This window comes from Dermacentor silvarum, chromosome 10 (assembly GCF_013339745.2).
Source record: "Dermacentor silvarum isolate Dsil-2018 chromosome 10, BIME_Dsil_1.4, whole genome shotgun sequence".
Classification (NCBI taxonomy): Eukaryota; Metazoa; Arthropoda; class Arachnida; order Ixodida; family Ixodidae; genus Dermacentor; species Dermacentor silvarum.
The window spans coordinates 40,119,019-40,407,376 of record NC_051163.1 but is presented as its reverse complement, the minus strand read 5'-3'; positions in this window follow the sequence as shown (position 1 = coordinate 40,407,376).

The window sequence follows — 288,358 nt, the reverse complement described above, 5'->3', positions numbered from 1 at the left end:
CAACGCCACGCCGCCAAGCCGAATCTCTGTGAGCTACAAATTAGGGCCAAATGGGTGCGTAAATTTTCTTCCTTGGGGAAGCGACAAAATAACGTCCTATTAAGCTTCCTTCTTAATGTGGACACGCTGTGGTAACGCGAGTAGGAGAAGATAAACCGCATTTCCTTTTTCTGTACCGATTCCAGCAGGCTCGCAAGGCTTCAGTTACTTATTCAATATACCTCATAGGGTCCACGTTGGTGCTTTACATGTGGAGAGTGGGTTGAAAGTGATGGTATACAGAGCGCTTACAGCTTACATCGAATTGTTACAATGCTTACGAAGGCTTTGCAAAAGACTCGCAAATCAGTGATATGTCAGAGTGCTGTATAATACATCAGGTGTCTCAAGTGGTCATGCAGTTAACATAATTACGATATCATTTTCAATTGCTGAGTTACACAGTTGAAAACTTGATAATCTAGTTTTCTTTTTCTTCTTTTTTTTTGAGAAAAGGCCAACGGGCTCCGTCTTTGGCTGCGCGTAGAAAGAGCGACGGCTGAAATGTGGTTGTATAAATTCCAGGTGGAGAAACGGCAATGGGGTGTTGGCAGTGGGATACGATTTTATGGATGGATTGGGTTGTTGACAGCCTGGGAGGAAAAAATAGGTTGGTGCTAAATGCATAGTCATGCGATCTTACGGCGTGATGCGACTGAAGGAAGTCAAAGCTGGGGTCTTGCAACCTAGGTGCTCGTGTTACAACAGTAATTGTAGAGATATCAATCTAGTAGCGCGATCTTGGGCTCCTTCTACAGTTTTAGTTTGATTATATTACGTAGCGGTCAAATGCAGCGCTGGCATATCCTAGTTTAGGAAGTACTAAAGATTAATAAGCAATCAGTTTGACTGAGGATGGTCCAAATGCTAAAGTTACGGTAAAGAATTCGACTACCTGTTTAGCAGAGTTTTAATGTGTTTTCATGATGGTGGGCAACATAAGCGGTGCGTATTACAATGATGGTCCGATTTAGCTATACACTTAATGTTAACTTTAAGTTAACATTAAGTTACTCGTTTTAAGTTACTCGTTCTCCGCCAGTGATGTTGCACACGGCCAGCATGAGTGGTGCGCATAAGACCAACGGGAAACAGTTCAGCGTTGGCCTGCGCCAAGTGAAACTACATGTGGTGTTATCTTGACATCTACTGCCCGTTCTACGCAGACCAGTGCATAGAAACAACACCTTAACAGGAACGCTAGTACGCCTATATTAGGTGTGCGTAGAATGGTCAAGCCAGCAGCGGAAGACAAAATGTTAGTATTAGATTCCGGAGTTTTACGGGCCCAAAACCACGACGTATTATGAGGCACGCCGTGGGTGGGTACTCCTGGTCATTTTAACCACCTGGGTTTCTTTAACTTGCATCCAATGCATGGTACACGGGCTTTTTTTAACACGAAAGTGTTTTATTCCGGGGTCCACCAAGACTTCACTGACGTATTTCCGTCACGGAAATACGTCATAGAACATAATACAAAGAAAGAAACCAGAAGAAAAAGTTCCACAAACATGCAAAATTTGGGAATCGAACCCACGACCTCTCGGTCCGCGACGATAGATCGCCGAGCGTTTAACCCATTGCGCCACAAACGCATTCGCAGAGAGCTACACAGACGCGCCTTATATATCTAACACTCCTCCGTGTACCCGCGCTCTTGCTCGGGGCGGTGCCGCCGCCTATGAGCAGAAAAGAGAAGTACTGCATTATGACACTAAAGCCCGGGATACATGGAGCGAACTTTCTCGACGAACTTCACGCGTCAAGTAACGACGCGGCGACACGACGCAGGATGTTTGCTGTGTTGCAATACATGCGGCGAACGCCGCCGCGCGTTGGCCGCCGTGTTGGCGGCGGTCCCGGCCGCCCGCTTCGAACTGAATTTGGCGTTGTCCTTGTAGAATTCACTTAGTTGGAAGCAAATGACTGCGTAAACGGCTTTCGCTTAGTCTCAGGCCGCTTCGACGACAGAGTATTATGGATAACCTTGAGTAGTTTTCGAGATCGCTTCTCGTTTCGAACGCGTCTAAGCCTAGCGAAAGAAATATCCGATGCCAACGCCATCTATCGGGGAAGTCGGGAGATAGGCATGACGACAGCATGTGGCCTCTGAGATCAGAAGATTTCTGTTGAAGGTTGTTGTAGAGAGCTTGCACTGCTTGTCTGTTTCCTCGCAGATCAGCGGATATGGGATGTACAAATACAACGCGATTCCTGAGAGATCATACTAGGAACTACTCAATCGGTGCAGAGACATGCAGACACGGCAACACCAACGCGATTGCAGACGACGCGAAAAGGCGCGCGCGCGCGAAACACCAGCATGCATTGCGACCGGAACTAGTGCCTCCTGATTGGCTGTCGTCCACCGCTGCGCGCTAGACGCTTCCGGCGGCGGCGTTCGCCCGACGAAAATGTTTGGACAGGCAGATCGGCTGCGGACGGCAAATTTCTTGACGCCGGCCGTCGGACGTTCGCCGCCCGACGAAGTTCTTCGCTCGGACGCCGGTTATTCGCTCCATGTATTCCGGCCTTAACGCGCACCGACAGTGAACGCTTCGGTGGTCTCAGTACTACGACGCCTCGATGCCAGCATTCGAAGGGACGCTGGCATCAAGAAGCACTACCAACGCCACCTAGGTGGCGTTCACCGTACTCAGCACAGCGGAGCGTGGCCTCCGCAATTAGCTCCTGAAGTTGATCGCGGAGGCTGCAATTACGACGCGCTGTACGCGCTGATTTGACTCGGTGACGATTCAGTTACGTGCTTTGTCTTGCGCGTTGTATTAGTGTGTCAGTTACGTGCTTCGTCTTTCGCGTTGTGCTAGCGTGTGCAGCGTAGTGCAGCTTCCATATGCACGACGGTTGCTCATGGTCATCGACGTTGGTAGTCGTGATGGAGGAGACGTGCCACCAGGCGTCAGCGTGGGTGCATCATAAGGGCGCTTTAGCCACAAAACACCAATAGCAATGTGCAATAAACATTACACTACTTCTGTGAAGACACGTTTCACTTTCGTGTTCTATACCGATTCCTATATAAGAGGGATTTTTTTTTATTTCGCCCACAAAAAGCCGCGGCCGGCATTTCATCCTACGCCCTCGGGCAAGGCAAAGCATTGCCCTGGCTCCACCACCGAGGTGATTGGGCATAGCGTTGACGTTGTGTTAAGCGCTTTTGGATCGTTTTTGCAGCCAAACGCCATCCTCGTCTCTGGACACCCTCTAACCCTCCGCGTTCCTGCCGCGCATGCGCTGTTGATAGCTGGAACGCACGACAGTGCCAATGGCGGCACCGGCGCCAACGGTGATGGTGCAAACTCGTCTCAAGCGTCCGTGTAATTGCTATCGCTTTTATACACGTTCTGGTCATTACTTCCAATTTAACATTTGGAGTCATGTTCATTCGGCTTCTCTGCCTTTGCTGGTTAAATTTTATTCTCTTTTTTGCCGCAAGCGACGTCAAAATGTTCGCCTGCGGTGCTTCTGTTTACTTCGATGGAGTTGATATTGGGTTACTTCAGGAAACGAATCATAGGAGTGGACAGTAAGAACTCCTGGGTTGCCGCTGTTTTTCTGCAGCCGGTTGACAGGCAGTGCAGTGAAATCTAATGAATAACAAGCATCTGCAGCTCGCTCTGACTGTGGACTCTCATATTACGCTGCTATTCTGCTCCCGATTTTTCAACACACTCGGAAAACTGAGACGGCTGCTCAATTTTCGAGCGAGTCTAGAAATAGAACTAATGTAAACAAACATTTGCACGTTTTTGAGTTCCTGATTATAGACTTCCATTCGTGTCCTGTAATGGAATGGAACGATCGGATGACATTGCGGTTTAGAAAAAAAACTATATATATGCCCATTGATTTTGGCATCTCTAAAGTTTCGTAGGCCTTGAGATAAACTTGTTGTCATGTTTTGTTTTCTTTTTCTTTGGATGTGTGTGTGTGGTATGGCTCCATAGAAAAAATAGTGCACCATAACGCATGTGTCAAATAATTTCATATGAATATGCTAAACATTATTTCGGAATCCGTATATTCCCATATGTTATATAGTAATACTGCATATGAGAATTATGAGGCATATTCGTTTACTTATAGTAACGTTGTAAGCAATTTACGTTTACTGGATAAGTTTATTTGTTTAATGGTTCCCAATATTTGGCTTCATTTGTTTCAGAAAATATGGGGCCTATTTCACAAAGGTTACTTTTTTTTTTCGTAAGCTAAAGCATTCCGCTGCTGAGCTCGAGGTCGCGAGGTCCATTCTTTGCCGTGTCGGCCGCATTTGGATGGGAGTCGACATGCAAGAAAATGCTCGTGTTCTTAGATTGAGGTACATGATAAAGAAGCTAAGGTGGTCAAAGTTAATTCGGAGTCTCCCAGTAGGGCGTGCCTCATAGATCGTGTCCTTGGTCACGTAAAACCCCAGTATTTTATTATTCTTTCTGTCGTAAGTACTCTTTGCGATTGGACAGTCCTTCGATAATAAAATTTAGAAGATGAGAATTGGCTTAATCTTCATCTTAAAAAACAATTCTTGTTGAATAGCATCTTTATTTTTTCGTCAACACGGGTAGTGATCCTTACCACAATACGCAGCCTGGGCAAACAGTGTTGCAAATACACAAGTCACGTAGCGCAGCGCAGCACAGCATTGCCCTTCACAAGGGACATTTCGAATGCACCGAGAAATCTACAGAAAAGACTTTCTCACGTATCCCTATCACCCTCAAGTCGGCACTACAAGCGCGATGTCGTAAATCCCCGATCAATGACGCTGCGTGCGCTTGCTTGGTTGCTTCCATTCCAGTCACGCCGTGCATAGAACGTTCTTGAGCCGATGCGCTGTCCGCACTTTGTGGAAAATCTGGGGATACACGACGCGGCCGAAAACGCTCCCCGCGGGAATACGTGACCCTTTCGAAGCTGCAATTCTCGCTTCAGTGGTTGTGGAAACTATAACGCCCGCAGCTTTCAGGCTGTGCAGCACGGCACGTGCAAGCACCCTCGACACTTTCATTAACGTGGGATGCTACTACGGACATTGTAAAATTTGGCCACAGTTTCGAGCTCGCCATCTAGTCAGCTCTGATTGACCGACGGGGGTTGATACGGCGTCTCTGATTGGCTTAAAATACCACCGTTACATTACTTGACAATTTGGTGGAACGTAACAATGCCTAGAATAGTGCAACTGTATTGTTCCCATGACGTTTGGAAATCATCGCGATTTGCGTTCCCGACGTAAAAGAAGAAGAAAAAGAAAGAAACATCTAAACGCATAGTCGATGAAGACGTGCCAATGTTTCTGAAATTACAATTGTGTTCCGCTTCTGCTCTGCCATCACAATAGAAACAAAAGGTAGACCCTATACAGATGTCTGAATAACGTCGATACAGTGTCCCAGTCGTGTCCTTAGACCACAGTCCGATATTTCTCTTTAAATAGTTAATTACATTGCTTTGCACTGCAGCAGCAATGCTATGCTAAGTGACTGTGGCTTTACGCCGCGGTGCCCGAAATTGCGCTCTCGATCGATGGCCGCGGTATAGCCATATTTCGATGACGGGTTAGAAAGCAAAAACTCTGCTGTACCAAATTTTGAATGACGCGTGACAGATTGTGTCAATATCTGCTGATCAAAATTAAGCATGAGCTTTCCATGACGCCGTGTGTGATAGCCCCTCTTTATTTGGAACATTATGCCTCATTTATTAGTGAAATACGCTTTACACCAAATATAGATGGGGTGGAGAAGGCCCCCTCCAGAAAGGTCGCTCCCACCCAATGTCTACAAAAAAAATGATCAGGGCAATTTGATTTCTCACCCAAACCAGGTTACCACACAAGCTGAGGCTTCTGAGTACCATAGGAAGTGTGATAGTAATCACAAATGGGTGTGCAATTCGATGCCATTGAAATGTTTATTACCGGTGGAAGAAGAGTATATTTCTAGATCGTGGACAAAAGTATTTGGTGGCGGAGAAAATCGACACAGCACTTCGACTCCCCCGACCACAGACACCACAAAGCTCTCCCATGACCGCATGTACGTCTAAAAGACGTAGTTGGTGCTCGGCGACTAAATGACCTATTTTCCTACTTGAACAGGGAGGAAACCAAAGAAAGCTGTTCACTTTAAGACATCAAAAAGAGCCAAGTAAATGAATTCGTTTTATAACGGAAATGATGCCCTTGAGAATGTAAGTTTCAGTGAAGCTGGTAATACGATTAAAGTGCTCAAAGAACGTTATATATGCCTGTTTTAACCATTTTCCGGGGCAAAGAAAAGCTAGATCACTCACAATTTTGCATTTCGGAAAAATGTGCGGATTGTTTGGACTGATGTGCGGAGAGATTTTGAGAAGTGTGTGTTCCTCGGTGTTTCCGGAAGTAGTCAACGAACTGAATAAAGCACCAAATTCAAATTCACAGGAAAACTTACCCGGCCTGGACACTGGGAGGATTGACAGATTGAGAGCTCTTTCTTGATTCGGTGGATGGTGGTGCATGGTCGTTCTTAGTTGGTAGAGCGATTTGTCTGGTTAATTCTGATAACAATAGTGGCTCAATGAAATCTGCTAAACACTCGTTTGCGGCCCGTGAAGAGGTGTTATATCACATGCTTACAAAGTTTCGCCATTTCCTTGAGAGGACCAAGAACGGCAGATATTTTAAATAAAATTGGGGCAACTTTATGCTTGACAAATACAGAAAGTTTGAAACGTGTAGGTTACATTGTGCTTTGAAAATAATTGGTAAATACTCGCCTGATTCCAATTTTCATGCGTTATAGGAGGTGTATAGTTGGTTTTTGCGGTCACTGCGTGGAACAAGATGGTTATATTTTTTATATTTCGTAGAAGTAGGAAGCATGTTGTGAGTTACGACCGATGAATGCTTTTCCCGTGTCCATTAAAAACACCCTTTGTAGAAAGTTCCTTATTCAAGCGTTCAAGAACATGATACCGCCATCAATGTTTCCCGAAGTAGTCAACGAACTAAATAAAGGAGTAAATTCAAATTAACAGGAAATGGGAGGTGTGCTAGCTACAAAGTACAGTGAGACTTTCACGCTCCTGGCTAAATTAGAAGCATTGGAAATAATTACAGAACACTAATAATTTCTGTGCATTGGGTGCATGGTAAAGAATCCCAGGTGGTAGAAATTAATCCGGAGTACCCCACTACGCACGCCTCCACCGATGGGATCCACGTCTGCAGCTCCGTCTTCCACCAAGGTTACCACGAGCGGAAGCAACACTTCTATGCCGCCTGTGGCTCGGCGTGGCATTCACGAACGCCTATTCCTTCCGCATTGGAATGGCCGACAGCCCTGCTTGCGACAACTGTGGCTGCGAGGAGACAATCAAGCACCTCATCATTGACTGTCCCCGCTACAATGTGGCAAGAAAAGTGCTCGCGACTGCGCTTGAAAAACTGGACAATCGCCCCCTCACAGAGGAAAAAGATTTAGGACACTGGTCTAGACGGGCTTCGGCACTCAAGGCCTTAAGGGCTCTGCTGAAGTTCTTAAGGGCTTGTGAATTGTGCGACCGGCTTTGAACATCATAGCGCGTAGGGTCGCGTTATTGCGCGAATAATTTTCTTACTACAATTTTTTAATGTGTTTCTTCTATCACCTTTTATTCCCTTTACCCCTTTCACCAGTACAGGGTAGCAAGCCGGTATTTACACTGGCTAACCTCATTGTCTTTCTTTCCCTTTCTTTCTCTCTTCTCTCTCTTGATTCTCTGAGTTCATGCCGAAATCTCGATTCTTGGAAACGAAAAGAGAATCATGTACAATATAACATCACAGCACAGACTTAATAAAAAAGGAATATTTACGCTATGTACCATGTGAAATTACGTGCAAATAGAGAAAACCTTAAAAAAATGAGCGCAGCTTGCACTAGTGGAGCAAGGCTGGAGAAAACGGCGGAGCTTGTGATCGACCAAGCTACAGCCAGGGTCGCTATCCGTCGACTCTGGATACTCAAACGCAGACTCTCGCATTCTCGTTCTCAAAACTCGGGATCTTCGACTCGACGACGCCTCTTCTCGGCTGCAGCTTCGGCACGGTATTCCGGATCAGCTCGCCGCCGCGACGCGCAGATTCTCGCTTGGCCGCACGACGCACTTGAAGACGCGTCCTGGCGAAGCGTTGATATGTCTAGGCGAAGCGAGGCGCATGTGGTTGCTAGGCGACGTGAAGTGACGTCATGGCTAGACGGAGCTGGTGCGCGGTCGTAGCTAGAGCACTGCACGGGCTCGGGCTTACCCGAAAGCCCGGGCCCGGCCCGGCCCGCGGGCCGGGCCGGACCGGGTAGGGCAGTTTATTCACGGGCTCGGCCGGGATCGGGTATACGGCATGTGCTTTTTAACCCGGGCCCCGGCCGGGCTCGGGTTTTTGACGCAGGCCCGGGCCGGGCTCCGACTTTCTGGTGGCGTTCATGTAACGTGCAGCGAGTTATCCTCATGCGTCTCGACTTGACAAACATGTCTTTTTTGGTCTCGGGCCGGGCTCGGGCCTAAGGTAAAGGTAGGCGGGCCGGGCCGGGCGGGTAACGAGGATTATTTCGCCTCTCCATAAAACTTTTGGTTGGGCTCGGGCGGGCAGCCCAACGTAAACACGGGCCCGGGCAGGGCCCGGGCTCGAAAAATCGGCCCGTGCAGTGTTCTAGTCGTATCAGCTCGGCGCGGCGGTGCGGAGCGGCGGCGAAGCGAGGCGTAGTTGTGCCAAGTGGTTGCTAGGCAACGCGCGGTGACGTCATCGCCAGGCGCAGTTTCTGGTCTACGTTATACGGGCCAACCTCCGGCTTCAACAGCTCCGCTGTTGAAAATTTCGAGCGGTCATTCTATCAAAAGCTGTTTGAGAAGTTGCTCCGTTATAACACATCAGATATGTCATTGCAAGGATTGTTATAATAGGATCAACCTGACAGAAAAGGGCAAAATCTCGAATAAGACAGACAACACGGTTTCTACATTTTATTGAGTGTTTATTGATTTGTGCACTGAATACCACATCATATGTAATGGTGAATATTGTGGTAGAACAAGGAACCCATCTCTCGTGCGAAAGTTCCGATAAGAGGACTTGTTTTCCTCAGCAGCGCATTTATGTACGCCTGGCTCCCTCTCCCTCTTCCTCAATAGGAGGAAGAGGAGAAGGAGGAGGATAAACCGGTATGTGAAAGTATATAAGGAAGGACAGTCAATGCGGTGCTCAAAAAAGAGAGAAAGGAGAGGTAAAGAAAGGAGGGAGGGGAACGGTGGTCTGTAGTTGTGATAGGAAAGATTACAGGTCAGGGCAGGGCGCTGGTTTTGAGTTTTTTTTTTTCAGAAGTGGAAATAACAACCGGAAATGGAAACGGACTTATGCGTATATGCAGGCACTGCCACTCTAGCGTTCCCGATTTTCGAACTCTGTTCCTCTCTGTTTTCTAACCTTTGCCTTGCTTGCACATGCTACGAACTCATTTCAGTGGGGTTCCAGTATGTTACAACTTAAAACTTTCATTACAGCTTTGCCTTCCGGCACGCCTTTGGCAAAACATACTTCTTTCGTTACTTATAAGGAGCTTAAGGAACACACAGGAAAAAACACCGGCAAAGTAGTTCCACTCGGAGCAGGAGCCCGTAATTCAATATCTTCCAGTCCTGTGCTCTCCTTCAGGCGCTGCGCTCGGGCCGATCCAGAATGCCTGTTATTGGCTACGGAAACGCGGAGAGCCCTAAGACGATGTAATGACCCCTAACGTCTATTTGCTGGAAGAGTTGAAAGCACGAACATCAACAGAAGCGGCGTGTCAGAAAACGCAAAACCACATATAAAAGAAAGGTCTCATTGAGCCTTTCCTTGTGCCTCTGGGGCTTTAGGGTAATCTGCTTTCTTGCTGTTTCCCACATTGCCTGAACATCTGCCCATTTCCCAGAGTTCCTTTTAGACGTCACTTTGATTACAAGCTGTTGTGAACACCAACGCTGTAGGCTATTGCCAACACCACAATGTAGGGCAGCAAATTGGATATTTTGTTGTGATTGACCTTGCTACTTCGTTTATTCTCTCTCTACATAGTTGCACACGTTTTCTCTTCCTTCCTTCTCTTTTTAGAGGCGGCTCATTTTATTAAAATTAACTGACATTTTCATTTTACACCCACCTGATAGAGAATCACATGACGCTGAATACGGTGCCTCCCACTCCATGCCGTATGAACAGCTTGCAGAGTTACACAAGTATATTGTCACGCTTATGCACATAGTTTGCCTAGGATAAAGTGGTTGTAACACCTAATGCCCGTACAAAGACGTTATAAAGAAAATATCACCGCAATAGTGCGATTAGGAGAGACCATATCATACAGCATAAAAGGGACCATCACAAGCTACGAACACTATTACGAAGAAAGCGGTTTTTACAGCATCCGGTTATACTTTACGAGTATGTGTCTAGAATCCTGCACATTATTGCAGCAGGTTGGTTTAATTGAACGCTGTGTGTCTTTAATGCAACGAGGGCGATAAAAGGCTGCGACAGAAAGAGAGGGATGGCGAGTGTTTCGTCATAACTCATTCGTAGAGGTGGGCGAATATGAACGTTTTTCGAATACGAAAAATGAGTATCGAATGCACAATCTAATATGAAATCGTCAAACACAAAACCTATTATTTACAGCAGGAACATTTCTTACGGTATAATTAGGCATCACGCCTGAACGACAGGTGTGAAAATTGAGACTGTTATCAGGGAGAAGAATCAGATTTAAATACGATATCTCTAATTGTCACTAAAAATGCACAAGTAGCCTGTCCACCATTTTATAGGCTGGTTGCAAACAAGCTTTCCAAGAATGAGTGGCTGCTCTGTGACTAATTTTCAAAAAAACGTTAAATAAATAGTTGCCGACTAGAGATGACAAGTTGTGCAAACAGAAAGAAAGAAAGCTGACGAAGGAATTGTATACCGTATACACACGTAAAAGGACTCGTTGCCAGAAAAACATGACTGGTTGTAGCGTGAAGGACGACACTGCTACATCACCAGAATGCGAAACAAACTACATGAGAAGATACAGGATAAAATCGTAGGCTGTCATTAGGCTTCCGCCGCGAAACCGACAACCAAGCTTGGGTAACCCACTTTGTTTCTACGTTGATTCGAAAACTTTTGGTTGTTGTTCCACTTCTAATAATTTGCGATACTTCGTTTAGAAAAACGGAGAGTAGTCACTTGCTGCGAAATAGTTGCCTAGTTTCAAATATTCGAAAGTACCGAATAGTTCTGTTTCGAACACGAATAGGAATGTGTAATATTCGATTCGTGTTCGAAATTTCAAAATTTCGTCCACCCATGCACGTTTGGTTTCTGCGAAATGTATATGTAACGCGTTTAAATGAGGTATTACTGGTAATAATAAACCATCGCTATACGGACGAAGACTAGACACCAGTCCCTTGTCGAAACGTTGGCTTAAAGCTACATTCCTTACTCGACTACTGCTCATCGTTTCAAGTTCCCATCTTACTTTGGACTTCTGTCTTGTTCGCAATAAACAATTCCCTTGAGAGTACGGGCTCGTCCAGTAGCCTTCCTTTTCTGTACGTTTTACAGGGAAGCTGTTAACGGTACCACCGCCTCACTGTCGAAGGTGGCTGATACCACCACCGCACTGTCGAACTCCCGTTCGACAGTGCAGCGGTGGTATCAGAAGGCCGGTGGCGTATGGCAGGGTGGCTGGTATTAAAGGCCAGCTGCAGGAAGGCAACCTACGTAGAAGTCCCTGCATGACTATGGCTTCGGTAAGCATGCGTAGTATGACGCCGGTGGCGGAGATGAATCGTCACTAAGAATAGTTCGCAATACAGCTTGCATCGCAGCCTCGAAGCGACCGTATGAGCAGGCTGGCGGAACGTGCAGCCGGTATTTTTACAGTTTATTTATTTATTTATTTATTTATTTATTTATTTATTTATTTATTTATTTATTTATTTATTTATTTATTTATGTGTGTCTAAACTGAAGTGAGCCTACAGGCTGAGCTGAGTTCTACAGCTTCGCTGTCTTCTATGTACGATTGTCCCAAGTTTGCATACTTATCGGATGGGCACTTAAAGCAAAGCTTTCTTTGCCAAACCTCCCCAGGTTTTTCGTCGTGGCTACTGCTGCTGCTGCTGCTGCTGCTGGGTCAGTTGGTCGGTATCTCGGCGGATATATTCGTGGATAGATATGAGGGTTATATGTGTGCCAAATGGAAGTGAAAGCAAATAGGCTTACAACCCTGCGTGCTGACCGACAAATAAAGCACCAATGTGGGCATGTTGGTATCGCATGACAAAGATTTGATGCAGCGCTAAAACACACAGGGACAGAAGAAGAACAGCCCGTACCCAGTAGAACATATTGAATACTAAGCGCTGCGCGTGTGTCTCCCTTGTTCTTTTGCCCCTGTGCCTTTTAGCGCTGCAACTAGTTCTCTGTCGTGACCGACAAGATTGTGCCAGTAAGCGTGCCTCTGTTCTGCGTACTAAAAGCTAACTGCCCCATTAAGCCTGAACATACGATGTCGGTTCACAGGTGGCTCTAAAGCACACCAACCTGTTATTGGTAAAGACAATTATATTCAACGAATTCTTTGATTTCGTTTATTATTTTTTTATTTGCCCATTCAAAAATCAATAGGGGTCCCTATGCTACAACTAAGACGACTTATTTTTTTTTATTAGATACTGCGGACACGTGGTCCAAGCAGGGAGGGCGACATATGGTACATACAATGAAAATCAGACAGACAAAACAAACAGAACCATAAAATTACATGATTAAGAAGTGGGTTCAATTATACAATTCCATTCGGTTACAGTTCGAGGAAAAAAAGAAAACTTATATGTGTTTGTTCTTGCAAAGTAAGGGGTTAATGCATCATGTCTGCGGTGGCGTGTAGTTCTGGTTGCTAACTGCGATAAATGTTCAGATGGGTCCAGGGGTAAATTGTTGGTGTGAAGTAGTTTAAGGAATTCAAGTCTCAGTTTCTTTCTTCTAAGCTCGAGTGGTTCAATGTTGTTAATTTTCATAAGTTCGGTGGGGGAATCACATCTGGAAAACTTGTTAAATATAAATCTGACCGCTTTTCTCTGAATTCTTTCAAGACTATTGATATTAGTTTTTGTGTACGGATCCCAAACTATGCAAGCATATTCCAGCTTAGGTCTAATTAGGGAGATGTAGCATAGCATTTTAACGTTAGATGGGGCTTTCTTAAGTTTGTGTCTCAACAGGCATAGTTTTTGGAAGGCTGAAGCGCAAGTGTTAGTTATGTGATCATTCCACGATAGTGTATTGTTAAGGGTCACTCCTAGGTACTTATAGCTAGTGACTTCATGAAGAGGTGATGGAAGAAGACGAAGTGATAGGAGAACGCCGCTTTGCCTTCTGTGCTCCTGCAAATCAGTATTAGCCAGCCGTGTCAACTTCTTACGGCTTCGAGGACAACATCAGCTGCGATCACTGATACCGGTGAGCGGCGCGACGACACCAAGCGCTAACGTTCGACTGCCATCGTGGCGGAGGGCAGCAACGGAGATGTGCAAGCGTGGCAAGGGCCGCCATTACCGCAGCATGGCTTCGGAGCCGACGAGCCTGTGAGCCAGCCTGGAGCCGCCAGGGTCTCCTACATTCGACCCCCGACACTCGTCTTGGATGCGACGAGGAAAGCTGAGAGCATGTCGGACGAAGCAAGCAGTGCGAAAAAGGTGAGAGTCGAAGATCAGAACGAGTACATGAATGAGAAAACATCGACGTACTCCCTTCGCGACGAAGAAGAAGAAGATATTGAGATTGAATGTGATGAGGAGGCAGATCCCTTCACTCTTGTGACATATAAGAAGAGAAGGTTCGAGGGTATTCCTGTGGTATTTCAACCAATTGAAGAAACGAAAACGTTCTGGAGAGTAAACCCAAATGTTGTCGCCTAAGAAATCGTTACGCTAGCAAAGGAGAAAGTAAGCTCTTTCCGAGTGAACCAAGACGGAAGCTACTCAGTGACTGTGAGTTCTCTCGCATCAGCCAAGAGTTTGTTATCATGTGTGCAAGTAGCTGGCTTACTAGTGAAGCCATTTATTCCGGAGTCATACATACGAAATGTTGGCAAAATCAGACATGTCCCGCTACAATACACAGAAGAACAATTAACAGAATATTTAAGAGAGGCAGGAGTGACATCAGCTAGACGCCAGACCCGTTATATACGCCAAGAAGATGGCACTGTGGAATCGCGCCCAGTGAGAAGTGTGATTCTGCAATTCCGCAATGACCGACCAATTCCAGAGCGAGTGTATCTTGGCTTCACTAGTCATCCAGTCGAGGAATATCTGGGGCCAGCCAGGCGCTGCTATAACTGCCAGAGATTTGGTCACTTAGCGAAAAACTGCCGAGGAACAAGGCGCTGCAAAATATGTGCAGAAGACCACGATCACAAAGACTGCAAATCCATAAGACAGCCTAAGTGTGCGAACTGCAACGGACCCCACACTGCATCATTTTCGGGATGCCCGCAGAATAAGGCAGCAGCTCTTCAACATCAACACGACATCATCTATGGTCGCACCCAACAGCGTGGTGCACCGGAACCAAACAAGAATACGATGAAGCCAGCGCAACCACCTCGGCCACAAGTGCCTAAGCATCAGGACGCCTCTATGACATACGCGAAAGTCGCAAGGGGACCACAAAACCGAGGACAAAGTTTTGGGACATCACCAAGCCAACAGCAAGCTCGGCAAGAACCTCAGGAAGGACCTCGTCAAAAGAACAACCCCGTGACTAACATACGACAGAATACCAGCACACCGCAACCAGTAGTGTAACGAAACAGGGAACCCCCTCAGCGTCTATTGCTGAACTTGTCATTCCAATGTTGTTTTCTGCTTTAAAAGCCATACTTGTCGCAATTCCACAGGCAAATAACCTACCGGAGGTTAAGGCCGTACTGTCGATGGAACAAGTGATATTACAAAACGCTACGTCAGCCACTGCGCAGACGAGGCATGAATAATTGCTATCAAAATGTCGCCATATTCCAGTGGAATGCGAATAGTCTTCGCTCTAAGTGTGCGGATTTTAGAAAACTGGTGGCTCAGTTCTCCTTTCCAGTGTTATGTATTACAGAGGCCGGTGTAGACAACGCTTTTCGGCTAGCTAACTACGTTGTTTATACATCCTCTCGATCTTCAGGATTGAGCAGAGCGATGATCTGTGTTCGAAGAGACCTGCCGTCAGCGCTATTAAGTGCTACAGCGTCAGACATCCCAGAATACGTAGCATGCGAAGTTCGGTTTGGCCGAGTAAATATCACTATTATCAGCGTTTATCTACAGCCTTCTACAAATATTTCATTTTCCACATTGACGGGCCTGTTTCAGAAATACACAAAAAATGTAATATTTTGCGGAGATTTCAATGCACACCATGTCATGTGGGGAAGCGCTTACTGCGACCGTCGTGGAAATGAGCTAGAAAAGGCAATTCAGAAGAGTGGTCTGTGTTTGTTGAATGACGGCTCAGTGACCTTCCTACGGGGTTTTAATTACTCCAGCTGCCTCGATCTAACGCTCTGCTCAAACGATATTGCATGTGGAGCAACATGGAGAACAGACATTGAAACAAGAGGCAGTGATCACTTTCCTATCCTAATACAGCATCCTAGACTACGATTTTTGACTTATCGGCGCTCTGCAAAAATAACAAATTGGCAGGCATTTCGATATCACATTACAAGTCAAGCTGATGCTGTCAGTGATACAGACAGTCTATTATCGCTTATAACAGACAAATTAAATCTTTGTTCAAAATTTGTTAAGATTCCTGATGGTTACGCTGGTGTAGACTCTGAATACGAGAGGCTCAGAGCTATACGACGCAGAGCTGAGAGAAAATATCGACGCACAGGCCTTCTTGAAGATTACCGAGAATGCCAAAAGGTGTATGATCGAATGGGTCGGCAGCTAGAGCGACTAGGTACAAAGCGCTGGCAGGAATTCTGCACTTCACTCACTCCCTTTACACCTGAATCAAAATTATGGAATGTTCTGCGCTCTTTAAGTGGACCAGTAACGCACCAACAGCCATTCAGAGCACTAGCTTTAGTCCAGAAAGTACCGGAAACAACTATAGCAAATGAGTTTTGTCAGCTTATTACTCGCCCAAGTGCAGCAGTAAACACATCTGAATACAGTAATTCTGTCGAAGAAGTCAAAGCATCGATCAATTTTTCTATTAGAAGCGATCATCATGACCTAGATCAACCGTTTTCACTAGAAGAGTTAAAGAACGCACTTGTATCGTGTCGCCAGAGGACAGCAGCTGGACCTGACGGGGTCACATATGCTGCCCTGAAAAACTTGGGTCCTGTAGCCACAAATACTTTATTAAAATTACTGAATGATGCATGGATATCGGAATGTCTTCCTCCTTCTTGGAAAATTGCGCGAGTAGTTCCGATACTAAAGCCGGGTAAAACTCCTTTATCGTTAGATTCTTTCCGCCCTGTAAGCCTGACAAGTTGCGTTTGTAAACTTATGGAAAAGATGATTGATGCTAGGCTTCAATGGTGGACAGAATGCACCAACGCACTGCCCGAAAATATGGCGGGCTTCCGCAGGCGCCGGTGTACGATGGATGCAATTTTAGATCTTGTTACATACGTAGATCACGAGAGGAGCTGTGGAAGAGTCACCATTGCAGTGTTTCTAGACATAAAGCGTGCATTTGACACAGCCAGCCACACTCACGTACTGCATGGGTTAATTCAGTTGGGCATAGTTGGCCGAACACTGAGATGGATTGCGGAATTCTTAAGAGACAGGAAAATCTATATTGAAACTGCTGATGGCAAAAGCACAGAGCATAAAGTGAATCAAGGCGTTCCACAAGGTAGTGTACTCAGTCCATTTTTATTTAACTGTGTTATGGCTGAATTACCCCATATCTTGCCTGCTACCTTGAATTATTCACTATATGCAGACGACTTGTGCATATGGACTTCTGACACGAGTACTCAAGCCGTTCAGCAAACGTTACAAGCTGGCCTAACAGTGATTAATGATTTTTTGAAAAGTAGAGGTATGATTATTTCACTTGAGAAAACTGCTGTACTTCCTTTTACAAGGAAGTGCCTCAAGAGATTCCAACTTGTGCTAGACTCTCAGCGTTTGCAACTTGTGCGACAACACAAGTTCTTAGGTATTATTATAGACAGACGGTTATCATGGGCTCCCCAAATAAAAGCATTAGAGGAGAAAGTCAACTCCCTAATCAACATTCTTCGTCGATTTGTTGGAGTGAGATGGGGTAGTTCAACCTCTTCTTTATTACGCATTCACTCGGCGATCATTAGACAAAGAATAGCATACTCTGCTCCTGTACTACATGGAATATCCCGTAATCTAGAGGAAACCATTCAAAGATTAATGGCCAGAAGCCTTCGCATATGTCTTGGTGTTTCCCGTGCATCTGCCAGTGCTTTGGTAATTGCTGAGTCCCGCCAACCAACTTTTCATGCACTAAGATTTACGGAAACTTGTCGTCACTTTTTTCGTTTAGCAACACAACATGCTAATCATCCATTATGCCAAAACCTTCAAGGTAGAACCGGTGCACGCATACATGATGAAATACGGCGGTGCAAAAACTTACTACCTGCTTACGAATACTGGCCTGCATGCGCAACTCATCCCCCATGGCGACTTACAATTCCAGAAATAGTCACTTCAATTCCTGGAGTAGGTCGTAAATGTGATATGCCCGTAGTTGCGATAAAGCAATTAACTTTATCACATCTTTACACTAACTACGTAGATCGCATTCACGTATATACCGATGGATCATGCTGGAAACAAAGCTCTACATCAGCGTTTTATATACCTACATACCAAGAGAAAAAATCTTATAAGCTTTGCCAATTTACAACGTCCACAACGGCAGAACTTTACGCAATACTTTCTGCTTTACGTTACATATGTCAGCATTCAGGACCTCTTCGCTGGGTAATTCTGAGTGATTCGCAACCCTCATTGCTGAGCCTAAATGAAATCAGCTTAAGAAAAAGAAACAGCACATTGGCATATGAAATACAGAAGACATATGCCACAGCGAAAGATCTGCAACATGACATAGCTTTCCAGTGGATTCCAAGTCACTGTGAAATCATAGGAAATGTAACGGCTGATCAAATGGCTCGTGAGGCTCATCAAAAGAATGAATTATCACTAGTTCCTCTAACAATGAGTGACGCGCGTTGTTTATTGAACAAACTATGCGGTAAATTGTCCAAGGAAACTTGGTTCATAAATGATGCGCAGAACTCTCGATTATGTAATATTGATCCCGGAATAGAATTCAATATTCCGTTTAAAATTAACCGATCGGTTGAAACAACAGTACATAGGCTTCGTGTAGGCACTGCCTATACTAAAAGCTTCCTGTATAGGATAAGAAAAACTAATAGTGCTACATGCTCATGTGGAGAGGCTGAAGAAGACATAGAACACCTTCTTCTACGCTGTAAAAAACATGACGCTTCCCGTAAGAAGCTTTCAGAAAAACTACGTGGCTTGGACAGACGACCACTATCCATAGGAAAAATTTTGGGTCCATGGCCTACAGAAAAACAACAAAACATCGCTGCGCGCGCCTTGGTACAATTTTTGCAGGAATCAAAAATATCACAAGAATACTGAGTCGGATATTAGTTATTGCTGGTATTGTTATTATTAGCAGGCACTCTTGATTACATGTTTACTGTGTCTTCGTGTTCATGTGGCATTTGTGTCTGCGCACAAGACTGTTGTAATTAGAGCACGGCATTCAAGAGGGACCTAATTCGCAAGTGCCCAACATCATCTTTGTGAACTTGGTTTTGAGAACATTTATGCTTTGTGAACTCATGTGTTGTGTGTGAACACTTCAGTTTTGTGAGTATTTATGTTATGTGAACTCTTTTGTAGTGCGAACATTTATTTATATTTCAGTTAGGATTTTCTACGTGAACGTTCGTACATGTGTTTTGTGAGTTTTGTGAGTTATATGAGTTTTGACAACATTCTGAGGACAACTATCATGCAAGAGAAGAGGAGTAGCCGGCGCCACATATAGGCACCAACCTCTCCTTAAATACATTTAATTAAAAAAAAAGAGGTGATGGACCTAACTTATATGTATAAAGCAAGGGTGATTTCTTATGTGTCATTCGCAGTAGTACGCTTTTATCTGTGTTTAGTGTCATTCCCCAGCACCTGCACCATGCAAGAATATTATTTAAACTACAACATAAACTAGTTTGATCATGGAGAGAAACAATATCTTTAAAGAGCACACAATCATTGGCAAATAATTGAATTTGTACACCACCTTCAACCGTGTTTACAATATCATTAATATATAGAATAAAAAGAAGAGGACCGAGTACACTGCCCTGGGGAACACCCGATGTGACCGGAAGGCAGCCCGATTTTTCGCCATTTATCTCAACAAATTGTTTCCGGTTAGACAAATAAGCAGAAACCCAAGAGATAAACATCTGAGGGATTCCTGCATTTTCAAGTTTTAGAATTAATTTATCATGAGGGACCGTATCGAATGCTACGGCGAAAGCCTGAGGCGAACGCCCGAGCGTTGCTAACTCAATGACACGATGGCCACTTTCTTCCTGTGCCATCGTCACTCCCAACCCCTATTGTGGGAAGCTAATTTTGCAAGTCATCCTTTATTCACCAAACTCGAACTATGACTCGGCCCTTTTTTTTTGCTGAGTCAAACTCACTTGGTCACTCAAATCTCACATACATTTTTACAAGTCACTCTGCCGCTCCCTAAACCCTAAATAACTTTTAATTCACACTTTATTCACTCTTGATTCACCCTATCATTGCTTGGTTCACCTTGATTCACTCTGTCATCTTGGTTTTACTTCCGTCCCAGTTGCTTTGTTCTATTACTCCAAATTTATAATTTTCATCACTCTTGATTCACCCTATCACCACATGATTCCCCTTCATTCACTCTTAATTCACTCGCATTTACTCTTCATTATGTTAGCTCACTCTATCTCATCCTTACCTTTAGTTTGACTCCTATCACCCACCTAAACCCAAATAATTCACAATCAATTCACTGTTAACCCGCCTCATTCACCTCTCCGTATACCCATTTTTTATCAATATCATCTTTACCCATTACTATCATTGATTCTCGGTTCTAGGCCACTTTTCCAGTTTTTAGACGCATTTTTCCGCTTTTCATGCTAATTATCTTAACTCTTTAGTCACTCTAATGATCATTTATTGATATTTATGTTCCTCATCTTAGCTCACTCGTCGAGGACGGCAGAAAACTAGGTGGGGTTTTTAGGTTAGGAAATTTGCAAGCGCAAGTTGGAATCAGCTAAACCAAGACAGGGGTAATTGGAGAGCGTAGGGAGAGGCCTTCGTCCTGCAGCGGACATGAAAATAGGCTGATGATGATGATGACGATATTCCTCCTGTTATTACAGTTTGATTGATATATAATCTTATGGGGTATGTAATTTTCTTATTGAGTTATCAATTTATCGTATAGATTTTTTACCGATTACTTGTCCGATTTTTGGCTCCACTTTTTTCAAGGTCACCTCAAAACGAGACATGTACGTGACGATGTATGACTTCCACGATGTACGAGACTACCACGTACTGAGTAACAGACATTAAGGCGAAAGCCTTAATGTCTGTTACTCAGTACGTTGTCATTCTTAGCCAATCCAGTATTGAGTCGTACTTGCGCGTGCATACATCTGTCATCGCCATGCCTTCCCTCCACAAGCATCACAAAACGCTTTCGTGCTTTTCACATCACTGCGTCGACGTCCTGTGAAAGCACAAAATTAGGTGTTTGAATTTATGCATAGTTAGTGAGCGGTTTAGTGCATGAAAATAAAAAATGGCAGAAAATGAAGCTTCGATTGGCTTGTAATGTGTGTCTCAATACGCTCGTATCATGGGCTGCGTGGAGGGATGCCTACGTCTACTTGAACTCTGTAGTAAAAAATATTGATATGTGCCACGAAGCAAAATTTTAATGCGCGCTTCACGAAACACAATAGTTGATGTTTTCCTTAGAATGACTGTTTGATGTACAGTATAGGTCACTGCTAAAACGAACATCAAAACAACGTACAAGCCAAAACCAACCTGAATGTTCAACAGCTTCATAGGAACAATGCATTCGATGCGACTGGTTAGGTGGACCTCCAGTGACAAAAACTATTGCTCAGACCGTCGTATCAAAAGTGGGTTCAAATAAGTCTTGAAGTACTAAGTTTCAACAGGTTACATTACTACACCACAGTCGCATCACAGAAATTACTTCGTTAACACCACATAACTGTTCAAATTATTCATTTTTAACAGTATACCTCACCAGAAGTGTTTCTTAATACACAGCAACACACGATTCCTTGACACATTTTGAGTTGCATCTCCATTAATGGTGTTGCTCACATAATTAGTCACATTTTCTCGGCTTGTTTTAGTCGCGTTATATATGAACACCAACAGTTATGCTTCGTATTATTTATTGCCTGTTAGTTTTATACATTACCAGTATACGTATTATGACCAACATGTATTGGGTCATCGTTTCTACACACAAAAAATAAAGCTTTGTCTTCCCATTTACAGCGAATAGTGCTATTCAAGTACTTAAGCCATGTGCCCATAATTGCATCAGCCACTACCGGAATGTGCACCTGAGTTAGTACACCGGAATCTTCCCTTTTATGCTCGCAAAGTCAGATATCATTGCGTGCAACATGCTTTCAAGATCCTATCAACACGTACACGCACACCGATTTTAATACGCGCTAAATAATCGGCGCCTGCTGTGTAGATATTGCGGTCCCCCACTATGGCGTGCCTCATAATCAAGTCGTGGGTTTGGCAGGTAAAACCCAATTATATAATTTTTTACTTGCGACTGAATACTCATTCGAAAGGTTAGAGACTATATATACACCCGACTTGTCCTACGTCATCAAACGTCATCACCAAGAGCAGGTAAAAACGAAGAATGTTATTCGGTGTTAGAACGCCAAAAAACTGCCACGTCTAAGCCGCAACTAGAAAAGCTACTTCAGTATCCTGAAGTGCTATAGAAGAATGGCTGAAGCACTCTGCCCCCTCTTTCTTTGTCGTGCGCTTCAACAACTTCTCTTGTCGTTTGATATTTTCGCTTACCAAGGACTGTTGCTTTTTACAACTTTTTACATTTATCTTGCCACTTGCAGTCTCGCACATGCATTGCGAAATGCATGTGCGCATTTAATTTTGTATAATTCAAATGCTCCTTCAGCCAGCTGTTGAGAACTCTGCCGGTTTTGCCGTATGCCACGCGATAAAGGCACAGAATACACGACTGAAGTTGAGCAAGAAACTAACTTGTTTGCATGTTTAACACTGCAACCAGACCGATTGCTTGCATCTGTGATGCAGCTGATCAATCTTTCGGTACGCCTGCGAGCAGCTGAACAAATGCTAGCGAGCTTGTTCTTCGCCGAGGAAACGAGTTTCGCGCCATGGTAACGAGCTGAACAAACTCGCGAACATTTGTTCACCTATGTAGTGAAAGTGTAGTAGTGTAGCGTCGTGAAAGATTGAACTGCTGCAATACAGATGCAAGCAATCGGTCTGGTTGCAGTGTTAAACATGCAAACCAATTCATCTCTTGCTCAATTTCAGCCGTGTGTTCTGTGCCTTTCTCGTGTGGGCATACAAATGTGGGCCAGACCGGCAGAGGTCTCAAGACCAGGCTAAAGGGCCATTTGAATTCCACAAAAGGAAATGCGCACACGCATTTCGCAATGCATGTACTAGATTGCAAGTGGAAAGATAAATGCACAAACCAGTTGGAAAAAGCAACAGTCCTTGATAAGCGCAAATATCAAACGACAAGAGAAGCTGTAGAAGCCCACGACATAAAGAAAAAGGGAACAGGGCGCGTCAGCCATGTTTCTATAGCGCTTCACGATACTGAAGTGGCTTTTCTAGCTGCGGCTTACACGTGGCAGTTCTTGGCGTGCTAACACAACACCACCTAGACAGCACAGGCCCACGCACTCCGATCTATGACGTCACGTTACCTGGCCCGAAATTTACATTGCCAAGGCTGGTGTGACAAAAGCGGTGACGTCAAAATCACTGTTGCTTACGCGGAAGCATCCCTATTAGATTCTACGGCAGTAGGGCCAATTAGCATGACGTCATCATCGGAGTGCGTAGGCCTTGTGCTACCTAAACGGTGTTGGCAAACACCGAATAATATTTCTTTGTTTTTACCTGATCTATTTGACAACGTTTCATGACGTAGGATATGTAGGACATGTCGGATGTATATAATGTCTAACCTTTCGGATAAACTTTCACATGCAAGTAGCGCTGTGTCCTGTCACTTCTCGTGCCTTAGCTTGTGTCTCAGTAGTTCGTCCTCCGAATTAGCCATGCTTACACACCCTCTCGCCCCTTTCTCGCTTTTGACTTCGCGTGTTCCGGCTTGTATTGTGCGGGAGTGGTGCCTGTTTTGTCGTCGCTTCTCGTTCCATTTGGTTTATCTCAGGTTTGCTTGCTGTAAACTACACCTACCGAAATTTTCAATTGTGAAGGTGGAGCTATTAATACGCAAGCTTTCCGAATGAGATGACAGTTCGTAAACGGCGTGTACAAGTATTTTGTAGCGCCAGTGAGAAAGGATGTATTAGTTTTGTTCTCGAGTGCAAAACCAGAATACCGTTTCCCACAGAAGTAATATTGGAAAGAGTGCAAAAGATTCAACGTTTAGTTCTCTAGACCTTCACTGTAAATGCCAAGAGAACAACGCAAAACATTCTTCGGGTAAACGTTCGCCCCGGAATAAATGAGTAAACTGTGTTACACCAGGACGTATTAAACCTTACAAAACACACGTAATGGGCTTGTGCAAGTGTAGACGCGATCACGTACACGTCTACTGAAAACAAGCATACCTTGGGTTTAATGTCAGCTTTGGGAGTTTAAAAGTACACTCTTTCATCTCGTTCCCCATTAGTTCAACTAAGTAAGTAGAATATATTAATCTCACTTCACATAGGCTCCAACAACTAAATGTAACAATTTTTTTAAACGTTCCATTTATTTAGTTTAGTAGAACATGTAGAACGGCATTAAGATTGTATGGTGGTTTTTATACACGGACTATAACAGAGGAGCACGCGTATTAGATTAACGGCTTTCATGAAAGCTTCATACCGGGTAACCTAAAACATTTTTCTGGTATGAGAATCACATACCTCTGAGCGGCCCCAATAAGGAGTGCCTGAGCTTTCAGGGAACGAATATTGCGGGTGAACGAGTGGCATAGGAAAGCCTAAATGCGTGCTTAATCAGCCACGTGCCCTTATCCAGAAGCCGAGCAAGAAAACTCAGTAGCATGCGAATCTCCTTGGCAAGCCCTTCCTACGGCACGTGTTGAATATAGTGCTGTAATGAAAACCTCAGATTAGAGCAGCCTTAGAACGTGAAAAAGTGTAGCCATGCCTACTTCGGTTTTATTAATAATGGTGGCTGGGAGCTAGTACAGCCATTGTTGCCGGCAAGATATGTTCGTAGCGCTACGAGAATAGCTGTGTGAGCCATGGAACAATTTTCAGACGGCAACATAGGAACATTGTGATCTGCAGATATTCTCACTAGACAGAGTAAATTTGTTCTCCGCCATCGCGTTATGATGGCCGCATTTAATCCTCGGAAGCCAGACGACCTTGAGCCCCTATGTTTTGCGCCATATTTTTTAATTGTGCTCTTAAGTTTCTCTCAATTTGCCGCCGATAATTTACTTACCTCTTTTATGGCGCCGATGTTTCTACATAATACTGAATCAACACTGATTTCTTGTTTCACGTCTGTCGTTTGAACTTCGAGGTCATTACTTAATAATTTCTTGGACGCTCAAACGTAACTCGTATGGATAGTTACCTCATGAATTGAGGCACTTGCGTAAGAAGGCCATGAATTTTGTTGTTTTCAGTAATTACTGTTGCAAACTATTGCTTTTTCTTCAACATTTTCCATCCTGTTCACACATAAAGAAATACATTCGATCATTCTCCTTCACAATGAATGTAGAGCTATATAAAAATTATAAAGGTGTACACAGTATGGGCTGTTAGGGCCGATATGTGGCAGGGTTATGCGCCTTTGACCTCGGTAAACGTTTGGTGCAGGCCTTCAGCGGTCGACTTCATGGACCTCAACACATGCAATTTCTTCAGTTTTTAGGTCATCCGAGCAGATTTACATTTTCGTTTGAAATGAATTGAAATTGCACCCGTGCGGTACCGTCCCATAGTCACTTTTCTAAGCCACCGGGGTGCAGGGTGGGGGGGTGTTCTATAATGATCGCTACGGGATCGCCTCAACACAGACTGAATGATTGGAAACGACATATTGTGTATGAGGAAATCCAAGTATTTGCGCGTTACGAGATCTGAAGCACACATCAATTTTCTCAGGACAGCAGATTAATACGAGAGACTTTTTCTCGCCGGCTGCAACTCCTGTTCTTTCCTTTCCCTAGGACCTCGCTCTGTTCTCGTTGCCCGAAAATCTATCCTCTGGCAGGTCACACGGGACCTCCTCGCACCGCGTGTCTGCTCTCCTCCTCACTATCCTTCCGGGGTCGAAGACGTCTCTCTCCGGATACTTCAGGTCAGGGCGGCCCCAACACCAGCTATCGTTTCTACTTGGGGCCTGCCATGTGACGACAATGCCCAGTGTCCGAAGGGCTCCACTCTTGGCTCCGCAGCGGATGCCAGCCATCTACTTTGCACGTCCTCTGGGGCAAAGGCAATCATCGAAGGTGTACTTAGAGGTGTGAAGTTTAGAAGAGAGTAGCCTGAAGACAATGAACGAGGACACCTGAACAATACATTTCTTATGTCGCTTTTGTCGTATCTGCGTGAAATGGACTTGCGTGCTTACATTTAGTTTTATTGATACATTATGCTGTGTAGCAACCCAAACGAACGCAATAGACTACGTCATAACGGTCCTGGCTGAATGTTTCCCCGTGTTACCCAGCCCTATTGCCATCAGCTTCGTGGGGGCGTAGCCTCTGCTATTGGGAGCGGCGATGGTGGCGATAACGACGATAGTCGGTGGGCCGTCTGGGACGTTTCGTCGAATGACCGAATGACGGGCTACCTCTCAGAAACATTCGATATGTTCTACAATTCCACGCGTCTCTGAAGTATTCACCTTCGAATGAGCGCACTGCTCGTTCTGTTCTGCCGAGTGATGCCAAAAATGCCTGGACTGGAGCTACCCCGTTTCGACTAACAAAAGGTATGGTGACTTACATGTGTGTTGTTTTAGAAACTTGCAGTATATCTTCGCCGCGATGGGCAGGTCGCAATACCAATGGGGACAAGCAATTTACATGACAGCAAACTATAACCGTAATATTTCTCTTAAAAAAAGTTGATCTAAAGTAAACGATAAGGCTATAAGACTATCCATACCACGAGTATGAAATTAGAATTCGAAATCTATTTATGAAAGTGTAGCCGCTGCAAGCGTGTGCTGTGCTAGTACTTGGTCCCTTGATGGTTTCTGTGGTTACAGCTTTCATCGAATCTTGTTCTCAATTGCAATTCCAGATTGCAACACCGTAGAGGCTTGGACTAGTCAGTACATACTCGACACTCGAACAGCGCTGGTGTGTCTCGCCCTTCTTGTCCATCGTGTTTTTTGCGCCGTTCCCCTGTCCAGCAATCCCAGATCCACGAGCTATGCTACGTAGCCTAGACGTCGCTCACAGAATACTTGCTTACAATGTGCGCGAGGAACACATCAGCTCTGACTGATGGTAGACAGACGCGCTCTAACACGGAAGAATACAAAATGGCCAGAATTCCTCGGCAGACCTGGTAGTTGGTGTCATCTTTTAGACATAATGATTTCGCATAGGCGGTGAGGTCAGCTTTCAACTCAACCGAGCCATCTGCGCCTTGCCCGGAGTTTGATACATTTCAACCGAATGTAAACTGAAAGAAGGCAATTCTAAAGAATCACAATTTGATCAATAAACAACTATCCTATCAGATTGCGTGAGAAAGCATGCTTAGTTGAGGTTCAAAACCTTGCGTTCCATAGTTGGCGTACTGATTAGATGCACACTTGCAAGCGTGAACTCTGTTATCATGCGGGCTGAATGATTGGAAACTTTGAATCCGAGATATTGTTTTGCGAGTCATCGCTTTCCTAATACGAAGAATAGGCAGCACAATAGTTCAACACGAAGTGCGCGTCTGCTGCAGCTCGGCATTAACTTCTGAGAGCGCGCCTGCTTTCTCTTATCACGTGTCATCTGGATTATCGCGGTCAACGACACCTGAAAGAAGCACAGTCGGTCAACGACACCTCACAGGCCTCCGTTCAAGGATTACCCACCGCGGTAGCTTAGCGGCTCCGGTGTCGTGCTGTGGAGCTTGAGTTCGTGTGTTCAACCCCTAGCCACGGCGGCCGCATTTCGGTGGGGAGCGAAATGTAATAATGCTCTTGTTTACTTCGATGTATACGCGCACGGTAAAGTACACCAGGTGGTCAAGATAAAACCGCATTCACCCCACTATTGCGCACCTCCTAATCATAATGTAGTTTTACCACGTGAATCCCGAGAACAAAAATTTTTTGACTTTTGAGGCAGCTAATGCACGCGGAGTAGCATCAACTGCTTGGTGCAGTGATCTGAGCTCCGCCTCAATATTTATTCATTCATTTGTGTGTTTATTGGTTCACCACAATACAAAAAAAAATGTGGTTGATCCCTCTTATATAGGAATCGGTATAGAACACGAAAGTGAAACGTGTCTTCACAGAAGTAGTGTAATGTTTATTGCACATTGATATATAATGTCTATTGGTGTTTTGTGGCTAAAGCGCCCTTAGGCGTTGATGCACCCACGCTGACGCCTGGTGGCACGTCTCCTCCATCACGACTACCAACGTCGATGACCATGAGCAACCGTCGTGCATATGGAAGCTGCACTACGCTGCACACGCTAGCACAACGCGAAAGACGAAGCACGTAACTGACACACTAATACAACGCGCAAGACAAAGCACGTAACTGAATCGTCACCGAGTCAAATCAGCGCGTACAACGCGTCGTAATTGCAGCCTCCGCGATCAACTTCAGAAACATTTTCAGAGCTAATTGCGGAGGCCACGCTCCGCTGTGCTGAGTACGGTGAACGCCACCTAGGTGGCGTTGGTAGTGCTTCTTGATGCCAGCATTCGAGGCGTCGTAGTGCTGAGACCACCGAAGCGTTCACTGTCGGTGCGCGTTAGTGTCATAATGCAGTACTTCTCTTTTCTGCTCGTAGGCGGCGGCACCGCCCCGAGCAAGAGCGCGGGTACACGGAGGAGTGTTAGATATATAAGGCGCGTCTGTGTAGCTCTCTGCAAATGCGTTTGTGGCGCAATGGGTTAAACGCTCGGCGATCTATCGTCGCGGACAGAGAGGTCGTGGGTTCGATTTCCAAATTTTGCATGTTTGTGGAACTTTTTCTTCTGGTTTCTTTCTTTGTATTATGTTCGTGTACATTGTAAGAACGTCATTCCGTATTTCCGTATGACGTATTTCCGTGACGGAAATACGTCAGTGAAGTCTTGGTGGACCCCGGCATAAAACACTTTCGTGTTAAAAATATTGTGAAGGGCGGCCGATCATAAACGTCATGACTCAAATACCTGAGGGCCATCCATCTATTGCCGATCTGTCATTAGAACACGCGGTTTGCGCTTCCAATCTGTCATTGCGAGAGACCTGCGTCGAAATGAGAAGGAAATTTATCTCATTAGTGAGCCAAGAACTAAACTGAGTTCTGCTTATAACGGGTCCATAAAATGTTTCTAAGCTTATACCATTATCGATTTACTAACACCCGCACTGGATATTGTTAGAGTGGCATTGTTATATGGTAAGGTTATATTACCGTCACTGCCATCATTTTTGCCAACGTAATCGCGCTGACCGGCTGTTGCTGTTCAAACTTCTTCATTGCATGAAAAAGTGCGTAAGTGTTCACCTGCCCAAACTCCTCAGTTGAATCATGGTGCGAATTTCCAGAGAGATTACCAGAAAACACAGAAATTTTCCTGTTCCCGCCTGTCATAACCAAATGTCATAAACTATAATCAACTGTGCACAGAATACAAAGTCTTTCTGAGACTTATTTAATTGTTCTTAATATTTTTCATAAGTCGCTCTCGTTTTTTTCCCGCAGCTTCGGTAACATCTTAGTAACATCTTAGTAGCATAGTTACATCTTAGTAACATTTCCACATTGATCAAGCCTCTTTCCCCTTATTTTTCTTGTAAGCCTGCCTGTTTGCAAACTGTTTTTATTTATAATTGTCCTTTCATTTTTATTGTGTTACTTTCTTTCTGTTTTCTTACACAATTGTTTTGTGTTGTTGCTAATCTCTTCCCGCATTTTTTTTTTATTGCGACAGCAACCATATGGACTCTCCAAGCGCATTTCTGCCGTGGTCGTGAACGTCACTGTAAGGTTCGATCTAAAGTCCAAACACGATAACATCGTCGCTCTACGCTGTATGTGCGACTGAAAGCTTGCGAGGATAAGCCCACGACGGCGGCTCAGTCTCGCACGCGTGACGGAGAAGGGCCGGGCGGAAGCGCGCTTCTTCTGTCGCGCGCGAGGCCCGCGGGGGGGGGGGGGGGGAGGGGGGCTTACTCCGGTGGCTGCTGCTTACGACGCGGCCCTGCGGGCGCCGTATCTTGAAAGTGACCTGCGACGTAAAAAAGTGCGCGCCCGCGCGGGCTTAAGCTTCGAAGCGATCTGCGATGTCAAGTAATTACAAGTAGTGCCGGTAGCTTCGTATGCGCTGTGCTTTCGACGTTTAGTTCGCGCTGAAGCGACAGACGGCACGAAGGTCAATTCGTTCGCTGCTGGTGCTGCGCCTCCTTACTCCAGCGTTTTGACGGCGGGTTTCGGCGGTCATCGACCGAGATGTGTTCATGCTTACCTGTGTACGCGTTACACCGTGCTTGTTAATTTAGTTAGTAAGCGAATGTTCAGAATTTTCTTACGGCTGATAAGACTGCTATCCTTGGTTCATATAGTTGTCTACTAATTCGCTATCGCAATCGATGCTTCGCCTTTCGGGCGAAAACTGCGCCATTTTTTACATACATTACCACGTAGTTCTTAATTTTAATTTAACTTTCTTTACTGTATCTGAGACGCCCGAATTAATTTTTAAAGTTGTTTTGTCTCGTTAAACAAAGAAAAAATTATTGACTGATTTATTATTACTTCGGACTACGCAGATTTAGTATGACTCTTTAGAACGCCTAAAATCGTACTATATTTTGGCAAACCACTGATGTCGACTGTATCAAAACCATGAGATCAAATGCCCACTGTGCTAACAAAAGGATTGGGTTACATGTAGTAGGACCGTAAAGCAGTACTGAAAATTGAAGATTGAAAGTATTATTTTATACGTCACCGTCCTTTCACGTAGGCAACCTTAAGAATAGCTAATTTTCTCTAGTGAAAACAAACTTGTTCACTGCTGAGCTCACACATGTAGGCGACCTAGGTGCCGTGTTTAAAGCTGTTTCCGAAAGTCATACGTACCAAAACTTTGCATCCCTGAAACCACGTCAGTGATGCTCTCTAGCATTTTTTTTTTTATTGATGGATTGCTTGCGGAATTTACTTTCATAGCAAGTTCGAAAACAAGTGAGAACTAAAGGCATACATGCCGGACCAACAGTCCCCGCCGTCACATACAGTTGACAAACCGGTTTTCACACAATAGCAATTACAACTCTGTTTTACTGACACAGGTATGAAAAATTAAGGAAAAGAGAAAACATAACAAAACAACTATCTAATTTTACAGTTATAGTTAAATGGAAAAATGTCAACATTCAACAACATAGTTTCACGCACTACGCCTCCGCGGCTGTCGACCAAAAAGCGCGTGATAAACATCAAGGAGCCGGGAGTTTTCCTTATGTTGTTCCCAAGGATATTAAAGTTAAATATGGAACTTAAAACATGTTTTACCCTGAAAAAAAAAGCCTCTGGTCGTACGCCCGCGTATAAGCGGTGCTAGGCTCATCAAGTAGATGACAACTCAGGGCTTCAGGAAAGCGAAGTATGAACGTGGCAGTAAGCTCGTTTTTTTTATTTGAAGATGGAAACTGCACAAAATGCCGGAGCGCTCTTACAAGCCACGGTTCACGGAATTTTGCCAACTCATTTCTTGAAGGCGCGAGTCTTAGACGCCGCATTTACGACGTTCTGTTCATGCTTGGCTGCGTTTTCTTTCTAATATTTGTTTTCTACATTTTCTTTCTTACTGAGAAAGTGCGTGCGGTAAATTCTCTTTGTATGAAATACTTAAAGAAAAAAAAACAGCGCCAAATAGACGAGACAAGCAGAAGACAAGTACAACGGACGGGCGTGTGTGAAGACAGCGCGGAACACTACAGAGCTGTTTTCTTCGCGTTTCTTGTTTATTTGAGCTCTTCATTCTTCCTGGTTATTGTGCGTTCGGTTCCCGAATCCCTGAACCTGAAGAGGGCCTTTGATGATCATCTGTTTCGTTGCCGTTTTTTCTCCCTGCAGCATCTTCAGTGTAGGGCCGCAAAGGGTGAGATATGCGATGTCGGCCTCGAGCCGGACAATAAGTTTTCCGAGCGAAAGTACACGAGTTGCCTGTCAGCAGATGGTCGGAGCCACCGGCTAGAGGACTGAGCAAACGGTCCTCAGAACTTCGTCTGCACCGCAGTCGAGTACGGCTTTTGGGAAGGAAGAAATCAAAAGAAAAGGCAATTGATGATAGAGAGTGCGGAAAGGGATGTCCATCTTATAAAACAGCTACCGGAGCAAGAAGATGTATTGAACTAAGACTTTTCGAGTGACCTGTATGCGTTATTTCATTCCTCTAGGTTCTGTGTGTTGGCTCACGTGCATTCTTTGTGTGGGTGCACTCTTAAACCCGTTACTCATAAGTTGTCCAACTTAGTTGGTAGAACTCATGCGAAAACGACATCATTTTATACACAGTAGGACGTATGTAAAACGATATTGAGGGTGACGTACAGTGTCAGTAGCAAGAGGCACGACTGAGGAGCTGAGTTTCGACCTCATATATCTGTAGGTTCCACTGCGTAAATGGAACATGAGATAACTTGTTCTTGGGCTGGATGGTTGACACTCGGAGAAGCTATTGTTGCGCAAATGAGACACAACACAAAAGAACCGAAGACCAGACACCAGGTGCGCTACATTCACGTTCTCATTTATTGTTAACCATGCACTGAGCGTTAAAAGTCGAGTTCTGGAGCACGAACTTTCAATTAGGTTTACAGGCAATGTGCATCATCGGCCTGCACATTGGATGGCTTGTAATTGCGAACCTCGGTTTCGCGACGTTAACCCCGTATCCTCAAACGGTCCTTGACTCGAAGCTCGTTTTTCACTCAACCGAGCTGAGCACAGCGCCACCCCTAGGTGGAAGAAAATGCTACGCTCCTCAATAATTGGTATGGAGTGTCATCAAAGCGCAGTTACTATTGCCGAGCGGTGGCACTGCCATCCACTTTCTCTAAAGTGTAGAAGTATTTCTGCCTGAATCGCTTGGCCACAGAATGGAAGAAGAGAAAAAGAAAGTTGGCAACTAAGTACAGGTAATTGAAATTTCAAATAGACAAGCAGGAGTCATCAGAAAGTGAGAGAAACAGAGCTAGTCAATTGGATGCAACGAATGGAAAGCAAGAAAGACCATGCCGATTTACGAGAATGAGAAGAAAGAAATTTGGAGGGAAAGTCTGTACGATAACACAAAGGACAGTGCCTTAGTATTTTAGGCTTGAGCTGGTTGCCTCAGGATAAAACCATACAGGAGGAAATATTAGCAACAAGATGAGGTATGAGTATGCTGCAGCAAGCATCCGTAGACCACACAGCACAGTCTAATGGAATGCGATGGTAATCACATCTGTCAGACTATAAGGTCACGTAAACCATCCAGAATCACTCGTACTTAAAGTGGACAGAAGCATCAACCGGTCAGCAGCCGAAATAAGCAAGATACCTTAGAGTATTGGTGGAAAAAAGGCATAGAAGAGATTGATACGACCGGATCCGTTACAGGCGTCGGTAGCGGTACTAAGTATACGTGTAGATACAGAAGTTTTAAAGAAGATAAAAATCGCAGTTTCGCCCGAAAGGCGAAGCATCGATTGCGATAGCAAATTAGTAGAGAGCCAAACGAAGCAATGATAGTGTAATGAGCCGTATGTAGTTAACATTCACTTAATAACAAATAGACAAGTACGATGTCACGCGTGCACAGGTAAACATGAATTAACACATTTCGCTCGATGACCGCGGAAACTCGCTGTGAAAACGCCGGAGTGAGAAAGCGCGCCAGCAGCAGCGGGCAAATTGACCTTCACGCTGTCTCTCGTCTCGCTTCAGCGCGATCTAAACGTCGAAAGCACAGCGCATACGAAGCTACATGCACTCGGCGCATGCACTTTGTCCCCATCGCAGATAGCTTCGAAGATGAGGCCCGCGCGGCGCGCACTTCACCCACATCGCAGACCGCTTTCAGCAGCCGACGCAGCAGAACGCACCCCTCCACCCACCCCCTCCTTCTCCATCGCATCGCCCTCGTGCCTCGCGCGCGAAAGAAGAACGCGCGCTTCCGACCTGCCTTCCTCCCTCGCGTTCGCCACATTGAACCGCAATTGCCGGCTCAGCCCTCCTACGCTTTCACTAGCGCACACAGCGTACAGCGTGCGGTACGATTTTATCACCCATGGACTTTATACGGAACTGCACGGCGACGACGATGGCGACGACGATGACGACGACGACGGCAGAAGTGCGTTTGGATTGTCCAAATGTTTGATATAGCAATAAAAATATTCAGGAGACATACAAAAAGGCTAGAATTAAAAGCTTGTTTAACATAGTTGATAAACTAAAGCAGGCTAGGGGACTGACACCGCCCCGTTTCAAAGGGGATGCCGATAAAGCATCATCATCATCTTTGAGTCGGAATGGAGTGTTCATGGAGGGGCAGTCTAGAATACGGAGATCAGATTCTGGGCAGAAGCAAAGAAGTCATTGCACGAGAACTCTGAAGAGAATGTATTGTATTCTGTTAAAAGACACTATCGGGGTCTAAAGGTTTCACTGGCCTTTTCTTGATTCTTAAGTTTATTGTATAATGCTTAGGAAATTTCGACGTACATTCCGCATCCAACGGTGGAAACAACGGATGTTTCCTAAGGTGGGAAGTAACCAAGGGGGGGTCGAGTACTTCGGCTCCAAAGCGTAGTCCCTACGTTTGCGTTCGTTTCAAATGAACACGGTAATCACTCGTGAATTGGCTCTGTATGACGAAATTTCTAAGGTTCATGTCGCCCGTGTTGTCGTGCTAGTCTAGCGCATAATATTTAAGTTGCTTTACACAACCATCAGTTTCTTCAGGTGCTATGCTAAATACATCAAAGTTTCGCTTTGCGACTTGCTTTCGGTGATACAGTGTCCCTAGTCCCGTTTGACAGAGTGAAAGTGGTTGGTATTATATTTGAGCCAAGTGTGCGTATTGCCTCGGCCACCTAATCAGGTCCTTTCACGTTGGCAAAAAGAGTTTTGTAGAGTACAACGGCATAATACTAAGCGTAAGTACGAACGCTTTCGTGGCTAATACATGTATGGCAGCTGGTGAGTTTTGTCTCACGCGAGTTGTTGTCATTACCGGAAAATTTGTAGTTAAGCTGGCCTCCTTGAGGGAAAATTCCAAGGCAATGGGAAACTAGCCCTTGTTTCTAGGCATGTTCTCTCTTTGGCTCACGAGCTTGGCGGCTTGATCCAACCATCGTGGCATATGTGCGCTCGTTATATTCTGCTAAATAACTAGTTTCTGTAATATCAAATTAGGCGTATCATGGAAGACCTCCATTGGTGCAGCTTAGTGTGGCGACATTTTTTTGGCGATCATTTATTTGGAATTTTTGGAGAGTTAGTCATAAAGCAGCCATTTTCTTGGAAAACCTGATTGCAACCAGGCTTTAGACATGGTGATTGAGGGGTAATTCGGGCTATTTAAATAATTACTATTAGTGGTATTTTGTTTCAAACTTATCATAAGTGGCCCTGATAGGTAGATGAATATGTGTATATATATATATATATATATATATAGTTCAAAAAATAGAAGCACATAGGAAAAACATAAGACTTTACTGACGTTTCGGCCGGGGTCCGGCCTTCCTCAAGAAGGCCGGACCCCAGCCGTCTTGATGTATAAAGTATATATATATATATATATATATATATATATATATATAGACAGAGAGAGGGAGATAGCTACATTCGATATTTCTTTCGGTATCGCATACTTGCTACTCATATCCGATTCTTATCCGAAAAAATTCACATTCGCCCTCCTCTTCATAATAATATTATTTTTCATATATAAATATTTTATACGCAGGCGCACATTGCATCCGAATTCATCCAAAAACTGGTTAAAGAACAATGAGGTGGTTCAATCTTTTCCGTGGTCGTCCTCTAAGGCGTGCCTCGCAATAATATTGTGAATTTGACACGCAATTTTTAAACTTTCCTTGTATTGCCCGTTCTACGGTTAACCTGATTCGTCGGAACAAGGGCGAATTTTCCATGAAACTGCAACAAACTTGAGGCAGTCGCAAATGATAAGCATTTCAGCTGGCTGTTCTGTCGGTCCTTGAAACTCATGAACTCACTAAGTGAGTCCAATATGTACGGAAGATAATGACTGAGTCTTCCATGGTTTTCAAGCTTACGGGTTCGTTACGTGGCCGCTATTCTGCGCTTCGTTCTAACTACGTGAATTCTCTCTAGCCATTTCAAAGGCGCACAAAAGAAAGTTTTGTGGCAGAAAGGTCTAGGCCGCATATGAGGACGATTCGTAAGAGCGGGCTGTGACTCCTTAAAGTCGCAGCTGTGAAGTAAAACGCCATCTTTGATATTTTTATGTCGGGAACACGATGGAGAAAATAAGTTATTTTTCCGTCCTCTATCCCGCAAATCAATACTATACCCTTCAAAGGCATATTCCTCAAAGTTAAATTACAGAGCTTCTTGCCTAATTACAGAGCTTCTTGCATTGAAAAGAAAAAGTACGGCGCACGTATGAGCATATGCATCTCACTAATGCCGATCAGATAGAATTCGCTGAACTGTCAAAACTGATCAACAAGAAGAAAGTAAGGGATATTCGAAATTAACACGTGGGAAAGATTGAGGAAGCCGTAAAATATGGACGCAGCATTAAATCAGTAAGAAGAAAGCTTGGCATAGGACAAAGTAAGATGTATGCGCTGAAAGATAAGCATGGTAATATCATCAGCAATTTCGATGACATAGTAAAAGCAGCAGAAGAATTCCATTTTGACCTGTACAGTGCCCAAAACAGACAAGCTACTTTCATTCGAAAAGGGATGAACCGGATACAGATAACTAGCGATGAAGTTAGAAGGGCCTTGAAAGACATGACCAGGGGTAAAGCTGCTGGAGAAGATGGAATAACAGTAGATTTAATCATAGATGGAGGAGATATCATGCTTGAAAAGCTTGCGGCCCTTATACGCAATGCCTCACAACTTCAAGTGTACCAGAGAGCTAGGAAGAACGCCAACATTATACTAATCCATAAGAAGGGAGACGTTAAAGAATTGAAGAATTATAGACCCATTAGTTTGCTTTCAGTATTGTATAAAATATTCACCAAGATTATTTCCAATAGAATCAGGGCAACACTTGACTTCAGCCAACCAAGAGAGCAAGCTGGCTTCAGGAAGCGATATTCTACGATGGATCATATCCATGTTATCAATCAGGTAATCGAAAAATCTGTGGAGTATAATCAACCTCTCTATATGGCTTTCATAGAATATTAAAAGGCGTTTGATGCAGTAGGGATACCAGCAGTCATAGAGGCATTGCGTACTCAAGGAGTACAGGAGGCATACGTGAATATCTTCGGAAATATCTACAAAGATTCTACAGCTACCTTGGTTCTCCACAAAAAAGTAGAAAGTTACCTATCAAGAAAGGGGTCCGGCAAGGAGACACAATCTCTCCAATGCTATTCGCTGCATGTTTAGAACAGGTATTCAAGCTCTTAGACTGGGAAGGCTTAGGAGTGAGGATCAACCGTGAATATCTCAGCAACTTTCTGTTTGCAGATGAGATTGTCCTATTCAGTAACAATGGGGACGAATTACAACAAATGATTGAGTACCTTAACCGAGAAAGTGTAAGAGTGGGGTTAAAAATTAATATGCAGAAGACAAAGATAATGTTCAATAGCCTGGTAAGGGAACATGTATCTCAGGATTGCCAGTCATCCTTTAGAGTACGTAAAGGAGTACTTTTATCTAGGTCAATTACTCACAGGGGACCCTGATCATCAGAAAGAAACTTACAGAAGAATAAAATTGGGTTGGAATGCGTACGGCAGGAATTGCCAAATCCTTACTGGAAGCTTACCACTGTCGTTGAAAAGAAAAGTGTACATCATTGCATTCTGCCGATGCTAACATATGGGCAGAAACTTGGAGGTTAGCAAAGTTCGAGAACAAGTTAAGGATTGCACGAAGAGCGATGGAACGAAAAATGTTAGGCCTAACCTTAAGAGACAGGAAGAGAGCGGTGTGGATCAGAGAGCAAACGGGGATAGCCGATATTCTAGTTGACATTAAGCGGGAAAAATGGAGCTGGGCCTGCCATGTAATGTGGATGGATAACCGGTGGACCAGTTACAGAATGGATACCAAGAGAAGTAAAGCGCAGTCGAGGACGGCAGAAAACTAGGTGGGGTGATGAGGTTAGGAAAATTGCAGGCGCAAGTTGGAATCAGCTAGCGAAATACAGGGGTAATTGGAGATCGAAGGGAGAGGCCTTCGTCTTGCAGTGGACATAAATATAGGCAGATCATGACGATGCTGAAACTCACAATAAGATTAAACAATTACTACGAAAAGGAGTCGGTAAAGAACGCCCTGCGAGTAAAACTAATAATAATTAGCGCGGGATATGATTAGCTCTGTTTTGCCTAAAAGTAAAGTAAAACTGTTTATATCCTTAAAATCAATCATATAGGCAACGCCTCCTGTCACGTGACGTTTACTCTCCGTTCTGCCTCTCTTACTTCATAAAAGGACAGCACAACCTCTTCTCCAGTCCCCCTTGCCTCTCGATTGCAACTAGACAATCCATTCGGATTTTTAAAAATTTTTTAGCGTTTCAATTCTTGTCACCCTGCTCAACGCAACCGCTGATTCTGCTCCCCAATCAGATGCGGGGTAGGTTAAGCTATATAAACAACGCCATGGAAAACAGTTTTTCTGACGCAGACAACTCCCTTTGTCGAAAAGTTGACTCCATAGGTTAAACGAGTGTGGGCCCTGCCATATCACGGAACAGTGCACCAGTGAGTCATGTGTTCTCTGATGCAGCTCCGTGCCATCTCTCATACTTATTGAAGTCCAGTACAATTTATTTTACAGATGGAATGGCAATGCGGGACTGTTGCCTGTGTCTGTGTGCCGCATCCTCAAAGTGACCGACAACCGATTTTCAAGTATTTCCTTTTACAGCGTAAGCTGTTATGGGCTCATTCCAATAGCCGTTTCGGGTTGCGATGATGCCGCCGCCACCACCCCGTAGCCGTTATCACATGCGAAAAAAAAGGTACCAGCTCTCCGCCGGGATACAACCGAGGCCCGCTGCCTCGGAGGCGGATACTCTACCACTGAGCCACGCAAGCGCTTGCTCTCCGAGAGCGGGAAACGCGCCCTATGCGAGAGCGAAACGTGCCCTATGCAGGCGCGCAGGCACAGACGACGAGATGCGATTCAGACGCGGAATGCAAACAACGCGGTCCCAAGCCTCCGCCGGTATGGTGGCTCCATCTAGTTAAGGCGCCGGCAAACGCAATCTTTCAGACACTGTAAATTTTGCTGCTGCCTTAACTAGATGGCGCTAACACACCGACGGACACTCGGGATCACGTTGATTGCGCTAGATTGGGCGCGTTGCAATGGGAGCGAATGTGACAGCCGTAGTAGCATTGTCGGCTGCTTGGCTGGGCCGAACGGCGCTAGCCATCAGCGATGGAACGCGTCGGCTTGCACGCGCGACGTCGTCCCCAGCAGGCCGCGTCGGGCGCGTTGCAATGTGAGTGAATGTGACAGCCGTAGTTGCATTGTCGGCTGCTTGTCTGGGCCGAACGGCGCTAGCCATCGGCGATGGAACGCGTCGGCTTGCACGCGCGACGGCGTCCGCAGAAGCCGCGTCGGGCGCGTTGCAATGGGAGCGAATGTGACAGCCGTAGTTGATTCTCGGCCGCTTCGCTGGGCCAAACCAATGCCTTCTAGCCGATTGGCGCTAGCCATCGGCGATTGAACGCGTCGGCTTGCACGCGCGACGGCGACCCAAGCGCGTTCTTGACCCATTCACTCAAATTACTAGGTAGTACTGTCGAAACGCTCGTCTAGCTTACGCTTTGACTGTGTTGCGTGTGCCGCGCAAGCCTGGCATTTTTTTATTGGCCTGACGGAAAAGCCAACTATCTGAAGAATCTATACACGAAACAATTCATGCCTGGAAATACCTCAAAAGATTTCTTTTTTTTTTTTTGATCTGGGATGTTTCTTCTATATTTACTCTGTACGGAGGTTGGTCATCAGTGACTTGTGATATCATAAGTGATATCAGGATTTCAGTGATAACTGGTATTGATGGCGTCAGAAACTGAGCAATTCGGAACACGCGCATATTCAGTGGCGGAATTGTTGTGTCAAACTCTGAGATCATGGCTAGAAACGGCTGCTCTAACTTTTTATAACTGTAGAGATGTCACAATGCTATTTTTTTGAAGATTTTTTCCAGAATTTTCTGCCGGCGAGAGAATAAAACGTGGCAGCCTTGACTTTATAGTCTTCGAGACCTCTTTCTGCTACTGAGAGACATCTCAGAGGCAACCGTCGCTGCTTATGTGCCCCACCAATAGACGAAGGTTCTGAGTCGACTGAGGCAGGCGGCGGTGGCCGTTGCACCGCTATTGTGGTCATTCCGAAAACTCGCTGTTGGTTGGCGTGCAAGCAATGCGTGCGTATACAAGCGTACGTACAAAGCGTGCAAGCAATGGTTGCGCGTACTTGCGGTGCAGTCGATGCCAACGTTGGTCCGTGCAGTGGCTGGTTTTGTACTTGTGAGAAAAGCTTGCGAGACGGCGGTGCCACGCAAACTAATGGCTGCGCATCATCGCGCGCGGCTGTGCCGCCTTTCTATAAAATAATGTGGAATAACAGGAAATAAACACTTTTTCACTCTATGGACGTAGCATTTCAAACCGACGGAGGCATGTACATTTATTTGCACTGTAATATAAATGAGCCCGAATAGGGTTTTTATAGGGTGAATATGTTGTTAAAACTCCACAGCTCAATATATTTACTCCATCACCATGGGGTGAACATGAATAAAACCACGATTTTACCACCTTAATCAAATGACGGAGTGAAAAAACGAAATGACTTGATATCACTCCATTTACAAGAGGGAGGTTATTAGTGTGAAAACATCGTGCCGTGAAATGGAGTGTGCATATATTTCCTACGTGCACTGTAAACACAACCTATGGCCGGTATAGGTACGAGATGCACCGCACAACCTATTTAAATTCGTCGGCGCAATATATTTACTTCATCACTGGCAACGTATTTAAATACAAACCTGGATGAACTTCCGACACTCGCAGATGTACTAAACCCAGTCGTAAACAAAGTATTTTTTTCCTCCTGAGATGTCAAATATTTAAAAGGAATAGAATAGGGGCTAGTGCGGCATTCGCACAATTTAGGCACATTCGAGTTAATTACGGTTTCGCAATTGTTTCTTCTTTCGTGCACTTACACTCATACAAACAAACTTTTGATAATAAGTGGCCGTTTCTACAAGCCTTCAGCGTCATTATGACAGCAACGATATATCGATGCCCTTGTCAGCACGCCCTACACGAAGGATACTCCGACCACCTCGTCGACGCCGGTATGAAGACGTGATCTTAGGCCTAACATTCATCGACAGCTCTTCTTGGCTGGGCAGCAGTAATGTCGCGCACGCGCGACGAGCCTCGTCCAGCGGAGCCAACCTTGCAATAGTCACTTCAGGTGAAACATGGCTTAACGATTTTTCGTGCCCGATGAATATAGCTATAGTGGTAGCTGCATTCGGAGTTGTGTACTTGTGTTCTGGTGGGCGCCTTGGTCACTGCGTGCAAGAATAGTATTGTGCGGCAAGGGTGGGCGATCCTGCGGGAATCAGGTGAGCCTGAACGTTTCGGTCGTTGCGTTAAATGTTACACGGAGCGGATTGAGTGTCCTTAATATGAGGCTACCGCCCTCTTTAGCAACTCGATTCAAGTTGGGAATACCATGAGAATACTAACAAGCGGGAAGATTTTGTGACGAAAAAATAGCACGTGTGTTTTGGGTTCGTGTGCGGGAAGAAGGTGCGCATGTGCACGTCGCTTGAGTGTATGTGGGCATGCTGTGAACGCTTGCTTTTTACTATGTGAGTGTACGTCGTCAGCGTCACCATCGTTTCTGCCGTCAGCGTCGGCGTCGCCGTCACCGCGAGGTTCTGTATAAAGTCCAAGAGCGATAAAATCGTCGCCACGCGCCGTATGCTGAATGTGCGTGTGAAAGCAAGCGAGGGTGAGCCGGCGATCGCGGATCAATCTCTCACACGCAAGGGAGGGGAGCGGCAAGGAAGCGCGCCGTCTTCCAGTCGCTCGCGGCGCTCCGGAGGGGGGGGGGGGGGGGTGGAGAGGAGGGGAGAGGCGTTCTACGACGCGCGCACGCGCTCGGGCCGCTGTTACTTGAAAGCCATCTGCGGCGGGGACCGAGTCCGCCCTGCGCTGCGTTTTCGCGGCTTAGTTTGTGTAGATGCGAGCGGCAGCACAAAGGTCAATGCGCTCCCTGCTGCTCGCGCGCTGCTTCACTCCAGCGTTTTGACAGCGAGTTTCCACGGTCATCGAGAGACACGTGTTAATGTTTACTTGTGCGCGCGTGACACCGTGCTTTGTTAATTTAGTTGTTAAGCGAATTTTGCAAGAGTATGCGGCCGATAGGATTAATATATTTACTTCGTTTAGCTGTCTACAAGTTTTCTATCGCAATCGATGCTTCTCCTTTCGGGCGATACTGCGACTTTTTTTTGTTTTCTTTGATTTTTATCTTTCTCCAGTAGATCGTAGTAGTCTAGCGGAGATGTATACCTTGGATATGCTCCTTGTTATTAAGCGAAGCCTTATAGGCACACAAGTGTCGGTGGTGGTGGTGGCGGTGGAGGTGTCACGCTGAAAATTGGGCCGATTCTGGCGATAGTGCAGAAAAGGTCCAAGCTCAATGGCACATACCCGGGACAAAAAAGAAAGAGAGAAAGAAATAAGGAGAGAGGGAAATAAAGAAAGATAGAGTGAGAGAGAAAAAAAGAAAGAGAGAGAAAGATAGATAGGAGAGAAAGAGAAAGAAGTTACCACGAAGTTCAGAGAAAGAAAGAGAGAAAAGAGAGAGAAAGAAAGAAAGAAAGAAAGTGACCACGAAGGTCAGAGAAAGAAAAAGAGGGAGAGAATGGAAGAAAGAGAGAAATAGAGAGAGAATGGGGAGATAAAGAAATGGAGAGAGAAAAAAATAAAGAGAGATAAAGAATGATAGCGAGAGAGAGAAAGAAAGAAAATCACCACGGAGATCAGATACACACATGACAAGCTTCGCGCACATTTTGTCCACAGGGGAAGGGCTGGTGATTCTTCAAACCCTCCCTAATTGAGGCGGGAGCATTCGTAAACTTGTAAAGTTTGTCACCGTTCACCTTTGCTGTTTTCACTCGAATGCATAATGAAAAGCAGAATTTCACTTCGAGGTAAAGCTTGGAGTTTTTTTTTTCCTCTTCTTTTTTGCTGATCCATGAAAAACGTAATACCTAATTCAATTTGCTCGTTGCTGCTTAAGCAGATAAAACCTTCTTTTTAGCAAGCCATGTGGAGGTTCAGACTGCGTCTTCTCGATGTCTTTCACCGCCAGATTGCTAGCAGGATCACGGTGCATTTCAGACTCGTTAAAGAAACAAGCTGCCGCCGTCAGCCGATACATAAAATTTCTCGTGGGCTCGTCGATCACTGCAGAGCTCCTTCTATAGTAGTTCTGTCTGGCTTTTCTTTTCGTTCTACAGATCAGCGCGTGAGGGCTGGAAATAAAAATAAAAAGACTGTAACCTGAGCCGTGTTGAAAGTGCAAGGTCTGCTTTATAAATTCAATTTTGGGGTATTCTGCTACTTTTCAGCGTTAGTGTCTTTATCTTTGTAAAATAATTATTATGGGCACAAGGAACAATATCCTTTATTGCTACGTAAATAGCGGTGAAATAATGAATAAATTAATTTCAGTTGTAAGCTGAGCGTGTCACCGTATTCTACAAGCCTTATTTCTACGCTATTTCTTTTATTTTATGATGCGGCCTTTTGCTTTCTTTTCGTTCACGAATGGAAGACATCGGATAGCAAGTTTTTCGCCAAGCTTGTCGGATTACGTACGAGAACCATCGTAATGTTTGTAGTAGAAGTTAATTAAAACGTTCACATACCGGCGTACACGCTAGACAGAGGTGACAAAGTGAAAGGAAGACTTGAACTGCATGATTAACAGTGGGCAAACAAAACGCCAAACCACTAACATAGCTAATCCCTGCGTTTTTTCCTTTCATTTTTTTGAGCCCCTCCACCTTCTTCAGCAAACTTTCATCCTACTGTCTCCTCCCAGTTGAATCCCAGACAGCTCAAGTACCAATCCGGATCAAGAAAAGACACTGCCAAAGGCATAAGTTAAAAAATTAACTGCGTATTGACCGAACCTGCGTCCACGAAAACCAATGACATTCAATGCTTAGCGCGAGTGGCGAGCGTGATTTTCGCTCCCCTAACTATGATCTATCGGTAAGTGCGTTGCCTATTTATACATAACTCGTCGTACACTGGAGAGACTGGAATATTTCGAGTCGACAGCCGTGCAGCAGGTGCCGGCCTCCTGACCACAGTTCTTTATCCGCAACATGTCCTTCTCGTTAAGTCGCTCTAACGACATCGCTCTAACCATAAAAAAAAAATATATGGAGAAAAGTCGCCGCCGCACACGTGAGGTCTCTGCACAAATAGTGACCAATATTTTCCCGCTGGTTAACTGTTCCTTTCCTCGACGAGAATAGAAATGTGATGAACTTAGCGTGTGAGCTAAAAGCTCGTTATCGATCTCATGCGAGGCGAATTACGCGGAGTTTTAAACGAATTGCCCTTCTGTGACGCTTTCGCCAATTTTTTGTGGTGGTAGATAGTTGAAGGTCAATGGATGGCCCGGGACTTTCACAACCGATACAATCCGTGCCGCAACCGAGTTGCGGCGCCGCGGATTGATCACCGAACGCCAACTATCAAAGCTACAGAATAGTGTTTGCCTGAGCTCGTTGGTTGCACATAGCACAAATGGTTTCCAGCAGAACGTATGGACACGGACAGACGACCAGCGTGTGTCGTCGTCCCTTTCTGTCCGTGTCCATACGTTCTGCTGGAAACCATTTGTGCTATCAAAGCTATGTCAGATGCCCGTGTTGTCGCTCGAGAGCTTTGGAGTGTTGGACGGTTTAAATGATCTCTTCTCGGGGGGGGGGGGGGGGGGTGAGCGTTCGGCAGGGATAGCCTTTCTCTTTTTCAGCCGCCCTCTCTCCCCCATGTGGAGGCCGCAGGAGAGGGCTCTAGTAATAGGATAGGAGGATTATGCCGGCACTCACGCTGCTCGCGCCGCGGTAGGCCGACACACGCATGACGAATCGGCCTGTATGTAAGCCACCTGTAACTACGGCTGCAGATGTGCCGATTAAAGGCTCAGTTCTCTGCGAAATTACGCCCAATGGGAGACCAAAATGTACTACCTAAATTATGTTCACTACAAGAAATATATGCCTTCACGCTCAATGTTTTAATAAAGCACACAACTCTCTACACAGGCGGCAATCACCGTCGATGCTTCAAGTTCTGCACAGATCCTCTTTGAAGTCTGGGCAAGAGATGTAACCGCTTCCAGACACAAGTCACAAGGCATGAGTGAGTGAAACAACTTTATTTCGATCCAGAGAAGACGCAGAGGAGGCCCTGCGCCACCCCGCTAGTCCCACGTAGGGACCGCCAAGCCGAGCTTGACGGCCCGATCGCGGGCACTCTGGACGGCCAGCGTTAGGCCGTTGAGCATCGTCTTATTCTGTGCTCGCTCTTGGTAATATTCGCGTTTGATGAGCAAGCTTCTGTTCCTGTATCAAGGAGATTGGCCTTCGGCCATCACCCCATATAAAATGATATGGTTTTCGATTACTCGGTACAGATTGCAATGTGTGTAGCGTTTCCACAGACGAGCTGCATATCAAGGAAAGCGTTGCGAATTCAATATTGTCTTACCCCGTAGTCACACGCCGTTCCTATTGAAAACATCTGTGAAGGGGTGCGGGATATTCTTGTGTCTTGGAACCGACGGCAGTTTTCCCACGAGCGTATGAAAACGTATATCCTTCACTAACTCGAGCGATGTTCCAAAGACTCAAGTGGGTGGTCTTGCCCAAGCTACAGCCTCGAAAGCCACTTCTGAAAACGTGCAAGCTTAAGTACCCTATCTTTCGTGAATTTCGATGCATCCCCATTTGCAGAAACGTTCGCTTGAAAGTACCGCATATCGTTTAGAGGGGATTGCGCGTAATTCTTTCTGGGCTGCCTGTAAGGGAGATACGGAGGTCGTTGGCATTGTGACGCAAACATTCCGTAGGTGACTTTGTCGTTTCCAGCTCTCGCAGGAGACATATGAGGTCGTTCAAGGGATGCGTTTAGAGCCATCGCAGAAACACAAACTTCAAATGCAGCGAGGCTATCTCGCCACAATAATATTTACTGCCGTATGTCTCTAGTACATAAATGCCATTGTTAAGATTTGGTGTTATGGTTATGGTGTAGCTATATGGTGAGCATTCGTTCTCGAAAGCCTTAAACTAGGTACTTCATTGTGTACCTTTGGACTGAATTTTCTTCAATGTTTTCAAATGGTAGGCTCAACAGCACTTTAAACCGCGCAGTCACTTGGGCGTTATTATAATAACAAGTAATTTTTTATGTTATGAACTACAGCACATGAAAATGACTTAAGATTACGTTTCGACCAATCAAAGAGGTGCACAAGACGCATGTCTTAATGTGCAAAACTTGTTAAGTATTCACGAGAGAGATATGAGACCACCAATCCCACTACTGAGAGTAGTGACCTCCGACAATTTATTTAACGGGATCCTCTTTTCTGGAAAAAAAAGCAGGAGTAACATTCCACAGTCAAAACTTTATTTCAGTGCTTAGACGTTTTCTGGTATTCACAGCAATCAATTTGACACGCATTGCAGAATTCCTACTTTGCCAAAATGCAATGCAAGACCGAGAGTAAATATGTGACTGTGAGACATCCGTAGAGAAATTTTTGACAGGACGTGTTTCTTTTGGAGTTAAAAGAAGTAGGACTGTAAGTGTAACTTTATATCGAAATAAACTCGGTTACTAAGAAATAATGAAGAACTTATTTTCTGACATGTAATACGTGCTACAAGGTTACAATCGCTAAGAAACAATTTCCATTCCCATTTTAGTGTTAAAGTGGAATCAAGATAACACAGAAATATTTAGTTCACATCTAGCAAGCTGTGTCCTTGCTGCATCGGAAAGATCTCTATTAGTAATGCAAGAGCAGTTAAAGAAGTGCCAAAATTGCAATGCTTTTTCGTTTCAGATTTACTCGAAAAATACAATCAGGTGTACTGGTGTGGTATTACGGTATTGTAAACAATACATGCACTGAATAAAAACTACTGAGACTGCGTAGAATATCGCAGTATCTCAATCTGTTATCATGCGCAAAAACATATCGTCCATATTTTTGCGTTCGTTCACAGTGCCGTCACTACGAGATGCAAGAGACGATGCGATCCTCCTGACTGAAGTTTAACGTTTGAAATACATGATACAGGGTGCTCCTTATGAAGTTTTACGGAATTTTTTTGAAATTGCCTGTGGTAGGTTGCATAATTCTTGTCATTCAACGCGGTTACTCGATGAGCTGGACATTAGTAAATCAAAAAATGTCACAGTTTCGCCCTAAGCGCGAAGCAGTGAATGCGATAGCAGCACAGCAATGTCATACGAAGTAAGGTGAGCGGCTTTGGTAGCAATATGAATTGTAGTAAACATGAGCTGATTAAGTAAGCAGGTGTGCTGCGGCGTAAGTAGACCGACATGAAGAGAGACTCGATGACCATGAGAAGGCGCGTGTGAAACGGTGGTGTTGATGAGAAGCGCTGCCCGTGGGCAGCGCGTGCGAAGGGACACACCTGTAGTGCTTCACTGCCGATCCGGGCAGCATTGCATGTGTAGCGTGCGTTGGAAAATGTGGCCCGACTATTACTAACTGAATGAACAAGCGTGGTGTGAGCGCGCACAAACAAACATGAATAGATCACACTGAATGACTGCAGACAACGACAGTCGAAACGCTGGCAGCAAGCATACGCCGCAGCGGGCGAAGGTACGTGCGGTCTATCGCTTCAACGGAAACTGAGCGGCGAATGCACAGCGCATAAAGGTCAGAGCCGTGTGGAGATAAGAGACGGTGCGAGCGAGCGACGAGCGCGGTTGTTGGCAGAAAAGAAATGCGCCCCCCCCCCCCCCCCCCCCCCCCCGCTCCCTCCGGCGCTCGCTTCCCGCTTCCTTGCTTGCGCGTGGAAGATTGAGTGCGTTCGCTCTCCGTGACAGCGTGCGTCCCCGCACGCTGCCGCTCGGGCATACGGCGCGCGGCGAAGATTTTATCTCTACGGAACCTCACGGCGACGGCGACGCCGACGGCAGAAATCCGGTGGAAGTGTCCATATAATTGCTATCGCAATAAAACAAACACATTGAACTAATTCACGAAAATTTACAATTACCCTTTACGTAAATACTTTACGACACATTGCAATTGTAGCCGGTGAGCTTGTCAGGCGTATCCACTTGGAATTAATTTCCAGGATGACACCAGTTTGCAGACATGCGCCATCAAATTCACCGTAAAAATGAACTGACTTTTTTTCTAAATGCTGTCTTATACAATGGAGCACAAAATTAACTGGAACGCCCATGTATTTTGCCCCACAATTTTGGAGATAGTATCTTGAAACTGGTGTCATCCTGGAAATTCAATTCAAGTCGATGCATCTTGCAGGCTCACCGGCTACAATTCGTAAATTGCTCTGTATGTCGTAAAGTAATTGCCTAAGAAGTTCATTAGTCAATGATGGCTGCGATCCAGCTAGTAGCTCTGTTAAACCTGAGATACGCGTTTGAAACGCTTGGATGGTGCGAGGGAGGGAAGCCAGCAGGAAGGCTGTCAACAGCCCGCATGTCGACACCTCAATAACCATGCTAACCCAAAGTCCACCATCGCGGTTAGGCCAAACTATATGTGTGTGGGACCTAGAATCGATATATTGATCATAGAACTTTCTTGAGGCGATAAGGAGGCCCCTCTCATGTCTTTTTTTTTCTTTCCGCTTCTTGAAATGTTCACTCAGGACACCTTAGAAGGCAAGCCACGCAGCTTCTTCAACCTGTCACAAACAACAAGATGTCTGGACGTTCAGTAGGCAGTAAATCCAGCCGCAACTGTTATAAGTGTACCTTCTGTACACAGTGTGCGCATGGTATTCAACGTTGTCCCTCTTGCTACGAGTTTTCGTTCTTTTTTCTTGCCACTGCACCGAAGATAAGCCACATAGGATCGCTTTCGTGTCCCCCGTTCCTTCGGCATCAGGCCCAATTGAAAACTTGATAGCTTTTCATTTTCGCACAGAAAACATCCTGCGTCCAAACAGTGGTTATACCACATGCAGGATTTGTGCAAGCCGGGGAGGCTCGATCTCAAAACATTTGCTCCGCAAACACGAGCCATCGACCAGAGCTGAGCCAAGCCCAACCACAGACGACACCACGTTGTCTGACAGCCCCAGTCCACTTTAGACATAAAGCGACTCTTTTGCTTGGTTGTTTTCTTGTTTGGGGTTATTCCTGTATTGCGTACATTTGTGCAGATCAGGCGAGGAATGTCATTCCTTCTGCGAGAAATAGCATGGCGTGTATCACTCTGCCACCATGAAACCTAAAAGGCAATATCTTCGCTGTCTCCTTGCTACGCCAGCCCTTTTCTGGAAAAAAATATGGAAACCACGCTCTCTGACTTTCAAGAGACACCCTTTTTCGTTAAGCGACATGACCAATGCTAAAGCGACGCTGCAATGCTAAAGCGTAAATTGGGCACAGACGCTGAAACGCTTCGCTTGGCAGAATATCCAGCGCGTTGTCTTGCTGTAGGAATAAGGATGGGTGCTTCCTGACCGCCTTCAGTATCACTCGGCCACTCAGAAACATTCGCGTTCACATTCAATACATCCTACCAGTCAACTCAACGTAAATGAAAAGTTTTGGATAGTGCCTTTCGCACAAACGTTATGCTGCTTCCATCAGAGTGCTACACTTTAGTGTGCGACAAAAGTGACAAGCCAGGGGAATACTCATACAGTAATTCAAGCCTGGGGCTTGATTGTTCAGAGAACAATCATTCATAGGTTGGTCTTTGCCTTAAGACCCGCTGAAGAACTTCTTCCGATGCTTTCATATTGGAAGCTTTTTTGGTAGGGTTTGCCCAGGAGGATTGCCTTCATGGCAGTGGGATAAATTTTGTTTTCTCTTTTGCATTCATTCTTGGCACAAGGATATATTCCTGTTTTATCAGCCTGCTACAGAAACATATTTCAGGCCGATGTATCTGCCTTTTCCTAAAACCAAACATACTATCTCTCCTTTCTTGTTTTATTTCCCATAAGATATTTCCCATCGCATCGAGCGTTGAAGGCGATGAAGCTGTGCACTCCTTTCGTTTGGAGCCGGCTGTACATTTAAAGCGGACAGCTTTCTTTGGCTCCTTCGGCCGTTTTCGTGCTCGGTGGCTGGTGGTCGGAGGTTGGTGTTTGATGATGCAGCTTATGCAAACTGACGCAAACACCAACCGTCGTAGCTCTTTGGGACACACGTGCTGTTCACAAATACCGTAGGATACTACCAATACTTATAATGCTGGTGAACGACTCTGGTCCCTACGAAATTACACAATGAAGCAACAAACACTACCCTAATTATTCTCACTGAAAGAAATATACGTCGTTGAGACCACGATTTCTTTATTAAAGAAAATAGCTTTCTTGAAGCATTCGGCTTTTCGTTTACATTTACAATCATCGTCGGTGGTTGCTACGCCATCTTTTTTTTCTTTTCTTTTTTTTTGCCGTTTGTCTGTTCAAGTGCAGTGTGCCTTTACGCCAGTGACTAGTGTACTGCCGAGAAGTCAGACGTAGAGGTAAATTTCTCCATTCTTTCTCTCTCCCCCCCCCCCTCCCGTCCCTCCAACTTACTTTTATTTCACTTAGCCCACATATAATCGAAATCGAGCAGTAGAAAGCACTGCTTCCCCTATCATACAGCTCACCCAGTGGCCACTATGCGTATTTTGATCCCTTACATATGAAAATAAATACTTCCTACTAACCCGTCTGCCTGGAGATTTCGTTCGCAAATGTCCCTTGCTACGTGACGCTTCAAGACATATCCATTACCCGCCGTGGTGGCTTAGCGGCTATGGCATGGCGCTGCTAAGCACGGGTCCGGGGATCCAATCCCGGTCGTGGCGGCCGTATTTAGATTAAGGCCAAATGCGAAAAACGCCCATGTACAGTGCATTGAGTGCACGTTAAAGAAACCCATATGGTTAAAATTAATTCGCAGTCCCACACACACTACGGCGTGCCTGATAATTATATCGTTGTTTTGGCATGTAAAACCCCAGAATTTCATTTTATTTTTTCGGACGTATCCATGTGTGACTTAGCAATGTCATCTAATTTCAGGGCAGCATTCCGGTATTCCTTAACAGACGCGTGATAGTTCGCACCTTACTCATTTCACATCCATCGGTTTTAAAAAGGCACTCCACGGGGACTAGAAAGAAAGTTTAACACGTATTTTCCCCAGATTAGACGTGTCAGTGAAGCTCTCATAGTCCTATCATTGCAAGCACACTTTTATTAACGTGCTCTATATCTGTGGTAGATCGTGACGTGCAGTGTACTGCGGTTGAACGTTCGTGTCCATTTCGTTGCTGCACCTGCAATATCTCCGAAAAAAAAAAAAAACATTGCTCATCTAGCGGTTTCAAAGCCCTCAGTATGTATGGCCATTGCATTGATCAGCTTGCCATATTGGTATTCCTTTCAGTTTCAGTTTATTATGATTCGTTCGTACTATTAGTTACAAGAAACAATATACAGACAATGTTCCCGTAGTCAGAGACTGCACCGGCACCCTTGAATAATTGTTGTATAGAAAATAAAGCGGAATACAAAGTACGGAAACAACAACATGGAATAAGCAAAAAACAAGCAATAAACTGAATGAGGACACCAATTCAAGCAAAGGAATTTGAAACATACACAATCATAGCCGATTACGTAGCTACAAATTAGCAAAGTAAGAATATACAAAGTTAATTAGACAGCAAATCATTCTTAAGTTGGTATTTAAAGGAGTACAAGGTTGATGACAATTTAATGGCATATTGTAGAATGTTCCAAAGTTGAAGGGCGGAAAAAGAGGAAGCCATCTTTCCGTAATTTGCTCGTGTTCTCGTGACAGCCGCCATTTTTTTTTTGCTGTTGGTATTAGATCTATTGAATGATTACCATTCATGTAAAATGTTGTTCTCTATAGTTACGGTTACAAAAGCTTCAGCTATTTGGTTTTCTCATTTTTTTGTATTCCTGGACAAACCTTCGAAGTGAGCAAGTCTCACTGCAAATAAATAAAACAACACCGCTTATAGCGAGTGAAGTTTTGACAAACGATGCTCGTCGGCTGCTGTGGCAAAAGCTCCATTTTTCAGTCTTGACCTGGGTCTTATGCAATATAAACCTGCATAAATGTTTATATGAGAAAATCGAATGGCACCATTTCATGTTAAATTGGTCATATACAGTTAAGGCACCAAATGGGCCACTATTGTGTGTGAGCGAATCAGTATTAGTCTGGCATTTGGGCTTTCACGGATTCATTGTTACTCCAACCCTGGGCCAGTGTTTAGGGCAAGATTACTCGTACGCTGTTCAAGCCTTGACTGTAATAGTATCCAAGCACTGCATCACGCTGCATTTTCGTCAAACGTAAATATAAAAACACGGCAACATTAGGCGCTCACCTTTCTGCCTTCGTAGTGGCTGGTAAAAAACAGGAGCGGTAAACTATGAAAAGAAGCAAGTTCGAAAAGCAAGCAGGGCTTGCTGTTATAGTGGGAATACTAGAAACTACTGATAAACTAAACTTGTTTGAAACGATCTGCCGGTTAAATGGAGAAAGTGCACTTGATTTGGCTTCCGCTAGAGTTGGTACTATTCCCGCATAGAATTTAATTGACTGACTTATGGGCCTGCAGAAGCCAAAGTTTGAGTAAGAGGAGAAGCCGAGTTGACGGTCTTGGTGAAAACATCCGAGTACACCTCTGCACTTCCTATGACTTGTGAATGCTAAACCATTATTGTCCTATAGAACGCCTCGGAACTGTCCTTCGAAGTACGAACTCCTTGCGGGCAAGCGAGCGCGTTGAGACGCTTGGCGCGTTTTGATTTGGCCTTACCGAGGTCAGGGGGGCTATTCTGTAAGTATCCACCCAGCGGACGTGTCCATTTTGCCTGTTGCTGAAGTGCTGATTGGCTGAAGGTGCAGGCACGTTCAGCCAATCATGTCGTATGGTGAGGAGATGGCTCAGATATTGCAGGCTCCTTGTGACGCGTACCCAAGCCCAGCTAGTCAGAACTTCAGTAGCAGACGAAATGGACATGTCCACTAGGTGTACGCTTAGAGATTAGTCCCCGGAAATTTGACAAAAAGATAAACTTTCATAAGCCAGTATTCATGTGGTTGGAACAAGACAAGTAGTAGAAACTTGCTGTGCCATATTGTTCTTTTCTTTTATATGCTCCAGCATTAGCTTAAATCTTTATCACATGGGGAAACAAATTATCGGTTGAGCTGCCGACCACAACAGGGTATTTACAGCAGAAGCCGTGCGCAAATTGGCTTATTATTAGCGTCTACTAAATTTGAGCGCGCGTACACAATAGATTACGCATTGACTTTCGAAAGGGCCAAATGGGTGCAAGTTATTTGGTTAACACAATTTTTACAACTTTTTTCCGTCCGGTATTAACGCTGTCTGCTGCCTCTCTGATTACGTCGCTGGCCAAATCCGGTAAAAGAAGACGCACGTTGGGCTGAAGCGACATCACAGCGATTTCATTGCTGCACTGAGACATATAATGTCTTCATTAACATCTTAGTACGGGGTAGTAGTGAATAATTTATACGCTTCTTCCATCTTTCTCACCTCAGTGGTCCCGTTTCCACGCGCAAATAGAATGTCCTCTACACTAACCTGCGAGAAGCCTCGACGCTGAAGGAGTTGAAAGGAATATTCGCACTACTGAAGTTTTATTGCCATACCAATTATATGAACACTCAGAGCGCAGTTCTGTCGTTGCCGTGGTGTTCCGTGTAAAGTTCAAACACGATAACATCGTCACCTCATGCCGTACGCTATATGTGCGAGTGAAAGCTTGCGAGGGTCACCCAACGCTCACGGCTCAATCTCGCGTGCACGAGGACGGCAGCGCGCCGTCTTCTGTGGCGCGCGAGGCACGGGGGGGGGGGGGGGAGGCGAGGGATTGGGGGCGGGGAGTTCTACTCCGGCGGCTGCTGCTTACGGAGTGGCCGCGTGGGCTGCGCATCCCGAAAGCGATCTGCGACGTGGACAAAGTGCGCGCCCACGCGGACGTCATCTTCGAAGCGATCTGGGATGTTGACAAAGTACGCCACGCAGTAAAGATAACTACGATAGGACGTTCGTCACACTTGTTTGACGTGCCCCGCGATGAGGAAGAGGACGCAGGAAAAGCAGTCAAACTCGTGATGCAAAATGAAAACTACACGTATAACAAAAGCCAAACTACACCCGGACAGAACATCAAGACACATGACATGATTCACATACAAGGCTATAAGAACTAAAGCTGCCGTGAGTCCTACAAACAGTCAAGGGAGCTCACAGTATGTGGACAGGAGACGAGAGGTTGCCGGAGTGAGGGGCCATGACGTGGCGACGTCGGACACGTCTCGATGTCGTATGGTGAGGAGATGGCTCTTGCTTAACCGGGGACGACCACTCAGCAGTCAGGCTGTACCCGAACCGCAGTGCACGTAGCAGGAATGGTCAGCCTGCCCAGTGGACAGCTTGTGCTCTGCGCATATGCGGCCATTAGCCAGGCCACGAACGGTGCTCCGCCGAACAGCTGACCAAGAAGACGCCTTGCCCGCAATCCGCAATGCTCGCGACGAGTGGTGGTAGCACAGCAGGCCACGCCACTCTCCGAGCTGTAGTACTCGTGCTGGCGAACGCCTTGGCCAAGGGCAACGGTCTGGTGGCAGCTCCAGGGACGGCCGCGTTCCTTGGAGCCTTGATTGTCGGCGTCCGACACGTCGGCCTGCTGTCTTCGGTCTCCTGCTGACTAGGCACGTGCCTCGCCACGAAGCATTTCGCCACGTGCTCGCCATACGAGGCCCAATCGTGGCACGACGCATCTTCGCGAGTGGACCACGCATCACACAAATGCGTGGTCGCGTGCACACTTCGTCGTCGGCGGCGTCGTTTTCTTTCATTCATCACACATGCCGACTGCCAGTAGCTTCGTATGCGCTTTGCTTTCGACGTTTAGTTCGCGTTGAAGCGAGCTGCTGCTACCGCGCTTCCTCACTCTAGCGTTTTGACAGCGAGTTTGCACGCCCATCGAGTGATATGTGTTATGTTTACCAGTGCGCGCGTGACACCGTGCTTGTTATTTAATTAGCAAGCGAATATTTGTAAGTGTACAGGGCCGACAAAACTAATATCCTTACTTCGTAGAGCTCTCTAGTAATTTGCTATCGCAATCGGGGCTTCGGCGTTCAGGCGAAACTGCAATTTTTTTGAGCGATTTGTGCTTGTATTGCGAATGGCAATTTTCAGTAGGCTCATTTCGAGCAGTTTTATGTCATGGCCGTAGGCGCGTGGGGCGGCACGGCATCCGACTGTGGACGACTCACCGGCTGCGGCTCGCGTTCCTTTCCACATTGCTGTGCGCGTTGCCTTGTTCACCTGTACCACGTTCTGCTATGAATGATGACCCACTGCATGGGGTTATTATACCATCTTTAGAGGAAAAGCTGGCCGATAAATGTGGCAGCCGCAAAGGCGCCGCCATGTTGCCACCTCTCCTATTTTGTAACGCTAAAGATATTCAAAATATGATGCAAGAACAAACATTTACACGTGCCATGTGCGTATGGACAGTGGGTAAACTTCGTTCCTTATATTTTGCACAGAGATCCGATGGCAGTTTAAAAATCTGGATGTGAAGTTTACGGTGCGGTATAGGATGCAGTTGAAGGTGCTTGAACTAGATGGCACCACCATACTGAAGGAGGCTCAGGATCGCGCTGATACCGTGTCTCGTCTAACTCGCGTCTCATGGTCTGCGCTTGTGCGCATGCATAGAATAGAAACATGGCAGTGCCCTTGTGGTTACCGATTTCGATGCATGGACGGTATAGGGAACTTCTCCTCTAGAGTAGGTTACATTAACTATATGACCCACCGAACGACCTATCTATAGATTTTAGAAGAACTTTCTGTGGGCCTAGTTTGCGCAAGATGCGCAAACAAGAGACAAAGCACAAAAGGAAGGTCAGACACAGGACAGGCGCCTCTCCTGTGTCTGACCTTCCTTTCGTGTCTTGTCTCTTGTTTGCGCATTAAAGATTTTATTAAGTATAGATTTTAGGTTTCCTAAACTCTGGTGAAGGAAGCCGCTGGGTTGGAGATATGGTCAGTAATTCCCGCAAAGCTAGTTTCCCCTGCAGTCAACCGCATCTTCCTTATGCCCACCTCCCTTCTTTAACACTTGGAGTTCCTTGCTAATAAGCAAGGTGAAATTACCATGGAGGGTTAGGGCGAAGATGTTGGGTAGGAATCTCGTAAGAGTACCTGTTTACGCGAGCGCCGTAGTTATCGCAATCTTTAATCATTACCATTTATGCCTGGATTTACCGATGCGTAGGCCATCGAAAAATATCCTGGCAAGCGGGCACATAATCATCCATGAATCATGACACGAAAGAACGGTATATTTTCCCGTTATTTGTATTACTCAGGTGAGGCGCAAGCGGAAAATTTTACCTTGCCTCCACCACCTCCTCTCCCCCCCCTCTCCACACGCGAAAAAAGTCACATGCCTGCGCGGCACACGCAACACAGTCGCAGCGTAAGCTGGTGGAGCGGCTCAAGAGTGAGCTAAGTCGGCCACATCGTTCAGATCCGGTAGACCTGGTGGCATGGGCGGGTAACGATACCCATTGGTAACGCTAAAGAGGGGAACCTCCTGCTTAACAGGAAAGTTCTTGCACGTTGTACAAACCTGCGCCACGGTTTCACCACACTCAGGCGGCGCCGCTAAACTCAACGTTTTACGCATGGTACTACTTACCGGCGTCAAGTCTTTCATGTGCCACAGTCTTTCACACACGTAGGTCGCACACACATCCAAACGGATTGTTTACGAAGTCCGTCTCGAAGGTCCGAGTCGCACTGGCACTTTCGCTAAGTTTCAACGTATAGTTAATCAATTGGCGAGCCTTGACGTCATCGATGGCGTCTTGTTGTTGTTGCTGCTGCTGAGATGGTCGGGCACGTCGCTCAGCTTCCTGGCGACGCCGCTTTGCTAGACGATCCTCCTTTTGCTCCGGTGTCTCCGCAGCACGTTTAGCCTTCTTCTGATCGTTCTTCCTACGCTCAACCGCTAATGGCCAGGCAACTACTTCGGGATTCGATGAGTTGAACTTCTCCGATCTTCTGTGCCGCTGAGCAGCAATTTCGCTCTCCTTCTCCATGGCAATACCACACTGGCAAACGCCAGCGCAAACGCCGGGGAAACACCCGGCGCGCCAGCTGTGCGCCGTGTGACGTGACTGCTCCTCGCGCATGCGCAGCACGGGTCACCAGGAGCCACGCGAAACTCCTCAACCTCGGCCAGTGTAGCTCACGCTACGAAAACTGTCAGCCCTTCCACTGGGGTGGAGATGGATGACCAGCGTAGCTGTTATATGGTGTGAATTATATATTTCCAAATATTACTGTTAAGATGTAATGTTGTAATTGGTTATTTAAACTAATAAAGAACGAGAACTATATGTGATCGGGTGGTTTTCATTTATTTAGAGACCACACGGACCATGGCCTTATGGTCGTTACGGTACACCGCCATAGGGTGCACGGCAAAGGTTGGCACGCGTTCTTCTAAACACATCACCAAAGCAGCGCGCGTTCGATGCGAACGCCGGCGAAACGCCGCCGCCGTCGACAACAGTTCTGCGCGTTGTTTTCGTACAAGAAAATTATTGGAGCACCCCGGTATAGTGCATTTTTCGAGAGGCGATCTTATTTAACATCCAAACTACCCCCCCCCCCCCCCTCCTGCACACACGCTCACATATGAACATGTACACACACACAAATTGAAGAAGCAGATCGTCTAACTTTCTCTGGCACTGCTTATCGCTGCTATTCAACACGCGAATCATGGGTAAACTTCAGAATGGATTTTATACCGTACCCTCAGTTGGTGAATGACAATGGGGATTACGCACGGCTGCGTTTTGAATCCTCTTTCAACAGATGCCGAAGAATCTGTTGAAATACCACAGCAATTGAAGGGCAGCCACACTGCCTCAGTGCTATCCGCAATGCGATTACCACCCAGCAATGCACTCCCCGTGTGTTGTCACTTCAGAAGATTCAAGTTCAGAAGATTCTTAAAGCACACACACGCACACGCACGCGCAGAGAGAGAGGGAAAACTGGGCGGAACTGGAGCATCACAACCAAATTGTCTGCGAAATTGCGACTGCGACCTAACTCTTTCTTTTTATTATTTGTCACCCGGTGAGCATTCGAGATTGTTTTGGTTGCTGATCAGGAAGACAACGCAACAATCATTGCAACGAATGTGATACTGTGCAACCAACCGTCGTAGGGTAGATGACGTTTACAAATTGTGGCAAAGTAGGATAAAAACTGTGCTCCCCTGGTATTAAAGTTAAGCATACCTAGCGCACGTGCTGGTATCTATGTGAAGCGAAGCTTTAATGAAGCGGTTATTCAATGCTATAAAGGCAAACGAAATGCGTAGAGTTTTGTACGTTTTCATCCTGTACGACGTGCAATCTGATGCGATACTTATGCCTATGCGATTCACCATTCAGAATTTACAGGCCGAAATGGGAAAACAAATTCAAATGGCGTGCAGTGTCAGCATTTTATGCACCGATGTCACACGGACAAAAGCGATATATGATGCTTATTGACGGAGGCGTGATGTTGGGAGGTATATCTACAGATAAGTGCAACACATATGCAAATATGTTTAAGGCTCCCGCGCCTTTTCTGTCACAGTTCATGGTCTATACCCATGCTCGAGGAATCGCTAAGAATGGACAATCGACCAGTGAAACATAATAAGCCAATGGCCCAAGACGTCCACAACGTAATCTAAGAAATAAAGAAAGTAAGCAAACCTGTTCACTATCACGGGCTATTTCATTGACAGTTATGTGTACTTTATATAGGAATAAGAGTTCTCATTATATATTACATGTTTTCTGTCACGATTTGTTTTGTTGTACAGAGGTACGCTCACTGCTACTCATTGTCGCTCAGGATTACGTGCTTCTTCTAAAGCAGGTGCATGAAAGGCTGTGCATACCCTGTTGGGAATGAATTGAAGAAGGAGGATGAGCATGTTGTTAGCTGCAGGCGGATGGGCCTTCAAAACGAAATGGATGCAAATTGCTCCGCCCTGAATGCCTCCTTTCAGGAAAATTCGTCACCGTTAAGAAGCGCCGTGCGGGACTGTTCTCAGCTTTTCAGTGATGTGAATTTAGGCTGTGTTCGGTAAAGTTTTAGAGACGTGTTTATGGACGTCATGTCGATAGGGTGGGTGAAATGGCGCCGCTTTTTGCCCGAAATTGCTGACAATCGGCAGGCTTGTGTCCCTTGTCCAGAATGCGGTAGCTCAAATGTAAGAGTATAAAGGGAACCAATGAAGTGTTGAATATCATGTGGTAATTCGTTAAAAGGTATGTTAGCGTTATGTATACCAATCGGCAGACAATACATGCATGCTTTATGTGGTTTTATGTTTGATTATAGAGAACAGAGTTACGCTTACTCGCAGTATGTGTTGGTAGCATTTAGCACCACATACAATAGCTTGACTCGTGGTCCTATGAGCCAGAAGCCAACCACCCACGACGAACGTAGGCGACGAAGGCATGGAAAGCTTAGCTATAAATATTACAGCCTTCGCTCGTTCACGGTTGCGTTTTGCGTATGTAGTCGCAAACCGGTTTCACTGCTAAACGTGCGTTTATGTCAATATATTGAAGCATTGCAGTATGACAGAATATGCGTAAGAGTGTCGAGTGAAAATTGAAACTAGTTCATTACGGTGTGAGCACTCGTGCAGGTTGCTATCTATACGAATGATTCTTTCCTGTTGAACAGACTAATTTGCTGATTTTCAATTATTATTTTGTTTAAATTGATTAGTGACGAAATAGCTGAACCACAGTCAAAAAGCGTTTCCGCCACAGCCTGTGTCTTTTACCCAAGGATTGCTGTGGGATAAACGATTGGGAGTTAGGGCACGTGGAGGTAGACAGAAAGAAAAAAGAAAAATGCAGAAGCTCCACTTGATTTGTGTCAGCATGTGTAAGCATAAAACCAAATTTCAATTGGCCTACCACATAATTTCAAGTTGCCCCACCCCTAAATTTAGGTTGGCCCATTTGCAAATTTCAACCTGGCCCAACCCCAGATTTCAAGCAGGCTCACCCCAAAATTTCTGCTTGCCCAACCCCAAACCCAAATTTCAAGTTGGACCGCGTACCAATTTTTTTTTAACACGAAAGTGTTTTATTCCGGGGTCCACCAAGACTTCACTGACGTATTTCCGTCACGGAAATACGTCATAGAACATAATACAAAGAAAGAAACCAGAAGAAAAAGTTCCACAAACATGCAAAATTTAGGAATCGAACCCACGACCTCTCGGTCCGCGACGATAGATCGCCGAGCGTTTAACCCATTGCGCCACAAACGCATTTGCAGAGAGCTACACAGACGCGCCTTATATATCTAACACTCCTCCGTGTACCCGCGCTCTTGCTCGGGGCGGTGCCGCCGCCTACGAGCAGAAAAGAGAAGTACTGCATTATGACACTAAAGCCCGGGATACATGGAGCGAACTTTCTCGACGAACTTCACGCGTCAAGTAACGACGCGGCGACACGACGCAGGATGTTTGCTGTGTTGCAATACATGCGGCGAACGCCGCCGCGCGTTGGCCGCCGTGTTGGCGGCGGTCCCGGCCGCCCGCTTCGAACTGAATTTGGCGTTGTCCTTGTAGAATTCACTTAGTTGGAAGCAAATGACTGCGTAAACGGCTTTCGCTTAGTCTCAGGCCGCTTCGACGACAGAGTATTATGGATAACCTTGAGTAGTTTTCGAGATCGCTTCTCGTTTCGAACGCGTCTAAGCCTAGCGAAAGAAATATCCGATGCCAGCGCCATCTATCGGGGAAGTCGGGAGATAGGCATGACGACAGCATGTGGCCTCTGAGATCAAAAGATTTCTGTTGAAGGTTGTTGTAGAGAGCTTGCACTGCTTGTCTGTTTCCTCGCAGATCAGCGGATATGGGATGTACAAATACAACGCGATTCCTGAGAGATCATACTAGGAACTACTCAATCGGTGCAGAGACATGCAGACACGGCAACACCAACGCGATTGCAGACGACGCGAAAAGGCGCGCGCGCGCGAAACACCAGCATGCATTGCGACCGGAACTAGTGCCTCCTGATTGGCTGTCGTCCACCGCTGCGCGCTAGACGCTTCCGGCGGCGGCGTTCACCCGACGAAAATGTTTGGACAGGCAGATCGGCTGCGGACGGCAAATTTCTTGACGCCGGCCGTCGGACGTTCGCCGCCCGACGAAGTTCTTCGCTCGGACGCCGGTTATTCGCTTCATGTATTCCGGCCTTAACGCGCACCGACAGTGAACGCTTCGGTGGTCTCAGCACTACGACGCCTCGATGCCAGCATTCGAAGGGACGCTGGCATCAAGAAGCACTACCAACGCCACCTAGGTGGCGTTCACCGTACTCAGCACAGCGGAGCGTGGCCTCCGCAATTAGCTCTGAAAATTTTTATTTTCATTTGGCCACCCCCAGATTTCAAGTTGGACCACTCCCAAATTTCAGTTGGCCCACGCGCACTTTAAGCTTCCTACTTATTTTTCTGTGGAGCCCCATGTATCCCTACGGGTATCCTCTCTGATCAATTTCATTTAACAGCGGAGCTGTTTCAGCCGTGCGTAATGTGTCTGCTGAATCCAAAAACCCACTCGCCGAGTGAGAGCGTTGCCTAGCAACCATCTCGCGAAGCGGCGTGTGCTTCGCCTCCTCTCCGTGCCGTGCACATGTTGCCTTGACATGGGACGTTAAGCAGAGAGAAGGAGAGCAAGCGCGCGGCGTGCGCTATGCTCAGGCGTGGGAAAGAGAAATTGAGAGCGAGAGAGAAAGAAACGGTAGCACCAGCAACGAGTTACTACGCAGAGCTGCGGCCGATGCCGTTCGCGTTTCCCCGTTTCCCCGCGTTCGTGCCGAACGCGCGCGTTGTCCGTGACTGCAGCAGGGCGCGACTCCGCAGGTTTCGAGCACCCACGCCCCGGCAAGCGTGGAGGCGCAGCTTGACCGTGACGTCACCGGGGAGATAAGCTCGGAGCTGCCGCGACGGCGGCAGAACTCTCGTTGACTGTGTGGCGAGTACATGTAGCCTTCACATAGGAAGACCAAAGAAGATTCAGGCACCCGAAGAAGAAGCCGCTCATCTTGAAGCGTGTCGCGCGGCCAAGCGGGAATCTGCGCGTCGGCGGCGAGTCGATTCGGAATACCATGCCTAGCAGCACTTAGCATTTCCTAGCAAAACTTAGCCAAACCTAGTAAAACCTGGAAGAAGCTAGCTCGAGCACCAGCTCCGCTGTTTACTCCAGCCTTGCACCATTATAGTGCAAGCTGCCCACGTTTTTTTTTTTGTTTTGTTTAAACTAGTCCTCATCGCTTATAAAGCTACCAATCATCTACATTTACGCTATTATAACAATTAAATTTGTTAACTTCGCTAGTTAAGCACTTTGGTGCATATACAAGGCACAACTATTTTTCCGTGCACTTTCGAGTGACGGATCTGGGATACTGGCCAAGGAATGCTCACGCATTAAGAAGAGATGAAACGCAGAAATCTGCACCAGAAAAACTGTATGGTTGCCTACTTTCCACATGGGGGACGGAAGGCGCAAGAGTTTTAAAAAGCTGGCAGTTCCACCCGAGTAAGGGCGAAACATCGACAACGACACAAGGTTTAGCATTACGATTGAACTCTTCGGACTGTGTTCTCACTTTACGCGCACGAGACACGTGGCGTGACGCAGGACGCAAGGCAACTCCTGCTGGGCAGAAGGAACAGCGCCCTGAAAGCTATAAGGTGTATCACAGCTATGGCCCCAGTAGCACTGCAGGCGTGGCCCTTCCATGAGGCACGGATGCGATTGACGGTAAAGTGTCGCCGTTGGTCAGCATCTGGTACATTCCTAGTTGCAAATGGCGTCATAGGCGTTCACTGAAGAGCGTCACACCCCTACTGGCACGTACCCAGTAACGCAAGTTGGCATCAATTTGCTTTATTCGAACTGTGGTGCCTACCCAGTCCCGCATCTACAGGGACCGATGTCGGCGTTAAATAGTTTCTTTGAAGAGAGGCACGTATGCACAGCCTCCCGCATTTTTAGGTATATCACGCGAGCATCCATCACGCGTCATTTTAGCGCCTTTAAGCGGCGATAATCAGCGAGACCGGCAGAAGTACTATAAGTGCACTAAGCACTCTCCTGTGCGAGAGTCGTCTAATGCTGCGATATTCCCTGCAGGACGACGTACGACCATATTATAGTGTTCTCGCGCGATATAAGCTCAATAGGCGGGAGGCTGCACACATTGGAACATATTCAGCGACCCAAGATGCTCCGATGGTTGGTTTCGAACCCTGTTAGCTCAGCACCGCAACCCGATGCGCTAACCGTTCCACCACGGACTACCCAGTGACCCAGGTATACGCGGGGGGAAGACGGTTAGATACAAACATATATACACATAGTACAAACATAGATAGATAGATAGATACATAGATAGCCCCAGGAAAGTCCGTGAAGTACCTCAAGACTATACAGAAGCATTAAAAGATATCTTGCATTTCACCGATGCTTAGTAGCATCGAACCCAAGTCTCAAGGGTTTCACAAGGACAGCAACCCAACGCATTAGCAAGCTGCGCCACAGGTTCACTGGGCACTTGCCTCTTTTCAATGAACGCCTTTCGCGCCAACGCTTTAGTGAGTTGGGTCATCAATGCACCGGGTACGTGCCGCGCCTCAATGAATCTCTCGCCCACTTGAGTCACTGAGTATGCGCCACTGAGTGGGCGGCAAGCGAGGGGAGAATTCTAGCGTTCGTAGGCACTGGCGTGCCACCCTTTCCGTCTCGGGGCCGCGTGCGGACTTCGCTGTAGCGCCACTAGATGACGAAACGTGTCCAGAAAGAAGCGCGAGAGAGGAACCCGGTTGCCCCCCACCGCGTTTATCAGCGTTCACACGCACCGGCGCGCCATGCATTTCGGAGGCCACGCCCAGGCTTCGCGGTGGGGCCGCTAGAGGGCGTCGAGTGTTCTTAGGGATGCGCGAAAGAGGAATCCCGCTGCCGTACACGCCTCATACATAACTCGTTTCGACGGTGGCAATACGTTGTGTCACTGAATCGATTAGGTGCTAAACGCATTACCGTCGAAAGCGATAGAGAGATGGGTTCTGCCACAATTTTCTAGCCATAAACTCTAGCAAAGTGGGATTTGCTTATGCATGAATGGCTTGCTATGTTTTATTGCGCTTTTCGCAATTAGATGTATATAGGCGAGCGATAAACACAATTTCAAAAGTACGAGATGTGATCGCGAATTGGGCATTGCTGTCCAATGTCTCAACGTATAAAAGCGTGGCTTCCTGCTCGTACCACTGACGAAGTTCCATATTGCATTGAGCGTGTCTTCTCAGCCCATATATGGAAATTTCACTTCAATATACCAAGCTCTCTAGTAGTATAATGCTAATGTCGTTCCTACACTCTCACGTGAAAATTTGCTAGCGATTAATTTGCTAGACTCTCAATTGCAATAAAGAAAGTTGCACGAATCGCCGAAGTTAGTAACCGAAATCGAAGGATAGATAAGCATGTGACAGGATTTCGGAACAAGATTATAAGGTGATTATTGCGAGTTTACCAGGCACTAGGGTGCCGAAATACGGTTTTACTTAAGTGGTCGAACATGAAATGCGCCTTTGCGAAGCCGACGAGGTGGATGCGTTCTTACATTTTTTAAGGTAACATGAGTACAGTATGTAACCATGTATTTTTTTCATATTTATCTGAAACATTTGGCAATATAAATTGTTTATTTTGCATTACATAACAACGAGTTTATTATGAGGCACGCCGCAGTGGGGGTCGCTACAATAATTTTGACCAGCCGAAATTCCTTACCGTGCACTTAGCTCGAAGTACAGGAGCGTTTTCGCATTCACCACCTTCAAATGGACCCGCCGTGGTTGCTCAGAGGCTATGGTGTAGGGCTGCTAAGCACGCGGTCGGGGAATCAAATTAAGGTCATGGCAACCGCATTTCCATGGGAGCGAAATGCGAAAACACTCGCGTACTTAAACATAGGTGCACGTTAAAGTTCCCCGGTGGTCGAAATTATTCCGGAGTCCCCCCATTACGGCGTGCATAAGATCGGGGTTATAGCACGTAAAACCCCACCATTTAATTTTATTTAATTTTCCCCTTCACAATGCTGCTGCTGTAGTCGACGTCGTGCAACGGCCTTGAGGTCAGTAGCACAACACCATAGCAACTGGGCTATCCTGGTTTTCAAACATTTCCATCGCTTTGTGCGCATGTGTTTTGTAATTGGCGTATAGGCGACTCCGTGACATGGCAGCAGCCAAACACAAATAATAACGAAAAAAATGTTCTGTGGATGTATGCTAATCTGAGCAACTGTTACATCAAAGACAGCGAAGCTGTATAAACCGAGTTCTCACAACCGTCGTCGAGAGTACCAAGTGCCTGTTTGCTGGCTGCTCTTAAGTGATGATTCATCCGACACACGTCCTGGTCACACGGCCGCTTTTTAGGGACTCCCACCCAGGATTATTTGCTTAACCATGCCAGTCAGCTTTCACCGCCGCATTCACACAAACTCCTAGCTGCTCTCCAACGTGTAGCCGGTATAATTTGACTTGAAAAACAAACATTAAGGATTTCTGGCAAATGAAACCGCGCACGCAAGTTGTCTATTCGAGTAGGGTCACACGCAAAGTATCTTCTATTTTACAATAATGGATAATGACGTGTCAAATAGAAAATTCGAGAGACACCGACGCCAGGTTGTGCTTGTATAGCTCTTGTTGAATTAACCTATAATACCGAGCTCACCCCTACATGCTATCGCCTCACGAAATAGGTTGTGTAAGTATTCTTAACAGCTTCGAGGTACTAAACCGACCTCGCGTGATTGTGACAGAACCAATAGCGGCATTGAGACGAAACATTGCAACTGTAAAGACGGTGTTGTTTGTAATATGCGAGGAAATATATAAAAACCGGGGATAATAGGGGAAGTCAAAAGTAACAGAAATATTCTTTAACTTTGTGCTAATCGGAGCACACATGCAGAGCTTACAGAGAAATTAGAACGACATTTCTATAAGGAACAAAGTTTGGTTCAGAATGAAACTTTGCGAAAATAAGTAGTAAAGTACATAGTGTCCACGTGCGTACGTTCAAGTGCCTGAATAAATTGCAGAGGGCCGAGAAATTAACGAAATTACCGAGAAACTGAATAAATCACCTTTGCTCTGGGCGAAATGAATTATTGGCGGTCGCTTTGAGCAAGAGAACAGAGATCCCGAGGATATGCGTTGCACAAGTGTACTTGAACCTGTCGACGAGCCAATTTAGGGAAGTGAAACTTGGTTTATCAAATTCCAGTTTCGAAATTCGATTTAATACCCGGCATTAACGAGATCATGGAACTTGTTAATCAGAGCACGGCGCACTTATCGCCGTGGATTGGAGATGTAGGAGGAGACATTTATGTAACCGACCAGCGTGTGCGTCGCGTGAGAACATTATATATATATATATATATATATATATATATATATATATATATATATATATATATATTGCGAAGAGGGGTGGCTGTGTCACTGTGACGATCCTGTTATCCGGGGAAGCATTGCAGCATACCTAGACTTCGATTATTCACTCCGCACTCTCTTAAGTTCATTAGAGAATTATTTACGTCGTGAGATATTAGTCAACCGGTCAGAACCCTAGACGGCCCTCGTTAACTGCACGTCACTTTGTTTTACGCTTGTAGCACGCCTAGAGTAGGATGTCGTTATGGCGAGCTGGCTGTATTCCAAATATTGCGTTTCTTTGTATGTGATGTTTAGGGGATGCTGGCATATATTGGGTGCCAGCTACTCATGTTCACATAGACATGCAAACAATGCAGACCGCTAGTATTGAAACTTGCATGAAAGCACACTCAACCTTAAGATGAACTAGTTTAAGTAATTCAAACACTCGTAAAGTCAAGACTCAGTCTTAAAGCCGAGTCACATAAAACGCTAGAAAAGTATAAAAAAAGAACACTGATACACAAATCCAGTCACATAAATAAAAGAAGTCAGGGCCCAGAGGAAAACACGACATAAGTTCATACATCACTGAGCTCACTTGATTTCACGCGCAGTATGAAAGTCAGGCCAAATAAAGCTCATACAGTGAGCTAGCGGTAGGTAATAATTTACTCAATACGTAGCGCTTATTCAAACTTCACTAGGTATCGACGGCAGTCCATGCATTGTATACCGGATTATTTCAAGTGGATTGTTGCCAGACCCGCTTCGTACGAAATGGAAGCGACCAAATCGCACGAGACGGCTCTGTGCAGCCTGCACTCTGAAATTTTTGTCTCCTTCGTGTTCACGTGTGCAGGCAAATTAAACTAAAAAGTCTTCTCCAGTGACGCTGCAGCTGCCACGTGACCGATACTGTAGCGGTATTTGCGCAATCGTAGTCGATTTCGCTGCTGTCTTGTCACCCATTTTTCAGTGTTCACTATCGTGCACTAATGTTAGGTGAACAACAAATTCTAGAGTAATCCACCTCTGATGAGAGTGCAATTTTGTACTTAACGTAAATGACCCTGCAGGCCATTAAACTCTGTGTACAAGCGAAAATCTTGCCGAGATCACGTCAAGTCTTGAAAGCGGATATGATATGATGCATTATAGATAGTCCTCACTTGCCCGCATTTCATTTGTGCATGTTAGTACGGTATACGAGCCTTGTGGTGTTATTTTGACTCATTTAGAGCCTATCTACTTAAAACGAAGTACCGCTCTACCGAAATACCGCTTATAACAATACCCACGTCTTGCCCCCTTTTATTTTGTCATCACTAAGTTTTATTGCACTGATAAAGAGTGGTAAAAACAATTACGGCGCAAGCCATTCTCGACATATAATTAAGTCAATTCGACGCATTTCCGAAAGTTAATGACGCCACTGTATAGAAAGCTTTATTTTCTGATTTAGAATGTATCGGGCCCTTCTGGCGAGCCTCGAGTCATCTTCACTTCCTTCCCCCTTCTTTTTCCTCCCTGCCATTGCTGTTGATTTTGTCACCAGAGGTGGTGGTGCCCCGCTTTTGGGCAGCGAGCATAGCATTTTCTACAAGTCGGCCGGAATGTTGACGATTTGTTCGATGCTTTCAAACTGGCCACCCTGCATGTGACGTTTCACTAACATGCAATGGGATCCGAGTTGACACCGGGCGCTCAATGAACTCGTTGAGGGGCGGCAGGTATGAAGGCCTGTCTAGTTACGAGAATTCGTTTCTTCGAGAGAGGCGGAGGACGGTGCCCCTGTTCACGGAAAGCCCCTGCATATGGTCGACAGCCCAAACTAGCTGCCGTCTACCCGGGGAAACGCTCGCTCGAGGTTCGCCACATGCGCCGGCAGCGAGACCCTGGCGACGTCCAATAGGAACCAGTGGCAATCGCAGAAGTTACACAAAGCACTGATTTCGTCTTCGACGTAGTGCTTTTGAAAGCACGCGTTGGCGCCCCGCATGTACCAGTCCTTCAATCGGCTCTGCTTGGCGTGTCGCTGTTCTCCAGTTGCGCGTCGCTTCTCTTCTTGCGAAGCACTGCCTGGCGAAACACTGTCTGGCGAAGCGCTGCTCCTCAGTCGCACGCATCTCGACGGCCCGTTGTTTCGCCTCTTACGGCCGCCTTCGCCACCTCAGGACACATCGCATACCACTGTCGTCTCTGCAGAGCCTTTGCACTCTTACACTCCTCTGCCGTTCGATCCTTTCGAGGGGCCATTGTTGTATCTGCAAGTAGACGCCTACACACAACCTATAGTGCAATTGGGCTCCGTCTATTTGGGGCGCGCGCACCGCACTGGCGAGTAGAGCGAGGAGATGCTGAGCCAGTAGCGGATGCTACTGGCTCAGCGCTTGGAAGCCAAGAAATGCTCGCAACCTAAGAAGTGCTTCGCAATAAAAAAGTCTCATTCAAAAATACGATTGCAAGATTTAGAAGATTAATATTGTTTGACGGACGTAACGAGTGAATCCCTTATTAGGCATCGTAGTTTCATCAGCGGTGAAGTGAACGGCTAAGATGCAGTAAGGTGTCTCCGAAGAATGGATTCTGTCGCGCTTATTGTTGAAGCGGGTAAGTGATGTGACAGTAAGAGGGGGCTCATCAAATGTTAGTGGCACCGTTACCCAGTAGAGCATCTGAAGCAGATCACGGCACTTATTCGTAACGCGCAGCATCGCCGTCTTTGAAATTTCGTGCGCTCAATACGATATTTCTACGGTGCCCAGACATGTGCTGCTTGATTTGTAAAGAGCCTCGCAAAGCTCATCATCTCTGCGCGTTACTTTCTGTATGAGATATCTTCTGCACATATCGAATGCATGCTTCTTTAGCGTAGGCAGACCTTCAAAGGTGTTGTTCAGAAAGACAGTCTCCGACTGATATGTGCGTCATGAATGAGGCATACAGGAGAATTGCTACGTCAGGGATTCAGGGGCGATGTTGGATACCTTTTACCGCGATATGAGCCATATATTGCTGGTACAGTTGTTCATATCAGCAAAGAGCAAGAAATTGACTTCCTACACGTAGGAAATGCTGTCCGGTATATGGATGCTAACTCTGCTGATTCCTCACGCCATGGTTTGTTCTATAAAAATCTGACATGCAAAGTCTGCCTGATCTAGCTGCTTTTTTTATATGTCATCGCAACGTAAGTCAGTCTACCAACAAATTTGTCATGCTTATGATTTGTTGGTATGTCAAGCGAAAGCCGTTTGATGCAACATGCCTGAGGATTCGCTCTGAAAACGAAATGCCAGGAACTTCTTTTGGGCAGCATAGATGTGAGACGTGTATTCAGGCTAATTATTTTCCCGTTCACTTGCCAAACATTTCCCAAGAGCTACCTAACTTCTAAAGGCACACGCATGTGTTGCATACCTACGATACGTATGCCTTCGACAGCAGCGCAAATATTTCAGCGTATTGCCGACCACCGCAGCAAATCCGCTTACTTTGAAATTCAATGCCCTTTGATTCGCACAATCCTCAATGCAGTCTGTAATAGAGACGGATCGCGAATCTTGCCATAATGCAACGTCGTGAGGCTCCTGAGGCAAATGGGAGCTTATCATAGCTTTTTGAAAGTTTCTGACAGCGTGTTAGATGCATTTGCAGCCAGGGCATCTGGCAATCAAAAATTGGTAACCACATCGTGTATACCAAGTTCGGTTATTGCGAAACCAAAGAATCGTTTGGCACTTTGTGAACAGACTATTGAAATTTCTTTTTCTTTGAAGTTCCATAGACGGATATCTTTCTCGTCCACTGAGCTTGCAACGCCTTCGCTCAAATTTAAATTACAAAAAATAAAAGTTATGGGGTTTTACGTGCCAGAACCAGTTCTGATTATGAGGCACGACGTAGGCGGGGGGGGGGGGGGGGACTTCGGAAATATGGACCAACGGGGGTTCCTTTAACTTGCACCTAAATCTAAGTACACGGGTGTTTTCGCATTTCGCCCCCACCGAAATGCGGCTGTGGTGGCCGGGATTCGATCCCGTGACCTCGTGCTCAGCACCCCAAGACCACGGCAGGTAATTTAAATGACGTTCACTCGAATTAACGCGGTATTTTGTTAGATGCTTTCGGATGGAATCAAGCCGACTTTCAGCTATGGTAGCACGTTATCCCGGAATATACCCAGCTCTCAATATGAGAAATATATTTTGCAATACACTTCTCGCAAGCATAAGTGAATTCTAAAGCGTACTTGTGAAGGCTCCGATCAGTAATGTCGTCGCTTCAATTTGCAATACATTGGCAAGGTAATAGAAACCTCAAGATCAAGGCGCGGTTGCAACCAAGAAGGTAGAAAAAGAGAGGGGCTGCACCAGGTGTTTCTGCGAAGACATGAAGCCATTTTTAGAAGTCGTGCCTACGTTACAGTACATCTTGCGAGTGACAAATTGTAGCCGTTGAGACTCCAAGGCATGTGCACTTGAAAAACATCTGGGTTATGACATCATTTTCGAAATATCCGCTGTAACACTTGCGGTAAAAATGCACTGTTGTTCTTGTTACGTTTTTTTTTTTTTTTTTGAAAACGCCGTTTTACGCATCGACGCCCAAAAGTACCTGAACCACGAAATAACTTCGCAAACTTCGGGAATTACTATCCCGAAACTGGGGTCACCCTCAGAATCTGTTCTAATTACATTCGCCTTAGTTGTGAACTCCCAGGCCACAAATTAAACACAACACACAACAATTTGCGAATTGCTCATGTGCCGCAAAGTTATTAGTTAAACACCTAATTTGTGAATTTTGTTAAAGTCTCATGCAAATAATATCCAGTTGTTTGGGCAATTCAGCTCAAGGAATATAATCGTGCTATTTGCCACAGGTGTTCTGAAAAATTACCTAAAATATAAAATTCCATAGAAGAAGGAGGGAAAGGTATAGGGAGGTAAACCAGTTGCACAAAGTCTTCGCAAAAACACCCGGTATACTCGTATAGGCGGCTCCCGCACTATATGACCCTACAAGGTACAAGTTGTTTGGAATTGATGGTGCAAGGCCGGAACAAAAGCGCACGTATAAATTCGACAAAGCTTGTTTTCAAAGCTCGTTACAAGGGCTCGCTCGAACCCAGCGTAACTTGGTTTTGGGGTAACTTGCACATGACCATAACTGGCGCCGTGCGGCCCAGCGTGAATACATCTTCTCGCCCCTTCGCGATATGAAAGCTTTTACTATAAGTACGTTACCATGCAGAACACTTAACACAATTCACCATTGTTATTACATTTTCTGTGGCCCTGTGAATGATCATTCTTGCTTACTTTTTTACTTAGGACGCTGATAGTCGTTTTTATTCTTAAGAAAACGTAAAAAAAACGCATAATGTTTGCGAATGTATGATTAAGCACCGCGAAATTATACGTACGCTGCGGGCGCTCCTGGCGACGCCTTCTTGGCGATTTGTGGGATTTAATTATGTGAGAAAGACGGCTGTCTGCCATGATAATGCGCAAGACGGGCTACGCTTTCTTGCAGATCCACATTGATGCTTTACAAGAAACTCTTCACAAATGCGATTACGACGAACGTGCCGACGGCGCCGCCGCGGTCGGCCTAATTGAATTCACGCGCCCGCCTTGAGCTCTGTTGGTGTTCGCGGCGGTGTCTTTCGATACGCGCAGTGTTCGGTGTTTCGTGCGGACGAGGAGCTTTTAATATGTTTCGAAAGTGCCAAACATGCAGACGAGCAGAACTAATTTGGAAGAAAGCACTCGATTCCACCTATTATTTGATGTCATTTGGTATGCACGGGACCTTAAAAGAACAGAGAGATTGCTTGGCAGGCCCAGGGGTAGCGGTGCATTTGTTTTATCTTTGGTTTATATAACAGGACGTAATAACTCTGGTGTCGCCTTTTGGAATTATTCGCGGAGGGAACGCAGGCATCGGGGTGGACGTTCATCAGATGCGTTTTACCATGACCGTTTAAAAAAAATCGCGAGGCTTTCGAGGTTAATATGCATGATAATGTGGTCACATTAGCTGTTCCTGATTTCTGGCCGTTAAATGTGTAAGATGGGCCCACAATAGCAAATTCGTTTTCCTTACAGGGCGCTAAAAATCTCCCCCGAAACCTGGGTATATTACTGCAAATTGGACATCCAAAAAAAAAAAAAATCACCGGTCCTTCCCCTGTCGAGATAATGGGGGTAAGTGAAGCTTGTCCTGTGTGTATCTGACCTTCATCAGGGTAACGTAAAGTTCACGACATGTCACGGTAGTGAAACATAAACGCTTATTAAATGTATGCATCGAGGGAAGGAAACATACAACGCAACGGAAGGAAAAGTTGCACGAAAGGCAACGAAAACGAGTAGGAGAGGGAATGGAAAGTAGTAGGTCAAGTACACACACGAGAACCGTTGCTTATACTCCCATTTTCTCGATAGGGGAAGGGCTGGTGATGCTCTTTCTTGCACTTTCTCTCTCTCTCTCTATCTCTCTTTCTACCTTTCGCTCTTTGTTTCTTTCTTTCTCTCTCTATTTCTCTCTCTGTTTCTCTCTCTCTCACTTTATTTGTTTCTCTCTTTCTTTCTCTCTTTCGATCTCTCATTCTCTCTCGCTCTTTCTCTCTTTCTTTTTTGTCCCTGGTATGTGCCATTGAGAAATCTGCACTATTCGCCAGGATCGACCCACTTTTCAGCGTGATACCACCACCGCCGAAACTTGTGAGCCTATAAAGCTTCGCTCAAAGTCGACCACCTGCTGCATTTATTATTCCGGGCCATGCCAATTTCCTGATCGCGTAAAATATAATAGCTATTGCTAACCTCCTGGCGAAGACGACGAGATGCCTAAACGCCCTTTTGTTCGGCCTCCTGTCAAATAGGTGGCCTTCGAGACCACTGGCAGGGAGCAACACGCCGCTCAGGAATTTCGGAGGCAATAATGCAAGACAAATATGCTCCGATCTTTATCAGCTGCCGCACAAGAAGACGAAAAACGTCAACAAAAAAAAGATATCTCTACTGCAGAATAGCCGTCTACCACATGGTTGGCCCTGGTTTGATTACGAAAAGCGCAAAAGTAGCCCTACTTTGTCTGCCCATTCCTTTTTTTTTAATTACCGTGACGTGTATGACCGCGCTGTTGGCGTGCACGACTATTTCTCCATCGTTCTCTCGTGTGAGCTTTGGCTGTTTTTGTACATTCACTATTTAGTCTATTTTGTTTCTTGTTCATTTGTGCTCATATTGTAGCCCTCTTCTGTTTGGACATTGTGTACAGCACTATTAAAAACAAAATAATAAAAAATGAACAATAACGATGACGACCGTCGTCATTACAGTCAAGTCGTCTCCGTTGTCATACTCGTCAGGTCGTTCCCTCAAGCCCAGCTTCACACTCGTCCCATGCAGCAAAGGAAACAAATATTTTGCCCATGAAACACCGCCGTAGCCCAGTGGTAATGCCGCTGCGCTGCTGAGCTCGAGGTGGCGGGTTCGGTCCCCGTCGCGGTGACCAAATTTCGAGGGGCTCGGAATGCAAAAAACGCTCGCGCACTGAATGCGGCTAAACGCCAGCTGATGAAAAAGTAACGCTCGGTCCCCCACTACTGCGTACCTCATAATGAGATCGTGGTTCGGACACATAAAGCCAACAATTTCGATTAACTATAACTTTGCCCAAAACCGCCACTGCATTGCATGAGTTATTTGCAGATTCTCTAAGCCACAACAAACCGACTTTTACGACACTGCGTTTTGACCCATAGGGCATTGTGCCAGTGAGCCCGTTTTTTTCTACGTAATCAAACAATTAATACCGATAAATTGCATTATTACACATGTTCGGGGCTCACATGTATATTTAAAATACGTTTCAGTGGATATGGGGGCATGCTACTAACTATGAGGTCACGGTTTCGATTCCCAGACCGGCACCGCCGCATTCGAAGCGAGCTGAATGCAAATAAACACACACACACACACACACACACACACACACACACACACACACACACACACACACACACACACACACACAAATAAAAAAAACACACGTTCGTGTACTTATATTTATGTCCAAGTTAACCAACCTTATATTACAGGCGGTCGATATAAATGCGGAACCCATGCTACGGTGCCCCTCTTAACCTATTGTCCAGTTCAGGGACGTTAAACTACAAAAATGATGTGGGTTTTTCTAAGCCCACCGACGTGCCAATGGAGCAACAAGTTTGCAATAGATATTCTGTCCACGCCGCACCTCCAATGCTAACAATGACGGGCTCTTTAAGTTGGCGTTTCTCACGCAACTAAGATTAGAATAAAATATTGTAGTACGCCTGCTGCTCTAGCATGAATAAATAAACAATATGTCCTACGTAAGCACGCACCTCTTGCATGCTAGATGCTAGAAAGAAACAAAAATACAAAGAAATAAAAACGTTCCAACTATCTCGATATTCCAGGCCTACGACCCCTTCAATTGACGACGCCTACGACCCCTGCGAATTGGATAGATTTCCCTGCATTCATTCTGCATCGCAGTTTTATTCCGTCTTCTACCAGCGCCAAGAAGGCTCTAATCCTTGACATCAACAAATATCATCGCAAATTCCCCTGGAGCCTATTTTCAATCCATTCCCCTTTTTATTCAATTTCTTCCAGGGAAAAAGCAAAAAAGCAATAGAAAAGCGCAATACTACAAAGCTCCACTCCTCTTTCAGTATCACCTCTCATCAAAAACTTCAGTGAAATGACAGCTGCGCACATACATCTGCTTTAGAATTCATTGCCAACCTTTCTTTGAAAGCACAACTGAAAAGGCGAATTCGGGTGAAGCGCTTAGTAGTAGAGAAATATTCCTATGACCTTTGCTTCACAAAAAAGCTTGTCTATTGGAAGTAGAAAATTGAAAGAAACTTAGAGTTGCATGTTTTTGCCCAGGTACTCTTTGCCCATTTGTATTTTCCGTCTGACAAAGAGAGCCTGCGTAAAATGAAAAACGTCACGTGACTAACCGTCCGCCGGCCGCAAAAAGCAGCGCCTTCAAACGAGCTGCACTGGTTCTGTGGACGCTTTTTGTGAAGTCATCCACGCGTTGTTTATTTTCACTGAGAATTGATTTTCAAAATTTGCTTCCGCAGTGTTCTCTCGCTTTCTTGGGAACACATTTGCAGCGACCATAAAAACTCGGTCGACGTGCGCACTGCAGTGAAGGGTCGCGCTGTAACGTACGAACACCTTGTCTACAAAATATGGTCTCCTAATGGACCAGCATGCCTATTTAGGACGGGGCATATCGATTCTTTCAACTGTACTAAGATATGAATGAGGTATGACCTCGGTCATACCGAGGTATGACCGCAGAAAATACCGAGGCATGACCTTCCGCATGCGGGCCTGCGACACCTTGCGTTCCCCGAAGGGTCAGATATAACTAGTCCGCAAGGAAGCTTCAAGTCTTCTTGCATTCCTAGGAGAGACTGGTTTGATGGACATCTGGTCGCATACCGCAGAAACGTTGTCATAGACGCTCAGGTCGAGCAATTGCCGGCCATAGCTCTCAATTATTCGAAAACTATAATTGTCTGAGTTATCTTGTTCGAGAATTATTGTTCACAGTATTTTTTATATATTAGACTGCATTTACACTGTGCATGTGAATATTGCTTTATATTTGTAAATTCCGCGTAACTAACTACTGCTCTTATGTGCATTGGTAGTTTGTAGAAAACTGTATATTTTGCTACTACATATACAGGGGAAGTACATCACATTTCATGGCGCGTATGTGAGCTTTCTTCCGCTCGAATTGCTCGACTGGAGCAAGAGCCCTTGTCAGGCTATATGCCTTTCGCTCTTGCTCTAGTTTCTTTTCTATTTGGAAAGAAAGAATAAACTTAAAAAAAGAACAAAGCTAAACCCGCCATTTGCTACAGCCCACCACCAGTCGCCACAAGATTTTGTTTACTGAATACCGTGATTCTCGCGGTCTCGGTTCTCTGTGAAGCGTAGCGCTTCACTGTTGCTGGCACTAGGAGTAGGAACTCCCGATAGGGACACTGAAAAACAGAAAAAAAATCATCCGTAGGTGATTCCCGGCGTCAACGTCTGAAGAGGCTGTCGCTATTGAGCCACAGCATCGGCGTTTTAATTTGTCGACCAACATCTGGTGGGCCTCCACCCGGCACCCTTCAGTCGTTAGCCATTTATACTCAATTATAATGGACGATAGCAAACGTTCCCGTTCCTTGGAAAGATGTCCAAATCTGTAAGGTTATTTATTATAAAGTTGCCTATTATTCAGCCCTAAATTTGCTGTTCGTGTTTTACAGTCGCAAAAATAGGTTATGAGCCAAGTCGTATATCAAACAGTGAATAACATAAGCGGTTACCGGCCGAGGAATTTGGTCTATGTCAGAGAAGTCGTAGACTGCATTAAACGAAGAACACTTTAGCAGCAGCTCACACCACCTATGGAGTCCGCTTAGACGCGCTTGCAGGAGAGTGAGAGAGACTTGTTATAGTAGAAAAGCTGGGAGGTCGGAATTCCCAGAGCGGTGTGGAAATTCCAATACCTGCCATCTTCAGGTGATCAAGAGTACGTAGCTGCAGGACGCTGATTGCGGTACGGCGGCAACGATGTACATGGTACCGTCTCTTTGAACAATGCAGTTTTCTAATAATTACAGTGCTCAAACCTTTGTTACATTTGTTACATGTTTGTTACATGTAATCGGCTGCTGAAAAAAAAATATTTGAATTATAGTGAGATTTACCGGAGTAAACAAAGTATACGTTAAATAACATAATGACCAAAAACGTTATTGACTACAAGTAAATTACGTGTAATTCGTTACGTACAAGTCTGATACAAACGACGAGAACGTGAAAAATATAGATATAAATACATAAAGCAACTAATACGTTTCTATTACTTGTTTGTTTCCATTAGCACATACGACCGCTTGGGGGCTTTAAAGGGCTAATAAATGAAAGAATACCAAGAGAAGGCAAGCGCAGTCGAGGACGGCAGAAAACTAGGTTGGGTTTTTAAGTTAGGAAATTTGCAAGAGCAAGTTGGAATCAGCTAGAACAACACAGGGGTAATTGAAGATCGCAAGGAGAGGCCTTCGTCCTACAGCGGACATAAATATCATCATCATCATCATCATCATCATCATCCTATATTTTATGTACACTTTAGGACGAAGGCCTCTCCCTGCGATCTCCAATTACCCCTGTGTTGTTCTAGCTGATTCCAACTTGCTCTTGCAAATTTCCTAACTTCTTCATCCCACCTGGTTTTCTGCCGACCTCGACTGCGCTTCCCTTCTCTTGGTATCCATTCTGTAACCCTGATGGTCCACCGGTTATCCATCCTACGCATTACATGGCCTGCCCAGCTCCATTTCTTCCGCTTAATGTCAACTAGAATATCGGATATCCCGTTTGTTCTCTTAACCTCCCTCATGACTCCGACATAAATTAAGGCTGATGATAATGATGATGAAACGAATGAATGAGATGTTTATTGCAAATGCTGGCAATTTGCTGACGTAAACATGGCCGTGGAGATGCTGACGGAGACGAGGCCGATGCGAGTCGTCCTATTGGGCTAAGATCCGATCCTATATAGATCGGATCGTAGCGCTGCGGCTGGCGCTTGGTGCACAGCGCACGCCTCAACTTGCTGCCCCTGAACGCAGCAAGGCCGTGGGCACATGTCTCGGGCCAGCACAGCATGGCATGCGGGGATGCGCAGGAAACCCTTCCGCACGTTCTCTGTTACTGCCTGAGCCACAGCTCTGCATACACAATGCGCCACTATAAAATTCTTGGCTGATCGGGTGAAGGCCGCCGCCGGAAAGAACTTCATGGTGGCTCACGAGAACAGGCCCGTCGGTGACACGACCCTCCGCCCCGATCTTGTCCTTGCCAAGGGAGAGGAGGCGATTATCATCTACGTAACCTGTCCGTTCGAGAACCGACTCGATGCACTGGAATCAGCTCGACAAGCAAAGGTGGAGAAGCGCATACCCGTAGGGATGTACCTCTTGCGCCGCAAGCACCGAGTCAGCATCGAGTCAATCGTAGTCGGTGCGCTCGCGGATCCAGGGACCCGGGTAACTACAGAGTCCTGAAACAACTCGGCAGCAGGAGCTACCTCCGGCTGTTCAAGAAGCTCGCAATCATCGAAACGATTGTGGCTTTACGCGAAGTTTAATCTACGCACGTGACATCCAAGTGAGGGGAAGGCACTTCCCAGTGGACGTCACCTGCCACGACGTGAGAAAACTTCAAAATCAAACAGCGAAACCGCACTAAAACACGCACAAACTGGCTTGCTGTTAATAAAGGAAAGTTACAAGCAAGAAACAGAGTCGCTTTCATCGCAAGGAAAATGTAAACAACATTTTCGAAAGCCTCCGTTGTCACCCTTGTTCCTGGGAGCACTTTGGGTCCCAGGTGTGACAAGGGTAGTTCAAGGGCGTGTTAATGTCCCGGAGCCCACCACCCGGAGTCCACAGGGGTATGTACCATTGCGCTTGGACCCTTTGTTTGGGAGCTAGGGCAATTCAGGTATGCGAATGAGAGAAGAGTAGAAAGTATAGGCTATTTTTAAAACAGTGCTATTCGCTACGAAAACGTAAGTAAGAACATCATCACTGACAATGTTAATTAAACATTGAAATGGAAACATGGGCTCATATTATAAATTCAGGAACATTTTTCAAAATAATCGGCTGTGTGCAAAATATAAAAACAGATTGAAGTAAACACAACCGACAACGTAATCATAAATACATTTAACAAAATTTCTTCGTGGATGTATGCCAAACTGTGCAACTGAAACATAAAAGACAGCAAAGCTGTAGAAGCGACTTCTCCCAGTTTTAGGCAGTGATAAGCGTCTGCTTGTTGCCGGTTGTTGTGATGATTCATCACCAACGTCCCCTGCGGCTCTTCACGTACACTCCGGTCATACGGCCGCTTCTATGGGGTGTTACCATGCGGGTGGCGTTACGGGGCATCGCCAGCCGCTTTTACTGATGTAGCCGTACTAACTCCCAGCTGGCCTCCAATGTGTACACGGTAAAATGCGACGTTAGAAGCAACAAGTACGAATTACTGGCTAAAAAAAAAAACAAATCAAACGAAAACGCATTGAAGTTGTATGTTCGAGAGAGGTATAGGCAAAGTAACTTTTAGTTTTAATTATTCATAATTACGTGTTTTTAACTCTTAGGGACCGCCCACGCACGCTTCGTTGCAGAATCACGGCATCACCTTTCACCGCCACAGCCGTATTTATATTCGGCTGCCCGTCAACGCGAACCGGTATACCACGACGTGACAAAAAAAAAAAATATGGATTACTGGTCAAAAAAAAAAAAAAAAAAGACGCGAACATGCAGTGATCTATTCGAAGGAAACGCATGCAAGGTAGCTTTTATTTTATACAATTGAGAATTATTTGCGAACAAATTCCAATCTCCTACACACATTGAATTGCAATTACATTTCATATAGACCGCTCCGTCGTACGTCGGCCTTCGCCACACGGAAGTCGTTGCGGAACCACCATTAACATCGTTTGCATGAAATGGGTCAGTATGCAAAATAGATTTTTCGTCTGAAACGTGACTGCGCAAATTGCTTAGAGCACCGAGCAAAATGCTTCAGTTATTTGTCACAGCGGGTCTATTTTGCATGGTGTATAGCTATTGCTATGTTACAGAGAGAGAGCCATAAAAACAAACAAAAATTATGAATTCTGTATGGTAGGGTATTTCCTGAATATCGAAGCCGGACACGAGAAATGTACCATAATTACTTTTCTTCTATATTTTGCTATATTTCAACCCTACCAGGCATGGGCGTCCATCAAGCCTTGGGGGGAAAAGGCTAATTTGCATGTTCCAGCCCACAACACTTTGCCGAGCTCTCTCATTATGGAAAAAAAAACGTGCTGGACACAACAGCCGCAGTCGAGAGCTAATCCGTGGACGAGATGAGTCGGTCCGTCCCAATCAGACGTAACTGCCTACTATGACTTCAGCGGAAAGCGTACAGGGCGTGCACACGAATAAATGCGAAGCGTGGCACCATCGGATTTGACGACGGTCCGTGCAAATCAGGGAAAATACTTACGGGGCACTTCCCATATGGCATCCCACAACATTAATGCGTTCTACTGTGCAACAGCAGCGAGGCTTTTGCAAAGTCAAATTCGCACGCACACAGTCGAAGATTGCATCGTGACTTCGAGCCACCATGAACTCTGGTATTGTCGTCGTATCGAGCGCACTATCTCGAAGCTGTTCACGCTATTCGCACGCTATTCACAATGACGGCAACTTAACGATCACGTGAGGCGCGAGAAAATGTGGCGACAGTTTATCTATAGATATTGCTTCAGCTGGCGCTCATTGGCCTGTAAAAACTTCACCTCTATTAGCGCGGACTGTGTGCAGGAATGTGCAAAAGCATAAGATCAACACGCATTTTTATTCAGCGACTTCGGTATAGGCATTATTGATGGAACAGTAACCGTTAATTCTTGTTCAAGGCGTAGTGATGTGCGTGAAAGAGATCCTCAAGTACTAACAGCGACATTTTTGCAAGCTAACACAAGCGTTGACGTCAAAAGTGGAGGGGGCCGGAGCATAGCGAACTTTCGTCATGGTTACAGGACTTGTGCAAACCTTCAGCACTTCATTACTCGGGCTTGTTGACGCTTCAACATGAGCAACTTCTTCACTTCAGCTTCTTGTTCCTATGATACGTCCACCCAACCTGCAGCGTAGATTTCTCCTTGGCAGCACAAGTATCACAGGGCCGGCGTCACCGGGCTGGTTAACCTCCCTGCCTTTTCCATATGACTTCTCTCTCTCTCAGGGGCGGCCCGTTAAGTATGTTTACAGCAATAGGTGTTTGGGAGGGCAGAAACGTTGCTTGAGCTAATTGGTCTGTCATACTTCGGAAAATAAACGGCTCAATACAAAAGAAGATAGCCTCTCCAACTGATGTTACCATTGTCAAGCCTGCCCCTTGCAAACTGCCAGACATTTGTGGCATGACGACTCACAAGAAATAGATGGCATTCGATACCAAACATGCAACCAGGCTTACGTAGTGTGTGTCAGGAGCAGTGTATCTCATCCCACTTAGTTGTAGGAAAGGGTACATCGAGAAGACTGATTCGTGTTTTAATAACCGGGCGCGGCAGCACAGGCCTAATGTCAAGGATGGTTTTGGTAGCCGAATGGCAACACATTACAAGGAAAGCGAGTGTTATCCGATGTGTTATCCTCAAGCCAAGTTTGTCGGTCGGGGTAAAAATAGGGATAAGAGGGAGGTAATAGAGGGCAATTACCTCAAGCGAAGAGATGATGCTCGTTTGGGTATATGCCATCATATGACGCCCTTTACAACTCCTACGAGAGTTATACGGCCCCACCTTTATGTCACACCCAATGTGTATATCTTCATGTAATCAATAAAGAAGTTGAACTGATCCTTTCTCGATAAGGAACTTCTTTTTCTGGGCACCTCTATGTGCATGTCTTTTTGATTAGCACTCGCAGTTGATCGCCTGGCATTCATGCTTGGTTATCGCTGCTGCTTTTCACAGCAGGCTCATCATAATCACGTGACATGGCTGTGCGTAAAAGAAAAAAAATCGTGTTCTAAATAAACTCACTTGAAAGTTAGCGCCTGTCCTATCGGATGTGTCCTCAACCCGTGTCTTTATTCTTTGCCGCTTATTGCCTGCAGGTGTTTGGGGCACTCTTAATGGCGTTTGTCGCTGGTATGGAATTTGCATTTTCTTCGCAGAAAAAGTAAATGTAAAAATGAAAGCATCTCTCTGCCTTAGATTGGATCCTCATTCAAGAACTTGCGAGTTTTCGCGTCTTCTTCGTGCTTTTGTCAAAGTGTAGCAGGATGGACAAGAGTGCTGGTTGGTTGACGTTCACCTTGAGAACGTTTCGAAGCGGAATGAAAATAAACGAAAGACAGAGAAGTGACCGGACCAGGCGTTTAGTCACTAATTAAATATTTATTCAACGGACCTGACATTGAACAGCCCTTATCGAACAGGCTATGTCAAAGAGACTGTCGCCAAACTCGGCGTTATTATCGTTGCCTTCGCGTTGCCGCCATTGGTCAATCGCGGCCATCACCCATTCATTATTTGCTTCATCATTTGCCGTTCCTGCATAGTCGTCGGCCTTCTTGCCACCGTGCAGTGTCTCCGAATCAGCTGCTGCTCTCTTAGTGGGGCACTCAAGTGAGTATTTCTTTTTAGCAATACTATTGAACTTTTCAATTCCGGCCAGGGAGGTTTAAAATACCCAGCCAGCTATCGTGCAGACTAATATTTTACACCGCTCACTCCTATCAACACTTTTCATTTTCGCTAGGTACAGTTCAGCGCCATCGATAATATATTTTGAAGTTAACACTATATGCGTTGCTGTATTCGGTGTTATCTATATGACCGTAGGTGGAAAGTTCATGAGTACAGCCAAAAATTTATTATAATTTATCAGGTAGCCTGTCACTTTCATATTTCAAGTTTACTTGAACATGGGATGTGTACAACATACATATTAACATCTTCCGGGTCCTAATACCATCGTTTAAGTGTCCCAAATAATTTCTCTGCCCAATTCATTGAGAGATATTTATTGCCAAAGTGTGCGATAAACTACACTGCCGTTCCAGTTATTTTTGTGCTTCAGTGCATAACAGAGCGTTTTCCTAAAAATGTAAGAGAACAGTGCCCGTTCAACGCTAGTTTTATGGGGCTAATCTCGAAAACCATACCATGCTCAAAATTCTTTGTAAGTTCGCCCTTGCAAACACACCGGATACAATTACTAAATTGCTATATGTGCCGTAAAGTAATTACTTATGAAATTAGTTAATGAATTTTTGTCAAATATTTCATTAAACATTGAGATTTCTCGCTCAAGTAATGTCTGCATTTTGAAAAAATCCAGCTCCAGGGCTTGAATTAAGCTATCTGCTACAGATAATTCTTAAAAATTCTGTAAAACGTAAAAGTGATCCCTCCGCATAGCATCAGCTATTTAGTCACTGAGTCAACGAAAAGCTGTGCAGAAAGAAACGGCGCAGGTTAGTCCAATAAGTGTCAACGTTTCCGGTTTCAATCTAGCAATACCTCAGTAGATTTTGCTTCATTCGCCGATGCATCAGCGTACAACGGGAAACTGAGCACGCCAGCCAATCAAGATGGCCATCTGTAAGGCACGTCAATTGTCGTATACATTTAGCGTTGCCAGACGCTCAGGTTTCCAGTTCCGCGTCAGAGTGGACGTCGGGTCAGGAACGCGATCGCGGGGACGAGCATGCCCGGGAGGTGCCCTCCTGTCCCAGGGGTAATCATGGGTGCCGTCGGCTACACCAAATAACGCGGCAATTGCTCCGTACAGCAACGGGAAACCACGATATCATTTCGCCCGCTCCTTCTGTCTGACTGAGATGTCCTGGATTACACGCACAGACGCGGTGCAAGACGGGAAAAAAAGCTCTCCTGTGGTGTAACTTGTTTTGTTCTCGGCCTTTCTAGGACGCCATAGTCGCCACACAGAAAGCCAACGTTCGCGAGGGACAGCACACCGGCATGCGCATGCGCATAAGCTGAAACCCGCACGTATCAGAGGGTATCAGCGAAAGCTACCCTATAGGTTCATTTTCCTCGTTGCGTAACTATAGGTTACGTCGAACCACTTGCATGTGGCAAGGCTTTAGAAATTTCGGCTGGAAGAATGACGCCGCAATACTAGTGCCCAGCAGTAGGTGGCGTCGTGAGTTGTTCACCCATATTTAGATCTATTGATGTCACACGCCGGTTATCAATAGTCCAGAGCAATCACCGACTGAATGGCCATTTATATGCAGACCATTATACGTCCAGAAGGACGCCGAAAAGAAAGTATACGCTGCCGCTTCTTTTCATATATATCCAGAAAGTATCTATCGAGACCTCCTAACCACACTCACCTGTTGCTACATCTTCTGATGCTCCAGTGTATAGGTGCAATTTTTTCTATAGAGCTTTTTTAATCTGCGGAAAATGATGTTCTCACGAAGAGTGCGTAGCAAAGAAAGCAAAAACGAAAAGCTAGACAAGAATAGTCTCTGAGCGCAATCTGGCGCGTGCGCCGAAGCGTCGCGGAAGAAACGAGAAAATTATCGCATTCTCGCTGCGCACCATCCGTGAACTCAAAAGCCAGGAGCTAAAACTACAATTACGTAACAGGATGGCTTCTGAGAGACGCAGCAGTTCATTGCATGGCTTCTACGCTGTTCGCGTTAAAAACTGTGTTACTAAAAACGCGAAGTTATTCGCACTGTTTGCGCCAAGCCGACGCCTTGACTTTAATGTGTGCCTTACGTGACGACTGGATGCGATTACACGACTGCGGTAAAGAAACAGCGCACTTGCCAAGTCGTTACTGGGAGAGCGGTGCGTAAATTCTCCATCTAAAGACACGAACGCCTCCGGGGGAGCCAACATAATTTGATCTTTCGTAATCATTCGCTTCTAATGTTACGCCATCACTCGTCGTCCTCGTATTGCGTCTGATTATGTCTCCTGTTACGCCTCGCCCCCGCTTCAAGTTGACGCAATTTCGGATCCTTATCTCTTTTATCACTGTTTCCATCCGCTTCTGGTAACCTAATTTTAACATCACGCTGGCAGCTGTTGCGCACCGCCGCCGCTTCTCTTTCGGTCTGTTGTATTTCCACATCTATACAGCAGAATTTTGAGGAGCCGTAAGAGGCTAAATTTTGGCGCAGAGAGATGGCATTGCTTCGGCCCACGTTAGTTTAATTTTAGTAAGCTCAACGATGAAGTCCATAAGCTTTTTGAAGCGGCACGCAATCAGTACCCTATTTGGAGATGGAAGCAGATGTTTAGTTTTATCGCAAGTCTAGGAAACACCGCGAAGAGTTCGCATCGCGCCACGTTACATTTAAGCAAGGGGCGTGGAAAACAACAGCAGTGTAGAAAAATTTTACTGCCCCAGCTGGAAGTAGGCAAATCAGTGCCTTGAACATTTGATCTGATATAAGGCATGGACTTAAGTCTTTTGTACTGCTCACACGTAGTTTTATTTTGTTTTTATCTCTTTTTTGCGACCACGCTCACACGGGTGCTCTGCTTCATCGGTAATAATGTTCTCCCATGCCGCGAATGCTCTTATAGAGAAATGTATATTAGTTGCCGATAGTTAGGTAATATTAATGTTACTGACGAGAAAACTGACGATTGATAAGTCAAGCCAAACTTGTTGTCGGGAAAGTCCATGCATTTATGTCGCAGTACGTCATAGCTACTTGTTATAGAGTATCGCCGCACCGTAAGATACCCGAACGACATCAGGCAATTATCCTAAATTAAACAGACATCATGAATTCGATACAATAAAATGGTTGTTTTTCAGCTTTGCATGACTTGATACACCATTATCAGGAAGATTCGTACATGGTTGGAGCCGACCATGATTCCTCACTACTGCGTGGCTCAGAATCAGGTCGTGGTTTTGCACGTATTGCCCCTAAATTTCATTTAATTTAGATTAAGATCTGATACACGTTCTGAAAAATAAAATACATTTATAATCCAAATAAAAAATTGTGTACTGCGGTGAGCAGAAAAAAAATGATATGCATCCTTCGATGCATATCAGTATTCGATGCACAAAATAAAGCTTCAGTGCCGAGGCTCCGTGGCAACCGGGGCGCCGCGGCTGGGACAGAGAGGGGACCGAGTGGTTAGCTACAAGGAGATAATTAACCATTACAGATTATGGAGCGTCCGTTCACCCCCCCCCGAACACCCACCCATCACCTAATAAGCAGGAGGCGGTAACAGTGGCGCCCCCTTCAAAGAAATACGTACCCAAACCCGATGACTTATAATCACTATCAACCAGAACAATATTCGGCCAGATGCAAATTTTGTCAAGGAAGGACGGACCTGGATCACATTATCTGGGCCTGCCCTCAGGCGCCCCGACATGGCCGAAAAATTAAGGATGGGAAGCAGTGGGAGACCGTGCTGCTCAACTTGGCCCCCGAAGACTAACTCTTGGCCGTCCAGCCGGCCGAGGATGCCGCCTGAGCCCAAGGGCTTCTGGCCGACATCTAGGCGGAGTTTCGCCCCCCCCCCCCCCCTCCACACCAATCTGCCGGCTACCTAAATAAAAACTATTTCTCTTTCTCTCTCAGTGCACATAAAATAGAACAAAAAGAAATATTCGTAAATGTAACATAAAATGTATAACACATATTCTTTTCTTTCCAATCCATCGTAAAAGCTCTGCGTCGTGGTCGTGCAGAGTGGCTTACAATCGACAAAATAGCTCACGGGTTACTGGACTGCCGCATATATGTCCATAGAGTTTCCTACAATTACTCGAGGGAACTGTGGCGCTGCGATCGTTCAACCACCATGGGAATGCTTGGCAGTACATGGATTTGTCTGCTCTTCGTGCTTGGGGCTTCAGACGTTCTTGTGGCTTCGTTAATTTCGCTTTATCGGGGCCTGAATACGCCTAAGTTTAAAAGTAATTTATAGTTTTTTAATGCAGACGACCATCAGACTTTGCAAGCGCGTGATAGCTGCTAATTGCAGTGGTTCCGCTTGTCCATGCGCCCAGTGCGCAATGGTTTCAATATCCGGCTTCTGTGCTAGAGGTCCTGTGTTCGAATCCTGCCGTAGGACAATTTTGATAATGTTTATATAATTATTTGTAACGCAGTACCTTCATAAAGAGAATCACTTTACGAAGTCTCGATGCCATAAAGGCCAGAAGGACGAAGTTGGGGCAAATCCATGTACTAACCATTATTCCCATGTTGGCTGAACTGTCGTGCTTTGCTGCTCGCGTATATGCTAGTGCCGTCTAGTTCTCTCTAGTAATTGCATGAAACTCTATGTCATCATCATCATCAGCCTATATTTATGTCCACTGCAGGACGAAGGCCTCTCCCTGTGATCTCCAATTACCCCTGTCTTGCGCTAGCGTATTCCAACTTGCGCCTGCAAATTTCCTAACTTCATCATCCCATCTGGTTTTCTGCCGACCTCGACTGCGCTTCCCTTCTCTTGGTATCCATTCTGTAACCCTAATGGTCCACCGGTTATCCATCCTACGCATTACATGGCCTGCCCAGCTCCATTTCTTCCGCTTAATGTCAACTAGAATATCGTCTACCCCCGTTTGTTCTCTGATCCACACCGCTCTCTTCCTGTCTCTTAACGTTACTCCTAAGATTTTTCGTTCCATTGCTCTTTGTGCGGTCCTTAACTTGTTCTCGAGCTTCTTTGTTAACCTCCAAGTTTCTGCCCCGTATGTTAGCACCGGTAGAATGCAATGATTGTACACTTTTCTTTTCAACGACAGTGGTAAGCTCCCAGTCAGGATTTGGCAATGCCTGCCGTATGCACTCCAACCCAATTTTATTCTTCTGTAAATTTCTTTCTCATGATCAGGGTCCCCTGTGAGTAATTGACCTAGATAAACATATTCCTTTACAGATTCTAGAGGCTGACTGGCGATCCTGAATTCTTGTTCCCTTGCCAGGCTATTGAACATTATCTTTGTCTTCTGCATATTCATCTTCAACCCAATTCTTGCACTTTCTCGATGAAGGTCCTCAATCATTTGTTGTAATTCCTCTCCATTGTTGCTCAATAGGACAATGTCATCTGCAAACCGAAGGTTGCTGAGATATTCGCCATCGATCCTCACTCCTAATCCTTCCCAGTCTAAGAGCTTGAATACTTCTTCTAAGCATGCAGTGAATAGCATTGGAGAGAGAGAAACTCTATGTAAAAGCCCATAAAAGGCAACAGCTACACTTTAAACTTAGTAATCTAGGCAATCACCCATGTTCACTTGGGATAATACTTCGACTACGGCTAGCTAGCGGCCTTAAAGGGACAATTCTGAATGCAGTGAAATAGCCTTTTTTCGCATTAGTATGAACGTATGGGTAAAGATACCAGGACAATTTTTTGTAGTGGCTTAACTTCGTTGTCGATGTTTCGTTTTGTCCTATGGTCGAGGTTGATCTCTGCGGAGCGATGGTGTTCGCCGTTTCGAACGAAGGAGAGCGAGAGAAATAAAATAAATAAATAAAACAAAATAAACTTTCTGGGCGAGGCGGGATTCGAACGCGAGTGGCCACGGTCGGATGGCGAGCGTCATAACCACGAGGCTATATACCCACACTTGCAGAACGTGCATTTGTTGGAACCATATGATTGCGTTGTACCGATGAGCGCAAGACAACTTGCTATGGGCGAGAGAAAAAGAAAATGAGAGCGAGAGAGCGAGAAAAAGAGAGAAAGAGAGACACAGAGAGAGCAAAAGAAATAGAAACACAGATAGAGAGAGAGAGAGAAAGAAAGAAAGAGGCGGTATTTTAACCCGGGTACTCACGGTCCGAAGGCGAGCGTCATACCCACTACGCTATACACCCACGCATGCAGATATCCGCTGTGTCATCAGATTTCACAAGCGTGGAACTGGCTTAAATTTTTTGTTTCACCTTCGGATAATTTTGAAAGCGACGCTTTTTTTTCCAACTTCCATCTAATTTCCCGCTGCGGCTGCTGCTGCTCTGGCAGGTTCGCTGCTGTCTTGTCAAATAGCTCGACTCAGGAAGGCACTCCTGTATTAATACCTCTATTGTCATCATTCTTTCGTTGTCATGTTGTCGCGGTCATTATACAGTCGTGATTCCGTCGTGCTGATTCCGCTGTAGTCACCACATCGTCGTCGTGCCCACGTTTTGAACTTTGAAAAGGGGAGCTATGCGCACGAAAATTATGTTGGGCAGGCTGCACCAGCCAGCATCGGCATCACGTCGTCCGCATGCCTCCATTATCACGCCGCCGTCAGCGTGCAGTTTTCGTCATTCTAGCTTCGTCAAACTTCGTCGTCGTCGTACCATGGTCATCCCTGCTGGTTGCTGGCTGCAGTTCCATAAATGGCTGGTACCGGACATAGTGCAAACACCCGATGTAGGGCGAACTCAGGAATCCTGCGGTGGAAGGGGATGCACGTAAGTGCGGACATCACCTCCAACACCGACATGCTATTGTTGTGTCACGCCATAGTCTTAATTTCATCGCCTTAATTGCCATCGTGATCAATCCCTCAAAGTATTGCCATCCTCATCCATTATCGTCACATTGTCGTTACCATTTCTTTATGCACGGATATGATTAAAGAATGTCTCGCCATTCTTATGAAACGAAATCTATTTCCTCGCGCACAGGTTAAGCTGGTGAAATATTGTGCGCGTCTTAAAGAAAGGCGCGTGGGTTACTTACTGATTGGTCTCAAGCCACAACAGCGCTTCTGCAGGACAAATTCCCGCACTTTCAACTTCTGTTCTGATACTGTTTATTCATAAACACGCTCTATTCGGAAGCTTCACAATGCTTATGACTGGTCCTGTGATGCTCCTGGCAACAGCGTAAGTTAGCGAGAGGCAACCATGTTAGTAATGTGCAGATCTCTCTAATATATACTTGCAGAAGTCGATGTAAATGACGAGGAATTTTTACTGGTCACCCTTTGTTTCCTTATGTGTAGGTGCATTTACGTTAACAAATGTTTCGTTATGGGCAAAAAAAGAGTAACAAATATGGCAAAAAGTACTGGATTTCTTACATAATAGCAAATATGTAGTAACGACGACGCAAGCGAAGTCGATGAAGCAGCTGCGAATTAAGAAGGTAGGCAGCACATTCGATGATTTTTGCCGACGTGATTGATTCGTATGTTCTAATTTACCGAAGCATCACTTGGGTGACAATAGAAGTCGTGGGAGGAGGGGTAAGAGGTCTTTGGACTATTCTGACTCCCTGGAGTATTTTTTTAAACGTGCGTAGCACCATAATACACCAATAACCTTGCACACCGCACTTAACTGACCGGTGACTCTCGCTGGCGGAGATCGAACGCGCAACTTCGTGCTGAGTGGCCGAGCACTAAAGCAACTTAGCCTCAGCGACAAACATAGCAAGCTCTAAAATTGCACTCGATTCAATGTGGCACTTACTGCAAATTCTAACTATAGCCATAGGCATCCATGGCTCTAGATATGTGAGAACGTTTATGTCAAAAAAAAAAGAAAGTAATTGCTCCGGTTGTCTTCATTCAAAATACCTTGATAGACACGCAATCGCGTTGACCACACCCGTGAAGAAACTTGCGCTAGAAAACGACCATATATGAACAAAACAGGAAATGAAGCCTGGAAAAGTTTACGGCGAATGAAGCACTCTAATGGCGATAGCGATTACGCAGAAAATTTTAGCCGCCTTCGCGGCGTTAGCGTCGGCGCTGCTGCGCCATATCAGGTGCGAGAGCGCAGCCCTCGCCGCCAAGCCCACCAAGCTCGCACTGCCCGCGTGGCAGTTCACATACGCGACCTGCGCGCCACATGTTAGACGTCACACGTTCCCCTGTGAATGCTAGGACGAGCAGGCGAGGCCTAAGCCGAGAAGGCTGGTCGTTTATGCATGCTGCCTTAACACGCGCGCAATGTTGGAGGTCACGAGGTCTACGGATCTTTTTTTTTTTTTAATGCAAAGCATTTCTTGGAGAACATTTGCTACTTTGACAGGGTCTATCTATCTAGGCGCCTACGTCTTCGCGCTCTCATGGTCGTTTCGTTCACTTGGTATGTACCAAAATTGGCATACTATGACAAGAGTTTATGACGAACATAAGTGATACACGCTAATCTTGGTAACATATACGTATACCTATAAACATGAGTAACGAATAAAATAGCGGTTGCATCATCCGTCCTTTTTATGTTTTCATTATATTGCTCATGCTAAGGGTTACAATGACGAAACTGAGTGTGACGGGAGCTGTTTATTAGTTACTTTGATCTGCTGCCAACATGTAACCTCTATATTATAACCTATGGAATTTTAAGTAACCTTTAACCGAGACCTCAAATAAGTAACCTTTAACCGAGACATGCCAGCGCCCGCGCCACCTTTAACCGAGACCTCACATAAGTAACCTTTAACCGAGACATGCCGGCGCCATGCTGCAGGCATGTCTCTGTTACAAGGACCGACCGCCAGAGGCGCTCGCCACCATACCGGAGGGGGAGAGAAAAATCCGTGGGTAGGGCAGCGAATTTGTGGCTCATGTTCGACGCATACTTTTTTTTAGGAGGCGTTTGCTGTGCATGTGTGTTTTGTTGCTGGTTTCGCGCCAATTTTGTAAGTGGCAATGGCAGTGATGAACCGGGACTTGTTTGAGATAGCGTGTGGCCGCTGCACGGATTCATTTTGCCACTGTGAGCGCTACAGTGTCCCCAGTTCGACAAACATTCGCTGCGAATACTGTGACCACAGCCCAGATCGCATGGAAGAATAGACGAACTTGATAAGTGCACTTGCATTGTGCTGGTTTGTCTGTGTTCAGTATATAACTAGGCTGCAGCTTTTCTTTCACTAGAGGAGAGAGAAGTTGTAAAATAAGCAAAGGGGTAAGCAGCGATTTTCGTGGAAACGCATCGGTGTTTCTGCCACGCTCAAAAAGGAAGCTTTAAGGCCCGTCCACGTCACCGGCACGGCAACTCGCCGCGCGAGTCGTCGGCATACTTGCTTCTATATTTCTTGCCATCCTTTGAGGGATCGGGCATTTGTACATGTTGAATGTTGTCTTTTGTAGAGCGCGTTCATAAGGAGGCTGTCAGCTGCAAGGAAGATCCGAAGCACCGGTCAAAAAAAAAAAAAAATGTGCAGATTTAGTTGTGTCCCCGGAACCCCGCGCAACTATTAAAATGAGAACGTTGCGTCTGAACTACAGCTTTGTCCCTTAACGTCTTTAATCAGCACTAGAAGCAACATCATGCCAAGTCTATTTCTCTGAGCATGAAACCATGCGAAACAAGGGGACAACTCGAGAACTTGGGTACACGGTGCTGTTTCTGTGTGTTCTCTTCTGTTGTCCCGTTTTGCACTGTTTCACACTCAGATACGTACCAAATGGTCCACCTACAATCCGTGTTGCAGTCTATTTCTCTGTATAGATTCTGGCCAGAGAGGGGCACGGCTATTTATGCAAATAATTAAATTTTGTCCTGGCCCTAAGCTACTCAAGTGTGACTGGTACATCACTTGACATGGCAAGAATAAGAACCCTGCTCACGGTGACGCTCACAGACCGCCGCAATAGATACATGGACCCTTTCCCACAGTACTTTTTGGGGGAGGAAATAGTAAGTTAGTCACTGATATTTTAAGGTTGTTTGAAGACAAAAAATGGTTAGATGAAGGAAATCAGGTGCAGTTTGGATGGGAGGGTTTTAGCCAAAAATCCAACATTTCGTATGGGGAATTGCCTAGCGCAGGCAAATTCCTGGCTTAAACGTGAGCTCTTTAGCTTATGCACTCCTGTTCAACCTATAGACTGTTGTTACTAATGTTACTTTATGGGCTGAAAATCATACAAGCCGGTGCAGATTTGTTTCTTTTAAGAAATCTTATTGCAGGTTGTAGTGCATATTTCGTGAAATGCCACACAGGAAGCAATCATTATGCAAATGTTATTGGCCTAAGCTAGAACCTTGAGTGCATATTTCGTGAAATGCCACACAGGAAGCAATCATTATGCAAATGTTATTGACATAAGTTTGAACTTTGAGTTCAGCTGGCAGAAGAGGAAACGTAGCAGGAATAAAAGCATGTGAGCGTAAAGAAAACAGAACAGCGAATAGGTTAGCAGCTTTCACTAAACTCTTAACGTATTTGTTGTCTGTCTGGAATTTTTTAAACTGTGCAAAAATGTCATCTCGAAAAATTTAAAGCAAGTTCAGAAAATATATCATTAAAAATCGCCAGTAAACACGATAGTCGTTTTAATGGTGAACAGTTCCAAGTAGTTCTAAGCGAATGAGCCAGTGCACTTAATTATTTGTAGTGTTCTCATCTTTACAGCTTATTTTTACAATCTCAAACATTATTTATTATTTGAAGCCCATTTTGTGAACAGTTATTCATCCTAATTTTCCAAATTTCTGTGTTGCAGCTATGCATTGAGGTGGAACTTCGGTTTGGATCGAAGATAAGAGAACTTGAAAACAAACTCACTGCTGTGGCACGAGTCTTCTCGGAAAAGGAAGAACGGGAATGCACGCTGGTGGATGTGATGAAGCACATACAAGGCAATGTTGGGCACAATCTCATACGTGCTTTTAAAAGGACGAACTGACTGGCATGTGAGATCCAGTGTAGAGAAATAGTGCACGAAAGATAGAACGTCAGATGATTGTGTCGTTTGGCTGAGAGCGTGGTGTCTGAACGCGCTGTTCAATGTTACAATATTATTCAATCAGACTCAGTGATATGTTGCACTTTGTGCCATAGGCGGGCGAGTTTCTTGTGCTGCATATATGTGGCCACAAAGGGCTGCAGCATGGACATTCCCTGTCTTGTGGTGGGGCATCCAGGTGCCCATAGGCGTATTTACCGGGGGATGGGGGGAGCACGTGCACCTCCACTTTCAAAAGAGGGAGGCCGAGCTCCCCCCCCCCCCCCCCTCCACCCGCTTTTGATGTGGTCACTGTCGCCAGGCATAAAATGGAATCAGCTCGCGCAAGACGGGGAAATTGTAGGTAATTGGAGAGGCCTTCGCCCTGCAGTGAACATAGCATATGCTGATGATGAGGATGGTTGGCAGCACATTGGCAAATCCAACAACTGAGGCGAGCTTTTCTTTCAGCGTAGCAATTATGTAATTAACTGACCTTTATTACATATTACATCCTTGAACTGCAGTGAGCATTGCCTTTCATGCCCCAACGCATAATAGGTTCTGTCGGTGCGAGCCACCTGCGCGACGCTTTCATTCCCTGCGAGCCAGCATTGCAAAGGAGGCTACCGCTGCACAGACCTCCTCATAGCAAGTTTGAGCGTGTACCACTTGCATAGGTGTATTTACCAGGGTCGGGGGAAAGGGGGACCATACCTCCTCCCCTTCACTTCTGAAAGCGGGCATTTTCGGCTTCATACACGCACTCGAGTGCAGTCAAAATCTGGTGTGGTAGAGATGCATCTTCGCTGAAAAGAATCCAGACGTAGACCAAAGTGAACACAATATTTCAGAATAAGCTGAGTTATGCTGGTACAATGCAGGTGTCCTGAGAAATGAAAGGAATTTGAGTCAGTGCCCCTCTCTCTGAAGTTCCTTGTTGCCCGGGCAACTCCAACAACTTTAAAACCAAACGACAGGAATATCCCGATTTACTCACTGTACTTTAGTTCACGCATATATAATAGATTTGATTCTAATTCAAGGTTCATCTTGCTTATACTTGAATTCGATATGAAAATCTCACTGCTGCAACAGCCCTGCTTTTTTATGACGATTCTCTTCAGCTTTCAGATGCAATCATATATATATATATATATATATTCGTTGATATGCCATTGCTGACGCCCGTATGTAGTTTACGCCTATGCCGTGGTAGAAGAACTTGTGCATTGTCTTGCTTGCTGTGCAACCTATTCTTGCATTTCACTTCCGAGCATCAAACTAATGGGCTACAGATGTCGGAAGATAAATAAGTTCTGCTTATGTCCGGGATAAAAAATAATTTTTAAAAAATAAGTAGGAAGGCAATTTATTCGTTCTTTTTGTGCAGATATTTCTTTCACGAAAACCTTGGTAAGAGATGCGAACTTTTAAGAGAACAATGCAGGGGAACTGGCTCTACCTACACTAGGCTACAGATGCGAGTTTTGAGCATTACGTTAGAGTTGTTGTCAGTCAATTAGGAAATGCAAACTACTAAGGCACAATCCACGTATGTTGAATGTGAGTAACACACCTGTCTGGGTTACTAGAGCCAGCATTCCTAGCTCACTTCTGTCCTTTTACTCTTGTTACTACATCTCAGTTTTATTGTGTGGGGAAATGCTGCATTCATGCCGTGCTCTAAACTAAATAAATGAATTTCGGGCAGTGGTTTATGTCATCTGTAATTTCTTTTCACACATGGCATTGCCAGCTGATGAGCTTCAAGTAACAGCAGCTCACATTTACTGCGCTCCTGACTAGATATGTATTTCTGCTGGCAGCCAAGCCGAAGTGATCACTGTCTCCACATCTGGATACTTCTAGTCACAAGCAGTGCATTTACTTGCTCTAGTCATTTGTTGCTCTCACTTGTGGTGAAGGCTGGGTAATTTTGTTTTACTTGTGTATTTATAGGCCTCAGAATTTCTTATAAACGTAGGTTAAGCATTTAATTCACGCACGTAGATGGTTTTGTTTCGCAAAACGTAATGCACTTTATTTGCCCTTGTTTGCTCAGTGCTAGCAGACTGGTATATATTTCCGCGGCGGTGAAGAAATCTAGTATTGCGGTTATTAAACAGCATCAATTGTGATATGTTTGTCATTTCACACAGTTGCGGTTCGATGACTGTATATGGGAGGTCTCATGGATGGTATTTTTGTATTAGATCTTGTTGAATAAAATACTTGTAATAAAGAACTTCGTACCTGAGTGTACTCCAACTTATTTCTCGAGAACATTCACAGAATAATAAACGGAACAGCTTTTTACAAAGGCTGAGGCGTATAGTTAGGAAGTAAATAATGACATTGCCTTCAAGTACATTAAAACAGCTCATTTTCACCATAATATTGCCAGCAGCGCACTGTAGTAGGCTTTTGCTCGCCTGAACTAAATTATAGCCAACCTACAATATTCATGAAGATGTTGCATCCCCAAGTGTTTTTCTTCATTGAATGTGTACTTCAAGTAATTTTGTGCCTTTGGAAGATGGATTTCAAATAAATAGTGGCTTTTGTGCACAAGTAATACTCTAGGAACTCGAGGTATTTATGGCTTCCACATATTTTATGGGGACACTAACTGAGAGGCAGTATATGTTTGAAAGCTATGTACAGCTGAGTTATATTGGCGGTCAAGCAGGGACTCTACCCCAAAGGCTATGTTAAATTTAGGCGTTACTCCAGCTTTTTATTCGGATGTATTTATTGTGATTGCGCTATATTTTTACAGCTAACCTATAAAATCTCTCACCGCGTCATGATTCAAAATGGTCTGCATGTCGAATGGGGCCAACATTGTGAAGCCTGTCAGTTGCCTCTCATTTCTTTTCACCACATATTGTCATGCAGAAGTTTGAATTATGGGACAGAAAGAGAAATGCTTGGGTTCCCATTCGAGCAAGTTGCATGCTCTCTTCAAAGCTTTAATGAAATGCATTGACAGTGGAAGTCTCTTCTTTAGTCCCACAATTTAAACACCAGTATAACAATCTGAGGTGAGACATATCAGTCAAATGGCAGGCATGACAATATCGGCCCAATTCGAGATGCAAATATCTGGTAGTGGAACATTGTAAATTTTCTAGGTTGGCTATAAAATATAACGCAATCAAAAGGAAAAATATCCCTATAAGTTGCTGAAGTAACATCTAAATTTAACACGTCCTTTAGTGGTTACATTTGCTTTAGAAAATAAAAGACTACACCATAATCTTTAAAGCTACATCGTTTTCAAGGGTAACAATGTACGATTTTTTTTATAATGGTTACAATGTACCTTATAATATATAGGTTACAATACCTTGTAAATATCTTACAAGGGCAACAGTGTACCATATAGTTTGTATTAGTTACAGTGTATCTTATAATATATTAGTTACAATGTACATTATAAATGTGAATTTGTGCACCTATACTAAGGGTTACCCAGCTAAGGGTGTAGGACATGACATATAAATGTCATGTCATGCGTGTCATGCAGGTCATGACATTAACCAGGCGAAAAAGATTAACACTCAAAAACCACTGAAATGGGTTCGGACGTGGGCACTCAGTGAAGGAAACACTAAAGGATGATGGTAGAAGTCATAATCATGGGCATGACTCAGCAAAAATGACAATGAATCTGCGAAAAAAGATTAACACTAAAAAGCCACTGAAATGGGTTCTGACGTGGGTACTAAGTGAAAGAAACACTAAATGATGGTGATAGAAGTCATAGTCATGGCCATGACTCAGCAAAATGAGAAAGACTCAGCGAAAAACGAATAATTAACACTCAAAAGACACTGCAATGGGTTCTGACTTTGGTACTAAGGGAAGAAAACACTAAAGGATGATGGTAGAAGTCATAATCATGGGCATGACTCGGCAAAATGACAATGACTCTGCGAAAAAAGATTAACCCTCAAAAACCCCTGAAATGGGTTCTGGCGTGGGCACTAAGTCACGGAAAAGGCTAAGCGTTGGTGGTCGTAGTCATAATAATGAGCATGACTAAGGCTTTCGCCTTAAGGTTTCTTAGGTGTAGCTAAAGGGACCCCTGAGCACTTATGACATGAATGTCATGACATATGCGTGTCATGTAGGTCATGAAAGAAAAAAATTATAGGGTTTTACGTGCCAAAACCACGATCTGATTATGAGGCACGCCGTAGTGGGGGACTCCGGAAATTTGGACCACCAGGGGAGCGGTTCTTTAACGTGCACTTAAATCTAAGTACACGGGTGTTTTCGAATTTCGCCCCCATCGAAATGCGGCCGCCGTGGCGGGATTCGATCCCTTGACCTTTGCGTAGGTCATGAAAAAGCCGCCTACGTATTGGTGCTCTCATGGTCATTCCGTTAACTTGGTAGGTTCCCCGCACACTGCTTCCATAATATCGATTCCCACATGGCGTGGGATCTGCCGGCTTTTTTTTTTTTTTTTTCAGGCACGACATATTTGACAGAGAAAGAAGCGGCAGCATCGAACGCTAGCTTTGAGAAACGTGCGCGCGCACCCTGGCTGCTGAAACACACAGAAAGAAATAGGATGGTAAAGGCAGGGACGTTAACCAGAAGAAACACCTGTGGTTTGCTACCCTACGCTCGGGGATTGGTAAAATGAGAATGAGAGATGAAAAGACTAGCGGAGAAAGGAAAGCAAGTGCGCGAAGAAATAGACGAATGGTAAATGCCTGGGAGTATCAGAGTCTTTTCATTAGGATACTCGAACGTAGAAACCTCAATAGCTTATTGAACAGCATCTGAGGTGAGGACACCATAAACCGGCATTCCACGATTGTCTGGCCAGAAAGCGGCCGGTCGTGGAAACCTGCTGCCGATTCTCCTCATTACTTTTTTTTTATTTATTTATAAATACACCACAGGTTCTAATCGGAACATTGAGTGATGGGGGAGGAGGTACAAAAAAAAATTACATAAACACAAACAGGAACAAGGGAACGTTAATAGTGACTACAAAAATTCTATACAATACTGAACAGCACTTTTACAAGAAGTGAGAGTGCAAATTCTCGCGGAATGTTTCACGCTATCAGGAATGTCAATCCAGAGTGATATGGTTTGTGGCAACGCTGAAGAGTTAAAAGCTTTGGTTTCACCAAATATTCGCATAAGGCTGAAGTGATTATGAAGACGCCTAGAATTACGTAGCGGGGTTACAAGGGGCAATTTGTGTTGTGTTGTCCCGTGAGTGTATTTGTGTATCCGACATAACAGAGCGATTTTTCTACGGCTACATACTGTTTGAAGGGAATAAACTACTTTAATTCGAGTGACACTGGAATGCCGGTCGTTGCTTGGATGAGATGAATCTGGCGGCTCTGTTTTGTACTGCTTCTAACATTGAAAATAGGTAATCTTGATGAGGTTACTAGATTGACGAGGCGAATTCAAGCTGTGGACGAACGAAGCTTACATAAGCTAATTTGCGTGTGCTAGCTGGTGAATGACTTATGTTGCGACGTAAATAACCTAATGTTTGGAATGAATTTGCGCATATGCTTATGATATGGGTTTTCCGTGAAAGATTAGACGTGAGATTTGAGCCCAAGTACTTATATGACTGCGCCCGAGCCACTGGAGAGTTGTTTATTGTGTAGGAAAAGTGGTGATTTGACTGTTTACGAGAAAATGAGACTATATTGCACTTCGACAAATCGAGGGTCATTAGCCAAAACAACGCCAGGAATAGACTAGGTTAAGAACGTTTTGAAGGCAGATGTGGTCAGCAGGACTTTTAATAGCTCTATATGTAATGCAATCGTCGGCAAAAAGTTTCATGCAGGAGGGAATGTGGTACACCGGAAGTCACATCAGAAAGGAGAAGAAGAAGAATTTACTACTGTTAGCTGCCTATTTAGTGTGAAAAAAAATTCGAAGCCAATGATAGCGCTTGTGAGTCGAGTCCGAGAGCAGATAGTTTTGAAATGAGCCTAGAGTGAGCAATGCTGATCAAATGCCTTTAGAGTAGTCAGGAAAGACACAATCAGTTATTAGCCATGTCAAAATGCAGGTCAGATGGGAATTGAAATAGCTGGGTGTCGCACGGAAATGATTTTCTGAACCCATGTTGAATAATAAATAAGTTGTTATACTCGAGGCGGTTAAAAGCATCAGATGCAATTATATGTTCGAGCAATTTGCAACAGATGCAAGTTAGCGATATAGGGCGGTCATTTTCCGACGAATTCTTGTTACCACTTTTGAACACCAGAACTATTTTGCCAACCTTCCAGTCATTCGGTAGCAGTCCTAATCATAACGACTGCGTGAAAATGATGCATAGGATTTGACTAGAGATGGACAAGGTATTTTTAATATCTCGGAATTTATGTTATCTATGCCTGTGGAAGATGACACTTTGAGATTTGAGATTAGTTTTGCTATCCCTTCTGCTGTAATGTTACTGGCGCCATGAATTGAAAATCGAGATCTGAAACAATGGGCACTCGGGAATGATCTTCATTGGGCAATACTGATGTGAAGGACCTATTAACTCGAACGCAGATTGTTGATCGGACGCCGGCGTTGTAATCTCGAGTGTTCGTTGTCATACAGTGAACGTTGTTTATGTATGCCTTTGAGTGCATGACACCACGCTTGTTTAGCTAGCAAACGAACAATAATGCAGTTTACGTTGGCCGTAAAGCTAAGAACCTTATTTTATGTAACAGTTATATTATTTTTCTACTGCGGGCACGGCTTCGTCTCTCTGGCGAAACCGCGTGATCCTTTATTGGAATGTGCAACTATTATTATCGGAGGTTAAATTTGTGATAAACTTTATCTACCATAACAAAGAGAAACAGTAATGAAAGTGAAAGAAAAGACAGCTTGCCGACGGTGGCAACGGTGGGGTGGTTGTAACTAAAATTGAGCCCGGGAGTTCTCCCGACTCATCTCGTTCACTAAGCACGATCACGCTTCATCGCAGCTTTGTGCCGCGAAAGTGATTAAAGGACCTGTCTAGAGCAGCTTCTTGGCTAATGAAAAATGCCGTGGCAGTTCAGGCCTAAACTCAGGTTTTATTGGTGATGGCAAGTATGTAGTACTTGAGCCAAAGTTTTGGCGTAGTTTCTCTAAGAAACTGAGAAGTTCAAGTTATGATTCGCTTGCGCGCATGGTGTGCGTATCGGCAGTTTCTGGAAATTGTTGTGGAACTGTAGGATGATATACGATGGAACGAATGTAGCAAGCGTAATTTTAAATCAGCTGTTCAGAGATGATGGTCTGTAAGGCTTTCGTGCGGGAGTGTCTCTATAAAGTATAGCGTAGTAAGCGATCATATAAGAAAACAAAAATGAACTGTCTGCTACACCGCGTGAAAGTTTTTTACTTGCGAAACCAGGCGTAAGTTATGATGCTCGCAACTTTCAAAAAATTGTAAGAAAACCAAACAGTTGGCCCGCAGTGAACCTAAGTTGTTTTTGTTGATCATTCTGAACTGGCTGAGTAAATTGCAATTGCCTTAGCGTTATTAGATGACCCGAGAGACGCTATTTATAGCGACTCCCGTTCTGCGGTCCGGGCATTTGTAAAGGGCACTATTTCGAAGCAGTTCCTCAAACTACTTCAGGGCAAAACAATTACGCATCATTTTATCTACTGGTTTCCTGCACATTTGGGTCGGATTGAGGCTGCTCCCCCCAATCTCAACGAGTTGGCTCACGGGGCTGCGCGAGAACTTCCTACCGCACGGCTCCGACACGCTCTATAGATGACTTCCGTTGAGAATCGGAAAACCCCCTCCACCTACAACGAGCTTACTAAGCACTTTTATCTTGGACGTAGGACTTATGCCACCCCACATCCGAAACTTAACCGGGCACAAGCTTCAACACTACGCCTCGTGCAGACGTGCACTTATCCTAATCCCTTCCTTTCACATAAGATCTACCCCGATACTTAACGGATGCTTCTTGCAGCAAGTGTGGGGCGATAGCCACGTTAGCACACGTGCTCTGGCAATGTGCCCGATCACGCTCCGTCAACAGGAACGACGAAGCAAGGTGGGATGATGCCCTCCACAGTACGCTTCTGGCTGACCAACTCTGGGCTGTCCAGCAGGTCCGTGATGCGGCCGAGAGGCTTGACCTGTCGGACCCTACGTGTGAGCGGCCCGCTTCGTGATGAGTCACGATCTGTAAGACTTCAATAAAGCATATTCCATTCATCCATCCATCAAAAGGGAACGTGAAATCAAAGTTACGTTGAAGATAAATCAGTTCTATAGATATTCGCAATACGTAATAAATTCCATAAAAACAAATATAGTAGAGCGACCACCGAGGAACTGTTTTGACCTGTTTCGATACTCGGACCAGAACAAATTCTTCAACGGCGAAACTTTCTGACAAACCAGTACAGGTTCCGACAAACCAGTACAATATTTCATCTACATTTTCGTGTCGATGAAATATTACGTTTCGTTACGTTTACGAAGTTTGCTAATGGCTAAAATCAACTTTTCCTTTGTACTGATGAATACATGCGGAAATATATGGTGCCGTACCGACTATGACAGTGGAAATAAATATTACATGCAAGAACGAATTAAAATGACATATAAACATTGCGGTATTAGGCATTTAGATGTCGACTGGTTTGGCCAGCGTAACGCCTGTTCAGTAATTAGTCAAGGGTGTTTTTGTTCTGTTTCTGTCCTTGTGTGACGCTATGCTGGCCGATATAGCGCACATACACCATCTGGACCAGCAAAATACCGCGATAAGCAAAAACTCGGATAAAAGATTGTGCACCTTAGACTAGCCAGACTTTCAGTTTTGGGCGAATGACTTTGTGCGAAACAGGGGGTGAGAAGTAAATAAAAAGGACGCGGGTTAACCAGGCGAGAATATCTGGTTTGCTACTACTGTGCTCTGGGTGCGGCAGAACAGGAAGATCAAACGTAAGGAAAGAGACGGTACAACGTTACTAGAGCAAGCGCTATACACACTCGAAATAAAGAAAGGCAAGCTGAAGAGCTATGCACGTTCGCAAAGGCCGACTCTTTGGAGGAAGACCGCCGTACCTTGATCTGGAAAGTGTTCAGGTCGTTGGCACCTCTATCAAAATGTTCCGCGAATAAAGCACTGCTTACGCGGAAGACTGCGCCCAACGTACTTACATAGCGGACTACAACACTGGACAGTCTAGATAATAGCTTGAGCCTCTTATTCGTAGTCGTCTTTGTCAGGACGGCTATGCTGCGACCTTCAATCTTACGTTTAAATGTTTTTTTTTTCGACTGATGAATTAATCTCATCACTTCACTCAGTATATCCAGTGCAAGCAAGTTTATTATAACATACGAAGTGAATTGTGTAATGACGTACTTTAACGTTTGTCTAAGAACAAGGCTATGCGCCCAGGCATCGTGGTAATTGCAGAATTAGGCCTTTTCGCAAAGCCCGGGTCTTCGGATCTGTTTTGACTGACTGTACTCCAGAGCAGGTCATGCTTCCTTTTTTGTTAGGTGAAAAGAAAACAAGTTTACAAATGGACTATCTTAAGCTGCAGTTGTCCAACTGTAGTTAACCAACTACCAATAAAATGAAAAGCCATAACCGTGACCCGCGCAGAGTAGCTTTATAATGTAAATGAAGGCTGCCGAGGAAAGTACTTAAGCGGCTTCTGTACAATAGAAGCAAACTGAAGATGTTTTAAAAGAAATCTGGCTGGTATTCCAAACATACCATAAACATCGAACAGATTCAAAGTCCTTTTTTTTGCAGCTTTTACGACATCTACATGAAGCTTTTCGTAGATAGCTATCGTCCTTAACGACCAGATTTTAAAGCGCCTATATGTTTGCCGCTATTTTGAGAAAGCCTATTTAACTATTCTGCCTGCTGAGCTGAGCACTTCGCTCGATGACAAACGCACTGGGCGAGGAATAGTGACGTGAGAGCCGGCCTAATGGTTTCCCTGCAGGTACTTTTTCTTAGTAATGCGTGCCATCCTTCCACAATAACTGAGTAAATTCCACTCTCGTCTGGAGGCTGAGCGGTGGATCCATCCTCTGACATGAATACGGAAAAGGAGACGCATTCATCGTGCACGATGTATGCATCACGATTGTGGCCTTAACGTGAAGCTTTTGCAGGATCAAATGCTAAGTTCCATAAAGCTTTGGAAGATTAGTAGCGCCGGAAGTCACGTGAATTTGTAGAATTCAAATCATAGTGGCAGCGCCAGTTTAAGAGAAGAAATTTGCCGATGTCACTCACCGGAGACGGGGTTCCAAGAAATGTTCAATTCAGCATTCCTCTTTGTTTAAGAATTTTTTCGGAACTTCGGGAGTGAATATGAGAAATATAGAGGCATAACTGTATTCCATAATTCACGAGCAGCGCCAATAATCTCGCATACGACAGGACAAATCTCTTTTTCCATCTGGTCCGCGGAACTTCAGACTTTCAGACTTCAGACGGAGCAAATCAAGAGCAACGCGAAGAGCGTTCCATTGTAAGGGCTCTAAAGAAAACGTTTCTGCATACTACCTACAGAAGATTGAAATTCGGATGAAATTCTGTCCGTTCATTTTACAACAGTGGTGAAAAAAAAAAGCAGGATAGACAGAAAGGTGACCTCAGACATCTCAGGCGCCCAGGAGAATGTCAAGTATTTGTCGATGGTCAAGTAAATGTCAGTTTATTTACAGTTTGCATCCCTATCCACCCCACTGCCCCATTCCTATCCACACCGTTTTCCCTAGTTCACTACGACAGCAGCTAAAAAAAGGTCAACACTAGGTTTTCTGTGTCCGTCTATGGTTTCCGTTAGACACTCATGGACACGATGCACCCGTCCAGTAGTCGTCGTCGTGTCTTTAAGCCCAATCGTCATCGCCACTAACGTCATTAGACTAAGAAAGAAATCGGCGGCTTCCTTACAAGTAAGCGAATCTTTTTTTTTAATACTTACTTAAATGTCTTCACTTCACTTCTCTGTAGCTCAAAGGACCTCACTAAATGCATGCTCTGGTTTGCTAGCTTGCTTGCTCCTAACAATATAGCGCATACCCAGTACAGGTGATTGGGTAAGAAGCCGGCGGTTAAACAGGTGGGGGCACTGAACTGTACCATGTTTTGCCACCGAAAGTAAAAATCCGTGGGTGGGTGGATGGGAGAGAAAACTTAAGAGAATAAGTATGTGTTAGGGTAACTTTGGAATTCTACAAGGAAATAAAGTAAACAAAACTAATCTCAGACACATTTTCTTTTCCTTAGATGAAAACGTGTGCTTTAGCTTGAAAGTATTAAATTGTAATAAATTTGAAATTGCAATTTAGCAACATATCAAATAATAAACCACAAAGCTAACCAGGTATTCTCCTGGTAACACAAGGGAACTGCCGAAGGCCAAGAACATGTTACTGTGGCGCGACGTAGTTGCCCCAAAGCAGAGGATATTTTCCTTGTTTACAACAATCGCATAACTTCCTGAATGGAATTTCGAATCACTCTTTTCTCTGAATTGTAAATCGATGGTCGGTAAATAAAAATTATCAATGGTTTCAGGTTCTTTGCAGCTATGGTTCTTTGCAGTAATGAAGCCAATAAACTTTATCAAAAAGAAAGGGCCGACAGTTTTGGTTTTGGTGGCCTCAGATGGCAGCTCGAAGTCCTTGGACTCGGGCGGCATCTTCGGCTTGCTAGACGGCCCAGAGCTGGTCTTCCAGCTCCGAACCTTTCAGAGCCGCCTCCCAGCGGCGGCGATGCCGACGGAGGAGGTCGAGGGCGGTCCCCGCAGCCGGGCTGGTGGCGCGGAAGGAACGAGCTCGAGGCTTACTGTATTCTGGTAACGTCCGCCGTTGTGGGCACGTCACGAACTGGTGGCGGTTTCGGTACCGTTGTTGCCGGCAGATTCCCAGAGCATGTGTCGCAGCGTACCTCTTGTGTCCGCACGCTTTACACGCATCAATCGGGTGTGAGCTCGGGTTACAGTGGCGTAAGACGGCCGGGCTAGGGTAAGTGTGTGTTTGCAGCAAGCGTAGGGTTACGGCCTCGTTCCTGATTAATTTAACGTGTGGTGGTGGGAATTAGCGTCTTTCGAGTCTGTAGTGTTGTGTGAGGTCTCTGAACGTGGTCAGGCTGATCGCCCACGAGCATTGTGTTTCTTGCTGTTGCCAGCGTGTCTGTCGTAGTGTCTCGGTCCGGCAGATCCGACGCCCCGCACTCGGGGGCGGAGGCGGCGGCCCCGTAATCTGCCACGGCTAGGCCAGTGAGACCTCGAGCCACGGCGTGGGCCGCCTCGTTGCCCCTGTAAATAGACATTTAATGCTGGAATGCGGCATCGTAATTTTGTGAGGGCAATTTCCAATTTACAAGGGAAATCCAAATGGTTAAGGTGTGTTATTTGGAATGTTTTGGAGAGAATCATAAAAGAGAAAAATTTCTACCTCTAGCCACAGACGTGACTGGTCCATCTATGGCTGTACGCGCAACTGTGTAGGCATTTCATTAAAAACATTAAAAAAACAAAAAAACATGGTGACCTCGTACCCACATCAAGCGCACCGGATCTATAGGTGGAAGGGACTAACGTTTGTACTACATTCAAAACTAGACTGTCGGAGGATGAGGTGAGTGCTGTGCACACTGAGAAGGAAGCTGCCACGAACACAGCTGTCGAATAATATACAGAAAATTTTCGAAGAGCTACAATAACTGCTAATAATTCTGCCTCAAATATGGTTGTAAAATCACAAAGTCGCCGTGAATAAAACCAGGAAAGCGCCTCAGAAAAAATGCCTACACCCGCTTTCCCTTCGCACATTGATGCATCGGCTGCTATTATATTATTGATTTTTAGTTACCCTAAGTAGCCTTGAATAGGCCGTCTTACTATTTAGGGGGCATTAATTTAGCATTCGAAGAAAATGTATAGTCAAATTCAATTTTAATAGTCTTTACGGCCATTTTTCGCGGAATCATCTCGCGTATCTGAACATTTAAAGATTCTAGTTGTGCTTAAACAAAAAGAAACTGTCGATTTTATAGACGGGTCCATGTTTTGTCGAGAAAAGCAAATTTTTCTTTAAGAAACACAAACTACGGTCGTCTCAATTAAGATTCGTCCCATTTATTCCTCTCAGTCACGAATTATGATCGACAATTGATACATGTATGAAATTTACATAACTTCATGCCAAGGTGCTGCAGACTCCATTAAGAGCCATTCAAGGTGGTAGAATGAATCTTTCTCCATTTTATGAGTCACCATATTTAAAGAGCGATTAAGTATCCAATTATTGCGCACTCTGTAATGCTGCGTTTCTTCATAAAACCGAATTGAATTACTAGTTTGAATTACCTGCACAAGGTATTTGCATTTGGGAGCCACACATTCATGACTACTGAGATATATGGTGCCAAATTTGCGCCTGGAAATTTGTGCGGTGTTAATTAGGTGTGCTATTGAGGTCTGAGAATGACTGGCGCTAGTGCGTTTATTTCGTAGGCCTGAGCAAGCAATAATGCGGTGGACGAAGATGATGTTGCGCGAATCGCGTGTATAGAAAGTGGCAGCGTTGGCTTTTAAAGCATGCTGCTTTTGGGTTTAATTTCATAACAAGAGCCATTGAAGAAATCTGGTGAATTTCTAATGTTTCCTTAATGCGAAGCATTGTTCTCGAATGTAGACCGGTTTTTTTCCTCCCGGCTATATATGACCGATTTTATGGGCCTGATTGCAAAGGCTGTGCAAGTCATAACAGTGTATCAAACAGTGGCGTGTGACTGCATTTCGAGAGCCTTATCTATTATTAAACGCCCAGACAGTGCTGTAGGTGTCCTTCAGCCTCGGTAGAGTGCTGAAGAAACAATGTGCAATCAAATATCTCTTAGCACACCACGTCTCCGATGGTAGGCATAGTGAACCTGCAGGGTTATTCCATGAGTGCGCGTGGTCGTCAGCAATGTCGCACATTAGGCTTGCTCCACCCTATACGTTGAATCCACGAGTGGAACAACCAGTGATGTCCCTGGCTAAGACATGTCCGAGACCATAAACAGTGAACCGATGGATGGATGGATGAAATAAACTTTAAATTGAGTCCGGCAGATCGTGACTCATCACGAAGCGGGCCGCTCCCACGTAGGGACCGTCAGGCCAAGCCTCTCGGCCGATGGACATTGAGTAATTAAGTCAATCATGTACTAATAGATAATTGTGCATACTCTGTTAGTGTAAAATTGTACATTTGTACATAACCATCATTTCTGACAATGCGTGTCATATGAACATTTCGACTTCATAAATTCCGTTGTACGTATTGCTCCAGAAAATTACTGGGGTTCGTGAGTGCACTTTAACTAACCAACAACCATTCTTCGCCTTATATAGCGATCAACTGTAGTCTTGGGTGCCATATTGTTTGCAAATTTCTTAGTCTTCCCGTTGCAATTCTGCTGAATGTACCGCTGAGCCCTGAACATTATTTTATAATAATAATACAAGAGTGAACGCTTATCTCCTTCTTCAGAGCAATATCGCTTTATTAAATCACACAGGGTCCTTTACAAATTATCGCATAGCGGCTGTGAGGCTGAAATTACCGGCACCAGTGTATGCGCCAGCGTTGCGGAAGCCAATCACGTTTGTGTGGTTCTTGCACGGATAGGTAGTATCTCGCTCGATGCATTATATCATAACCTTGACGAATCCCACGCACGCATGGGAATCGATGTATAGCGAAGTCGCCTTCAATGTTTACGCAAATGTTATGCAAAAGGTGCGTTTCATTACGCAAATCGACGGTTCATGAAAATGTAAAGGAATGACGCAAATCTTAAAGGATGACGCAAATGTTGCTATGCAGGTGCGCGGTCCGTTTTACCAGACACAAATGCGCATTAGACTTTTTAGGATGCGATGACGCGTGTCTGACGGTGCTTTGCACCACTGACTCACAATCACTACCATGCACTGCTCGCTCGAAAGTTTCTTCACGTTACGCATTCTCAGGAATATGAGTGTTCGTAGTCACCGATGCGAATTCACCAATAGCACAATTTCACCTGGTTGCACGGGTGTCGGCCTATGAACGAAGGCGGTGTGCCAACCAAACTCCTGCCTCGACATGCTCTCGAGTGTGTTCTTGCTGGGGGCGTTGTTGTTCACTTGGTACAACAATGAGAAGCTTCGCGTTCGTGGCGAAATACGAGACGTGACAAAAAACTCTCGCTTCGAAATCTCTGCCTAACAGACGGGACTTTCACGGCAGATTCCACAGAAACGACACGTGCGTTGGCCAATCGTCGCTGACTCCGTTCAACAGTGAAGTGAACTTGCTAGAAAAAAAAATAATTATGCGTGTGACCCCTTCGTAGGCTTTGTCTGCGCATGCATTTCGTCACCTTTTAAGTTTTCCTTTTTCACTTTTGCGCGTAATAAATTTCAGTTACAAGTTCGTGCGCGCCCTTTCCTTTCTTCACTTCTCATGCTGTGCAGCTTAACAAAACAAAAAGCGAGACTTTTTGCCGACTTGTAGCACCGACCACAGAGTTTTGGTTGGCGTCTGCCCTGTCTTTATTGTCCATGTTTTATTTAGCACTTATTAATTTTAAATCGTGAATCATCTAGTCCAACAACACGTTTTCCTGGCCTACTGGTAACGCTGCCGCTTGCTTAATAAAGAAAATGTGGGTTCGTCTACCGACTACGGCAAGCTGTCTTTTCGTCCACTCTAGTTTAACTTTTATTTATTGTGTTTTGACGTCTAATTTAGAAACAACATTTATTTGCTCTGTGCTTTCTCTCAAGCTTCATTGTCAATTTGTTTCACGTGATTGTAACTAACAACGAACCAACACACTCTCGGCTATTGTTCTTGTCAGGCTGTAATATTTCTCCTCCGTTAGGACCTGTTCGCTTGGCTGCCCAAAACAATATGTGAAATGGTAAAATTTAAGCCCCTCATGTTTTTTAATGCTCCCATTTTGTGACAACGCCGCACTCAACGAAGTAAACCCATTTGCATGAAACCGTATAGGAGACTATCTGCAAAAGCGTGTCATTATTCCAAACAGTGGCAAATATTTCGTCAGACAATTCAGATAAGTCACTCGGAAGCATGGGTTGCGTGTGCACCAAGCGATAACACCATTCTTTTCACATCAGCCAGGCATGAAGCTTGGCGAAGACTTGATTACAAAGCGATGATATGAGTGTAGGCGGTTTGTGCGTAATCACTGCTTCGAAGTGGCGTGCGCGCGCAGCTTTAATTACACACGAAAAGGAACTTTGTCGACGCGAAAAATATTCAGCGAGGAAAACAACAGATCTGTGACGCCGTTTTAACGTTATTCGTTGTTACCTTTGCTCAGAACAAGTTTAAGTAGACTCCCGCAACTTCCTTCTCCACAGTCGATGAAGGAGACAAACCAACGCTCCGCTCCGTTCACATTCATTAGTCCTTAAACAACTTCTGTGTGTCTTCCGTCTCAGTAAGTAAAACATTACACATAATAACAGCACGTTATCCGTGGCAGTTTGGTCTCAGATGCTCGGATGCGCGGCACTTCTGGATTCTAAATTACACGTCGAGAGCAAGATAGGATGTACTGACGGGAGGCGTCGTGAAGATGTGATCCGAGAAGCAAGAACTAAACAAAAACTTGGAGTACACTAAAGCTTCGCCTTTAAGAGTGGAACGCGATAGCGTTATTGGAAGCGTTGACGCCGACACCGTGTTGTATGCGACATGGGGCCAGATCCAAATTTAGAAAGGCTTAGGTTTCAACTTTCCCCTCAATGTTGCCTGGAACCAAAGTACAGCGAAACACCATCACAATTGGAAGGCTCTTAAGCTTCGCCTTTAAGAGTGGAACGCGATCGCATTCAAAGTTCCCTAGCTGCTCATCAGGCATTTTTCTCGTATATTCAAATGCCAATCCGCCGCTATCTCGTCTGTAGATTGTGGTTAAGTCGTACTTTACCATTTTCAGACGGATTTTACTTTGAGAAATTCAACTTTTGTTCACTAGCGCCTTGCGCCACGCGAAGGGCCCACTATGTCGGGGTGGTTCGGGATGGTGTGGTTCGGGATGGTGTGGTTCGGCATGATTATTTCCGCCAGACGCCGCTGCTTACGCCGACACCGATACCGACGCCGACGCCGGCTTTTTTGCGAAACGGGGCCCTTAATGCTATCACATTAAAACGCTTCAAGAGGAGAGATATACGGAAAACAAATGCATAGCCACGATGCCCGCATTGGCGACAACACTGCGTTCGCGAGTCGCCAAGCGTCTTGTTTGTTGACCGACTGGAACACCAATTTTCTTGCTCTTATTCGCGTATGTATATGCTTCTGGAAAGCCGTCGAGCTTTCCTTTCCCGACGTCAGTGATTCCTCCCGTCGTGTACTCTTTCATTTTTTTTTCTGTCCGATGCAATCGGAAAGCTTTCTCTCTGTAGAAACTGAGGGCCGAAGCTTCGCTAATGGAACTGGGGCGAAGAAATATGCCGTACTTGCGCAGCCGGCAACCTGCATCCGTCGGTGACAGGAGCGAGCCTCCGCTGCAACTTGAGTGGCGTATATATAGGTGTGGTCGTTTCGATTGCCCCTAGCACATTTCGCATGCTAGCGCGTGCCGCAGTTTTCTGTGTGCGTTTGCGCCATTTTCCGGGATGCATTTACTAGGATGCACTTCCTGTGTGAAAGTAAGCGTCTGGGCTGGATGTACTGTCTTCTTTGCATGCTGGATGAAGTTGGCGCGTGGGAACTTCGCGTGTCTGCGTGTCGCGTTTGCTAGCACTTTCGTGCCACACTAAACGATTCTACTGGCACTGCTTACTCACTTACTGCGGCTTCCGTCCTTCCTGGTTTTCTGTTTGCTTGCACTTGCATTCGTGGGAGCATGGATGTATAGGTTGACGTCCGTGTTGTTCCGAGGCGCCGGAGTGTCGGTGTATGCGTAGGAATTCGTCTATTTCTATACCCAGGAAGTCTGAGACTTGTAGAGCAGTGATTAGTTTCCTGAAGGAACACTTTCATGTAAGCAAGGTTCGAAAACATTCCTCAGATGTGGTTATGGATCATATGAGCATAATATTATTCCTTAATATTATAAGGACAGAGTGTGTGGGTTCTTTTTTACCTTTGTTGCCTTGGTCTGCACCGTAGATAGTCGTCTTTTTAACATACAACTGAGATACTGTTGTCATCTCCGGGCTCTCTCACTTTCTGTTATAGACAAACACAGATTTCGCCTCAAGTCTGCCTTATTTTTTTTTTCAAACTAACGTGGCCGCTTTGCAACAACTATTTATTCTGAAGACCGCATGTAATATAGTATGATAGTCTATAATTTTACAGATGTATGAAAGACTGTCCCTGTGAAGATGCCATTCCCTTTGACAATATTTTTTTCAACCTTATGTACAACCTCGAGGAAACGGGAGCACGAGCTTGGTGCTGAAGAAAACGACGCTATAGATAGGTGGAGTGATAATGTTTTTGAATAATTCGTAATTCCCTGTTTGCTTACTATTTGTGCCACATTTCGGCGACATACAAACGGCCCTTTCTAAAATTTACAGGATACTTACACACACAATAGAAATTAACCTATGCGGCGTTATATAGTTCTTTGTATGTTATGGGAACAGCTGCAGAGCATGAGCATAAACAGGCTGGCGCGAAACCAAGAAAACAGGCAATGGTACTAGTAATCACATCAAGAGCGGTAGCCAAAATGTAACCGCAGTGTTCAGTGCTCACCTCTGAACGCTCAACCTGTACTCGAGCCGAGTGCGTCACAATATTTTACCTGCTTTCACTTGGAAGACGAGCCGCCTCTCGTGTTCACATATCGGGCTGATATACTCGAAATATTCATACTTTTTATCGCAAATTTCACATACAAAAAATATACCCCGCACAAATTTCCAGGCCCGAACGTTGTGCCGTGTAGCTCAGTTGTCATAGCATATGTCTGGCTCCCGAATGCATATTGCCACAGTGGCGTGACTTGGAAGTGCAGCAGCGCCAGGGGACCAAGTTTTGTTTTGAAGCGTTCTTCTTTCTGGGGTTTTACGTGCCAAAACCAGTCCTGATTATGAGGCACGCCGTAGTGGAGGGCTCCGGAATAATTTTGACCACCTGGGGTTCTTTAACGTGCACTACAACGCAAGCACACGGGCGTTTTTGCATTTCGCCTCCATCGAAATGCGGCCGCCGCGGCCGGGATTCGATCCCGCGATCTCGAGCTCAGCAGCGCAACGCCTTAGCTGACTGAGCTACCCCGGCGGGTTGTTTTGAAGCGAAGCTTTCTTGTTTTGTTCTGTAGAGAAAAGTGCGAAAAATAACAGTGCGTGAGATAAGGTCAGACAAACAGCCCTCTTCCGACGTCCTGTTATATTGCGATGTTTCAGCTCAAGTCATGAACAAACCAGGCCAATTTCATACGCTTCTGACCCTCTATTTGCCTGTTCCCTTCAGCTGGCGGGTGCGGTCTGTTGCTGCTCATGCCTCACCGTGTAAAGTACCTCGGGCAACTGGGTATTTGGCAGGTGGGTACGTGTACAGACAACTTGTGTCACCGGGTACGTCAAACTGGGCACGTGCCACTTTGTATGTGAACATTCTTAGCCAATACCACAGAATGCGTATGTGCCACAGAGCGAGGGCCCGAAAGAGAAAAAGCAGAACTGCGGATAATAAGAAAGGAAGTCGGCAACAGAACCAGCTGAGTGTGGAGGAAGAAGTGAAGGGAACAAAACAAAAATCATAAGCCATTCCACTCTGTGAAGGTGGATGACCAGCGAAGATGTTTAGCACACGACACACAGGTCACACAGAATGAGGAGACCGCGTGAAGTTCCGAATCCCGAGGAGCAACGCGCCTATGAAGAGCAACGCGAGGAACAGACACGAGAATGCAATCATCGCCGAGAGTGCGCACTACACGCGGCCTCCCCATTACACCGAGTACAAGTGAAATTCAAAATGGCGAATGGCACCTTGTCTTATACACACCCGCGACGGTATCGCCGCCCTGGCTGCAGGAAACTAGGCACGCAAGCTGTTCGAACGCAGACAAAGAGAGCGCGTGCGAAGGTAGACATGGACCACGCGGGTGGGCCTTTTGGGCTAAGATCGGTGATCAAGATCTGTCCTTTTGATAACTGACCCGACGCCTTCTCCACAGCCCGCACTGCAATAATCACCAAGTACGAGCCCGTGCGCCTCTACCTTGCACAGCGGTACCAACGGGTGACCGTCGACGCCGTCATCGTTGGTGCTGTAGGCTCGTGGGACCCTAAAAACGACACCATCATGAGACGTATCTGCACCCGCTGCCACCTCAAGCTCTTAAAGAAGCTGGTTGTGAGTGAGGTCATCAATGCTTCCCGAGACATCTACCACAACCACGTAGATCACCGGTAGTTGACTCCACGGTTGTTGACTCGACTACCAACACTGGTCGGTGACGTTAACCAGTGTTGGGTCCTGCTCGGCCCGTTTTGTGCCCATGCCTGTGGACTTTATACACCTTTCATCTATGTACTATCGCGCAATACTCACCATCTTCATGCCTTTATTAGTATTACTTACCCTTCGTCTTTTTTCTAAACATGGAATAAAAACACTAGCAGTGGCTTAGCTCTGCTATGCCAGGATATACGTAGCGTGAGCTAAGTCGGCCACATCGTTCAGGGCCGGTAGACATGGTGACATGGGCGGGTAACGATACCCATTGGTAACGCTATAGAGTGGAATCTTCTGCTTCAGGAGGAAGTTCTTGCACGTTGTACAAACCCGCGCCACGGTTTGACCCCACTCAGGCGGCGCCACTAAACTCAACGTTTCACGCATGGCACTACTTACCGGCGTCAAGTCTTTCATGTGCCAGTCTTTCCCACACGTCCCACCCATATCCAAACGGATTGTTTACGAAGTCCGTCTCGAAGGTCCGAGTCGCACTGGCGCTTTCGCTAAGTTTCACCGTATAGTCAGTCAATCGGCGAGCCTTGACGTCATCGACGGCGTCTTGTTGCTGCTGCTGAGATGGTCGGGCACGTCGCTCAGCCTCCTGGCGACGCCGCTTTGCTAGACGTTCCTCCCTTTGCTCCGGTGTCTCCGCAGCACGTTTAGCCTTCTTCTGTTCCTTCTTCCTACGATCAACCGCTAATTGCCAGGCAACTACTACGGGATCAGATGAGTTAAGCTTCTCCTCTCTTCTGTGCCGCTGAGCAGCAATTTCGCTCTCCTTCTCCATGGCTATACCATACTGGTAAACCTCCAGCGCAAAGGCCGGGCAAAAGCCCGGCGCGCCAGCTGTGCGCCGTGTGACGTCACTGCTCCTCGCGCATGCGCAACACGGCTCTCCAAGAGCCACGCGAAGCTGTTCAACCTCGGTCATTGTAGCTCACGCTACAAAAAGATCTGATGTTACCTTCGTTTCTGTGACCTGTGTGGGACTCAGGTGTGACCAGGCGCGCGTTACCGGTGCCGGAGCCCGCGATTCGGAGTCCACAGGGTTGATCTTTAAAGAAACTCATCGCCCAAAAGCGTACTTGGCTACGCGGCCTCTAGTACTACCTTCTCTAAGACATGAAAAAACAGGCAATAAAACCGCAGAAAAAATAGGGGGAACCATTATAACGTCTAGTTGAAATGCATAAGTAAAAGATAAGGAAAGGGGAATTCAATGTGAACGAAAAGACAACTTTCCACACGTGGGAGCCACAGTATGCGTAGTGTGGTGCTCTACCTATTAAGCTACCGCGTCGGTCATTAACTTTCTTGCGTACAAGATGGTCCTTGGAAGTGCTGGCCGACGTCTCTCATGGCCAGAGAGGCCGAATACATTTTTCTTTATAATTCTGCATTTAAATTAAACAAAACAACATTGTGCCTCTATGTCTTTCCTGGCTTCACTCTCTGTTCATGTTTTTTTTTTCACATTATTGCAGCTAACAAAATATGAATCCCCTCGGATCCCCTTAAACGTCTTGCTCATTCTCTTTCATACTAGGTTGTCAAACAAAGATTGAACGCACCACTATTACGGTAAAAGACACGACCATTCGTGGACAGCTTAATGCGTTTAACCAGGCTGCGGCTGTAAGAGACAAACAGCCAGCGCAAGCGACTTCCGGAAAAATTATCGATCTTTAAGATTACAGAGCTTTAGCTTCCAAGAGATATCAAAAAGTAAACAGTGTCAGTCGAGATCGGCTATCTGTACTTGATCCTTGATTGATGAAAAACGGTCGTCTCTTGCCCCAAAATTGCACGAGGAAGTGGAACATTTTATTTTTCATTCTCCATCATGAGACAAAGCTTATACGGAAAACCTAAGTTCCCCAAGACCCTACTTGTACGGATTTGAAGATCATTACTCCTAATGCTCTTGTGTGGCGTACGTCTTGAGATCTCAATGGAAGTGAGCAGTTTTGACAGCAGTTGGCAGTAATGGTCAGCCTTCAGAGAGCAGCAAGCCTAGCGTGGGCAGGAAGACATTATCCGAAAACTGCTGCTTTTAATGTCGTGTTAAGATGACAAGATAGGTAACCGAAATGCTCGATATATATATATATATATATATATATATATATATATATATATACAGCAGTTTCGGGAAATAGGAGCATGGACACTAAGATGACAGGGATAGTAAGCGAGTCCTCGGAGCTGATGGCTCTGCTGGCATGAGATGCCCTGAAAACACTAGACGTGCCTTTAGAAATGTGGAAATCGACGAGCAAGTCCCCCTGCGTCCGCTTTCTTGCGGCCTGCATATCCGGCTACCTCTCAAACATTAGGCGCACCGTCAATGCTGAGTAGTCAGGGAAACGTGCCAGCCTACAATGGACCTTATTTCGTACGTGGGCAGGTCAACGCGGCAACAGGAGGCATTCCACGGTGTCGACGGAAAAACTAAGCCCAAGGCACTAATCTAATAACGCTCGATGTACTGTAGCGAATGCGGCTCGTTATGAAACAACATTAATCGTTCAATCACCAAAACTAGGAGCAATTGCAGTGCTATTCCAAGTCGGATGAGATCTTTTGTTCCCTAAAAGGTAATGCAGACGGGTTCCTTTTGGCTGTCACCTAATATTGCGGCGGCAATTTTATGGACCCTACATGCAAACTATCGTCGTCGTCTTCGCCGTCAGCGTCGTCTAGATGTTCTGTATAAAACCCAAGTGCGATAGCATCAAATCGCGCCCCGCGCCGCGTATGCTGTAGTTGCCAGGAAAAACGCCCGTGGGTGAGAGGAGATACAGTAATAGAGGTGAGCGAGAGCCTTCTATAGTTCGGCCGTGGCTGCGCATGCCCACGTGGCTGAGTGCATACGCAGCGCGTGTGCCCATATTGAAGATAATCTGTGGCTGGGGCGGGTGTGAAGGCTCAGAGTGAGCCGAGATGGTTGGTGGCTTCATGCGTGCTATATTGCCGCTCGCCTATAGTGTTGGAGGTCGCGGAACCTCAAGTTTCCGATATGCGGGAAAGCGAGAGGCTAAACAAAGTGTTAGCTTCCCGTTGGCGTATGTTTCAGTGCACGGATAATTCAGCGCACCTTCAGTGAGCCGAATACAGGAAGTGCCATCATCGAAGTGTCACACTGCTTAATGTAGCTTTGATCCGCCACCGAATTGTTGTCATGCCATAGGAGCTCGACCTCCTCGCAAGCCAAGGTATGTAACTGCGGATCAGTATCTAGTCATATATCCCAGTTATGTAACTTAGTTACGTAACTGCGGATTCGAATTCTCACGATTCGTTGTGGAACGAAACCACGCACAGTCTTTGCGAAGTGAATTCACTCAATCTGCTTGCCTACCGCGTCGTCGCTGTAAGGGCAAGTGGAGGAACCAGACCTTCACAGCTTGAAATATTGACAAAATGGCGAATCGGGCGAGTCAGCGTAGATTTATTTTTAGGAAAGCGAGAAGAAACAAATGGCGCATTCAATTCGCAGAACAGGAGCCGAGGCAAGCCTCAGAGAGGAGGAAAGCAGTAGCGCAGTGAAAGCGCTACTGCTTACTCCCCAGTCAAATGTTCCATGCGCTCCGAGAGCGCGTTCGAGGGCGGAGGTGTATCACGTGATGCCAGATCCGCAGTGATTATCACACGAACATCACGTCTCCTCCATCATTGCTACCACACACTGAATAAAAATGACTCGAACACAAATAAAATAAAAGGGTGTGGCGCTTTTGCGTCACGTGACTTCCTTCGCACTCCTCGTTTTCCGCGGGAATAGCTCAAACTGTTCTCGGCTGCTCTTGCAGAGTCGCTAAACTACTCCAGCTCGCCCATCGGAACGCAGCTACTCTTCAAAGAGCAGTTTGGGGACGCTTTTGAGTGCTCCTGCTCGCCGAAATAAATGTGCCAGAAGACGCCAAAGAAACACGTGAGAAACGATTACTATCAACTGAAAAGGCTTTATTAGCATTAACCACAATACGGGCTCATGTCAAAAGACAAGCATGTCAGTGGCGTGTATTAAGGTGAACCCATTGTCCTGATTTCTCTGCAGCTCGTCAGAACAGGGCTCAGGAAATATATATCGCTATGGCGCGTGGTCACAAAAGCTTGGCACACAAAAGTTATTACAATAAGCTGGACATTGTAATAAACACATTCGGAGATTAAGATAGGCACTGTGTGCACTCACGCACGGGTTTTTCTAGCACTCACAAACCCACATACGTGTTCAAACGCGTTCAAAAATTGATGTGCTTTTGTTTTCTAAGTAAGCCTTCTCAGTTGATTGTGAAATTCTATAGAATCCTAACAGTTTTCTGATTAGGACGAGTTGGAAACTTGTTTTGACGAAAAGCCCCACAATTTGATTTAATGGTAATTCCGAATGACACTTATTCAGCGCGGAACCACACGCAAACACAGGAAACACTACTCAGTTCTTGCTCCTCGAGCTTTTCGGTGTGGTTTCTATAGCACTGCCTTAGATGCAATCTTAACAAGTTTAGAAATGGGAGACCGATATATATATATATATATATATATATATATATATATCGGTAGGGAAGTTAAAGCTGTGAATAGTTCAAAAAACAAATTAGCTGTTACTTCATTGTTGTAATAATTAACTTCAATCTCAAATAAGATGTTATAGTTTTTTTTAGCATATATACGAATGTATACACTCTATGAGTAGAAATAGAGGTGAACAAGTTGCTCCAACTGTCCTTGATGCTGAGCTGTGTTATGCAGGGCATTACCGGGCAATTTACAGCCGGAGATGTTTGCCTGGCCTTACGCCTATCATGTTATACATCAAATGACAAGGGTGATGCATTGAAATATGCTATTATGCGTAGGCACACGCGCACAGAACTTACACAATCACGCAGGGTAACAATTACCTAAAGTGTCCGGTCGAGACCAGCTCCTTTAAAAAGCGAACCGCGCTTGCGTTGTGCGCAAAGCTGCAGCAGCACTGTGCTATAGTTCACATATACATGGCGCAGCTCTAAGTAGCTGTCGCTTAAATTAAAACCAGATTTTTAAGTACCCGTGGAGGTCACATAGCATGTGTGGACGCATAAAACAGTCAGGATGGCACACACATCGCATTTATTTCACGGCGGCGAACCCGTCCATTGCAGTTTGTACAAAAAAGAAAAGTTGTCGCAGTTTCACCTGAAAGGCGAAGCATCAATTGCGATAGCAAATTTGTAGAGAGCTATACGGAGTAATGATATTAGCTTTATCAGCTGTATAAACTTGGACATGCAGCAGCACCGGCAACACGCAGAACTACATGTTTTCGACGCGGGCGGCGTTTTGCCCGCGTTCGCTCAAAATGCGTGCGGCGTTGGTGACTGTTGCCGAAGCCTCTGATTTAAATAGGCACTTGGTGCCGCAGCTAAACGTCGCCTCCCTTCCCTCCCCCTCCCCCCCTCCCCCACGGCCTCTCGCGCGTCGGAAAAGGCGTGTTTGCTCTACATATATGGTGATTGTAAAGGAGGAAAGAGACGCCTACTTCTGCAGCCCTTAAGGGAGCACGGCGCAGAACGCGCGTTTGTTCTCCGCCGTGCGTTCACTCCCCGTGAAAGCGCGCGCCCCTCGCGCCCTTTCACTCTCACATACAGCGTTCGGCGCGCGGTGACGATTTCATCTCCATAGACGTCATACGGAACCTCATGGCGACGGCGACGGCGACGCCGACGGCAGAAATCTGCTTTTGAGTGCTCATATAATTGCTATCGCAATAAAAAATCAGGGTAGCTTGCACTAGTGGCGCAACGCTAAAGACACCGCGGAGCTGATCGGTTCCGCGGAGCTGATCGGGTCCTGGCTATACGAAGTGATGCTAAGTTATACGAAGTAATGCCAAGTGACCCCGCAGGGGCGTCTGCGTAAGCAGGCGTTTGGTGTGTTGCGACACCACGGACCCGAGCACATGAGGGTTGGCCCCTCCCGCGTGTAGCCGTGCGCGGCTTAGCCGTGTCCGGGGAAAAGAGGATCCTGGAGATTGAGCCGATGCCGGGTGTTTGGACCTTTACGGCCCCTCGGTGGAGGCAACACACCTCTTTGGCCTCCGCTTCGCGTAGACGGCGCCCCCGGACTGACCCACCCGGGGGAAATCGGTAGTCGCCTTTTCCTGTCTCTGTCTCCCCAATCTTCGTCTCTCTCTCACACTTTTTAGCCTGTCCTGTCTTCTACTTTCTTCCATTTACTTCCATTCTCCCTGGCGGCAAGGGTTAACCGTGTGTGGCTATCCTACCTTGGGTACACCATATTTGGTTATAGTAGCGGCGTACGACTGGCGTCGTGCAGACTTGTGTACAAGCTCTGCCGCGTCCCCTCGTTGGGCTCCGTGGTGGGTGGTCGGCGCTGTTGCCGAACATATACATCTTATTATGGCAGCGCAAACCTCTGTCGTCTATGATCGGCCTCTGAAAAGAGGCCGCACCGAAGCAACGTTCCAGTTCTCCTTTCGGAGCAACACCCCAGCATTCCCCAAGTATCATGTAGTCCATAGTGAAAACAACACACCCGTGAGAAAGCTGTCTCCTTTCCTGGTAGCCAAGTGTCTAAAAGACAAAATTGGACCGACATATAAAGCCTCAAAAATGTCTAGCGGGGACCTCCTCCTAGAACTAAATGATAAAGATCAAGTACAAAAGCTCTCAGAACTTACCAGTATTGGTGATGCCACAGTTACAATAACACAAGTAGAGGTGTGATATCCGAGGAGGATTTCCTTGGCTTGAGCGATGAGGAACTGCTGGAGGGTTTCCAGGAACAAAACGTGACCAAAGTACAAAGAATTGTTATCCGCAGAAACGATCAAGAAATCCCGACAAAACATGTAATACTCACCTTTGGAACAAGTGAAATGCCTACCTCTCTCAATGCAGGATATGTAAAAGTAAATGTCAGGCCATATATCCCGAACCCCAGACGATGTTTCAAGTGTCAAAGGTTTGTACATGCTTCACATGCATGCCGAGGACAAACAACCTGTGCTAAATGCAGCTCAAATGATCACCAATCTGATAATTGCACTTCTTCTCTACACTGTGTAAACTGCAAAGGGGACCATGCAGCTTACTCGCGGTCCTGCCCTTGCTGGAAAAAAGAAAAAGAAGTAATTGCACTAACTGTGAAATAAAAAATCTCGTTCTATGAAGCAAGAAAGCAGCTGTCTTACCTTTCGAGAAGAAGTTATGCCGAAGTGACGCAGGCGGGGGCAGCGTCACAGAGGCCTCAGGAGTCCTGCGGGCCCACACACAGTGGCCCTGCAGTGACCCCTCCCGCCCCCGTGGTGGATGCAGTCAGCACTGCTCCATCCTCTTCGAAGGACCCGCGCACACCAGTCCCGCTGGGCCCTAAAATCAATCGAATCCCAAGGCCCGAGACACGTGTCTCGGCGCCAAACTCTCGGTCCTCCAGCGCCTCAGGGAGAGCGATGGAGGTCGACTCAAAAACCCCGGTGTCGTCGACGCCGAAGGACAAGCGCTCTCTCGAGCGCGCAAAGAGGGACAAAGTCCCAATAACCACGCTAATCAAGAAAGTAATAACCTAAAGGTTATCACTCCATTGTATTAGCCTTCTCTACATCTATGTCACCTAACATCTTATATCCTATTCAATCGTAATGCTATTTTTTACCCTTCAGTTTTAAAATGGCTTTTATTATCCACTGGAATTGCAGAGAACTTTTACGCAACTTAGGTGACATCAAAGACATGCTAAGTAACTTCTCTCCTGTGGCCCTATGCTTGCAGAAAACAAACCTAGGCGAAAAACATAAAAATTTTTTAAAAGGCTTCACTGTGGTACGACGCGACCGGACCCAGGCAAGCCGGCTTTCGGGTGGTGTAGCCATTGTTCTGCAGGGAGGTATTGCAGCCAGAGAAGTTGCCATTAACAGTCACATAGAAGCCGTTGCTGTCACCATTTTAGCGCACAAAACCATCACCATTTGTTCGCTATACATTCCACCACAATCACATTTTACAGTAAGAGACCTAGAGTTAATTTTAAATCAGCTACCTGAACCCTTTTTAATAGTGGGTGATTTTAACGCACATAACACCTTATGGGGTAGAAAAACAAACGACACCAGGGGACAAACACTTGAAGATTTTATCCTAGCGAATGACATATGCCTTTTAAACACTGGTGCTACAACCTACTGCTCTCCAAGCACAGGAGCTATGAGCTGTCTGGATCTAGCACTGTGCTCTCCGTCTCTCTATAGTGATTTCCAATGGAGTATTATAGATAATCCTTATGGTAATGATCATATGCCTGCAATCATAAAACCTACCTCCAAGCTGCCTACCCTACCTTCTAGACCATCCCGTTGGAAACTTCACCTTGCAAATTGGCCTCTCTTCACCGAAAAAGCTAGTCTAGATAAACTGACCTTAGATGACCTAAGCATAGACGAAGCGAATGAGAGGATTACTACTTGCATAGTTGCTGCGGCGGAAGAGGCTATTCCCCAATCTTCTGGAATCTTAAGGAAAAAACTAAAACCCTGGTGGACGAACGAATGCACAGAAGCCAAAAAATTTCAAAACAAAGCGTGGGGTATCTTCCGAAGGTACCCAACCCAAGATAATCTGTTATCATTCAAAAAAGCGAAAGCAAAGGCGAGGTATATCCGTAGGCAAGCAGAACGAAATTCATGGAAAAATTATATCTCATCGATTAACAGTTCAATAACATCCAAGAGAATGTGGGACCAGGTTCACAAGTTTAGGGGCGACTATGCTCCCTACACGATCCCCGTACTCTCAACTCCAAGCACGCAAACAAGTCTTCAGGAACAAGCAGACATATTAGGCCAGCACTTCTACACCATATCCAGCTCGGCAAACTATTCCATAACATTTCTCAAACACAAACAGTCCTCAGAAAAACAAAAGCTTCCGACAACCGGAAGTTCAGATAGACCGTTCAATGCCCCTTTAACACTGCATGAAATAAACAGAGTAATCTCTTCGGGTAAGAAAACAGCACCGGGTCCTGACAAAATACATTACGCTATGCTGGCCCATTTGTCCCAGAAAGCGGTGGAGGCCTTGTTGCGTTTTTTAAACACGATTTGGGAAACAGGTAAAATGCCTGCAGAGTGGAAAAAGGCTGTTATTGTTCCCTTCCTGAAGGCGGGAAAGTCACCAAACACACCTCACAGCTACAGACCTATAGCACTAACAAGTTGCCTCGCTAAATCATACGAAAGCATAATAAATATAAGACTAACATACGTTCTCGAAACAGATAACTTGCTAGATACTCACCAGTGTGGCTACAAGAAAGGGTGCTCAACAACTGACCATCTTGTTCGCCTTGAACATACCATACGTGAGGCATTCCTTTACAAACAGCACTGTCTAGCGGTGTTTTTCGACTTAGAAAAGGCATACGACACCACATGGAGGTATTGCATTTTACAAGATCTAGCAACAATAGGAATACGCGGCAGAATGCTCAACTGTCTGGCTGATTTTCTGACAAACCGAACATTTCAAGTCCGTCTGGGGGCAACACTGTCCCGCGTCTTCGTCCAAGAAAATGGCGTCCCACAGGGTTGCGTATTAAGCACCACTCTTTTCGTGGTGAAGATTAATTCGATAAATGCAGTTATTCCGTCCAACATTATGTACTCTTTATACGTAGACGACCTTCAAATTGCATGCCGTGCCTCGGGTATGTCTACATGCGAAAGACAAACCCAGATAACAATAAACAAGTTGACGCAATGGGCCAATAAAAATGGATTTCGTTTTTCTACACAAAAAACTGTGGCAGTCGTGTTTTCACAAAAAAGGGGGTTACACCCGGACCCAATTCTCAAGTTAAATCGAAGCCCATTACCGGTCAAACACGAACAAAAGTTCTTAGGCATAATTTTCGACAGTAAACTAAACTTCATTGCCCACATTAACAGCATCAAAACTAAGGCAAACAAAGCGCTTAACATCCTGAAGGTCCTATCACGTAAACATTGGGGCGCCGACCGAACGTGCCTGTTACGTATTTACCGCTCTGTCGTGCGCAGCATTCTTGACTACGGTTGCATAGTTTATGGGTCAGCAAGGCAGTCGTACATCAAACGTCTTGATCCCACACACAACCACGGACTGCGCTTAGCAACTGGCGCGTACAGGACCACCCCAATAGAAAGCCTGTATGCCGAGAGTAACGAACCCTGTTTGGAGCACCGAAGAGCTTTGCTCACAATTTCATACGTGCTTAGAATCACAGCTCTACCTAATCATATATGCCACACTCTTGTTACCTACACCACAAACAGAATGCACTATGCCAACAAACCACACAGCGTGAGACCACTTATCCTTCGATTTGAAGATATGTGCCAAAACTACAATGTTCCGAGCGAAGCTCTCAAGGTCGCCGAAACACCGAATAGACTGCCCCCGTGGTATGATTTCGCACATTTTTGTGATTTTACTCTGACATGCCACAAGAAAAAAGAAACACCGCTTGAACACATAAGGCAAGATTTTTCACAATTACAAGAAAAATACAATGACTACACCGAGTTCTACACTGACGGTTCCAAGACAAAGCAACATGTTGGAAGCGCAGTCGTATCGGAACACTGGGAACACTGTCTTAGGTTACCACAGTTTGCTTCGGTTTTCACAGCCGAAGCATATGCCCTGCTCATGGCCTTAGAAAAAATAGTTACAGGAGAGTATAAAAAAGCTGTTGTCTACACAGATTCCCTCAGTTTACTTAATTCCCTCCATAGAAAATCAGAGTGCGAACCCTTTCTCGACTACATCTTGAAAACGCTCGGCAAAAGTGAAAAACATGGTCAAGTAATTCGTCTCTGCTGGATTCCAAGCCACATGGGAATCCCGGGAAATGAAAAGGCGGACAAATGCGCAGCAATGGCTGGCCGTGAAAAAATTACAGAGATAAATCTTCCATTCAAGGACTGTGTCCGGGTGGTCCGTGCTGCGATCACCTCAAAGTGGCAACAGGATTGGGGCTGTCAAGAAAATAACAAGCTACAAATAGTAAAGCCCATACTGCAGGAGTGGAAGACATCATACCACCAGGAACGGTTCATGGAAGTCATTCTATGTCGCGTTCGCATCGGACACACACATCTCACGCATAACTTTTTATTGAAAAATGAAGAACGAGCGGTCTGTGACCAATGCCAAGAATTGCTAACTGTGAATCACATTTTAATAACATGTCCGGCGTTGGAGGAAAAAAGACAGAAATATTTTTATGAACTTTACAAAACACTAACACCACTTCATCCCTCCCTGATCCTAGCTGAAAATGCACTTGTATCTCTAGACAATGTTTTTAAGTTTTTAGATGAAACAGGTTTCTTAAACAAATTTTAACTAATGATCTTTGTTGCTTGAAGCACTTTCATCAAATTATATATTTTCATCCTGTGCATGGCGCATCATAGCCTTAGTTGCTTTTGCGCCATAAAACCTTACCTAACTAACTAACTAACTAATTAACTAACTAACTAACTAATGCCAAGTGATGGTAAATTAAACGAAGTGTATAAGCATTTCCCCGTGGTCCGTGGCATCGGGGAACCCCTCGCGAAGCACTTGCAGTCCGAGCATACGTAGGCAAAGTGGGGCGACAGCTATGCGCAGTGTACGGGCGGCGCGCAACAGACGACACGCCGGAATGACGTCACGGCGCATGCGCAGTAGCGCGCAGCTGGTGGGAGCTCGGCCGAGCCGCCGCCAGAGACGCCTGCTGAAGTCACGGACACCGCGAGCGTTCGGCGCTTATGCGGGGAAACGGAGAAGCGCGGATCGCGTCGGCAGCACCTCTGCGCGTTGCTTCGTTGGTGCTGCTAGAATTTGTTTCTCTGTCTCTCTCTCTCGCTCTCATTTTCTCTTTTGCTCTCCCGAGCATAGCGCGCGACGCTCCGAGAAGTGGTTGCTCGGCAACGCAGTGGCAGGCATCACACATTAGGGGCCGGCTTTGACAGACCACCCAATATCAACGCACTTAGCCACCGACGCCCTCAGGGCGCATATTCGGCACGTTGCCCGACTACCTTCCCACCATCTTGCATCTTTACTTACAGAAAGGCCACACACAACTTTCAGTCGTATAATTGCAGCCAATCATACCTCGTTGCCATCGAACTACATGCCTGCAGCAAGACCATCCTCACCGTTATGGTGCCTGCACAAACCTGACATACGCCTCACCATCCCAGGAATCACAAAGAAAGCTCACATGCCGTCATCTGCCATGAAACAGGCCACGTTAGGACTTTTACATGAGGTTCACAGTGCCCGCGTACATGTTTATGTCGATGGCTCAGTCACACCTACAAGTTCAGCTGCCGCAGTGGTGATTCCAGCAAGATCCGTCAAGATGCAGCTAAAGACGTCACATGTCTCATCAACAACAGCTGCTGAACTGGTAGCCCTCCGTGCGGCTCTTCATTTCATTCTGGTGGAACCACCCCATCCATGGTCAATCTTCTGTGACTCCAAGGCAGCCCTACAGAGTTTACTCTCAGTACTACGCCATGGATCACATGAGCAGCTCGTCGCAGAGATAAGACAAGTACACCATCGCATAATTGATGAAGGGCACAATATAATATATCAGTGGTTGCCTAGTCACTGTGGCATACATGGCAATGATCGAGCGGACGCAGCGGCCCGATCGGCTCATGACGGTGTCAACTGCGTTGCCATTCCTCTTTCGAGAGCCGACGCAGCGAAAAAACTTTCCGCGCTTGCGCGTGAACTAACATTGATGCAATGGAATTCCTCCGATTTCACAAGTGCACGCCTTCATGCCCTGGACCCTAATTTACAGCTTCGTATTCCATTCGACCTTCCACGACGGGACTGCACACTTCTAATCCGTCTATGGCTTAGAGTAGCATTTTCAAATGCGTACTCCTTTCGTATCGGAATGGCCAATAGCCCACTTTGTGAATCCTGCGGGTGCAACGAAACAATCACACACCTTCTTTGTGAGTGCCCTCGTTTCAACCCTCAGAGAGCAGCTCTCTCAGCGACAATAGATCAACTGGACAAACGCCCAATAACAGAAAAGAACATCCTTGGAAACTGGCCTATACACAAACAACGGCGCGAGCCGCCCTGAAGGCACTGCTGCGTTACTTGAAAGACACCGGACTCAGTGACAAATTGTGACTCTGCATTGTGTTACTTAGGACGGAACGTTCAGACAATGCAACACGAGAACACCTTCGCGGACTTCATGACAGTGCCTACAGAAACAGTTCTGTTTTGTGTGCGTGTGTGATTTTCTTGTTTCCTTCCTTTTTGTTTATTCTTTATTTTCACTTATTTTTCTCTCTCTCTCCTTTCGCATCCCTTTACCCCTCCCCCGGTACAGGGTAGCCAACCGGAGATAACCTCTGGTTAACCTCCCTGTCTTTCCTTTACCTTTTTCTCTCTCTCTCTCTTGACAGTTTCGCTGTTAAAATTACTTTTATGTAAGCGACGTTAAACCGAATGCGGTGTGTCCAGCCATGGTCACGTCTTCTAAAAGCACTCTGCAAGTGGCAGTCGCATTCACGGTTGATATTACGATTGGTATGAAGGAAGAGCGATACTCATCACCTGAATATGGGTGTCGAGTATTACTCAATACGAGTACAAACGTTCGTGCAAAGATATCGCAATGTGTAAAGTGAACATGTCCCCGAGCGAGGCAATCAGGCAACTGGTGCTATCGCGAGAAAGGAGCCTGAAACTTTTGCGATGTCAAGCGCACCATGCCATCGACTTATGCCTCGTATACCGGAAACTAAGAAACTGCGGTCGATAATCGATTGCCCCCAACGCTTCGAAACGCGTTAAGAGCTCAGCCCACAGTCTTCTCCGATACATGGTGCATAGCAGCGAGCATTAGGTAATCGATGGCGCGATTCATCGAGCCGGTCCAACTTCGAAGCAGCTGGGAACGCACCATAACAGATGTGCACGGTCACGTGTCTGGTATCTTCTTTTTGATTAATTCATGGGGTTAAACGCGCCTAAGCAACACTGGAACTATATGAAAGACGCCATAGCGCACAAGGATCCGGATATATTTTGACCACCTGGACTTCTTTAACGTGTATACCTAAATATAAGTAAATGAGCGTTTTCGGATTTCACCCTCATCGAGATTCGGCCGCTTTTATCGGGAATCGAACCCGCGTCCTCAAGCCCGTAGCAGAACGTTATAGCCACTGTGGAACCGTGGCGGGCTCTTATATTTCTCCCTGGTCGAATGTTCTGATAGCTGTGCCAGTGAATTCCAGTGATTGCATTTTTCGTAGCAGTAACAAAAACAGTCATTCTTGGTGTACATTTAACAAATACAACATTGTTACAGAGTTGTTGCTGCTCAACGGGAAATAGTAAATGTCATTAAGTGTAAGTAGTGCTTGATTGTTGACGCTGAATCGGTGTCTTTAGGAAGTGTTTTCATATGAAGTCGCACGGCTCTACGTTCACTCTGTTGCGAATTGGCGTTGCGACTGATTGTAAAGTGCTACTACTGTTTCGTAAGGGGGTGGATCACCTCATGGCCCTTTGCCTTTTGCCCTTTGCCCTCATGAAGTGTACGTGCACTGATACATCTTCAATGAACTTCACTTCATAGTGCGACACTCTTGGGCGTAACCAAGTTTCAGGGACATTTAGGAGTAGCACGCCTGCGTACAATTATTTGGTGTACTACACTTACCTTTAGTACGTCAGCTCGAAACATTGACTGTAAGCTAAAATAAACATACACTTAACGAAAATTCTGGAATCAGGTGCTAGAACCATGATCTGATTACGACGCACGCCGTTTAGTGGGGGGCACCGCTCTAGGTGTCGAACCGAACCGGAAGTGAACCGAAAACCATATCTGAACCGTTTGCAGCTGAACCGGAAGCGAACCAAATTATTCATATTTCCCCAATCTTGGAAGTCAACCCGAAGCAGAACTTTTCGCAGGAACTCTTCCGAAACGGTGCGACCGCAGGTTCGGCTCAGGGTCGTTGTTGCTGAAATTCCACGAAAGCGGACGACGCCTCTTGTGTTAATTCGGTGTGGCGCGCGGTATGTTGATTCGGGAATAGTCATGTCGCTCACCAGTCATCTCACCGGCTCACTGAACTGTACGAATGATTGGTTCCCCTGTACACTGTGCGAAGAGCTGTCTCGCACTGTCTAGACAGACCGTCGCTGACGCGGCGTTGTCGGAGGGGAAAGTGCTTGCGCCCCGGCATCTGCTGTGTTCAGGACCACTATCGAACTGGTTACGTGGTCTGATACACCTGCTGCAATTTGTACTGTCGTATCTTCAGTGACTGCTGTTACTTGTGCAGCACGATTGTGACCTCGTGGAACTTTTCCACGCCTAAGTGCAAGCGGCTACCACTTAATGGAAGTAAAAGGGAAAGTGGACTTTATTTCGCGGTGGTCGACTGTTATTCGCGAGCTTATGTATTTCAAGGCTATCTCTATAGTGTTCATATGGCATTACATTTTGTTTGTGAAGCTGTTTTCACCAGCGCTTCTGCATAAAGCCGGGATGGAACATGTATCCTAATGGAATTCTAGAAAAGGTTGCATTCTTCCAAAATCTCCACCCAAACCGCTCAAAATGTGACAGCTATAAACTGAGCGCGAAAACAAGACCGAACCAAAGAGACAACTGGCGAGGTGCTCAACACCTGATAGGCAGCTGTTCAGTCGTCTGTCTTGTCCCTGGTTGTTTTCGTGTTCGGTTTCATGCTCGGTTTTTAGCTATGAACACAGCGGTTCGTTTTACTGAAAATGTCACAAGATCTTTACCAAGTCTCCTCACAGTCCGTACTGCATATTTACCTGCTTGTTATGCAGCGAAGCTGTTAGACTATAGATGTGCTTGGTATTCTTATATGCGTCTTTTCTTGGTGTCGCGAGAGAAATGCATCATTCACCATTCTTACACTTACAGGAAATGAGGACGTAGGGTGTGTTAGAAGTGTTGTACACGTTCCTCAAAAACAGGAACGAAAGCTCGTTCCTCGTTCCTTTCCAATCTTGTGACAAGTTCCCGTTACAAGTTCCTTTAATGCGATAGGAACGCGTTTCAGTTACACTTGGAACATCCGAACGTGTCGTTACGTTAACGTTACATTTGATTTAAAAAAATAAAATATAGTGTTGCATAATCCTGAGGCGAAATAAAGTGAGCAATCTAAAACTCACATCGAACAACGTATATTATACGAATTTGAACATCGCCGGCGGCAGATTATAAAAAGAACCGAAAGAAACGTTCCTAGCCGAATTTTTTCTAGGCAGCACAGGGCATACTCCAGACATATCTAACTGCAACTTTGGTGCGCGTCTATTACATGTGCAACACGTACGGCACTTACCACTTCGGTCTTCAAATGCGCAGTCAGGATACTGCGCTTCGGATCTGCAAATAGAAAGTTACGCACATGCACCAATATCCTCTTGAGACCCGAATACAACAACGGGACATAATCGCTCTTCAAGGTGGTTTTATTGTCTACTGTGATGTCTTGAACTTCAAAAACATTCTTTAAAATTTGAATAGAAAGTTGCGCACATGCACCAATATCCTCCTGAGACCCGAACACAAGGGGACATAAGCGCTCTTCAAGGTGGTTTTTATTGTCTACTGTGATGTCTTGAACTTCAAAAACAATTTTTTAAATTTGGACACGACAAATGTCAAAAGTTCCGTCTACATGTGCGTGAAAAAAAATGACTATCTCCATCATCTCCTCATATTAGCGGTGCTAAAAACCGCATTTCATCGTTTAAACGCTGAGATGAAGATGGGACTACGTGTAATACATTGCCTTGTTGCTGCCGCGCCCGGTATTTTCACGCAATCGCAGGGACTTCGAAACCAGCCGCGAGGTTGCTTTCGGCCGTCGGGGACGACACAGAGGTCTAGACCAATTTATTGTCAAATTTATCGAAAGCGGATGACAAGAATATGACTAAACCACTTCTTAACAGTTACACATGCAGCGTATTTTATACCCAGAGTGAATATTTTGCGTAATTACTTCCGAGTGAATTTCGAAAAAAAAAAGTTGAAAGCAATGAGCAATGTATTGTACACTGGGTCTTGGGAGGATATATTTAAATTTCTTGCATAAGAAACCGCATCGAAAGGAACAAAACATTGGCGTTTATGAGTGGGAGAAAATGGCCAGAATACATATTCGCAATTAGTAAGACCCTTGCTTGAACTCAACAAGAGATACATCTCGATGTTGGCGACCGACAGGCCGCCATGAAGGAAAGAAACTATAGGAAGGAGCGTAACGTGACAATATTGAAGCCTAGTGACAAAAAAATATAACGGGAGAACTCACGAAAGAGCACGCACCGTAGTCACGTGACATGCAAGCGGTAGTTCTTTGCGCCTCACGCGGTCACCCATCCGCCCTTCATGATGGGCTGCATACGTGCGTGCGTCTGTTCCATGCCGTGGAACGTTCACAGAAGGAATGCCGTTCCCTCTGCCAATCCTTCGAAAACTTAACGAGTTACCATTACAGTTCCACCAGCTCTTAACGGTAGGGTTCCTCCGTTCCTGCCAAAAGGAACTAGTTCCAGGAACGCCGTTCCTTGGCACGCGTTCCATACAACACTGTACTTTAGAGGATAATAAAAACTGATATCATCGTTTTCAAGCTGTTTAGATGCGTCATACGAAACTATTACAAAGAAAGGTTCCCCGCTTCCTTGGGAGAACAGAAAAAATCATCAATTCTGTATTCAGAGCAAATAGAGCTATGTTAAATGTGACCATTAGAGAAATTTTAACTGTACATACGATATAAACCCTTTACAGTAAAATACTTTTACAAGCACGCCAGAGCGCGCATGTAAAAGTTTTTTACTGCAAAGGTTATGTATAGTCTGCACAGTTTCAACTTAAGTGTGTTCTCGGGTGCCAGCGCCTTACAACCGCGCAGGAAGTTTACCCATTGTCCTGAAAGAAGTAGACATGCCTCGAAGCTGCCATTTCAAACGAATAAACGACATATAATGGGTGATATGTCGGCAAGGTTTCGAAAGCGTCAGTTGATTACGGCTTTTGAAAAAAAAGAACAACAAAAAAATAAACTTTACACGGCCGGTAAAAGCGTGTGTTTCCCAGTATTCAGAAAGAGCTGTACGTGACAGCGAGTTCATATTCTGTGCAAGTAGGGGCCATGTTAGTGGCAACCTCTGGGGAACGTTTAACGCTGACGGCTTATTATGAATTATGTAAGTAATGCGAGGCATGCTATGTGTAATATGTGACGAAAGTTTAACCTCTCTGGCTTAATTATAAGCTGCGAAAATAATTACTGAGCGCTCGCTCCCTTCCTATTTTGACGCGTTACATGAGGCACCCATGGTTTTCTCGATAAACTAAACACGTATTATTGCTTAGGTTTGGTGAAAATAGGCATAAGGTAAATGGGTGACGTGTAGCCAAAGTTGAAAGTGTGCGGGTGTTTATTACGGCTTTTTGTACTAAATTACTTAGGGAAGCGCTCCAGAGCGGTAGAAGTGCGTTTCAAGAATCAACGTAGAATTTATCTGGCTGTACTCATCATCATCATCATCAACCTATATTTTATGTCCACTGTAGGACGAAGGCCTCTCCCTGCGATGTCCAATTACCCCTGTCTTGGGCTAGTGTATTTCAATTTGCGCCGGCAAATTTCCTAATTCATCACCCGATCTGGTTTTCTGCCGACCTCGACTGCGCTTCCCTTCTCTTGGTGTCCATTCTGTAACCCTAATGGTCCATCGGTTATCCATCATACGCATTACATGGCCTGCCCAGCTCCATTTCTTCCGCTTAATGTCAACTAGAATATCGGCTATCCCCGTTTGTTCTCTGATCCACATCGCTCTCTTCCTGTCTCTTAACGTTAGTCCTAAGATTTTTCGTTCCATTGCTCTTTGTGCGGTCCTTAACTTGTTCTCGAGCTTCTTTGTTAACCTCCAAGTTTCTGCCCCATATGTTAGCACCAGTACAATGCAATGATTGTACACTTTTCTTTTCAACGACAGTGGTAAGCTCCCTGTCAGGATTTCGCAATGCCGGCCGTATGCACTCCAACCCAATTTTATTCTTCTGTTAATTTCTTTCTCATGATCAGGGTCCCCTGTGAGTAATTGACCTAGATAAACATATTCCTTTACAGACTCTAGAGACTGACTGGCGATCCTGAATTCTTGTTCCCTTGCCAGGCTATTGAACATTATCTTTGTCTTCTGCATATTATTCTTCAACCCAATTCTTACGCTTTCTCGATTAGGGTCCTCAATCATTTCTTGTAATTCGTCTCCATTGTTGCTGAAAAGGACAATGTCATCTGCAAACCGAAGGTTGCTGAGATATTCGCCATTGATCCTCACTCCTAAGCCTTCCCAGAACAACAAAGTCACCTAATACAAATTTGGTGAAAATGCGTGGAACATTATTACTGATGCGCATGCTAAGTTAAAGGTGTGTGGATGAAATATGGCTTTCGTTAAAAATTCCTCAAGCAAGTGCTCGAAAGTGTCATATAAGGTCAAAATATTACGGGAATGTTTAAATTCTATGGATAGTTGAAATTGTTAATGCAACTGCTCTAAAGAACGAGCTGTGCTGGAAATTGAGCTCTTGTTCTGCACGGTTGCGCAGCACCACAGTCACTGGGCTGCCGAAGTGGATTATAAGCAAATATGAAGAGTAACGGAGCAAGATACCATTTACTGTAAGCGTAAATGCGTGTATGGTGTATGAGATTGATCGCGATTTCTTTATTCCTCTTTTATGGTAAAGCTAAGACGGGAAGCCTGCCCTGGACGGACTTACCTCAGATGTCAACAGAGATATGAAAGATGTATATCCTTTCCCAGGATTTTGAGAAGGCAGGCCACTTTTGTTTGCATTATTTATATAGGACCGGAGGGAATAATATATCGGTAGATAACGTTTCCTGAAGTCGCCCACTATATCGTCAATACACCTACTTGTTCACATATTACACGTCAAATAAAAGATGGCTGATGGCAACGGGTTTCCGTTGCGCAGAGAGTGTTTTTCTGTAGCATTCGAAAGAGAACTAGCGCCCTCTGAGGGTTTCATTGTTCACCGACTTCCATTTATTAGCCACTCTATAGGCCTATTTATAACTTGTAATGACCAGGTACGGGCCAAGTACTAGCAAAAAACGTCTTTAACAAAGGGATGACCACCAGGCCTCCCAGGATATGGCGTATAACTATCGTCACGCTCATTTTTTCACAGCAGGGAGTTAATAGACCGGGTTCTGAGATGTAAGAAGGGAGCGTACCATACGAGGCGGCGTTCAGTCATGTCTGCTGGCCCTCCATTTTAGTCTTGCGTGCTAGCTTTGGCTTGCGTGGCATGATAAAGTTTAATATTTTCAATTTCCGAACAAGACCACATCAATATGAATGGTGAGCCAATGGCCGATTCGCTCGTATTCGCCAGCACTGCCGCTTCGATTTTTCCAGTTTTCCGCTGCGTGAGGGCGTTACGGTCTGCACCCTCTTGAAGCCTACGTACACAGCATCACCGCATCCTTTCTTTCCACGCCACGAAAGATCCCTAAAGCGGACGCAGGAATGAGTGCGAGTGCGATTTGAGGACGGAGGTGAAGAATCGGGCAGCCATCGCTAAAGGACATGCACATTTCAGTCAGGTCTTAACAGGCGTGTTTGAAAAATAAAATACACTGTTGATAAATTGTGTACGACAAGTACACACATACACGCACGCGTACGCGCACACACATACACACACACACACACTCTCTCTCTCACGAGGCGTGCATGATTCTTTCCTTGAGAACTTAACCGTGTCATTGTTTAACCAAACGCTGCTATAGATACGAGTATGGTATAAAATCTCTCACACCCTATTTCTCAAAATAATGAAATGCTTCTACGCAATCCACCGCGCCAGTATCGCGAAAAGAACGCGCAGTGCGCTTTTCCTTTATAAGGATCAACCACAGATGGTCGAGAAAATTTTTCGCACGATGTTGTATGCAGTCCTCAAAAGCCGTCTGTTCCCTTACCGCCACCTGTGCGATCAGAAACGCAATTCCAATTATTTTTTCTCTCGAGACACTGCAGAAAGGAACTTTTTTTTGAGGACAAGAAGCTCTCCGTTCCCTATCGCACTCATCCACCCGTGATACTTTTGTCCAAGCTGTTCTTTACGTTTGGCAACGCAGCGACGTCTGAAGAAATGAAGCGCCGAGACAAATCTTTCTCGAGACACCAAAAGTCTCCTGACAGAATAAAATGGCACGCGCGCAACCGAGAAAGGGGGGAGGGGGAGGGGGGGGGGAGATTTACCGAGACAAAGGCACTCTCAAAAAGCAACTTTGCTTCTCCTTTGAAGCGCTACTAAAAGACGGAAATGATCTTTCCAAGTAAGTAAAAGTGTCGTCTCTCTCCTCAGATTGGCTGTGAAGAGGCTAACGAAGGTCTTAGTGGCGCAACAGGGGCGCTATAAGGTTTGGTTAACCTGACTGATGTATCCTGCTTGGCACCGAGTTAAATATAGTAAAGTGAAAGAAATGCTCCCGCGCTGTCGACTTCTTAAGACACCCCACACACAAAAAAAAAGCGAGAAAAAACAAAATATCTCTCGATTTAGCGCCGAGAATATAAACTCTCCAGATTCCTTTTTGTTTATAATTGTGCTTTGTTTCTTTTCCCCCGTCTTTTCGGTCATGAACATTAAAGGTCTGAATCCTTCGCTTCAAGTTTTCTAAAAGGTTTCGTTCGCAAGAGACCCGATGAATGGATCGATGCTTTATAATCTTAAAAGCTTTCGTGCGGCATACGTCCCCTTTTATTTATGTGTGTAGGTAACGGTTGCGGTCGAAAGTGCGCAGTTGAGAAAAGAAAATGCTCCAGCTGACGTCACTTAGTACGCTTCCGTGAAGGTTACGAGGCCTTTCACAATACGTCGCCAAAGCTAAAATTAAGGTGATTTACCTGACCGAGTGAAGTCTTATTAAACTTTGAAAAACGAGCCCCATAATATAGAGACTCGGCTCAAATAAGAGAGAAAGCCACCGCTCTGAACAATTTTGTTCGTTATATATTTTAGCGGGAAGTTCGTTTCTGAGAGACAAACAAGTCGGAAAGAACCTCGTTCATGTATAAAAAAAGGTAGATGCTATATGCAAGGTATCATATAATGTTAAAATTCAGCTGGCCGACAATCGAGACTAAACTACGCTTAACTTTACGGATGAATCGGTCATCTCTAAAAACTGCGCGTGCCTTCACGCACTCTAGACGACTTGTATCGTTGTAGCCAATGGACGCTATGGAAATGTGTAAAAGTGCATGCGACTCAATACAACGCCGTGGAAGTACGATATATACAACGATCTCCTGTCACTGTCATGAAAACAATGGCACGCAAGGACCCATTTAAGGATGCGAGCGCCTGACCTGTGCGACCAAGCGCCCCAACTTTTGTTACCCTTCCGCCACCTCTCCAACGTATTTTGCATACACATTAGAAAGCAGATCGCGGAATAAACACCTAACACCTTCTTGGCACTGTGACGCAAAACCAGAACTGCAAGCTTCAGCTATAAAGTGCAATACTGGGCAGACCCCTTGTGCGTTTTGTTGCTTTTCTGGTACACGATGCGTCGTATTGCTTTATATGGTCCGTTGATGCCCACAAACAGTTTTGTGATGTATTTAAATGCGTTTGGACAGTTGACATTTTTTTTTTTTTGCGCGTGTGGGTCTGGCATTGGAACAGCCTTTGCTTTGTAATGCGGATGAGTCAATTGCGGAGTTGGCGCAATTCTCGTTACGCACCCTCTAACGCCACCAACCTCGTGTGAACGTCGCCTGTGTTGGCGCCTTCTGTAAAACAAAACTAGTATACGGGTGACTCGGAGCCAGAATAACGACGTTGCAACCTTTACGTTGTAAATGTTTGGTGAAATATGGTGAGCGTGGTGAGAGTCATTTCAATTTCAATTACACCGGTCTGTTGGCAGATATATAGGAATTCAGTTATGCATTCACATGCTGAGGTGTGATGGAACTGTGCTCCATACGTACACTTTGACAACAGCTGATTTCTGCGTCGCTCATTTTTGCAGCAGTGGCAGGCAAGTGGCTGGCAATCTGATCATTTGCATAATATAGCGTAGTAACGCAAAGGGTGTTTCACGTACGTCTTATGTAGACGGTTATTTTGAGTGGTGGCTACAGGCGCCTCCAAATATTTGCTTGTATTAAGCAACACGGAGAAAGCGTTTTCCGATAATGTGTCATGAAAAATAGAGAGAGAGAATTCGTTGGAAAGAGGTGCTAAATTTGGCGGGGCAAGGCTGTAGGCCGGGTTAGAAGACAACGCCGGAGAAGAGAAGCCTCTAATGCATCCCATCCGTCTTCCAGAGGAGGCATCGAAAACAAAGAATGCAGGCAGTAATGACGTCGCCACATTTAACAACAATGTGGGTCACTCAACAGCTGAAAAGATAGCGTGCTTACGGTGGCGCGAGTGACAGGGCTATTAAGAACCTCAATTCTCAATTCAGCATGGCTTTCCTTTCTATAGTAACGCGGTAGTGTAGAGAACAAAAGGACGACATAGAGGCAGAAAGGCCGGCCTCACCAAGCACCACAAAGCGTCAAGAATACATCTTTACGTAGCAGGAGTCCTTCAACGTGGTGGTACATGAAACCTCGGCGAAATATATGTAGCAACGCTTCTGCGTAGACTATTCGCGTCCGCGTCAGAAAGAGATACAGATAAAGGTTAAAACTCTCGCACGTAGGCTCTAGAACTGCCCTGACTCCTAAGTAGCTAACAAATTTTCAATGCCAAAATTAAGTCGTAAGACCCCACGGCGAAACATGACGGAATTAGAGGTCCAGAGATGGGCTGGCAATTTAACCAGATAAGCTGTCATTGTGTGAGACATCAATTGGCGAGCAGTCTAGAATCTGTGCTTGAGTCTGAGTCTTGACTTGCAAATACATTCACAATTGCAGAAGGAAAAAAAATGATTTGTAGCCCTTATGGCGGTCAATATACAGTCGTATTTGGCAACTTGCTGCTATTAGAGTGTACTAGATTGGGGGAGTGGGTCTAACGCAGGCTCTCCTCTGAGTTTTTTTTTTTATTATTCAAAAGTTGGTGGCGCCACCGAAGGGGCGGCCCCGCGCGTCGGCCGGACGCTTGTCGGGTTGGAGACTCTACCGTAGCTGCATGGAGCTTTGACAGGTTGATACACGGTGGCGGTAACACTGATATTATTCCCCACCCATCTATTGTAAATAAAATGGAAAAAAAGAGCGGCGGAAAGAACGCAAACGACGCAACAACGACGGTTCATCGACCAGACGACAGCTTCTCGGCCCGTGAGCTCGCCTCAGCCAATAAGCGCTGCCGAAACAGCCGGAGCCAACGTTTATTGGCCGGAGATTCAGAATAAGGCGACGGCAGCGCCGCCACAATTTCAACGTTTTTGCTTCACCCTCGGCGCTTACAAAGGCGTCCGCTGGACCCACTCCCCCATTCTAGTACACTCTACTGCTATCGTGGAAATCCAAGTGGTATAGTCATTGAACTGTACTGGTACTATTATATGGGGCATGAAGTTTGAGTTTAACAAAAAAAAAAAGCTTGAAGCTGAGGACTGCGCAACGAGCGATGAAACGAAAAGAATGACAGGCGTCACGTTAAGAAATACGAAGGCGGCCGCATTTCGATGGGGGCGAAATTTGAAAACACCCGTGTACTTATATTTAGGTGCACGTTACAAAACCCCAAGTGGTCCAAATTTCCGGAGTCCCCCACTTCGGCGTGCCTCATAATCAGATCGTGGTTTTGGCACGTAAAACCCCATAATTTAATTTTTTAAACAGCGATGTGGATTAGAAAGCAAATGGGGGGTAGTGATCACGATATCCTAGTAGAGATCACGATGGAGAAGTGGGGGTAGGTCAGGCCATGAAAAACGGGAACAGAAAACTGTGGGTCTATTATAGCTATACGATGGGTGACAAGTGAAAGGAAACACAAAATATGACGGTAGAGAATTAGGCAATGTGATGAAATTTGGAGGCATAGGATCGATTCAGCTGACGCAAAAGACAGGTAATAAGAAATCACTGGGAGGGGCCTTCGTGCAGCAGTATACAATCAACATGATCGTAATAACGATGATGATGAAGCAAACAATAATACAACTGGGTGCACTTAAACTATAGCTTACATATGCACTTACTATACTACTGTACCAGCTTTTATAATGGAATTCCATTAGAATGCGGCCTCTGACGCCGGGAACCGAAAAGCGCGGCCTAGAGGCCATACGCAATTGTTTCTCCCTTTCTTCAGGACGGAAAGACCGAAAATAAATAGCTGTGCTTAACATTCCTTGATCTTATTCGCATATCTATTGAGAAATCGAGAATAAGGAGAACCACGGGGAACACAAGTGCGGAGATAATGGAGAAAGTGAACGAAGCTTTCCTAAACACGGTGTCGTTTTGTGTAGTCTTTACGCAAATTCTTTGAAGTCTCGCAACACTGTTTTCATCATTTTGAGGTAGACAGCATTCTCTGGGGTTATACCGGAGTTCTCTAGCACACCATTTATTTTCGGGGCTCGGATGCGTACACTATTGACACCGTTGATGGCTGCATTCAGAGGAGTCTAGTGAACTTCTCAATGGGTGACTTCACTTTCTTAGTAAAACAAAACCAGCGATTCGTGCAAACACCAAGCATTCCTGAAAGTATAGCCTGTTTCCCATTGATTGCGCAATAAATTGATTGAGCAAGACAAAGACAGCTTGCGAACTTCTCGCCAAGGGTTTGTTTACTTATACGGAACAGTCTCCAATATTCAGGATTCTCTAGACAATCGAGCTTCCTCCCATGTGAAGCTAATGGGCGCCAGCGTAGCTGGCGCCCATTAGCCTCGTCAGGTACCCTGTATGCGAATTTATTGCAGATATCAAGAGTCGTGAAAAATAAATTGGTGGGGAGAATAAAGCATATCTAGTAAAAAATTACTGCCTTCGCATTCATGTGAACAACGGCCGAGCCATTGGAAGCAGTCTTCAGCATTGAACATCTCGATTGAACATTGGAAGAAGTTCATATTGCAGCTTCAGCATTGAACATCTCGATTTTAATCATCGTTATACCTGGCAGACCACACCGAGAATCACTTGACTCATCGTCAAGAGCGCCATGGTCAACAGTTCATTACAACAACGCTTCCTAATATCAAATCCGACAAGAAACAATAATATTTTATATTTTAATAATGGAATTCTTCGACGTGTGGTTTATACTTCGTAGGCAAGCACAAGCTTTAACTGTACGCTGTCAACTCTGGCGACAGCGAAGGCTTCACGAACCTGAAAGATGAACTTGTTCTGCGTCTCTTTTTTTTTTTTTTTTTTTTTTGCCTAACCAGCGCTTCGGTGGGCGCCTACATCATCATTTCTCTGACCACAAGAGTATTAGAAATTTGCACTTATGAGCTTACCATAAGCTTACTGTTTCCTGAATAGCGCCTGTAGATTAAACGTCCAACGGGAGCGTTATCTGTAGAATAAATTTCGGAAAGGAAATATCGCCAAACTACCAGAAAAATAAGTCAAAATAAACTGAAGGTGTCACCAAAACTACTGCCACCTTGCTTTGTATGCTTCAGTACGAGACCACTCAAAGTTTTCTGCAGATACAGTGAATAGGAAAGCAAATAACGATATTGCTTTATGTCTGCACCCACAATGTTAAACGCAGCAGCCCTCTGACGTTCTAGCTTGGTGGAAAAGCGTAACATAAAGATCGGAATGCAGTGACCTCAAAGAAGAGGGCCTGACAAATATCGAGGGTTGAGCAACACCGAGGACGCCGAATAAACCTAGCACAGAAGAGCGTTTCGGGGGATCCCACTTACAGCTTCGTGGACGCAGACCTCCAAGTAGAATGAAACGGCTGAAAGCCTCTGGCTCCAAGAAATGACCGGAGGCCTAAGACACGCGAAGTGGTTACTTTAGGGGACTTTGACTTGCAGCCACTTCGGCATAGTCACTTTGGAAAGCCTAGTGAGACCGGTTGCTTTTATTTGCTTATTTTGTTTACGCCACATGCGTGGAAGCTTCCAGGTATGCCCACCGTTAACGTTTTTTGTTATCTTGTTTTTTTTTTTGTCACGCACCAGCAGTATCGAAAGAGGAGATGGGAAAGTGCTTTCAAGGTGTACCGGATATTCTATGCCGCGGCTGGCGCAAGTGTCTGAAGTTCTAAGTTTATTGATGTGTCGCTGCTACAGAAACGAGGAACACGAGAAAAGCACTGCTATAGGCACGACAAAGGCTCCTTCTCCCGTTGTCACCAGTGAATATATAGGTAGATTAGGGTATCATGATTGTGTGACAGATCATGGTTGAACACGTCGTTGTAGCTTAGTGGCTACGGTGTTGCGCTGGTGAGTTTGGGGTCGGGGTTTCCATGCCGGCCATGGTGGCCGCACTTTGACGGGGGTTAAATGCAAAAACGCACGCGTTTAGCTACCCGTTTCTGAACCCGAGGTGGTTAAAGTTATTCCGCATTCCCCCATTATAGGTGGGTCTAATAACCAGATGGGGCTTTTGGGACGTAAGACCCCGGAATTTAATTTTCATTTAGACATCATGGTTACGAAGCGAATCAACGCAACCTGGTGGAAAAGTTCATGTACTTGCGGGATTGCTTGAGAAGTAATCAGGCATATTTTAGTAGCTGAAATTTTACCGCACGCTCGTCACCCTTAAAGAGAGCCATGCTTTAACAACTACGAAGGTAGCCAAACGTCAGACATTTTAACTGGACACTAAAGCTGTCCCGAAATGCGGCCCCTGGTGTTATGAATACTGTCTGGACGTTATAACAACCAGCAAATTTTACAGATATCGTGTAGCAATAAGGCTAGGTATGACGGTGTTACTAATTTTAAAATAAACACAAGCACTGCGCGTGGTCGTTCTGACTGCGCATGCGTGTCAGGCTCAGCGAGTAGAGTAACGGAGCCAACAACTTCATCGTGACGTCGGACGCTTCTATCTCGGAAATACCGAAACCTGAAACTGGGTTGCAGAAGAAAATTATAGTGAATTAGCGATGGCACTCTGGAGTTCGTCAGCATTTACGAAGGGTTTATAGCTTGTGACCTTTCATTAGCCCACACAAAAATGAAAAGGATAACTGTAAAAAGAAATTTAGCATGTCATCATCATCATCAAAACTACTACAATTTTTTTTCATTAGGAAGTTAGCCCTGTGGAATAAAGCATTTGGTGCGTGCATGTTATATGTACATGCATAGTTGGTTGCGTCAGACGATATATAACAAGGATCTATGGTGCGGACCGCAGATCCACAGGTGGTAGTCACGTGGCTGGATTGGGTGTAGCCTCACTTTTGACAGGTAGTGGCGCCTTGGTGAGCGAAGTCCGGGACAGTTCAACAAGAGGTGCGGTAGATCTGCGAGGGACAGCTTGGACATGGAAGAAGGGAGCGGGTCGTGCCGAAGGCAGCTCTATGGTCCGGAGCTCATAGACAGGTTGCAGCCGGCGTCAATGCAGAACCCATAGGTATCCCTCTTAATGACTGGTTGAGGGGGTGTGATCGACACGGAGTTAACATTGCTTGCGTGCAGCGTCAAAGAACTTCCTTATTTTGTGACTATGTTTGCGCGGGTTGTTATGGTGAGCGGTTGAATGGTGAAATTGCGAAAAAAAATGGTTATTGGCACCGTCTGCCTGGATGTGTCCTGGTGAAGATAAACGGGCTATCCGAGCAGTTTGCACCGTGCACGGCAACGTCAAGGCATCACAATGCAGGCGATCCATTCGGCGATCCATTCAATACATTGCGAATGTCTTTCACCGTTTGCTCCGAATCTCTGTATACAACTAGTTTTGATATTTCTTGTGGTAGTATTGGTCGCGAGGTGGTGATTGGCCTGCAATATATATGGCGGTGCAAATGGAACGTGATCGTAGCATGACTGATACAGGATTAAGGCAGGACAGTTTAGGGCAGTATCAACTACCTGGCCGGTGACACCAGCATCGTCTAAAGGCTGGACTTTTTCGATGTCTCACTCCTACATTTCGAAGGCGTGAGTATGAGTATGAGTGAGAACGAATGGCGTGAGTGGACGTCAGAAAAAAAGTGGTTGCAGTTTCACCTGAAAGGCGAAGCATCAATTGCGATAGCAAATTTGTAGAGAGCTTTACGGAGTAATGATAGTAGCTTTATCAGCTGTATAAACTTGGACATGCAGCAGCACCGGCAACACGCAGAACTGTTGTCGACGCCGTCGGCGTTCTGCCCGCGTTCGCACAAAATGCCTGCGGCGTTGGGGACTGTTGCCGGAGCCTCTGATATAAATAGGCACTTGGTGCCGCAGCTAAACGTCGCCTCCTTTCCCTCCCCCTGCCCCCCCCCCCCCCCCCAAGGCCTTTTGCGCGTCGGAAGAAGGCGCGTTTGCTCTACATATATGGTGATTGTAAAGGAGGAAAGAGACGCCTACTTCTGCAGCCCTTCAGGGAACACGGCGCAGAACGCGCGTTTGTTCGCCGTGCGTTCACTCCCCGTGAAAGCGCGCGTCCCTTGCGCCCTTTCACTCGCACATACAGCGTTCGGCGCGCGGCGACGATTTCATCTCCATTGCCGTCATACGGAACCTCACGGCGACGGCGACGGCGACGGCGACGACGATGGCGACGCCGACGGCAGAAATCTGCTTTGGATTGTCCATATAATTGCTATCGCAATAAAACGTGAGTGAATACCTGTTTGTGTCAGCACATTGAGTATACATGATCGTGAGAACAGAAAAAAGAAAGAATGGTGACTGAGTGAGTTTTCTTCTTACACTGTTGACCTATTCATTTCAGTACTCCCATGACGTAGCACTGCGTCCAGCACTTGCGTCAAAAGGTGGCGTGCTTTTCGTAGTTTGACAGCCGTTTGTAAGGTAATTTCTGTCTTCACTAAAACAAAGATGTCCTTCAACAGCAAGAACGAGCTTTAGCACTACATACCCTTGAGCCAGACTTTAAAATTAGCATGTGTAGTAAAGGGGTTCGTCACGACTTACGTAGACGCAGCTTACGGAAACACCGCATTTGCACGAATATACCGAGTTTTTATTTTCTCGAAATTTCTGTTTTAAGAAAGTGTTTCATGTTGTATGCGGGTTTGCGACAGCAATATAACGCATGCGCGCTGTAGTTATTTGCACGCGCAGTCGCGAACGCGGTGCGCCGACGTCGATGCAGCTTTAGGGTGGTGCGCTAACTCAGTCTGTGAGGCTGTAGTGGGCGTTTCGCAAAGGCAACGTCCCACCACGTCGTAAGAGAGCATTCGAGTCTGTAGCTAGGAAATGCTATCGCGCCGGAGTTTTGCTTTAGGTGTGAGCTATTCGATTGGAGCCCACACAAGATCATAAACAATTTTGCGGATGTTCGTCGGCAAACAAATGCCTAGTGTTTAAAGTTGTGTCTTTAGTTGAAGTTGCATGTGCTGCACAACTATTACCACTTCTGTGTTGCTCCTGTCATAGCCAAGTCAAACGACCTACTGCTGCCATTTGCCTCGGCTCTATGGCGATCCTGTATTGTCATTTACCCTGTATAATAATGCAGTACCTTGAGTTACAAGGAAATTTTATTCACTTGGTCGTTGCTTCCGTTTCTGCCATCGTGAACAGAAAACGACCAAGGGAGAGTGTGTGCGTGTGTTCGCAATGAGAAATATTAGCTATTTCAGCAGCCATAGGGGAGCACGCTTCAGCGAAACACGCCTCAGCCACGTGAGCAGAAACCGACAAAGCCATCTTTTTTTTTGTACTAGTAAAATTCAGTCACCAGTTTCACAACTTTTTCTTTCGAGAAGGATAACAAAGTATAACAAAGAAGGATAACAACTTTTCTTCCGTTAAGAATAACAAAGAACCGGCAACGTCGTGTTTTCTCGGCAGTCCTTTGAAGCTCTCAAACCATAAAAATGTTACTTTGTCGGCCCTGTAAAGAGAGAAAAATGAGAAATTTGAGCCGCGGGTCGTGGTTATTTTTTCTGCCGTCTTAAAGATCTCGTTGCCGCCACTAATCAGTAATTATGTATGGAGGTGGGCACGCGAAGACATGATAGCTCATTCCAGTTACGTTGATGGTAAAGAAAAAATTGGCTCCGAGTTAAGCATATTGTTTTGAAACTTGCTTAATGGGAAAACATTGGTCTCTAGCTCTCGCTCTGTTTGCACACGCGGAAAAAATGCGTTTAATTACTTTTTTTGTGCAAGTGTACACAGGCTTTTCAATTTCCTTTTCCCTATGTTTCCTCGGAGTGAGCCTTTAGTGGTGTCTGTTTCAAGTTAATTTCCTCTGAGTTGTCAATATCGAAACTAGAAGACGCGTCTTATCGTTACAAGCCGAAAATTTATTGCGTCATTTTATTTAAACAATTTTTGCCATTAGTGCACACCACACTTCTTCAAACGACTGCCACCGAAAAACGTTTATTGTCTCGAGGAGCCATGCCTCTTTTGTTTTCTTGCTATCCACAAAGAACTTCTTCCGAAGTACAGGTTTTGCTATATGTCGAAAGCATCATCAAGTATTCAGAAAGGCTGCCGCAGAAAGTTTCAAGATACTGTGAGATATATTCTGGCATGTCCCTTCGCTGTGGCTATGGCTTTGGATTGCTACTGCACACGAAGGCACTGGTTCAATTTCTGGAGACGGTAAGCAAGAAGGCGCGTGTAATTAGGTATGGGTGCCTACGAAACGAATCCATGTTGGTTAATACCTAATGCGGCGGCCCTGGCTACAACACAGTTAATCGCCCACATCTTGCTGAAAGATGCTATAATCAATAAATGCCTGACTGACTCAGTAATTCGATGAACAAATGAATCAATCGACCAGTCAAACAATTGCATTGCATCGTTCGTTATACATTTTGTGCTTTATTTAATGTGTGAGCATTTAAAGTGCCAAAGTGTGAAAAAGTGCAGCGGTGTGAAATGTGGCCAGCCCGTCCCGCGGTAAAGGTATATATATATATATATATATATATATATATATATATGTGTGTGTGTGTGTGTGTGTGTGTAGTTGTGTGTGTGCGTGGGTGTAGAGTATGCTCCTTACCTTGAAAGGGATGCGGCGTAATTCTAACGCATTTTTCTCGCATTTACGACTAAATATCCTATAATCTACTTTATTTCAGGGGGGGGGGGGTCAATTTAGGTCTTTTTTTGTAAGGCCACCTTCTATTGCTTGTTAGCAATGGCAGTCGCCTATTCTCAACCGGCATCAGAAGAGTGCGAACGAAATAAATACATAAATGCTCGACTCACTCAATCAATCATTGAAATCTTTGTTCAATAACGAAATGAATCAAACACTCAATGAAGCACATCACATCATCTGGAGACAGATGGCAAGGCGCCAAAAAAAATTTAGCATAACGTATCGCTGACTTTGACAATCATCTACGATACGCTAATGTAAATTTTTTTCCTAGGAGACTCCAACGAGGCTGAATAGGTTGAGGGTGGTGATGAGAAAAACACAGTAAAACTATGTCCGCAGTTGGTTTAATTCATAGGCCAGCCATTTAGAGCTACTTAATCATAACTTTACAACCAATTTGGCTAGATTATTATGAAAAGATTGCGCTGGAGGTCAATTTTAACAGCTATCGCCTGAATATCTTTTATGCCGTCGGAGGCATGAAAAGAACCTCCTCATTACACATGTGCATTTTACAGGCTTGCTGTACATTCTTGTTTTGGCGCGTGGCGTAAAACGTGAAAGAAATGATAAAGGAGCGAAATGAAAACGCCAACAACCAACTGTTCCTTAAGCAGTTTGTAGTTAACGCTTCACTGTCGGCTCTGTCCTTTTTTTTTCTTTTTTTTAGGTGCTCTAAATCACGCGCCAAAAGAAGAATGTACAGTAATGCTTAGCACCAACTTGCCCAAGGAGAAGTTATTTTGGAATGTCTGTTACCTGCCCGTGTCTATTACAGACTGTGTCAGTACGCGTGCAGTAATTTTCCTATTTGACTACACGTTTACTGACACTAAACACAGCACTCTAGATATAACGCCGGGTCACTTTCATTAAGGTGCCTTTTCACTATTCAGTCAATCAAGCAATAAATGAATGAATCATTAAATCAATCAACATTTTATTTCAGCTTTTCTGCACAGAACAGGGAACAGTGAAATAAACACAATGTTAGGTGACAGCTGGAAGGGCGCCACCGCTGCTTTCCTGTTCTCCTTCCCTCGAAACCCATACCATTGTCTCCAGTGCTGCTCGGCATAGGCACGTAGGTAAGGGACTCTGACCTTAGAGTAAGCACGATAATTATGACCACACCCATGCAGCATTGCAATGGCGTAGAAGAGGTGGCGCTGAACGACCACGGGTCTTATCTTGAGAGATCAGTTCCGTAGAAATACATTTCACCATGGCCTCATTGATCAGGCCACTGTGATTGAAGCCCGAATCAAATGAAACGTGTAGCATCTGTGCTAATTTCGAGCGCTACAACCGCAGCAAAACAGTGCAGCAAAACTAGCGCAGCAGAACAATGCACGTCACGTCAAGGAACTGTCACACAAAAAAGGGCATCACGGGACAAGAAAATACGCCGAAGGAAAAGATACCGCGCAACATTGACAAAAATGTGAATGAAGAGAGACGGGCTCGGACATCGGTAGAAAAGAGCATGTACATTTTGCATTACCGCAAGCGGTTCCTTTATTATTTGGGAACTTAAACGGCGCTATGGACGAGACACCGAAGTAAAAGAGAGGACGAGCGTTCGTCCTGCGTTTGTCTTGTCTTCTTCTACTTCGGTGTCACGTCCTTAGTGCAGTTTAAGTTTCCATATATTGTCTTACCAACCGGCCCTTCAACACACTTTCCTCGCTTCCTTTATCTGATTTTCTCTTTACATTTTATTGCGATTAGCATTCCTTGGGAACTTCGCCCAATTTGCGGCATGTCTGTCGCTTATTCTCGGCGTATACCTCATTCCCTCCTATTTGTGTCACTGCGTAATCTATGGTCTAATTGATAGAGCATATATATATATATATATATATATATATATATATATATATATATATATATGGATAATGCTGAGGAAACCAGGTTCGACATGAATCGTCGGACCAACTTCGGTCATTGGGTACGATACGCTGGGTACGAGACTCTGGGTATGCGTCACTCGTCAATCAACTTCTTTCACGCTAGCTTGGGTCACTGGTTATGTGCAACTTGGTACGTATACCGCTCTTCAATGAACCTGTTTGACGCCATCTTCGGTCGCTGGGTATGTCCCATTGGGGCTGCTCTTCAATGACGAAGAGGTCCATCAAATTTTCGCCTGCGCAAGGCGAAATTGAACCAGAATCATATATATTCAGAAAATCTTGCGCGAATGCATGTTCAAACACGCGACACGTGCGGAGTTTATGGCGGCATTGGTAGATGGCACAGCGTGTGCTGAGGTAAGCGCAAAATAAGAACCCGACTACTCTAAACGCTTCATACACGACGCGTATCGGCGGTGGCAATACGGTGAGTTGCTGTTATGCTTGGATGCTGTTATGCTTGGATGCTGTTATGCTTGGATTACCGTCGACAGTTATCCCAACATGGTTTCAGCAGGAACTTTTTTTTTTGGTGTTTCTCACCGCAATGATTGCTTCCTGCCTTACTTTGCTTGCATGAAAATTGGCTTCTATTCACGGTATCTGACAGAAATTAGGGCGTCGAATGTTTGCGCCAGTCTGGGCCCCTTACATGTTACCATTGCCAGTGTTTCAATGCATCTTTCTTCAGCATAATCAATTGTAAATCCTAGCGACAACATTTTTTAATGGATTGTATCCGCTCAAGTGATCGATCGACAATAAAATCGATTGATGACTTCGGGACAAACAAAAAGTGTGTTGTTTGTCAAACGCTTCTCTGCAAGCTGCTCATGCTTTTGCAAGCTCCTACAGTTTTCGCAAAGCATATAGGTTGGTGTGTGTGTATCTGTGAGACAACCTTCGCGAATTTCGCTCACGGGTATGGACGGTTATTTTATCGTGTTCACCGGACCCAGAGAGGATGCTGTCACCCGTAAACTCGGGCGCATAATTCTACGCACCTAATTACGCTATGGGTGCATTGAACCACTAACCATAAACATAAGGGAGCTGCCTTTTGCGTACATAAGGACGGTAATCAGGTTTCCGATAGGACTATTATTATTTCTTCGGCCCTGCGTGGGGCATGTTATTATGCAGCACGGACACCGATCCAGTGAGCATAGCTGGCCCGCCGAAGAGTGTTTTGGTTCTTTTTTATATATATTCCTGTGTCCCTTAGGAGAGGGGACTTGTGTGGCATTGCGTTTATGCTAAACCACATGTTTACACCCGCAGTCCCTTGCCTCGCCTGTTGGCAAAGCTTACTTCCGCGTTCGTAACCGTGTAAGGTATTGCAACAAATGTGAATCGAAGGTCTTTCTGCGTCACTTACCGTTACACATCAATTATGCGCCGCCTGTATGGAACCAAAGCAAGCTGCAACATCGCTTACGGTGCGTAAGGATCTAAGGAAGGTTTGAACTTTCTTTCGCTATGGTGAAAAAGAAAACGTACAGAAACCATTCCGAATAATTATAGAAGTAAGCGAATAGCTTTCGCGGTTTCTCTGAATTAAATATGTATGTCTGTGGACCGCCGAATGCAAACAGATACACTAACAAGATTTCTGAGGTACACTGTTCTAGTCGATAACGATGCTTGATGATAGCTTCGCTAAATATTTGTACCAATCGTGTCTCTGTCCTATTGATCATTTCCTTTCTTATGTCTGAGCTTGGCACGGCGAATGTGGACGCTAGCGGAGCTCAAATTATACGTGGCCTGTATCTATCTGAACCAATAAGTTATAACGTTTCTTAGGGCATACGTAAGGAACTAAGGAACACACAATTAGCTTTCGTCATGGGAAAAAAAAGAGAAACGTGAATAGAAGTCCTGCAAGAACCATCGGATGTAATTCTCAAAGTAAGTGAACATTTTTTGCGTTGTCCCTAAAATACCTAATAATGTCTGCGGACCACTGTATGCAAGTTGATGCCAACAATGCTTCCTAGGTACGGTGCTCGTGCCCATAACGGTGTGTGAGGAGTTCACGTGGGCTAAACCAAACGAAGGTCTTAATCTACTTGGGATTTTATGCGCCCTGTGTCACAGTGGCGCGTACGCGTTCTGTAGAACTACTTGCCAAGAGTGGGCACATACCCAGCGCTCGTACCCACGCAGACCAGACACTCCGGCCACGCAAACGAAGCAGATAACCAAAGAAACCTGTTTGTGTTTGGGGTGGCTTCAGAAGCTTCTGATCTGTAGGGGCGCAATTGCTCGCAGCGATGCTCTCAGATGGTAAGCTGTTTGTGCAACAATGGCAAGTGCGTTATTACATTATTTTTCCCACTCACCAAAAGTAAAACGAGTTGTGTATCCTTGTCAAGAGACACCAGTGGCGTATTAGAACAAGAAAGTGATATTTATATAAGGTTCCACCGGGCAGGCAAGTATTATTTTCAAGCTGAGCACACAACCTGTGGCGAATCTAGCAAGTTTTGTCGTCCGTGATTTGTCCGTCTGACATAAAGGAAATGTGTAGCTCCCACCGCTAGTTTTATTATAGTATGCTCCTCTTATTATAGATGAAAAGTTAAATAAAGTTCGTCATGGTTGAGTTAACAGAGGAGGCTTAACCTAAGGCTCGAATGGGAAGTCACAGTGAGGCATGCATAAAAAAACAGAAGTTGTGGAAAACAAATTATTATCCCTAAGATTTCGGACTAATCCTTTAAGAGCATTTGACTCTCCAGTAATGAAAAAGAGCGTTAAACGACAGCGTTTAGTATATAGCTTCGCACACTTTTACAATGTCCTTTCTATTCTAGCCTTTAGGAATTAATATTTCCAAAGCGAAGCGGCATTCTTATAGCTTCTGCCAAAGAGAGCTTACTCTTTCTCGTGACTGACGTCCACAACCTCGTGGTTTGAATGTGTAATGCGATCTCTCGAAATCGGGTTACGCTTCCGTGATTCCTGCAGAATTGCGGCTGTCAAAACTTAGGGAGGCAACGTGCACGTGACTGCACAGGCCGCCTTTGCTGTCAAGACTTTCTCGAATTCCGCATCTGGACGGCGGCACTGTCTGCAAGCGCAGTCAGTCGAAGCGTATGCGCGACTGATGTGGCAAGATTACAGTAGAAACCGATGGACTTCGCTTCTTGGTACAAACGTATTGGCTTTATAGAAACCGCATTTTAGAAGCCAGATTTAATGCATTGCTGGCAATAAGAAAGTGGTCCACTGAACGGCGCATTCTTTTGTGCAATCCACAAGGTCTCGAGGTTGGAAATATTAAAAAAAAAACAATCATTCTTCATTTATAGAAATAGCATATAGGACTGCGCTATGGAAGTACCCGCTTTTGCGGTGACATGAACTATATCAACTTGTATATGAGTTGTTTTTGTAGCGAATACAAAATGGAGGGGGGAATACAGACTTTCGTTTTTCTTTCACGAAAAACGAAAGTCTGTATTCAACTACTTCACAAAATCCTACTAATTAAGTATTTAAGAATTCCTCTATACGGCGCATATTGCACAATTTATGCATTCTAGCCGGTGAGCTTGAAAGGCATATCGACTTAAAACGAATTCTAACAATCGCACCAGTTTCTACATACTTGCCGTCAACCTTGCAGTACAAATTCGCTGTTGTCCCCACTTTGTTTTTAAGAAAACGCCGTTTTATACATTAAAGTACAAAAGAAAGTGCAACCTTAGTGTATGTTGTCGGGCACTTTGGAAATGAATTCCTCAAAGCTATTCTCATCCTGAGAAATTGTTTCAACTAGATATGTCTTCTAAACTCACCGGCTACAATTTGTAAATTGCAACATGTGCCGTAAAGTAATTAGTAACAAGAAACTTGCAGTAGAATCTCAGGGATCAAGAATCGCTAAATCGGAATGTCCACTTAAACGTAAGAACAGCAAAAAAATTCTTGTGTTTTCTACTTGGGCAACGCAGTAGAACTTTAGTTAATCTGAACCAAAATTTTCGCAACACTTTGTAAACGAAACCACAAAAACGAGCTCTAGATGATTTCATTGCATAAGCATTATAGGGCTACTTCCTTCAGAAAGTTGCCCATCCGTCCGTTTGCAACGCGTGACACGATACGCTGCATTGGTATGCATGACATAGGTATTCATGGGTACACATGACAACTGAGATTTACCATTTTTACTATATACAGGGTGTTCAAAATTGAGTTTGATGGTTTTCTTAAAATAATGCAGTGTGAGGCACACCAAGACCACGTGTTCAAATAAGTTATGTGGACAGGGGCACAAAAGGAGATAATTATCGCTGTCAGCAACCCAATTAACTAAAATTGAATAATTATCTTTTTGTTGAGTGCAGTAAGCGGGTACGTTTGTATTGAGAAGTTAGAGGCAGTCGCGTTTCTACACAGTATCAGTTGGAAAAATTCTTGTAGTGGGTCTGTGTTTCGAGAAATCCGACTCAAAATTTTAATTGTCGTTCGCAGGGTTACGCATGCAAGAGAGTTAGAATTGGCGCAAAGCTCCTCCCTGATGTGACGCGGCTGTTGCGTGCAGCGTTTAGTTTGACAACGGGGCGGAGGCATTGGCAAAGATGATAACTGTCCCCTTTCACACGCTAGACACGCTAGAGGAATTCTTCCAACTTTGAGCAAATAGGTTCACCAATTAGGTAATTGCAACAGGTAATTGCAATGCTTGTGGCTCATTGCTTCAGCTTTGGCACAGTGAGTCGTGGTGTGCGTAACTCGGCCACTGAATCAGATATTCATTGCATGAGTGCAAGATGAGCAACTGGATGTAATGCTTACGCTTTTCTAACAAGTACTACTAGGGAATTTCTGATGTACGGTATTTTTTGTAATTTTTCTTTCCAAAAAAAAGCAGAATTATGAAATATATTTTTTGCGACGCCTGTCAACCATCCAGAAAGCCGTCCATAATAAGTGGTGGTTAAGACTCAAGCCGACAAAAAGTTGATAGGTTTTAATGCGAAAGCATTATATGCCCCACTTTGCGAAAATGTGGCGTTGTTGGCAGTGGCGTGACCGAGCGACGGTACCAAAAAGTGTCGATGGCGCAAAGAGTAAAAATACGTCAAAAAATGCTCAGGTTGACGTTATCAGGGACGTTCCTGTAAACAAAGTAAATTTATGGCTTTCAAAAGAAAAGAAACCCGGGCCTCCGGGTTGCCACACGAGCACGCTTTCCCGACGCCACGGTGGCTGCGCGGTTCTGGAAGACTAAAGGTGTAGCCTAGTGCGTGCGTCATTGGGCACTTGATGACGCAGCCAATGGGTAGGAGGTGGCGCCACGTCATACGTGTATCAAATGAACGCGCTGCCTTTACAGCAGAAACATGTATAAAAAATGTCCCGAAGGGGAGTGTAAAGCTTTCGCATTCCCACACCTAAACCGACTTAAGCGTTTGTGCCGAATTTTTAATGCATAGCGTGCCGTGCTAAGCAATAGAAACGCGATGCTTGGAATGCGTGGCCGCTGCTTTGCACTTTTTTGAGCCATGAGAAGGGTGATGGGGACAAGGAGCTGATTGATTTTTGTATCGCATGAAATCGAGTGTTTCTCATGCATTGTAACATGCATTCGGCCCCTCGGCGATCACCCAGCGCTCGGCGCCAACGAAAAAATGTCTGGCTGCCGTGCGGTCCGAGTGTCGTTTTCAATCGCTGAGAATTGTACAGACTAGGCAGTTTCGTGGTACCGCCACTCGCCCCATAAACGAGCAAAATAAGGATAAACCGAAATTCCGGATGCCTAAGTGCTCACCGTTCAATAATTTGTGCTCCTGCTGCACTTCCTTGTGTTATTCAACCACCGACTGGAGCAGTAAGAGCAACGTTTTTTGGTTTGATGCACCACGAACACCTCGTTGAAGCCGAAACCAACAAAACCTAGTACATGCAGTAGCCGTCTACCGCATACAAGCCACGCGTCAAGCTATAGCCCCTACATTCACTTGTTTATGCTTATAACGTATAACCATGTTAGCAGGGTCTATGACACACAGTGCTGGCACTTCTATGCATCTTTCTCAGTAAACATAACTCCTGTTAATCGGAACATACTTCCCCGGTTTTTTTAAGTTGGGTTTAAAGAGATTCTGCTGTAGTTCAATTCTGTTAATTAGTCGATTACGCACTTCGCTTTCTTGAGCAAGTAACATCCGCTCTTCGAGTAAATCAGTTTAAGGATTATAATTGCGCTATCTGCTGCATTGTATTAAAAAATGTGGTATATAGTTTTAAAAAAGGGAAAAAAGCACGGTATCGTTCACTTCCTTTAGTTTCGTGTATTCCTGGAAGGGTAACTTTGCATTTTTTAGTCTTTCATGGCGGTACCGATGTGTCTCCTTACTGAGCATTGAAACATAATTAAGTTCTTATCAGAGAAAAACTGACAAAAAAACTTTATTTTCATCGGGAAAGGGGAGGTGCAGGATCCCCGTGTTGGGTGGAGCCCTCATTTCAGTACCTTAGCATTGCTAACCGCACTTTCGGCTCTGGGGATAAGCTTTTTGCTGATGTTCCAATACCGAGCTGGTCAGCAACGTCTTCCACTGTTCGTGCGTTGTGTTTCTGATAAAGAGGAGGGGGGGGGACCCTCCTCCTGTTGTTAGGGACCCTTCGGAAGGCCCATGTGGTGTGGAACAAGATATCTCACTCTGTAGGGAAAGCAGAAATGGATTGATAAAGAATGGGGTACATGGTGTCGAGGAGCGGAAGGCAAGGATAGGTGTTATTCTGGTGTTGCCTCCAGGCCGTGGCTTCGGTTCTGGTGGTGGGATGGGCGTGGTGGTGGCATCGTTATTCTCTAAAGGCGGCAGTGTTGAAGTATTTCATGGTAGGTGGGCAGTGCTTGTGTATTGGGGTCCTCTGCCGGCTGTTAGTTGCTGTGCCCTGTTTGCAGCGAGCTCGGGTCATCGGGCCTGCACAATAGTTTCCGCTGAGCTTTTAAATCTTATGCGTTCATTTATGCGATCTCTTTAACGAAGTATGCATATACGAGAAGTTTGTTGCATTATTTTTGTAGTACGCTTTAAAGGCCAAAAAAGGAGCGCAGTTGCTCTACAGGGATATTTTGGGGAAAAAACAATACAATCGATTAGAATTTCCTAATCGGAAACAGCTCGCCACTCCCACGACAAAACACTTTGCGCTAATGATTTATTAGGGTAAGCGATATCAAATACATAGTGCTAGTGTATGCGGCGCTGGAGGTGGAGACGTCCACGTCGTTGATGGCACCAGTAGTGGTATCACTGTCCAGAGCAATGTACGAGCGGACCTTCATGCCGCCAAGTTCCGTAAGTTTGCTCAAAGTGATCCGTGCTGTCTCATGTACAACGTCAATAGTCAAGACATTTTTTCGTGTGTTGACTCTGACATCCATGACTTTATTTGGCGCCAACGATTCAAGAAACACCGAGACAGACTGTCCGTTAAGTCGCCTCAGGTTGTCGGTAGCGAGTTCTGGTATACATAGAATTGTACTGACTGCGCTATTCCGAGTCGGTCCTGCAGTCGACGTGCTTGATGACAGATAAGCCCTGGTGTTTCTTCGTTTCGCCTTGCGGCTCCTCACAAGCTGAAAGTCGTCATCGGAGAAGTCCACACTGCTGAGCGAGTAGACACTGGTATCGTCATTGTCGGTGTCGCTCTGGAGGCCGGTCCGCTTCCAAGACGCAGCCGCCGCTGAAGTCGCCATCCCCAGCAGAGGCGTGGGGACGTCAACTTGCATCCGTGCAACAATCCATGACGGCTACCCCGAGATTTACAGAGAAATCAGGCGAAAACAGCAGAGCTAGAGAAGTAGCCTTCTGGCTCGCAGAAACTTCGTCTTCGTTTCGTTTCGGACCCTCCAAACACTAAAGAATTGTGGCTGTTATGCTAATTATGCTAAGCTTTGTTAATTAATGTTAGGTTAATTCTTGCTGTTATGGTCATGACTTCTACAACAAACACTAAAGAATTGTGGTTGAAGTCATGACCATAACAGCAAAAATGACAATGACTCAGCAGGAAAATATTAACACTCAAAAATCACTGAAATGGGTTCGGACATGTGTACTAAGTGAAGAAAACACTAAAGAATTGTGGTACAAGTCATGACCATAACAGCAAAAATAAGAATTACTCAGCGAAAAAAGAATTACTCACTCAAAAACCAGTGAAATGGGTTCGGACGTGGGTACTGAGTGAAGGCGACACTAAAGGATCATGGTAGAAGTCAGTCATGAGCATGACTCAGCAAAAATGAGAATGACTCAGCAAAAGATTTAATACTCAAGCCATTGGAATGGGTTCAGTTGTGGTACTATGTGAAGGAAAAGGCTAAAGGTTGATGGCCGAAGTCATAGTCATTATCATCACTAAGACTTTTGGCTTAAGGTCTCATGACGTGAATATCATGACATGCGTGTCATGTTGATCATGAAAAACCCGCCTCCGTCTTGGCGCTCTCATGGTCGTTTCGTTAATTTGGTAGGCTCCCCGCACACTGCTTCGCGTGCCATCGATTCCCACAGGGCGTGGGATCTGCCGGCTTTTTATTGCGATAGCAATTATATGGACACTCAAAAGCAGATTTCTGCCGTCGGCGTCGCCGTCGCCGTCGGCGTCGCCGTCGCCGTCGCCGTCGCCGTGAGGTTCCGTATGACGTCATTTGGAGATGAAATCGTCGCCGCGCGCCGAACGCTGTATGTGCGAGTGAAAGGGCGCGAGGGGCGCGTCTTTCACGGGGAGTGAACGCACGACGGAGAACAAACGCGCGTTCTGCGCCGTGCTCGCTTAAGGGCTGCAGAAGTAGGCGTCTCTTTTCTCCTTTACAATCACCATATATGTAGAGCAAACGCGCCTTCTTCGGACACGCGAGAGGCCGTGGGGGAGGGGGAGGGAAGGGAGGCGACGTTTAGCTGCGGCACCAAGTGCCTATTTATATCAGAGGCTCCAGCAACAGTCACCAACGCCGCACGCATTTTGAGCTAACGCGGGCAAAACGCCGATGGCGTCGACAACAGTTCTGCGTGTTGTTGCTACCAAAGCCGCTCACCTTACTTCGTATGACATTGCTGTGTTGCTATCGCATTCATTGCTTCGCCCTTAGGGCGAAACTGTGACATTTTTATGACAAAGAGCTTCTTAATTTTAACTTTGTGTACCACAAGGTCAGATAGACAACCATAATTGTTATGTTCAAGTACCCAATGGGCTGCGCAAATAAGCTAGCAGAGAAACACACCACGATCTGTGAAACTTAGGAGACTGGCTCGAGCGCTGCGTCACCGCTACCACCCACACAGCACCGAGCATGCAGCACACTTAAAAACAGGGATGACAACGCCAACTTGTCTCTAGCCTGCCTGCACTGCCCGTGTCTTGCCGCTTGGAACCTATATCCGAGACTGAAACGAAATCTTCAATGAAAGAGCTTTGAAGATGTGGACGAAGTAAAAAAAAAATATGAAAAACGACGTAATCAATTCAACGTCAGGAGTTTTCAATTATGCCTGAATACTTTTCAACAACGAGGAAATCTGTGAGATAAATTAATTGTATCCTTTCGTTGAATACATTGCATTTCATTGCCAACCATTGCAACCACTAAAGGTGATTAGTGTTTCAGATAAGGGCGAAGGAATGTGAAATGCAAAAGGAATGGGCTTCTTTTGTAGAATATAGGTTAGTATAGCACAAAGGAAACCTGTATGTGCTTTCTTTGGGTTTTAGCATGTGATCTACATATTAACACGAAAGTGTTTTATTCCGGGGTCCACCAAGACTTCACTGACGTATTTCCGTCACGGAAATACGTCATGGAACATAATACAAAGAAAGAAACCAGAAGAAAAAGTTCCACAACCATGCAAAATTTGGGAATCGAACCCACGACCTCTCGGTCCGCGACGATAGATCGCCGAGCGTTTAACCCATTGCGCCACAAACGCATTTGCAGAGAGCTACACAGACGCGCCTTATATATCTAACTCTCCTCCGTGTACCCGCGCTCTTGCTCGGGGCGGTGCCGCCGCCTACGAGCAGAAAAGAGAAGTACTGCATTATGACACTAACGCGCACCGACAGTGAACGCTTCGGTGGTCTCAGCTCTATGACGCCTCGATGCCAGCATTCGAAGGGACGCTGGCATCAAGAAGCACTACCAACGCCACCTAGGTGGCGTTGGTAGTGGCGTTCACCGTACTCAGCACAGCGGAGCGCGGCCTCCGCAATTAGGTCTGGAAATGTTTCTGAAGTTGATCGCGGAGGCTGCAATTACGACGCGCTGTACGCGCTGATTTGACTCGGTGACGATTCAGTTACGTGCTTTGTCTTGCGCGTTGTATTAGTGTGTCAGTTACGTGCTTCGTCTTTCGCGTTGTGCTAGCGTGTGCAGCGTAGTGCAGCTTCCATATGCACGACGGTTGCTCATGGTCATCGACGTTGGTAGTCGTGATGGAGGAGACGTGCCACCAGGCGTCAGCGTGGGTGCATCAACGCCTAAGGGCGCTTTAGCCACAAAACACCAATAGACATTATATATCAATGTGCAATAAACATTACACTACTTCTGTGAAGACACGTTTCACTTTCGTGTTCTATACCGATTCCTATATAAGAGGGATCAACCACATTTTTTTTGTAATTATAATCTAAAAACCCCCCAACAAAAGAAACCCATGTGGGTTTCCCTTCTGTGGCTTATAGGTTACCGCAGAATGGGTTTCTTTTGTACACTCTGCAATGAAAATACTTCTCTTTGAAACAGCCTAATTTATCCAAACCAACCTCTCCAGTGAACAAATGTTTGGAGCATACGTACACAGCCTGCTTATTGAATAACCGGCTCAATCTTTCTGCTTTACCTGGGGAGAGGAAACCATATTGCGTGAAACCTGTACATTGCCTAAAGAAGCACCTTATGGTGTCAAGGCCCAGTGAGTCTCTTTGAATTATCGTATGTCCACTTCGGATTTGAGATGGCGCTAAGCCAAGAAAGTAATGTCTGAAACATTTGTCAAATTTGTGAATATATGTGGCAGTCGCTCTCGGGGCTAAGTCGTTGCATTTCAAATAAGAAAGCTTCACTGAAGAGAAATATAGGCGTGGAGGAAGAATACGTTATTCTAAAGTATGTGTAACAGTTTCGTGGTGGTGAATGTCTTATTAAGGAATAAAAGGCACCGGCAGCTTTACATAGTTAGAAGCAATGAAATGCATTTCCGCTCGTGAACAGAAAGCTCCTCCTCCAAAACAAAAGAAAAACCAAGCTGATGAAAATGATTGAGCGTATGTATGTAAACAGAACCAATGCTCTAATCTCTCTAAAAAAATGTGGTTGATCCCTCTTATATAGGAATCGGTATAGAACACGAAAGTGAAACGTGTCTTCACAGAAGTAGTGTAATGTTTATTGCACATTGATATATAATGTCTATTGGTGTTTTGTGGCTAAAGCGCCCTTAGGCGTTGATGCACCCACGCTGACGCCTGGTGGCACGTCTCCTCCATCACGACTACCAACGTCGATGACCATGAGCAACCGTCGTGCATATGGAAGCTGCACTACGCTGCACACGCTAGCACAACGCGAAAGACGAAGCACGTAACTGACACACTAATACAACGCGCAAGACAAAGCACGTAACTGAATCGTCACCGAGTCAAATCAGCGCGTACAGCGCGTCGTAATTGCAGCCTCCGCGATCAACTTCAGAAACATTTTCAGAGCTAATTGCGGAGGCCACGCTCCGCTGTGCTGAGTACGGTGAACGCCACCTAGGTGGCGTTGGTAGTGCTTCTTGATGCCAGCGTCCCTTCGAATGCTGGCATCGAGGCGTCGTAGTGCTGAGACCACCGAAGCGTTCACTGTCGGTGCGCGTTAAGGCCCGACCACATTCAGCGTTTTCCCGGCGTTTTCTGGCGTTTCGTCACCCGGCGTCGCTCAGCGTCGACGCTGAGGGAGGCGCCAAGCCGAAACGTCGTGCTCAAGGCGCACCAGAGATCTCGGCGCCGGCGCCGCCGCCGGAAGCGGCTCTATGAGCGCCGACGTGGCGCGGACCAATCAGCGCGTGGCCGCGGCCGCGCTGCTGGCAACTTTTGCAAGCGACTTCCGCAGCAACCAATTTGCGTGCGTGCCACCATGTGGCGCCAGTGTCTCGTCGGCGAGGCGGCGCCGTCTGAGAAAGCAGCCGCTCGTACCTTCGAGCGCGCTGCCGTGAATGTTTTTTTTTTTGTGTGTGTGTTCGTGTGTGCCGCAGAACTATAAACAGGGCTTAAAAACCATAATTGGGAACATTTCTCATAGTGCACTTGAATGACATTGCACACTGCTTCTGGTTAAATCCGTCTGGTCACATTGAGCGACGCTGGACTGGCGCTCTTTGCGTGCGTCTCATGTGGCTAGGTGACCTCTCCGGCGCCGTTGATGCAACGACGCCGAGAGACGCAACGGCAGGAGACGCCGGTGAAAACGCTGAATGTGGGCCGGGCTTTAGTGTCATAATGCAGTACTTCTCTTTTCTGCTCGTAGGCGGCGGCACCGCCCCGAGCAAGAGCGCGGGTACACGGAGGAGTGTTAGATATATAAGGCGCGTCTGTGTAGCTCTCTGCAAATGCGTTTGTGGCGCAATGGGTTAAACGCTCGGCGATCTATCGTCGCGGACCGAGAGGTCATGGGTTCGATTTCCAAATTTTGCATGTTTGTGGAACTTTTTCTTCTGGTTTCTTTCTTTGTATTATGTTCTATGACGTATTTCCGTGACGGAAATACGTCAGTGAAGTCTTGGTGGACCCCGGCATAAAACACTTTCGTGTTAAAAGAGAATTGTCGATAACTCATTTATTTTTTTTTTGCGAAAACAGTTCTGCATGCTTCCCTTTATACTTTTAGTTAATACCATGGCTATCCTGCAATTGAATAGTTCAACGCAATTTCATACACAACAGGGGTAGAGAAGCTCGTGTCTATACTGCCCGCAGACGCAGATATCAGCACAAAGTGAACATTTATTTGATCACCATCAACAAACGCCTAATATCTCGCGTTTGATCTTGCACATTGGCACTCGCACTGCGGCTGGCAAACGGGATATTTTACTCCTGTAGCACCTATTGAAATTCACGAGATCGGAGAAATCATTTTATCTGCTACTAATAAATCAGCAACAAAACATCAAACCCGAATTGTTTTATTCGGCACCAACTGAAACAACTGGATAGACATTTAAACAAGAAGGTTAGTGCATACTTTTAGGAACATTGTTTTTTATTTATGCGGTCAATGTTTCCCGGCATATGAAAAAAGTCGCGCGAATAAAAAGAACGAAACATTAGCAATAAAAACATGCTGTAACTGCGCAATGATATATTTCACATCAGAATTTTGTAAGCCGCACATATTGGAGCGTGTAGTGTGCCCTACATTATGTTTACATTTTCCTGCTTCAATAAAATGGCAAGGTTGTGCAGGTAAGTTAAGCAAGATTATGCAAGGTACATAAGGACCCTTCTGTAAGTAGTGCTATTGCAGTTTGCATGAAGCCTATCGACCAAGAGTTTCGTGCCGCACCTCAATTTTGCCTTAAAGTGACACCTGCCAATCGCTACAGTTATAGTTTTATTTGTCACAAGGTTCCGTAGTTTTAGCATTGCCATCTCCTTTTTTCAAAGAATGCTTCAATTTCTTCGACTGGATGAAAAAGGTGGTCTCTATGTCAATAAAATATGCACGTACTCTTAATCATTCAATACTGCCCACCTTTGGCTACCCCATACATGAAGGGCGATGTATTACTAAATAATTTTAAAAATATCTTGCGTGTAAAAATACAAAATGCATATGTAATCCTAGGAGCACATTTGATACAATGTCTATATAGAAGAAGTATACTTCCACGACAAGCAAATCATGACAACCTAACATCGATGATCTCCGTGCAGTTTAGTAAGATTTGTGGAAGGTGGTTTCAGTCACCCCTTGCTTTGGGTAAAGAAACATACTTCAAAATGTTAGTTCCAGTGCGGTAAGGTGCAACGAATTGGGATGGCGATGCATTGTGAGTCACGTTAACTAGGGCGGTACATAAGTTCGGGACTTGGTGACACCTTGTTATTTTCAAGCAAGAAAATAAACTTCCGTCGTAGTGAATTGCGGCAAGCGGCAATTTTTTGTACGTCTCTATTGTTCATTAAGGTATATGAGGAAAATCTAGAGTGCGGAATTTAACAATGATTATTCCGACGGGTTTTCCCGGGACTATCTCCAAAGCAGCAGAGTTAGTCTTCAAGAATGCATCTTAAATCTTGCATCTATACTCTTCACTTGGTCTAATGGTAACCGTGTCTGCCAAAAGTTACACTTATACAGATAAGCTCTCCGTGAAAATTTCTCTTATCATTACAGTCATTTCCAAATGAAGTCACACTTAGTTTATGTACTTCTTATTTTGTTTCACATTCACTTAGAAAGTGCCACATCCAGAAAATCCTTGAAGCAGAGTGTGAACGGGTCTTGAGAAATCAATACTTAGTAGCCTCCTAAGTACACTATCAAGACGTGCATAAAGAGTTGGGTGTTTCCGCAATTTGCCTTCGCCTTGTGCCCGGACGTGATATTAAATTGCACAAAAAAAGATTGCCGTACAGCAACTCCGCCAGTTTGTTTAAACGACTCCTGAGAAGAGGATTAAGGGGAAATAGCTGCTCAATAATTCACGACACATGCCCACTAAGTTCGCAAGACTGGCTCGGGGTGCTAATTAGTCGCTGATAGATTTATTCGCAAAAAGCAAGAGTATAAAAATGCTGTGTCATCTTTTCATGCGCAAGGTGGGTCTCCCTCAAATAAATGGCCGGTGCCTTGTAGCTATGCCTATGCGTAGACTACAGATTGAATGGCAGAATATAATAATCACTTTTCGTGGAGTTTTCAAGGTTCTTCGGGGCTCGTATATGTAATGTATTACGTCAAACATGTCAGTACGGCAGCCATATAGATTAAAAAAAACACATCAAGTTTTTATGCTCGCATCACTTAGCTTTTGTTCATATCATTGTCAAAAGTCCCGGCACGCGAAGTAATTCGCCGATTGGCCAATACCATTTTCTTCTTCGTTGTTACTACAAAACGTCCCCAAAAATAGCAGTTTTTTGAGCAGTAAATAAAGGCGAAGCTTCAATGTGTATTGTAGGAGAGCAGCACTAATTTTTTAATGCGTATGTGTACGGAGCTAAGTCTACTCGTTTTCAAAGAGCGCTACAGTACCCTTCAGGTGAAAGAAAACTGCGCTATTAAGCTTGAAATAATCCCTACCTGGACGACAGTGATATACGAATTGCGGGGTATCTTGGATTTCAGTGGTCGATCAAGGTTCGGAACAGAAACAGGGCATTCGCCACAAATGGGCATTGCCAGAAGACTTCCGAGAAGTGCTTTATAAGCAAAGAATATATTTTTCAATATGTGCACTTCAATCCCACTAGCCAATTTTGTAATGGAAACACATGTTTTCCTGTTTCGTACGTGATGGCGTGAAAGCTAACGCTGTTGTTCTCGCCGACTCCATTAGTATGGGCTAACGGAAAGGGATGTATGCGCCACATATTTCAAACAAAATTGTCGTAACATTAATACATGCCAGCTAAATCTAAATCCCCATACTTTCAATAGCAATACGTAAAACACATTACCACGGACATCTCCGTATTTCTAAGTGCACTTCACTTGAGCCCTTTATTTTTGCTAGTACTACCCTTTTCTGCACTCGATTATGGTCCTAAATGATCAGTATGTATACTACAAGATTTGGACGAAGAAACGGCCATTCTGACAATTACAACATGATACAGGACACACAAGCAGATTGTTTGTCATCTCCTCTTCTGCTCTAAAGCGCTATTTCACCGCCCGAACATCTGCCTACCAGCTCAATTACCATTTTGTTTACTACAGGACGCTTTCTACAAACTATGTGGTCTGGGGCGGCTGATACAGGCATTTTGGTAATTTATTTCGTACAATAAAGATCACTCATTGATTGAAGGTGCCATCAAAAGGGACACCATACTTTTAGTCATTATTACTTTCAGTCATTATAGGTTAGTGATGTCTAGGATTTCTCTCAGTTTGAAAAGAGAAAGAGTAAAATTAGTCAAGAAGAAACAGGCCAACTAGATGCAGTGAGGGTAAAGGGTGACCCATTCAGGCTGGTGCTCACAAACAAATATGCAGCGATAAAACAGGAAGATGACGATAACATAGAGGTAATGAATGAAACCGTAACTTAGGCTGATCTCACAAGCCGCGATTGAAGCGGGAGGTAAGGCACCAAGGCAACCAGTCGGTAACCTCTGCCAATTAAGTAACGAAGGACCCTATTAAAGAAACGACAAAACATGAAAGTGTCAAACTCAAGAGATCAGATAGAATTCGATGAACTGTCGAAACTGATAAACAGGAACACAGTAAGGGATATTCGAAATTATAACGTGCAAAACATTGAGGAAGCAGAAAAATATGGACGCAGCATGAAATCAGTGAGAAGAAAACTTGGCATAGGACTAGGCAAGGTTTATGCAGTGAAATAAATGCAGGGTAATATCACCAGCAATATCGATGACATAGTAAAAGCAGCGGAAGAATTCTATACTGACGTGTACAGTACCCAGAGCAGCCAAGCTACTTTCATTAGAAGTAATGATGAACAGGATACAGAGGCTGCTTCTATAATTAGCGATTAAGTTAGAAGGGCCTTGCAAGACATGACCAGGGGAAAAGCTGTGGTAGAAGATGGAACAAAAGTTGATTTATCCAAAGATGGAGGAGATATCATGCTTGAAAAGCTTGCCCTTTATACGCACTGCCTCACGACTTCAAGTGTACCAGAGAACTAGAAGAATGCCAACATTCTACTAATCCATATGAAGGAAGACGTTAGCGAACTAAAAAATTATAGGCCCATTAGCTTGCTTTCAGTTCTGTATAAAATATTCGCCCAGATAATTTCCAATAGAATCAGCAAAACTTGATTTCAATCAACCAAGAGAACAGGCTTGCTTTAGAAAGAGGTATTCTACAATGGATCACATCCATGTCATCAATCACGAAATCAGGAAATCTGCGGACTACAATAAACCTTTCTATATGGCTTTCGTACATTATGAAAATGCATTTGATTCAGTAGAGATACCAGCAGTCATAAAGGCATTGCGTTATCAAAGAGTACAGGAGGCACACGTGAATATCTTGGGAAATATCTACAAATATTCGACAGGTACATTGGTTCTTCATTTGAAAAGTAAAAGTTACCTATCAAGAAGGGAGTCAGGCCAGGAGACACAATCTCTCCAATGTTAATCACTGCATGCTTAAAAGAAGTACTCAAGCTCTTAGACTGGGAAGGCTTAAGAATGAGCATCAACGGCAAATATCTCAGTAATATTCGGTTTGCAGATGTCATTGTACTATTCACCAACAAAAGGGACGAATTAAAACAAATTATTAAGGACCTTAACCGAGAAATTGCATGAATGGGGTTGAAGATTATTATTGCAGAAGACAAAGATAATGTTCAATGGCCTGCCAAGGGAACAAGAATTCAGCATCGCCAGTCAGCCTTTAGAGTCTGTAAAGCAGAGCATTTATCTAGGTCAATTACTTACAGGGGACCCTGATCATGAGAAGGAAATTTACAGAAGAATGAAATTGGCTTGGATTTGGGACCAAATCCTGACTGGGAGCTTACCACTGTCGTTGAAAAGAAAAGTGTACCATCAGTGCATTCTACTGGTGCTAACATATGGGGTAGAAACTTGGAGGTTAACAAAGAAGCTCGAGAACAAGTTAAGGACTGCTCAGAGAGCGATGAAATGAAACATGTCATGCCTAACGTTAGGAGACAGGAAGAGAGTGGTGTGGATCAGAGAACGAACGGGGATAGCCGATATTCTAATTGACTTTAGGAGAAAAAGTCGTAGTTTCGCTCGAAAGGCGAAGCATGAATTGTGATAGCAAATTAGTAGATATGTATACGGAGTGAGGATATTAGTTTTATCGGCTGCACAAACTTGGACACATTCGCTTACAAACTTAATTAATAAGCATGGTATCAGCATCCACAAGCCCACATGAATAGATCACACTCAATGACCGTAGACAACCACTGTCAAAACGCTGGCGCGAGCAAGCGTGGTGGCAGCGAGTGACGGTTCGTGTGGTCTACCGCTTGAATGGAAACTGAGCAGTGAAAGCACAGCGCATACAAAGGTAACAGCCGTGTGGATATTGCTTTCAAGATCCTGTGCGCGCAACAGCCCGCAGCCGCGCGAAGTACAAGTGCGCAGTTGGTGGAAGAGGAGAAGCCTCGCCCCTCCCTCCCACGCTGCCTTCCGGCTTTCCTCCTTTCGCGTGGGAGATTGAGTCACCAGTTGCCCTTGCGTCCGGTCGCAAGGTACGCATTTGGTGCCGCAGCTAAACGCCGCCTCCACTTCCTGCCTGCCATCCCCCACGGCCTTTCGCACGACGGAAGACTTCGTGTTTTCGCTCCAACGTGCGTTCGCTCTCCGTGAAATCGCGCGAGTGGCGCGCGCGTCCCACGCGTGCTTTCACTCGCACACACAGCATACGGCGCCCGGCGACGATTTTATCGCCGTTGAACTTTATAAACTTTATACGGAACCTCAAGGCGATGACGACGGTGACGGCGACAGCAGAAATGAGCTTGGAGTGTCCCTATAAATTGCTTTTGCAATGAAATGGAGCTGGGCAGGCCATGCAATTCGTAGGATGGATAACCGGTGGGCCATTAGAGTTATAGAATGACAAAGATTACCATTACTAAATTACCATTAGAGTTACCAAGAGAAAGGAAGTGCCGTCAATGACGGCAGAAACTAGGTGGGGTGTTAAAGTTGTGAAATTTGCAGGTGCAAGTTGGAAACGGCTAGCGCAAGACAGAGATAATTGGAGATCGCAGAGAGGACTTCGTCCTGCATTGGACATAAATATAGGCTGATGATGACGATGATGAGATAGCTATGCCCACGGGGAAGTCGCTGTCCCTAGGAAACTGACTTGCAAGCCCGGCAAGTGCGGGGTTAAATAGAAGCGGTGATAGAACGCTGCCCTGTGGGACACCGCACTTCACATTTCGTGATTCACTTGTCGTTCCTCCAACGCGCACTTTCATCCTGTTCTCCGATAGAAAATGATGCACAAAGCGGGGCAGACAACCGGAAATTCCCGCCGTTGCAGGCGCGAAAATAATCATCTTATGCGGAACCGAGTCGACAGCTTGCTGTATGTCGAGAAAGAGCATCGAAATAAAACTCCTGAGAATTGGAGTTTAATTGTTGTAGGGCTTCTTGTTCGCCAAGTGTTTTCTTTGATATCAGCCCTGAAGTTCGAACGTTTCACTGTTCTCTTTCCTACATTGCAGCATTCCTTTACTTCACACTAAGCACGCTAGCAGTTCGAGGTTGCGCAGTCACGTTTTCTCAACGATGTCCCGCTAACGAAGCACCACCCTGGGAAATTGAACGGCCGCTTCGAAGAGCACGAACGTGGCTGCCGCACTCCGAAGACTCGCGGTGGTTGACCCCGTCTTGGTTGTGGTTTATCGTTTTGGTGGACAGGCTGCCGGCGAAAAGCAAGCAAGGGCAGTAAAGCGTCGCAACGGAGAATGCCCGTTCATGGGAATCGCTTGGCATTGGAACAAACTCTCACAGGGCTCATCCATAGAGAAGTCCTAGCTCCATTCCACATCAAGGAGAGTAAGAACAACTGGATCCCCCTTATTTCTGGCCATAGTGAGTGGATTATTGCCTTAAAAGCGATAAAATGTCATTTGGCTTAAAACAGATTTAGTTGAATAATTATTACGTAATTGATTTGCTCAGCTATACAGGACTGAAACTTCGCTCCAAGGTAAAAAATGCTGCTATATGTTTTTGAATTGTTTACCGCACACAAATCGGCGTTTTGAATTATCAAACTCAGGATGACAAAAATGATACGTTGGGTTCGGTGAGATTAAACACTAATAGAAGCTTGGCAATACGCAAAGATATAAGTAATGATTATAGGCTTAACCCCAAAAAATGCAGTATGGATCCGGGAATAATCGCGGACAGCTGATATTCTGGATGTGATTTAGAGAAAGCCATTGATTCGAGTATGTCATGTCATGCATAGAGGAGAGAACCGGTTGCCATTAGGTGGCGTAAATATTACTAAACGTAGTCAATAGCAGGATGCAGGAGGTACATGTGTATTCAGTGATAAGATTAAAAGGGCTTGACGAGACGTGTCCATAGGAAAAGCGGCCGGAGAAGGTGCATGGAAGTATAGTGGATACGATAGAAAAAGGAGGATATAATGTACTCGAAAAAATTGGGTCCCCCTATTTAGAATGCTTGATGTCGTCTAGTGCGCTAGATACTTGGAAGCTTCCTCACACTTAGAAGCATTCTCATATCTGTATACATTGTCTTATTAATGAGTCCCCACTCCTGCTGGGGTGAAGAAGAACTCGCAGTGTGTACAAAAAAAGCATCATCATGTTCTATAACAAGGGAGATGTTAGCGAATTATAGGCTCATTTGCTTGCTTTGGTTATCATGAAAAATATTCACCAAGGTAATTTTCAGTAGAATCAGGGTCACACTTGACTTCCCTCAAACCAAAGAACAGGCTGGCTTCAGGAAGTGATAGTCTACAATGGATCGCATGCACGTGCAAAATGCAAAAGGTTTTTAACAGCGAACCTTTTGAAGCCAGCCGTAAAAAGTTTGCGTTTCACGAAAAGCCAGCCGCGCCGTAGCCATGGCAACCAGCGACACCGCAGCTGCTAAAGGCCCTGGCATAACCTCGTGACGTCATGTCAAGCCGCGCATGCAGAGTAGCGACAACCATGCAGCTGCTACCGCTTAGCCACGCCCAGCGATGCACACATCTCGCGCAATACCGCCGCTCCGCAGCTTGTGTGACATCACGCTTTCCTCCGTGCAGTAGCAGAGTTTTGCCGTGCCGCAGCTGGCGATAAACCACGCCGACCTCCGGAGAAAATGAGCACTGCGCATGCGCCGACAGCAGGCAACAGCTATGTAAGCCGTTCCGCGGCGATGCGCAATCAGATGCAGCCATGGGAAGCCGAAAAAATAAAACAACACCGCATATCCACGAAGTGAATGATGATGAGTGGGCGAAGCACCGGCCGGGGGATCATTCGGGCAAAATGCCGGAAGCGTTCTCCGGAAGCCGGAAGCTGGGTTTCGGTTCCGGCTTCCGGAAGACGGAGCGTGGCGCACATATATACTGTACGTGTGTACAGTATATGCAGCGCTTATAGCCCTTGTGCACCGCAGCGCCCCTAGCTATGGTCGAGAGAGCGCGCGTGGGGAACGAGGGAGAAAGAAAAAGAGAGCACAGCTGCGCCTCTAGCGGGAGCGGCGAGTACTAGCGTGGCTACGACAGCGCGACGAGGGACAAGGCTCGACCCTAAGGAGCTTCGCCCCTAAAAGCACGTACTCCAGAAGAATAATCAGCGCATAGTGAAGCGAGGCTTGCCGCTGTACGAGAACCGCCGGCGCACGTACGCGCTCGCTTCGCCCGACACAGACACGGCTCCTGCCTGCCTGCCTGCGTTTGTGGCATGCCAGGAATGCTGTCGCTTGTAGGCGCCGACGCGTCCAGCGCTAATCACGCGAAATGTTGCGAAAGGGAAGGTACCTCCGAAAATGACCGCTCGAGAATACCGAAAACAGGAGACGAGGACACTTGTCAGGAAAGCAGCGTGTATAAGAGATAAAGACTATATAGCCGTCTTCTTCGTCTTCGGATATTCCCTCCTATATACGAGACGGAGTTCACGCTAGAGGTTCCGTATCTAGGCTGCACGTGGTAGCAGCTAGGTTCGCCCTTGGCTATGCCTGAGTTGAGCTAGGTTATGCCGGGTATCTCTTAGGTTATGACGCAATCGATCGCACAGCTTCGCTGTCTCGAGGTTTGTGCGGCCTAGTGCAAGCTTTGCCGTTTTTAACGCCTTTTTGTACATTTAAGCTAAAACTTAACTGGGGCACCAAGTCGCGATCTTTGGTAGCGGACACGACTTGCGATCGCACCGGCTACCATTATTAAATTCCAATTTGTGCTGTCTAGTAATTAGTTTAAGAGTTTCTTAGTCATGTAATGGAAATTAGTCGATTATGCTTTGAGATTTGCCCTGCAAATAAAGTCCACCTCTTAGACTAACCCACCTTATTAAGAAAAGTTGTGCTACATTCTGTGGGCGGTTTTTAAATAATATATTAACCGTATAAAAACTCACTATACTATATGGCATCCGTCGATTACGAAATGACATTCGATTCAATAGAAATACAAACAGGTAGCCAGTACGTAGTCATAGTGTTGCAGAAGCATGCATGTACACTTTAGCAAACATCTATAAAGATTTGGCAGCCAACCTTATTCTTCAAAAGAGAGACGAAATAATAACGATAAAGAAAAGGGTAAGGTGAGCAGGCTCCAACCTCTCCAATGTTATTAACTAGATGCTTAGAATAAGTATTCAAGATGTTAGACTGGAAAGGATTAGGTGTCAGTATCAACGGTTAAAATCTCTGCAACCTACAGTTTCAGACATTAACCTATTCAGCAATGATGGATATGGCTTGCAACAGCTGAGTGAGTTCCCTAGCCGACACATCGATAAAGTGGGCGTGACAGTTACTCTGCAGAGGCCTAAGTCAGTGTTCAATAGCCTAGCAGTTGAACGAAAATTTCTGATTGGCAATGAGGCTCTGAAATGTGGTGCAAATATCCGCTTATCTAAACCGATTATACAGAACGTATCCGGATCACTAAAAGGAAATCCACGAAACAACGAAGAAGCGAAGCACATCCCACGCACTGTGGGAATCAATGAAAGCGAAGCTTTCAGCAGTCAGCAAGGCGACGATAGGAGAGCTTCAGATTTCGGTGACGAGCGCATCCCTCAGAAACCATGGTGGGTCTTGCAGAGCAAGCGGAAGTTTTATTATGCATTAAACGTGTTGAGTTAGAAGACACGACGTGCTCAACCTCGTATGAACACGCCACAACGCATCAGTACTGATGAGACGGCACATGTGGAACATCGGTCACCACGGCTTTGAGTGGCGCTGGCTAACACTCTCCAATTTGCATCTTGTACACGGGCATAAATACCCAAGAATGTGGACGGGGAGCAGCCCCCGCCATAGTACAATTGGTAGTGCAACGCACGCGTAATCCGGAGTTTGCGGGTTTGGCTCCCATAGGCGGCAAGTTGTTTCCTCGTCCATTTTCATTGCCCTTGAGCTTATAATTTCTACACTTCGATTAACGCTACACATAACTTGCCCTGTACATTCCTTGGCTTTATTATCGGTTGGCTTCGTATGGTGGTGATTAACACAAATCGCGTGCCTCGATTCCACTTCTGGTAATAATGTATATATATATATATATATATATATATATATATATATATAGTGAGCATTATTTATACGCTTCTTATTCTCATCTGTGCATACCCATCATCACCGTTTTGGGCCTGGTGTTGGTGCTCTTGCTTGAGAGAATAAAGAAGAGTCTGACGGCCTAAACTTTATCTTGGTGGAGTGGTGGACTGTGCTTTTCGGTTCCTCAGTTCTCTCGCTTCCAGTCTCTGTTCAACTTTAAGAACGCTACGTCTCTGGAGCTCCGCTTGCGTCGCCGCCTCTACCAACTGCACTCGACCGTGTCCCGAGACCATCAGGCCAATACCGCGACACCCACCTAGCCTGCTCCTGCGGAAACTCCTTCTTGGACGGTCACCACCCCTGAGAATCATCCACCGGTGTTTGCTGGACTTCGCAGTGACGGCGTTGAAGACTGGCTGGAGCAATACGAGCGCGTGAGTGACTTTAACCATGGGGACAAATCTGCAAAACTAACGCATGCCGCCTTCTATCTCAACGGCCTCACAAAAACTAGGTTTTACAACCATGAGCTCGATTTCATCAACTGCATCACGTTTAAACACCACCTACGCCACATTTTCGTGAACTGTTCTGTCCGTTCAGATATCGCCAAGACGAAGCTTGCTCAGCGTGTACACTTCGTGCACATATAGAGGACGTCCTCGCCCTCTGCCGCCACGTGAACACCTCGATGGCGGAGAGTGACCGCGCGCGCCACCTGTTCAAGGGTATATTGGGACTATGGCATTCAACGATCTTATATAGTGATGAACCCCACTGCCATCGCAGACATCATCAGTATACGTTTCAGCGCCTCGATGAGCTTACTCATCATTATCATCAGCCTATATTTAGGTTCACTGAAGGACGCAGGCGTCTCCCTGCGATCTCCCATTACCCCTGTCTATGAAAGAGAGAGAGATAGAGAAAGAAAGAGAAGGAGATAGAAGGAGAAAGAGAGAAAGAAAGAGATAGAAAAAAAGGAAACAATATAAACTACATTGGCAAGGCGGGATTTGAACTCAGGTGCTCATGGTCCGAAGGCGAACATCATACCCACTACGCTATACACCCACGCTTGCAGAAGCCCGCTGTCATCAGATTTCACAAGCGTGGAACTGGCTTAAGATTTTTTTTTTGGGGGGGGGGGGAGGAGAGGGGGGTTGAAGCATACCGCTCACGGCGTTCGCGCACTTGGCACATCACAGGTTCCAACCCTTAAAATCTCGTGAGGTATCCAAAGTGTGCTCCTTCGGCACCTACAGCGGACATTCACCGCCTGTTGCGGATCTGCTGAAGAAAGAGGCTACACGAGAGAAAAACATTTCGATGGACACTCAAACTACGCGATCATCGGACAGGTCGTTGTGCAAGCCGACTCATGGACAGTAAGTTTTCTAAGCCACTAATTTAAATTGTACATGTAAACGTCATCATTCTTCCCCTAGGTGGCCATATATACCACATGGCAAGTTCGAATTGAAAATGTAGTGACATAAAAAACTAAGGGATCTTAGCACAAAACTGCTTCATAGAGGACTTACAAAAGAGCGGATTGACTTCGATGGCCCTTAGTGTACCAGACATGTACATGTACGCACGGTACTTGCGTATCCACACACACACACACACACACACACACACACACACACACACACACACACACACACACACACACACACACACACACACACACACACACACACACACACACACACACACACACACACACACACACACACACACACACACACACGCGCGCGCGCGCGCGCGTTCAATAAATGTGCATAGATGCGACATCCTGGTCTTTAACTTGCATTGGTCACCAGGAAAATTGAAAACAATATAACGGTGAAAACTACTAGCACGTGGCCTGTAAAGCGGGCTCTTGCACGGGGCTTCGAGGTTTTACTGCAAAGCCGGTATATGCAAACTAGAACATTCGTTTTATTACGTTACAACTGCTCGTGAGAAGTATAACCGTGAATAATATTATCTGCCATATTATTAGCGAGTGAGGCGTCGGCTAATACGAAAATAAAAGCTTTTAGAGCGAAAAGCTTTCTGAATTCGGGCCGGTTCATTTGTGTCACTTCTTGAATCAGTACTTAAAAGTATTCGCCGCTCTGTGTTCTCACTTTCCAGAAACACTAACATTGAACCAAATACAGATACACAATGTTTACGTGTAGCATCTCTGCACTAAAGAACATACATTTAAAACAACCGTTCTGCACTTCTCAGTACTGTGCAACGCCATGCAACACAACCCCTACAGATATTTGTTTTCATATATGAGAGTTAGAAACAAGTATATCAATTCGTTCGCGCGGTTAAGAAAGAGTGAGAACGTGGACGTTTCGTAATGTGATGGGCAATTAAAGCAATTGCTTCGAAGCGATTTTTCGTCGCGCGAAACCCCATGGTGGAGAAAAAGAAAAAGAAAATATTTACGGAAGTGCGGCGTGTTTATCTACGTCCATTACTCGAGGGGCTCATAGCACCCGCCAAATTCGTTCGATGGCCTGTTTTCTTTTTCTGCCTCGTAAGTAGGCACCACTCTCCAACAAGGAGGCTCCACCTCGTGTCCTTTTCCTTGGAGCTTATGCTACAGCTCATCAATTCCGTGCACTGTGGTAAAGGTTTGGGCTGGCGTCAGGCAATGACTCGGAAGAACCACTAACGTGTTTCTTGAGTAGGGACGACGGCTCGCCCACTCTGCCTTCTCAATGCTTCCGGGGTGCATGCATTAAACCGCGCAAAAAATATTGCCCAGTCTCAGAGACTCCTAATATTTTTATTATAATAGGGTTAGTACAGTCAGTGTCGGTTTCATTTTGCTTGAAGTTATACTGCTGTCATACGTCATGACGCAGAGGTTGGTCCTGTGGGAGCAGCATATTACGGCTCTTTCGCAGTCGCTCTTGCAGGCTGCGTCACCCCCTGGGATGCTACTCGTCGTGATGCCCGAAGTACAGAAGACGGTCGGTGTATAGAAGACGGCCGATGTATAGCAGATGACCGAAGTGTAGCAGACGACCGATGTACAGCAGACGACCGATGTACAGCAGACGACCGATGTATAGCAGAGGACCGAGCGATCCGGAGCGATAGTCATCGAAACCTCCCGATGACCTATCTCCCACGTGATCACCTACTGCGTCATAACGTCGCGACAGAGTTACCTCATGGGAAGGGAAACCAGAACCAGCTGTGGAAGAGTTCATATTTTAGAAATAATTAGGGCAGTCCAAAGTTTGCCAGCTGTTTTCTCGGTTTTCAATATATCCACCCTTCATTTCACGAAAAAACAAGAACAAAAAGAAATATTAAAATTTTTTTTGTGTGTCAGTACTCCTTTATGTCGGCGTCGAGCCTTACACGATCAGTATCGGACGATGGAGTAGCCCTCATTCACTATATGAAACTAGAGCGCGAAATTACACAATGCGAAAAGACAGACAGGAAGGACACCGCTGAAGTCCCTTTTCGCATTGTCTAATTTTGCGCTGTAGTTTCAAGCATGGAATACAAACACAGTCCAGCATATATACGGTTCTTTTGATGCCAATCGTGGGCGTCTCTTGTCTGGCGCCAAGCATAGTTGTCACACTGCACGCAATTCGTGTGATGGAGTACAGTGTTCCCTCTCCTCTTTTCGTTAGTCTGTTATTTTTTTTCCTCGCAAAAGATGCCGCCGGCCGAATTTATGCACTCGTTCATCTCGTTTTTATCCCAACGTTGCGGCTTATATTTGCCTATTGCGATAAGCAAGTTCATAGAACTGCCTCTGGCATTTCTACCGACAGGAAAATAACGGCCGGTGGAGTCTAACCGAAAAATACACAATGCCGTGGTCTTCAGGGTGTGCGCCAAAATCTTGCAGAAAAAGGATATAAAAATGAATTTAGAAGTGGGGGGGAGAAGGCCAATAGGGGAGCCTGTGTAAAGACCAACTGGCTACCTTGTGCTTTGGAAAGAGTGTGAAATGACATAAAGATTATAGTAGGCGAAACAATATTAATAAAATAAAGATAGCTGAAAAAGACGCAACTACTGACAACTGGTGTTGATGAAGCCAGTGGCCACAAGGCAAAGACACTTTTTTTGCACTATACAGTTTCTTTTATATCAAACTGCTATGATCGTGGCGAACTCTTCCTGTTTGCAGACGAGTTGTATGGCGATGAGGACATAGGTTGTCGATAGTAACGTAGGTGAAGACTTAACAAAAAAAAAAAGAACTGGCTCGAAAGCCATAGACAATGATTTTCAATATATCTGAATAGCCGAAAGCACCTAGAATGCTATCCGGTTTCTGGCATGAATGACGCGGTTGATGGCGTATATTTCTTTACTGTCTTCGGTTAGCAGCGCGACCTTTGCAGCAGCACTTTTGTACCGATTGTCCGACCACCGACCGACAATCACGGTAAGAGGCAGAGAAAGCTATTCGCTTTAAAAATGCGTTATTTACGCTGTTATAACATTAAAAGATATTCCATCTTCTCCAGGCGCTTTTCCCCTGGTCATGTCTTTCAAGGCCCTTCTAACTTCATCGCTAGTTATAGAAAGAGCTTCTGTATCCGGTTCATCACTATTTCGAATGAAAGTAGCTTGGCTGTTTTGGCTACTGTACAGGTCAGTATAGAATTCTTCTGCTGCTTTTACTATGTCATCGAAATTGCTGATGATATTACCATGGTTATGATTACCATGCATAGATTATGAAAAGGCATTCGATTCAGTAGAGATACCAGCAGTCATAGAGGCATTGCGTAATCAAGGAGTAGAGGAGGCATACGTGAATATCTTAGCGAATATCTCCAAGGATTCCACAGCTAGCTTGGTTCTGCACAAGAAAAGTAGAAAGATACCTATCAAGAAAGGGGTCAGGCAAGGAGACACAATCTCTCCAATGCTATTCACTGCATGCTTAGGAGAAGTATTCAAGCTCTTAGACTGGGAAGGATTAGGAGTGAGGATCGACGGCGAATATCTCAGCAACATTCGGTTTGCAGATGACATTGTCCTATTGAGCAACAATGGAGAGGAATTACAACAAATGATTGAGGACCTTCATTGAGAAAGTGCAAGAATTGGGTTGAAGATGAATATGCAGAAGACAAAGATAATGTTCAATAGCCTGGCAAGGGAACAAGAATTCAGGATCGCCAGTCAGCCTCTAGAGTCTGTAAAGGAATATGTTTATCTAGGTCAATTACTCACAGGGGACCCTGATCATGAGAAAGAAATGTACAGAAGAATAAAATTGGGTTGGAGTGCATACGGCAGGCATTACCAAATCCTTACTGGGAGCTTACCAGTGTCGATGAAAAGAAAAGTGTACAATCATTGCATTCTACCGGTGCTAACATATGGGGCAGAAACTTTGAGGTTAACAAAGAAGCTCGAGAACAAGTTAAGGACGGCACAGAGAGCGATGGAACGAAAAATCTTAGGAGTAACGTTAAGAGACGGGAAGAGAGCGGTGTGGATCAGAGAACAAACGGGGGTAGACGATATTCTAGTTGACATTAAGCGGAAGAAATGGAGCTGGGCAGGCCATGTAATGCGTAGGATGGATAACCGGTGGACCATTAGGGTTACAGAATGGATACCAAGAGAAGGGAAGCGCAGTCGAGGACGGCAGAAAGTCAGGTGGGATGATGAGGTTAGGAAATTCGCAGGCGCAAGTTGGAATACGCTAGCGCAAGACAGGGGTAATTGGAGATCGCAGAGAGAGGCCTTCGTCCTGCAGTGGACATAAATATAGGCTGATGATGATGATGACGATGAACATTAAAAGTAATACCTTACATGATAAATTTGGCGGCGGCACATCGTAATCCATTAGCTCTCTCCCTCTTCTTTTAATCTTTAAATTCATGCCTAATTTGATACAATAATCATAAAATATCAGCACACAATTCAGGCACTATCATGATCGAGCACGCTAGGAAGGCTGGACAGCACAGCCCTACTGTCATCTCGTGTCAAACAGTGCATGGAAGTTTGACTTAAAAAAATATATATGTATATATATATATATATATATATATATAGTAGTAACTGGATTGTTCAATGGGCCAAGCGTCTGTAGGAAAATGAGCAGCACAACTTCGCGGTTATCTTAGGCTTATTTACCTGACAGTTTTGGTTGATTCACCGATCGCAACTGTGTATAAAGAGACTGTTGCGAGAATTTCCTGTATCCCTTGAAAAAGGTCGGTCCACCGACCGAAACTGTTGGGTAAATAAACCGGAGATAACCGCGAAGTGGTGCTTGTGATTTCTCTCTCTCTCTCTCTCTCTATATATATATATATATATATACATACATACACACCTAAATGTCACATATGAGTAGCAATTCTGTAAGCTCATCTGATGCAGAGAGTGTATTTCTACTCTCTTAGATAGATTATTCAAGGCGGCATAGAATAATTTTATTGCGATAGCAATTATATGGACACTTCAACCGGATTTCTGCCGTCGGCGTCGCCGTGAGGTTCCCTATAGATAAAATCTTCGCCGGGCGCCGTATGCTCGAGCGGAAGCGTGCGGGGACGCGCGCTATAACGGAGAGCGAACGCACTCATCTCCCACGCGCAAGCAAGGAAGCAGGAAGCCAGCGCCGGACGGAGCGGGGGGGGGGGGGGGGGGGGCGCACTTCTACTCTGCCAACAACCGCGCTCGTCGCTCGCCCGCACCGTCTCTTATCTCCACACGGCTCTGACCTTTGTATGCGCTGTGCATTCGCCGCTCAGTTTCCGTTGAAGCGATAGACCGCACGTACCTTCGCCCGCTGCGGCGTATGCGCTTGCTGCCAGCGTTTTGAGAGTCGTTGTCTGCAGTCATTCAGTGTGATCTATTCGTGTTTGTTTGTGCGCGCTCACACCACGCTTGTTCATTCAGTTAGTAATAGTCGGGCCACATTTTCCAACGCACGCTACACATGCAATGCTGCCCGGATCGGCAGTAAAGCACTACATGTGTGTCCCTTCGCACGCGCTGCCCACGGGAAGCGCTTCTCATCAACACCACCTTTTCACACGCGCCTTCTCGTGGTCATCGAGTCTCTCTTCATGTCCGTCTACTTACGCCGCAGCACGCCTGCTTACTTAGTCAGCTCATGTTTACTACAATTCATATTGCTACCAAAGCCGCTCACCTTACTTCGTATGACATTGCTGTGTTGCTATCGCATTCATTGCTTCGCCCTTAGGGCGAAACTATGACAATTTTTATTTATTTATTTATTTATTTATTTATTTATTTATTTATTTATTTATTTATTTATTTATTTATTTATTTATTTATTTGAACATACTGCTAGCCCCACATTTGAGGCTGTTGCAGGAAAGGGGCAGGATACATATTCAAGAGAACACAGCTCAAGTAGGCGTGGACATAGATAAGTTTAGGGGAACACGAAAAAAAATGGAAGAAAGTAGGTTGTTAATCAGCAATGCTATCTGTAATGAAATTTAACTATTCATTTAGGGCACGTGTTCCAACTGATCACTTGAATGCGGCTAGTATAATTTGAACAAATTCATAAATGCCAGAAGTTTAGGATTAGAAATAAGAAGGGAAAAGAGGAAAGGTAAACACCGGGGAGCGCCTTAACTGCCTCAATTATCAGAATAATCTTGACATCCTGGGGTTCTTTAAAGTGCACCAAAATCAAAGTACACAAGCGTGTTTTCATTTCGCCCCCATCGAAACGGAACGAAATGAATGAGTAAGTTTGTCAAACCAAGTCAAGCGACTTTACCTACTGCGCATAAATTGGGGTCCATCCAGCCAAGCAATGAACTGTCTAGGACGACTTGAGAAGGCCCCAGAACCCAAACATTGACTCCAGAGTCGTATCTTCTTCGACAACTGTTGATCGTGGTTAAGTCAAGAAGCGTGTCTTCTCTCTCTCTCTCTCTTTTCTATGAATGAGTCTGCCTACGTCTAGTTTTCGGTTGAATTTGAAGCCCACCAGCTAATAAGTTTACGGTATCACGCGCATTTGAAGAACAGATATGCTGCTCCGTCTGCGGAGTTTGACTCCAAGGAAGCGAATTCATCTTGTTGGCAGAAGCGTTGGCAAGAAGCGAGTGCAAATAGAAGGAGCACACAACGCATGCACTCTCTTTACCCTCGCTCTTGTGAGCGCTGCACGGCTCTAGTTAATTACGGGGAAGCGTCTGACCTAAGAGAACTCGAGGACAGGAACGCAGAAGATAAGATAAGAGAAAGGGACTATAGAAAAACGTGATTGGTGCATGTCCACATGTTCCCTCTGAGGGTAACTTGCCGCGACATTCTTGACCTAACACTGATTGTAAAGCATTCTCCTCATGGTTTTATAATAGAAGGTGTCTTATTTGCAAATTAGGGCCCGGCAAGATAATAAACAAAGAGCCTCGGAAACGTGCTTTTCGAAGTTAGTATATAGGAGTAAATAAACAACGACAGTCGCTTCCGAGAGCACACCGATAATTATTTCAGGCTTTAGAAGCCAGCTATATGTAGGGGTCTAGTGGGCTGAATAACAACATTACGGAATGGTGTTCTGGTTCCGGCAAGCACTTATTAGGCACTCTTGTTGAACAAAGAATACAAGTATAAGACTTGCTTTGAAGTAAACCTTTCTGAACCTTAAGGGCTCCGTAGGTAGTTTCAAAAGTAAAAATGAAATCTCCTCCGCTGGTGAATAATGCTCATTAGCCGTTATCTTCAGGAAAATATGGCATACGCGTCTCTTATCCCACCGCTCCGTTCTTTAATGACTGCGCAGTACAGCTCCAAGGAAGCCGCTCCAAAACTGCGGGGTAACAATATATTCTAGATGCGTGGGTGGTTGAAGATTACTATAACGGTGATATGTTCGCCTAACTGAAAAATGAACAATTCTGGGGGGAATATTATACTGTAATATTCATTCATAAGCAAGTATTTGATATTGGATAATACACGTTTTCAATCTCCTTTAGTGAACGGAAGCTGATTGAATTGTAAATTAAAATACGTATTCTGGCGCAACTTGGGCAGTAAACTGATGCGGCAGTCTCCGCTCCTCCTGTGCGTATTTTTTTTCTATACCTCGCGGGTTTGCTTGACTTATTTCTTTCACAATAAGGAAAGAAAGTTTGAACAGGCAATGAAACGGGAAACACGAGAATAAAATACCCAACTGCTATTTCCAACTCAGTTTATCATACCGTTAATCGCACCATTGCACGAGAGGGAACCGAAAAGCAACGATAGTTTTCTTTATATTATTTTACTGAGGCAAAAGGGTAGTTAATGCCGACGCTTGCGGCTAGACGCGCGCGTACCACATCATGCACCATCGATCAAGTAGCGTCCTTGGGCGAAGTTTTGTCAACTCACTGCCATGATTTATTTTAAGCCTCCATCACCGTCCGTGCTTGTGTTGCGATGGAGGACGTCAAAGGACAATGTGTGTTGATCAAGTTTTGTTCACTCTTAGGAATGTTTTGGATACAAAAAGCTGATTCCTTTGAATTTTGCCCAGCAAGGTTTCACCAGTCAACCAGCATTTTACGTTGAAGTGGGCAAGCGACGGCGCGAAGCTCTTCGAAGAGAACGACACGCTTTACTTAACTCGGGCGAATGGCTTAGAAATCTCAACGCTCCCGCTCACAGAGAACTGAACGTGAAGCTCTTGCAGCCCAAAAATGGAATCAACACTTCCTTCAGCTCACCCCTTCCAAGATTTGATTATCGAAGTACATGTAATAATACACTGCATGTGTCATAAACACAGAAGGAGCCCTCAAAATCGCAAGACTGAGTGTGAGAACTCCTACAAAACCATATGTCAGAGAGCTCCATTTCGGTAAACAGTGGCAAACACAGAAAATCGAATTGTAGAAAATGTTCAGTAAAGCAAGAAATAAAAATGCATGCATAAATATAAGAGCACTTATTATGAATACTAAGAAGTGTTTGTGAGTTTAACAGGTGTGAACGCCGAGCCTTTTCAAATATTTCAAAGGATGCCTTCTTGATACCTACAGGCAAGGACTTCCAAAATGATACTCATGAGACATGTGCAGTATACTTGCCATAGTTAGTCCTGCATTTAGGTAAGAGAAAGTTATTTAATTTTGCAAAGCGAGTTGATGATACATGAGCAAAGTGGTTAGAGTGTTATAAAGGAATTTCTAAGCTTTTCATTCTCATATTTATGTGTAAGGCTGCCGAGAAAGGATCTGTTTTGTTTTTGAACTGACAAATGTCGTGTGAGTGAGAAGGACGCATTGCATATGAAGCTGCTCAAAGTTGTTATTCTTATTCATTGATTTTGGAGATGCTGAATGATTGATTAATTTGTAACCTGTGTGTTTCCTCATGATGAGATCGAAAAGACAATGTTGTTGTGAAAGAAAGCGTAATAGTGTGACAATATTTTTGCGCATTCTGCTTTTTCCGACATCTCAGCTCCAAGACTAAAACGAGAGCCCGCACTTAAAAAGATACTATCGTTATACGTAGTTACTCTTTAGTCGTCACACTACTTACTACCTTGGTATAACTGTAGTTAACGGTAAAGCTAGTAACATTACTGACTAAACAAGGAGTCACTCTTACTAATGGGTCTCAGCTACCAATCACCAATGCAGTTCGTACCACTGGATACAAAGGTTATAGCCTGTAACACATATATCCGACCCATTCTGGTGTATGCAAGGCTGGTTCGATGTATCCAGTGTAAGCTAAAAACTTGGTATTCAGTGTTGCTCACTACGTTTGGAATTGATAGCTGAGCCGCATTGGTAACAGTGAATACCTGGTTTAGTAAGTAATGTTAACTCTACGTTAACAACTGCAGGTATATCAAGGTAGTGAGTAATGTAACTACTAAGTCGTAATAACTACAACGACCTTTTTTTAAGAGCCTGTCCGTAGGGGCTTTCAACATGTGGAGGAGGGAAAGAATGAAACGACTGATGCACTGAGGGTCACCCGTTTGCATGAGTTGAAAACAGCTTTGAACAATGGATGAAGTGGTGGGACGCAGGGGAGGTCTATCGTGAGGTTACAACAATAACCAATTCACTGAGTGGTTCAGAACCATCACTGGAACGTGAGATTATTAACAAGGCATTCTGCCGAAGTTGCTGATCAGCTGTCCTACCTGTTAAGCAGCCCCGGCAAAGAGATGAATGCACTTGGTTCATAGCCAGTCCACAGACAAAAAGAATTGAGATTGCATATTGTTTTGCTGTGCTAACACATGTGGACAGTTTTCACTCAAGGAACACGTAAACTGGGTCCGCATTCACAAAACCCTTTTACACTTTGAGTTGTTTGTGAGAACAAATGGTAGCAAATCCTGATGCTTGACATATAAGTGTCGTTGGTATATGATATATGAATGATATCATTAACGAAGGCTGCCGCACAAAGACATATCACACTTACAAACGAAAGTCTGTGTTAACAGGGCCTATGATTATTCAAATGCATCAAATTGAGTGTAATGTCGGCCGACACATTCTTACTAGCTGAGGGTGGGTAAGGGAGGCAGAAGTATTACGCGCTGAGGGTTTGAATGAGGGAGTGAAATATACAGCACACTTCAGCGTTTCCTGCGGTTCCGAGCTCGGTTATTGCGACAGAAACAGTCTTCCATAGTGAAGAATAACATCTTGACTTTGCTTTCCTGCTTTTTGCTCGATTAATTGGGCTCAACCACTACCGAGGAATGGACAAGAAGCTCGCGGTTATTGGGTGGTTGGATGGGGGCAGAGGTGAGGCCATATAAGTATGTAATAATTAAAAATAAACATTTGAAAAGTTTAAATTCCATTTATTTTCAAATGGTAATTATGATTGTTGCGGTATTACAGTAAGGAAAGCGTGGATTAGATATATGAGGTGTGACTTTCATCTTCTTTGCGGTGCACGTAACTTCCTTTGTCTATGTTGTGTGGTTGGAAATACGTACATGGACATAGAGAGACGGACTCTCAGGTTTCCCGTGTCTACGTAGGCTATATTTAATTTAGTTGGAACCTTTTCTTTCTATCTGTTGACGCAAGGGCTTAAGCTAGTTTTATTTTGTCACGAGTGGTTTAACATATAACTGTAAGAATACACTCGATTCAGACAATCTTAGTACATCATGTGTATTTTCGGTCTTTTTGGGTGTTTTTATGGTGAGGCTACCTTGTGGTCATCTAATATGTGTCGAGAACTGGTGAACGCAGTAATATTGTTTGTTTCAATCATTCAGCAGCGAAAAGTCCAAGCACCCTCCTGGATGACGCATTGGCAGCGTGGAATTTGAGATGAACTCAAATTTGGTTTAAAATTATTCTATACCATTTTCTAAATTCACTGCTTCAGTAAATCAAAGTTTGAGCAGCGGGCCATGATGAAGTTGTGGTTTTAAAGGTTTCTTGGTTCTCAGGCCCCAAAGTTCGTTCTAAAGGTCCCGGCGGGGTATTATTCAGCCCTGTGTCTGAAAATTCAACTACAACTGATGTCACAAGAGAAATGACGCAGTGCCACCTATAAGATTTGAGCAGGTTTATTTTATTTGTTTATTTTCCGACCTACTATAGCAGGTACTGGGCGCCTGTATATATACTGTGAGCTACTGTGTAAACTACGTGTCGACGTCGCTGCGACGTCGTTCCTGCCATTGGCGTCGTCTGCGCTTTCAACATCGTTTCCCACCAATCCTCTGAATCTTTGTGCATCCTCTATTGTGGGTATGTGAGATGTTTTAGGCTTATCGTCATCATTGCCATGTACGCCTCCTTCGTGTCGTCCACGCAGTTTTCACAACCATGACAACGAAGAATTGCTCGACAACACATCGCCATCCTACCCAAACTAATTTCTATACGATGTACATAATGTATTACGCGTCCACTGCAGTATTTAGCTCCCTTGCTAAGCCCTCTAACATATATCTTATATCCACAGGCTCCACCACTGGCACAGTCTTTGTGGAGCTTAATATCTTCCAGTAATTGCCCCGCGCTGCTGTTGCCCGGTAGTCCGGTGGTTAGCGCACCCGACTTCGAAACGCACATTGGTCCAGTAACGTGTGTTCAAATCCCACTGGTGGCGGTTGTCGACGTGTGTTCTTTTCTTTACCCTGCAGGGATGGTGAATCTGCGTATGACGAAGCAGCCTGACAACGACATAATTTGTTTAGCTGTCGCCGACGACAAAAATGGTTGTCTTCAGCGTCACGGAGTGGACGGACAAGGTAAACCTGATTTTGAGCACTTAGCTAATGTCGCAGTAAAACTATGGAATGATGGTCAGTGAATGCAGGAGAGCTTTACAAGGTGAGCGATTGAGGATGTTCGATGAGTGAGGAAAAGAAAAAGCAAGGGCAATCGCCTACCGCCGATGGCTAGTGCACAGCAATGACCTTGCTTTCTTTGTGACACCAACGAAGGCAAATCGAGATTTTCAGCTTGGTTTCCTGAAGGAAAGATGACAAAATTCGTGTACCCTTCTGAATCTGAGCGTACGTCCAGAAATGTTCGCCAGAGCGTCACCGTACAAAACAAAAAGCAGGCGCCTTCGAAGCAAACCGTCAGCCGGTCAAGCTCCAGACCTGCAAAAAATATTTTAAAAATAAACAGCTCAGCTCTGAAGTTATACTATGCTCTCCATAGGCGATAATGTTTACATAATGACCTCTATTTTCGTATGGTAAACATAAGACCTTTTCTTTTCAAATGAGGGCCAGAGAAACGACGCTTCATCTTTTGTATCCTAGGCCATGATGCGTACACTTCAATTTCGTTATCACCTCTGCTACCCCGCGGAGTGTAATTCCGTCAGGCACGAGAATATTGCCTTAGGGCAGCGCGCTTCCATAGTTCGAGTGACCGGAAATAAATTTTTAGTTGTATTCTTCCGGCGGGACAGTGCTCTCAGTTCTCATGCTGTCTTTCGTTGTACACACATACGAATTCGTTTATATACCCGGCAACGATTACAAAAACACGAGAAACGATATATACGCTCCTAAATGTTTTCAATGTGCTTCCGTACAGGAAACAGCATATTATATGGCGCGTTTTTATGGGTACCTAATGCGCCAATTCATCGCATAAAAATACTTATAAGGGTCCTATTGGAGAAGTAATCTTGTTTTAAGTAAAAGATCGTTTCCAAGGGAACTTTGGTAGGAAGGAAGGAAGCAAGAGACAGGCAGAAGGCAGGGAGGTTAACCAGAATAACGTCCGGTTCGCTACCCTACACCGGGGGAATGGGAAGAGGAATTGTGGAACTTTGGTAAGTTTTCTATTAATCCAGGTAGGCTGTCGTAAGCCGTATCAAAAATGCACCACCGTAAGTTGCACTTCGCTCCTCGACGGTGTAGCACGTGTGTCGGATGAGCTCCTGAGCAACATTTTGAAATGTCTGAACGTGATTTAAATTATGGATGCAGGACTTCAAATAGACACGACGTAATGATAATCCATTTATCTCGCATTTACCGACAAAGCCCCACTGAAGTTTTGTAAAATTTAGTGTAATTTGTTGCATGCAAATATGAAAAAATAGCTTAACTAACACGCGCTGTAATTGATCACTTCGCGAGTTTTTCCATTCGCTGATTCAATTCGCCGGCGAGACATTGTGATCTCATGTCAGAGCAGCCTGAAATGCACGAGTGTTGCGTACGGTCCTGGTTTTAACATGAGTCCGTTGGCAAAACATGTGGTCATTGTTGTTAACATTTTTGCTTTTTTGTTTATTACCACGCGGTGTTTTGATAATAAAACGAAGCCGGTGCTTCGTTATTGATCTTCCTTTGTCGTCTCTCAGGATAGTTTGAAGTTTATACTCCTTTATTTTTTGTTTCGTATCAATTTTTTTCCGAAATTCATTTATTTACATGAAATGATTTTCATCACTCATAGCGCTTTAGTCATACAGAAACCAAGTAGAATAGAAGGAAGCATGCTTTTAAACTTCCTCGCGTGATCCCCCGATGATGACGATGATGATTTATTGATACTTATTTATTTATTTACAATACCTTACAGGGCCCAGTGGGCATTGAGTAAGGGGGATGAACAAGGATATTTAAAGGAAATGCAAAATATACAGGATAAAAACAGAAAGGGAAAGTATTGCACTTGGCTAGGACTAAAAATCAACAACAAACTTAAGAGCGAAGTACACAAAATTAGAATTGAAGAAGTATAATGCAGCACAAACGTCAGACCTCTTGACCTCTTACTCCTTTAAAACGAAGCGCTGACAAATAGTCACCTAGCCTTCTTGATTTCATTCGGAATGCTGTACATGTTTTTCATTCTGGCATGTTTAAATAATTCTTCATTACCTTCTTTTTCCCAAAAAAAAACTTCTCTATTTACAGTGTATCGCTATCCATGTCCTTCTCTTGTCTTGTATCGCTACCTATCATTCTCTTCCCTACTTTCTTTCCACGAATAGTATGACTGCTATCTCGACTGCTAACCGGTTGATGCTTCCATCCACGTTAAAGCCAAGCGTTTCTGGAAGGTGTACGTTACCTACGGTTATCGCTGGGTTAATCTTGTCGCCTTCCATTAGGATGTGCTGAGTGGTCTCTGCATCTTTACTGCAGCATACACATTCCTCATCTAGTTCCGAACATTTTCTCCGGTATGTTTTGGTCCTTAGACAACCTGCTTTTGCTCAAATAGCAAGGCACTGCCCTTTGTTTTATCGTACAGAATTTTCCTTTTAATTTGTTTCTTCCCATTCTTGTAAATTATCATGGTCTTTTTTGTTTACATTCTTTGGATACAATTCGCTGTCTCTCTTTCTCTCATTTTCTTTATGATGACTCCTGGTTGCCTATTTACAATTTAGTTACCCTGTACTTGGTGGCCAACTTTTTTGTCCTCTTTTTCAATTTGTGTCCACGCTTTTCCGGTACAGATACTTGTGCACTTTAGCAACCTATTTATTTTGATCCATGTTCGTGAGTCTTTCTCCGAAACTAATTTTGCCCTGTGCTTCTCTGACTTCAGAAGAGGCTCAACCGATGTCACTCTACCCTGCCTCATTAATGATTTTAATGGGGGCTCCCAAAGCCAGCTGGCCTACCAATCTTTCGTTACCTTCCAACCCCGACAAGATTTCCGATTTGAAGCGCCGAATGTAATTTGCAAACGTTAGCGCTGGCATCATTACTCTTTTCCAGATTCCACTCACGACCTCATATTTATTGTGGCCCCAAAGTGTTGTATGTTTCATTATTGCTTCATTGCGCTTCCATTTTATTTTCCATTTATATTGGTGGTTGCTTGAGTAAGTCTTTCCTTCGTTTATGTATACACCAAGGTATTTATATTGCTTGACTACGGCTATGACTTGCTGTTGCAATGACAACACGTAAATACGCGTCTCTTCATTAAAGATAATAATTCCTGATTTCTTTGTGCTAAACTTAAGGCCTAGATTTACAGCTCCGTTGCCACATATATTAGCAAGTGTTTGCAAATCTTTTGTATTGTCCGCTAGTAGCACTATGTCGTCCGCATACATAGGTCCGGAAAACTTCTGTTGCACCATCTGTCCATTACGCATGTAGGATAAATCAAACCCAAATACATTGTATTGTAGTCGTATTTCTATGGCCTCAAGAAAAAGCGCGAAAAACAATGGATAAAGAGGACATCCTTCCTTCTGTCCCTAGTAAATTCCCACTAGTCGATTACATTTTCGGCCTTCCCAAACAATTTGTACTCGGCTGTCTCTCTCTCTCTATATATACCCCTTAGCAACTCCACGAAATCGCCATCTATATGCCTTCGTGCTTAAGAATATGGTATAACAGTTCCCTGTCTACATTGTCTTAGGCTGTTTTAATATCTAGAAATGCAACTCATAAAGGTATGTTCTGAACTACTGAAACCTCTATGCACTGAGTTAGTACAAACCTATTATACTCTAAGCGCCTGCCTTGTCTGAACCCATTCTGTAGTTCCCTCAGCACATCATTTTTGTCCACCCACTAGGACAGTTATAATTTTGTGGCTTGCATTGGGATTCTATACGTTAGCGTAACTGGTCTGTACGCGCTCGTCTTATCGTTATCACCTTTGCCTTAGTAGGTGAAGTTAATCTTGCTTTCACGCCATCCAACCGCAGTTTTTTTCTGCGTTCTAATCTCTTGCACGATTACATTAGCAGCAGTGCCTTGCTCTTTGGATCGAGGCTTTTTATTAACTGCATTGGCATTTTTTCATCGCGTCCTGCGGCCGTGTTTTTGGGGACATTTTCTTCGGCGTTTTTCGAGCAAACGTTTTCCATGCTCAGTTTTGGGCCCCATCCAAATCTTCCAGACCACAATAAGTAGTAGCTGCCATGCTGTGGCAAACGACCGATAGGCATTGCGTCCGGGATCACGGAGTACACATAGTGAAGTATAATTAGACCCTCGGAGAGATATCTCTTGGCGGACACGGTCAAATGGGGGCGCTCGTAACGGTAAGTGGGGGAGGGAGCGTCAAGAAGTTCTGTCAGCATCAGTGCTCGGCAGAACTGGCTCGCTCTTTTTTACGACTCTAAGTGGTCCAGTACACGTAGAGGAGAAACTTGCGCGTGTCCTCGTAAAGACTGGAACTTGAGTGGGGCCTCCTGAAAGCCGCTCTCAGAACCTAACTCCAGGCTGTACAAGGATGATACTAGCTGTAACGAGCGGAAGCTAGCTTTGAAGGCGGCTAGATCTTGCCACGCACTGAACTTCCTTACGAGTGAAAGCAGTCTGTACTTATTTGGCGGAGAGGCACGTCCGTTGCTCTGACGGGTTTCCACTGCTTTGGTTTCTTCGTTCATTACACATATTCGTCTTTCTTTTGCAGTCGCGCTCCTTTCCTCTCTCGGGCCTTGTCAGCTGGGACTCGGAGTGTCTTCCACAATGCACCAGCCGACAAAGGATGTGGGTGGCTGTTGTGGAAGGGAACATGGGGTGCGCGTGTCACGTCAATCGGAACTGATGGTTATGGTTCCAGTGTTTCTCTGCGGTCACAGTGCCGGTCAGTGCACTCCTTTCAATCATTTGGGCACAGAAATTTGGTCCACATTGACGGACTGGATTGCGCATGTGCAGCTAGACCTAGCTTTAATAAAGTAAGCAAAAAAGCGAGTCTTCTTCTTCTTCTTCTTCTCCTTTGTGGGGTTTTACGTGTCTGTAGTTCCCAGACTAATGTGAAGCACTGAGGAGATACCTTTCGCATTTCGCAGCTGGAAATTTAAACCAAAATGAGAGGTCTACGCAACCGTACCGGAATAACGTAAAACTACTCCAAACTGTTCTTATTCCAAATACGCCATTAGCCCCTTGCGATAGGTCAAAATGGCTCGGGAACCGCCGCTATGGGGTGTGTCCGACTCCCTTTGACTTCGCAGGGAGGGCTAATGGCGGGTTCGGATAGTTTTACGAAGAATGACGTCACGCTAGACGATGAAGAAGGCGCCGATCGATGCCAGTGCCATCATCTAGAGAGGATGAGAGACATTGGCGGCATAAGTTAATCATATATCAGCCGGCGGTGCGATAGCGCTCTCCAGGCGCCATACAGGGAGTATTCGCATGACGTCACGTACGCTATTCTGTAGTGCTATTCAGAGCTTCTACTTTGCTGCCGGAGATAAGCGGGTCTAGATAACATGCAGCCTTCCACCGTGCTGGCTGTGCTACAATATGGCGGCTTGGATGACGTCAATTCACCACTCCTATCATTGCGTGGCTGCTGCAGCGGTGATATGGTGGAGTGGTAAAAACTTCTTCTGGCCGTTTACAAATCCGGAGTTTAAAGTCCTAAGGAGCACTGCGGCTGTATTTCCACGTAAACTTTTCGAAAGACACTTTCATTGCTTTGCATCCCGGCGACGAGCACCGGCTGAGATTAAAAACGACTAGCAGGGATCGAGCCATTCTACAGCTATCGCCGAAAATTATATGCCTACGTCGATAAATAGCCTCGACGCACATTCGTTGGCCAACCGACAGAAGTGCTACAGGGTCGACCACATCTAAGGTGAACACCTCATTACTATTAGTAATTCCGAATGATGCCGGCAACGTCGCAGGGGAGCCAGTTCTAGTCCTTTAGCTGCCCGAGGACAAAATGAAGTTTGAAACTGACAGTTCGGCTACGAAGACGAACAACTTGCAGTCGATGGTCGATACGCTGGGATATTTGTGAAGGTCGGCGTGACGTAAGGTGGGAAATATACGGAGCTGTGAAAGAATTGGTCTTAGTGGCGTGCGGATGGCAATGCGGCGACGAAAAACAAGAGGTGTCAAACCGCATTCCGCATCTAACTTAAAATGTTGATGTCATCAGAATACGAAGAATTGATCAATCTAGTCGCACGATTCTGTGCCGATCCGAGGGCATTGATACTATGTGTTTCAGGCGAGGGTTCCAGGTCGCAAGGGAGTATTCGTGTCAGGGTGTCACGGAATATTTGCACGCGTGTAATTTGATGTGCTGTGGAGGTGCCGTTTCATGAACCCTAAAATCTGATTAGCCGATTAAATTACGTTAGTCGCATGTGTATTCCAGGAAATCTAAGTTGGGGCAACAAAGTTATGCCTAAAAAATTATTCGTTAGAATAGATCGTGTAAGTACAGAGAAGGCAGTTACGACGGCGGCAACAAGGAAACAAGTCATTTGTTAGTGTTCAAGGCCACTTTCCAAACCGTGCACCCGTTTTCCCCCTTATCAATGTCATTCTGGAGAGATGCTTGTTTAGAGATGTTAGTCACAGTACAATAAATCACGCGGTCTTCAGCGAACATGCGAATAGAACAGGATAGATGCAGTGGACTTTCTTTAGTGCTTGTTTGAAAGCCGTCTGCGGCCCATTTCTAAAATAAACCGCATTTTGCAATAGCGCCAAAGCAAGCTCAATCTAATAACTTATCTTGTATGTAGCGTGTGAGCCCCACAACAATGCTTAGAAAAGGCTCAGTTCTTTCGTTAACGACATTGCAGGTTCAGTTTGTCTGTCCTCTTTTTTTTACTTTGAAACAGCAAATGGTTGCCTGCACGCAGAGTCAGTGTCCTAATCGCGGAAATGGTTGATGGACATATATAAGTATCGACCCACGCCCCCTCTTTCGAACGAGGACATTATTTGTATCTCTTATACACGAACATTAGATGAAAGTAGCTTTTTACAAGTACGACCATCCCCTTCAAGTATTCTCGAAAATATATTTCTGGCTACGCCATATAGCGCTGGCGAAGCTCAGTTGTAGCCAGATGCTAATAATTAAGAAAAAAAAACAGCGCACACGTAAGCCCAGCAAGGTCATAAATCAATCACTTTTTTCTGGAAATCTTTCGGATTCCCCATCCCCACTGCACCGTACCATAATTTCTTTGAAAAATGCATAAAATACCGTAGCATTACGAGGAAGTTGAAGCGCTCAGCGAAAAATAGGCGGCTTTTATCTAGACTTCACCGAAACACAGGGTTTAGCTTGAGTGCCATGAGTGAATAAGTAAACGGGTGAAGTTGCCTCTGAACTATAAAGTGCCCAGAAATGATTGCCGCTTTTCTTGCCCTGTCTGCGGAGCTTTTAGTGACTAAAAATGGTGGATTTTCTCCGGCTTTCAACAGTGCCGGTCAGCTCAATATCTGCAGAAATATTGCCTGCGCAGTCTATATACAGTGTTTTTGCTAAAATAAGGAGCGTCCGCGCCCCTAAATCAGAATTTGGATGTTGTACGCGTTTGTTCGATTCAGCTTAAAACATTATCAACAGAAGGGGAATTAATGACTTGAGAGCCTCGACATAGCTTTTGTGTTATGCTTTCCTTCACTTTTCGCGCTCACTTCAGAAATAATCGCCTTTGGATACGCTGTGTGTTGCTCTTGAAAAAAAAAAGAAGTAAAAACTGCAAGGCTCCCTTTTCCAACTGGGTGAAAAAAGAGAGAGACAGAATAAAGGGAAAGACAGGCAGGTTAACTAGATGGCAAGACCCGGTTTGCTGCCCTACGCTGGGGAGAGAGGGGAGGGGGAGGTAAAGTGGCAGCAGAGTAGCGATAAAGAAAGAAAGGAGCACAGACACACCCGAGATCGGTCACAGGTGGCACAGCACAATAGCACTTGCAGCACTATAAACATCTCTTCAGGCTACAGCCGCTTGTCCAAGTATGCTGCCCTTAAAAACTCCAACAGTGCCTTCGTCTCCCTCCGCTGCGATGACTTGTGATGTCGGCGTTCTACAATAAGAGCCTCTGTTCGAGGTCTTTGGTGAAAGCACGCTATCACGATTGCACGCAATCGTCTCTGTAAATTCTAGCGAGGACAGTCACAGAGAAGGTGCTGAAGAGTCTCCTCGCCAAAACTGGGTGAAAATTCCTGCTGTTCTCGGCATGCATATTTCAAAGATTTACGAGAAACTTACATGAATTAACAAGCTCACTCTCAGAGTTGACGAGCAAAACAGTGGCAAATGAGAAAAAAAAACAGTTGGCCCAGATTCACTTTTGTGTGTGTTCAGATTTACGATATGCAAACAGCGAACTGACGACTTAATCAACGCAGACGCTCAGATGGCAAAATTATCTGCCACGTCATTGCCTTGGTAAATAAGGAATAGTATACCGAGTTGACAGTTTTTTTTCTGTGAAGAGCAGCTATAAGCTGAAAAAAAAAGATAGATCGTTTCCATATATTTAGCTGAAGATTTGTTTTTATTCACTTGTCATTTTTCTGCAGAGTTTATGGTTACTTCGTGGAGATATCAGGATTACTCACAATATCTGTAAGGATAGTTACTGAAAATGTAGGGATCCAACGGAATGTACATGAAGTGCTTCAATAAGGTGCCCGCAACAATACGCGATCTTAGCCGTACGGGCCATTTTCAACTATAATAGAATAATGACTTTACTTTTTCACCCTCCTCCACCTACACAAAAGGGCTACCTGAACGCAATTATGCACAAAGCTTGGGAAAATGCATCCGCACGTTCAAATCAGACATTTACGTCGATTGAAGGGGCACGCTAGCTGCCACCAAAAACACATAATTTTACGGTAGCTGTAACGCATTCGAATCACCATGACCCATGGGCAACCAGCGCTGAAACTTCGCATTCCAACAGCAGCGTCCGAAAACACAGCTTAAAGGGTGGAGGAAATGGTTTTCAGGCAGCAAATGTTGTGATGTTGCCTCAGCGAATCAGCCGCTCATCTTGTGGCACATGTGTCCATATTCTGACTCAACTGAGCACCGAGATGCCAGACGGTAGCAGCGCGTGGACTCCCTGGAATGGGTATGCCCGTAGACCGAGCTGCACTGGACGCGTAGAGCGTTAGCAAATGTTGTTAAGCGTGCAATATGTTATCGCCGAAGATGTCCTGTCCTTTCTGTGGCCTTCTTACCGGACGGCCTCTGCATAGTACGTTAGTTGCACGATCAAACTGCAGTCATGCCTCCTGGCCAGCGCTGGTTCCCCATAACCTGGTTTTGGTTCCCCACCAAGCTTATCGTAAGCGTCGACGTAATATATCGACACTTCGTGCAAAGCTACCAGCAAGCTACCAGCAAGCTACCAGAGTGAACCTGTCGAAAAGGCCATAAATGCAACACACACACACACACGCACGCACACACACACAAGCGCGCACGCGCACACACACACACATACACACACACACACACACACACACACACACACACAGGCATTCGCGGCTAGTCTGAGAGCAGCAACTGTGCGCCCGATTACGCGCTTGCTGAAGGTGGTTGCATTTCCATTGGGCAATGAGACCCTGTAAATCAGCAATCCTGGTACTAAGCATTGCTCTGTTGTTCGCTGTGATATAAGCCTCGACAATAGGAAACATTCAGGCCCACCCGAAAGTTCGGCAGATTCCCGGCAAATTGACAGAATAGACAAGACGGCGACTGTCCGTTCTACGTAGCTTATACTATGTTTCCACGTAGTCCCCACGGCGGTTCAGACATTCGTGCCATCGCAACACTAAATTTGAGGTACCCCAGTGGTAGAATTCGTCCGGCTGGCTGTGGAACCACTGTCTGACTGCTCTCTTGGCTTCATCATTGCACGTGAATCGCTGCCCTGCTGGGAATTTCTTCGGCGGATCGAAAACAAGCGAGACACCTTTCCCCATACGTGGGCGGTATTTCCCTGCGGATTTAGAATGACGTTCGTTCCTTGCTCCATAGAAAACGAATCGCACTTCGTTGCTCGTGCGCCGTGGACGTGTGAAGCACAACCGCCATCTTCAAGAACTGACAGTAGCGCCGTGCCGCGCAGCTACCGGCAGTTAAGGCCGGGCCTGAATCGCTCACCGCTGGGAATGGATATGTTGACTTCGCGTTTACAGCCGTAATTTGGTTAAATAAATGTAATAAATAGGGGGCAAAGAGTTTATGATTCGCCCTCGTTTAATAGTGGCGTGTTGTTCGCCGCGATATAAGCCTCGAAAAATATGAGACATTCATACCCACCCGTAAACTCTGCATATTCCGGTCAATCGACGGAGGATATAGACAAGAGCGGAACTGTCCGTAGAGTGAAATCGTGTATTTTCTTTTTCATGTGTCTTTAGTTGTTCCACGTCGCGTGGTAAACAGAGTGGCCCTTAAGTGCGTCGCGAGAAATATTTGTAAATTATGTACGAGCGAGGCGCGCCCCATACGCTCAGTTTGGGCCCCTTGTAGGATGAAGCACGCTGCAAGACGAGCTGATGGAAAATTTTCAGTCATAGGTAGACGTCGGCCAATGAGGTCTTTTCTACACGCTGTAAGCTTAACTGCCGGAGACAATCACAAAACGAATTTATTGTTTATGTGCGCACGCGCCTATACCATATATTTAAAAAAAAACGGTCACCTTTCATGCAAAGGGTGAAGCGTTGAAAGTTATAGCAAGGCTTAGAGCGGCGCTCCACCTCCTCAGACGGAGTTGAATACGCAGGTATTCTTGTAATCCACCCCTTATGCAATGTCGTCTAGAGAGGTGTTTAAGAAAATAAAGGTGATTTCCTGTGATGCGAACAACTTTGATTAACGTGTGAAAGTGAATTTTTGTAGTGACAATTTTGAATATGCTTCAGCATTGTCGGCTTATATTGTTGTGTTTACTAACTGTGACCGTATACGTAGTGTTCGATGCCGCAAACGAGAGGCGCTGAGAAATTCGCGTTGACATTTGTGCCGCGAGAAACCTCTTCCGCGTCGCCGAGTTTATGGAGACAGCATTCTAGTGTATACATAGCCCGTTCCCAAACAGTACACGTGCTGTCGTTCTAACCACACCGCGAGCGCAACGAGGAAAACGACAAAAATGTGCAAGCAGCCGCAATTTAAACAAATCGCCGGGGAAGCGCCAGCGAAACCACTGAAGCGAATTTTTCGCAACGGGGATGCTCTTACATAGGTTCCGTATACAGCACCGTCGGGCTCTTGCTGTTGAGTCAATTTGCCCAGTGCACACGTGCATTTTACCTGCATCAGAAACAAACAGCTGTACTCGAACCACGAGCTCAATACTGGTGTGTGGGATGGCTGGATGAACCGGGCGCACGGGCTTTCGTGGCTCCGTAATATATTTTGCACTCCTCGAGCCGCATCACTCTACTGTTCCACCGCATCTCTCTCGGGCGCTGAAGAAAAAGTCAAAGTCAGAGCTTGCTATATAAAGCATAAGCCTTTCCCCGGCACACTGATTTAGTGAACGTCTTGTGAAACACCCGTGTATGTATATACCTGCGGGCAAGCTGCTCAGGCGCCACAACTACCAAGTGCTCCAGGCAAGCCCCACGTGTCGGAACGCCCGCCTCCGCGCGGAATTTGCTTTCCGTGTTTATTTTCTGCATTATATGGAAATTGGAACTCTTTCTGTCTCGAAAGTGTGCCTTACTAAACAAAGGCTGTCGTGTAAATTCTAATCGACATGTTGCCGCTGCATTCTAGTTTTAACTTTTGGTTCGACAGTGCGACTCACGAATTTCTTTGCACGGTTGCACAGAAGATCTTTTTATTAGCTTCCCGTAGCAGCAACTGTTGAAACGCATAAAAATTGATAATTTCACCAGAACGCGAACCACTGAAAGCGAGAGCAATGTTTAGCGTTCAGCTGAAGATGTCTGAAGGCGCTGAGGCACGTTTGCCTGACCACGAGTGCCACCGGCTGCGTCGCAATCGTCACACCTCAACTTTGCACGCGATGAGAGGGAAGAGAAAAAAAAAAACATATGCAGATCCGGCGCACAGTGAGATGTGTTCATGTTCGCTTGTGCGCGCGTGACACCTTGCTTGTTAATTTAGTTAGTAAGCTAATGTTTACAAGTTTATACGGCCAATAAAACTACTATTCTTACTTCGTATAGCTGTCTACTAATTTGCTGTCGCAATGGATGCTTCGCCTCTCGGGCGAAACTGCGACTTTTTTTACGTTTTCGCTGAGCAAAGAGCCCCTCCCCTCTTTTTACCCCTTCTTAGAGAACGAAACTCTGGTTCTCACCGCTGAGTGTGTTTCGAAATTCTGCCTACAGCCATGAAAAGAGGCTTAAGTGCTGATGAATAGAAAGTTGATTACCTGTGACACGCGCTTCTGCGTCAGACTAATGTGTCCTAATACTGTCAAAGGAATTCATTAGGGCGTTTCATTAGGTCGACAGGTAAAGGGGGTAGAACTTCAAACAGTCGCCTACGGGTAGATTCGTATTCCGTGCGAATTTAATTGCTCGCCATTCCTTCTTCGTTCCCGAACTTGAGGTGACACCAACGCAGACAGACAGCCGCTGGATAGGAAAGTGTTCGCCTGTCGCCCAACGCGGAATAGGCGAACTACAAACTTGTATGCCGGAATGGCTCGTGCTGGCAACGTCACGCTGTTCAGTGTCCAGTTTGATCGCAGCGCGTACCTTAACGAGTGCGATGACAGAGAGTCATTAACGTACTTTATATTGGGGACTAGTGGCAAATAAGGAAGCTAGACAGTTCCTTACATTCATAATTTAATGAAGGTTTGCTCATAAAACATGTGTTCGTCATCAACAAATGAGGCTGGCTGTCATAGCACTGGGTTGAACGTCTGTATGCACTTGTCTGACAATTTCGGTAATTACAAGTAACAATTCATTTAGCGCTAATGAGTTCAATTACATATACTCGTACAGGTTATGCAGGATAAATAGGGGACAAATCTAATCGCGACCGCTTGAGGTGCCCTTTTTGTTCTTTCTCGCGTGCTTTCTTGTCATTTTTTTTTTCGTCTCTGATAAACAGCGTGCTGTGCACGAAACGAAGAACTATCAGGATGTGGGCTACAAACGAAATTCGCTAGACAAGTCAGAACTTCCATATATATTGTTTTTTTCTGCGGATCATTTTGTTAACACTTGTGTATAAAAATGTATGACTAAACCGTCAACAATCAAGGGTGATTATTTTGTGCGCTGTGTGACATGTATGTGCCATCAATTTAGAAGTGGTTTTTGGTTTTGTGCAAAACAGTGCGTTTTATTCGACAGAACTTATGAGCAACTGTGCCAGATTGCAGCTTTACTGAGAGGCCTTGATCTTTAACAGATAATCCGAATGATAAATTAAACAAAACGAGAAGTTTTGATTTCCACAAGAGCTCCATGGCGAAAATATAAGAGGAAATTTGTGTCGCAACCGGAGCGTTGAAAAAGGAGTAGAAGAAAGATCAGAAAGATGAAAGATCGTCACACAGAAACATCTGTGTGACGACGGCGCAAGACTCAGTGAGGACGGACGTTAACGAAGACGCCACTGATGCTAAAGATAAGGGATGATGCTAAAGATAAGGGATGCTGCTAAAGAGAAGACACACGATCACCACAATTATGCAAATTGACAAGCAGCGCTTACTCAAGATAAGCATTGTGAATGTGCGGGCTCCGATTGCGTGTGCGAAGCTTTACTGCAACCACTAGCTATTGGAGCCTGTAAAGCCCTAACACACTTCCACATCAAGGAAAAATTAGAACCACTTATCCAACTTATTAGTCTAAGGAAGTTATTATTGAAAGGTGAACAACTCATTTACCCTTATTACTGGCCATTAGTAGTGCAATGAAATGTTCCATGATTATAACTATAAGTATTATAGCAGTTAATCAGGTGGGCTTTGGTAGTCGATCATCAGCGGGATCATTCGCGGAATACAGTGCACATCCGTGTGTTGTGTGTGTGTATGTATGCCTGTGTGTGTGTGCGTGTGTCTGTGCGTGTGTGCGTGCGCACGTGTGTGTGCGTGGATGTTTGTGCATGTGTGTGTGTGCGTGCGCGTGTGTGCGTGTGTGTGTGCGTGCGTGTGTGTGTGTGTGTGTGTGTGTGTGAGCGTGTGGGCGTGTGTGTGCGTCTGTGTGTATGCGTGCGTGTGTGTGTTTGTGTGCGTGTGTGTGTGCGTGTCGGTGCGCGCTTATGTGCAAGGTTGGTAGAGCCTTTAGTGAAGTACTTACAACAATGCTCATTGCAATCCAGACAAATTCCTACCCACTGAACGCGAAGGGTTCAATTTGTCGTCATATAAATGCCTGAGAATTTTTTTTTCCTTGCCAAGGATAGAGAGAACTGGCAAGAACGAGCCCACGTACGCAAATGTATACCCCGTGACTAAAGGTGATGGCGTCCTCTTTTCTATAGCCATAGGTGCTACTTTGAACAAGAGCAACTGGTCTCTTTCGAGATCAATTACCTTAAGGTTTTCCTCCCCTCGTTAATTTGATTGGAGGCACACAAATTGTACGAACAACGTTTATACAAGCAGCCATATAGTACGAGCCGCTTCTCTGGTACTCCGGTACAAAAAAAAAAAGAAAGAAAAAAGACAGAGAGAGTAATTTGGCCCGCCGGAGCTGTGGCAAGCGTGCAGTTGCCTTCGGAGCACTTGCTTGCGAACTCGACGCCAGACGTTCTTGCCTTCCAATTTGCTATTCCCTTCATCATCTGGTGATAGAGTATTTTTCGTGTGTTTTAGATGGAAAGAGAAGAGAACGAGAAAAAGACAGAGCTTGAGATTGTATGATTACATACGTAATATCCAGCGTTGCTTCCTGGAGTAATAACAGAAAGAAAATTTTTCATTACGAAACTGGGAGAAATGAATACTTGCGCAGCTATTCTATTTACGGCAGTAGACCGTGCAGGGCAGGATTAGATAAAGCAAGACTTATAAAAGTAATACCGACATACTCTCTTCTAATTAAGTTTCTTGTATTTGTTTAGAGGAAAGATAACACAGCGCAGGGGATTATTTTCTAATTTTCTAAGCTGACACTGCATTATATCAACATACCAGCTTCGTAACTGTATACGATCAATTACCTATATTTATCTACTCATTTTGAAATTCGTACCTTTCGTTGCTTAGACGTCATCCTCTTTCTCATTCGAACGAGCTTTGTAGGTGCGAATTTCCTATAATTCTTATGCTGTAAACATGATTCAGCGTTACCACATTTAATTTTTTTTCTGAGTTTCGGTGCTCTTTTTCGGTGTTTATTTATTCCTAGAAATTTTCTTTCTTTTGTTTTGATAGATGGACTTTGGCCGCGGTGTTTCTCGGCGGACTAATTCTGACGTCGAAGCTTTTGTGTTAGACTTTTGGTTGAACATCTTGGTCGATCATTTTGTTTACGCTGAATCATTAGAGATGTAGATCCTCATCCTTTGCTCGTGAACAACTTGGTTGCTTTGTTAATTAATTGATTCGTTGGGTTGAACGCCGCAAATGAATGTTGGAGTTACGAGAGGTGTCGTAGGGGAGGTGTCTTGGAGTTTCATTTGGACCTTCCTTAATCTGTATAAGTGCACGAACGAATATTACGCAAGCATATTTGCATATATCCCCTCCATCGAAACCGAGCAGTCATCGCGTGGATTCGATACCGTCCCATCGAGCTCAGGAACAGATTGCCATATTCACAGATGCTACCGCGGCGCGTAACAGCTCAGTTGCATCCAATATCAGAACAACTCTGTTTTGGAGAAGAAGGCTAACAGAGAATCAACGCCATACCGCAATTTCATTATGCGTGAATTACGAGCGATTGCATTTCAATTGTGAAACAAAAATGTCACGAAACTTTATTTGTGACATTACGTTGGCACAGCTCCGACGAATAATACAGAAAACGAAATAAATGAAGGCTACACTGCACTTAACGTCGCTAAACATTCCCAATTGGTGCACCGCAGTGGGGTCACAGTATTTAAAGAAAGGGGGCAGGGGGGGGGGGAGGGGGGGACAAGATAAACACAAGAAAACAATGTTGCAAAACACATGCAGTGTGGGAATCGATGTTACGCGAAGCGGTTTGTAGATAGCTGGTTATCAAGCATGTATTTGGGCTTGACAGGCTGCAGCAGAACCCCACATGCGCAGTTTTGTGTTATTCATCACCTTTCGTTCTCTCTGTGATTTATCGTAGTCCTTTTCTCCTTGTCTAATACAGCGTAGCCAACCGAATGTATTATCCGGCTGAGCTCCCCGACTTTCCTTTTATCTCTCTCTCTCTCTTTTCGGGGGGCTTCTGGAAAGCATCTGGAGACGCACCAGTATGCTTGTGCAAGGTGCGCTATCTTATATCAATTAGGTCCAGGCAATGGCTGCCGCACTTCGAGGGGGCCGTTATGTGAAAATGCCCGTGGACCGCGCGTGCGGTGCACGTGGTCAAAATAAATCCGATGTATTGTATGTGACGGTGACGTCGCCGGTGTCTGTATAACTGATTCGTTTCACTCCGGCGAAGAAACGCAAGGTGTTGGGCCACACAGGATATCCTACTGCAATCTCGCGCCAGGCTTAAAACACCAAATCAGGCGGGTGCGCAGTGTGAAACGTCAATACAGCGATGTGAGAAGAACGAAAGTGTTATGCGATGTGTGCCGAGGGAGCAATGATGGTTGGAAACTAACGGGTGAAGAAAACAAAGGGGCATGATCCGTGGCGTGGGCTTAAGTACGGTATTGCTAGCAGAGCGATTTCAGTCAAACAACTGTATTGATTCTTTTAGGGGCGAAGCTCCTTAGGGCGTGGGTCTGTCGTTCCTCCGATGTAGTATGTAGCCACCTGTAGTTTTATGAAGTGTTCACTAGATGGCGTTCCGGTTCCACTTCCGGTTCCGGTTCCACTTTGCGCGCGTTCGGTGCGAACGTTGGCAAAACACCGACGGCGTCGACAACAGTTCTGCACGTTGCTGGTGCTGCTGCATGTCCAAGTTTATACAGCTGATAAAACTACCTTGAGTCGACCCCATGGCTGCTTCGCATACTACTCAGGGTTCCCCTACGGGAAAATAGTGTAATTTTCTCTCTCGTTCCCGACGCGCGCTCTCTTTATCTCTCGTCCGTAGCTGTGGTTTACCCGAATGATCCCCCGGTGCTTCGCCCACTCATCATCATTCACTTCGTGGATATGCTGTGATTTTTCTTTTTACTTCACAGCCTACTGCATGGCCCATGGGCTACTACAGGGTGAGTCACAGTAAGAAGTTCAAGCAAGGTCGTTCCAAATGGTCGCGAAGCTTCGGGCGAAAAGCGGTTCAGAAGAAATCGTCACCGACATCAGAAAGGGTGGTTACGAGAGCAGCGATTGATGCGCGACTACGTTTGGAGGGAACAAACACTGGGAAAGAAATAAAAGCGTTTTTAATTAAAGCGGTACACAGTTAGATTCATTCAACGAAAATACAATTCCTAATCAATTTTATTTACGCATGGCGAGAAAAGAACAACTCAATTTTACTTGATCATTATCAATAAATACCTTTTTTTCAGCGCCCACCGTAAGAGCACCGCTATGACTGGCAATGCAATGCAGCTCTTGAAGTGGGCAAGAAGGGGCACTCCTAAAGTTTACCTGATGCAATACGCCCCCCTCACATGTTGTGTTGCTTTGCTTGTCGACGTTTGTCTCAATTTGGTGACGCGTGTAGTTTCATTGTTTCTTAACCGGTTCAGTCAAAAGTATTCAGTTACGACTGCAAGATAATTGTTCACATTAGTTGTTTTCGTGGGACAGCGCTGGCCGACGAGCTTGGCGTCTGACGAAAGCACGAGCACTCTACGCGCAAAGCGTTCGTCGGCCTCCAAACAAAGTATGTTCTGCGCATGGGTCCGGTTTCGACACCCGTATGGCTGAACTTTTACTGCATCGGTTTCCGCACTGAAAGCTCGAAACGCCCATCACGTCGAATGGCGGGGCATTTGAATATACAGCTCTAATGGCAATTTTGCGCCTTTGAGAACAAAATGACGTCACTTCTGTTTTTAACGGACATGGCGTCACATTATTTTTTCTTCCGCCGGAAGTGTTCCCTCCTCACACAGATGGCGCTAAGCCTCATGAACCGCCAATGAACCGCCATTTTTTGAACGTATTATTCTATGGAAGCTTCGCTACCAGGTGTATTTACCTTAGTTCAAATATGAATACATGCATAAGTCAATCGCAGGACGTCCTTTGTTGGTGTTCCGCCATCCTTACACCTTTCTCTTTTTGTCTCATTTACATGCATTATTTATTGTGTGATCTCGCTGTTCGTTTTTGTACAATTGATTATAATGGTCATTGTCATAATTGATGAATTGAACGATTTGAATATAAAGCACCCCGTAGCGAGGGACTACGAATCAATTTTGACCACCTTGGATTTTTTAACGTACACTCTGTGCATGGTCCATGGGCGTTTTTGCATTTCCGCTCCATCGAAATGCGGCTGCCGGTGCTGGGATTCGATCCCGCGCCCTCGAACTTATTTTTTCTACGCCATAGCCACTACGCTACCATGACGGGTGAACGTGTTTTTTAATATTTGTTTTTATTTCAATTTTACATACATATGTAGTTCTTGCTCATTTTTCTGTACCTTTAATAAAGCAGATAGCTTTTCGGTTCTGTCTGGTGTGTTTTTTTTTTTGAAACTCCTCTATATTTGATTTAACAATGTAGTATACCACTTGGAAAAAAAATAAAAAGGAAACTGTCAGCCCTTCCACTGGGCTGGAGATGGAAGACCAACGAAGCTGTACTATGGTGGGAAATATGTATTTCCAATTATGACTATTAAGATGTGATGGTGTAATTGGTTATTTGAACTATTAAAGAATGAGAAATATATATGATCCGGTGGTTTTCATTTATTCAGTGACCACAGGTACCATGGCCTTATGGTCGCTACGGTACACCGCCGTAGGGTGTACGGCAACAGTTGGCACGTTCTTCATAAACACGTCACCAAAGCCGCGCGCGTTCGGTGCGAATGCGGGCAAAAAGGCGCCGCCATCGACAACAGTTGTGCGCGTTGTTTGTGTGACCGCACACAACCGCTGTCAAAGCGCTGGCTACGTGACGGACGGCTAAACGTCGTTGTCGACACTGTTAGAGGAGAGGCGGGCGAGAGCTCAGAGAGAGTCGGCGGCAGAGGCCGGCAGGGCTGCGCGCATGCGCCGCAGTGCGAGAGCAGGGCACGCACACGCACAGTCTAGAGTGCCTCGATGCCCTCCTCGCCCACCACTCCCCTTCCATTGGGAAGTCGCCCTTGCTCTCCGATCGTCGCGTCCGGCAAGACGGTTGGTCACTGTATAGTGAATAAGGGCAATCCGCAAGGGCTGAATGAAGAGGCCGTGTTCCCGAAGAGAGGTGCGTAGTAATAATTACAAAAAATAAGAGTTGTGTGTCTCTTGGCATTGCCTTCCTCCGAAACTCCGGGTTGATGAACGTTTGGTAAAACCGCTTTGCTAATAGCGTAAAAAATGCCCAGGCGGAACAGTTGTTGGCCAATTACGCTCGACTAAGACAGCCCATTGCGACACCACCATCACCTATAACGATTATTTTTTATAGCGAAGCTGTTAACGGCTCACCTTTCGATTGTCGCGTCCGGCAAGAGAAAAAAAAACTCTCATTGGCCGTATGCTGTATGTGCGAGTGAAAGCGAGCGAGGGCGTGAGACGCGCGCTTTCGCGGAGAGCGAACGCATGGAACGTGCGTTCGCGGAGAGCGAACGCACGGCGGAGAGAGAGATTGTGGTTGTGAAGAGCCCGAAAGGCGAAACATCGATTGCGATAGCAAATTAGTAGATACCTATACGAAGCAAGGATAGTAGTTTATTAGCCCGTACCAAGCTGTAAACATTCGCTTACTAACTAAATAGACAAGCACGGTGTCACGCGCGCAGAGGTAATCATGAACACATCTCGCTCGATGACCTCGGAAACTCGCTATGAAAACGCCGGAGCGAGAAAGCGTGCCAGCAGCAGCCTGCAAATTGACCTTCGCGCTGTCTCTCGTCTCCCTTCAGCGCGAACTAAACGTTGAAAGCACAGCGCATACGAAGCTACCGGCACTCGGCGCATGCACTTTGTCCCTATCGCAGATCGCTTTGAAGATGAGGCCCGAGCGGGCGCGCACTTCGCCCACATCGCAGATTTCAAGATACGGCGCCCGCGCGGCCGTGCTGTGAGCATTACCCGGCGGAGCAGAACGCAACCCCCGTTTCCCCTCCCTCACCGTCGCCTCACCTCGCTTACGTGCCTCACGCGCGAAAGACCGCGTGCTTCCGGGCAGCCTTCCTCCCTCACGTGCGCTACATTGAGCCGCGGTTGCCAGCCCACCCTCGTACGCGTTCACTCGCACACACAGCGCACGGCGCGCCGACGATTTTTATAACCGTTGGACTTTATACGGAACCTCACGGCGACGGCGACGGTGACGCCGACAGAAAGGAAATGCGCTTGGAGTGTTCATATAATTTGAATGACAATGAAACAAATATGCGGGTCTGATGCCGAAAGGACCAGCGACAGGGCTGAAGGTCACGGTCTTCCGCCCCCGGTGCAGGTGCGGCCCGCGACTACGACAAAGTAGTCCCCTAGGGCAAAATAAAGTTTCTTGTCTGTCTGTCTGATGCGCCGTAGGAATTGGTGTAAGCGAAGGTTTGATCGGGATGAGCGACCACTTGACCATGGAATTTACGACCATAGCAACCACTTGCGAGTATAGAACACAAGACCATGTGGGACACAATTTCACCTTGAAACGCCTCGCTCAAAATTAACTTGGTGCACTCCGCACATCTCAAATATATTCATAAGTACAACTGTGGAAGCAACGGAGCTTGCTAGCATTGTCTAGCCGTCCTATCCCTGAAAAAGTGAGCCTTGGTGAGTCGCCGCCTCTCTGTCCAACGCCGACGCAATATGAATGACAGTAGTCAATGTGATCGTGATAATGACAGCTTATCGGTTTTCAGCAAAGAAGACAGTGCCAGGACAAACTTCTCAGAGCCTGACAGGGCCCTGGAAAACCGTAAAATAGTCGTAATTGTACTCAATAACTTCAGAGCAATTTTACAATGGATTACAGAAGCACGCAAGCAGGATGACATATTAACTCAAGACGCATCAAATGTATACAAGAAGAACTGGGAACAACTAGAATACAGGCGCTACCTATTGTACGAAAGATACGAGTTAAAGATTAAAAAAAAACATTTACAGATATACAAAAAAATGTCAGCGATAAAACAGCGAACCACATTTCAAAGGTGACACTGCACGCTTAAGCAAATCATTCAAACGCTTGCAAAACGCCATTTATAGCATATCTACCAAATAAACATCTCATTCCGCTTGTCCAATAAAGTGGTTTTTATTGGTAGGTCTAAAACATTTCAGTTACGACAATATTCAGTTTCCTAACAGAATCGATTTATTATTGCAGGAACATGGTAGCTTCCGTAGTTTTTGCATGGGTGTTATTAGTGCCCGTGATTGGCACCATGCTTATGTTTCTTACGGAAAACACATCCGCTGCTCGTATTATATGAAAACAAAAATTTCAAGTATAAATTTCACATTCCCTCCACCATCTCCGAGAGCCACGTGCTCTTTGGCTCTTTGTCCCAGGATGCGTATGGGTGCCATTTTATACGGGACGTTGTAGATCAATGAGGAGATTTATAAATAGGAGACCCAGACTTAGGGGACGCTATCGGCCAGGCGTGCGAAAGATCCCAAAGAGAGGACAAAAGGCGAGGACAGGCTTACGAAAGAGGTTGGGTTTTCGGTTACGCAAAGCCGCTTGGCGCCGCTAATTCCTAAAACTCCCTGATCTTTCTTTGCTTAGCTTGTTGCCGAGCAAGTGAAGCGGGGATGTTGGTGCCAACGCTCGCCCGATTACGCTTGTTTAACCAAATATACGCGATCAAACATCAATCAACATCAATCAATTAATTACTCCGTCGATCAATCAATCAATTGAATTTTGATCGATTGATCACCCACTCCTAGTTACTAGTCCCGTTTAGAGCGCCAACCAGTGCTGCGTTTCGGAGTTATCTAGAATAGTTGAAACCAGTGACTATGCCAAAGCAGTGGGCGCCCGGCAAAGAAACGTATTACACGCTGTAGCATGAAGTGGTGCGGCATCTATAGCGGCACCAGATGTACCTCGATCAAATGAGCATGAGCTCAGTTTCGTGTGATCGTTATACTGACAAGTGCACAATTAGAAAATCAGCCTCATACAGTCGAGGGTCTCTACAACGAACGCCTCCACAACAAAATTACCTGTATAACAAAGCAATAATTATGTCCCGGTTATGTTACGAGGTGTGCGGTGCATGACCTTTACGATGAAGTGACCTGAATAGCGAATGATTTAGGAGGCCTCGAGCACTTGGTTATAGTGGCATTCGACTGTGTGTATCTGACGGTGACCGATAGTTGTGTTGATCAAATGAAAGCGATTACACTCACGACTGCCTGTTGGTTAACCCTTCTGTCTGTCTTCTCTGCCTATCGGACGAAAGGCAAAATTTATCATCTGCGCTACAATAGCCGAATCTACAAAAGGAAAAAAAAAACATGGGGTTTTCTGAAAATAATGCTTCGTAGTTACAAAAAAAAAATAATCGACCTTGCCCGGGTATTGAATCTTGGAACAACGCATTTCCGGGACGGTAGCTTCACTGTTATGCTGGCAGCGTTTATTAAATGGGGACATTTGCCCATTTTCGTGAACCTCTAAATCACCAGGTATATGGTAGGTAACCTTTGGTAAAGTCACCGGTAGTAAAGGTGCACTAATAAAGCACTCTAATTTAACTTTGATCTTTCTATGTCTTTCGCTTCAAATGAAGAATGCGAAGATTTTCTAGGAACGGTGTAGTACGTTTAAATTTCTCACCATTTGCGCAATCGCGCTCTTTCTCAGTGCCCCGCCTGTGACCCGAATGCGGAAGTTTAGAGCATGTGACCGAGGCACCATGTGGCTGTGTACCAGACGAACTTGTAGCTAGGCTAGTTTGTGATCGTATCTTAGAAAGGCGTAAAGAGTGCAAGAAAACACACTCATAAACAAACGTGCGCGCGTGCGCGTGCGTGTGTGTGTTTGTGCGTGTGTGTGTGTGTGTGTGTGTTTAGGGGGGGGGGGGTATTTGAGTGCGTGGTGCGCCCTTAATTACACTGTTACTACTGTGTACTATAGCTACTGCAGACTTGGACCGCGGGCACATAAACGTAACCTGTCTTTGGATTTGGCCGTCACAGTGGCCTGCATGACTTCGCCGTAGTAGAACTTACATAAAAGAACCTTGCTGAAACTCCGTATACAATTTGGACATGCCTTCAATTTGCGTAATATTGTAATATGCAATACGGAACACGCGCTCTGAAAGATGCGGGCGCTGAGAAAGAAGCAGTTGAGACACAGGTGGCAGGATTTTAAAGATTCACGCCATAATGTCCACCTCTGTGACTTGCCGACGTTGTGCACCTCCTAAAGAGTAATTTCATGACAATATGCTCCTCATTTCATGTACATACTATATATTAGGGCCACCCTCCCCTAGGTAAAAGGGCAAAACAGCAGAATCTTTCTGCTTTGGGCAGAAGTCCAAGAAGTTCAAGGAGCATATTGCTTTGATCGTTATCGAGGCAGCTGCGTAAGACAGGCAAGGCTTTTGCTTTGTACAGTAAGTAGAAGTGAACACATATACGACGGCACTAAACTTGTGGCGCTTACCTTTCCATATATTTTCCTACCTAACTTATTAGATGCTCCTACCAAGTTTCGTGATTGCTCCTGTCGGTTCCACCGGCGGTTGTTCATTTTTTTTGGTATTCTTGGCCATCTTACACCATCAACTTTGCAATTCAAGTGCTGCGTCGTGGCTTATTGATGGTTGCACGAAAGTTGAAGAAAGTCACTGGGGAAAATGCAGGCTTGAAGTCCTTGATCTGTGACTGCTTCTGAAGTTTACAAGTCCCCAGAAAATATCCGCGGCTTACGTTCTACAATACCAGCAGTAGCGCGATATTTCACTGCACTTATTTGCATGCATCGGCAATCATAGTCTTGGCATCAGCACTTAGGTTTTGTTAGCTGACTATTGCACTCCATACGCGGCATTATACAGACCATACTCGTGAAAGACGTTGTTAGCAAGTCGTCTCCAATATTTCTGTTCGGCGAACTTTTGAACTTCTGTACATGGCAGCATTCTTCTGTACGGTTAGCATGTACATAAGCTGTATTGGCAGCTCCTTTATGTACAATTATCATGTTTAGTGATATTCTTATGAAAGATAACATACATTTCCGTTTGATTAAACTCATATCCGTAGACGCTAGTACGGCTTTGAAGGGAGTAGGCGTGTGGAGACGGAGAGGAGCAAGCATCGCCTGCAGGCGCCTACATGAGCCTAAGCAGATTAGTAAAATATTTGAATAAATAATGGCTACTTTATATGCCTCTATCACACCGAACCGTGCACTTAAGTGCACTACAATATGTGTGTGTCTGTGTGTGCCCTGCTGTGCATACACCCATGGACACACAAGCTTTATAGTTAGCTGATCAATGTGGTAATTAAGGTAGTCTACGTTTGATCACCGGCGCTTGTTCGTGCTCACAGAACGCAGTGTTCGAGACAGGATCCGGGCTTGGGAACAGAGCATCTTCTGCTTACACAGCTAAACTAAAGCGTGCTATGGAAATGATATGTCGCCTCACCGGCTTGCCACATGTCAAGATAAACTTCAGACTGTCCGGGCTATCGTTCCAGCTACCGCCGTGCCTGCGGACAAAAGTACATCAGCGCTAATATTTCTGCCGCTTAAGGCAGGAATATTAGCGCTATAAGGCATTAGTAACACTAATGCTGGGCAGAAAACTACACTAAGTGAACCAATAGACGCGTACATCACCAATTTGTTAAAGTGCCTGCCTAAACTAAGTACACTCCTCGATTAGAAGCGCCAGCAACATATTTCAAATTTATAAAACGAAATCTATGATCTACTCGCCGGGAATAAAGAAGTAGTCGCGAGTGAAGTGTTTCGAACAAGGCACCATAGTGTCAGTCACCTTTTTCCCAATGCGCAAGTTTCTTATCCATGTCGATCTCCATTGCGCGTCGTCTGCTGCTTTTGGGAACACCAAGTTCATGTTCAATGGAACCAGGGGCCATGCTAGCGAGCACTTATGGGAGTAACCCTAACGTTTCTGAGTTAATTATGAGTTTTTAAAGTAATTGCCGTATCCAACGTTTCCCCCCCATATTTGAGCATTATATGAAAGTTCGTGGTTTGTTCATAAGGCGAATATATATGGTATAGTTGATTCCTAGGCGAAGTTCATATTGCATGGGTCAAATACGGCCTCTGCCAGGTACTGCGTGTGAAGCGGTCCTGAGAAATATGAGTGTTCTTTTTATTTTTGCGTTTTTTAAGGTAATGCCTGTGCGAAAGGAAATGATTCATAGTAGCTTACAAGATCAAGAGAACTTCTCTCGTCAAGTTTACCGCGCGTTTTTTTTTTTTTCAGAAACTGGAATCGCGCGAGTGTCTTTCTTTCTTCGAACCTGTTTCAACCCGCATAAACCGGTTCACAAAGCCGTAAATCAGTTCACAAAGCCCTGAACCGGTTTTCATTGTTACAAGATCCGCTCCGGAGCCAAACCTGAACCAAACCGAAAAACGTTAACCTAAACTCGAAGTGTCACATTTTTTTTCCCATATGCCTCCTGCACAGCAGTGCACTTTTGGTATTGGGCTATCAGCTTCTCTATGCCGTCCGCGAAGAAATGTTTGGTTCCTCACGAGGCCAAGTCTGCACCGTTTTCTGGACCTGGTTAGCTGGCCTGAACCGAAGACAGCGCAGTGGCTCCTTAGTAGTACTTGTACTGTGACAAGCATAGTATAGTGCTATAGGTGTGTCCGAAAACGGGAGAGCGTGGCTTTTATTAGCGCTTTCTCAACGGTTGTTAACTTAGGAATTTCTGGGCTTTCTTGATACCTGAAGTCGCGATGCGCATGTGCATCAACAAAAAATAAGGCATGCGCTCAAAGCATTCGTTGTGCAGCGGCGGTAACACACTTTACTTATCAAGAGGATGCCGCTAAGCTTTCAATTATAAAAGAAAAATTCCTCTTAAAACCAGTTCCTAGGCGAAATATTTCTTATTTCGCGCTATTCCGAGCACTATTTAGCTCTTACCAACAATTTGGACGTAAAGGGGATGTGTTTCGCATAACTGTAAAATCTTGAATGCAGGAATGTTAATGGTTTAATACCGTGCGCGCTATCCACTCGTGGGTATTTTCATGAGGGTTTCCATTTAACTGCGCTGAAAGTACTAGTAAGTTTCAGAATATTAAGGCTCCTTGCATACAGTTATGTTTCATTCCTTTTCCATGACAAGGGGACGTCTATGAAAGTGACGAACGCATTGCGGACGTGTATGCTAAGATTACGTAAAATTTTCTGCAACAATTAAATATTTATTTTCTTCTCGTGTCCACTTTTTCCTGCCTTTCCACAAATCTTTCTCTCTCTCTATCCCGTAATCTGTGCTTGCAAGAGCACCACTCTATGCGAGCAACGCTAACGTCATGTGTCCTTCAGTCCCTGTGCCGTGCTCAGCCGACGCAATCTCTCCGCGTCGTGCTTGCGAAAGAGACCGCTCGAGTGACTGGCAGAGGAAACACAATTTTGTTTTGCGTCAACGATAAGTCAAAGTCCTCCAGTTATGCCCGAAGCACGAATGCCTAGGCGCTCCCGATTAGCATTGCAAACATTTTTCTATGGGGCGCGGCTCTGACGCGTCCGGGCGTCGCTCTCGCAAAGTTTTCGGTGCTTCGACAGTTGTCCTGCTAGGTCACCTTGTGAGCGAATGTCTTCGTGAGCGCAGAGCTTCGGGCATCCGAGCAATTGGTAGAAATAAACCGTAGTTTTCGGCGCTTCTACGGCTGTGAGCGTTCACTTGAGAAGAACAAATACTAATAATACAGAGAGAAAGAAAGCGATTATAAACCTTGGCGAACAATTAAAGCTCAGTAGCATAGCCAGCCACGTCATTACGTTTCAAAGCCAGCTCCCACCTGTTAGCAGTCGTACGTGTCCTGGCATACGGCAGTGGAGTTTACAGCAAGTGCTTGCGTGGACTGCAGGACCGCCACAGTTCCCACAATACAAAGGTCTCGCTCATAGAGGCGCCAATGAATGGGCTCTCATCCGAGCAAATTGGTTAGTTTAAGGAAAAGCAGGAAAATGGGCTTTAGCCGACTCCCATTTGTTTACCTAATGGCAGACTCAATCAGTTAAAAAAGAAAAGCGCGATAAAATATTAAGTTCTCTCTCTCTTTCGGTCTGTTTTGTCTATAATGCGTTCAAATTCATAAACACGTGCTAAGGAACCTTAGCGCAATTACGAGCCTATAGTGAGAACTTGGCTGAACGGAAACGAGCGCAAGTTCTTCAGTTCGAGTAATCTACGCATTGCAAGTAAGCGAAAGTCTTTTTGAGGAATGGAAAGCCGGAATAAAAACGCGCGTGCTTATGAGGCACATTGCAACGAGTATTTCCATTACCGCGTTCGATTACAATCTCGGTACTAAGACTTTTAATACCCTCTCGTCGTGGACAAGCACCTTCGTAAGCAATAAACAAAAGCACTGAGAGACATTCACGAACGTACGGTTTGCTTACAGAGCGGCGACGGGGAATAAGAAAGAAAGTGATCGTAACGAGCGTAACGAGCGTAAGAGCACCGGAACCCATTAGCTGAAAGATTAGTGCGAGCTTAACACTGGCTTCGGTTTTTTTCTTTACTTTATTTTCACTTATGCGATAACTGAAAGCACTCACGTTTTCGGATATAAAGAAAAGCAAGGCTTATCTTGCTGTTTTTTGTAGCATACGTACGTGCTGTGCAACACGGCCCGCTACTTACTAAGACTACGTGTTTAGCACCGACGGCTATAAACAACTCCACAAAGCAAGGGCTATGCGCTAGCTCCTAACCGTCAGGCTTGTAACGTTCAGTAGCAAGACCTGGTATTTCTGCAGAAAGCTAACACGCCAGATAATGCTTTGCCGTAAGTCCTCTGGCTAAGCTTTTTGTCGCGACGTTGTAAGACCTAAGAAAGTACGCCACTGAGCACTGAAAGTGAGTTCATTTCCTCCCGCGCTGTGGCGCCAGGGCCGTGCGAGTTATTTGTGTGTAAGGTGTCTAGGCCTTTGGCAAGGTATTGTGTAGGCTTTTTACCGGACAACAAGAAACAGTAAATAATTTCGTGTAATCGTTCGGCTATTCGGTTACGTTGATAACCACCGTCGATAGTTTCTGCACATTTTTTTTTTCTAAGGAAAGGTCTTCCTTGACGACTTTAGATCAATTTGTGGTTTCTGGGATCTGGGTATCTGGCGACTTGTTTCTCGTAAAATTATGCGATTAGAGGCCTTCTGGATCCCCCAGGAAAGCAAGAAAGGTGTCAGAATGAAGCTCGGTAAAAAAAGAAAGTCGGAGAGGTTAACCAGATGCGAGATTCCGGTTTACTACCCCGCACTGGAGCGGGGGAAGTATGGGTTGGAAAGAGGACAGTGAAAGAGAAAGAATGAAAGAAAAAGTAACAAAAAGGGCGTTCCAATTAGAGGGGTTCACACAGGCGAGTGGCTCTCAAGAAGAGCGCTTGCACGGCCATTTGGTGCGATGTTAAGTCCCCGTCGGTGTATAGCAGAATTCTTTCTTCCGACAGAGGCAGGTCGTCGAAATGGTTGAGCACGACGGAAAGCCATCGTCTCTGCACACTGCACTGGGGGCACTGGCACAGAACCTCACGGATTGTTTCCTCGTTGCCGAAATGACCACATGCTATGGTGTCGGTGATACCTATGCGGAACACGTGGGCATTGATAAACGCAACGCCAAACCCTAGCCTACACAAAAGGGTGTCGGTGATACCTGTGCGGAACACGTAAACGCGACGCGAAACCCTAGCCTACACAAAAGGGTGGCGTCTCTTCGGGGAAGTCTTCGTGGAAGTTGAGGACTTAAAGTTCGATCCAGGGTCTATAATCAGGTATGCATGAAATATTGTTAATTCCACTCTAATGTGGTGCCATGGGGTGCCTTTATGCAGAGCCTGCTTGCAGCATCTGTCCTAGACAGCGGGATTGATAGTTGGTGGTCTTCTATATAGGCTAAACGAGCAACTTAATCGGCCCTTAGAATGTGGATAATACCACAGTGACTTCAGTTGGAAGCTACTGAAAAATGACTTCCTGTCCTTTCCCCGCCAGGTGGCGTATGACCTTGTAGAGACAGCTCGGTGTATTACCTTTTAGAGACAGCTCACCGTCCCGCGCACTTTCTTTCGCGCAGTGCCCCGTCCGGCCGACGTGGGTCTTGCCACAGGATAACGGAATCTCGTAGACGACTACGGTGGCACATTCTACATACGACTTGGCATGGTTCTATAGTGAAGCCACGCCTCTGCAACTATCAGATAATAGGCGTGGGTACAGCTGGGTGAGCCTGCGTGGCTCAGACAACAATATGGGCTCCCCATGTCTGTTTGCTGTCTTCTTTAGTTGTGCGATACATGGCGCGTATAAGGCAGAGCTTCAGGACTTACCGATCTCTGAGCCCGCTCTGCCCTTTCCTATGTTTTGATGCTCTTGAATTTCTGGAGGACCAACTCGGTGACGGCAGTAAGGACCGTGCAGGGAGGCCCAGTCGAACACTTGTGATCCAACTGAGTTTTAAAACTTGCCCTGCACAACGTCCACTGCTGCACAACATTGCAGCAGGTTGTACACAAACTTGCAGCAATGGACTCTAGGCAGTGACTGACTATACGGCCCTCTTTACAGCGTTCGAATGCGCCGACTCCTACGGCAGAGTTTCCTTCGTTGCCCATGGTGAGTATACTTCCAGCAGGCGTGAGCCATCTGCAGGTGATGCTGATGTCCTAAACGTAAAGGAATTCTGGAATGGCAGCTCATGCTTAAAAATCAATCGCTTGCCGTGACCCCTGAAATGAGTCAACTAAAGCTAGCGCACATCTTGTCCCGCCCTCCTTTTATTTCCATTTCGTGCTAAGTGCCCAAATGTCTTTTGGACGTAACTTGTTCACCTTGTCTGTCTTCGATGTGTAGCATATTTGTATTTTATTTGTATACTTACCGTGCTGAACCGCACATTTGATAAGTGTACAGTAATAGTCCAAGGTCTACGGTAAACTGCGAGTGTAACTTTAATATTGAGCATAGAAGACTGTATGTACACATAGCCCTCGAAGAAACCTTGAGCTTTTCGTGGCAACATGTAGGCTTGTCCACACGCCGTGGAGCTTTTCCTAAATACTATATCAAAATTTACAAGATGTCGGCGTTTTGTGTGGAACGGGCTCCTGCTTTTGACATAAAATATAACGAATTAAAGGCCACAGCAACCAAAAACAAAATTCATATCACACGGAGAGATCACGTAAAGTCATTACACGTAAATTAAGTGCTACGCATTCATACTCAAACCATATTTAAAGTCAAATCACCAAAATACACTAAAGAGAGCTCACAAAAACTGTCCCATAAGATAAACAAAAACGTGATGTCCAGTCACATAAGTAAAGCCAGGGCGCAAGTTAAGATTCGGGAAAACAAGGTACGCGAAAGGCGCATCAAGTCACGCACAGAATAAAACAAATGACAGGTCAAACAAAACACACTTATGTATATAGGGAGCTTACGATAAATATTATAATATCTGCACTTAATATGCGTGGACATTTATTTATGCAGGTAATATTAGATTCCATGCGCTTTTCTTTGAGCACCCTCGTGAACATCACATCGCACAGTGCTCTCTAATATGTGGGGAGGGTAATACGGGTGGGTAACGTAAATTGCGAGAGTGTGCTAGCGGCGAGGGTGTAGAATTAAAAAGAAAGGTGTGCTACTCAACGTCGGTGGAAAAATGTGAGGTAGCGCGGTGTGTCAGACGGTTGGCGTGTCACCGTAGGTTCCTGTTCTCCTGGAAGAGGTTCATCTCTCCCCCCTGTCCCCCCCTCGCCCCCATCGCTGTCCAGGCCCTTTCCACGACCTAAATATACTGTGCCGAGGAGAGAATATGTCGCCTTGAAATAAGAAAAGTCCACTTGTCGAAACGGTGGCTCCTGCTCTCACCATGTTCTTGTTTTGCTCATCGTCTTGATTTTCCATCTCTCGCCTTCCCCGTCTTTCCCCTGTGCTCTCTAAATGTCTTTCCACACAAGTTCCACTCAGTAAGTGGAACTTACACCAAGACACTATATTACCGATGGAAGGCACCGCAAGAATCGCTGACGATCATATGGATTGCTAATCTTTTTATCGCTGCATGCAGAATTTACGACGTGGCGAATCACTCGATTCGACCTTGTGCTGTGCTTACTCGTACGCGCAACGTCGCTCATTTTTGCCTATGGGCCGCGTTGGGTGGTTTCGTGTGATATCAAGGTCATGCCTCGCTTATATGCTTCCACTTGACCGCATTTATGCTCTGCAGCCGTAAGCGGCGCATAGCGACGCTTGCCGTAGTTATTACAACTTCTCTCGTTTTTTTGCGTGCAGAATTTGCTTAGCGCAGTCGCCCCCGCAATAATTCTGGTTGTTATGGAGGACGCCAGCTGCCGTGCTGATGTTGGGTCGAGCTGTTGGAGCGCAAACGGCCGCGATGTTACGACGTTTGCAACGGAGATGTGGGGGGACTGTAGGAAACGACAGCGACGTCGCTCTCAAGGTCAAGCAGAGGTGGCGTGTTCTCGACAGTCGGGTTGCTAAATAAGGTACGACGATAGCCCTGCGTTTGGCCATAACCAGCCAAATAAAGTGTTAAAAAGAATGCTGCGAGTGATGTAATCTAAACGCAGTGGCAAAAATAGTCTCAGGAACGCATGTTTATTTTTGTTTGCGAAGCTGGAATCACTGACTAGAATTATGCATAATATTCTTTTTGTGGTATGGCATGTTCTCTTTTTTTCTTATATTTAGTTGTCGCACTGGGAGGGCTTCGGCAAAACTTTCCATGCGTGCTGTGCCTACCTTGGAGCTCTGACACCTTTGGTTACTGCAAAAAAAAAAGACAAAAAAAGGAAACGAGTGCTTTTATGTAGGGAGCTCAACTGTAATGCACGGCCTTTTCTAGATGTATATTGTGCGAAAACAGACATACGCAAATAAACCCACACATACGCACATTATTTCGCATTAATGGTTTTAAATGCCAACAAAATTTTCATAAATAAACCTTGACCACCTTGACGTCCTCAGCTGGCACCGCTCTTCATTGCAGGAATCCCAAAGTGATATTACAGAAATTTACAGTATAATGAAACATAAAGGACATGCTTCGTCCGAAGGGTTTTCGAACCCAGGTGCCACATAATAGCTATCGAATATTTTACCTCTGTCAGTTCGCCGATGCTACAGCAAAGAAAAATACTGTGACTTGAGTGACGCGGTCGCACAACTATAGCTGCTCTGATTGGCTGACGCCACACTCTGCAGCTTACCCGAAGTCAGCGGTGGGGCAGTATTAGAGATTTCGAATACGAATCGAAAGGAGTCTTTGCTATTCAATTCATATTCGATTCGAACGTCCACTGTTTGAAACCGTCGAATATTTGTTGTTTCGAACATGTAAGAGGTAACGTGCAACCCCTCATGACGTCTCACAAGGGGCGATAGGGATAAACGTGAGTACTGCTACGAGTGATTCTGCTGCGGGATATCTGCGCTTGCTCTTCACAGGCCCCAGAGCCCCGTGTTCACAAAGACATATTACATTAGAATTGTTCGTGAGATCAACTTTGCGCCAATCCTGACGCTAGATATATTATAAGCGGAGGCGACCGGCTAATTACAAATGGCCCTTACGAAAGGAAAGCTTCGAGAATTCGGCAGTTCGCCGGTTGTTGAGTGAACGCATGGTTCCGATAACTTCTGTTCCATAATTTTCAGTTATTCGTCATGAATGTCTCGCGTATAGGCAGCCTATGTGCAAATGCGTTGGCTCGATTCAGACAAAACAAATTATCTGGCCATCAGCACTATGTTTACATCCTTGTGTAACAGTTTGCGGGGCTGTGTTATCACGCTTCTCTCCTTTGACGAACTCAGGACTTTGTGTACGTATGACGGCTAGGCTGTTACCTTAAAAAAAAATATTGCCATTGTCAGGGTGCCGCAGGTAAATAAAAACGCTCGCTTCTCATTTACAAGGTACACATTTTACCGCATCTCCAATTGCGAACAGCATTGCATGCATTTATATATGGCTCAAATAGGCCATGTCAATAAGCGTTTTATTTATAAGGAGGCTCCACTCAAACAATAAGCTTATCTGTGCTTGGAAATAAAATACTCGATATTCATTTCGTTAATAAAAGATTGTCTTTCTCGAATATTCCTTTTTTTTACCGTTAGATTCAGAAATTTCTCTATTTGAGCACCCGTACTATAAGCCAGAATCGAGGTGACGGCACCTATAAGAAGCCAGCGGTAGTTCTTGCTGTGGCCATCGTCATTATTGATGTTGTAGTTGCTGTTGCTGCTGCTGTTGCTGTTGTTGTTGTTGTTGCTGTTGTTGTTGGGGCCTCAAATTATAGGTCGCACACATGAGAGGGATTGGCCACACTGGAGGCAATTAAATGCAGACGCAACAAAATTATCAATGGAAATGCAGAATAATAAAGAGGAGGAAAAGACACCCGAGTACCTCCACTTTTTGTGTATCTCCAATCACCCGTATGGACCCGCTTTAATGCAATTCCCGTTTAAAACTAGATACAACTGAAATCTCGGCGACCGGTCATGTCCAATATTCTTGTGAGATATTTCGCTCAGGAAAGTTCCAGCCGGTTCAGGTTGATTACTTCACAAGGAGAATACTACTTTAGCGACAAACAGCTCGAGAGAGAGATGGCCATATCATAACGCACTCTTGAACAGAACCCAAATAAAATTTCGAACCACGAAAAAAATAAATTCACAAGGGCGCTCAGAATGACTTGAGGCAAAGGAATCACAAGCAGTGTTCATGAAACAGCAACACGCACACCCTCCGGTGTAAACAACTCGTCCAAATTCTGTCTGTATACCTCACCTTTTATCTCGACATGCTCGTTCTCAGCAGTGTTAAAGATCCAGCCACTTCAAAAACGAACGTGGTAGGGGAAGTTTCCCGAAGTTCCGAGGCAAACTTCCTGCCAGATTAATACCGCCTGGCTGCTCGCGTACACCAGCTGTTCCTGAAGGTGTCAGCGAGACGGTCGAACCTACAGGCGCTGTAGGAGGTCGATCGCGCGTTACTCTGAAAAGGAAGAACCTTGCAAAACGCAATTTACCAAAATGTGGCAAGATCGACTGCAAGCTCGGAAAGTTAGAACACATTAATTCTAATGGATAAAAAAGAAAGGCGCTACAGACGAAAATCACCAAGTATGGCAGGACAAGGATACCGCGCTCCCACGACTGAAGAAATGAATCTGTCAGCATGACCGCCGGTGTTTATAGAGGAAAGAACACAGTCACATGAAAAATAGCATAAAATGAACAAAATAAGTGGCACGCGTCAACATGTAGCACGGGCATCAGCACAAAGGAACGCTTCCGTAATAAACACGTATCTAGAAAAACTCACCCATATAGTGCGTCAAAACACGAGTGATTGAAAACGGGCGCAGAAGCGCGCCTCTTCCGGATCTGATGATAGGAACTGCGTTTTTTTTGTGTGTGTGTGAAGAACGTCCTTGTTGAAGTGTCCCATTCGAAAACACTTTCTTACCTTCACCCTTCCTGGCATTAAGCCAAAATGTCTCTCCCTTTTTGAAGTATAGTGTACTGGAGACGAACGTGCAGAGTGCACTGATTCCAGGAAGAGGACGACGTCGAGTTATAGTTGAAGCCTCATGCTTGCAATGCTGGAGCTGTCAGACCCCTCGATGTGTTGCTCTACTATATGAGGGCTTCATTAAACCCGAACGCGTCTCTACATTTGGTACATTTTATGGAGGTGCTGGGCCCTTTACAGACCTTTAAAACTTTTTTCACTAATATACTGCGGAACAGTGAAGTGTGTATGATTTCCTTTACAATAAACTTTCCTTTGTCATAAACGCATCGCCGGAGTTGATGAAAACGGTTGTACGAGCTAGACTAGCATAAATGACCGAAGTGCTTACTTGTATTGTATGACATGTTGCGATTTCAAGTTTCCTTCATTCGAGCATTGGAGTGTCCGAGAGAGGGGAGACATATTTCAGCTTTGTACAGACGCTTCAGCTTGGTTCAGACGCATGTCCTCGATTGTTCTGTCGCATTTCCTCGATTTCCCATCTTTATGGGCGTAAGAAACAGGGTATATTTGCGTTTCGCAACCGTATAATACTGCGTAATCGGCAGACTTGATTCCACTGGAGCAATACCTTTAACTAAATGTTTCACTGTTCGCCTCTAGTGTTATGCCGGGTGCTTTTTTTCTGTCATTTTTTTTAGTCGAACTTTCTTTTAATGTATAGAGCATATAGAGCAATTTGGCCTGTTCAGATCGGTAACTATAAAAGGTGGATACTACTTGAATGACAGAAAGCGGCAGAGAACAGCCGTTCAGGGAGAGTTACCGCGTACCGCAGAGGAAAGGGAAGCACGCTTGAGCAAGCCTCACTGAACCACTGCTTTCTGCAGCTGCAAGCAAGAGGCGACACACAGCTGATGCTAGCGCCGTCTCGGCAGCAGCTTGCATTACCATAAACAAAGGCACCTTTGCGTTTTCTGTTCTTAACAACCAGACAATAAAATGTGCCAAGGGTTGCATCGAACGACGTAGGCCCTGAAACGCGATCTTTCTGCAAAATTTGAGCAAAACTAGTTCAGGGTAAGCGCAAAAACTTTTTTCGAATATTTTACGTGAAATATGCCCTTTCATGTAGAGGTACCACTAGGTACAACATTTGCAAAAAAGTTCCAATTAGTTAGTGGAACTTACGCTGAACGACATTACGAGTGCACTTGCCGCTGCAGGCCAGCAAGTTTGCTGGTGCCATGGGGGCTATTGAGGACCGTTTAAAATTCCGCCATACCGGCGTTTCAAGCCTCTCAGAGATACCGTAGACACCATGAGAGCCAGTAAGAGCTCTCGAGACTGCGAATTCGACATTAGGACAAACTTTGAGAGTGCCCTGTAGTGCACACCGGGATGGCGCATACGAAACTAGCTGCACGCAGAAACATTTTGGCGCACTCCTATACAAGACGAGGAAAAAAAAAAGCTTGGAGAGAAATAACGCTAACTGCTGCAACACCATGTTTTCGAAAGAAATCGATACGCTTTCGAGGCTCCGTGGTGTGTTTTCGTACGTGTCAACAACGCCAAAACAAAAAGATGATCCCAATAATTATGGCGTACCATTGTTAATATTTTGTTATCAGCACGAGATGACACTAAGCCAAGGTTGATTTTTGATTTATTAACGGCAAGAGGATCAAGTATCAAAGGCCAATAGGCATCCAAGAGGAGTCCGGGCGCTGCCATGTTATTAAAGCAGTCGTGGCAACGGGCGGAAGCAGTTTCGATAAACTTGCAGGGCGGAAGCTGCAAATATCGAGAGCACCCGAAACTCCCCGCATGTGCATTCGTGGCAGCCGGTACAGGTGAAGGCATGTCGGTAAGGTATTAGGTATTGCCAAGTTTTATTAGGTTCATTGAAAAGAACAACATTCACATAAGAGGAAATTGTGCAGAAACGATAGACAATTACTGCCAATTGAAGCAATAACACGAACAAACGAATGAATGAAAGAACGAGCGAAGGAACGAACGAATTAACGAACGAATGAGCGAACGAATGAGCGAACGAGTGCACGAATGAACGAACTAACGAACGAGTGAATGAAAGAAGGAACGAATGAACAAACGAACGAACGTTTTCTTTGCCCGGTTCAAACAAAGACCCCATATCAGCAACCGCCAACCGCCAGCCAGCCACGAAAATAGTGAATAGAGGCCAATGAAAGCTACTCGCTCTCATGCACAGAAAGAGGTCCCAGAGCTCAAAGCTGTAGAGGGACCTCCTGTCAAAGGTTACAAACAGAGCAGTTGCAAAAGCAGCCTTGGTAAGAGGTGACAGGCTGAAATTTAATAGTATTTTTCCGAAGTCCATGCGTGGCTAGCTGGCAGCGGTAGATTTGTCCTTTGAGCAGCTGCATCTCTCAGCACGTGTTGAAAAATGTGCTTAGCGAGTCGTGACCTTTTGCCCCCTGCCTGTCATTCAAAAGTCACAGTGGTTCAATAATCGGGTGCCTACACAGCGCAGCTTTTAGAAGAGCTCGTTCCTTGCGCCGGTAGCCTGTAAGGCCGAATTGAATTCACGCGCGCACCGAAGCGGAAAGTTCCGATCTGTCACCATCGCATTTCATTTTCGAGTTCGAGACTGGAGAGACCGACGATATCCACTTTGACGAGATTGTTGGTAAAATATTTCCCCCCCCATAGTGACAATAGGAAGCCCGAGTTTTCTTCACTGTCCAGATTTCTTCCTCTCTGTCGGCTTTATTGCGCTCTTTCAAGAATTTCGTGAGCAGTAGTGCTGTTTTAATTTTTTTGAACTTTCTTTTACGACCACCATCGTTCAGTTTTCCAGAACAAATCAAAGGGCACAGCTGTCGCTTCGTTGACGAACGGAGCCAGGGCTAATACTGAGAAGGGCCTGTCTTTCGTAATTTTTTTCTTGCCTGCCTTCTTTCTTGTCACATGGGAACCGAAAACTGGCTAGCACTAAATGGGAAAAATAAATGCGATAAAATATTTCAGAAGAGCCTTTACTATTACGAAACTTCTTTGGAAAGCCACACAAGTTTTAATAGAAGTTCAGAATGAACCTGAAGGAACGAGAACTCGAAGAGGTCTTGTGAAGGACACGTCGTCCATCAATATGAGGCGAAAAAAAATTATTTTTCATTTTGGTCAATTTATTGTTCCATCGTCCTTTAACGCCGAAAAGCTAGGAAAGAAAAAAAATACATATCAAAGCAAACTGATCATTGAAAGGCAAGGTCTCTTTGTGATTCGCCCGTCAGTATGAGCTTGCTCTCAGTACATAACTCAATTCATTCTTAGTAAATTTATTTTCTCAGTCAACGCGCAAAGAAATGCTGACACTAATTTCACCAATCACCTAATTCTCAGCAGTTCACACTAGCACGTCACAGGCAGTACCTTCGTTAGCTATGCAACGTGTACATAAAAAAACTATAGGGGCATCGAAGCAATTCTTATTATGTGTAAATGCGAGAGCATTGTGTGTCACTCAGTGTGTCGCTGTGTTATGCCACTGAGTTTAGTCTTGCGGCGGAATGTTGCTGAGTTTAGTGCTGCTGCGTTATGTTCCCGAGTGCAATGTTTTTGCTTATGAGGTCGGAACAACACACGACGACAACAACCGGCCATATTGCGATCTCTCTGCTGAGTTTTGTTTGCGGAGTTCTCATTAGCGCAGTGTTTCACGTACTATCGATCAAAAAAGTTTACGGACCAAGGGATCTGACAAAAATTGTCGCAGTTTCACCCGAAAGGCGAAGCATCAATTGCGATAGCAAATTAGTAGAGAGCTTTACGGAGTAAGGATAGCAGTTTTATCAGCTGTATAAACTTGGACATGCAGCAGCACCAGCAACGCGCAGAACTGTTGTCGACGCCATCGGCGTTTCATCCGCGTTCGCACCGAGCGCCCGTGGCGTTGGTGACTTTTGCCGGTGCCTCTGAGGGCGGCTCGGAGGTTTTCGACGAGATAAGAATGGGACACTGGTCGAGCAGCGTCGGAAATCTTATCTACCTTCTCGCCTCGCAACATTTTATTGCGATAGCAATTATATGTACACTCCAAAGCAGATTTATGCCGTCGGCGTCGCCGTCGCCGTTGCCATTGCCGTCGCCGTCGCCGTCGCCGTGAGGTTCCGTATGACGTCAATGGAGATGAAATCGTCGCCGCGCGCCACCGAACGCTGTATGTGCGAGTGAAAAGGCGCGAGGGACGCGCGCTTTCACGGGGAGTGAACCCACGGCGGAGAACAAACGCGCGTTCTGCTCCGTGCTCCCTTAAGGCTGCTCAAGTAGGCGTCTCTTTCCTCCTTTACAATAACCATATATGTAGAGCAAACGCGCCTTCTTCCGACACGCGAAAGGCCGGGGGGGGGGGGGGAGGGGGAGGGAAGGGAGGCGACGTTTAGCTGCGGCACCAAGTGCCTATTTATATCAGAGGCTCCGGCAATAGTCACCAACGCCGCACGCATTTTGTGCGAACGCGGGCAAAACGCCGACGGCGTCGACAACAGTTCTGCGTGTTGCCGGTGCTGCTGCATGTCCAAGTTTATACAGCTGATAAAGCTACTATCATTACTCCCTATAGCTCTCTACAAATTTGCTATCGCAATTGATGCTTCGCCTTTCAGGTGAAACTGCGACAACTTTTTTATATAATTACGCATTTAGTGCCGCAGCTAAACGTCGCATCCCCTCCCTCCCTCCCGTCTCTCCACGGCATTTCGCGCCACGGAAGAAATCGCGTTTGCTCTCTATATATGGTGATTGTAACGGAGGAAAGAGACGCAGCCATTCAGGGAGCACGGGGCAGAACGCGCGTTTGCTCTCCGACGTGCGTTCGCACCCCGTGAAAGCGCGCTTCCCTCGCGCCCTTTCACTCGCACATACAGCGTCCGAAGCGCGGCGACTATTTCATCGCCGTTGACGTCATACGGAACCTCACGGAAACGGCGACGACGACGCCCACGGCAGAAATCCGCTTTGGAGTGTCCATATAATTGCTATCGCAATAAAAGCTTAATATCTCCGCAGCCTAAAAACGCAGCCTGGTATTACCATTTCTAGCCTCTACTGGTATATGGGAACAACATTGTCATGTACGGTTTTACTGGCTACTTTTAAAGGCTGCTCGGATATTTAGCGTTTTCTGAGATCCCATGATCCGTAAACTTTTTTGGTTTTGGTCGATAGCACATTGCGTAGAGTGTTCTTTCTCGATGACACCACTTTACAGCACGATGACACCACTTTTGCTAAGCGATCATAATACTTTTCAGCGCGGCATCACGCTCTTAACACTCTGTCTTCATCGGTTTCGTAGGCGAACACCACCTCATGCAATGGGGGGATTTCGTAGTCGTTGTCCCGCGGGTACCTGAAGCGTGTTGCATCTTATTCGTGGTCGTCATTGTCGTCACCCATGGGCTCCGGCGATGGCGTCTGCGGGTCCAAGTTGATCGACAGTGGCATAGCCTTGTGATCGAAGTAGTACGTTGATGCGTACCTTACTTCGTGCACTGTACGTGGTATGTTCTCGAACGCCAAGTCGATTCCGGTGCCTCGCGAAGTGCTGATTGCATCTAGTGGAAAGACGAGTCTCAAGGTGAGATCGACAGGCATCGCGCCGATGAACGTTGACGGTGAACGCGCATCCTGATTCAAGTCTCTTACTGCGAGCATGGACGTGCCGCAGCGTAGAGCCAAAGGCAGATGATTCTTGTACACGAACACTGCCGCGGCAGCGTCATTTGCCATCTAAGTGAATCGTCCTGCCAGACAGAGCCCAACCACGTGCAGAGCCTCGGAGATATTACAGCTAAGCTGTACGTGGCTAGCCGATTAATTCGTCTGTCACCTGTACGCCGAAAACTATCATCATCAGCAATGGCTCGAGCACCGTGGTCTTCTTCCACAGCTGGCTCGTTGACATCCATCGGCGCAACCGCGTGAACGCGCTCATGCCACTGCTCCCGCGTTTGTCGTCGTCATCGTCATCTTCCACAGCTGGCTCCGTTGCCACTCATCATTCCAGCGTAGAATTTCACTCCTGTCGTCGTAACGGGGAGAGCGCGTTTTAGGGGGGTATGAGCCATTGCTTAAGGGGGTGTGAGCCATTCATGGTCGTACGTGGCGGACAGGTTTAATGTTGAAGCAGTTTAATTTTGAAGAATCGCAATTGGCAATGTTACAATGGCGGACTGCGGGCAAACCGTTGGTGACGTCGTACTCTCCGTTGCAGCCGATAGTCTGTGTAACCTCATTAAGAAACACCAATACGTAACCAATAATTGAGGAAGACTTTAAAGAACCGTCGGAATTTCCCCAGTGATCAACACAGGGGCAGCACGTTTCAGCTTCGCTGGTTAACGATACGTACGCAGTGCTTAGGCGGTGATAATTAACACTGTACACTGTTGCAATGGTTGCGCAATGCAACCGTGGAGCAAGAACTATTTACTATAATATGAATACCAGGTGGTCATAAACAATCAAATGTCAACGAGCAGTACATACAAGGAAAACGTCACACTAAGCAACATCTTCCGTCACAACAAAAACTTGAAAGGATAAATTCAACACCCAATCAAAAGTGGGAACCAATCCGGCTGTAATTCTTCTTGATCGTAAATGTGCGCACATCATTTCGTTTATTGTAATAAATACCATATTAAAAAAAAAGAAAAAGGAACGGTGGAGCAGGTTTAAAATTTCTTCAGAGTCACCGTGACAGCCGAAGAGTGGCTGTTGCGTTGTTTATCGCTCTTCTGAAATGTTGCGTTTGAATCCCAAAACAGGCAATAAAGAAAAACAAGGAACTGTGGAGAGCTAGACTGTGTGATCGCCATACCGAAAGCCCGCGGTCTACAAGATCATTCTTTCATGAAAGTGCTGCTTATGTAAGAAGTGTCTTCGCTGCGCAGGAACCTCCGCCTGACTGGATGCACTTGTTGGAGGCATGTGTGTGTTTGCCCGAGTTTTAAGTGTGTAGTTATGTCCCCCACTGTAATATATCTTCAGCTGTATTTTCAATGTATTAAAAAAAAAGAACGGTGAAGCAGTGTTTAGAGTGTTCGGCTATGAAGCTGTAGCAGTGGCGGTTGAGCAAAGGATCGAATTCTCACCAAGGCCACATTTTTGTGGTAAATAAAAATGGAGTAATTTTATGCCGTTTTTCTGACACGCCTTTCTGCCCCGGCCTTCTGATGACGGCGGGGTCGCACAATGTGGCAAATAATGCTCTCGCATTAGTAATATACACCACTTTTGTTCGGGAGACCCGTGAGTTCTCATAAAAAAAGATTACCATTTACTTATTATCTAATAAAAGTGTGAACTCATACTGCTGAAAACCTATTCAGGAATCATCAAGAGCGTTAATTCAATTCGTTTCTTTCTACCAGTCTTACCAGCCTTTGCGACAAGCATCGAATGAGCGGGAAGTGACCACTAGCTGAACTTAACGAGCTACAAGTTCGTTAGCTAATTTAGTACCTCAGCACCTTTCCCGAGCGTGCAAATTGTCATCGGCCTGCCAAAGAGTGTAGAAAATTGTATGCAGCGAGCATTAGCAAAATATTAGCAATTGTATGCACTCTCCTTATCATTGATCGCAAGCAAATAGTGAATCGAACTTTTCCTTCCTAACAGCTCACCTGATTCTCCGTTATATATGCTATTTGCGCACCACTTGAAACCAGGACTATAGAAACAACAGACACAAGCGCAAACTTTCAGCTGGTTTTAATGGTACGAAGTCCAGTGGCTTATATACATACATGGGACGAAACATGAAAACTAAACGTAGAACATTTTTCATGTTTCGTCACATGTATGCATAAAACCACTCGACTTGCTACCATTAAAACCAGTCGAAAGTTTGCATTCGTCTCTGTCGTTTCAAAGCCCTGGTTTCAAGTGGTGCACAAATAACACTTATCTTGAATTACAAAAGCAGTATACTCTTCTGACTCTCTAGTTAAGTTCTCTCTGAGTTCGCTTGGCGATTTTGGCGTCATTGCGCGCGACGAGACGCGTCGACATCGGAAAGGCACGAGTTGTGCTAACGAATTGTGTAAGGTTGGATCTGTCTGAAACGAGGTTTGGTGCCTTGTCTCCTAACATTATGCTTGCGTTTTCCTTGCCGTACGTTAAAATAAATCTACTTCATGAGATGCGCCCCGTAGCGTGCCGGATGGCGTTCTAGTACAAACTACGCAAGGCTCCATAGATATAAAATGCAACACCGTAGATGCTTGGGACTCCATAGATATACCTACAAAACTTGAAACAAGTGGCGCACATTGCAACCCGCGGGTCAGCGTCTGTCCGTGGAGGCCGGTACATGTGTCTTCAAGTTAGTGCCGCTTTAGAACAGTGCCGACGCGGCAAACGCAATAGCCCAAACACATAAAAAACATTTCTGATGCAACGGATAGTTTGGAATCTGCTCGAAGCGAACTTTCGTGAACAGAATCATCAAATAGTGTACAACTGTCATCTCTGTATGCATACTTGTTGCACTGAGTCCATCTAAGTACCGCTTGTCGTTTCACTGCGTATTCCATAGAGTGCACATAGGTAGGGGTACTACAGATGGAGCTTAATATAATCCGGTTCGTTATGTAATTTTGTGATCTGTTCGGCAAAACTGAAGCAGCAGCCACAGTCGTAGTCAGCAAAGTGCGGATGGGTTAGCCTAGAAAGCTTCGCTTCAAAATGCAGGATGCCGTTCGGCCTTTTCAAGAGTCTAGCGCACGGCCATTTTGCCGAAAATATATGAACCCTATTACTTTGACTAATCACGATCCAGTGCCGATCCGTGAACAAAGCGCTGCTTACAAAGTGCAGCTGCTTTTCGAGCAGACAGTCTGTTTTACCATCCTTTCGACAAGACCTAGGTAACGAGCGCATGCATGCATGGAATACGTAGATCAAAGGAATCGGTACATGACGGTTCTTCGCACACTGATAAAGTAGATGGCACATGAGGTATGCGAACAGAGGTGCTCTTACTTTAACAAACGCCATTGCTTAAACCATCCCCTGCGTATGAAACTTAACGGCGCCTTTCTGAGAGGACCCGAAGAGAGTCCATTTCCTGGAGCTTCAGAATAACGAACAAGTTAACCACGTTCCGCGAGCTCGTACAAGAAGTGAGTTTCCTGCCACACGTTCAACTCATCAACACGCTGAAACGGGCTCGCGCATATTGGATCAGAACTGAAAAGATAAATGCTGAACTTCCATCTCTTTGTTCGGAGCTCGCTTTGTGCGTACCAAGGAAACCTAGAAACGACTGATTCGTGCCTCTCGGCGTGAAGCAGAAATGCGTAAATTGGCCTTTAACCAGGCCTGTGTAGTTAGGGAACAAAAGAATATATTTCGCAATTCGCGGGGCTCCTTCCGTGAAAGGTGCGCTGCCTCCGTACAGGCTGCATGTGTAGAGCTCTGAAGAACTTCTTCGGTACGTTGTACGTCCTTTAATCAGCGATTCTCTGCCAACGTCATTTCTCTACAAGGCATTGCTGTCGGGAAAGCTTCAGAAGGTTTGTTTCTTACTTGCTGAGAGGAATAAGCTGTGTGCGAGCGCGTTTTATTGCTCTGGTAGTCGCTTGCTGTTTGGCTTAGTAATGCGCATATAAGACAACCTCACTCCAATTATTACTTGTGTACTCCTGAGTAAAAAAATATGCAGATACAATGTGCCTTTGGAAATTATGCGAAGCGAAGTTTTTGCGAAATGGGTAATGCAATACTATAAAATTGCCAAGTTCATTCCTGCGTCTTTGGCATAAGAAAAAGTGGTGAGCACTCGTGTGTCTCGTACAATCGTGCTATGCAGTGTAAGAAATTTGATATTGGCTCGTATTTTTTAATTTATTCTTATGTATCTTAAACGTAACGGCGCCTTCTTGGACAATACCCGTCCTTGGTATGTGCCACATTATGAAAATTATAATCATAATAAACATGCGGTGATCATCTCCAGAGCGAGCTGGCGTTGGCGAGATATGTGCCTCCCTCTTCTTGGCCAATTCCCCATTGCGGGCATGCTCCATAGTATGAAAGTCATCATCCTAATTAGCACGTAAACATGCTTCTTGGGACAATCCCTCGTTGTCGGTATATGCAATAGTATGGAAAGCATCATCATAATCAACACGCGGCGAACAACTGAGCGAGTTCATTATAGCGTTGGTACGATAGTAGCATACGCGCGATTGTGGCCTATTTCTTTTTTATACTAGTTCGTTGTCTCTTTCAAAAACTATCAAAAAAGAACTTCATAATATTTATTACGGCATCCCGTTCATTCCATTCACAAAGACAATCAATAATAGAACCTACTATTTGTTCATGTTATTGCGACTTAATTCATTGTGGAGGAGCGGCATGATCGACAGGCACGCTGAGCCACTACGCTCGACATGGTGTGTCTTTCGAGAAACAGGCTGAACCCGGCCGCGGTCGTGTTATGGCTTCGACGTTGCGCTGTTATAGACCCGAAGGCGCGGGGCCTGGCCGCGGCAGCCGCATTTCGATGGGGACAAAATCGAAAAACGCCTCTGTACCATGCATTAGGTGTCCGTTAAAGAGCCCTAATAGTCAAAATTAATGCGGAGTCCCCCACTACGCCGCGTCTCATAATCATATCATAGTTTTTCATGCAAAACCCTATATTTAAAAGGCGTTACAGTGACATTTCACGTCGTGAACGTATGCGCGCTATAGCGCACACGAAACTATCGGCTATCGGTGCGCCTCGACGCCTAGACTGTCCGCATAGCACATCCCTTTCAAGATATATGGCTCGCGCGGCCGCGCCATAGGAAGCAGCTGCCGGAGTGACAGGCGTCATCTAGTGCCACTAGATGGGTGCAGCATTTGCAGAAGGAAGTGCGAGAGAGGAGCCCGCGGTTGCCGCGTAACTCGTTTCTCGGCGTTCGCATGCACCGGCAAGCCGTGCATCTCAGAGGCCACCCTGAGGCTTCCAAGTGGCGCCACTAGATGTCGCCGAGTGTCCTTATGGAAGCGCGATGTTGCAGTACACGCCTCATAACTCGTTTCGATGGTGGCAATGCATTGTGTTGTATTAATTCAATGCTAACGCATCCGCGTCAATAGTCGCCGTGAAATGAATTTTGTTTTCATAAATGCAATGGAGATTATGTGGCCTTGCTATTACTGATCATAGTTCGATGCTATAACGAAAAAATAGCAATGTAATTGTGGACGAATTAATAGAGCCTAAGGCGGCTGTGGTGAGGGGTGGTGAGGGTGGTGGTGGTGAGGGGCCGATGTTAAAATCCCGCCAGACGCTTCTTTTTTTCACAGCGACGAAGAATCTAATCGGCGAGAACCAGACCAATAAGGACCGAACAACCCAGGCGGGAACACGGGATGGAGAGCAAGGACAGCTTCGCTTTAAAAGACATTGGAATGAAAGTGTGGTGTTCATTTTCGATACTCACCCGCATCTCTCGTGCTTCTAATACTCTCGGACGATCGTTACCATGATGGTATAATTAGCCTATACACTTAAATAGCGTTATAGCGAAATGGTTTATAACGATATAATGGATATAACGAAAGAATCTTTATTCCCCTTGAATGTCCCCATGAAAACCCATGTGTTTAAAATTTCGTTTTAACGAAAACGTTTCATACTGATCAAGGGATACAACGAAAACTTTTTGTTCCAAAATGACAATTAACCGCCCACTTTGCACACAAAATACTGATTTGTTAAAATGCGCGGCGCTTTGCGGGCCTCTTAATGTGCCAGTTTAAGTCTCCCGCGGCTGCACTGCAACGGCAACGCCCCAAGCCAAGCTGACCAAGCTAGCCAAGCGAAGCAGACCAAGGTAGCCAAGCCAAGCTGGCCAAGCCTAACTTCTGTTAGCGTGCTGTGAGCACTCGTTTGCTTTGTTTCGGAAGCAGGCGTAGGTCGGTCATCCCGTTTGCTTTTTACGTCGTGTTGCCGGTTACACGACAGGGAAATGACTGACGGTAGCAGCTGCTCGAAACTAAAACGGAAAGTTATCGCTCTGGATCAAAAGGCAGCCATAATTAGAGCTGTTGCATCTGGGAGGAAGAATACGCAAGTGGCCAAGAACTTCGGCATGGCGCCGAGCCCACTTTCTGCAATTCTCAGCAGCAAGGAAGTCATCACTGGCACTGTTGCGCGCGGCGTAGAAGGTACGCGGAAGAAGCTTCGGTCTCCTGCCTTTGAAGTAGTGGAAGAGACGCTGTTCAAGTGGAATTTTGGAAGCACGGGCTGCTAATTTTCCCTTGAGTGGGGCACTACTCCAGAGAAAAGCCAGAGGCTTTGGCGGGTATGAAGACGGTGAAGATGGTCTTAAGATAGCAGCTGCTGCTGAGAAGGCCATCCTTCACTTGAGGAAGATGCAGCAGCGAAGCATCACAGACTTTTTCGCGCCATCTACTTAAAAAACTACACGGTTAGCGTCAAGCGCAATAAAATCAGTCCTTGTGATTTTGTGTTTGATCCCAGTTTTTTTTTCGATTAGCACTTTACTGTGTATACAGCAACTCGGCTACGACGGGAGCTAATACCTTCGTGATGACTTACCTGTAATTACCCATGTGATAATTAGTCAGTGGCTATAACGAACTAATGGTTATAACGAAAAAAATTCGGCGCCCGTTCAAATTCGTTATAACGAGATTTGAGTGTAGTATAATCGACCTTAAACTGGGTGATATTCCATAGCTGTTGTACAACTGAGTGGCATTCTTGTTTGCGCGCTTACTACTGCTCGGTTAGCAAGCGCCAACTTGGTGGATTCATTCAACGGAATATGTTTTTGGGAGCATTTGACAGCATACTGACCGGTCCTGGGTGATAAATGTCTGTGTTCCCAGAAACTGGTCATATTACTTAAGTTACAACTTCAATTAATTGAGGTGTTTCCGTTTTTCTAACACTCTAGCCTTCTCCCGTGGCTTCAGAGCCTCACTGAATAGCTCTGCGGCTGAACAGGGCCAAAAAGCAAAAATAACAACGAGAATGTTGTGCCACAGACATCAACGCGAGCGTGAAATAGTGTCGAACAAGCGATCATTCGCCATTGTGGTTCCTCAGCTATAGCTTTTGTTGCTGATCAGATGGTCGCGGGTTCACGGCGGCCGCATTCCCCCGGGAATCTAATATGAAACCACTCGTCAACCGCGCCGCTGTTGTACATTATAGGACGCCAGGCGGTGAAAATTATTCTGAACTTCTCCAAATTACAGAGGGTCACATAGAATTTTCCTTTCTTTTTTTGAGACAGTAGCGTAGCTAGGCCAGCAGTTTGGCGAATAACGGAATTATTGCGGTTGAGCAAGTTACATATAAAGGAAATAACATGACGTAACAGACCACGTGATTACGGGTGCTTGGTGACGACTGCAGATTCAGCCTTGCTAAAGGTTGATCCCATCAGTCGAACTAATTCACGAACCAGGAGAGAGAAAAAAATGAAATAAAAAAAGACAACCATTCTCATGCTTGTCAGCTGCGTTCGCACGACTGTCACTACGAGTGAAGTGCGCCACGAACCATGCATTCATGACCGTTCCTAATAATTAGGCCTAACTAGGGCAATTGTTCCTCCAGAGCACCAGCCAACGTAGGCATATAATTAGGCGCCTAGATAGAGACGTAAAACTGAGTGCACCTCTGGCGTAGGCACGCTGTGGAGTGCTGTCTGCGCTTTAGGTGGAAGGGGTTCCTACGGGAGCCACACTGACAATCAGTGTCATTTGTCGCAAGCGCGCTCCAGTATAGCACATCTCGTCACTCGGAACTGTCTGACGCCTTTCATCGAGAACAGGACCTGACCGGGTTAGCATTCGCAGAACCTGGCGTGTCGTACGTATCAATTCCTATCGGCATTATGACGACGCAAATCGATGTGTCACGAACTTTGGTTTACTACTCATCCAAATGTACCATTCGTAGTTGCACAAAAAGTTATGGTTTCAGGCATCGTGAATAAACCAAATGCCTGTCCATGCGAGGGCGCATAGCTAACGCCTTGTTTAAGGTATACGCGTTGCATTGAAACTTTGGTCCTTTTGCTTTGTCTGCGCAGAAAACAGTAGTCTTCCTGTTCAAAACATATTTATCGACCTGTACACTTCACGCAGTCATGACAACTCTGTCGCCATGTTAACGAATCACGATAGGGTGTTTTAGCCTCCGCAAGTACCCAACGGCCTTGCGGCCCACACCTTGTTAGGGAAGAAGTTTGATGTTATAACTCGAGCCTTCTGATATCGGTTATAGGAACTTGTTCTTGCATTTACGCTGTTGTCATTGGTTGAGTTGATGTTGGCAGTGCAGCATCGTCATCATCGTCATCATCTCAATTTTTGCTTCAGCATGTCTTTCTTTATTAGTATGTTTGCTTCACCAGGCTAATCGTATTCCCTTTTTGATGCGTTCGCATTCTTAGGGTACTTCATGTACTTTCCGTGTACCGACTATCGCCCCATGTTTGTATCTGTGTACGTCGTTATCTATGGGTATTCCCGCTTACCTGGGTCACTTGGTAGTGCGTAGTCGAATGAGTAGCGCATCGGGCTGCTATACTGAGGCACCAGGGTTTGAAACCAACCGTCGGACCAACTTGGGTCACTGAGTGTGTGGCCGCACTTCAACGAACGACTTTCACGCTAAACATGGGTAGGTACACCTGTTGGAAGAAACTCTTTGATGCCAACTTGTAGCATAGGGTATGTACCACTCGGTCTGTGTTTGCCTTCAATGAACCTCTTTGATTCCAACTTGGGTCGCTGAGTATGGGCGAGTGGGTTTGTGCCGCTGTTCAATGAAAGTCTTTGACGTCAACTTAGATAGGTAACTAGGTATGTGCCAAGGGAATGTGCCATTATACAATGACGAAACAATGCAGCACTGTCCTTGCGTGTGGTATTTCGTAAGCATTATAGTCTCTTTGCTGAAATGTTTTCGATTGATGTTTTCGACATGCATTAAAATTGTTCCCCTGATTCCGTTCCGCTGAGATAGACGCTTCAGAGTCTATCGCAGTATACATAGAGACAGCATCGATGAAATCCGAAGAGCACGTGACGCGTGGCAAGCACCCTGGTCATTTGATACACTGATGACGTGGCGCCACCTGCTCCTCACTGGTTGCGCCGTCACGTGTCCAATGACACGAGCAGGCCACACCTTTAGTCAGGCAGGTGGCTGCCACATGACGTATGCAATCACGCACGCACTGGGAACACCTTTATTCAGCCACAACCATGGAGCAGGCGGAGAAGCGTGCTCATCCAGCGCCCCGCAGGTCCATGTTCGATTCCTACCCAAACCAAAATTTACCAAATTTAATTTTGAAAGCCATTATTTACTTTGTTTGCAGGAACCTCGTTGCAATATTTGACGTCAATCCAAGCATTTTTGGCGTGTTTGTACTCTTTGCACCGCCGGCCAATTTTGGTACCCGTCTTTCGGTCACGCCGACGCCGAGGGATTTTCACGTAATGGAGCATCTAATGCTTTCTCATTAAAAGATCCATGGAATTTTTCCGTTGCTGAGTGGAATCGAATGAACTTCGCAAGGGCTCCTCAAGGACATCACCCCGACGCATTAGCACGCAGCGCCACAGATGCAAAGGCTATGTGCCGCTTTTCAACGAACGCCTTTCACGCCAACGCTTTAGCAACCTGCGCCATGAATGCACTGAGCACGTGCCGTTCTTCAATGAACCCTTCGCCCACTTGGGTCACTGAGTAATGGCCAGTGGCTGTGCGGCAACGAAGGAAACATTTTTCAGCGCAGACTTCTCGGCAGCGCCACCAGATGGTGCAGGGGGTCCAGAAAGATGCGCGAGAGAGGAGCGCGGTTTATGGATAACGCGTTTCTCAGCGTTCGCACGTGCCTGCGTGCCAGTACATTTTGGAGGCCACGCGCAGGCCGCTTGATGTTGTCGAGCTAGTTTTCTTAGTGAAGTGCGAAATATGAGTCCCTCTGCAGTACACGCCACATACGCAACATGTTTGGATGGTGGCAATACGTTGTATCGTTATGTTGATCGAATACTAAACGCATTACCGTCGAAAGTCACCGTGAGATGGGTTCTGGCATTTTTTACACCGAAGCTGTTAAGGACTCACTCTTCGATGGTCGCGTCCGGCAATAGAAAAAAGTTGTCGCAGTTTCACCTGAAAGACGAAGCATCAATTGCGATAGCAAACTTGTAGAGAGCTATACGGAGTAATCTTATTAGCTTTATCAGGTGTGTTGCTGCGTGTTGCCGATGCAGCAGCATCGGCAACACGCAGAACTGTTGTCGACTCCATCGGCGTTTTGCCCGCGTTCGCTCAAAATGCGTGCGGCGTTGGTGACTGTTGCCGGAGCCTCTGATATAAATAGGCACTTGGTGCCGCAGCTAAACGTCGCCTCCCTTCCCTCCCCCCCTCCCCCACGGCCTCTCGCGCGTCGGAAGAAGGCGCGTTTGCTCTACCATAGCCTCCTATAGATTATATAGGAGGCTATGGCTCTACATATATGGTGATTGTAAAGGAGAAAAACAACACGCAGAACTGTTGTCGACGCCATCGGCGTTTTGCCCGCGTTAGCTCTAAATGCGTGCGGCGTTGGTGACTGTTGCTGGAGCCTCTCATATAAATAGGCACTTGGTGCCGCAGCTAAACGTCGCGTCCCTTCCTTCCCCCTCCCCCACGGCCTCTCGCGCGTCTGAAGAAGGCGCGTTTGCTCTACATATATGGTGATTGTAAAGGAGAAACGAGACGCCTAATTCTGCAGCCCTTAAGCGAGCACGGCGCAGAACGCGCGTTTGTTCTCCGCCGTGCGTTCACTCCCCGTGAAAGACGCGCCCCTCGCGCCCTTTCACTCGCACATACAGCGTTCGGCGCGCGGCGACGATTTCATCTCCAAATGACGTCATACGGAACCTCACGGCGACGGCGACGGCGACGGCGACGGCGACGGCGACGCCGACGGCGACGGCGACGCCGACGGCAGAAATCTGCTTTTGAGTGTCCATATAATTGCTATCGCAATAAAAGAGACGCCTACTTCTGCAGCCCTTAAGCGAGCACGGCGCAGAACGCGCGTTTGTTCTCCGCCGTGCGTTCACTACCCGTGAAAGACGCGCCCCTCGCGCCCTTTCACTCGCACATACAGCGTTCGGCGTGCGGCGACGATTTCATCTCCAAATGACGTCATACGGAACCTCACGGCGACGGCGACGGCGACGACGACGACGACGGCGACGCCGACGGCAGAAATCTGCTTTTGAGTGTCCAAATAATTGCTATCGCAATAAAAAAAAAGTTGTCGCAGTTTCACCTGAAAGGTGAAGCATCAATTGCGATAGCAAATTTGTAGAGAGATATACGGAGTAATGATATTAGCTTTATCAGCTGTATAAACTTGGACATGCAGCAGCACCGGCAACGCGCCGAACTGTTGTCGACGCCGTCGGCATTTTGCCCGCGTTCGCTCAAAATGCGTGCGGCGTTGGTGACTGTTGCCGGAGCCTCTGATATAAATAGGCACTCGGTGCCGCAGCTAAACGTCGCCTCCCTTCCCTCCCCCTTCCCCCCCTCCCCCACGGCCTCTCGCGCATCGGAAGAAGGCGCGTTTGCTCTACATATATGGTGATTGTAAAGGAGGAAAGAGACGCCTACTTCTGCAGCCCTTAAGGAAGCACGGCGCAGAACGCGCGTTTGTTCTCCGCCGTGCGTTCACTCCCCGTGAAAGAGCGCGTCCCTCGCGCCCTTTCACTCGCACCTACAGCGTTCGGCGGCGCGCGGCCACGATTTCATCTCCATTGACGTCATACGGAACCTCACGGCGACGGCGACGGCGACGCCGACGGCGACGGCGACGCCGACGGCAGAAATCTGCTTTTGAGTGTCCATATAATTGCTATCGCAATAAAAACTCTCATTGGTCGTATGCTGTATGCGCGAGTGAACGCGCGCGAGGGCAAGGGACGCGCGCTTTCACGGGGAGCAAACGCACGGCGGAGAGCAAACGTGACTTCGGAGTGGAAGAGGAGCGGTGGGCGAGGAGGGCGTCGAGGCGCCCTATAGACTGTGCGTTAGCGCCTTTTCCTCTTCAGAACCTCAATATCTCTCTTTCTCTCTCTGCGTGCCCGCTCTCCCACTGCGGCGCACGCGCGCAGCCCTGCCGGCCTCTGCGTCACATAGTCCTGCTGGCCGTCACGTAGCCGGCGTTCTGACAGTGGTTGTGTGCGGTCACACAAACAACGCACACAACAGTTGTCGACTGCGGCGGCGTTTGGCCGCGTTCGCACCGAACGCGCATGGCGTTGGTGACGTTTTTATGAAGAACGTGCCCTGCATGTAGGCTCCCTAGTGCCAACCGTTGCCGTACACCCTATGGCGGTGTACCAAGAGCGATCATAAGACCATGGTCCCTGTGGTCACTAAATAAATGAAAACCACCGAATCATATATCTTAATCATCATCAGCAGCAGCAGCAGCCGCAGCCTATATTTTATGTCCACTGCAGAACGAAGGCCTCTCCCTGTGATCTCCAATTCCCGTGTCTTGCGCTAGCTGATTCCAACTTGTGCCTGCAAATTTCGTAACTTCATCACCTCACCTAGTTTTCTGCCGTCCTCGACTTTCCCTTCTCATTTCTCATTATTTAATAGCTCAAATAACCAATTACACCATCACATCTTAATAGTCATAATTGGAAATACATAATTCCCACCATAGTACAGTTTCGCTGGTCTTCCATCTCCCCCCCCACTGGAAGAGCTGACAGTTTTTTTCCTTACGTTAAAAGTTCGTTAGACTTTGTCCCTGAAGAAAGTTAACGAAAACGTAATTTTTAATGTTTTGCGTAAAATGCAAAACTACTTCTTTTACCCAGCCTCAGCCAGCAATAACTGCATTTTGTATTTTTGACTATGCTTTCTTGAACTACATGTGAATTGCGATTGACTATGATGTCATTCAATTTTAAATAAGTGTTTTACGATCTTTCATTACTTGCTCTCTGAATTGCGCGTGTTGTGACGTATACTCTGCTAATTCGACCTTTCTCTGAAGTAGGCGGTAGCACTTTCTGGTTTTTATTAGCATTTTCTTTCGATATTCTGCATTTTTTGTTCGTTCGTTTATTTGAGCCGACCTGTATTGCTTAGGCGACAAGGTGTAGACAGCCTAGGCCCCCCTATGATGCTTGCCTCTCCTATACACACGTTTGCTACACCTGATGGCCTTTTCGAATTTAACGTGATGCCTTTTGGACTGTGCAATGCGCCAGCTACGTTTGAACGTATGATAGATACAGTACTCCGTGGCTTAAAGTGGAAGACATGCCTTTGTTACTTGGACGACATTGTCATCTTTTCGTCGAGTTTCTCCCAGCACCTACAACGTCTAGACCAAGTTCTGACGTGTCTAGCAAAGGCTGGTCTCCAACTCAATACCAAAAAGTGCCGCTTTGCAAGCCGAAGCATTAAAGTATTGGGCCACGTCGTCAGTAAGCATGGCATCCAGCCTGATCCCGATAAAATCGCTGCAGTGCTGCAATTTCCGCCACCAACCACACTTAAAGAACTCCGCAGCTTTCTAGGACTCGCGTCCTACTTCCGCCGCTTTGTCCGTGACTTCGCCACCATCGCCGCTCCTCTACACAAACTTCTGACTTCGAGCGCGTCCTTTGTGTGGTCGGACGACTGTGAAGCCGCCTTCCAGACCCTCAAACGACTTCTCACGTCAGGGCCCGTGCTCCGTCATTTCGATGCAACCGCCCCTACTATTCTACACACTGATGCCAGTGGGCATGGACTTGGCGCTGTCCTGCTGCAGCGGAATCAGAAATCTGAAGAGCAAGTCGTGGCTTATGCAAGTCGTACGCTTTCTCCTGCTGAGCGCAACTACACAATTACAGAACAGGAATGCCTCGCCATCGTGTGGTCAATAAAAAAATTTCGACCCTATCTCTACGGCCGCCATTTCACAATTGTGACCGACCATCATGCCCTCTGTTGGTTGTCGTCCCTGAAAAACTTGTCTGGACGCCTAGGCCGTTGGGTACTGCGCTTGCAGGAATATGACTTTACTGTCACGTATAGGTCCGGCAAACAACATCAAGATGCCGACGCTTTGTCACGCTGCCCGCTGTCTCCAAACGCCCATGCTTCACCTTCGGTCTGCACGTCCCCATCTAGCCACACGTCTCAGAACACGTCCAGTAGCCCAGGACAGGCGGTTGCCTCAGTTGACTTTCTTCCGTCCACTGACCTCGTCTCACTCCAGCGTACTGACCCATACTGCCGAACGCTGATCGACCGACTTACTGGCTTGGCACGACCCCCCAACAGTCGCTTAAGACGACAACTTTCACGTTTTAAGCTTCAGGGTGGAGCGTTATTTCGATTAATCTACCATCCTTCCGGTAACCGGTGGGTACCAGTCATACCTCGCTCACTTCGACTCCAAGTATTAGAAGCATTTCACGACGACGCGACGGCTGGCCACTTGGACTTTCTTAAGACCTACGACCGCATCAAAACGCGTTGTTTCTGGCCGGGTCTTTCCGTCTCTGTCGCCAAATACGTTAGCTCCTGCGCGTCATGCCAACACAGAAAACGCTCGACATCCCTTCCAGCCGGTCCTCTGCAGCCTCTACCATGCCCGTCCACCCCCTTCGAAATTGTGGGCATAGACTTGTACGGACCCCTCCCACTCACGCCCGCTGGTCACCGCTGGATCGTTACCGCAGTGGATCATCTCACGCGGTACGCGGAGACAGCTGCTCTCCGCTCTGGTACTGCCTCCGAAGTCGCCGACTTTTTCGTGCACGCTATCGTTTTGCGCCACGGCGCTCCTCGTGTCCTCCTGAGTGACCGTGGCAAGATGTTTCTTTCGCATGTTCTTCGTGAAGTCCTCCAGGCCTTTGACACCGCCCATAAGACCACATCAGCGTACCATCCGCAAACAAATGGCCTTACCGAGCGTTTTCATCGAACTTTGTCCGACATGATGTCAATGTATGTTCGACCCGATCACACCAACTGGGACACCATCCTACCTTTCGTGACGTTTGCGTACAATACTGCCGTCCAACGTACAACCAATTACAGTCCCTTCTTCCTTGTGTACGGTCGTGCGCCGTCTTTCGTCTTGGACACTACACTCCTTTCAGCACCTGCGGCTCCATCCGCGTCTCTTCCTGAAGAATTTGCTGCTCGCATCGCCCGCTGCCGTGAAATTGCTCGCGCCAACACCGCTACCATTCAGGACAAAAGGAAAATTCGTTATGATGCGACGCGTCGCGTTGCTTCGTTCCGCCCAGGCGACGAAGTTCTTTTGTGGACACCTGTTCGCGCACCGGGCCTCTGTGAAAAGTTTCTCCAGAGATATCTCGGCCCCTACACCGTTTTGCAAAGAACTTCGGCCGTTAACTACCGCGTCACTCCTGTCAGCTCAGCTACTGACCGCCGCCGCCGCTCTACTGAAATCGTTCACGTCTCTCGCCTGAAACCTTACATTCGCCGTACCTACCCTTTCTAGCTTGCGGTCTTGCTGACCGCTTTCCTGAAGGGGGGAAGTTAGTGTGAGCGCATTTTGCGCATATCGTCGTCATCATCTGTACATACGACTCATCATCTTGTGTGAGCGCTATTTGTGCATATCGTCGTCTTCATTTGTACATACGACTCATCATCATCTTTTGTCTCGTGCGGTGCTTCGTCTCTGACTCGGGCGGCTGCTCAGAAATAAAGGCATCGCATCGGCCGACGTCTCACAATATTGCTTGGCCACTGTGGCCATTTTGTTGTTTTCAGGTAACGAAAATAAAATGCGTAATAGCACAATATGCACGCAATTAAATTTTCGTCGATGCGGCTTCCCCCCCCCCCCCCCTTCTTACAAGATTTTTGTTTTCTGACACACAATTTCACGAACGTCCCAAAAATCTTAAATCCCATCCAATTATAATGCAACCACGGACGTTCCTTTCATGTCACATGGAAACGAAATCCAAAGAAATCTGCACGGCCAATACAGCTCTAAAATAGGCAAACTCAAAGAAGGAATTCAACTTCGCGGATACATACCTTTGGTAGGGAATGCGTATGCTCACTGTGGCAGAAAATAGGAGCCAGAAGGTCATCTCGATTCTGTCAAGACATCCCTCCACTGTGATATTGATTTTTTTTCTTCTGACGAGATGGATGTTAACTGCTCGACTGCACAGCAAGCGAGCGTTGACGTCGATCACTTGTGCCTCCCCTTCCGAGGGACGAACTTGCTGGCGTTCCTTTTCATCATGGGGATGAATTACCAGTGATGTTCTGCTTACTCGCGATTGTATTGCTACAGCCGCAGATTGTAGGGCTAGGACGTCAATTTTCCTTTTTCTCACATTCGGTGACTTGCTGCTTGAGCTGCGAAGGTGGTTTATTGCACGCATTCGGCAATCATATCCTATCCATCGTGGTTGCTAGCCTATTTATGCTGTCATAGGCAAAAGCAAGTTCGGTGTAAAATGACGCAGGGGTCTTTTATTCAAGTTCATGTCTCTTTGTGTACGAATAAATTTTTTTATGTATACTTGTCTCCAATTTATTAGCGTTTCTACATCCACAGTGTTGTATGGTATTGATTTGAAGGACATGCGTCTTTGAGCTTGCCTGTGAACAAGGTTGTGGGCTACCTCACAATTGTGGGCCGTAACTGAATGCAGAGTTTCACTTAGGGCGCTATATATATACATATATTTATTTCTGAAGTATTTACGGACAGGCATCTGATTACTCAAGTGCAGCTGCAAAAAAAATTAACGTTCCGGCCGAGCCCATCTCACAAATAATGACGACGTTAGTGCGATCAGCATTAATTGTATTAAGAGATTGTAAAGTAAAATTGAATGTCCCATAATAAGTTACCGAAATTCAAATAAACTATGAAATAGCCTGAGGGGGCACGGCGGAAGCGACCGCAGAGCTTTGCCAAATTATTTAGTTGCCTTCAATACACTTCGGCGCGTTTGAGTGATTTTAATGAAAACTGCAGCTTAGCTACTAAACATTGCCTTTGGAAATTCTTGCTGGCTTCCATCCGTAAGCTCGCCTCTCACACCGTTCTTAATATTTGGCAATTATGATTTCAGATCAAGGCTTTTCTACCTTCACAATTTAGGTACACCTGTGGCCGTAAGTGCGCACAGCGCAGAACCGCTGCAAAAAAACTGAATTTATTCGTTATTGAGCCATACAAACTGAAATTGACGAGTGCTCTGAAAATTTTGCAATTGAGAGTCTGCAATGCAGTCCTCACTTTTAAGTTGAATTCATAAGTGAAGAATAAAATCGGTTTCTTCGCAGAATCCATGGTCCCTATACTTTTTCTCAGAGACGCACGTTGATAGCGAAGAAGGAAAGGAGGCGTCTACCTTTGGCCTTTTCGACTTTTTCTTACAGCCAGTCCGTATCTTCGGGTCCGTATCTTCGCAAACACTGCGAAGATGCGGGTAGAATAAATGGATGTATGTAGCCATATAGTTAATGAACAAAGACGGTGGTTCTTTTCCGGAAATAGGATTGCTTGGAGCGCTGTATAATTGTACCTGTGCATGTGACAATGGCTTGCTGAAAAGAACTCGGCCCCGCTGGCTTGTTCGACGTATAACCTGCGGTGGTAGCGCAGTGCGCTATGTAGCGTTACGCAGCTGAGTTCAAAGATCACGTGTTCAATGCTGGTCGCGGCGGCCGCATTTTTATGCAAGGAGAAATGCAGAAATGTTTGTGTACTTGGATTTAAGAGGACTTTAATAAACGCTATACGTGATCAAAATGAACCAGAGTGACAAAAAAAAATTGGAGGATGCTTAAGCTTCGCCTTTAAGAGTGGAACGCGAAAGTATTAAAAGCTACCTGGCTGCTTATCAGGCTTTTTCCTCGTATATTCAAAATACAATCCGACGCTATTACGTCTGTAGGTTGTGGTTAAGTTGTACTATACGATTTCTCTGACGGATTTCACTTTGAGGAATTCAATTTTTGTTCACTAACGCCTTGCGTCACGCGAAGGGCCAGCCCGGTCGGGGTGGTTCGGGATGATGTGGATCGGCATGACTATTTCCGCCAACGCCGACACCCCTGCCGGATTTTCTGCGACACGGGGCCCTTCGCGCTCTCGCGTTAAAATGAAGGAATTAAATAATTATGAGGTGCACTATGGTGTGCCTCAAAATTACAACGTGTGTTTTTATATTTTTTATTCATTGTATGACGGAAACGAGCAACATTTGTATTTCTGCCAGGGCGCTAGGTCACCGCGGATATCGGCATTACTGAGTTCGTTATCTTTAGAAGTTACGTGCCTTTAATTTTGTTTTACGGTCTTTTGTATCTTGATAACTTTGAATATAATGGACCAGTGCAAGTCAGCCTTTGTTGCCTAATCTTCAGTATAGTTTTGCACAACCTTGTATTTTGTTGGGAGGAATTGTCTTGCCTGAAATTATCTTCTGGGCAACTAACTCAACTAGACGTGAGAAACAAGCAGGCAGCAAACGGTGGCAGCTAGAAGTTGGCACCAATGCGTTTCCCCGCAGCAGTGAACAGAGGCTCCACTGTGTAATAGTGATGATGTGCATCTTGGCACACATCAAACTTTTTTCGCATACTTTCTTGTGTTTCAAACATGACAATTGTAAGTTTTTTGGACGCCAATTTAATTCCAGCTAAGTCATTTAATAAGATCAACATTCGTTCACCGAAAGTTACAGTGAACATATCTAATGTTTCAGTTGGTCAAGGTGAGAAAATACGCTTGGTAGCCGTGTCTGCTAACCCCTAACCTATCGTCCTTAACCTGCGCTCATTTAGGAACAAAAGAGAAACGAAGAGAGAGGGCGTGCATACAAGTCAAATTGACATGGGTCGATCAATGTAAGAATATTATTGAGATCAATGAGGTCATCTAACCTTTCAACAAAGGGGACACACTTTCGCTATACTCAGCATCTCATTTCCTATCTCCCGCTTCTTCATCACTGGTATTGGTGCGCATCTGTAAGTTCTTTTCCGTCAGCTGTTTTTCTATTATTAAATTCTTACACGCACGCTAGTCCGCGGCTTTCACTCTCTCCAAATCTGCTGAAGTGTCTGTGGGCCGTATAAACTAGTAAAAGAGACCATTTCAAGGACAACATTTGTGGTTGTAGCGTAAAAGTTAAAACTGCTAACTGCTAACTGCGTAAGTGTGAAAACATGACTAGAAGGCAAGAAACACTCAAATTACACACTACACGCAAGAATCGCAGGCAGTCATGTATACTTCCGCCGCGTAATCGAACACGACACTTGCATTACCCATTCGTTTTCTGCGATTTTACAAAAAAAAAAAAAACATGTGTCGTGGTTTCTCTTCTGATAACTTGCTGGTACGTTGTTTAGCAGGCTAATAACAGGAACCGATCTTTCACAGTCGGTTGGTGCGAAATTTTTGGTTAGTTTTGATATTCTAAATTACCGAATAGTTCATCTTCGAATAGGAATCGGAATAATTGGTGTGTAATATTCGATTCGTATTCGAAATTTTGGATTATTCGCCCACCCCTAAATTGAAGCGAAGCTTCTTTTGCCTCTTCTACCCATATTGCGGTGGATGGCTGTGGCTGCCGTGCCGATTATACGACGACTTTGACCACTGGGTGTGCGTCCGATTATACAACTTGAGCCACTCAGTATATGCAACTGGTCATGTGGCATTGGGCAGGGGAACATCCTCGGCCAGTCACTCAAAATGTTAGTACCCGAATTGACAAGTAGAACAAGAGGCAGTACGACAAACTGGTTTATTAAATACCAGTAATCGCAATGGGACTTTCTCAATTTTGTCGTATGTCGGCGCATCGCAGTATTGGGGCTCTTTCTGATATTAAACGCACCTCTACGTGTTCTTTCCTCTCAATAGCCACATCCGATACCGCTCGCACCGCTGAAGTCTCGGGCTTTCCTGTGACATGGTAGAGTTACGCCTCGTAGCATGCATTCAGCGAATCTCCGCTTGGCTCGTTCCACGCTTCGGTGTTGTCCGTCAGTTTCTGGCTGTTTATGTGGCCTTGAAAGGTACCTGGGAGCGAATATATATATATATATATATATATATATATATATATATATATATATATATAGTAGCAGTGATTTCACATTTGCTCACATACCAAACACACTCATGGTAATGATGCCAGCATTCTTTAAAACTGTAGGAGGATGTCATTCGAATGCTATAGCGTGCGATTAACCTTTCGTTAGCTCCTATGGCAAGGGAACCAAAATGCCATATATATATATATATATATATATATATATATGTGTGTGTGTGTGTGTGTGTGTGTGTGTGTGTGTGTGACGCGAGCAGGAGGTTGCGGACGTAGAACAACATGGTCGCCCGAACAGTGCCTTTAATCTTCATCTTCCTCTGCTTCCATGCACGGACTATCTGTGCACCGTTAAACGTTACCCCTCCCCCCAAGAGAGCGCGAGCAACAAACATATGCGGAAGCAAGAGGACGCTGATAAATGAAAACAAAAAATGCGCAGTTAGTCCATTGTCCCAATGTAGTTCTTTATAGAAAAGTGTAGCTGTCCGGTAACTTTTCGCATGCTTCTGGTGGACGAGGCTGACTGTTGTAGTTGTGTTCCGGACGACGTCTGCATGCGCCGTAGCTCGTGAACACTGCTCGTAGTTCACGTTCGCCTCCTGATGCAAGTGCGTACAGTTCAAGCGCCTTGAAGTACCAGGAACGGTGGTTGCTTTTCAAGCTAGTGCGGATGAAAGGATGCACGTTGCGAGTTTTCTTGAGGATATTGCGCGCACGTGAGAGGTACCATTGGCTCGTGAATTTCCTTGTTTCTGATGGTTGCAGATACGTGCTTTCTGAAATGACTGCTCGTTGTTCGAGGTGGCTGAGGCGAGAAAATGGCACCCGTCCTTATCGCCGTCGCATGCGGTGTCGTCGCAATTGACCCCCGCAATAGGCGCAGTATTGACTTGTTATGTTGTAAAGGTCCTTGGTGATGTTCGTTTCTTGGGTCACGACCTAGTTGATTTCGCCTTGGGTTTAGCTGGCTTGCGCGTTCACGCCTTTCTTGTTGTATCGGGGTTTTCGGTGATGCTCTTCGTCGTAGATTATGTCGAAGCCGTCTTCGGGGTCGCTGAACTTGTTGATGGAGTTGATGTTGATCTTTTTGGTGTTTATGCGGGAGCTGCTGGGGTAGTCTTTCCTGCACATTTGTCCTTTGATTTGTTTTGCAGATCAACGTGGTATATTGTGGGTAGGTGGTGCATTGCTCGCTTGTGGGGGACTTGTCTGGTGGCGGAAGCATTGTGTCAGGCTCCACAGAAAGCTCTTCTGAGGCTGCAGCGACGATATGATGAATGGGTGCTATTGTATTATGGCAGAGTGTGACGCTTAGGGTTTGCGACGCTTCTGCATTGGCAGCGGTTCCTTGGGGTGTTGTACGCGGAAGAAAGTTTATTTGTTGCGAAGTGATTTGGTCTCCAAATGTACATGGCTCATCCGTTGCTGCTGAAAGAGTGTTGTCTTCTTCGTGAAAAGGGGACACACTCGTGGTGGTTTCCTTCTGTACTCTTGGCGGGAAGGCAGTCTGGTTCACGTCACCGCTGGAAGTAATAGCAGTGTTCTTTGCTTGACTGGTGTGAATGGTACCGTAGTCTGAATTGACGCAGCTTGGAATCCTGGATGCTCTATCATTGGATGATGTGGCTGTAGACGTGACTTCACCACGCGCTTCCAGTGATAGGTCCGACTATGGAAAATTCGATGTGCCATGCGCGAACGATGCAATTCTGTGAAGCACGGGCTGCGGAATGAGCGTCATAGAGGACTGGCGTGACTGGAAACCAGGCGGCGGGTCGCACGTATAAGACGCACTAAATGCATCCGATGGATTCGCGATGGCAGGAGTACTATAGCATGATGAAGACGCACATCTTCGCGACTCCTGCGTGACAATGAAACCTGGTGGAACGTTTGGTCTTGAAGCAAAGCGACTTGGATATAGCTCATCGAACGGAGGGTTTACTATGTCCATTGTGAGTGGTGAAATCATGGTAGACTTCCGATTTTCTTTCGTCTTTTCGGGAGGACCACTACTTGAGGAAATTGGCGATGATCGAGTCATGCGTGGCTTTGGTTGGCACTGATGATGATAGCTACGTGGAGACTGCGGGTGACTACGGCCACCCAGTTGCGATTTCTCCAGATGTTGGATAATGAGGGAGTCTCCAGCGTATACTTTAAATCGACTGATCATCTCTTCTTTGATTTCTTTCCATGATTCTTTATATTCAAATATGTGGGTCAGGTAGAAGCAAAATGCCTCACCGGTCAGGTATTCATCGAAGCTGGCGACCATCTCCCGTTCTGACCACGATGCAGTGGTTGCGTCGACCTCGTAGAAGCGGAACCAATCTCCCACGGGCCCATCGTCCGCTGATCCAGCGTACCTGGGGACGTCCAAGGCATCCGATTGTGTGGTCATGATGCTGGTCAGTGTCGGTGGGGGAGCTGTACGCTCGGGATTCACAGCGTGGCATGGAAGACTTGCATGTTGATGTGTGGCTGATGAGGTGGCTGCAAGGTCTTCATCCTGTCGGTTTGTGTGACGCGACCAGGAGGTTGCGGACGAAGAACAACATGGTCGCTCGAACACTGCCTTTAATCTTCATCTTCCTCTGCTTCCATGCACGGACTATCTGTGCACCGTTACATATATATATATATATATATATATATATATATATATATAGTTGCATAGTTTCTGATTGGTGTGGAACCCTACTCCCTCAGCACTGAAGCACGATGCTCAAACCATTGCGCCATCGACGCATGCCTGTTAAGGCTACAACGCCCTTCCCAATTTTCTTCGAGCAAGACAAGCGCCTTGGCGTGTTAGCTGCGATGCTTAGCAATGATTTACTAAAACTTTGTGAGCGGACGCATCTTCTAGCTGACAGTGAAGGGTTCGTCACCGGAATTCGCTGCGCCTCTCTCATCGTACTGTGGCGCTTTGTCGTGCTTCTTGCAAGGTCGACCACGTCGTATCTTGTGATGCAACACGTTTTAATACAAAATAAAAGTCCAACTTTTACTGCACAGTCTCCCATTGTAAATGAGAGACTGTTCGTCACCGTGGTGGCGTAGTGGCTTTGGTGTTGCGCTACTAAGCTCGAGATTGCGGAATAGAATCCCGGCCGCGGCGACCGCATTTCGACGGGGGCGAAATCCAAAAGTGCCCGCGTGCCGTGCAGTGTCCGCACGTTAGATAACCCCAGGTGATCAAAGTTGACCACTACGGCGTGCCTCATAATCATACCGTGGTTTCGGCGAGGAAAACCACAGAAATAACTTTAACGCGATATCGTTTAGGGCTCCGTGTCACAGAAAATCCGGCGTCGGAAACCGGCGTGTGATCGCGGGTGGCGGAGAAAATCATCCAACCACATCGACCGCGCAGGTCCTCCACGTGGTGCAAGGTGTTGGTGAACAAAAATTGAATTTCTCACAGTGAAATCGGGCAGAAAAATGATAAAGTACGACTTTACCATTCGGCGTCGGATTCACCATCGAATTGTTTACTAATCGGCGTCGGATTGTAATTTGAATGTACGAGAAAACCTAATTCTGCTACTCGGAAACTCAAACACACACCCCTTTTCCAGGATTTCTACCTGACCTGCGCGCGTCGGGGCAATATCAAACAATTATTAAAATAATAAAAAAGGTGCTAGGGCCTTTACATTTTAATCTAAGACCACTCATATTGCCCCCGAAAAAAAACGTCTTTCCGGCAATGCATTTCAATTTAAAAGTGAAGGCGGCTTTAAGGGGATCGGTGTAAGCTTGTTATTTGTAAGCTGGCTTGCCCACGTTCAGTGTTGCAGTGAAAGAAGCCTATTTGTCGTATGCGAACGATGCGACGCGAACGGGTCCCTTTAACGGTATCGCGTTCTACTCTTAAAGGCGAAGCTTTTTTAGTGATATTTCCAGCTCGTCTCTTCGTAACATGCCATTTTGCCTAGCTGACTCATTCAAGAATCGCTTTCACCGATTCCCACACTGGTATAATTTCCGTGCATGTCTGTGCGCCTGTGTGTCTGCGTACGCGCGTGAGTTGTATGAGTGCGATTATAATATGACAAATAAGTTGACTCAAACACAAAAACAATTTGAAGTATATATTCTCGCATACTCGTGGAATAAGTGAATTTACATGTAGCTGTCCCATTAATATGTAGTCTAGAACTCCGAAGTTTGAGATAGCTATAACTATCACAATAATTTCTAAGCAAGGATAGACTAAAGGATGACACTTGAGCATCGCACAACACTATATGCAGTGCACATGTAAAACAGTTTTCGACCAGCTTTTATTAATTACACATGCTATCAAGCATAATATTCATCATGTCCTGGTAAGATTTTTACTGCAGCATTGCCCACACACACACAAAGAAAGAAGCCCAGCACCAATAAAAATGTGTGGCCAACAAAATATGGCGTTGATTTTATGCTGCCCTTTCCATGCAGCGAAGACATACCACCTTAATGAGGCAAACCTGCAGTCGCAGTCTTTACCGTAATCTAAACCATTAACAACTCTTAAACACCGCGAGTGCTTCTTTTAGCTTCCGGATAGCCCTGTGATTGCGACGTGTACTTGGTTTATTCTCTCATGCAGTTTTCAAACTTCCTACGCCGAGAACCCGTACAGAGCCGACAGATTTCATTCCCTGCGCAAAAACATTTGAGAGGCGTTTTGGTTTCTCTTTTCCTGTTCACGTTTCAATTTGCGTCAACGGTACTTGCTTATGCCTGCATGCGTTATGCTACGAGTATTTCTGTAATAAAAATATTACCCCGGCGATTTCTCTTCATAGTATGCCTCTGAAGCACCGTTATAAAAGTGAAGGTGGGTAACTAAATAAATAAAATAAAACCTTGATTACCGGTTCACTGAAATTTAGGTAGAAAAAGGCCTAACGTCCCTGTTCACAATTTTCCCTAATCACGTCGCGTCTGGTTGCTGAAATGAAACAAAGTTTGTGAATCAGCGTCTGGTAGGCTGTGGCACGTCTTTATAGACTCCAATTTTCATGAGTAAGAATGCTTTATGTTGGGACGTAGCTTAACCGGAAGTTCCACAGGTGGTAACGAATTACATAGGATGGCAATACTAATAGTTTGCGTCCGTTCTTCGAAGCTTCGATGAAAGGCGCTTCCAATTCATAAAGAGCACAGGCGAGTTCCTAGACGTAGTGGCAAAGAGGTGCTCGACAGGCACATGACTCTTTATTTTCATTTTGGTTTTTAAGACCCGGCACGCGTGGCTTGATGTCAGAAAATGCGTAGGATTAATACTGAACTTTCATGCCTTAAACGTTTCCAAGCTTTCTTTATGCATAGCTTCTCGCAGAAAACTTAAATGTGGAAACTTCCCACCTTAAACTACAGGTATGGTAGGTGCATTCAAAACCGCACTCACTAGCAAACCCGGTTCACGGTGCCCACACTCACACTGACTAGTATAATACACCTTCGCTTGTGTTTGTGTTTATTGTTGTTGTAAGAGAATGTCGCCAGAAGGTCTCCAGAGGCACTGCAACGCACAGTGCATTTGGCTGTGAAAAGCTTCGCGACCAAGTGGACTCACGCTCACGTCCCTGGCTCCTCTGCTCGCCAGAGGAGCCAGGGAACTTGCGCTGCCGGCGTGAGCGTTCTGCGCACGCAAATAATAGTTCCTGCTGAGAAACTGTGTGCATATACCGGCCTGAACGGAACAGGCAGTGAACGTCGCGTTAAAGCTGTTTTTCGCTAACGAACGCGGAAGGATAGCCATCATACCGACAAATTTCCGTCGGGCTGCTCGCGTGCCCCATCGAAGTGCGGCGCCGCTGGCGGAACTCCTAATAACGCGAGCATTGTGAGACGCCTGGTTGTTTCCAGGGTGCTCTGTCGGCTGCGCAGTAGCAGTTGCATCCCGTGCTGCGTCGCGCTATTGCTTTGCGCACTTCGCTATTGCACTCTCTCCGGGATTGATTGTCCAGTCATGCGCAGCATTTCCGATGCTGCCAACAAACATTCATATCATGGCGTATCTCTCGTCGGCCAACGAATACCTTCGCACGTAGGGATCACCGGAAATGAAGTGGCCGATCGGCTAGCTTCAACGACTGTGTCTGCCCTGAAATGTGGTGCAAGCTTGATGAAGCTCGTGCGCTGATTCCTCGCCACCTACTCAAGCAGCATCCAGAACAGTTTGTCGCAAATGGAACGTTCCCACCCTGTTTCTCACTCGAGGCTTGCCATGTCGCGCTAGAGCACAGCTGCTCAAGTTAAGGGCTGGCTTCGTGAACGTGTGCGAACGTTTATACCGGCAAGGGCGTGCGGCCAGTCCATCGTGTACGCCTTGCGGTTGGTGCGAGACACCTCAGCACCTGATGTTGGAGTGTCGTGTTTTCAGTGCGCAGCGCATGTCGCTAGTGAGTGACTATCATGTTCTTGGCCTGCGGTGTACGACACTCGACAAAGGTTTGTATCCAATGTGCTGCGCGTCTCCATGCGATCAGACTCATCGCGCTGTCCTTACTTATCTAGGAGTAACTAACTTAGGTTCACGTTTGTAGCTTATTTCTACTTTCATGTGACAAGAGCTAAGACACTATTTCTTCTATGTACCATTCTTTAGTAGCGTGACCTGCAGTGACCGGCCCTATACTGAGTGTGACCTGTGCTGTGTGTGATCTGCTTTATTCTTTGAGATTTGTCATTTTGCTCTTTCTTTCCTCTTTCCTCCCCCTTTTCCTATCTTTCATTTCTACGTTTCTGTGTCCTCCTTTCTGAAGAGTAGGCAGGCGTTGCGTATCTTCCGGTGGCAGTTGCCAGCCTGCTATTCGCCTCCTCTTTCCGGTCAAGTGTATATACGTTCTCAAAAGAAATAATAAGTATAATTATATTAATAATAATCGACGCATTTTAATTGGCGAGGAATCAATCGGTCGAGGAAAGGCGCTCAACCCCGGGAAAGAAGACATAGAAAGCTTCGATTTATTGAAAAAATTAGGGGCTTAAATGAGTATACTTGTTAAAGATATTCAGAAATCGTTTGTTGTTTCCTTGCGTTATTCCGTAGCCAACATGGCTATCCACTGCCACACAGGGTACTACATTATAAACCACTGGGCTATTCGAGACATTTTGCCTGTATTCGCGGGCTCCTTTCAGGCTTGGAAAAACACTTGTCATATTGTCATCGAGATAGATTCGGCGTTTAGCAAAACATTCCACTTGACGTCATCAAGTAAATAAACGTAATAAAGTAAATAAACAGTAAATAGAGAAGCTGCAGTAACTAGGCTATTTCCTGAGATTGCTATTATCATAAAGACAATTTATCGTGGACTCGAGGTAGTAATTGGAGGAGTATTTAAACGATTCGGCTAATAACATTTTAAGTAAGAAACTCGCGGAAGTTATCCACTGCAAGACTGGAAACTCTTCGTCCGAGGAGTTCATACCTCGTTCAACGCGTGCAAAAATGACGCTGACGGTGAGCCTTGAGTCCTCGCGGCAATCATGGGCGTACGCTAAAGATGTGATAGATGCACTCTCCAGCGTACCAGTGCCGGTTTTTGCGCGAAATTTGCATAATTTATTACGCCGCTGAAATTAGCAGTGTCAGTATCTTTGCATCTCTGGATCCGGTTACGAACAACTCAGATTGCGGGCGTCAAGACTTGCATTTGGATCAGTCGCCCGACCCTTCCATTCGAAATCTTAATAAGTCTGATTGCCCTACTTACTTGTCTAATTACTTGCTCAAGTGTGTTAAAAAATGTGCCTCTGTAATAAATACAGTCTCAATGTATTCACCTAATTGGTGCAGCTTCGCCATTTAAAAAGACATTCAAACGCGTTTTCGGCAAAAATATTCGTTGATTAGACTGCAGGGAGTTCTATATAAACGTTTCTGCATTTAATATTGAGGCAAAGAAAACTAGTTTCAGGATTGAGGGCGTTACCACCCTTCGGAAGATTGTGACGTACTGTTTACAAGAGCGCCGTTTTCCTTAGTTCATGAGGGAACCTCCCCTTAATATAACATGCTTCATTCATTCATTCATTGTTGGTGTGAACAGTAAGGCTGCCAGGAGCCCTTTCGGAACAAACGCGAGTGATTGCGAAAAGTTGGAGCGTACGCAAGTGACCGCTGCCGTGTGCAAATACAATTTCGAGAATAAACGCCGCATAGAAGCAGGTAACTGCGAACTTTGCGGACAAAGCGAAACTTATGCTGAACAGGCAAAACTGGTCCCCGAAAAGAAAAGTTCGGAATATGTAAATTGCGAGAGACCTCTTTGAAGTATGCAGGACCTCGCTGTGCGCGTGGCGCTTCTCATGTTTATTTTTTTATGTGCGAATGTGCAAGTGCATTATTGGAACCCGGATGTTTGCAACCCTAATTTTATTTTTGGAAACTTTATTATCCTGATAGAAATGCCTCAATCATTCGTACTTGTGTTGACATGGACTTTTTAGTTTAAGAGACTAATTGATAGTCGTCGAAGAGATTCTCCCGAAGAGTCAGTTCTGTGCAGAATACTTTTTCGTTTTTTTATCATTCGTGGCTGCCATACAAAGAGGAAAACCAACGAACCAATGAAGAATACTAACGTATGTGGAGGAATACAGTTCGTCGCAATGCCAACTAATCCGTATGCATGGAATACCATTTTCGGCAACATCAGATAGACTAACAAACTTGACGAGTACACAAGAATTATCAGCGTGATAAGTTTGCATACGTCCGCGCTTTCTGAGGCTAGCGCACTGGCATCTAGAGTTCCCAATCGATAATAGCAGGCCTTGATGCTCTCAGAGTCTACATCGAAGACCATTGAAACGGCTTTCCAGCATTCTCGCCTCTGGGTAACCTCCCTGTCTTTCTTCTCTCTCTTTCGAGCATTCTGTAAGAATATCTACACACTTGGTAAACTCATCAACCCGGTGCGGACACATCGCTGAAATAATATACAAACAATGTCTTACATAGGCGACAATTTCTTCTTTCTTTTTTTTTCTAGCCTACCAGACAATTCCAGCTCATTATGTTCCGAGAGCAACAGACTCACGGAAAAAGGTACTCATTTCAGAGAACAATTAGAGGTTCTTCTTTTTCACATTTGTCGGCATTGTGCAAGCCAACACTCCTAATGGGTCAGGTTGTTTATCATAGATTGAATGAATCTGTGCGTCAGCAAACAGGCAAGTTCATTCGCTCTGTGTTTGTCGACAGTAAAGGAAAGTCGGACAAGAGGTGTATGTCTAGAGTAAGCGCCCTTCCTCATTTTCCGGGTGCCGTTTTTTTCTTTCGGAATATACATAATTCTTTACTTTAAATTGCCTGGGGCAGAGAGTATAATACCAGTTCTTGAGCTGGATTACTTGAAGAGGCGGATATTACTTGCACGAGAAATTGAAGTGCATAATCCGTTCATTAACAAACATTGAAGAATTATCTATTTTAGTAATTTACGGCACACATTGTAATTTACGAATTGTAGCGGGTTAATTCTTGGCATATCAACTTTGAACGAATTTTCAGGACGACACCGAATTCAAGATATTCCTTCCCAAGCTGAGCAACGAAATAAATGAGCCTTCATGTTACTTTCGTGCTTCAATGCATAAAACAGCGTTTTAGTTAAAAAAAAGTAAGTGTAGCATTTTCACCGCTAGTTTGATGACGCATATCTCGAAGCCCAAGCCGTCCTGAGAATTCTTTCCAAGTGGATATAACTTGCAAACTCACGTGCTACAATTCATATATTACAATATGCTCATCAATGTAATTATCTAGAAGCCTAATTAACATTTTATGGTAATTAGTCCATTAGGCATCTCCATTTCACTTGCAAGTAGTGTCCGCCGCTGCGAGTAATGCGGCTCAAAGACTACAAATGTGCTAGCTGCCACAAGTGATTTTTACACATTCTGTAAAGGAAAAAATAATAAAAACACCGCGCATGATTACATGCCTATCGTTGTGTCCTATAACCTCCCCAGGCTCGAAAAATACGCCAATCATTGGTGATTTCTCCAGCTATGAACTGATGAAATGCGTCAGCAGCAGGCCCAACCTCTTTTTCGGCAATGTGATACGCTCTGCTATTCGTGCAGTGCATCATTGCCTGCTGTGGTTCCCCAACGCGTCATCTCCCAAACACCTCATCACCCTCGAAGTGCACATGACGCTCAAAGCACTGCACAAATTACCAAGCAGCACGACAGCTCAGCGTTCGGCTCCTAACTGCGCATTGGCGCAGGAACATTTGCTCGGTCGCCAGTGGAGGTGTTGCGTAAATTTTTGTTTTCCTGTGCCATAGGGTGTGAGCTGAGCTTGAGCACTCTCTCCCCAGACGGTTCCAAGCGCAAAGACCATCGAAGGAGAGACGACCCGGCACCAAGACTAATGGCGGTGAACCGTAGCCATGGGCGGAACCGTAGTTGATTTCGAGCGCGCAAGCGGATGAGCTGATGCGTAACTTTCTCGATTCGATGTCTCGATATCAACCTCGTTGCTTTGCAGCCAAGCCATCGGCACTTCGCGGCACCTCTCTCAGAAAACATTCCGTAAACTGCCGATGGACGTTTCAATCGAGCGTGTGAATTTCGTGGTCATGTGCGACACGAGAGGGCTGAAACAAAGAATTCGTGTAGAGCAGGAGTTCATATTGGACTCATAACTGTATAATTGATGACATTTCAGAAATCAGCTTTTTTGAAATCAAAAGCTATTCGCAATTCGGTGCTTCGCCTTGTCTCACAATATAATTAAGATGCTTCAATGATGCAGAACTGTTTTGTTGGGGCAGTGTCTCCATTTTGAAAGAATCTTGAATGCAACAAAGCACTTTTCTCAGGAGGTGTGCTAAACCTGGATGGCTGGTGCATGTTGATGGGGATTGAACACACTTCGTCTCGTCTTTTGTGCTGTTCAATCACCTTAAGCTTTTCTTAGTGTTTTGTAGTCTACTCGATACATTCGATACTTGGGTATTACGAACTACACTGAGAATTTCCCGTCGAGTATATACAATATCAAATACTTTCTTTAAATATCTTGAACATTTGTGAGCTAGAGCGCCATTACAAACAATGGTATCATATTTTTCTGCTGTTTCAATGAAGCCAGTCATACACTTCGGAAGGCTGTAGTTGAATACATCATTAGGAAGCTGATTACTTCGTGTTTGCTAATAAAGCACAATTACACGCGTGGGGATTCCAAGTTGTTGACAAATAATGGTTGTGGCAGGGACAAAAGTGCTTGTCTTTAGGAAAACACGCATCCAGGGTGCAATAAAGCCTTCCCGTGCCACAGCAAACAGCGTGGTTACGGGTGCGCGCAAGCTGGTTGCGTGTGCTCAGAGACACTTTTTTAATTAGACGCGGTGGCTAAAAGTTCGGGCGATTTTTCATTTCCACGCAGCAACCAAGTGGACATTTGGAAGGGGTTACAGACGAGAAGTTTACTTTGTCAGATTATGGTACGTCACGTGTGGTGCGTCGAAGCACACGAAGCAAGTACGCGAAAAAATGCGCAGAGCGTCGACAACACCACAGGCAACGAGCAAAGTTGGTGTGCCAGCCGGAATTTCTATGGTGCTGTAATGGCCTTTGTTTCTTTTTTCCGCTGAGCTAGTACTATCTTCGCTACTTCTTGTAGCACCGAGTTTCGAGAGTAACTTGACGAGTTGTCTGTGCTTAATTTCCAGTGTCATTTCATCAAGCGCGACATTGGCCAATCCGTACCGGGTGGATGAAGTTATTATGAACTCACACACATAACTTTATGTCACCAGTTAAACAATTTGCATTCAAATTAATTATTATACTCACCATCATCATATTTTTATTTCTGCTGCAGGACAAAGACCTCCCTAGTGGTCTTCTAACTGTCCCTGCCTTTTATTTATTCTTGAAAGTGGCGATAGCATTGGTATTTTTGTTAAGCAAACACAATATCACTACTGTTAGGCTTCATTGCGATTTGTCGCTTAAGTAGAGAGAGAGAGAGAGCAAGGAGAGGAAAGGCAGGGAGGTCCCCCAGAGGAGCGACCGGTTTGCTACCCTGCACTAGAGGTGAGGGAGAAGGGGAATAGAGAGAGTAAAATAGGGAGAGAATGAGTACTGAGTACACGTGGGACGATGCAAAGGGACACTATAAGCGGTCTCCTAAACCGGTGCACTTCAAATACTGTACTAATGCACCCATCGCTTTTTGTGCCAGCGACGGGTGTAACCACGGTCGAGTATATTTGACTAAGAGAACGGTCTCGAGTCCAGTCGGTTGAAAGTGGTCCTGAGAGAGAGGCGTTGTACGTCGTAGCGAGGACAGGTACACAATAGGTGCTCGATGGTTTCCTCGCACATACAGGAGTCACACATCGGGCTTTCGGCCATTCCCATACGGAATGAGTAAGCGTTCGTGAACACCACTCCCAGCCACAAGCGGCACAGCAAGGTTGTTTCACCACGGGAAAGGCTAGATGGCAGTTTTAGACGTAGCAAAGGGTCCAACTTGTACAATCGGCAATTGAAGGCACTTGAACTCCATAAAGCTTGTGACTTTTTCCGTGCAAGCAGACGAAGTTCCCTGGCAGTGTCCGTCTTCGCCAAAGGTATTGTACGCGTCTGGGTATTTTTGGGGGGAAGATCGGGCAGCCCTGTCAGCAATGTCGTTGCCGATGATGCCACAGTGAGCAGGAATCCACTGGAACACTATGATGTGTCCTGTTTCCAGAGCATGGTGGTGTACTTCCATGATGTCGGATATCATCTGCTGGTAAGTTTTGGGATATAAGGCTGACTTGATACTGTGAAGTCTGCCTTAAAGTCACAGAATATGACCCATTTCTGTGCCGGCTCTTCTTTGACGTAGGTCACAGCTGCATGTAGGTCTGCAAGTTCTGCCGACGTAGATGTAGTCATATGTGATAATTTGAATTTAACTGCAACTTGCTTGGCTGGAACGACGATTGCGGCAGTTGAGCTGGTAAGTGAGGTCGGGCCGTCGGTATATATGTGTATGTGGTCATGATATGTCTGGTGCATTAATAGGAGCGTCAGTTGCTTCAGAGCCAGCGATGAATGATTGGCTTTCTTGGTGATTCCGGGAATAGTAAAATTCACTTGAGGCTGTCGCAGGTACCATATGGGAGATGAAGGCTTCGCCGCCGTTTTAAAAGAGGACGGTATACACTCTTGATGGGCGCTAATCACTTTCGAAAAGGTCGCTTGAGGTCTCTCCGCTGGTAGGGAAGCTAAGTGATGGTCGGGGATCCTTGACAGATGACGAATGTGCGCTCTGAGGGAGTCGGCAGCTACGTGTGTCTCGATCGTATGGTCTCTCGCAATGGCTATTGTTGCTGTTGTTGAGGTGCACCGAGGCAGCCCTAAACACGTGCGTAGGGCTTGACCTTGTATGCTCTCAAGAGCGCGAATGTTCGTCTTGCATGTATTTGATAAAACTGGCAGACTGTAACGAAGGAGTCCCAGGAACAGTACCCTGTACAGCTGCAGCATAGAATGGACTGGTGCACCCCAGTTTTTCACGCAGAGAAATTTCAATACCTCAGCAATAGCAAATAACTTCTTCTTCAGGTAGACGCAGTGAGCAGTCCACGAGAGGTTTCGGTCGATGATGACCCAGAAAGCGATGCGTCTTAACATAGGACACAGCTTGACCGTTGATCGAAACAGGATACAGGGACATTTGTTTGATCGTAAAGCCAACCAATGCACACTTTTCTGTAGACACACTGAGGCCTTGTTCTCGTAGATCAGACGCCGTCAAGGTTGCCGCCCGCTGAAGCCTGTCCCGCACCTGAGGCCGAGTCACTGGAGAGGCCCAGATGCAAATGTCGTCGGTGTATATAGAGACATGAACTGTCCGCGGTAAAAATTCCACAAGTCCCACCAAGACGAGATTGAACAATATAGGGCTCAACAGTCCACCCTGCGGCACACCACGGCAGATGTAATGTTCCGAAGTTGGGCCGTCTTCAGTCTGTAAGAAAAAGCACCTCACGGTCAAATAGTCCCGAATCCATTGATACATCCGGCCACCAACTCCCACAGCCTCAAGTGTCGCTTAAGTAACATCCTCATATTCTCTATGTGTATACCATGTGGCATAACATTTCGAGAAAAAATTATGCTGACAACACTGAGAGTGGGAATATGTCTTATTCGAAGCATTTTGCAGGTAGCTGGTTATTCAATATTATTAGGGGTCCTGCAAAGCGTTCGGATACGAATTATCCTGTATGTTTAAGGCGAGCAATTGTGTGTTCCGTGCGAGCATCTGTGTTAGGATGGCCCTAAGGCGACGATGATAGAACATGACGGCGATAGCATGACCACTCAATTATTGTACTCCGGCGGAGAAACGTTACAACCTGTGGTATCACCTGTACGCATCGCGCAATCTTGTGAAACTGAGTCTGGCATGTTTGGGAAACAGTGCTGTCAACTATAAAAAACAGTGCGCGACATTTTTTTTAAATGCTAGCGCATACAGCGCTTGCGGCTCAGAAAAGCAACCACATAGGATAGCAGACGTTCTAAATCAATGCAGCCAATATCCACATAACTCAAGAAACCAGAGTAACATAATTTAAAATGAAAAAGCCATGATTTGAAATATATATATATATATATATATATATATATATATATCCACACAACAGGAATAATTTTGTTGGTACCACTCGATGGCACATTTGTGTACAATCTCCTGCATAATACTGCAGGGCACACCAACGCGTACCTACCCGCCGTGGTGGCTCAGTTAGCTAAGGTGTTACGCTGCTGAGCACGAGATCGCGGGATCGAATCCCGGCCACGGCAGCTGAATTCGATGGAGGGGAAATGAAAAAAACGCCCATGTGTTTGCGTTGTAGTGCACGTTAAAGAGCTCCAGGTGGTAAAAATTATTCCGGAGCCCTCCACTACGGCGGGCCTCTTAATCAGAACTGGTGTTGGCACGTAAAAGCCCAGAAAGAAGAGAAGAACGCGTACCTGCGCTCCAAGGAGCATCAGTACAGCTGCCGTTTGCGCGCATCGAATAAAATCTAAGCAGGCACAGTGAAACCTATAGAGGCGTGTTTTTGTGTTGTCGGCTACTTTATTTGGCCCCGCCGCACATGCGTCTTAGTGAGGTGAAGCGAATTATGCTTTCAGCTGCATATTGCCGCTGCAGCAAGCCAACACTGAATTCGTGGGTCGCATGAAACAGACGGTGGTTTCAGCACCTCAAGCAGTGTAAGCATTTCCATAGATGTGCCCAAACATTCTAGTATATCACACGAAGCCAACATTTATATTGATGCCCGGATGCGACAACTGCACTGGCGCTGCGCAATGTTTTGTGGGTGCAGTAAATGTTCACTTCGTCCTGCAGTTGTCGCGAACCAGCACGGTCTGATGTCTGGTCGATATTTCAACATATATTTATACGTATATTGTTCCTGCCATTGCACGTGTGGCTGCCATATATAGTTCCTTTTGGAGTGGTCGTTCCCGTAATTACTGAGTACGCCAGTGCATAAAGCCTGTTGTAAGCAGTGCTACTCGAAAAGGGACAGCATTTTAGAATTTCCAATGCTGTTCCCTACGCTGAACATTGTATGCTGCAGCTAGATAGGATATTGTAGTACACTGCAGCACGTGCACGACTGTGTTCAAAATGTATTGTACTTCCGTTTTTTTTTACTTCCGCGTGCCGTGCTGACTTTATCTTTTGTCGGCTGCTACCTGTCTGTTCATTGGATCCTTGAGTTGGACTTCGCAGTTCGGCAGCGCTCCAAATCTACACCTACTCTACCGCACAATGGCAGCTTTTACAAACCACGCTTTTATTTGCGTCTTTGACAATATGACTAGCTCATGCAGATGCTACTCCTAAAGAGTTAAGCTATTGATCAATACAACGTGTCACTACGAAAACTGCTGGTCAAGCTGCAGTAGCGTACATTTATCTTCATAGTAGCTCGAAAGTTATCTCAAAGCTTTCCTTTGTCTAAAATGTGTGCGGCAGTAACTACCTCACATTAAGTACTGACTTATACTGCAAAGAAAACTTACTTCGCGAAGTTACTGCGCTAGGGACAAAGTCGATTTGTGTATTATTTTATATGCGTGCCTATTTATTAATTTCATATATTGGAGACCCTGGATTGAAATTGCTTCATGAAAACTGCAAAAATGCAACCTCAATGTCCAGCGAGCAAACGTATGTACCCTTTCATTTTTATGCGCATTCTTGATAGCACTTTCTTGAAGTAGTAATTTGCATGTCATTCAGTGAGGAAAACTTTTCCCGCCTAATTACCCACGCATAGAAACAACGCGAGACGTTATGCATCCAGGAGCATTTTTTTTAGTTGACTCTCGCAAAAAACTTACTTCACGGCCTCTTAGCATTGCTTGCGTGGGAAGTGCTGTCACTGGCATTTTGTTCCAGCTGAACAAGTGTGCAGGCCGTCTACTTAAATTTTGGGACTCTGTCTGGGGAAACATGAACTAGAGTCTCGACCCATTAACCTTGACGCTGAAGGCTCTGCCCATTAGGAAGTTAAATTTTTGTTCAAGCCTGGTTAATGTCGGACATATAAGCTGCATGCATTAAATTTTGAAAGCCATCCGGCATTTGCTTCTCTCTCCATTCCTACCTCGATGAATATAACATAGCAACATGTCAAGCTACAAAAGTTTTCGGCTTTCGCCGGAGTGCCCGACGTGACATCCTCACCCTAGCCTTTTTTAAGAGACATAATGAAAAGTAGATGTTGGCATTGGTAAGCAGTGGCTTCCTACTCCTCGGATTTTGAAGAATTAATCTTTTAAGCGTAAGGCACTGCACATTCTCATGCATAATCCTAATATACGTGTACATGTAACGTACGCAGAAAGCCTACTGTACGTGGTTAACACACACCTTAATATGCTGCACACATGTAACGTACATGTATATTGCATATGCGCATGACGTGCACTCTTATCCATAAAAGTATAAACCACACAACTATCCAAAGAAACTCAAAATAATAGTTCGAACAAGACAGGCCATCCTTTTACATACGAAGCTAGGATCACCAGTATTAAACATTCATATGAACAATATTTTTTCTGAAAAAGAGTATATGGTGTACATACATCAGTTAATAGAGCCATACTATGCCACTGCCCTCGTATTTTTTTTCAGTACTATTAGACAGCTCTCTTGCGCGTCCTTTGTTGACCACTCACCCAGAAATTTCTTTGCATTCAGTAGTGTCTGATATATTGCAATTAGGGGAGGAGTTCCTCCTGTGTCATGGTGTCTCAGGATGAGGACATTCTAGAAGGAGGTGACATGTGCATTCGTCCTCACCAACGCAGTATATATTTTAAGCGGAACATTGTTTAGATTTGATGAATTGTTCTTGAAGCATTTCATAAACTACATTGAACCACTCGGTCTATTTACAATGATAATATGAGAACAAGCTGAGAGCAGGAGCCAACGTTTCGACTAGTGGACTTGTCTTCTTCAAGGCGACATATGCTCTCCTCGGCACAGCATATGTAGTTAGGGTTCTTCTAAAGGGGAGAGAAAGTAAGCCGGGTAGGTGAGGTAACGAGCGAGAGTGTGTTAGAGGCTAGGGTATAGAATAAAAAAAAAAAGACGCTCACGCTCAACTATTTCGGATTCAATTCTATTCACTGCCTATAAACTTTCAGCACAAGCATGGGAACACCATTCGCTCCCACGTATGCCAACATTTTCATGGGACAGCTTGAAGTTAACCTGATAAAATCATACCCTTCAAAACCCCACACCTACCTGCGTTACATTGACGACATATTTATAATATGGGAACACGGCACAAAAGCGCTAACCGATCTAATTAGCTATTTCAACCGTTTTCACCCGAGTATTAAGTTTACTGCTCACCACTCTCCTAGTCAGATCAACTTCCTCGACACGACTGTTTACATAGAAAATGGAAAACTGAGAACAACAATTTACCGGAAGCCTACGGATAGCCAGCAGTATTTAGACTACACAAGTCATCACCCGTGACACTGCAAACGAGGAATTTTCGTCGGACAAGCGAAACGAATTAGAAGAATCTGTAGCGAAGACAACGATTTTATCCACCACCTAAATGACTTTAATGTAATGCTTGCGGAACAAAAGCATCCACGAATTCCTGTCGACCGGGCTTATGACGTCGCGTCAAGATTAGAGAGGCAGTCGGAATTAGCTAAGAAACATTCTAGACCAGAATCAGATAGACCGCGTCTTTATAACGAAATATTCTAATGCCCTCCCTAGCATAAGCAACAACCTACGAAAATACCACCCAATATTATCAAGTAACGAGCGTCTGAGAAAAGCGTTCCCGGATGCATGAAGTGTTACCTGTCCCCGCTACACAAACTTTAAATACATGTTAGTGCATGCAAAAGTCAGCCAACATCACCCCGTAATAAAAGCGTGTTCTCACCCCAGGGGCAAAACCTGCAGGCACCTTCAAAGTGACCTTAGAATTAAAAGCACTGCAAATAGCTATACACACGAAGTGAAAACTAGCTCTACTTCCACTAGCTACGGTGTAATTTATATGCTTGAGTGGTCCTTCTTTAAGAAACAATATATCGGCGAAACGGGACAATCAATGAACGTCAGGTTAAACAGACATCGCGCGGACACAGCTAAAAAGCTTCCCAAAGCCGTCGCCGAGCATTTCAACCAACCAGGTCATAACTTTGATGAACCTAAACTCTACATACTACAGTCAAATTTCCGTTCTGCGCGAGACAGAAAATATAGAGAATCGCACCTGATCGATAATTTCAAGACATTGCAACCAATAGGCATAGACGTTTCAGAAGGAGCTTCGGCGTACTTAATTTAAAAGCGTATAGGCAACAGCACTTGAATATTTTTCATTGAGTTGTTTAGTTCCCCCCCCCCCTTTTTTTGTTATTCCATTGTCAATAATATTGCAACTTCCCTTTGCTTTCACTCATTCCTTTCGTTCTTTTATTTATATATTTACCCCCTTCCCCTCGTTTGTGTTATTTATTATTAAACACGGGGAATGCGGGAGATGGAAATTCAACACGATGAGCAACACAAGAACAAGGTGAGAGCAGGAGCCAACGCTTCGACAAGCGTACTTGTCTTTTTCAAGGCGACATATGCTCTCCTCGGCACACTATATATATATATATATATATATATATATATATATAGGTTCTTTTAAAGGGGAGAGAAGGTAAGGTGGGTGGGTGAGGTAACGAGCGAGCGTGTGTCAGCGGCGAGGACCTAGAATTGAAAAGAAAGATAATGCGCTACTGATAGTCGGTGGAAAGAAGAAGGGGACCGAGGGGCTCGTTTTTGTTAATCATAACCACATAAAGCGAACAGACAATGAAGCCAAGGAAAAAGCATCGGGGAAATTAAGTCTAGTTGAAATTGGAATGTAGAAAATAAGAAAAGGGAAATGAAAGTGGACGAAAACATAACTTGTCGCCGGCGGGAGCCGAACCCGCAACCTCCGCATTACGCGTGCGTTGCACTACCAATTGTGTTACGGCGACGGCCATCAATTGGTCCACTAACTTGGGTAGTTATGCCTACTAGATCTAGCCCAAGGAGTGTTAGCCAGCGCCACTCAGAACCATGGTGGGCGGATGTGGAACATCCTTTTTTAGCCCGATGGCGTCACGATACACGTGACCTTGGGAGAGCAGGCACTTGGCTAATAAACCCTCGCGTGCTACCTAATGACCGCGTTTTTCGGTGTATTTACAATAATTTAATGCTGCTATGGCGACGCGCGGGCCACTGAGAGTCGCTTAGCAGCATCAAATTGAGAGGACTGAGAGGGCTGGAAGTATAGGCGGGACCAAATGCAAGCAGCTCGTCACTTGAAGTGGTTCTGTGCTACCGCTAATGCTCCTGCGGTGTTTCCGAGAGCAAAACATGATTCATAATGTCAATTTATGATATTACATTGCGTATTATTTTAAAATGTGCCTTATAGTCGGAGAAAACTGATCATTTTCAGCGTTGTGCATAAATAATAATTCGCAGTGCAATACATCGCTCAAGCTTGGCACGCATTTCTTCGTCCCTTCACAACGGCTCAATGCGTGCCGATACATCTGTACCCATATGTATTTGTTTATCCCCCCCGAAAAAAAAAGAAAAATGCGTGTGTATGCAGATATCTCATCGACCTGTTCATTTTGCGTTTCACGCACACCAGCCACGCTCACGTTCACCTGTCGCTAAGTTTCTAAGTAATTATATAGCACAAAAAACATTCAATTTAGTATGCTAAGTGCATTCTCAAAACGCAAGCTAGCAAACAATAAGGGAACGTACAGCAGCCACCGACACTTAGCCGCATTAAAAGTGGTTAACTTCAACCACTGCTAACAGAGAGGAAGGGGAATTCCCATTTATTAGCTCAGCGTTTTACACGACCACGTTAATCTTGCGAAAGTCAAGCACCGTGTATTATGCGAAGCAGCTTACGTTTTTCTATATATATATATATATTTTTTTTTTCTGAGCAATGAATTTATGAGCAGCTGGCTCAATCCAAGGACCACCGCGTTGGTCGGGGCCTATTTTCGTTCATGCCGCATCATTTTTATTTATATTTTTTTTCCTGCTGTTGTTCACTCCTACGGCCTTCGCCGCTTATGTGTTGTCGTCGCGAGCAGCGGCGAGTGGACAAGACCGCCAGGGGATCTGCCCCAAATTACTTGCCCGCCGAGAAAAAAAAAAAAAAAACGGTGCGCGTACCGAAGGGTTGCTTCTCCTTACTACCGGCGTTAATCTGGTCGGAATTTTTGATGGCGGGCCCAGCTGATGTATTCCGGCAAATACCCTGAGGACATTGGTGGGTTGATCGACAATGGTGGACAGTCCCTGCTGCGCTGATTTCCTCTCTCCAGACCGAGAAATAATGTCATTTCCCTATTACTAAATCTACCGCAGCAGTTCTAGTTAGCACAGTACAAACATGTATTTTCGGTGACCTGAATATATCACCAGAACAGTTGGCCTGTACACCGAGCTATGCAAGACATGGCAAGCATTTTTTTGCTATTGAATGGTTTATTGCTGCTCACAGAGGTCCTATCGAAGCCTTCGGAACACCTTCTTATGGGGCGCTCTATAAAACTAGACATTTGCACTGCTTTTAGGGTTGATGCAAGCTATACATTTAGTATTTGGTTCGGGACTCAAAGCTATATGCGTGAACGTTCTAGTAATACTTTATCGAAGTTTAGGGTGCTAAAAATAAAGGAGAAAAAAGTAACAGGCACAGAAATGTTTCTACCTCGATAGTTCGTGTCCTAAACGTCGATAATAGCGTGAACCAATTAGCCCAGTGACAACTAGTGTTACGTTTTAGCAGTAATTGGTCGCCCCCATTGTCACGCTGTGTTATGTACTGACACTATGTGACGTCATGTGCATTGGGGGTGGGGCTGAGGAGGAGAGAAAAGAGACAGCTAGGACAAGAGGTTAGACAGTGGGACGAAGGAAACCATTTACACATGCGATATTCCAGTAATGAATGAAATAATAAATCAATACAAGTAAATCAATCAATAAGTAAAAGCAACCAGCATCAACATTTAAAACCACTGTTCACTTGTGTTGTCACTTCGGCGAAGTATGTTGTTAACATAACCCCGCGGCGTCGGCACTGTTTACTGCAGAGCATTGTGCCATGTTTACCTTAGCTTCAGACTAATGTATGTACAATTTTCTGTAGCGTATACAGCGACGAGCATTGAGTGAACACATGATAACCAGCCGTGACGACAGCGTGTACAGAAATGACGTGAATTCCGCGGCCCAAATTTGGCTTGTGGTGCACAATCGAGAATAAAAAAGCTGCATTGCTTGTATCATACCTTCTTGAATGTGGCCTGACAGTATGTCCCTTTTCTTAAACAAATCGCTCAGTAGCTGGGGAGCGTACGACAATATGGTAATTATTCTGACCGTATACTATATAGCGCGAAAAGTAGGAAGTAGTAGCCAAAGGTATAGTGTCACGTCGCCATTTTTATGAAAGCCGTAAATTTACGCCAATTTCGAGCTTCACAAGCTCTCGAACATTCCTTTATTTTCGACGCTATACAGTGCTCAAGAGTCCTTTGCCAATGTGTAGAACCGGGACCGTGATTCCGAGAGCTCTGTGTTCATGGCAAGGTGTTCCTAATTCTTGTAAGGCAAGGATGACACATTTCAATTCTTAACGGAGATTTTTCCAAGACTGAACTGTCCTTCCAATTGACCGCTCAGCAGGTAGGGGCGCGTACGTTGCAGCAAAGTAAAGGCCTTATTTCGGACGTAGCTGGACGCTTATTCGTCGCTCATTCGTTGCAGCAAGTGTGACCTTTTAGACATATTTACATCCATCGCACGTTCATTCGCTCGTTTCAAGTAGACGAGGGATCCCTCCAACCCAACTGCATAAACATCGTGAGCGTCTTTTTTTTCTTCTCACATAAAAAGTTATGCATCAGGTCTTCACCCACCGGTGGATACCTAATGACAAATAATGAAGAAAAAAAAACCAACGGACCTGACGGCATGGCGTTATTGAATTTGCTTAGAGGCTCAAACCAGCCCAGGCATACGCGCAGTACTCTATTAGCGAGATAATAGCAAGGGTCTGACGTCGCATTGAATGAGCGTAACCTAATGCTACGCAAGCCGAACTGTTGGGCTCCGGGAAATAGTCTGTGTAAAAACACGAAGTGCTTTCTCGCGAAATGTTTGTCGGGGCGTAATAACCACCGTATGCAGAAATGCATCTTCACTTGAAACCCATGCCTGACTTTATCTAAATGACGCCCATCGTGAACGCGTCGAAGGAAACGCAATGAGTGTCTTGGGCACGTTCTCGCCAGGCGACAATTAAATCTAGTGAAGCATGGGCTTGACGTTCAGTGGCTTTTCTGAATGCGGGGTTAAGGCTCGTTGCTGGACTAGTAAGCGCCGCTTCATATCTGCGTCTCGTTGTTTTGTACGTCTTGCTCCCTTTTCCAGCCCGGCGCTTTTACATTTCTTAACCTTTGTTCGAGCGTGTGCGTAATACAAAATTTTGCTTAGTTCCGATTGCAAAGCACGCCCGCCTCGTGTTAGCAGATATTGGTTTCGCGCCCTTGGGCGGTGACGTGTGTCGCCACCTCATTGTCTTTGCTGCCGCTCGAGCAGAGCCCGGGGCTATACGGCTCAGAGCTGTGGCCATTCACTGGCAAATGCCGCGAGAGACGTGTCAAGCCAGTTGTTCCGGCACCCTTCGGGGCAGCCAAAGCCATCGTGGAAAGAAATCAGTGACGTAAAAGAATGCCAGCTTGCCAGCCTAGCTTCCACAAAGAAGGCAATGCAAACGACACTCCCCCGAGAACAAACGGGCTCATTCAAATACCCTGCCCCCAGGTGGCGCCACCGACGGCACTTACATATTTGCCTGACATTTCAGTTTTCAACAGTCCATTGATTCTGCGTTACGTTTTCGGTGCTCCAACTGGTTCCGGCGTCTCCATGCAATTTGGTTTCGACTGGAAGCATCAAGCGGGCGATTTCCGCTTGAGTGGCGTTCAGCTTCTGTGCGATTTACTTTTAGCGGGCGCGGGCGGCTATTCCGTGTTACGACGCAAAAACACGTTCTCGCCATCGGGCATGCCATGTATGTCTGAAAGGTTCCGAACGCGCTGGATATTTGACAGCCGCCGAGAGGTGTTGTCAACAGTGACAGCGGTTATTGTCGATTTGACGCTTCTGGGGGCCTGAAATACCGCGACCGAAGACCACTTGAAAACACGACATTGCTTTCCGTTCGGGATACCATCCCTATATGATGTTCTGTATTTTTCTTTTTTTAAGACTGTCATCAAACTGAAAGTATTTCGATGGTAAATTGACTATGAAGCTTACTTTTGTCTAGTGAAAGCGTTTGTTGCCTGTTCCCCAGTATTCGACGTTTGTCGTTTCTTCGTCGGTTATATATATATATATATATATATATAATATACATAGACATACAGGCTGTTTTTCTCTTTTGTTTAGACAATACAGATTTTTTATAAGATATAAGCGGAGGAGAACGCTGCATTTTTCCAGACGAGCTCATAGGCGAGGGGGACATAGTTTGCCACAATTAACGTGTACTTCAAAAGAATATAATTATTAAAAATAATAATGAACTGTTTATTAGTGTCATAGCGGCACTTGTTCATATCTTTAACTTGAAGGGAGTCATATTTTAATGCACCCTCAATTTTTAAAATCTTCCGCTCACTCGCTTTATTCGTTGTATAGTAGCTGCCGCTTTTTTCTTACCAACCGGCGGCGCAATTGTACCCTCGACCTTGCGCTAGTTTTGAGGAGATTCTTTGTCGCGAGATACCGCAAATTTTGTCACGTGGTCGTGACGTGAAAACACGCAGAATCCAAACTGTTAAAGATCAAACTCTTTATTGGGCGATCCGGCGCCCAGCAAAGAAAATAACTCACTTCACAACAAGAGCGGCGAGCACAATCGTCGGTCGTCGACAAAAAAAAAAAACTGGTCATGCAGTAGCGAAACGCGTCGGCTTTTATACACGAGTCATCGAAAGTTCCATAGTAATCCTTGGTGCCCCCGTGTCTTCCAGAAAATACTACACAATTCGCGTCACTCATACAATCATATTGCATAAGCGTCGGTGAGAACAGACAACGGATAGAAGCATCAATAGCGTTCGAGAAACTTCCCATAGATGCAGGCGCGTCCTGCGCCGAGCGATAACGTTTAACATTTGTTAGCCTGTGGAAAGCGGGCGCCGGTGAACGATAAACAAATACGCGTGTCAATATTGTGAGCAGACGCTCTTATCATATTCCTAGGTGCTTTTTCTCACTCAGGATCTCCCTACTTTCTTCTATTCTGCCCAGTCTTTAAACCCACTACTCTACGTCCCTGCTGGCCGAATTTCAATTCCATTGTGGCCAGTCAGATTCTCCTATCCAGTTTTGGTTAAAGAGGCTGTCCCTCTTTTTCCTAATTTCATTTTTTTTCATTGCCACAGATAAAAATACCTCTCTAGGTGTCGTCTAGAGATGTCTAGAGAAGTCGCCATCCTTTTATGGAGATGGCTACTTCAGCCGTGGCTGCATCTAGGAAGCGGACGGGCCTCAAGAGCGATAGTGACAGGGAGGACACCCACGTCTGCTCGTTCGGCATTGAGCATTTGTCCGATGATGACTTAGAACTTGTGCGCAGCCGCAAGGCCAAACGAAGAAACATCACGGCATCTCTGCCCTGAAGTGCATCGACTGTACGGCCCAATAGGATTATCGAAACCAACACCATCCTTTTTTGTGCCGGTATTCCCAACCGACAACTTGAGACGGCTAAACAGGCTATCTGTCTCGGTGCTTCTGGAAGCGGTGCCGCCAAATGAAATAACTGACGTCAGAGTTAACCCCAGAAAAAAATGTCTTGGCCGTTGACGTTGCAGATGAGGCTGCTCTGTGCACTTTGAGCACAGTTGGCAAACTTGATGGCATGAAGGTTCGCCCGCGTGTTCCGCTGGGGGTCATCTATGATGTCGACGTGTCCATCCCAATCTCCCACTTGTCAGTCTTATGGTATCTTCGACTGGTCGCCTCGGAGCGCTCTAGATCACACTCGCGAGCGGCGTTGTCTTCGGCTGGTTGAAAGAGGGTGCGCGCCTTGCGTTCGGCTGGTTCTTTTCGGTCGCTCTCCACCCGCGTCGATCGCTCTGAGGCGCTCCGCGCCCTGTCGTCGGAGCAGTCGTCGAGATGAGAGCGTTTTCAGCAACTTCATCACAGCACAGCGTCGCCGTTCTTGGCGACGGTCCACCGTAGCCTAGGCAACCTAGCCCACTGTATGCTGGCGGCTCAACAAACGGTTGTCCCACAGGCGCATCCGCCGGTTTAGCTTCGGATAGGCGAAACATCGGACGTTAGCAGTAGTCACGTGGATTTAGGTGCACGTTAAAGAACCCCAGATGGTCAAATTTCCGGATTACCCCACTACGGCGTGCCTCATAATCAGATCGTGGTTTTGGCACGTAAAACCCCATAATTTGTTTTTTAGTCACGTGGTTTCGCATCTGCTTTTTCCCCCTCCGAGAGCGAGTCACACGTTCGGCTTGCGCGCTTTTCCTCTACCTCTGAGTTCGGGGAACGCCTGATCTGCACGACTCTTCTTCGGGGGATGGATGTGACCAGTAGAAGATACCATTAGTGAAGGCAGCCACTGATGGTGTCGTCATCAGCCATGTAGCTCGCCCCGGTACGTCCCATTGCGAGAAGATATCATTCAAGGGAGAGTCCCTGAACACATCAAGGTGCGCCACTTGACACATTCCGTGAGAACATTTGTCCTAAGAGCACATCAATGTCGCCAGTGAATGAAGCTAGATAACGTTATAGTGGTGTCCGATAACTCGACAGTCTGCCCTCACTGTTCCAGACTCATGCCACAGAAAGCCAGGAAGCCCCAGCTCTCAAATGTCCCGATTGTCTCGGATCACATGACGCTTCATCGAAATATTTCCGTAAGATAAATAAAGGAAATTGCTGCCTTTATACGAATGACAAGAGATCATTCGTTTCGTCAAGAACCCGCCACTGTTAAAAAGCGACGCTCTCGGCGCCGTCGGACTTCGAGTAACGGCACGACTTTTGAGAAACGTGCTCCCCATTCGTCGTCACCTACTCCATTGCCCCCTAGGTCTGGTGGAGTCGAGTCAACCTCTGAGAACAAGGTCGTGTCGGACAGAAAGAATACTGAAGCTTGGTCCGCGATACGAAAGCTGCAGCCGAAGCCACAGTCGAAGCCAAAACCGGAGCCACAGCCACTTCAAGTCCTACAGTGAACCGCGGTAGTCCACATCGCCGGCACCCGACATATTTCCCAAAAAGACTGGCAAGTGGTTGCGACGCTTCGGTCTCTCATTAATACCCTTCGCATACTCTTTTGTAACCTGCATACTTCGACTTCACGAAGTGCACCGTACGTGCCGGATGCTCTTGATCACATGCTTGCAACTCTTCAGTTAGCCCCATGGCTCGTCCACAGCCTTCTCTTCAAACTGAAGTTGAAAAAAAAATGCCAGGCCTGCGCAGCACACGCAGTACAGTCACGTATCGTAAGCTAGACGAGCGTTTCTACAGTACTACCTAGTAATTTAAGTGAATGCGTCGCTGCCCATAGTGCAGTTTGCAGAAACAGCATTCAATTTCTTCCTCTTTTTTCTTTCTATTCCCTCTTTCTCTTACTATGTGTAGGGTAACAAATCGCACGATTGTCTGGTTCAATGCCAGTAGTCTGTGTCTTTACAAAAATTACTACAATGAACTTTCACGCTAGTGTCTCCGGAAGCTGCCAGTATATTTGCCTAAATCAATTTCCCTAAACTTTGTCCTTGTTAATTCAGATGGCTAGGTGACATAGCAAATTGATCCTTTTCAACAAAATATTGCTTTACAGGTGCAACAATTTGTGATGGTTATGCATGCGCAAAGCAATTCAATAGCTCTATGCGTTTAGTAGTATATAATATATTGGGAATTTAGGAAAACAAAGGGCGATAAATCATGCTGCAAGAATGTCTGAAGCCTCAAGAACGAAGATTACGCAAATCCACGTAGCTTCCTTCAGTGCCATGGTGGAAGAACGATCGCAGGACCAGAGTCGCCCCTAGTAAAATTTGCAAGAATATTTGCGGAATGCTCCACATGATTGTAACTCAAAACAAACAAAATTGCGGAAACAATCGACGATGATCACCAACGTAAGCGAATAGCCGAACGCTTCTAGAAAGTTATTCGCTTTATTAAAGAAGTCATGTACTTGAGGATGGAAATATCAGAAAAACATATAGCAGTATTAACCTAAATATCTTCCTAACACTTATTGCGCTATGAGGATGTTTAGGTAGCGTTTTGTTGCTTGGCTGCGCAATTCCTTAGCGAACAGAGCACTGACCAGCACATATGCAGGGGTGGGAAAGGTGCTTTTACATATGAGCGGATGTGACGTACGTGTGTTGTCGCCAGCGGCGTGAGCGCCAGCATAGAAGGCGACGGCGATCTTCCTCTCGCGCAGCCGCAACATGGGCAGAGGACAGCGGTAGAAGAAGAGGGCGGTGCTCCCGAGCGACTGTGACTCGGCTATCTAAGTCTTCAGACACCTCCAAAGATCTCGTGTGACTACTGCAAGAGGTATAATAGGTGGCGTTTGGCGCCAAACGTTGCTTTGTACAAGCAGTTAAAATCTGACCACCACAGCCACCACGAGAACGGGCAAAAGGGCCATAGAAAGCTATTCGCATTTAATATTGAGCCTCTCCGCTCCACTTATTAATTTATTACTATCACTCATGTGTATGAACAAATGGATCTCTTTCGCGACGCATTCGCTCGACTGTCACGCGCACCTAAACACTGAAATGCGAGGTCGAGGATGGTGTCGCAGGAGATAGGTGGTACAAGACGTTCGTGGGATCTTCCAGTGCTTGTTCTCTGGTCAAACAATCATGTTGTCCTATCTGCTGTCTTTTACATTCGAAACATGCCTACCTTGTGACGCATGCATGTCGCGGCATGCCCTTGGTGAGATCACTGTTGCTTAACTGCTGGGACACCTCCACTCCATGCCATCTCTCAGGGGACTATTTAGTAATGCTGCGACGCGGAATAGTGGTTGAAACATCGTGACTAGACGCACTGCCTAAAGGTGTAACAAGGGACAGGCTAGGAGCGACAAGAAGGCAGACAAGGGGATGTGCGAGCTTCTTGTGGTTCCTAACCTGACCGTTTTCATCCTTCTAACCGCTCGCTTAAACACGAGGGAACTATTTCCTGGAGTGCTGAGGGACGAACGGCAGGCGCACCGCACTTTTCAATGTGAGAAGTTCTCCCTGCATTCTTCACTTGTCACTGACAATAAGGGACGTTATGTTATACTGATGACATGATTTCAAATCGCTCACAGAGGGAATTGTCATCTATGTGGGCTGCATAGAGCATAGTGCTATAGGTATAGGTGCCATAGTAAATGATGTACCCTGAGAACATATCTCCCTGGCTTTGGTTTGCGGGCCCAGAAGAAAATACGCTCTCAGGATGTGTCAATATTTGTTTTCTCTTTCTCACGAAGGTGCCTGGTGTTTGTAGAAGCAAATTTACTGTTCGCGTCTGTTTGACGAGCGCACTTCGAGCAGGGGCTGAAAGAAGATGGAAATTTCGGCCTCAGTGAGCGTCAAGGTTCGTTTCAGTATAATGCGTATGTGCATGGTATGCAACAGTGCATCTTTTGTTATCGTTTAGCTATAAAGAGTCGGTCAAATGCGTGTTTTGCTGATTTTTACATCATCAGCAGGCTGTCCGGAACTTACGGCTTTCGCAATCTCCAGATCACACCACATATGTCGTCCTTACAGAATTTTGTGACAACTTATTAACGCAGCTCATCGCGTTGGCAATTTCCTCTCGCGTTGACGCGTGGTTTCCTCCTTAATACTTATATCTACGGAATCCTAATCTCGTATACCTTAGCAATAATCTTCACGCCACTTCTGAGAATTAGAGGAGCAGAGCGACTCGACGCGTATATAGCGTGGAGTAGCAGTGTGCAGGTAGCAGCTTAATAAAGAATTGCACACGCTCGAGTACCCTACTGCAGAGTGCTTATATTTGATATCGGCGAAATTGACCAAATGTATTGGCATCAGTTTCCTCTGTACATACCTACAACTTACATATAACATATATTTCCCTGATGGCCGATGACGTGGATAGTCCGCGTAATAAAGGATTCAGCAGGGATAGAGAGGCACTAGAGTATAATAATATATTCAGCTTTATTTAATTACTTAGATTAGGTTAAGCTGTGGTTACTAAGAAGCTCATAAAGAAAACAAAAACGCCAGAAGAAAAAACCTTACGCAAAATGGCAATGTATGCGAAAATATGAGTTTCAGTACTTCACGTCACGCTGACAAAAAGAAAAAAAAAACCTGAATGTTGGCCTTCAATTTCTCTAGAAAGAACCAACTTTTCACCGCCAAATGAATGTGCATAAATTTTCAAAGACGATTTTGCCAGTCTAACCTAATTTACTCTTTCGTTGCTTTATCAGTCCCTTTAAACCTGTCACTCTTCAAGTCTCGTTTATGATTAGATATGGATGTGAAAGCTTGGAGCTGCATATTTCAGTACATGGAATGCCCGAATATAGTCTTTAAAACCCATTTTTATTAGCTCCCTACTGCGTATAACATTTACGAGCATTCCGATTAGACAGCACAGGGCTAAATTGCCTCTAACGTCTTAAACGTGTGGCATTAACGTACAGCTTCCACCAGTCGCTCGACGTTGCTGAGCAAATGCGTAAGATCTTGACATTTCTTCAGAACTAAAGAAAAAATGTTAAAATTACAGGCGAACCTGCCAGGCAGTGTATACGATTGGGTCATTTGCCGCATGAGCTGCACAAAGACCGACGCATGTACGTAAACGGAGTCCTCCGTAAGTAGGAGAGCCAGGCGTACGTGAGACTTCCAATTAAACCGGCAATACATTTCCACTCAAATTTCGCAAAGGGGTCGTGTTTTCCACTAGATTTGGTCTAATATTGTCCCGTTGTTTGTCAGTTTGCCAGTAATACTGCTTGTTTTGTTACAATAACAACCGACACCCGTCCGTCAAACGATGTCGCTGAAGCATTGCAAGGGTGGTGCCAACGGTGATATGGTGAAACGCGCCTTTCAACGTTGTGGTGATAAACGGCGCCGCCGTACTTTCGCACTAAAATTGACTTTTCCCTTCTTTTAAGGTGGTTTTTTCCACAGACGATGTGCACATGCACTTTATTGTGAAACAAACATGTGAATAATGTAAAAGAGTGCGACATTGTGCGACTTGGTTGAGCAACATTCCGAGGGACCCGCCGTGGTGGCGTAGGGGCTTTGGCGTTGGCTCTGTGAAGCCCGACGTCTGGGAACCAATCCCGGAGCCGAACGAAATGCAAAAAAAAACGCCCATGTAACGTGCATTGGGTCCACGTTAAAGAACCCCAGGTGGTCAGAATTTATCCGGAGTCCCCCACCACTACTTGCCTCAAATCATATCGTGGTTTTTGGCACGTAAAACACCAGATTTTGAATTTAGGAAATAACAGTTCGAGGAAGAAATACTCAGTAACAAGAGAGCGACAGTGTCGTTCAGTCTTTTATTGGTCCCGTTACTGCACTGCTCTTCTCTGCAGTGCAAATAACGTTCACAAACGTACCTATAAACTGTACGCACTACAATGTGCTACCTGTCTACAAAATGTCATAGTAAATCAGCGAGCGGTTCAGTTGGCAAAGTCGTGCACACCCGGCGCTTCTATGCCTGAAAGACTCAAAAGATGGCGGTTTTTACCCGCAATCGCATTGAGGAAAATATAAAGCGCTACAAGTTCACCAAGCTCAGTAGTTCTCATGGCGTAAAACTTTAATCAACATGTGAAGTGGTGTTTACGCTGAACCATAAATTCTGTACATGGCTCACACCCACACTATAATTGCTGTCACTCGCCAAGGCATCCTCTTTAAAAAGGATGTGGCGCAATTGCTGCTATGTACGAACCAGGTAATGCACTCATTTATGCTTCTTGGGGCATAAATGAATTGGGAAGCTCCGGCTTCTTGTTCAACTACCGCCTTTTACCCACCCTGTAATGTTGGTTTCGGCAGAAGCGCCGGTAAAGAATAAGTTTGAACATTCTGAATGCGTCCGTACTCGCTTAGGTAGCGTCACTTCAAGGGCATGGTGCACCATTATGAATTTGTGGAAAAGGATTCCATGTGGAAGGCTCTTTTATGGACTAATGATGCCCGTACACCACTCTAGGTTAGTGGTGTACTAAAATGAATGCCTCTTTTCCGGTCTGATGAGTTTAGCTATAGGCAAGTTGTTTATTTGAGGTCGTTTCAGGCTCGTTTCACGCATTGATGAGCCTGGTCCGAAGTTACTCACCTCAGTGCCTGAGGGCGTTGAACTTTGTGCACTTAGTCTCAACTCCATAAAAATAAGATTTACCACATCTTCATCATTTTATTGCTGTGCGGGACCTCTTTTCATTACTCGGTTCAGAACTTTTCTACAGTAAGAAAACGCAAGCCTATAGAGGCTTGCGTTTTCTTACAGTTGAAAAGTTAAGCGTGCAGTACTGCAGTCCTCTTCAGTAAGCTGAGAGGAGCATAATAGGAGACGGAAGAGCTGCAGATACTCATGCATGCAGCAGGTTCTAATGGTCAACACCTTTGTTTCACGTCTAAAGTCATCCCTAGTTCTTATTTATTTGGAATGTGTAAATTATTCGTTTTAGAACACTTAAGGAAGGTACAGCTTTTGAGTTGTATTGCGTCCTTTTAAGAAAAAGGTATGCAAATCTGTACCAGCTATCCTGCTATGAACCACTGAAAAATATCGTGCCACGTCACGCGCAAGGTTCCAACTTCAACCATTGAACATCGCTTCTTCTCCTGAAAAGCAATATTTTTCTGTCTAGGGCCATGCTTATGCTTTATTACTTTCACTTGCCAGATCTCACATGACAGCTTTTCATACTTGAATACTGCGTATAAGGTGTTAATATTTTGTCTGTGGCATAGATAAGCTTTCTTGAGGCATATTGTTTAGTTTGACAAGACATATAAATTGGTACAGCATTTTTCTTGCTTAACGATTTTGTTGTTTACTCATTCCTGTGCGGCCACGTCACAGTTATTTTGCAGGATATGCATCACCGCTACCTTGAATGCAGAAAGAGTACCTGTAAAGATATCTGCTCATCTTTTAGCTTCATAGAAATGTCTTATGTGCCGCGCGGCGAATAAACATCATTCCTTCTATGCATAATGCTACGGGTTCGAACACGCATATACCTATTACTTCACTAATGCCGCACAGCTGCTCTTCGCTTCTCATCGTAAGGCTTAAAGACTTGTCTAAGCCATCAGCGGGATTTCGAAGTGTGTGGCTAAATGATGTCGGCGCAATGTTACAGGATTTGGTCTGCTTCCGCAGGCTACTTCACGCTTGAAGCCTCAGGCTGGGCAACGCCTGCAAGCTTTTACCAGTTGGTAAAGATCAGACAATGCACAGGTAAGCGCACGATAACTATTGCCTACCACATATAGCGGCTGATCTGTGCTCAGTGAATCAATTCTTTTTTTTATACGTTAGTCATCAAAACTCAAGACAAAAAAAATCAGTTCACATGCGTATCATGGCTGTTCATGACCGACTGATCAACACTTACGGTAGGAATATTTACCCGCCCTAAGCTCCTTGATTGCCGTTTTACTGGCAGGACAAGATGCTCCCGTAAGTGCGCAATGTTTAAAGATGCTGGGTATTTTGTGCCGCGATATTATGCGCCAGAATACTAAGAGAATGTTTAAATTGCGTGTTTGACAGCAGCTGTAGGATAATGAAACAACTATCAATAGTACGGGATATTTAACGAACACAGAATCGCATACCTTGCACATGTAACTAGCTCAAAATTTTCAAATGTCGAAAAGGGCTGTCTTGAAATAGCTTAACGGAAATATCGCAACTAATTTAAGACAAGACCTATACTAGAGCTAAAATGTACACTTGGTAACTCTTCTTAGCGCTGCACCTGGCTCTTCAAACAGCTACCGATAACATTGTAACGCAGATATGTGATTTCTGCCCAATAAGAGTAAATTAAACTGAAACAAAAATTGAAGCATGCAATCACAAAGCGCAATATGAACGCCTGGGATGTTGTCAGTAACTTTCATTTTACCTTTTGTGCATTTACTTTGTTTTTTCAGGCAGGTATCGTGCTTTTCCTATAGAACTGTATACGTCTTTCGCGACGCGAAATGTGCGTTTCCGAAAGACAGTTTGCCAATTTCCTTACTAGAACGAACGCAACGAGAGCGCCAGCTCCAGATGTAACACCACCACTTTGATCAAAGTGTCGACTATCTTTATCGCTTCTTGTGGGTTCCAGAGAATTAATCTTCCAGTATCTGCTTGTCTGCACGTAGCAGAAATATGGCGTGCAAACACACCCAATGTACACCGGAACGCCGAACTATATACGGCGATGGGGAAGTGCTGCAGCAACCATTTATCTTTCTCCACCTTCTTCGATCGTCTTCGATTTTCACGTTTCTTTCAAACTCCGAAGCCTAAAATGCCACCGCATACCATTTGCAATGAAAAATGATTCCAAAGAATATCAAGCTCAGCCAATGCAGGCTTAATGGTCCTGAGCAGTACTTATAAGACTAGTTGGTCGTGTTGAATGCACCTGAAAGTCTTTTGAACAGGGGAACACTTTCACAGAAAAGGGCGTGGGCACCGTATCAATGCCTCCGGGACCATTAGGTTTCTAGATCGTCTTTGAAAACTGACTCAAGGATGTTGCCAACGTTGTTTTTCAAGCTGTTGCTGACGTACCCGAAAAATATTGAGCTTTAACTCGTAATGTGTTCTTCTGCCGAAAACAAGAAGCACAGTTTGTTAACTCTACCCAACGAAAGTGAATTCTTTTAATGCAGCCGAATAGTCTTTGCGTGTCTATCAGATGAGGAGGAAACAAAATGGGCGGTTGGAGTGGGGACTGGCTATTGCTCAAAGCGGGAAAAAAAGCCGGTCACCCATCTGCGTCATTTGGCTGTACCCCATAAATTCTTCTGTAAAATACCAGAGTTAACTCTCGGGTTGTAAATGTTCAGTTACCATGGAAACAATTTTTACCACATTAATATGTCCTAATAATTGCGCTTACGGCTTCAGACGTTCGCTTGACGTAATTCTTTAGCCTTATCTTTCTCGATTTCCGAGCCCTCAGAGCTTTTCACACAGAGCAAGACAAAAGTATCTGCGCAGGTGCCTGATCATCGCAAATTGTTGCACTTGTGACGCCAAATTTTGCTGAAAATGATCAATTTGCAAAGTCGCAAAGCCGTTTGAAGACACACGGGCGAAGTCTAGGCAAATCAACGTAATACTAGTCATCCATCTCATGTTGGCCAAACTGCCATATTTGGAGCACCCGCAGGCACTAGCTGCATTGTTTCCTGTAGTAATTGTTCTGCGAAATTCAACTATTGAATTTAAGTTTCCAGAGGCCTTCTTCTTACCTTTATTCTATTCCAATCTTAATTTGCTAATAAGTGGCATGAGGTAAACAGACCCCTCCTATATTATAGGTCCTTCATGTTAACTGATAACATTGTTCTTTGACTTCTTCCTATTGAATACTCCCGGTAGCCAGCGCCAATTGCGGTGGTCACTTCTGACCTAAATAACGTGATATTGACTCCGAGATTATTAGGTCGAGAAAGTGACGAGCTCCCGATGCCGACTGTATATGCCTCTTGAAAATACACTTAAACAGCGCCATATTTTCGCGCACTGGAAATTATCAGACAAGAACGCAGCTTGAATCAAAATATTCCCTTATAAGAAAGCTACTGGGCCGGTATTTTGTAGCGATGCCTTTCCGATGCTAATGTCTTTTCGCGCTTTTCACGCTTGGTCAGTGGTCAGAGCGACGGTGCGCTCACGTTATCAACGGGATCACCCGGCCGTGAGTGTCGTATGATAAGACTAGTATAGATAAGGCATAACGCATCGCTACAAGATATCGGCCCAGGTTTGCGACCGCGCTGGAAGAATACTGTCGGCAGGGAGCACCATCTGTTTGCGACGGCCGTGAAGTACAGAAAACGCCACTGTAATAGAATAACTAGCGACGTCGAAGACATCTACGAGGGTGATTCAGATGAAAACCTTAAAAGCGAAATTAAATTTTGAAGTTTTGTACTGCTGCGTTGGTATTTGGCGGAAGTCGTCATTGTGGTTCAACTTATGACCAACAGGTGGTAGAGCGTCGCTCCAACAAAGCGAGAAAAAGCAGGGACAGTGCAAAAATGGCCGCCTCATTGTCGACATGCACCTCATTAGAGCGGTGATCTGGGATCAGTTCCGACCACTTGTGAAGGTGGTAAAGCTTTTGAAATTATTCGCTGGATGAACGCACAGTACGGTAAATCGCGCGTGTTCTGCAACAAGGGTAAGAGTGCACTGAAAAGTTTAAAAAGCGGCATTACTGGTGTTTACGTGCGCCCCGCAAGCCGGTCAGGAACACCGCGTAGAGGCGGACGAAAGCGCCACACCAAATCGTCAGTATGTAAAGTCGGGCTGATTCTTAACTGAATGTAAACGGCGTAATTCTGGAAGTTGGCATTGGATGAGGAGTAACAGTGACCAACTGTTCTCACGCGTATCTGTTAGAAAAAAATCACCTGCGCCCAGTAAACAGGAGTAAAGATCATGGTCCTGTTTTAAGGTGTATTTTCACAGTACGGCAACGCCAGACCCCATACTGATCGCTCAGCGGTTGCAATGATCCAGAACATAAACTTCTAATGTCTCGTACACCCTCCTCATTTACCTGAACGTGCCCGCACTGTATTTGACGAGTTCGAAGGACTCAGAAAATCGACTGGGGAAAGCATTTCTGAAGTGGTGAATAGGTTAAAATGGCAGTGCAAGAGCGACTATAGTCACAATCAAAAGAAATTTTCCCACGTAGAATCCATGCACTTCCGTACGTGAGTCAGTTGCACGGCAAGTGGACTACGTCTGAATATGACACGTGTATGATTAATCTGTATTTTTTCATTTGCCTCATAAGGAATAGTTATGGTTTTCATTCGAATCACCCTGGCAGTAAAGGAGTCGTTGACTTTCTCCACTACGTTGGTCATTCCCTCCAAGGAAAGCAAAAGAAAAAAGAAGACCTCCACTGCGCTCAACTATTATATCTGCTACTTCGCAGGAAGCCCTAAGGAATGTTAACCGAAAGAGGGTATTCTAAGGAAGTTCTTCATACTTAATGTTATCATTTCACTGCTTACCCGTCAAATACTTCTACCGGGAAAAGTGGCGCATATTGGGCATTACGCCGCCGTGTAACGGGCGCTATCATTCATTTAAGCGCAAACGCACTGAAAACCTCTTTCAAAGCAAAAACAGAATATACAGAGAACGCACTCAGCCGTATAGTCCAACCTGCACTGAACAGCTCATAAGCGATTAAGTGAGCATGTCCCTAGCTAGCATGCACCCACCATGCACCTAGATGAAAAGAACGCAAGTTTAGCACGCAAGACAGTATGCAAGAAGCACAAAGACAAGCCAAATAGGCCCCGCATATTTTATAGCCTGCTATGCGTGAAAGCTTCGGGCACGGGGTGGCTGAAAACAGGTCAGCTGCCGCTATTAATCGTGGCCTACTGAGCTATCAAATTGGAGAACATTTCGGCTTGCCAACCCCTTGTTCCCTCAAGCCTTTTTCCCCGAAATTGATAATTTCATCAATAACAATATCTATGCCCTTCGCGTTAGGTGGTCGTTGTTACAAAAGTAGAATAATACGCACTACGCAAGGTGTCACGCTGCTGCGTCTAAGACTGGCAAACGAGCTGCATGAGCATCAACTAAAAACTTAGTGGTGGATACAAAGCCTGTCAAAATGCGATAACATTTGCACTCATTTTACTTTCTTTGTGTATACACTCTCTTCCATTCTCTCGTTTCGTACTGGCATTATCTTTAGATGGCGTAGGGGAATTATTTTCGCCTATGTAACAAAAACAAGTGTCAATCTCATTTTAACCTACAGCCGACGGTGCACCTATTTTTTGGTATTTTGAAGAACAAACAGAACCCCGCGTCTTAATGCTATTCTTTGTTCTAGGTCTTTTTCTATCGTTTTTTTTTTTGCAAATCATATGCATCAAACAATGCAGTAAACAGACTTATGATAAGGCACCCTATGTGGAATGCGGAGTATCTGGGTTCGACTCCCGCCAGCAGCAAGTTGTTACTTCGTGAGGTTTTATTTCTTATTCCTAACTAGCTGTACATTTTTTAAGCGTGCAGAAACTATCGACGATGATTGTCAATGTAATCGAATATCGCAAATGAACGAACGAACAAATGAACGGTTTCTTTGCCGAGTGCGAACAACGACAACTGGCGAGAAAGGCAAGAAAAGCTATTTGGTTTAAAACGAGCAGTCAACATATCTTCGGAAACGGGCGAAGCTAGTAATGAAATACAATTTTTCATCCCGTATTCATAACCGTCGAATAACTAGTTGGCGCTACAGGGCTAAGGGTTTCAGGGGTAACTGTAAACCATTATGAAGGACATCACAGAAACGACAGGCCAACATTAAAGAGACGTAAAAATATAAACAGCAATAAGAGTGGCAAAAATGTCACTTCATAGCAACATAACTTCAATCGCAATACTTTGCAGTAAGGTGTACGATTGAGTTTTATTTTTTGATTTATTTGTTTTTTTTTCTTTCCGGTGACTTCACACTAACGATGAAAAAAAAAAAAACAGCTGTAAGACGGCAGTTGTCTGACTATTGTGGTGAACGAGCGTAGTTTCCAAATTTTATACGACGATGGGCTACAGTTCAGCCCTTGCTTTGTATATCCCCTTTCTATGCCTTTTATGCCTTTCACATTAATAGTTGCTGTCTGCGATGTGCTGCTGCATTCGCAGCAAAGTGTAATGAGTACAGCAGAGGAGTATGCTGCCTCAGAGAATTACTGTGAAGCGTTGTAGGCTCTGAAATAACATTTTTTTTTGCTTTTAGGCACCGGTGGCACTGTCAGTAAAAATAAGTCTTTACAAAACAGAGCCTACGTAGCCAACCCTTCATTTCGTGCAGGACGCAACAAGATGTTTTACTGCGTGAACTTATGCTAGCAACATTTCAGTCTGTCCTACTGGCATTCTGTAGGTCTTTACGGGCAAGATGGATCACTAAAGTTGTTGGTCAACTGATACCGTTTCACACAGCAAAGGATTCCTTGAGTTTCACACCTGCAGGTGTGAAAAGACAGTGGTTTTAGCACGTCGTGCTGTTGACACGGCTGCTGAACCACTCTGAGTTATTCATGAAAGCCCGATTTTATGCAATGCGGAAAAGGGTCGCTCACCACGCTTAGGTTTTCATTCGGCTAAATTCTTAGATGTTCGCGTATGTTTTTTATTGCATTCTAATGCGCCTAGTTATAACTACCGAACAGTCGCCTATAAAAACTAAACATTTATATAGGGGTTGCGGCGAAGTGTTTCCGTGTGACTTAGTTATCATTTCAGTCTAGAACCTGTGTAGATTATTTCCTTTACTTTTCACGGGACCTTTGCATTAGTATTTAATGTGTCCAAATTTAAAAACACGGCTGAGGAACAGCCCCCTACAGTATAAAAAAAAGAAGAAAACGATTTCTAATGTACATTTATAAGAAGCTATTTGTGATTACATAACCTATTTACGACGCAATAAACATATACGGCATCTCAGCTGCCCTTTATCCAATTAACTATAGTTATTTAGATATGCTCTCTTGTGCAATACTGCGAAACACCCTATATCTCCAACAATCATTCTTTCTTCTCTCTTGTCGCAAAGTGTATGCCACTGCTGCCTCATGTGTATCAGGCAGTCAAGCCGCTGCAGGTTATTGTGGTTGTATAATTTTTATTCCTAATGAGCGTCACACAGCTTCAATTGTCAGTGGTTTTCAGTGACACCTAAAGACTCAATTACACTAGGCTGACAAGACACTGATTTTCGTCTGCCGCCTCTTGGCCACAGCGTTTTCCGTCCTGTAATCCGCTGTCTCCAACAGTCGGCAGACCAAAATCAGTGTCGTGTCGGCCTACAGAGAATGAGCCTTAAGTGCTGATGCAGGCTTCGTAAGCGCGCTGCTAGCATAACCACGTGTCTCTACTCCCTACTACCAACAGTGATGACTTAGCGGCGATTTTGTTGTTCTGCTAAGCACGAGGTCACGTGATCAAATCCCGGCAATGGCGGCCGCACTTCGACTTCGGCAATATGCAGAAACGCCGTTGTACCGTGCATTGGGTACACGTTAATGAACTGCAGGTGGTCAAAATTGATCCGGAGTCACCCACTATGGCGTGCCCATCATAATCAGATCATGGTTCTGGCAGGTTAAACTCCGGAATTAAAATTTTTGATTAGTCCTTGCTTCTCGCGGTAATGGCGTTACGACACAGTTCTAAAGAATATTTCCGAAGGCGGCTTTCAAACAGTACTCAGAGCCCAATCGGAAATTTCAGTGCAGAATAGAGCAGCGGGATAAGCATTTTCTTTTTTTTTTTTTGCTGTGGTTAGCCTTCCTGTCTTACCAAAAAAACAGGAATACCTAACTTAACCCCCCTCCCAACCCCCTGCATTGCATTAGACAGCGAACGGTAGTTCTAGGTTCCATATAACCTTCTTTCGTATCGTGGATTCTGCGCAGTATTTTACGTCGTCATCCTCGCCCGCCTTTTGCACACGTCATCGCCTCATTATCAGAAATGCCCACTCAGAGAATCGGATATACCCAAGGTGCGCTTCCTTTAACCCGACAAAAATATATCTATATGTAGCTCTCAATCTACCTCTCTCTCTCTCTCTCTCTCTATATATATATATATATATATATATATATATATATATATAACAACTGAGAGCTGTAGAACCCTTTCAGCGGTGGCGTGCCTTCGGCCTCGTGCGGAGGTCATTGACGAAAGCCGCTGTCGAAAGCAGAAATGAGAGAGTACTCATTGAAGGACCTAAGGAAAACGACCAAAAAGAGGCGCGAGAGGTTCGTCGAAGTCACGTACTTCCGATTCAATCACCGCAGGCTTCGGGTAAGAGCCCTGCGGCTACGTCTATTTCCTCGTAACTGTTTTATTTAGGAAACCTTTCCCTCTCACGGCTCATTTTCCCGCCATGGGTTACGTGTCCGGACTTCTTTGTCCTCCCTATATATTTCGTATGCTGAAGGGAATGAGCGGCGTCGTTTCTTGGAGTTTTAGGGAATTCCCGCTATAGGAGCGCTCGCCTAAGTATGTGAAACATGTAAACGGGGAGCTACATTGCGTCGTCTCACCGGGTTCCGGCAACACTGAAGCGTATGTAAAGGCGGAGAGAGCGAGAAAGCTGCCGCGGTAGCTATGTGGCAATGGCGACGCGCTGCTGAGCTCGACGTCGGTGGTTCGATCCCGGAAACGGTGGCTGCATTCCGACGGCGGGGAATGCAGAAAACCCTCGTGTACCGTACAATTTGTGCGTTTTAAATCCCAGGGCGTCAAAATTATTCCACATTATTTCACCATAGTATACCTCATTATCTTATCGTGGCACCGCCAGGTATAACCCCAGCATTTATTTTAATATAGCTATTAGTATTTTCACCGTTTCGCTGCGATACAAGAAGAAACTGACGAAACAGTCCAGGAACGCTGTTTTTCTGAGTTGAGGACCCTATATGTTGTTCATTTTCCTTTTCATTGATATTCATTCTTGAAAGATAGGTCGGGAGGCTTCA